Source organism: Furipterus horrens, unplaced genomic scaffold (assembly GCF_987537825.1).
Source record: "Furipterus horrens unplaced genomic scaffold, mFurHor1.1.pri manual_scaffold_6, whole genome shotgun sequence".
Classification (NCBI taxonomy): Eukaryota; Metazoa; Chordata; class Mammalia; order Chiroptera; family Furipteridae; genus Furipterus; species Furipterus horrens.
This window is the reverse complement of record NW_028327176.1, coordinates 24,157,833-24,446,190: the sequence shown is the minus strand read 5'-3', so window position 1 is coordinate 24,446,190 and position 288,358 is coordinate 24,157,833. Positions and strand designations below refer to the sequence as shown.

The 288,358-nt window shown below is 38.0% G+C and overlaps 2 protein-coding genes, 1 long non-coding RNA gene and 1 pseudogene across 6 annotated transcripts; 3 read left to right on the top strand and 1 right to left on the bottom strand.

Annotated features, from left to right (window-relative positions):
• Positions 1–53,970: 53,970 nt before the first annotated feature.
• On the bottom strand, positions 53,971–117,915 carry LOC150005861 (uncharacterized). Its single transcript, XR_016511900.1, has 4 exons — positions 117,818–117,915; positions 106,615–106,684; positions 93,044–93,118; positions 53,971–57,085 (listed from the first exon to the last, which is right to left on the bottom strand). It is a non-coding gene; the product is annotated as an uncharacterized LOC150005861 (long non-coding RNA).
• LOC150005862 (large ribosomal subunit protein eL36 pseudogene) lies at positions 63,119–63,419 on the top strand (annotated as a pseudogene).
• Positions 117,326–247,838, top strand: MAP4K3 (mitogen-activated protein kinase kinase kinase kinase 3). Of its 3 annotated transcripts, XM_090281185.1 has the most exons (35): positions 117,326–117,590; positions 164,166–164,223; positions 175,515–175,605; positions 176,771–176,835; positions 179,211–179,266; positions 179,804–179,851; positions 183,811–183,853; positions 185,663–185,735; positions 189,375–189,506; positions 189,704–189,766; positions 189,854–189,935; positions 190,036–190,146; positions 192,664–192,742; positions 197,949–198,007; positions 199,289–199,351; positions 206,113–206,171; positions 207,740–207,772; positions 211,622–211,660; positions 211,903–211,956; positions 216,758–216,800; positions 218,224–218,383; positions 219,229–219,341; positions 222,342–222,383; positions 224,454–224,538; positions 226,015–226,094; positions 230,341–230,401; positions 230,485–230,602; positions 234,464–234,522; positions 235,513–235,616; positions 239,114–239,285; positions 241,957–242,025; positions 242,114–242,206; positions 243,312–243,382; positions 245,643–245,698; positions 246,313–247,838. In XM_090281185.1, the coding sequence occupies exons 1-35, from the start codon at positions 117,495–117,497 to the stop codon at positions 246,398–246,400; spliced, it is 2,718 nt and encodes a 905-aa protein (XP_090137311.1). In that variant the 5' UTR covers positions 117,326–117,494; the 3' UTR covers positions 246,401–247,838. The 3 variants fall into 3 exon arrangements, with proteins under 3 accessions (XP_090137311.1, XP_090137312.1, XP_090137313.1); XM_090281186.1 differs by lacking the exon at positions 207,740–207,772; XM_090281187.1 differs by lacking the exons at positions 199,289–199,351; positions 207,740–207,772.
• An 11,229-nt stretch (positions 247,839–259,067) lies between these two features.
• Positions 259,068–277,430, top strand: CDKL4 (cyclin dependent kinase like 4). Of its 2 annotated transcripts, none has more exons than XM_090280226.1 (9): positions 259,068–259,235; positions 262,601–262,722; positions 265,492–265,564; positions 267,128–267,218; positions 268,119–268,316; positions 269,736–269,818; positions 271,431–271,487; positions 274,964–275,098; positions 277,329–277,430. In XM_090280226.1, exons 1-9 carry the CDS (start codon positions 259,068–259,070, stop codon positions 277,428–277,430), a joined length of 1,029 nt encoding a protein of 342 aa, XP_090136352.1. The 2 variants fall into 2 exon arrangements, with proteins under 2 accessions (XP_090136352.1, XP_090136351.1); XM_090280225.1 differs by having other exon boundaries at positions 268,062–268,316.
• Positions 277,431–288,358: the final 10,928 nt, after the last annotated feature.

Genomic DNA, 288,358 nt, shown 5'->3' with positions numbered 1-288,358 from the left:
ATGCAATTATTTTCTGGTTCAATAGAAAAGCATTTCATTTCAAAGGGCTGCTGCATAGCATTTCTTTTGAGACTCACTATAGGAATGGGTCAGATCCACAGAGTAAATGATGGGTTCCCAGGGGCACAGCTCAGCTTTGCTTCACACTAAGCTTTGAGAAAACAGGCAGGATGTGGGGGTGAACAGGAAGCACTATCCCCTGAGACAGAAGGCTCTACATATTCTGTTGTCTTGGTCAGTTTCGGCTGCAATAACAAAATACTCTTCTATAGACTGGATGGCTTATCAACCACAGAAATTCCTCACAGTTCTATAGGCTGGAAGTACTGTTGAGGGTACTTGTCCAGGTTGCAGATAGCCGACTGCTTGTATCCTCACATGGCAGAAAAGAGAGCTAAATACCTCCCCGGCCTCTTTATATAAGCGCACTAATCTCATTTCCAAGGGCTCTACTCTCATGACCTAATTACCTTCCAAAGGCCTCACCTTCAAATATCATCATGTTGGAATTGGGGTTTCAACATATAAATTTTGGAGGAACACAAATATTAAGTCCACTGCACCCATGTTTTACCCTGGCTGGTTTGGCTCAGTGGATTGAGCATCGGCCTGCGAGCTAAGTGTCGCTGGTTCGATCTTCCAGTCAGGGCACATCAGAGAAGGAAAACTCTGACTCCAAAAAACCTCCGCTGCCTTGCGGCGTACCTCTTCAGGGGAAAGGCTAAGGGAGTAAACCCCGACAGAAAATCCGGAGCCGGAGTCCCTAAGGCGGTTTGACGTTATAGTCAACACCGGCAACTCCTGCGGCGCACCTGAAGCCAAGCTGTATTGACTCCGTCTTTCCCTTGGACCCTTCAGCTGTGAAGAGAGGGGGGGTCTGCTGCATGGGCAACAGCAGACCCTCCATATCACCCTGCCCAGGCTCTGTAGCTTCAGCTTCACTGGAGGGGACACTCCAGCGCCATCGCAAGATGTCGATTCAGCACGGGAGGAGACAGATACCGTGTCACTCCCGAGTCGGACTGCACAACCATTCTCGGCGGTGCAGATAGACTCTTAAGAAGCTACACCATCGTCTCTCGAGACGGACGGCTGCCGACGACGACCCATGTTTAAAGAGTATTTTCTTTGTCACGTCAGAAGTGGTGAGTCTTCTAAGTGTTAGAAAATATGCCAAATATTCAAGAGGCTAGAAACCTAATTCTGCCAGCAGTCACATCAGATCTAGAAAATTACCCCTGAAGTTAAACAGACAAAAAGCAGAAATTAACTTATGAAGAACAAGAAGGAAAGTATTAGAACCAGTGTGGGACTTCCAGCCAAGATGGAGTCCTAGACAGACATGCTGCATCTCCCTCCACAACTAAGGAATACAACTACATCAAAACTAGAGACAACCAGAAGTTCCAGAAAATCGAGCTACACAGAAACCCAACAAACAAAGATATAAAGAAGAAATACTCATCCAGACAGGTAGGAGGGGTAGGGCCAGGGTGGAGAGGGTTCGGTGTGGTGGCAGCAGCAGCAGGCTGGCAGAAAGTTCAGTCACACATTTTAAAAAGTCAGAAGGGATGCCTGGGGAACGCTCCCAGTACCAGAACAGACCACACAGCTCATGGTCCCAGTGCCAGGGAAAATAGAGCCTCATTACTTCTGACTGTGCAAACCAGTCGGGGTTGGGGTGGAGGAAAAAACTGCCCATCTCTCAGCAGAGTCCATTTGTTTAAAGGACCCCCATGGTTCTAGAACATCTGCAGACCCACCGACTCTGAGAACAATAGCCAGGGCAACAGCTAGAGAGGTGCCAGTCCCATACAGAAGTGGGAGAAGTGTCTGGAAGAGGGGCAAGTGCTGAGCAAGCGGCATTGTTTCTTCTCAGACCCCTTCCCCTCATACAGCACCACAACGCAGTGAAACGGGTTGCCCTGTACTGATGAATACCTAAGGCTCCACCCCTTACAATGTAACAGAAGCGACAGCTCTGCCTAAACACAGAGGCAAACAAACACAGGAGCCTGTCAAGTTGAGGAGACAGAGAAGCGTGGCCCAAAAGAGGGAAAGAATTTAGGTTCCAGTGGAAGAACTAAGCGATGAGGAGATGGCCAACCTAAGAGACACAGAGTTCAAAACACTGGTGATAAGGATGCTCACAAACTTGACAGATATGCTTTATATGGCAAATGCATAGGGAAGAAGTGAAGGCTATGCTAAATGAAATGAAGGAAAATCCACAAAAAACCAATGGTGAAGGAAAGGAAACCAGGGTTCAAATCAATGATATGGAACATAAGGAAGAAAAAAACAGTCAACCAGTACAGAATGAGGAAACAAGGATTGAAAAAAAAATGAGGAGAGTCTTAGGAACCTCTGGGACAACTTTGAACATACCAACATCCAAATCATAGGGGTGTCAGAAGGAGAGAGGAAGAGCAAGAAATTGAAAGCTTATGTGAAAAAATAATGAAGGGAAACTCCCCATATCTGGTGAAGGAAATAGACATACAAGTCCAGGAAGCACAGAGAGTCCCAAATAAGCTAGATCCAAAAAGGACCACACCAAGACACATCATAATTAAAATGCCAAAGGTGAAAGATAAAGAGAGAATCTTAAAAGCAACTAGAGAAAAGAGCAGTTACCTACAAAGGGGTGCCTATAAAACTATCAACTGATTTCTCAAAAGAAACTTTGCAGGCAAGACGTATTCAAGGTGATAAAAAGCAAGGACCTACAACCTGGATTATTCTATCCAGCAAAGCTATCATTTAGAATAGAAGGACAGATAAAGTGCTTCCCAGACAAGGTAAAGCTAAAGGAGTTCATCATCACTAAGCCCTTATTATATGAAATGTCAAAGGGACCTACTTAAGAAAATCAAAACTATGAACATTAAAATGACAACAGACTCACAACTATCAACAACTGAATCTAAAAAATAAAAACAAAACCCAGCTAAGCAAACCACAATAGGGACAGAATCATGGGAATGGGGATCATTTGAAGGGTTATCAGCTAGGAGGGGTTAGGGGGGAAATGGGGAAATGGTGCAGTGATTAAGCAGCATAATCGGTGGGTACAAAATAGACAGGGGGAACTTAAGAATAATATAGGAAAGGGTGAAGCCAAAGAACTTATATGCACAACCCATGGACATGAACTAAGGTGGGTGGGATTGCTGGAGGGGAGGTGGGTACTGGGCAGAGGGGAGCAAAGGGAAAAAAAATGGGACTACTGTAGCAACATAATCAATAAAATATACTTAAAAAAAATAAAGAACCAGTGTCGTCTTTGACATTTTGACGCCCTTCCATTGCCTGCTACCAAAATTTGTTGGTTGGGACATAGCCTTGAGGGCTTTCCATGTGGGCTCTGCCTTCTCAGATGTTATCTAACACTGGAACTCAATCTCCAGGATCAGATTCAATTGCACTCCTGCACATGTTTCATTCCCTCACCCTACAGACATTACAGCTGGCACATAGGTGGTAGAATGATATAGCACAAACACGCAGGCTTTGGAGGCAGGCTGCTTGGGTTCAGTGCTCAACTCTGTGGTTTATTAGTTGTAAGACCTTGACAAATTACTTAAACTTCAATTTCCTCATCTGTAACACAACAGTAATCACACCTTTCTTATATGGTTGTTGTTAAAGGACATGGTGGGTATAAAGCTCTTAACACAGTACCTGGTATAGATCAAGCACTTTACAGTTGTTCACTATGACCATTGTTGTTATTGTCTACTGCCTTGGCTATGTGATGCTAGTCACTTTCCCATGAAGGACTTGGAGATTTTAAATCCAAATTTTAGTGGGAATGTGTCTGTGAGCATCAGATATATCAGTTTTAGTGGGCCTCTATCCTTACAGGTGAAGCAAAGGCTTCCTCTGAGTCATTCCTATTTATTATAGATTTGTCATTCTTCCTTATGTTGATCTCCACGGCAATCAGATATTTATTCTTGCTCCCCATCTCTACAACACTCTACATGAGATAAATTCATTCATGTGCACAATAGTGTAACAATGGACAAGAGGTCAGAAGGCAAGAGTTCTGTTTCCTTCTGTGCAAATAACTAGTTGTATGTGAGCAATTTATCATTTTTGCCTTTTGGTTTCCTCATCTGGAAAGTGAGGATCATTTTTCATGCTCTATTTACTTCCCCAGATTATGAAAAGCTAAAAAACGAATGTTGACTTGTAAAGAGTAAGGGGGAAAAGAAATCCAAGAGACCATTGCTAGTCAATTGCCTTTGTTTTAACACCGAAGTCCCTGAATGCATGAATCCAACAGAGTATAACATGGTACCTCCTGGAATGCAGGAAATATGTCTATAGAATGCTGCTTTAACAGGCCCCATATTGTAAAAACCATATTGTAATAACACAAAACTTCATAAATATTATTGATAATGGTGGATCCCTAAGCAAAGTTTAAAACTTTTCAATATAAACTATTATTTCTATCTGTAAACTGTTCACTGCTGCCACATATTATATAAACTTAGTAAATTAAAAGGTTTCTATCCAAAAATTAGAAACTGAGCTTGTACAGTTTCTGGTTGGTTCATTTAAAGCATTTGCATCTGATTTTAAGTATTTCACTTCCATAAAAGAATACTACAGGACACGTAAATTTTCACTTTGTTTCTTTTTATTTTAAAAATACACTTGTAAAGTACTAACCAACTTTGTGTTTTCTGGAGATATTTTTAAAGTCTCTAGAACTGTGCCCAAGCCCATTAAAACTTTGTTTGCAACAGGAAATGGCTTACACTTATGAACATTTTCTTTGTGTTTCATTAAGACTGGGATAACACCTACTATTATTATTTGCTGTACCATCACATCAGAAATGATGCTCACAAAGTAAATTGTAATTTTCAACAAGCATTTCCTGCTGCTAAAGACTTATGAGTGCCCTGCTTCACATCCTTGAACAATTTGGAGATGATTAATCACTACTCCTGCTTAGAGAATACAAATATAGGCAACTAGGGAAAATGAATTTATTGATATTAATGGGATTTATTTCAAAGTTTCTAAGTGTTCAGTCTCCCTAGTTATAGTGAGACTAGAACTCTCAGGCCCTTTTGTCCCAAGGAAATTACTATGTCCTTATCTTCATCCCTTTGTTCAAACTGTTTCCTAAGCCTGGATGTCCCTACTCCTCCACTATTTCTATATCTGTCAAAATCCTTTTCTATGCCAATTATTCTGGGATGCCTCCTTCCCATCCCAACCCAACTCCTCTACGCTCTTATAACCATGCACTAGTATCTCTGCCCAATGCTTATGCTTATTCTGCTTTGCTTTTCAATCGTCTCACACAGAATTTTGTTAAAGGACCATGACCCATGTCATTCAGGTCTCTCTCTCTCTCTCTCTCTCTCTCTCTCTCTCTCTCTCTCTCTCTCACTCTCTCTCTCTCTCTCTCTCTCTCTCTCTCTCTCTCTCTCTCTCTCTCAATACAAATGCATATAGAGCACCTACATGATGCTTTGCACATAGTAAATACCCAAAAAATATCAACTGAAAAATCATAAGAGCCATAAAGTACTCATTCAACAAGCATCTGTTAAATTCTTCCTATATGACAGGGCTGTGCCAGACTCTGAATTGGCCAACAGATATAATAAAAGATACTCAACTGCAGTAGCTCTTAGACAAATGCAATCAAAACTACAATGAGATACAACCTCACACCTGTTAGAATGGCTATTATCAACAAGACAAAATCATTGTTGGTGAGGTTGTGGAGAAAAAGGAACCTTTATTCACTGCTGGTGGGAATGTAAACTGGTAGAGCCACTATAGAAAACAGAATGAAGTCTCCCCCCAGAAAATGAAGACTAGAGTTATCATATGACCTAGCAACTCCTCTTCTGGGTATCTACCTGAAAAACTTGAAAACATTTATTTGCAAAGATATATGCACCCCTATGTTCATTGCAGCATTGTTCATAGTAGCCAAGACATGGAAACAACCAAAGTGTTCCTGAATAGATGACTGGATAAAGAAGATGTGGTACATATATACAATAGAATACTAGTCGGCTGTAAGAAAAGATGAAATAATACCATTTGCAACAACATGGTTGCATCTTGAGAATATCATGTTAAATGAAACAAGTCACATAGAAAAAGTTAAGAACTATATGATTTCACTCATGTGTGGAATATAAAACTGAAAGCAACAAGTGAGCAAACAAGAAAAACAAACAAAAAACCATGGGCACAGACAACGGTGTGGTTGTTACCAGAGGGAAGGGGTGGGAGTCAAATACATGGTGACAGAAGAAGATTTGACTTCGGGTGGTGGGCACACAGTGCAATACATACATGATGTATCATAGAGTTATACACTTGAAATCTATATAATTTCATTAACCAATGTCACCCCAATGAATGTAATTTTACAAAAGAAAAAAGACCCAAAGATGAAAAAATAAAATCATAAGCCAAATAAGAAAAAGGACACAGTCTAGAAGGAGAGAGCCATGCCAATAAAGATTATAACACATTGTGATAAATGCCCTGAAAAAATATATATTCAAAATAATATAAAAGCACAGGAGAGGAAAGAAGCCCAGACAAACTTTCTGAAGAGGCAAGCTTCAAGCTTCAACTTAAAGGATGAGAGGAAGTCGCCAGGCAGCAGGGGTGTGGTGGGTATAGAAGGCATTAAAAGTGTAAGGATTCGGTTATGAAACAATGATAGAGGTTTGAAAAGAATAATGGTTGGGGATGCGGTGCACGTAATTGCCGCATTTGGCATATAGTAGTGAGTGTGGGGCAATAGGCTGGGAGAGAGGGAGCCAGACTGTGGAATACTTTCAATGCCAGGTTAAGGAACTTCAGCTTGACCCAGCAGGCAGGAGGAGATCTGTCTCAGATCCTGCAGCAGGGGAGAAAGTGGATTAGACTTCAGTTTTAGAATGATCGTGCTGATGGCTGGCAGCTCAGCTGAACATAGCTTTGGGCCCTTGCTGTCATTTCTTGCCCCTGGCACTGGTATTTCACTAATCTGGGGAATTTAGAGCAAATGATGGTGAGTTCCCAGGAACTGGTCATTCCCTTTAACACTTCTGTCCAAAACAGTCACAGTTTCGGAATACAAATTTACTTTTGCATACTTTCACGTAGGTAAGCACAGAAAAGTAAATGTTGTTAACTAGCGTTGGTCTTAAAGACTAACAGCATTTAAATCCACCTCCCCCTTGAAATATCATTGCCTTTATAGGAGTCAGAGAGGAAGGGTATAGAGCAAGTGAAATGTATGAATAAAGCAATCAGAGTAGTTTAATTAAGTGAAACTCTGCCAGCTGCTGTGGATGTGACCCACAGCTTTATTTTGTTTGTATTTCAAATCATCATCTGTAAAGAAAGAGTAGAAACGTGCCTAGCAAGAATCTTCCTACACGTCTTCACTCTCACATACACTGTTAGGCAAACTAGATTTAAATGCAATCATTTTTCAGATCAACAGTAAGAGGCAAAGGAAGCAGCTGGCAGTGACCCTCTGATCCTTGCTAGGAGCACCTAAAATGCTTCATGGATCCTGCAGGGAGTGGAAATATCCTACAGCTTCCAAAATGAAAAAGGGGGAATAGGGGGTGAAGGATGCTTTAATTCTCAACTACTTCCACCACCCTTTGGCTTGTATTGAGGAGCAGGGAGAGGCTCCGCTCCATATGAACTAAGAAGGCTAATTTTCCAAAGACCGTGCACTGTTTTTCAGGACCATAATCTTTAGCAGCCGGGAATGCAAAGATCTCATTCCAAATAGCCAGTTTCCTTTTTCCAGTCCTTTGAAGCGAAACAATTAGCTTGTTCATTTTAACTGCTGACTTATCTCTCTCCAGTGAGAACAGTAGTTCAAGTTTGGACTTGAAAGTCAGACTTCCTAGGTTTTAATCTTTGATCCACAACTTTCCATGTGATTTGGGACAAATTACTTACCCTCCCTCTCTGGGTCTTAAGTCTCTCCCCTGTAAATGGAAGTAAAGAAAGCATCTACCTCAAAAGCTGTGAAGATGAAGTAAAATAATATATATGTCTAGCACAGAATAAGCACCCTGTAAATGTCAACATCATCGTGTGTTAACAAAACCTTACTACCTACTATGCCTCATCTAGCAATACTGATTAGTGTGGATTGGTTTAATACATTATTTTAGAAATAAAGTTTCAGAACTTGAGCTGTAAAAGAGCCAAAGAACACCAAATTCAACTGTTCTACTCTTCAGAGAAAGGAATTGTAGTTGTGATCTGCCCCTTGAGCCCTTGCCTCTTCAAAGATCAAACGGGGACAATATCCCTGGGTCCCTGGTTCTAGTTAAGTGCTCTGTCTACTGGGAAATTCTTTGCTCTGTGAGAAAGCACTCTGAAATCACAGAAGGTCACTGAGCGCCTCAGAAGCTGGTGATCAGTTAGATACCCAGCTCCTACACAGAGCTCAACTTAGGGTTAGGGCGACCAGCTACCCGAGTCTTCTCAAAACTGAGGGGAGTTCCTCGCCCTGACCAGTGTGGCTCAGCTGATTGGACGTCCTCTTGCAAAGTGAAAGGTCGCCAGTATGATTCCAGGTCAGGGCTCATGCCTGGGTTGCAGGTTCGATGGGACATGTGCAAGAGGCAACTGATGGATGTTTCGCTCCCTCTCTTTCTCTCTCCCTTCCCCTCGCTCTTAAAAATAAATAAATAAAATCTTTTTCTTTTTTAAACGGAGGAGGTTCCTGGGATGCAGCACTTTTTGTTCTAAAAGCAGGACATATCCAGATAAACTGGGCAGTTGGTCACTTTTGCTAAAGAAGACCCTCAATAAGAATTTATTGAACAGGTCAATGAATGTCTCCTGGGCACCAAACAAGTTCTCTGTATAAAGGTGGTTGGCTCCTACTGGAAAAGAGAGACTCGTGAGAAAGGAAGGGTGGGTCTGGCCCCTTTTGTCAACAATGAGAAGTCTGATTTTCAAGAGTACAATAGCTTCTCGGTTAAAAGAAAAATCTCTCAAAAAGGATCCTTAGTGAGAAAAGAAACAGTGAAAAGTAAAGGCGAACCATGGTAGACTTTATCTAAAGGAGAAAAGCAAAAAGTTAGCCAAGAAAACACAGCCATAGCCAGGGTGCAGGCTGGCCCTGGTTCATTTTGCCTGGAGGCCCTGTCCTCCCTGAGGCCCGGGTGTGAGGCTGAGGCTCTCCCTTCCACGTGGAGAGAAACACCTGCACTGTTTCAGGGGCAGAGAGACACGCCATGCCTGAGCCTCCAACCTGCGCCTCCAAGGGCTGCAGAGGATGGGAGACTCAAGTAGAAAAGAAAGCTTCAAGCCGAGAGAACTAACAGTGTAGGGAAGAGAGAAATGGAAGGACAGAAGGAAAAACACAGCTAGCCAGCCCTTCTCAGAACGATGAAAGGGTTCTGCACTGTGAGTCAGAGCCAGCCTGGAACACAGGAAACCCAAAGCACTATTTTAGGGCCCAAGTATTTGCTGGCGTAAACAGCTATCATTTTCCCTCCAGAATGGAAGGTATTTTCCTGAAATCTAGCGCAGCATTAGACTAGTAAAAGAAGTGCTCCTCTGCCGCAATTTATGTAAAATCGCATATTAACAATGTGGTTTTTGCTCAGTCAGTGAGTTAAACCCTGAAACGTGTGAAAGTATTTATTCTCTGCTTGATAATAGTAGTTTTCTCCACAAATTCAACCTGGTGGTGAGAGGAAATGACCACGCCCACTGGTAACTTTTAATTGCTTTTTTTGGAAAATTTCATTTCTGCTAAACACTTTGCAGGTGAATTTGGGTGAATTGCAGCCCCTCTCTAGACCTGAGGCCCCTCCTGGATTGGGCGAATTAAAGAGCTCATTCCTTTTATTCCATTCAATTCTATGACAGGGTAATAATGAAAACATTTTGCCTACACTCTCAACACGGCACTGGGGCTCTAAATAGTCTTAGACTGTTCTTCAAACTTGTCATCATTAACAAATTCAGAGCAAGATGAATGGGATGGGTTCTTGGAGCTCCTAGAGACTGGGTGTAGGAGCCCAGCAGACAGACTTGCCAAATTAACCATATCAACTGTCTAAACATCACACATGTATAAAGGGACAGAGAAGTTGCTGTCAATCTGGTTCTCATCCAATAGCTTTACTTGTTTCCATTGCCAATCATGCAAAAGTTAATATTGCAGCTGGACCAAGGTTGCTGAACTTGGAAGAATAAGTTCCACATGCCCCGTGATGAAACTTGGCAGCCTATCTGGGATCTCCTTACTCGGTAGAGCTATGGATATGGATACCTTCAGCATAAAATGAACTAGCTAGAAATACACTTATTGTTCATTCCCACTTCCATCAGTAGTAAACTTTTTCTCATCTGCCACTATGCTAAGCAGGGCAAAGTGCAGACAAAATTTAATTATAGATGGAATCAGCCTGAGAGATTCCCTCCATTTCTCTTTGAGCATCCCACTTTGATTTCAGCTTTGCCAATTACAATGGTCAACAGAATACCACAACCTGGGCATCCAGCTAGAATTGCCACTTCCTTGGCATTATGCTCTAGACATTTGCAGTACTGAACCATGTTCCTTCTTCGGAGTTATCTCTCTCTGCTCCTTTTTTTTCAGGACCTTTATGACCAACAAACTAATGAATTTTAGTTAATTTATATGCTAGAAAGGGACTCTTCACATTTGTAAAATAGAATATTTTGTATACTGGGGAAGCCAATGTCTCATCCACTTTCCCTACAAATCCTGCCTAGGGAGAAACCAGCCTGCTATTGAACCCATGAGCAAATGGATATTTCTGAGAAGGAAAGAAGGAAAGGAAACAAAAAGTTATTGAACTCCAGAAGCACACCAAACACTGACATACTCACTTAGTTCTCACAACTCTTTGAGAGATAATGTATGTTGTACTTTCTGGTTGCCTCACACTTTAGTGCATTTTGCTATGTTTGGGGAATTCCCTGTCTTATGAGTTCTGCCTCCCAAAAGGCAAGTCAGAAAATGTGCTGCCCCAGAGACCTTGGCAGATAGAGCACAGACACAGAGCCTAGGACCCAGGCAACACTTTAACCAGAAATGATGAACCAGCAGAAGGAAGCAATGCCTGACACCCATTCGCTGACCAGGGTGGTTGTAGAGTCATCCAGTTTTCTGGGGTACCAGTTGCTGTAAGATCAGTTCCTGGCTCAGAGTAGCAGTCCTGGCAGGGTTGCAGTAGAGTGTGAGTTCCTGGCAGCCAGTCCATGCTCTGGAGGAAAGCAAGGTCAGCAGATGCCTTTTTGGGTCACTTTTGCAGCATAGTTTTAGCCCTTGACCCCAGAATCTTAGCCTCAAGCCTGCTTCTCTAGCCCTCCTACTGCTTTGTGAGCTACCCCATATCCTTTCTGCTTAATCAGCTAAAGTCAGCTGCTGTTGCTTATAATTAAGAGTCCTGAGTGTACAGAGATAAGGATTGCTACTATCTCTTCTTAATGAATGGAAACCAAAGCTGAAAGAGGAGATACTAAAATGAAAAATTAAGTAATTTTCCCAAGGTCATACAGCCCCTAAGAGGCAGAGGCAGAATTTGAGACCAGGAGTGTTCAAACATAAAGTTGGTGTTGTTTTCAATATATTTACTGTAAAAAGATCAGGGAAGGAGCACCTACCTGGGGTGGAGTGGAAAGGGGAATGGTCTTACTGTTTTCACTGACTCTAGATACCTTTGAGTTGGGACACCTTTTTCCCTTTGCTTGCACTCACTTTTCTGACTTAACTGTGTGCCAATGAACATATGGGTGATGCTAAAGATAGACCAGTACCACTGATTTCCATTGCTACCTTCAAATATTGATGTTCACAGTTTTTAAATGGTGGGACCACTCTCTGTGGATTGCTGAGGGGGTGGCCAAATGTTGGAGTTTTGTTTACCATTGCTTTTGGTGAGTCACAGAGAATTATGCATTATTCATAAACTTTAGGTTGAAGAGAGTCCCCTTGTGCATTTTCTGCTCGTTGGCTCCAGCCAGCCATGGCTGAAATAAATACCAGAAGATAATGAAGTATATAGCCCAACCTGTGTTTTCAAACTGTGTGAACTGATGCCCAGAGAACCAAAAAAAGAGGCTGGAAGAGTGGGTTTTAATTCAGAGTCCTGCCATGTATATTACAAAATGAAAACTGTGCATATTGATAGATACATAACAAATTTGAAACAATCTACTAAGCACCTGCATATTTTAATATCTCTTAAGATGAAGAAAGAAAAAGAAAAAAGATATCAGGCAGGTGCTGAGAGAGCAGAAGCCTGTCTCAGCACTCTCAAACTCCCATTCTTTCATCCCTCATTCCTAAGTGGTGCCCTCAAGCCCTCCACTCCTCGATACCTAGATTAAATTCTCTCTCCAAACTCCATTCATAAACCTACTCATTCTCCTTAAAGGCACAATACAAATGACTAATAGCAACTTAAAGAACTACTCCTTCCACAGGCATTTGCACTTAAATTTAATCCAAATCCGAAATAAAGGGTTTACATTTTGTAGTGGACATCAGTTGTTCATAGTTGCCCAAAAAATCTTTTTTTTTTAATATCTCATACCAAAACTAGTTAATCTTTGATACATATTTTTTAAAGTAGGCAACAAATTATGATGGTTAATTTTATATTAATTTGTCTGAGTCACAGGGAGCCCAGGTATTTGGTTAAATGTTATTTTTGGGTGGGGTGTTCATGAGGGTGCTTCTGGATGAGATTAGCATTTTAATTCATAGATAGTAAAGCAGATTGCCCCTGCCCTTACTGGGTGGTGCTCGTTCAATCTCTTGAAGGTCTGAATAAAATAAAAGGCTGGGTGAGAAAGAACTTTTTCTCTTCACTTATTTTGAGCTGGAACTTTGGTCTTCTCCTGCCTTCAGACTTGGACTTGGACTGGAACTATACCATTGGCTCTCCTAGATCTCCAGATTGTTGACTGTAGATTTTTGAGACCCCTTGGCATCCAAAATTACATCAGACAATTCCTTATAGGAGAAAGAGAGAGAGAGAGAGAGAGAGAGAGATTCTGTTGATTTATTTCTCTGGAGAAACCAGACTAATACATACACATATAAACTACTAGAAAGCAATGAATAATTGTGGACTTCCCACACAAGCTCAAAAGTAAATCGCTATTGCTCTCACCTTTTCTATTCTCCAACCATTTTACCAGGTATCCAAAATGTTTTGAACACCTACTTAGCATTTTGATAATTGCTCATTCTGTAGATTCTGCCTTCTCATAAATAAATAAATAAATGCTATTTCCCAGTCTTCTGTATGCTAGGGTGCCTAAGGTGATTGTGATTCTACCAATTAGCACCCATTTTAGAGTGATTCAGAACTAAGTTATAGAGGAAATATGAGGCATTCATATTTCTAGCCAATGCTGTAGCTCTCTTAGAAAATCGTTGTGGAATGTGCAAGTGTACAATGGGGTTGTACCTGGAAGTTCACCTTGAGTCTGTTTCTTCAGGCTTTGTATTAACTCTTTAACTTCTTATGCTTTAATAAATTTCTTTCTGCTTAAAGTGGGCAGAGAAAATTCATTGACTGCAACTAAGGAACTCTGATCAGTACAAAAACTGAACAATAAGTGGTGGTAAACATCAGACTTCAAGGACATGGAAACTTTCATTGGCTACCTGACCAAGTTGGGTTTGAAGTGAGCATTTGAGTATCATTAAATAAGGGGTAACCCATGGTAGATGAGGTGGTAAAACAACAACTTAAATGATTATCTTTTGTCATTTGGAATAATGTATCTGAGCCGAAGTTTTGGCTTCCCTTTTAATCACTTTACTAAAGACACTGTTATGTGGGGCTAAGAAATATAAGAAGCGTGGGTTTTGAAGGCTGCTCTTATTAGCATCAGTGAGTTTAAAAAACAAAAAGACAGACTAGAGGATTTAAATTCTCAGACCTAGGTATTTTCAGAGAAACAGTTTCTAGGGATCCACGAACAGAATTTTTAAACTCTGATAGTCATGAGATTGTCATGGACAAAAAACAAATGCAGAGTCAGATCTGGACAGTTCCTGATTTTCAAAGTAGGTTGAATTCATGCCCTAACTAGATGTCTTCTATGAAAGTCAGGGCATTCTTTGTGAAAGAGGTGAAATGAAGAACTGAAATGAGGGCATTGGGATGCCTCTGGGTACCCTTAAACCTCATGGCACCTCCCCCCTCAAAAGAAGCTGTTCTTCCTACCCTGTCTGAAGCTGCTCATCTGTCCCAGCTTGAAGATTTCATCAAGTTCTCATTTGAGACAGTTACTTATATTTACACAGAAATTCAAGTTTTCCTTTTGCCCTAACCTGTGACTCATCATTCCCTCCAGACTTCTAACTAGTTCCAGACCCATGTGCCCATAGGGGCCAGTTGATAACATCAAACATGGAAGGAAAAGATTCATGTGTCAAAAGAATTGCAAGATTTTGCTGAAATTAATATTGGCGAAAACCTGGATAATATATATAGTATTCTACCAGAAACATAACTTATTCTGCGAAATTATTGGCATGGATACACTAACCACAGATTCTGGATTTATTCTACTTAGCTTGAGCCCATTGTTAACTTGGTTGGTTAACTAAAATCTGGATTTCACTGTGGCCTGTTGCTGAAGGAAGTTAAAATACTAAGACTGAAGAGACTTAAAAAGAGAAGACTGTTGGAATTGATTTATCATATATAACATCTAACATAGACCAAAGCAAGCCTGAAAAAACATTCCTTTTCCTGAGGCATTGAGGAAAACATTGCATCTTTGAAGAGCAGTTTGGTGAATTTCTTCTGTACTCTGGGGATGAAGGTGGGAGATATTGCTATTGAGATTGCTTCCCTGATTTTAGTGGACCTGATGGGTAGCCAGAGGGGCAGACACTAAACGATAGGATTTAACTGCCAGAAACAGAGTGGGTGTGGTTATTATAATAGCAGAATGATTTGACTTGTAGGGATCTTTTGATATTGTCTAACTGATCATGGTTCTCCTAAAACTGAACCAGATGGGTAGCCTACTAAGAATGTACCTGACCAGTATAATTGAAAAAATTCTAAGCCTGATGAACCTAGACTTAACTCATCACACCTGATGTAATTCATTACCAGAGAATTATGGCCAGTCTTCCAATAACCAGGCTCTCAATTCAGTGAATTAAAAGGAGAAACCTTGAGAAGGGACATCATTAGTACCTACGAAAATCTTCCTCTCCCCATTCACCAAAGTACCTACATACACTTACCAAAATAATTATGTATTAGAGAAAGGGAAACACCTATACCTTTCACAACTTTTTGAATATGACTTTGAATTTGCACTAATCCCTAGGACTCAGAATGTCATTCCCCCCACCCCAACCCACATGCATTCAGAGCAGAACTGTCTCTATGGGGATCCAGTGATAAATAGAGGTTGAGTCCAAGTCCATCTCATGATGGACGTAAAGCTTCAGTTAGTCCAGCCTCTGGTTACTTCCCCCAGCTCCTGAATTACAGTTTGAATGGATAAGTCCAACAAATAGCAGAATCTCAAATTGGTTTCCTGACCCTAAGTAAGCACAACTGGTGCTGCAACTTCCTAACAATATAGTAAACCAAATACAATGCTGTATTTTTAAGAGAATTCTCAAGATTAGTGTCATCATCAAAGAAAAGCAAAGGAGTGGGCTTCCAGTCAAGATGGTGACGTAGGCAGACATAGCTTACCTCTTTGTTCACCTCAAAATTACAACTAAAATATAGAAGAACCATCACTTGGAACCATCAGAAATTGAGTTGAATAGAAGTCTGACAATTATGGAATTAAAGAAGCCACATCCACCCAGACTGGTAGCGGGGGTGCAGATGCGGAACCAGCTGGTCCCACACCCACCTGTGGTGGATAAAAATTCAGGAGGGATTTCTCAGGAGCAAGGAGTTCCAGCTCCTCACCAGGCCCCCCAGCCCAGGTTTCCAGTGCCAGGAAGTTAAATGCCAACAAATTTTGACTGCAAAAACCAGCAGGGATTGAGTCGGTGGAAGAAACTTCTGGAGCCCCAAGCAGCTCCTCTTAAAGAACCGAACATGCTACATGAGCCACTTGTTGATAGAAAGAACATTATATTCCTACCTTTGCACATAAAACTGGGTCTCATGAAGCAATTTGTTAAAGCTTTGTCAACTGAAGGAGAGTGTTTCAACTCTCTCATTTTGGCATTTCCTAGCCTGTCGTTTGAAAAGATAAAATACCTTAATATGTATGTTTGGTAGCAGAACTTTACTACTTGTACACAATTTGACTTACAGTAACAATATATAGCCTTTATATGAATAAAATAACTCTAAATAAACAGTATATTCAGGTAATTTTTTCTTTATTTTCCTTTGTATGTACATTTTGTATGATTTTGGGGACAAAGGGAGGATATCCTGTACTTTAAAGGGTTGACATGATAGAGAAAAACTGGGGTCATTTTTGGATTCAGATGCCAAAAGGTAGTCAAAAACAAGTGTCAGATCTAACTCAATGAAAATTGTGTTCCCCGGTGTTATTATATGAAATGTTAAAGTCACTTATTTAAGAAAAAGAAGATCAGAACTATGAACAATAAAATAGCAAAAATACATATCTATCAACAATTGAATCTAAGAAACAAACTAAGCAAACAAGAAGAATGAAGACAGAATCATGGATATGAAGAGCATTTTGATGGTTCCCAGATGGGAGGGGAGTGTGGAGGAATGGGTAAAGAGGTGAGGGGATTAAGAAGTACAAATAAGTAGTTACAGAATAGCCATGGGTATGTAAAGTGCAGTATAGGAAATGGAGTAGCCAAAGAACTTACATGCATGACCCATGGACATGAACAATGATAGAGGGATTGCCTGAGGGAGTGGGGAGTGCTGGGTGGAGAGGGGCAAAGGGAAAAAAATCAGAACTGTAGTAGCATAATCAATAAAACATAATTAAAAAAAAAAAAAAGGAGTGGTGATTCCTATTATTTCCCCCATTTAGCTCACTTGCTTAACATGTGCTGTGAACAGATGGACCTTGGAACATGATAGTGGATTATCAGTCTTATTCAGTAACTTCTGTTGTTTCTACTCTTCCTAAAGTTCTCTGTACTGGAGATAATTGACATAACTCTAACCATCTAGTATTCTGATATTATGCTTACAAATGCTTTTTCTCTATTATAGTAAGCCTAAAATACAAGAAGCAGTTTGCTTTCACCTGTCAAGGAAAAAACCTTCATGTCCTGTGTCTGAGCTACATCAATTCTCCATGCTTCTTTTATATGTGAGAAAAATGAATTTCTATCTTGTATAAGTATTATTATTTCAGGTCTCCAACACTAACAGTTAAACAAAATTTCTAATATAAATATGGACCATATCAAAATTCATATTATTGTCAATGGATATGGAAAGAAAAACTGGGGATATTTGGGCCTTTGCTATTTAATAAATGCCCAAGAACAAGAATTTAGTTGACTATCTTTCTCAAAAGCTATTAGAAAGACTAACTTAATTGTAACAGTTCACATGCTATTGGTCCACGTGCAGTCAATTTTGTAGATCAATCAAACATTCCAAGGGTTTTTTTTAATCTATTAAAATGGTGGTTAGACTGAATTGACCAGTTGTTCCGTGGGACTTACAAGTCAATCCTAACCAACAGCCCTGAATAGATTTAGTCTATTAGACTCAACTGCCTTTGATTAACAAAAATGTCCTCATTCCCACCACACAATAGCAATTTTTTAAGTTTCTTTTTTTAATGAGACCCATTCTTTTTCTCTTGGTTCTGGAACCAATACAGAATTTGCTAGCTTGACTGAAAGCTAAAGCTCTGTATAACTCACTATAGTGAAAGAATAATAACATTACGCTCACTATAAATTTCATCATTAGAGGAGTTAGGAAGATGAATGAGTCCATATTGGGCCAATTTCCTATTTTATGTAAATCTAAGACAAAGTCAAAGTCACACAGGATTAGAACCATAGGCGCTGTTTTCCAGATTCTCAGAAGAAAGTCACTTTATCAGCATAAACTTGGCACAATTTTGAAACATAACAGCATCCATCTTATCAGCCCATTGACTTTCTGTAGTAAGTTGTGGTATTTTCCTTAATATTTTATGCCCAGAGCCATAGAAAGATTAATGTTACAAGTTAAGCAAACAGTGTGATATTTATAGCCTATACATTTGGTGAATGTTAAAGTTCTTTCATAGGTCTAGCTTTCTGAGGGCCATAGGAGAAGGTCACACCTGTGCTGTGGAGACAGTGCACTTTCCTTAATGTTTAATCCACAGATTAAAGTCAATGTTCAAGAGACAGGAAAGACAAGGAGAAGCTGCCATCTGTCATTAGGAGCAGGGGTGTAGAGTGATGAATCATTCTGGAGAATATCTACTTATGAATAAGAAAAAAGACCTGCACCAGCTCTGGGGCACAAACAAGTACTGATTTTATAGATGAGAAGGCAACAGTGAAATATTGCTTCCGAAGAGAACTGCTGGTTTCTGGATTTTCAAAATATCACCTCCATCAAGGAGTCTTGTTGAAAATCTCAGCTACAGGCCAGAGGCTACTGAGGCCCTTGAGAAGCTTTATTTCTGGGTCATCAGGGAGAAAGGGAGTGAATCCTAGGTGATGCTGTAAGCAGACTATTGTGGCACTCCTTTTTCAGTGCTGACACTATAATCAACACTTGGAACCCAGGCTATCTGCAAAGAGTAACAGAACAGGCCACCATAAAATATGCCACTTTGACACATTGGTTATTTTGAGCTAAAGACAGTTGAGAAGAAGCAGATACAAGAAGAGTTCTCTGCCCTTCCCCAATTTGCCTAAAAGCAGGATATGAATTTATAATGGTGTCCCCAGCTTCCTGCTCTCCCAGGAAAGATAAAAGTTAATCATTGGAGACAACTCTAGACCCTTAGCATGGATGTAGCACCAAAGGAATCTTTCTAATACACTTGACTAACTAGCCCTTATCTTCCATTAGTTCCTCTATATATTTATCTTCTGCCAATTTGGTGTCCTAGAAACTCAAAGTCATTTTACTTTGTCTCGTCACTTTTCTAAAACTGAATTTTTTTGTAAGATACTACGTCAGCCCAAGCTTTAACCACATCTGTGGGTTACTCATCTCTGAGTGCCCCATGTATATGCACAATGCACACGTTAATAAACTGTGTTTTTCTCTTGTTAATCTCTCTTGTGTCCATCTAATTTAACAGCCCCAGCCAGAGAACCTAAGAAGGTAGAGAAATAACTTTGATTTTCCCCATACCTAGATTAGGTCACCAAGAATTCAGTTTCATGCATATCTGAACATTCACCATGAATCAGAAACCAGACTATGATGGAAGATATATATGGGGTAAGACAAGCAGTCCTCAATGAACTCACAGTCCAGTAGAGGCAAGAAATGTGCAACCCAGCCATTAACACATCAGTTTCCAGGCTCTTACTACCCCAGAGAAAGACAAATGTCTTTCTCTGCCCACTGGCCCTTCCCTGACCCTCAGAGAAGTATCCAGCTTTCTCAAATAGTTCCAGGACTTGGGTGAGCAGTCTTGGAGAATGAAAAGCTAAAGATTGAAAGGGGATCTGCTTATAAAGAGAGACTGGTCAGATGTACCAATAAGTAGAGGGAGGGAGAAGAGTAGGGAAGAGGGAGGGGAGAGAGATGGAGGAAGAGGAGGAGTATGAGAGGCTTCGGAGCACTGTGAAACTGGGGAGAATTGGAGAACAAAAATGAAAGGGGTTTCAAGAAATGCTGCTGGGTGTCCTGGTCTTGATTCCTTTTTTATATTGTTTGGCGACTGTATGGTCAAGAGAAGGCTTCATTTTCATTAGTTGGGGCTATTAGGGTTGTTTCTTTTTATTTGTTGTCCTTATAGAGGTGGGACCACATGGGACCTCAGGAGAAGTACTCAGCTGCCTCTGTTTTTAAATTCTCTTGACCTGGCTGATGTGGGTCAGTGGATTGAGCACTCACCTTGCAAACCAAAGGGTTGCCAGTTTGATTCCCAGTCAGGTCACATGCCTGGGTTGCGGTCCAGGTCCCCAGTTGGGGGTTTGCGAGAGTCAACCTGATATTTCTCTTTCTCTCTTTCTCCATCCCTTCCCCAATCTCTAAAAATAGATCAATAAAATCTTTTAAAAAATAAAAAATAAAACCCTCTATATCTGAGCCCTGAGGGCACTTTTCATTGAAGCTGCCATTGAACAAGTGTACAAAGAACAGAGGTTAAACAGGCTCAAGACATAATAATTTTTTGGGAAGCCAAAGGTTATTTGAAAATCCAAATAAACCTTGAGAATATACCACCATAGTCAATGCTACAAAATACGGGGGAATGCACAGTGAGGGAAAGCCATGTGCCAACCAGAGAACCCGTTTACGCAGCAGAGCAGCTTATGAAACTAGAACCAGACATGATCACCAGCAGATTCTGAACCTCATGCTCATTAGGGTGGCTATTACCAATAATAATAATAATAATAATAATAATAATAAAATAAAATAACAAGTATTAGTGAGGAGAGAAAGAATAGAAAGAAGTTGGAATCCTCCTACACTTAGTGGGAATGTAAAATGGTGTGGCTGTTATGGAAAACAGCATGGTGAATACTCAAAAACTTAAGAATAAACTACCATATAATCCAGCAATTCTATTTCTGTATATAACCAAAAGAATTAAAAGCTGGGTCTCAATGAGTTATTTGTATACCCATGTTTCTAGTAGCGCTATTCACAATAGTCAAGATGTGGAAGCAACCCAAGTGTTCACCAACGGATGGATAGATAAACAAGCTGTGGGATATACATACAATGGAATATTATTCAGCTTTAAAAAGAAAGGAAATTTTGACATTTGCTATAACGTGGATGAAATGAAGACATTCTGCTAAGTGAAATAGGCTGGTTACAAAAACACAAGTATAATACTATATGATTCTACTTATATGAGATGTATAGAATAGTCCAATTCATAGAGAGGAAGTGTAGAATAGTAGTCACCAGGACCTGCAAGGAAGAGAGGAATGGGAAGCTGTTTCTTAATAGGTATAGAGTTTCAGTTTGGCAAAATGAGAGAGTTTTAGAGATTCGTTGCACAATTTGAATGTACTTAACACTATTGAATTGCACACTTAAAATGATTAAAATGGTAAATTCTATGTTATGTGTATTTTACCACAAATCAAAAGTTTTTTAATGCAAATTATGTTCTGTAGATGCAAGTGGAGTTACAGAATATGCATTTCTAGGGGATTTGTTTTAGAATTCCAGAGCCCAGGCTACACCCAGACCCATTCACCACAACCTCAAAGGTGGAACCGAGGCATAGGTGGGTTTTGAAACTTCCCAGGTGATTCCAATATGTAGGAGGGTTCAGGAAGCACTCCTTTCCACTGAAATGGTTTTCACATTCTCACTCTATTGGTTTCCATCTCACTCTGATAAGAAACTGATTAGACAGCCCAGAATAAGGGTCGAAATTCAGACTGCACTTGAGAATCACCAGAGTTGCATTTTAAAAGATTTGCACTTTGGCTCCACCATTTCCCACCCAAGAGATTCTAATTTAATTGGTTTGGAGAAAGGCTGGGGTGTGGGTAATTTTTAAAGTTTCTCAGGTAATTCTAATGGACAATTCCTAGCTGAGGTGCTATAAGTTAACCCTGGCCTCTACTCAGTTTGCCTCTCCGTTCTCTCATCCAGCCCACATGTTCAGACCCCGCCCCTTGCCTGTCCTCTGTGCCAGTCCTGGCAACCCACACTCTGACAGCAGTTTGATTATCCAATACTAAAGGGTGGCTGATGATTAAGGGAGCACAGTACCAACTAATCAAGCGTATCTGGCAGGCAATGAATGCTGTCAGGAATCATGAATTCACTCCTTTTGTGCCAATTAGCTTCATGCCCAGAAAATATTTGTGGACCACACGGTTTACTTTAGCCTGACAAATTCATGTCATTTATTACAAAAGAAGTCAGACAAAGGGTGCTTGGATTATACAACTTGTCCTACTATGGGGGTGGAGGATTTGGGAAATATGTGTGTGATGGTTAAATTTATGTGTTAACTTGACTGAGCCACAGGGTGCCCAGATATTGGTTAAACATTGTTTCTGGGTGTCTATGAGGATGTTTCCATGAGATAAACATCTGAATCTGTAGACTGAGTAAAGCAGATTGCCCTCCCCAATGCAGGTGGGGCCCATCCAATCCATTGAAGGCCTGAATAGAATAAAAGGCTGAGTAAGAACAAAGCTTCTCTCTCTGCCTTACTGTCTTGATCTGAGACATTGATCTCCTGCCTTCAAACTCAGACTTGGACTGGAATTTACACCATCAATCTGCTTCTCCTCAGGGCCTTCAGACTTGGATTGGACCTATACGATCAGTTCTCCTGATTCTGGACTCGGCATCCATAACCATGTGAGCCAACTCATATAAGATGTGAATATGAATTATGGCTCATACAGTTATGGAGGCTGAGGAGTCCAGGGCTAGGAGAGCCAATGGTGTGTGTGTGTGTGTGTGTGTAGATATATCACATATACATTTACACATTTACATATGCACTTATAATGTGTATGTGTGTGTGTGTGTTTATATCTTATATGTTCTGTTTCTCTGGAAAACTCTAATACAATATGTCCTAGTAGTAGTTTATTCTTTCATCCATCATTACAAATATATATATTTATTGAGAGCCCACTATGTGCCAGGCACAGTTCATGGTGCTTGAATAAAATCAGCATTCACTCTCCCAGCCGTGGAAGCCACTCTTTCCCTGATTAGAATCAAAATCCAAAGACTTATGCCTTATAAATGATGTAAGATACAGATTGATACCCATGCTTATTTGTAAACTTCAGCAATCAGGCATCATATTAAGTCTCTGCCTATCATCTCTAATGTTAGACCTAGAGTTTTATTCAATCTCTAAGGCACAGTGTCAGGCAGGGCTAAAGAGAAAACATACTTTATGAACATTGATTGCCTCTTGTTACACCTTACTAATGTAATCTGCGTTGCAGATTGGAATTAGCATAATATTATGGGTAATGTCAAGCAAAAATGCTCTGAGTCACAGTGTTGTTTGTGGTTTTGGTTTTGTTCTTCAGGAAGTTGCTTGAGTAAGGGCATACCAAGACCCTACATTTTCTTGCCAGACTTGTAACAGAGAACAATTTCTTTGCCCTTTCCTTTCTCAGATAATAAATCAGGAGTAATAGGTTCCATCACTGAGTCAAGTATGACTGCTCCTGGCCAAAGAACATTTAACAAAATTCTGTTAAGTCACAGGGTTTATTTATTTATTTCCCCTTGACCTTTTAGATCAAAACTGTAACTAGCAGCAATGTTTGGGCCAATTACATTTATAATGTGCTATCTGTAAGAAACCTAAGCCATGGCTTTTCTAGAAATACATGCACATACATACCTACACATAAATACAGCTCTTCCAAGCATTAGTCGTCGGCAGCCGTCCGTCTCGAGAGACGATGGTGTAGCTTCTTAAGAGTCTATCTGCACCGCCGAGAATGGCTGTGCAGTACGACTCGGGAGTGACACGGTATCTGTCTCCTCTCGTGTTGAATCGACATCTTGCGATGACGCTGGAGTGTCCTCTCCAGTGAAGCTGAAGCTACAGAGCCTGGGCAGGGTGATATGGAGGGTCTGCTGTTGCCCATGCAGCAGACCCCCCCTCTCTTCGCAGCTGAAGGGTCCAAGGGAAAGACGGAGTCAATACAGCTTGGCTTCAGGTGCGCCGCAGGAGTTGCTGGTATTGACTACAGCGTCAAACCGCCTTAGGGACTCCGGCTCCGGATTTTCTGTCGGGGTTTACTCCCTTAGCCTTTCCCTGAAGAGGTATGCCGCAAGGCAGCGGAGGTTTTTTGGAATCAGAGTTTTCCTTCTCTGATGTGCCCTGACTGGAAGATAGAACCAGCGACACTTAGCTCGCAGGCCGACGCTCAATCCACTGAGCCAAACAAGCCAGGGTCCCAAGCATTAGTACTTTGCTGATTACACATCGACTTCTCTCATCTGCCATCTTTTTCTATAAATCTCTTGAGGGCAGAGGCCTTGCCTATTCAACAGGATCTATTTCATGCTTGCTGGGCTATTGGACTTGTTGTAGCTCTTTGGTTATTATTCATTCACCTCCTATAACACCGAAAGGACAGACTAGGGAAGAAATACTAACCACTGATTCTCATTTAACCTTGAATGCAGAGGTGTCAGTGGCACCTTCTGGGTTCTGGGAGGAATTCCTAGTAAGAGGATAGTGAGGTTCTTAAGTCATGTCTGCAGCCTTCTGCTTGGTCTAAATCTCTGGACTGAGTGTGGCTCCCTCTCACAGACTCATCAGCCCCTCACCCCAGGAAAGATACTCCACACTTTGATATCAGCTTGAACACTCTGGACTGGGTCTCCATCTCACTTCACTGGAACTCCCTAAATCCAGATTTCTGTCATGAAAAAAAATTTTTTCCTGACTAGAATATTACCTCTCATGTTCACTCAAAAGTAAAATTAGTGGACTTGCAGATAAGATGGGGGCCTAGACAGACACGCTGCATCTCCCTCCACAACTAAGGAATACAACTACCTCAAAACCAGAGACACCAGAAGTTCCAGGAAATCGAGCTGCATGGAAGTTGAACAAACAAAGATATAAAGAAGAAATACTCATCCAGACAGGTAGGAGGGGCGGAGCCAGGGCAGAGAGGACGTGGTGTGGTGGTGGCAGCTGTAGCAGCGGCAAGCTGGTGGAAAGCACAGCCACACATTTTTTAAAATGGGGAGGGACACCTGGGGAGTGTTCCCAGCTCCTGACCAGACCATGCAGCTCACAGTCCCAGCACCAGGGAAAATTAAGCTTCATTGCTTCTCACTGTGCAAACCAGTGTAGGTTAGGGCAGAGGAAGAAACTGTCTGTCTCTCAGCAGAGTCCACTTGTTTAAAGGGTCCCCATGGTCCTAGAATGTCCGCAGACCCACCCACTCTGGAAACAATGGCCAGGGCAACAACTAGAGAGGCGCCAGTCCCATACAAAGTGGGAGAAGTGCCTGGAAGAGGGGCAAGTGCTGAGCAAGCAACATTGTTCCCTTTCAGACCCCTCCCCCACACACAGCACCACAACGTGGTGAAACAGGTCGCCCTCTACTGACGAGAAAACCTAAGGCTCCACCCCTTACAACATAACAGCCCTACCTAAGACACAGAAGCAAACAAACACAGGAGCCTGTCAAGATAAGGAGACAGAGAAGTATGGCCCAAAAGGGGGAACAAATCAAGGTTCCAGTGGCAGAATTAAGCGATGAGGAGATAGCCAATGTAACAGATGCAGAGTTCAAAACACTGATGATGAAGATGATCACAGACTTGGCAGATATGCTTAAGTACTGCAAACTCATAAGGAAAGAAGTGAAGGCTATGCTAAATGAAATGAAGGAAAATCCACAAAAAACCAATGGTGAAGGAAAGGAAACCAGGGTTCCAATCAATGATTTGGAACATAAGGAAGAAAACAACAGTCAACCAGTACAAAATGAGGAAACAAGAATTGAAAAAATGAGGAGAGGCTTAGGAACCTCTGGGACAACTTTAAACATGCCAACATCCAAACCATAGGGGAGCCAGAAGGAGAAGAGGAAGAGCAAGAAATTGAAAAGTTATGTGAGAAAATAATGAAGAAAAACTCCCTATATCTGGTGAAGGAAATAGACATACAAGTCCAGGAAGCACAAAGAGTCCCAAACAAGCTATACCCCAAAAGGACCACACCAAGACACATTATAATTAAAATACCAAAGGTAAAAGATAAGAGAGAATCTTAAAAGTAGCAAGAGAAAAGCAGAGAGTTGCCTACAAAGGGGTGCCTATAAGACTATCAGCTGATTTCTCAAAAGAAACTTTGCAGGCAAGAAGGGACTGGCAAGAAGTATTCAAGGTGATGAAAAGCAAGGATTTACAACCAAGATTACTTTATCCAGCAAAACTATCATTTAGAATGGAAGGGTAGATGAAGTCCTTCCCAGACAAGGTAAAGCTAAAGGAGTTCCTCATCACCAAGCTATTATTATATGAAATGTCAAAGGGACTTACTTAAGAAAAAGAAGATCGAAATTATGAACATTAAAATGACAACAAACTCACAACTATCAACAACTGAAACTAAAAAATAAGAAAAAAATCCGACCAAGCAAACCAGAATAGGAACAGAATCATAGATATGGGGATCATTCGGAGGGTTATCAGCTGGGAGGGGGAAAGGAAAGAAATGGGGAAAGGGTGCAGGGATTAAGAAGCATAATTGGTAAATACAAAATAGACAGGGGGAAGTTAAGAATAATATAGGAAAGAGTGAAGCAAAGAATGTATATGCATGATCCATGGACATGAACTAAGGAGGGTGGGATTACTGGAGGGAAGGGGGTGTACTGAGCAAAGGGGAGCAAAGGGGGAAAAATTGAAACTACTGTAACAACATAATTAATAAAATATACTTTAAAAAAAAAAGTAAAATGAGATTCTTAGCCAAAAGACTTAATTAAGCTTGTAATTTTTCTAATGGGAGAACCAAGAGATGAAGCTGTCGTTTTGATTCTTCATGTGTAGAAACAAGAATATTAACTGACTCTGACCCTTTAAAAAAACATTTTGCTCTATGAAGTAGATTGCTGTTGACTATGAATACACCTTATTAATCCCATTTTCACTTTTTCCTGATCTTAGATATTTCCATCGTTGCTACTGTACCTTTCCAGGTTAATTATAGAGACAGTGATGATTTTTTTTTAAAGTGCTTAACTCAAGGTTGCTTATAATTTTAAACTTGCAAGTGCTTGAGATTAGGATATGTGAATTGCATCCTAATGAAAGGTTAAGAAAAGTTTTTCTTGGGCAACTGATATTTTTGTGTTTTTCCCACTTAGAATATCTTCATGTTTTTTTTTCTGAATATGAAAATAGTACTTGCTCATTATAAAAAATTCAAGCAGTATAGGAATGTATATATGAAGTGAAAATTATCTATAATTTCATCATCCAATAACTTTTGTGAATTTTTAAAAATTGAGATATACAGTAGTCCCTCTATATCTTGGTTCACTTATCGTGGCCTTACTGTATTACGGGATTTAAAAATATATTATATTTAATTATTTATCATGGATTTTTCGCTATATTGCGGGATTTTGTGGTACTGTATACATATGTTGTTAACGTTACGTAGGTTTAAGAGTGTAGAATATGTTTAAGAACATTAAGTAGTGTTTATAAAAGTGTGGAAAAGGTTAATAAGGGAGTGGGAAAGGTTAATAAGGGACTGGGAACAGTTTATAAGTGTGTGGGAAGGGTTTATAAAGCCTTTAAAATATATATAAATACTAAAATAAATGTAAGCTTCCTATTTTGTGGATTTTCACCTATTTCAGCAGGGGGAGGGTCTAGAATGTAATACCCACGATAAGTGAGGGAATACTGTAGTTCATACACCATAAAATTTATCTTTTTAAAGTGACCAATTTAGAGGTTTTTTATATATTCACAATGTTGTACAACCATCATCATTTCCTACTTCCAGAACTTTTTTGTCATGTCAAAGAAATTCCCATACCTATTAGTTTCTTCCCATCCCCTGTACCCCCAGTCCCCATCAACCACTAACCTACTTTCTGTCTTCTGTACATTTAATTTTAATCAAACCATATAATATGTGGTCTTTTGTGACTGAGTTATTTCATTTAACATATTGTTTTAAAGGTTTATCCATGTTGCAGCATATAACAGTACTTCATTCTTTTTTATGATTTTATTAGTTTATTTGAGCCAAACAACATATACCACTGGAAGCAAGATTTCAACAGCCCAAAAAGATCCTTAGTACTGCATTCTTCTTTATGCTCAACAACATTTCATTGTATGAACATACTACGTTTTTTTAATCCATTCATCATTTCTTGATAAATATTTGGGTTGTCTCCACTTTGGGGCTATTATAAACAATGCTGATATGAACATTTGTATACAAGATTTTGTGTGAACATATGTTTTCAATTCTCTTGGCCTAAGAATATTTTAATAAATAACATTTCAGACTTTTTTCTATGCATATCTATATTTACAGATAAAAATATTGTTATATATCACGTATGGGTCCCAACTATTTACTCATTTTTTGGTTAGGAGAAATAATTCCTGTAGGCAATTGTTTTCAATCAGTTGCCAAATAACTTGTAGTGTTTTCTGTGGAAAAAAAATATACTACACCTGTCCAGAAAGTATCCAGCCGTTTACTATGAAAAATAGAGACATTTATTGAAGAAGATACAAGAAACATTGTACTACATAGGACAATAACACCTCATTCCCCTTCAAAGTAGGCACCTTGGGACCTCACACAGCTCTCCTAATTGCCATCAGCAATTAGTAAAAGAGACAAAGTCAACTTTATATGTCTGTTTTGAGTTACAATTCAGTTTTCTAATTAAGGTAGAGGGTAACCTTGGGCATTATGGTGAGCTTACAGAACATTTATAAAGATCCTCATGCAACTACATGGTTGTAGGGCTGAAAATTCCAAACTCACGTATGTTTTACTAATGAGTTAATATTAATTAGAAAATTGTAAAAAGCTGAAATAAAAAGTTTTTTTGTAAAGGAGGGGAACATACTATAAAATTAATTCCTTGTTCTTTATCATTGCAGCCTTGAGGTCTGGGATCACTATAGACAAATAAGTAGTTCTTTGCTTTCAATACATTTTGTGTGCCTCACCAAACTGCCTCTCCATTTTGCACAATTTAACACAATTGTCTTCTTTGTCCCAGAGGCTGGATGCTTAGCCTGCAAGGGGTCATAGACGGAAGGAAGTCTTGGCCAGCATCTGCTCACACTCTTCTAGCTTAAGACAGGTTTCCACCTTCTTTTCTAACTTAAACTCATAAATAAATAACAGTTTTTTTTATAACTAATGTCCAGAAAAAAAAGATTTTGGTTAATCACCACTGTTGTTTAATAATAGCTGACCCCTTACAAATCACTATGGTTGAAGCACTCAGTTTTTAGTCTTAATATCACTTGTAAGGTGATAAAATGGCCACTGGTGGTCTTCAGAAGCCTAAACCCAACAGGTCAATATAGCAGTCCTTCTTTATCTGCAGGGGACACATTCCTAATCCCCGGTGGATGCCTGAAACCACAAGTAGTACCAAACCCTATATATACTGTGTGTTTTTCTATACATACACATACCTATGTATGATGAAGTTTAACTTACAAAGAATGGTAAGAGATTAACAACAATAATAATAAAATAGAGCAACTACAGCATAACAATATACTGTAATACAAGTTATGTGAATGTGGTGTCTCTCAAAATATCTTATTGTACTGTACTCGCATTTGTACTTAAAAGAAGCATTTTATGGCTTCTCTTTGGTGTATCTGAATTGCCAGGATCACACTCTTGTGCTTTGGGGTCATTATTAAGTTAAATAAGGGTGACTTGAACACCAGCACTGTGATAACACAATAGTTGGTCTAACAACCAAGATGGCCACTACATGACTAATAGGCAGGGAGAATGAACAGCATGGAGATGCTGGACAAAAGTATGATTCACATCCCAGGCAAAATGTCACAAGATTGCATCACACTATTGAGAATGGTGCACTATTTAAAACTTATGAGTTGCTTATTTCTGGAATTTTCCTCTTAATATTTTTGGACCATGGTTGACCATGGGTAATTGAAACTGCAGAAAGTGAAACTGTGGCTAAGGGAGGACTACAGTACAGGAAAAGTTCTCCTTCCTGATATAATACTGAGTAGCAAAGCTCTATTAAAAATCATTGATTTCCATGCTTTAATAGAAGTGAGAATAGTTATGTGAGAAGTTTATTTTATTGATCTTTTTTCTCAGGTTTATTTGTACTTATATGCATAAATATATAAGATACTACCAGAATGCTACAACTTGTTAACCTGTTTTACCAAATTAATTTTATATTTATTATGACAGGCCTTTAGAGATTAACTCAATTTATAAGCAAGAAAAATAATAACCTCAGAATTTAAGGGGCATATCTTAGGTCATAAAGCAAGTGGTAAAGCTGGGACTTGAACTCCTACCTCCCAGCTCTCTTTCCTGTGCTCTCTTTTCACTCCATGCCACTTCCTTAGCAAGTATATAACCAAGAGGAGATTTGTAAGACCTCTTCAAGATGGATATAATATGTACCACTGAATCATCTAGAAAGCTGAACCACTCATGGAAAGTGCCCTATGAGTGGGTATGAGCCCTGCCAAGCACTAGGAACAAAGATACCTACCAAATCAAAGGATGGGAGAAGACACCAGCCTTGATTTGGTGACAAAATTATGACCAAGTAAGGTTCTCCAGTCCTCATATTGTTCCCACAATGAGACAAACAAAGACTAGTCAGAGACAGTGTCCTCAAGAGCAATAGAACAGGGAACATTGAGAGGGGGCAATTGTTAAAACACGGCTGATGTATTAACCCCTGAGCTCAGCAAGATCTGGGTTTGCTCTATGAGAGATGGGAGCAATGTTGGCTCCTCTGGTTGTCATGAGGTTAATCTTTCTCCTCACCCAGTCAGGAGCCTCCAGTACCTGGGTCAGAAAGGAGAGCAACATTCTCTGGCCAGATTCACCAGGATGTCCACATTTTGCCATGACCTAGGTGTTCCCTTGAATTGGGGAGAAGGTCAGAGGAAGCAAGATCCTGACAAAAGGGGGTGAAAGGGAAAACTAAGCTCATCAGGTGACCCCTGACTCTGTTTCAAGCCCAAGCTTCCAAGAGGGAATGAGAAATGCCCTTCACGGGAGGCTCACACAGGACTTAGTCTATTTGTTTTTAAACCACCAAGTTATTCTTAGGCACAGTGTTTCATAAGGGCCCCAAGATAAGCCAATGTTTGGAAAGCTAAAAAGGTGAGACACCCAAGTTCAGTAGTAATAGAACTTGTGGAAAAAATTAGGTCATTCATTGTTCTAAGGTATGAGAGGGCCAACAGTCTAAATGTTTTTGCTTGCTTAGCTTCAGACAGTTGCTGGAGGAATGTGGTGGGAGAAGGGAGCTCAAACTATGAAACAATGTGGAAAACAGACATTGTGTGAATAATTATAGTAGAAAGATCTTTTTATATAAGTAAGAAGAGCTGTAAATCAGTAGAATTCTTGGTAGAGACCTCTACATAGATTGTTCTTGGCATTTTAAATTTCTTTCCTGTTTCTCTTTTCTCGCAACTCCCCCAAATAGCCTCTGCTCACTGAAAAGAAAAAACAAATTCAAAATGCCAAATAAATCCTCCCTCTGACTATAAAACTCCAATGTGCAGGCATTCTGTCACTGTTTGTTATTAACTAATTCCTGTTTCCAAAATGTAACTTTTTTTTCTTTTTCTATTCCTTTTATACTTCCCCAGCCATCTATACTCCCAACCAGCTGTTTCTCAAAACATACCTATTAGGCAGGTCAAGGAGAGTTTTATGTGTACACTCCACTGGAATGCGGAAAAAGACGTTCAGTGGCAAGATCAAGGGCACAGAGGAAGCCAGGGGCAGAGCAAAATCCTGGAGGCTCTGCCACCCAGGGCTCTGCATGCCTCATTATTACACCATATCTCAAAACCCTTGTTGAGACTGGAGTCCCTCTAGCTTTTATTGTCACCATTAAAAATATTAATAATCCAAGAATCCAGAAGACCAACTAGAGTTTTCTCAAAATACCTTACCACAGTTGAATTGAAGCACGCTCTGGGTGAAGCATCATTAAATTGTACTGCCCGTGGACCAAGCAAGACGAAAGCTGCAGAATCCTACTCATGTAACTAAAGGTATACTCAACGTTGCCCTCATTAGTATGAGCTTTTCCCCCACTTTACAGTCAGTCCTCTGTTAACAAGGGGGCCCCATTCCAATGGCACTCTGGTGTCAGCATTATCAGTGACGTTAAAATGTGTTTAAGACCTGACCTGTATGACTTGGTTTCGCATTCTGCAAAACGAAGGGTCCTCAGTTCGATTCCCCATTGCGGTATATGTCTGAGATGAGGGTTAGATGGGGTGGTACAAAGGCAACAGATTGATGTCTCTCTCTCACATCAATGTTTCTCTCCCGCTCTTTCACCCTCCCTCCCCATCTCTCTAAAAATAAATAAATTAATTAAATATATTTTTTAAATATGTGTTTAAGTGCTGACTTTTTTTTCTTAGGAAGGCGTGGGTGAATTACTCCTCTGTCTCACCATCCCCATGCAGTCTATGCTTTGCAATTACTCCTTTCACATTTATGATGGGAGTACAGTGAAAACTCCCAAGGACGGGGTTTAGAAGTATCATTCTGCTCCGAGGAAGCCGAGCTCTGTGGGCTCCAGGTATGAACCCACTCCAGGGAAACGCAGAACCTAAGAGCACCTCCCATGACCAATCACAAAGAGAATCATCAGCTGTTGGTCTTCCTGACCAAGACCCTGCGCTGAGAGGATCACAGCTGCTACCTGAACCTCATCGGTCAGGGCAGAAGGAGGTGTGTTCCCTGGCCCACCCAGGCTTACTACTCAAGATTTCTGTCAATATGGCAAAACAAGTCTGGTATTCTCAATCAGCATTTAGACTGTTTACTATGAGAAACTAGGGGCTATAATTTTAAATTCTAATATTAATCAATCATTTTGAGAGGTTGGACGCCAAAGCAGAATGTCTTTAAAGGACATTAGCTTGAACCTATCTGAAAACAGCATGCAAAGGAAGAATACCTGTTTTCTAAATCTCATCTCCATCCATACGTAGCCATTTCTCTTATCTGGGAAAAGGCCATGCTCTCCACCTTGCCTTTGAGTATTTCAACGGTGACATTAAGCAAAGATGCATGGCAAAATGGAGAGCACTGTGTTCAAGAGGCAGATGATTGTTGTGTCTATGTTCACTTCTGCTACCAGCCTGCCATGTGAAGACTTGAGGACTCTGGTCAGCTGGAGCCAATGACAGCCAGAAGATTTTAATCACCACCATTGTAAGCTAGTAACTGTCCATTTACAAGAATCTCTGAATTCTTGGTGAAATTTCTTCTCTTTGTAATAACAATAATATATTTGTATACTTCTTGATATGATGCCCATGAGAAGGACAAGTTACACTCTGTGTATTCTTTCCCAAAATCTATAACCCCAGTCTGATCAGACACATTCAAACTGAGGAACTTTTACAAAATATCTGATCACTATTAGGTCACGGAAAAAAAAGATTGAGAAACTGTAACCAATCAGAGGAGTCTAAGGAATCATGATGACTGAATGTATGGTGGTACCCTGAACTGGATACTGGAAGAGAAAAGGGGCTTTAGGGGAAAAAAATGGTGAAATCTGAATAAAGCCTCTGGGTTAGTTAATAGTAATGTACCAATGTAAACCTCTTAGTTTTGACAAATATATCTTGGTTATATAAGATTTTAACATTAGAAAAAACTGAATGAAGGGTACACAGCATTCTCTGTACTATGTTTGTAATTCTGTAAATCTATATTTATTCCAAAATAAACAGTTAATTTTTTTTAAATACTTAATAAACATATCAACTAATCATATTGAATCATATTGTGGGACTGTATTTGAATCTTGACCAAACAAATGACAGTTGACTCTTGAGAATGCAGGGCTTAGGGGCACCGGCCCCACACACAGTCAATAATCTGCATATATAACTTCTGACTCCCCTAAAATTTTACTAGCAATAGCCTGCTGTTGACCAGAGCCTTACCAATAACATAAAGAGTCTATAAACACCTACTTTGTACATTCATGTATTATATATTATATTCTTATAATAAAGTAAGCTAAATAAAGAAAATGTTATTAAGAAAATCATAAGAGAAAATACATTTACAGTGATTATTGAAAAAAAAATCCACACAAAATTAAAACCCATATGTTCAAGAGTCAGCTGTATTTTTAAAAATTCACTTATGAGAGAACTAGAAATTTAAACACTGGATATTTGATTATTTGTTGAATTAATTATTAATTACTTTCAGGTGTGTTAATAGTACTATGGTAATATTTTTTTAAGAAATCTTTATTTTTTAGAGATACAAACTAAACATATTTAGAGGTGAAATTATTAAAGGTGAACAGCACCAGATGTTAGCCCTTGGTACATGCATTTTAGCTAAGAAAAAATTCTGAGTCAAGACTCAAATACAAGCAGAAGTTTATTTAGATGTCACAGAGGTAGAACAAGTGAGTCATGGGAGAAGTGAGCCAGCTGAGCTGCGTAGCCTCAGAAACAAGTTACAGAGGCAAAAGGAGGGTCCTTGGAACTTAGGAGAAAGAAAGCAAAGCCTTGAGGGAAGAAAGGGGGAGGAATGGCATGAGTGTGAGAAAGAGAAAGAGAGAGAGAGAGAGAGAGAGACCTTTGTCTTGAGGTTTTTTATCTGAAGGCCTCAGTGGAGGATTTCAATAGAATATTCATCAGCTTTCTAGGTGGTCTCTACTGATTGGTTGGTGCCAGGCAGGGCATCATCAGCCATGGCATTGCCCAGCCTGGCCTTGTGGCTGAGGCCTAGGTGTTATCTCTAGGGCTTACTGCTTAAGGGCACGCTCATGCAAGGGCTTGTTTGGGAGTCTTACGAGGCCATTCTCTGGCATTGCTGTTCCTACTCTCTGTGGGTCTACCACATGACTAGCAACATGCCAGGAGAGTCCAAACCACATGACCAGTGATATGAAAGGTCAGGGGGTCTAAATTGCATTGCCAATGGTATATTAGGAGAAGAAAGTTCACTCTGGGAGCAATGTCCCACTCTATAATTGTCTGTTACTAGGCACCCAGGGATTTCTGCCATAAGGAACTTTCTGTACCTGGCCTATCATTTCTACTTTGCTCTTGTCTGTCTAACTGCCTACTATATCAAAATGATATTGTATCTTGAATTTGTTTCAAAATAATACAGGGGGAAGTTGAGGATTTGGTTACACAAAGCATGAGAAACTAATTCTTGAAAATGCTATAGCTTTGTAATAACTCTTGATAACAGCTAGGCTAAGTCCTCTTACTTTGTTCTTCAGGAGTGTCTCAGGCATTCATGGCCCATTGTTGTTCTGTATATATTTTTACATCCATTTAAGTGCTATTAAAAACTCTACTCAAATTTTTTTAATTTTATTTTTATTGTTTTTCTATTACAATTGTCCCACTTTTTCCCTCATTGCTACCCCGCACCCAGCCCACCCCTTCTCCCACAGTCAATCCCCACCCTGTTGTCCGTGTCCATGGGTTATTTATACTAGTTCCTTTACTAACCCCCCCCTACTTATCTCCCTACTCTCCCTCCTCCCTCCCCCAGATAACTGTTACTCTGTTACTTGTTCAATTTTGTTCATTTGTTTGTGTTGCTCATTAGTTTCCTGTATCAGGTGATATCATATGGTATTTTTCTTTCATTGCCTGGCTTATTTCACTAAGCATAATTCTGTCTAGTTCCATCCATGTTGTCTCAAATGGCAGGAGTTTCTTCTTTCTTTCTGCTACATAGTACTCCATTGGGTAAATGTACCACAGTTTTTTGATCCACTCATCTACAGATGGGCACTTAGGCTGTTTCCAGCACTTGGCTATTGTAAACAGCAGTGCTATGAACATAGGGGTGCACAGGTTCTTTTGAATTGATGTTTCAGGATTCTGCAGGTATAATCATAGCAGTGGAATCGCTTATTCAAAAGGCAGTTCCATTTTAAGTTTTTTGAGGTAATTCCATACTGTTTTCCATAGTGGCTGCACCAGTCTGCATTCCCACCAACAGTGCACTAGGGTTCTCGTTTCTCCACATCCTCACCAGCACTTGTTGTTTGTTGATTTGTTGATGATGGCCATTCTGACTGGTGTGAGGTGGTATCTCATTGTGGTTTTTTTTGCATCTCTCTGATGGATAGTGATGTTGAGCATTCTTTCATATGCCTATGTACCCTCTGTATACCCTCCTTGGAGAAGTGTTTGTTCAGGTCCTTTACCCATTTTTTAATTGGGCTGTCTGTCTTCTTTGTGTTGAGATGTTTAAGTTCTATTTTGGTGATCAATTCTTTGTCTGAAGTATCATGGGCAAATATTTTTTCCCATATGGTTGGTTCCCTTTTCATCTTGCTGATGGTTTCTTTTGTTGAGCAGAGTCTCTTTAGTTTGATGTAGTCCCATTTACTTATTTTTTCCTTTATTTACCTTGCCTTAGAAGATGTATCAGTGAAAATATTGTTACATGGGATATCTGAAATTTTCCTGCCTATGTTTTCCTCTAGGACTTTTATGGTGTCACATCTTACATTTAAGTCTTTGATCCATCTTGGGTTTATTCTGGTGTGTGGTGTAAGTTGGTGGTCTAGTTTCATTTTTTTTTTAAGTTCTCCCAGCACCATTTGTTGAAGAGGCTCTTCTCACTCCATTTTATGTTCCTTCCCCCATTGTCGAATATTAGTTGACCACAGAGACCTGGGTTTATTTCTGGGCTCTCTATTCCCTTCCATTGGTCTATATGTCTGTTCTTATGCCAGTACCAAATTGTTTTGATTACAATGGCCTTGTAGTATAGTTCAATGTCAGGTATTGTGATTCCTCCTATTGTATTCTTCTGTCTCAAGATTGCTGTGGCTATTCGGGGTCTTTTTTGGTCCCATATAAATTTTTGAAGTATTTATTCTAGGTCTGTGAAACATGTCGTTGGTATTTTAATAGGGATTGCGTTGAATCTATAAGTTGCTTTGGGTAGTATAGACATTTTAATGATGTTGATTCTACCCATCCATGAACGTGATATATGCTTCCATTTATTTGTATCTTCCTTAATTTCTTTCTTCAGTGTTATGTAGTTACCTCCTTGGTTAAGTTTATCCCTTGGTACTTTATTTTTCTCATTGCTATAGTAAATGGGATTTTTTTCTAGCTTCCATCTCTGATATTTTATTGGTGTGCAGAAATGCCTTTGATTTCTGAATATTGACTTTGTACCCTGCTATTTTGCCAAATTCACTTATTAGGTCAAGTAGTTTTTTCATGGAGTCTATAGGGTTTTCTACGTGCACTATCATGTCATCTGCAAATAATGACAGTTTTACTTCTTATTTTCCAATTTGGATGCCTTTTATTTCTCTTTCTTGTCTGATTGCTGTGGCTAGAACTTCCAACACTATGTTGAATAGGAGTGGAGAGAGTGGACATCCTTGTCTTGTTCCTGACCTCAGGGGGAATGCTTTCAGTTTTTTCCCATTGAGTATGATAATGGCTTCAGGTTTATCATATATGGCCTTTATTATGTTGAGGTATGCTCCCTCTACTCCCAGTTTGCTGAGTGTTTTCATCATAAATGGCTGTTATATTTTATCAAATGCCTTTTCAGCATCTATTGATATGATCATGTGGTTTTTGTCTTCCATTTTGTTTATGTGGCATATTACGTTTATTGATTTGCAAATATTAAACCATCTTTGCATACCTGGGATGAATCCAACTTGATCATGATATATGATCTTTTCAATGTGTTGCTGGATTTGGTTTGCCAATATTTTGTTGAGGATTTTAGCATCTCTGTTCATCAGTGATATTGGTCTGTATTCTTTCTTTGTTATGTCTTGACCTGTTTTTAGAATTAGGGTAATACTGGCTTCATAGAAAGAGTTTGGAAGTCTTCCCTCTTCTTGAGTTTTTCGGAATAGTTTGAGAAGGGTAGGTGTTAGTTCTTCCCTAAATGTTTTGTAAAATTCACCTGTGAAGCCATCCAGTGCAGGGCCTTTGTGTGCCAGGAGCTTTTTGATTACTGTTTCAATTTCACTCTTTATTATCAGTTTGTTCAGGCTTTCTGCTTCTTCTTGATTCAGTTTTGGAAGATTATATGTTTCTAGAAATTTGTCCATTTCATCTAGGTTGTCAAGTTTCTTGCCATACAGTCATTTGTAGTAATTTCTTACGGTCCTTTGTATTTCTGTGATATTGGTTATGATTTCTCCTCTTTCATTTCTGATTTTGTTTATTTGGGTCCTCTCTTTTTTTCTTGATGAGCCTGGCTAAAGGCTTGTTGATTTTGTTTATCTTTTCAAAGAACCAGCTCCTACTTTTGTTGACCTTTTGAATTGTTTGTTTAGTCTCTATGTCATTTAATTCTACTCTAATCTTGATGATTTCCTTTCTTCTGCTCACTCTGGGCTTTGTTTGTTGTTGTTCTAGTTGTTGTAGCTATAGAGTTAGATTTTTTTATTTGAGATTCTTTTATCCTTTTTAGGTAGGCCTGTTTGCTATGAACTTTCCTCTCAGGACTGCTTTTGCTGTGTCCCATAGGTTTGGGGCTGTTGCATACTCATTATCATTTGTTTGCAGAGACTTCTTGATTTCTTCCTTGATGTCAGTATTAACCCATTCATTATTTAATAGCATGTTAATCATTCTCCATGAGTTTGAATGTTTTTGAGTTTTTTCCTTGATGTTGATTTCTAATTTCAAGGCATTGTGATCTGAGAAGATGCTCGATATAATTTCAATTTACTTGAATTTGTTGAAGCTTGTTTTATCTCTTACCATGTGTTCTATCTTTGAAAATGTCCCATGTGCATTTGAAAAGAATGTATATTTTGCTTCTTTGGGGTGAAAAGTTCTATATATATCAATTAAGTTCATTTGATCTAGAGTGTTGTTCAATGCCTCAATTCCTTGGTGTCTCTTTGCTTAAAGGTCTGTCCATTGTTGACAATGGGGTGGTAAAGTCCCCTACTATGAGTGTGTTGCTGTTGATATCCTTCTTGTAGTCTTCCAAGATTTTCCTTTTATGTTTGGGTGCTCCTAAGTTGGGTGCATATATGTTTACTAGGGCTATATCTTCCTGATGGATTGTTCCCTTTAGTATTATAAAATGTCCTTCTTTGTCTCTTTTTATGGCCTTTGCTGTGAAATCTGTTTTGTCCGATATAAGTATTGCTACCCCAGCTTTTCTTTCATGTTCATTTGCTTGGAATACTTTTTCCCATTCCTTCACTTTCAGTCTGAGTAAATCTTTTGTTTTAAGGTGTGTCTGTTGTAGACAGCATATATGTCGGTCATGTTTTCATATCCATTCTGCTACCCTAGTCTTTTGATTGGAGCATTTAATCCATTTACATTTAAGGTTATTATTGACTAGTATTTATTCATTTCCTTTTGTACCTGTGTTCCTCTTCCTCTCTCTTTTTCTTCTTTTTCTTACAGCATTCCCTTTAGCATCTCTTGCAATGCTGGTTTGGTGGAGATGTATTCTTTTAGTCTTCCTTTGTCTGGGAAACTCCTTATTTCACCTTCCATTTTGAAGGAGAGTCTTGCTGGGTAGAGTAGTCTTGGTTGTAGGTCTTTGTTTTTCGTTGTTTGAAATATTGTTTGCCATTCCCTTCTGGCATACAGTGTTTCTGTTGAGAAATCAGTTGATAATCTTATCAGAGCTCTCTTTTGTGTTACTTCCTGTTTTTCTCTTGTTGCCTTTAGGATTCTCTCTTTGTCTGAATATTGCCATTGTAATTATGATGTGCCTTGGAGTAGGCCTTTTTAGGTTCATCTTCATTGGGACCCTCTGTGCTTCCTGGACTTGCATGACTTTTTCTCTCATCAAGTTAGCAAAATTTTCTGTCAATAATTTTTCAATCAGGTTTTCTATCCCATGCTCCTCTTCTTCTCCTTTTATCCTTATGATATGGATATTGTTTTGTTTCATGTTGTCCTGCAGTTCTCTTAAACCCTCTTCATTCTTTTTATGTATTTTTCATTTTGTTGCATTGTTTGGGATTTTTTTTCTACATTGTCCTCTAACTCACTGATCTTATCCTCTGGTTTTTTTAGCCTGCTTTTGATTGATTCTACTGTATTCTTCAGTTCAGAAATTGTATTCCTCATTTCTCCCTGGTTCTTATTGAACCAGTTTCAATGTCCTTTTTTATGCTGGTGTAGTTCTCAGTAAGTTCCTTGTAGCTTCCCTGGAGTTCTTTGTAGTTTCCCTGGACTCCTTTGTAGTCCCCCCAGAGTTCATTGTAGTTTTCTTTGAGTTTGTCAAGTTCATTGAGCTTCCTCATTACTATTGTTTTGAATTCCATGTCTGATAGTTTGCTTGCTTCTATTTCATCTATCCCTCCTTCTGGGAATTCCTCCTTTCATTTTGGTGGAGTGTTGTTTCTGTTTAGTGGGGTGTTATTCTGCTTCCCCATTTTGGTACTGGCCTTGTTTCTGCTTCTGAGATTGATCTGCTTTTATTTTCTGACTTTATGGTGTGGCCTTCTTGTATACAGCTGTTGAGCTGCTGCCTCAAGCTGATGCCACTTGGAGGGGAGCAGTCTGCTTAAGTGATTTCTCCCATAGCACTGGTGATGATTCTGTACTGGGACCCAATCCGCTGCTCTCCCAGCTCTTTCTCAAGAGCCAGCACCCAAAACTTATTACAAAGTGCCTCTAGTTCACTTCACTCTTCTTTGGCCTCAGCCAGGGGTGAGTGCACTCCTTGAGCAGGCCAGGGGTGGGTTGACCAGTTGTGCACTGGGGCAGCCAGTCCAAGCCAGACTGGTTGCTCACCTCTTCCAGGGGAGGGGGAGGACTTGGCGCACTGGTAGGCAGGTTGGTTTTTCACCTTTTGAGGCAGGCCATTGGTGCCTGGGCCTGCCAGCAGGTGGGTTGGTGTTGCGCCCATTGGAGTGGGGCTGCAGGTGCCCGTGCGGGGCAGCCAGTGCATTGGTTTCATGCCTATTGGGATGGACTGAGGGTGCCTGGGCATGGTGGCTGGCGAGTTGGTTGTGTGCCTGGGTGGGCGGACTGGGGTACTTCTGTGTGCGTGCTTGCGCAACCGAGGGGGAAAGTTGGGGAGTGGGCGAGTGCGTTTCTGCGCCTGCGCTCCTCAAGAATCTCGTCCCACCCCTAGCCTCTCCTCCTCTCTCTGCAAAAAAAAAAAACAAAAGAGAAAAAGGAAAAGGAAAAACACATTCATACACACACAACAGTATGCTGTTCCTTGCCTCTCTGCCAGTGAACAGATCCTCGTTCTCATCCCAACTCCTCTCTGGGGAAACTTAGGGTCACTAAAAAAAATCTTTGCACACTGCCAGCCTCAGGGAGGCAAGCCAATCAGAAATCCCATCTCGTCCCTTTCTTTTCCACTATCCTCACCAGACAGGTCACTCCCAGACAGTCTTCTCTGATCCAGCAGTGCCAAGGCTAAACTCCTGCCAGTATCCAGATGTTAACTGAGATGTTCTGTCCACAGTTAGCCTAAACTACAGACAGGTCTTGGGATCAAGCAAGTGCAGCCTCCTCTCACTCCTCTGCCATCTTGTCTACTCAATTTTTTATTGGAAAAAAAAAATGGGTGATGGATCTACAGAAGTTCATTATTCTGTTTTACCTTCTCCTCACTTTTTAGAATTATAAAAACATAATTTTAAAATATCCAAAGGAGAAAGACCATAATCCCCTACATTTTGAACACAGCATTATTTGTGCTGCTATCTTTGCCACCCCCAAAGACTCCCCAGTTATTTTCATTCAGTCTCCTATTCTCACCAAACCCACAGACCACCTTTGGGATCAGAATTCTCTTTGGATGGTCCCTTTACATAAGTTTACAGAACTTGCTCAGAGGTTCTAGAACATCATCATCCAGATAAAAAACCAGCACCAGGAACTTGAATAGGTTTTCCCCATTCTCTGGTGGTCACCTGGCAGGGGGTCACCTGAGCTCACCAGTATGGAAAGAGGGTGCTTATCATAAGTCTAATGGAAGCCTCTGCTCTTTAGCCAATTCTATCAGCAGAGATGTCCATCCTCTATCTCTTAGTGATGCTTCTGACATTTTAGTTCCTTTCAACCTCTGAGCAAATTGGATCTGAACACAGATGAGTGGGAAGAGAAGTGATGACAGTCAAGGCTTGATTTTGATGCAGAGCTTTTCCTTCACCAGTGCAGAATTCTTATTACAGAAACAGCAGGATGCTGACAGGAAACTGTTTGTAAGTAGAAATAACACTTATTATAACAAGTCAGAACAGCAGGAAGATAGCTTTGTTTGTTTGTTAATTATATATGGTTTTATTTTCTAATGAGTGCCTTAAGAAAGGATGGAGACATACCCAGAACACATATGTAATTTGTCCACATTTAAGAAATATAATCTATAGCTCTTTTCCATGCATGATATTCCCAGAGAGGACAAAGCATAGTTGCCTTTAAAGTGTTAACCTTATCCAGATTTAACTTCAACTGAATGTCTACACAGTCATGAATCAGAAAAGATATACAGCTTTTAAATGAGGACTCAAATGAGAGAGAAAAAAAGGAAACAAACAAAAAAAAATACTCTTTGAGGAACAGGGTTGGGAGTGAATTAACTATAATAGTGTTTTTTAAATTGTCCTGGGGTAAATTAAGACTTCTGGATTCTTATTGTTGTTTTTATTTTTTATTTTTGTCAGAAATGAATGATTACTAAAATGAAGCAGCATAGTTCACATCTTGCCACTTTTATCCAGAATTAAAGTTTCACATTACACATTTGTGCTCTATGTTGTTGTTTTTATTTTTGAAATAAAGGCACTTTATAGTGTAAGTATAAACACCTGAAAAACCAATCAAGGATACCTTGGAAATCAGGTCTATGGAGACAGGTCAGTCTGAATCATTTAGACCTGAACAAAAATACATGTAACAAATAAAATATGATAAGTGATGGGAAAAGCAGGTTTGTTAACTAGATAATGCATAGCATCTTCTCAGTTCCCAGAGGTATTTCCCTGCCCCTTTTCCGTTGGCACTTTCCTCTCCCTAGAGCACCTTCAAAACTCTCCTTTAAACCAGTGCCTCCTTCAGGAAGCCTTCCTTGGTTAACTGGCCTGATCCTTTCATTCTGCTCATTGCCCCAAGAAGCATGTCTGTATTTTGCATTTGGTCCTTAGTAGCTTGTTTTATATTATTATTAAAGTGTTCCTCTGCCTTTGTGTCTTTATTCTATTTACCCCCTTATAGAAAAGTTCTTTAAAGACCCTACTGTGTCTTCCTTTGCTGGGTATTTTCCTAGGGTGTTCCCTGTCAGCAAAGAGGACTCTTAGGAATGTTGTCTAAGGACTGGGTAGAGCCAGCATCAAATTGACTACTTTGGAATCCCTTCTAAAAAATAATTTTTTTGGGGGGTGAGATTATATAAATGATTTTAATCAGATTTTTTTTAAACCTATTTTTTATCTTCTGTGAAGGGATAATGTAAAATTTCTGTTCCCTTCCTCCTCTACCCCACCCTTTTAAATGAAAAAAAGGAAGGAAGGAAGGAAGGAAGGAAGGAAGGAAGGAAGGAAGGAAGGAAGGAAGGAAGGAAGAAAGAAAGAAAAGAAGAGCTAACTATTCTTGTTTTCTTTGAATCAAGGGTTTCTTCAGGCTTGCTTGAATTTTACTAGTCAACTCAAAAACCAGCCTGTGGTCTAATGCAAGGTTGAGTCAGCACAGATGCCAGCTCAGGGCAACAGTACCTCCTCCTCAAAGGGACTTGCTTGGATGAATTCAGAAATTAAAGCATCCTGAAACACCAGTTCAAAAGAACCTATGTACCTCTATGTTCATAGCACTATTTACAATAGCCGAGTCCTAGAAACAACCTAAGTGCCCATCAGTGGATGAATGAATCAAAAAACTGTGGTATATTTACACAATGGGATACTATGCAGCAGAAAGAAGGAACTCCTACCTTTTGAGACAACATGGATGGAACTGGAGAGTATTATGCTTAGTGAAATAAGCAAGAAGGCTAAAGACAAATATCATATGATCTCACCTAATACATGCACCTAATGGACAAAACAAACAAATGAGCAAAATAGAACCAGAGGCATGGAAACAAGGGACAAATTGACAATGACTAGAGAGAAGGGGGAAGGGGGACGGGGTGAGTGGGGAAGAAGGGGAAGGGTTTAATCAAGGAACTAGTATAAGTGACCCATGGACATGGATAACAGGGTGGAGATTGGCTGTGGGAGAGGGAATGGGGTGGGTGAGGCAGGGGAGAGCAGTGGGGGGGAAATGGGACAATTTTAATAGAAAAACAATAATTTTTTTTTAAAAAGAAGTTAAAGCAATGTCTAACGGGGGAGTTTGGTATAATAAAGGGGCTTGAATTCCTCCAGCCACTGATTGTTGCATCCTTCTAGGGAGAAAGGAGAAAATAAAACTCTTTATCAAATTCTCAAGTCCATGAAATTCTGATAAACAACAGACATGGTTCATTCAAGATGGGAATGAATTAAGATAGAACAGGGGATTGAGGAGATTAAGAATTGATGTCTTAGGGATTGAAGTAATGATATTTTCTATTTGAAAAATTCTCAAAATGGAATTCCTTACCCTCTCTTTATTGGTATCCAGACTAATCAGGAGCCTATCCTGAGGCTGTTTTAGCAAAAACATTTAGCATATACTTTGATTGGGGTGGCGGGGGACTTGATGTGAAGGAATACAACCCTTCTACTACTGAGAGCCAAGGAGAGTAATCCAATCTACAGAATGTCCCTAATTAGTTTTCTTTCCACCAGCACTCACAAATCTCACAGTTTTCAAGAAAACCAATGTCCAACAGAAATATGAAACAATGTTCAATGTCACTAATCATCAGAGAAATGCACATTAAAACCACAATGAGATATTGCCTCACACTTGTCCAAATGGCTGTCATCAATAAATCAATAAACAGCAAGTTCTGGCAACGATGTAGAGAAAAGGGAACCTTAGTGCACTGTTGGTGGGAATGCAGACTTGTGCAGCCACTATGGAAAACAGTATGGTGTTTTCCCAAACAATTAAAAATGGAACTGCCTTATGATCCAGTGATTCCACTACTGGTAATATATTCAAAGAAACCCAAAACACTAATTCAAAAAAATATATGCTCCCCTATGTTCATTGCAGCATTATTTACAATAGCCAAGCTATGGAAGCAATCCAAGGGCCCATCAATAGAAAAGTGGATAATAAAGTTGTGGTACATACATACAATGGAATATTACTTGGCCATAAAAAAGAATGATGTCTTACCATTTGTGACAGCATGGATGGACCAAGAGGGTATTTCTTCTAAATGAAATAAGTCAGTCAGAGAAAAACAGATACCATATGATTTCACTTATATGTGAAATTGAAACAATATAAACAAACAAAACAGAAACAGACTCATTAGTACAGAAACCAAACTGGTGGTTGCCAGAGGAGAGGGGAGTTGGGGAGCTGGGTGAAAAACATGAGGGGATTAGGAAGTACAAATTGGTAGTTACAACATAGTCATGGGGATATAAAGTACAGCACATGAAATATAGTTGATAATACTTTAATAACTATGTATGGTGCCAGGTGGGTACTGGAAATATTGAGGGGAACACTTTTAAAGTATATGACTTTTAAAGTATATGACTGTCTAACCACTATACAGGTGTATAGTAATACACCTGAAACTAACACAAAATAATATAAACTGTAATTTTTAAAAAAGAAATAAAAAGAAAACCAGTGGAAGAGGTCATGCTACCAATGAGGAGAAGCTGTATGCAAATAAGCTCAGGTGTGGTTTTAGGAAAGAAATCAGGCTAAGGGTTGGAACAACTGAAGGAAACTTGTAAGAGCAGAACTTCAGGTCCACAGCCCCAGTGATGTATCCCAGCAACCTCACCGTGGAGATGTTGGAGAGTGGGAGGAGCCCAAAAACAGGAACCCAAGCAGAGAGAGCAGTTATCAAATGTCCGGGGACCAGGTTCTCACTGCTTGTCCAGCACCCATCAGCTGTGGCTGGCAGCATCTTGCTGTACCTTTCTGGATGTTGGTTCTGCACTGTAAAGCCAGCAGAACCAGCTTCATGGGCATGCACATGGTTTAGTGCTCTACTGTTGCCATCCCGAGATCCTTAATAACAAGGGACCCCACATTTTCATTTTTTCATTTTGCACTGGGCCCCACAAACTATAAAGCTGGTCCTGAAAATAAAAGTAGGGTATGAAGTGGTTCTGGTTAAATGTATTGATTCATTTATTCTATTTTGTTTTAAACTGTCTGTAAAATTATCCTATGATAGGATGATGAGAGGATGAAAGCTAAGAAGAGAACACACTTTAAAGGTAAACATGCTTTATTGGCAATGATGTGGTCTTGATCAATTGGCTACTCCAATTAGTTGATAATGTTAACTTGAGTCCTCCATATAGATTAACTGTCATAGCAGTAAGATGCTGAGTTACATACTAAACACTAAAATTTAACCTGAAGCTGTTTGAGCCTTCTGGCTCTTCCATTGCAGGGATGCTCATTCCAAACTCTAATTCTCATTGAACAATACAATACAGAAAATGTATGGTTGTTTTAGTTTCTGACTATCTTAATTATGTGAGGATCATAATAATAGTCACAATAAAAAGCAAGCATTTATTAAAGACTGAAGATGAGTAGAGATCTTTGCCAGACTCTGGGATTTCAGACTTAGGGTTAGGACCAAGGTCAGGATTAGGGATTGGGACTAGGGTTAAGGCACAATACTTGACTTGGAAATATTAAACAGAGAAACTTAGATTCTTCATGTATATAAGTAATATGCAAATGTATGCACATACACACACAATAGCAAAAGAAGGAAGTCCTGGTTAAGGACCAGCAAGCCTCAGTCAGAGAATACTGTACTGCAGGAGTTCAGGGGAGAAGACTCTCAGGAACCAGGAAGCCAGTCCAAGCCCTCATTGTCCCCTTGGTGACAACAGAATGGACCACATGGTATCACTTGCCATTGGTGCTTGTAAGTTTGGAAGTTGCCATTAAGTCAATGTGTGGCAAAAATCCATTTGCTAGGAGGCCCTGGAGATACAGAGATAAACAAGCTGAGGATCTGGCCTCCACGCCTCTCTAACCCAGGTGAGTGACCAAAGCCTCACCAGTGAGCCACCAACCCTGCCCTCTGCCAGCTCAGGGACAGAAGCACTCTCAGAGGTCAGTCAATAAATTTCTCTTTGAGCTATTGATTGATACAGTTGAAAAATGAGAAAAGTATCCATCAGGGGAGTCAACAGAGGCAGTCTTCCATCAGGAGTGCCCCAGAAAACTGTGAGGTGGCAATGTGGCTGAGTATGGAGGCTCCGATTTTACTTGTTAGCTGGCTGCCTGGCAGTGCCAAGATGGTCCCAATTCTATTTCCTCGGGGTAACAGACACAGAAAATAATGTTAAGCTACTTTTCTAAAAGTAAAGAAAAATACAGTATAATTTTGCCTTGCTTTAAACAATGCTGATTTTTAAATCCAAACAAATAAATCACTGAAGAATTTTTGATTTTATAAAACATTTCACCACAAGATGGCCTTAAAAAGTACCAATTTCTATTGTAGTTCTTTTTAGGTAGAATTGGACTTACAAAAGGAGCATTTCTCTGCAACACTGAAACAGCACATCTGCTCCATAAACTCAGGTAGCCTTGGAGTTGATCCAAATCATAAATAAAAGAAGCAGCAGTCATTCTTCACCAACATTATTCAATGGAGAAATCTAGAAGAGCACTGTAAACAGCGATCTTCCTGTCAGTGGCTGTATTATTAGACCATGGCTTTCCAGTTTCCTGTATGTTGACAGGAAGCTGATCTCCTGAAGTAGAAAGAATAACACAATATATACCCACAGGATCATTTCTTCAGCCCCATTAAGTATTATTCAGGGCCAGTTTGTCTACACAGAGCTACATCAACTGCAGTAAAAAGTCTGAAGTAACAGATTGGCACGCGGTGATTTCCAGGAAAGTTCTAGAATGGAGTATTTAGCTGATGATTTGTGAGTACTGAAAAATTAAGACATGATTGCTCAAAGTCAGCAAAAAAAAAAAAGATAAATAACATCGTTTTTTAGTTACTATACTAAATGATTATTAAGGGTGTCCTCCAATTCCACGATCTTAGTGTACTAGGTGCGAGATCACACTTCCTCAGATGGTACTCTCTTATCACCTAAGACCGAGGTCCTGAACAGCAGCCTCAACTATAATTAAGTATGGTTTGGTGGTGAGAGGCCTAGCATAAGTGACTCCATTTAGGGCCTTTTTCTTGCTTTGTTTTGTTTTTGTTACACTGACTAGAGGAATCCAATTGAGAAGTAGAGGTTAAAAGTGAGAGCACAATGAAAAAGCGTGCAAGCCGTCAAGAGATAAGGGACTGAAGGTCAGGTGGCCGGGGGACTTGCTTTGTAGCCAGGGAAATTGCCTGGTTCCAAGGTGTTCACAGATGGCAGCAATGCTGTTATGACAATGCTGGTGAGGAATGACGCAGTTGGAGTCAAAGATCCATGTTGTTCCCTGACAAAATATTCGTGAGAAGTTGCTAAGGTATAGAAGAAATCCTAGCTCATGTATTTCAGAGACTGGATCCTGTGCAAAAGAAAAACAGCAGCAGCCCCTGGGGAGGGAGTTCTCAGGGATAATTTCTGAGTTGAAATCCAGACCAATTATTTATTGAGGAAATGAGATCAGGTACGGTTCCTCATTCAAGTAACAAAATTATTTCCTGGAACCATAATGCTTTGCAAATTAGGAACGTGAGCTCCAACCAGAATGGAAGAATACGCAGTTTACACGGGTCCACCTTTCCAGTGTTTTATTAAGTGTAGAATACCTGCGTGGCATCAGAGAAGGAAAACTCTGATTCCAAAAAAACCTCCGCTGCCTTGCGGCATACCTCTTCAGGGGAAAGGCTAAGGGAGTAAACCCCGACAGAAAATCCGGAGCCGGAGTCCCTAAGGCAGTTTGACGTTGTAGTCAACACCGGCAACTCCTGCAGCGCACCTGAAGCCAAGCTGTATTGACTCCGTCTTTCCCTTGGATCCTTCAGCTGCGAAGAGAGGAAGGGTCTGCTGCATGGGCAACAGCAGATCCTCCATATCACCCTGCCCAGGCTCTGTAGCTTCAGCTTCACTGGAGAGGACACTCCAGCGTCATCGCAAGATGTCGATTCAACACGGGAGGAGACATATACCGTGTCACTCCCGAGTTGGACTGCACAGCCATTCTCGGCGGTGCAGATAGACTCTTAAGAAGCTACACCATCGTCTCTCGAGACGGACGGCTGCCGACGACGACGACGACCTGCGTGGCATGCAGCCATCACCTGAGATGCCCATCTTCAGACACCCCTCCTCAGGCCTTCTGAAATCACAGCAGGGAAGGAAATCCACTTTGTCTTGAGCATCATGGGGTGCCTGGCTCTGTGTAGGTAGCTTTTGCAAACATTCTATTATTTAATTCTCATAATGCTCTATGACATTTGGATCTGAGCTTCTACCCAAGATGAGAGAGATCTGCTTTGGAGCTTTGCTGAGAGCTCCAAGTTGGTGTTTTTGCCTCCTGAGGGGCCCTGATGTAGCCAGGCTAACGGGCCTGCCAGGCCCAGGATGAGGGAAACGTTTGAGATCAGGGCAGCACTCTTCTCGAGCATTTTCATACTTCTCCCAGCCAACCTGACTGCTGGGAAAGCTTGGCATTTTTACCTTCTCAACTTTCCCTTTTTTCCAAGTTGTACTTCAGACAAATATTTGTGGTCGTTGCCCAATAAAACCAAAGTGCACAGATGTCATATGCTAATAATTTTATTTTTTTTTTAAAGCAAGAGGCAGGATTTTCTGAGTACTTACCAGGAACCTGATACATTATTCTTTTTTAAGCCAACAACCCCAAGCCAGCCCTCACTATCAAAGCCCTTTTCATCTCTCAGCTGACGTTAGAACCAGAGCCAACCATCGAGCATGGCTTTTAGGAGAAGGTGAGGTTTCCAAGAAATAAGAGGTAAATCTCTTCCCCTCTCCATTTTTCAATGATATATTCAGTCTATCCTGGCCACTAGGGACACTGCAAATCAACAGTCCTTCTCACCTGTCACCCGACTATACTGGCAACACCTATGAGAACATCTCATTATTCAGCTTTCACTTTACATTACAGACCAAGGCTAAGATCTGAATTTCCATAAACTTCTCTCGGTATATTTTCCTAGCTTTATAATCAGGTGATATAAAAAATATAAGTAGAATGTTAAAACTTGATTACCAGTCTTGTAAAAGCAGCTCCCAACAGCCTGTTCTGAAGAAACAACAGCTCCAATCCCAAAGCATCTACTACTTCACAGGACAAATGAACAAGATAAGTCTATAACTCCGGAGTGCCCTGAGGATTGCTGAAGTGGATCAGAGATTCAGAAGGTTGCTCCACTCCCATCTGAGAGGAATTCCCACTTCCTTCCCTCTCCAACCTTTTACTCCCACCCCATTGTCTCACCTCCTCCAGGAAAAAGTGGTGGAAGCCAGGAGTGCACTGGCCTGTCCCCTACTGAGTTCAGTGATGAATCAGTCAACAAAAATGTATTGAGTACCAGCTATGTGTGAGACTAGATTAAGCCCCTTTCATTATCTATCATCTGCATAGCTCATTAAGAATGAGGAGCATGGGGAGACTTTGAGATCTTGCTCCCCAGAATATGTCATCAGTTTGGCTCAAATAAATTCTTCGTTCCATTGACTTAAAAAAAAAAAAAAAGAGGAACATAACACTTTAAAAACATGTACTATAGAAATGCTGAATAATAATGATAACTAATAAAATAACCCATCAGCCAAAGCAGAGTTTACTAAGATAGATAAAATTATCTGAGGAGTACAATGAATCTACTGAATAAAGTGAGTCAGCACCCACATACTTTTGCTATTTGTCCAAGTGGGATTCTTTATTCAGCTTCTAAGTCACACCTGGTATTCAAAGCTTGTCTGTGTCTCAAACATAAGGCCCTTGAATGCATTTCCTTTTTGATATATGTGTAGCATTGTCTTTTTCACTGGAATAATTTCAACTTATGGGCTCTTTGATCTCAACAAGATCAAATAGGGAAAAAATGTTAATGTGAATTCATTGAGTGCTCAATTTATTGATTCATTCCTTCTTTGACCATTTTTGCATGCTTGCTGTGCCTAAGGCATTATGTCAAACAATGAGCTACTGGGTGAATAAGACAGTTGTACCTGCAAGAAGCTCACAATTTAGATGACACCCAAACAAATTACAGCAATTTAACATTACAGGTATCATGACAGAAATTTGTAAAGTCATTATAGTAGGAGCCCCAGAAGCCATGGCTGTGGGTTCTAACTGTGAAAGGTCATAAAAGACTTTACAGAAGAGATGACAAAAGGTGACTTGGCCAAAGAATGCATGACATTGCAGGTTCACATTCAAACATCATTTTTATATGCATTCTGTCACTAATGGCTAATCTTTCGAGTTACAAAAGAATTTATTTCTGGCAGTGATGACAAACAAGCTTAGGAGATGTGGTTTTGGCTTGATCACATGTGTGAGGTGTTTTTAACTGAGGTTTGTGGTTTGTATATTATCCTACACAACAGTCCACAATTACTGTCAACGTTTTCTGTTCCCCACGAGCTGATCTACAGGAAAATAAAGCAATGGTCTTAACTGATTCTTCAAAAAAATTTTCTGGTCCAGCCCCTATTAAAGTTGCACATCCTGAAGTTGTGCTTTCACCATTTAAAACATATCTGGAGAAATTTGAATAAGCTGTGTATTTTAATTAATAGTTTTGTACTAATGTTAATGTCTTCATTTTTTAAATTGAACTGTGGTTATTTGGATGTAAAAATTGGGAAACTTGGGTGAGAAAATATATAGAAAAGCTCTGTATCAATTTTGAAACATTTTAGTAAACTTAAAATTAGTTCAAAATAAAAAGTAAATAAACATATGTATATAAATGTTAGTGTTCATGTATATATGTATATATTTATACTTTTTATGAGATTGATGCTATTCAGTGTATTCCACAAACTCTTTATTACCAATCAGGCAAACTAAATATCGAAATGGAAAGCAAGAATTTAGAAACATTTAGAACAATTTAACATTTCTACAATATTTAAGCATATGATCATTTTCCTAGAAATTTAATTTTATTGCATTTTTAAGGTAGTCTGCTGGTAAAATTCCTCTTTTTCAGGGGAGTTCAGTCTTTAGTCTACAAGACCTTCAACTGATTGCATAAGATCTATCTCCATTATAGAGGTAATCTGCTTTAATCAAAGTCTACTGATTTAAATGTTAATCTCATCCAAAAATTTACATAAACATCTATAATAATAATGTTTGATCAAATATCTGGGTTTCATGGGCCAGGAGTGCAGTCACCCTAGGATCATTGCTCTAATTTTCCACGCAAATAAAGTGATGTGTAAGGTCACCCAACATGCTACTTTATCGGGGGCAAGAAATGCTGGATGTTCAAGCAGGATTCAGAAGTGGAAGAGGCACTTGAGATCTAATTGTGAGCATTCACTGGATGCTGGTGCTCCAAAGAAATTCAGAAGAAAGTTAGTCTGTGTTTTATATACTACAGTTAAGCCTTTGCATGGATCATGAAAAGCTAGGAGTTGCTCTGAAAGAAATGGGCCTGCCTCAGCACTTGCTTGTCCTGATGTGTAACCTGCATTGTGCACAGGAAGCCTCTGTCAGGACAGAGTATGGAGAGGCAGGATGACTTCCTGTAGGCAAAGGTGTCACAAGGGTGTGATCCATCTCCATATTTGCTTAATCTGTATGCAGAGCATGTCATACAAGAAACTGAGCTCTGACTCAGAGGAAGGAGGAGTGAAAAGTGATGGAAGAAGTATCAATAACTTAGGATGCACAGATGACACCATCCTTCTAGTAGAAGGTAGCAATGATTTGGAACAACCTCTGATGAAAGTGAAAGCAGGACTGCATGTGAATATCAAGAAGACAAAAATCATGACTACAAAAGAAATACACAACTTCAACATAAACAGTGAAGAGATTGAAACTGTTAAAGATTTTGCTTACCTTGGTTCAGTCACCAATTCAAATGGAGGCTGCAGCTAAAAACATCAAAAGAAGGCCAAGACGGGAAGGCAGCAATGAGAGAATTAGGAAATATCATGAAAAACAAGGATATGTCATTAGAGACCGAGGCTAACCACACCCTAATATTCCCAATTACCATGTACAGATGCAAAAGTTGTAAAGAACGCTGATAGAAAAAAAAAATGATCCATTTGAGTTATAATGTTGAAGAAGAGCTCTATGGATACCCTAGACCATCAGAAAGACAAACAAGGGGATCCTAGAGCAAATTAAGCCTGAAACATCTCTGGAGGAAAAAAATGACAAAACTGAAGCTGTCCTACTTTGAGTATATCATGAGAAGGCAGGTTCTTGGAAAAGATGATAATGTTGAGAAAAATAGAAGGCAGCAAAAAAAAAGGAGGACCAACTAGGAGTTGAATTGCATCCATCAGAGAAGCTGTAGTTATGAGTTTACAGGAGCTGAGCAGGGCTGTTGAGGACAGGACATTGTGAACATCACTCATTCATAGGATAGCCAGGAGTCAGAGCCAATACAATGGCATGTAACATACACAGATGGCCCAGCAAGTTAATGTACAAAATTAATCATCACATAGCATGAAAGATTAGAAATTTTTTTTAATGTCCTCAACCAAAGATGATTTGAGAACCATTGTACAAGATAACTTTTAGTAGTCTACAAGATATTTGCATTAATTTTAAAAAAACATTCATTTTATGTGGGAACAGGGGAAAAAACAGAGAGCAATGCCCTGGCTCAAATGGGGAAAGGAGAATAGAGTCACTTTTTATTCTCACTGGTGAGTCTAATCCATTAAAATGCTCCTTTGCCCATTGATCCAGAGGTTCCTAAACTTTCTCAGTTCATGGCATCTTCATGTCTCAGTAGCCCCTAAGCCAAAAGCAATACCTAACAGAAATACCATGTGGGCAGTAGTTAGGTCCTAGCAACATAGCTGATTGAAAAAACAATATACAGAAATCGAAATTAAAATATTTTTATTTTATTCTTAACCACAGTTGCTTATAAAAAGATGTGTATGCCAATTGGGCACTGAACATCTTCTCAAATATTGGACACTGTGTAGACACCACCACCTGCACCTCTTGTTCCACACTGATTTTCACGTGGTACTTGCATTTTATAACCACCACTGAAAACCCCACTTATCAAAGATAAGACATCTTTGAAAGGATTGGAGAACAATATAGTGTTGAAACTGTGAACCATCTTGTCCTAGTAGTTTATTCTCTTGGCGTCCAACCGATGTCAAGCAGCACCATGCAGTCTTTACACTTAACATATGCCACAGCGCCCCCTGGAGTTTGCTGTGGTGTCCTGGGCCCCTAGGGCATAGTTTGGAACTCATGATTCTATTCTTTTTCTACTTCTATTGCAAAATTATAAGCATCTACTTTAAGTGTCCAGCAACTACCTCTGTTAAGCCTAGGGTTAAGCAGAATACAACATTTACTGTCATGTTGTAACTCTGACCCTACACTGCTAACACTTAAGAAGCTGTATATTCTTCCCTCCTCTGTTCTTTGTCTATTGTGAAAGGTTCCAGAACACGGGAAGGCTTCCAATGGCCAGGATTCCCAAATATGTGCTTCCGGAGACCATAATAAAATCTTTGACTCTTTTATATTTAAATAATAATACAATATTTAACTATATTAATTTTTAAACAATTAGACCAGGACTGAGAGCAGTACAAAAATAGATATAATTTTATACCTTTCTCACTAATTTTTTGCCACTCACAATCACATCTTAATCTAATCCTGATTTTTCTATTCAGTTGTGTTATTTCACTTACCCTAAATTCCTGTCATTGTAGTAAAAAGTCCCTTAGATTATGCAAGTGGATCTGATAGGAGTACTTTGAAATTTAAGCATAGCTTGAAATTAAAAGCCTTTTTTTCCATCTGGGTCAGTACCTTCTCTTCATCATTACTATTGTCATCATCATCAAAAGATGAAGCTCTGGCTGGTATGGCTCAGTGGATTGAGCGCCGACCTGCAAACCAGAGGGATGCTGGTTCGATTCCCAGTCAGGGCAAATGCCTCAGTTGCAGGCCAGATCCCCAGTTGGGGGCATGCAAGAGGCAACCACACATTAATGTTTCTCTCCTTCTCTTTCTCCCTCTCTTCTCCTCTCTCTAAAAATAAATAAATAAATAAATATAATCTTCTTTAAAAAAAGAAAAAAGTTGAACTATTTATCCTGTTTGGCTCATATCAACAGTTGGAAAGATGGCTTCCTTCTGTGTCTCCTGTTTCTAGCTTTTTTCCTGGCTCACTTTCTATAGACAGAGCAAAGGGGAGAGACAGAGACTCATATATCTCTCATATCCCCTGCAAAATTGTCTCTTTCCAGCAACAACAAAAGAGTCTCTTTTCTCTTCTTCCCTTCTCCTCCTTCTTCTTCTCTCGCTCTCTCTCTCCCCCCTCCCCTTTTATGAATATCTCCTGGCTTCTTTTATTTCGCATTTACTACCAGCTACATACAGTTGATACAACCTGCCCCTGATATTAACCTACTGTCTTCTGATGGAGACTATACTCCCTTTCCATGGATAAATCCAAGCTTAGGACATACTTTTAAAACCTCTTTCCTAATAAACAGAACACAGTTTTAGACAGTGGCAGATGGTGGTTTTGCACTCAGGAGCCGGTATCTGATGCCAGGACACAGGACAGCAGTGCCCACCACTGCTGTTTCCACTTCCCCAGCCTGATGTTGAACTTCCCACTCTTTTCTTGCTCGAGCTTTTCTGCAAACCAGATGTCAACAAATATATTGGATTCTTTATACTTTAATCTGTTTAACATTTGAAAGTGTTGAAAGAGTTGGGCACATTATTCATTCAGCTATAGCTACTTTCTACTTTCTGATGACCTGAGGGGGGATTACCAGGACACCTGTTTGGAGCAGGTATCCCAGAAGCCACCTCGTTGTGCTTAAAATCCAACTGGCATGCAGCCTTCGGTGGGAAGGCTGATGGGTGATGTTCAGTAAAAATTAAAAGCCTAGGAAAAGTACAGGCCCCTGGGCCAGAACAAAGCCTCTGAATGATGGTTCCTTCTGGAAGTAGAGGTGGGAGTTTTCTCTTGCCTTGCTGCAGGGGGAAAAAAGTAAAGACAAAACTTCTTGGTAACAATGACTAATTCCTCAACAGAGGGCCTCCTGCCTTTGCAGAGCTAATTTCATCAGTGATAAATGAAGAGTCTCTTAAAGTGAGAGTTAACAGAGGGAAAATATAAACAAAAAGTACAACCCAATCCCTAACCATTACCTGCATTGTATAACAAGAGGAAATTTTCAGAAGCAAGAAGAGGAACCCACCAGGCCACCCCCAGATCTCCCTGAGACACATTCTCTTCCTTCCTGACTCATTGGGTTTCTTTTGGAAAGCCTGGTGAGAAGGGATTAGGAAGCAGGCGAGGGAGCCAGTCTTTTCTGGCAACACGGGGCATTTTGATTTCAGATTCTGCAAATCTTCAAGAACAGACACGGTACGCTGGTGTCCTAGGCTGAAGGCCAGCAGCAGTTCAGCTGCAGATGAAGCGCATCAGATGGTCCATGCTGTCAGCCAGCGACCCAGGACTTTCCTGGGGCTGCACCTCTCCGGAAGTTTGAAGATGTTGGGACAGGTTTGCCTTCTGAAATGTGCAAATGTCACCAGCCGGGAGTGGCAGATGCCAAGAGGAGGCTGAAAACAAATCTCCATCTGGTAATGGGTTAGGCTTCCCAGGACGCGGATTAGAATAGTTTGAAACAAAGTGACGGAAGCACCGGGTTGGCTTTTCACATGTCGTTATGGTCTCTGGGTCATTTCCTGCCTTTGGAATGCATTTCCTGTCCAGGTTCAACAAAACCAGATGATGACAAGAAAGACGCTGGGATTTTTCTTTGCCTCCGGCCCAGTGGAGGGGCGGCTCTGTGTCTGTGCCCTTGAATCTCTGTGGTGGCTGCCTCCTCTGGTGCTCCTGCCTGCTCACTCTGAGCCCAGGACGGGGGAAGCCTCAGGAATGGAGCAATAGATTAGGGAAGGGAGCCACCTCCAGTAGAGTCAGATGAATTCTCTTGAGCCTAGAAAACGAAAATGGAAAGAATAGATTGGGACGGATTAAAATGACTCTTTATGAAGGGGAGCTCTTTACTACTAATAACCCATTCAGGGGTGCAGCTCCCCCTTGAAGAAAAGAGGCTGAAACCAGCTCCGCAGGGTCCCGCCCTTGACCTGCTGGAGTCAGCCAGCTCACCAGTCAGGACAGTGACACTTGCTACACAATAATGACCTGCTTTGTTTTATTTTATTAATATTTACCTCCCACAGAAAATAATTAAGGTTGCAACAACTGTCTTCTTGAGGCATTTTTATGCTCATTTTTGGGTACTTTGAAGCTGACATGAGTCTTTATTTGAAAATCTCTCTGCAGCCCCCAATATTCCCTGGATACCTACCTCCTGCAGTCCTACAGTGCAGAGACACCGCCCCGCTCCCTGCCCCCACCCCCAAGCCAAAGTGAACCCTCTTACTCCAAGGGCCACAGGAGCTGGTCAAAACTTAATGTGGAAGCTGCTGCCACTACTGTTTCTCTAAGTCTGTCTCTCTAGAGTGCTCCCCAGTCACACGTTCCTTCTGAAAAGCAGCTGGTACAGGCCCTTGTCCGGAGAAGCTTGTGGAGTCTGTTCATGTCCAGAGCCCAACTCTCTCTAGACTGAGAAATCAGAGTTCACAGCTTTGGAGGAAGAGGTCATCGTTGCCTCAATCCTGCACTGCTAACCTGGCAGCAAGTGTTCACTCTCTGCAAAGGAAGTGGCAGCTGGTGATCAGTTTCTATCCTGGGCTATTCAGTCCCCAGAAACAAGAACCAAAACTCCCCTTCCCCCACTGCCTTGACAGAAAGCCAGATAATTACTGTGGTCAAGAGTGAATCAAACTGACCTTTCCAAATCACACTGTCTCATCGGGTAGCCACAGAAATGTTCTCCTGTGACATTCACAGCGATGGTTCTAACAACATTTAAGAAGTTCCAGGGGAAGTAAGTAACTAGGGACAGAGTTGGGTCTAGAAAGAGGCAGGATCAGAAACACCTGTAGGGTATGATTTCCAAAGCACCAAGAACTCTGCCTGAGGGCCCCAACTTTGCCCCAGGGCCCCAACTTTCCTCCACTAAAGAGTACTCTGGAAGATTAAGGCACTATGTTTCCATGTAAAAGTGTTACCTGGGGCTGATAAGTGTAAGCCATTGCATTTCAACTTCAGTGAATTGGATTGCACACGTGTGTCAGGGAGCCAGGAATCTGCATTTTTATCAAACCCACCTGCTAATGTTGGTGTAAGTTGTCTATGGCCCATACTTTGGAAAACTGTGCTGCGAAGAATTGTGAGTCATTTTCACACAAGCATGGATCAATTGGTGATGTGCAAAGGTACGTGGCACCTGAATTCCAGGCCAGGCGACAGCTCTCTAACTTTGGGCAAAACAAGTGAATTCTCCAAGACTGAAAGCCTCAGGACCAGATGGTGAGCTCTAAAAATTTAGTTGAGGGGCTGGTTTCTAAATTATGGCCCAAAAGCCTGCAAAATATGAGGGCTGATCCAAAGGGTCAGAGGGGCCAGGACTTCACCAGGATGTCCTGCACACGCCCTGAAGCTCTGCAGTGCAGAAAAGCCTAGAAACCAAGGAGGTCCCTCTTGCTCAGGGTTGCAGCCCTGGTGTCTGAGGTCGTGGGGTACAAGAACCACGGTAGTATATTCATCTCCTTTCGTTGTCCTCAGGCATTTACAAGGAGGGGAAAAGGAAAGGGAGAAGAGTAAATTTATTTAATGCTCTCTATATATTATCTTTTAAATTCTCAAATAACCCTCCTACCATTACTCTCATTTTGAAGATGAGAGAATTGCAAATCAAAGAGGTTGAATAACTTGCCTAAATTTCCAAGGTCACGTGACTCCTTGATGTTTGAGCTGAAATTTGAACTCATCTGTCAAGGTGCAAGTTCTATGTTCTTGCCATAAAATTATTCATAACTGAAAGTTTTGCTGTTGCCGTTCTGGAAGACTAGATGTTTTGAGACCCTCAAAATAACCTCACTTCTTCCTGACCTTTATCCACAGTTATTACTTACTGTTTCAGAATCTCATCACATCCTTGATATTTATTGCATCCCTGACCTTCAACCCCTCAGCTGTGTTCATTTCTTATCCCCCCAACTTCTTGACCCCCAGGGGTAAAATACGCCACCATCTCTGCTGGGCTTAGAGGGATATTTCTGGTCCACAATTATTCTCGTCACTGACTTCAAGACCAGTGTTCTTCATGGACCGAGAATCCCCAAATGCTTAGCAGGTATTTGTGTACTAACTGAACTGAAGTCACTCCCGCTCCCCTTCTATATCCTCCGCCCACCCCAGATCTCCTCTCAAATCAGGGCTTAGATGCTGGAAACTGGAGTCAGCCCATACCCTTCTATTAGTCAACCCCCTCAAACCTCAACTTCCTAGTAATAGTGATAATTCTGGGATGCTGGGCACCCCCTAGTGGGAGTAAGAGTTGAGAGACTGCTTTGATGCTGTTCTCAATAACACACCCACCCACGGCTTCCTTCCCCTCTGCAGCAGCCTTTGCCTTCCAGCCCAACTCACTGTTCTTGGAATGACTCATGCTTCCCACGATGATTAGGCCTTTTGCTCCATAAAGCCCTCCCTGACTTTACAGATATAATGAACTAAAATTAAGCAGAAGGCAATTCAGGCAGAACAGTAGGAAAAACTTCCTATGGCGAGAGCTCTTGAAACCCTGAAATTCCTTATAAGGCAAACTCAGTAAGACCTGACTGCACTGAGCAAGACAATAGAGAATATCTTGGAAAGATATTTTTGGAAGTGAGGAGGATGAGGGAAAGGCTACTTTCCTGATTTCAAGATATGTGTTAATGCCCACGTCTGACACCCTCTGCTTATTTCAAGACATATTAACGCATGGTGCTATGTCTTATTCCTTCTAAGGGCAAGGGAACACCCAACATTAAACCATTTGGGAATAAAAAGATGAAGCCCTGTCCCAGCAGAAGGGAAGCCCCTCTGTGGCTGTGGGACATTCTGAACATTTGTCACTATCCTTTACCCTTTAAAGACCATCACCATAACCTCCCATGACAGGGGATGAGCCTTATTACATTGTAATCAATAAACCATTTTCTAAGGATCTACAAGACTTAGGTAAGCCTGGTCTTATGCATTTTCTGTCCACCTCTAGTTTAGTCCTCCATCCAAAGAAGAGCTTTAATAAAAGAGAGGGAAAGCTAACATATTTGAGTGCATGCACTAAGAATTCTTCTGGGCATATTCACAGCCAGATTTTAGTTGAATAGCTGATCATCTGACCACTGGGCAGGGGTCAGCCAATCTCGTCCTGCGGCCCAATGCCTGTCCTTAGGGGGTACTACAATTACATAGCAGGTCGCCTCCATATCACTTTGGTAACTCTGGTCTTACCCGTTCATGGATTTGAGTCATCGACTCATTAGTGCCTATTCTAGTTGGCCTTCTCTGATAAGGTCCCTGAAATCCACTCATAATGCTAGCAATTCCACTGCAGGATCTTCTCCGCTATAGCTCCTGCCTCATCCTGAGCCTAGTCGCTTAGATAGTTTAATCTCCCAGCTGCTTACAATGTTAATCCCTTTCATCTTTTCTTTCGGAGCCATTTGGTGATGTTTATCTCTCTGACAACCAGAATTTAGGAAGACTCTCTCCCCTCAGGCACTTTCATTTCTGTGTCCAGATTGGCAGCCTTCCCAATGCACCAGAGGCCTCAAAGAAGAAAACCCTCTGGGGAGGGTTAGAGGAAAAATGCGACATACATTCATTGGACATCTGGGGAGAAAGAAGAAAGGTCAAGGATGCTACAGCTTGGTCAGCCTCTCTGACTGAGGCCTGACAGCAGAAGCTGGGACACCTTCCTGCATAACTTGGGCTTGAATTAAAGGCATTTTTTCAGTCTGAAGACCTCTGGCCTTCACTCTGAATGGAACACTCAAAGGGCAGAGTAAGGTCCCAGCTGGCAGGAAAGACACATTGGCCCCTGGAGCCAGTGCCTTGGCCAACCTGGAGAGAAGACACAAAAGCTGTGATGAGTTAGCTAAGCCACCTGAAGTGCTTCTGTCAGTGTCAACCGTCCTCATTCATTTAAGCTGGCCTTGTCTTTTTAAGGAGAGGCGGTGATGTATTTATGTGCTCAGAGGAGAGAACATTCTGGAGAGAGAATGAGAATTAAAAGTAATAAACCCAACTAGTGGCTGCTTTGGGTTGGTAGAGAAGAAGGGATCCTCAGATAAGAGGCTGCAGCTCTGACAGTTGAAGATAAGGGAAATTCTACTACTTCTGTTTCTATTTTAAAAGAAATAAAAACCCAATCATAAATCTAAAAATGATGGTCCTTTCATCTGGGGAGAGTATTAAACAGGCTGTTACATTTCAAATACACATTAGGACTATAAAACTGAACACTGTTAACTTGTTAGTGGAAATGTTTCTTTCCTGAAATTCACTGTCAATTAGATTAGACATCAAAGATAAGTTAACAAGAAATTAGTTTTCCTGAAGGTTGAGAAGTGTTAATTTGGGCTATCTATAGGGAGCTGTATTCCTAGTACGGGATGCTTTCCGGAAAAAAACAAAAGGTGAGCAACCAGAGCAGTTATGGGAAATTCAGGGCTGTGATTTGTCGATAAAGGTCAAGAGAAAATGGATCTGCTGAGCCAGAGCTGCAACAAACAGAAATCAATGGTTTTGCAGCTTGGGAGGTACCCAAAAATGATGGGGTCCCTGGTTCAAGCCTTTAGAGGACCAACATTGAGCCCCCAAGGCAGTGCTTGTGGACAGGGGGACAGGTCTAAGCTGTCTCCCAGTGCCTGCAGCAAATTAGATATGCATTACCTGCTACTGTCCCCAAGGGAAGAAAGTGATGTGCCAGCTGGAGATCACCCAGAAAAGACAGGTATGTAGCTCTTGGATGATGTCCAAGGAAACCAGGTGAGGGCTTGAACTCTGGCCAGAGAAGTGGGGTGTGTATACCTGAGGAAGCTGGGTGGGAGTCACTGGACTACACTCAGGCTGGAGAGAATGGGGTGTGGTGAGTCCATGAAGGGAGGGTGTGAGCATTTCAGAGTGCAGATACTGTTTATGGATGGCGCTTCAGTAAATATATTATAGAACACAGGTGACTCTGGCTGTCCTACAACCTTTTCTCCTGCTGACTTTCTGATTCTTTTAAAGCTATGACATAAAGTTCTGAATAAAGTAGAAGCTAAGACATAGGTTGGTTGAGTTGGCCAATCTGCAGCATAGAGCCAAGGAGACAAGGTGACCAAACCCTTGGACTTGAAGTAGACAGCTGTGCTTCTGACCTACAGTAACTAAAGATAAAGGAAGCAATCTGAGTCTTCATCAACTTAATTCCCCTTCTCTCCCTTCTGGGAAGGCTATAAGCCACCCTATGATGTCCTTTGGAATCTTTACTTTCCTTCTTGCCCTTTCGCCCTCATGGTTCCAGTGCTCTGCTGGGGTCAGTTCGGACCATCTCCCAACTTTGTGTTCAATAATGGCATGTGGCAGCTTACTGCCAGCCATGGCGAGAGTATTTATATTATAGAAAAAGCAAATGCTTCAAATCAGAGGTTTATTTATTTTTTCTGGTTAGCCAGTTGTTGAACATTTACCAGTACACCATACTTGTAACTGGCAGTTTTTACGTGGAAGAAGGGGCAGTGAACTGAAGGAGAACAGTATAAGAAGTTCAGGAGGAGGGGCGTAAGTGGCAAAGTTCAGAGTTTCTAGAGGGAAGTGGTAGGTTGCCAAGATTGGCCCTGCCTACCTCATGGACACACATACCTTGCCCCTAACACAAACCTTGAATTCCGTATTTAACAGTTGCTCAATAAGAAGCTGCTCTTCTGTCTACAAGACATGTAGACACTATTTTCTGTTGATTTGGGGAGCTGTTTTATCTTTCCACTTGAATATCTTCTGCAGTTTATGGTGCAGGGTATAATAAGCTAGGTACAGGTGTCAGTCCTTCTGCCGTGGCCATTGCGGAGCAGCAGCCCTGGCTCTGTGCTACACCATGGTCCTGGCCTCAATGAAAGCCACAAGGTGACCAAGAACGTGAGCAAGCTGAGGCACAGTGGCCACCATGCCAAGCACACGAAGTTCATGCGGGACATGATTCGCAAGGTATGTGGCTTTGTCTTTTTGAGTGATGCGCCATGGAGCTGCTCAAGGCCCCTAAGGACAAGAAGGCTCTGAAGTTCATAAAGAAAAAGATGGGGATGCAGATCTGTGCCAAGAGGAAGAGAGAGGAGCTGAGCAGTGTCCCTGCAGCCACCAGGAAGGCAGCAGCCAAGAGGGACTGAGCTCCATCCCCTTTGTGTGTAATAAAACTCGTTAAAAAAAATCGGTAACCTAGATACAGTGTTTTCCTATTATGGACTTAAAGCATTTTCACATAGATTCAATTCCTCTCTTGCTCTCCCAACCGCCCAGTTAACAATATGCACTCCCCTTCCCATTGACCCTAGCGTTCAACATCTTATCTCTTGTAAAAAATACCCCTGAGCTGGATAATCATCACTCCCTCTAAAGTACAGTTTTTCTGTTGTTGTTGTTTGTTTGTTTTTTTTACTTTAATGTGCATGCAAATCACCAGCGGAATCTTATTAAAAAGCAGATTTTCTTTCAGTAGGTCTGGCTGGGGCCTGAGATTTCCCATTTCTAACAAGCTCTCAGGTGCTGCTGCTGGTCAGCTGGCCTCTCATAACCAAACAACCAAACCTATATGCCAGGTGGGGTTAGATTCTCCTTCAAGAATTAGAACTGGAATGCTATCCTAGCCTGGGTTCCCCACAAAGCAGAGGCTGAGATAGAAGTTTGCACACAGTAATGTATTTGAAAATCCCAGAGAAGAAGATAGCAAGACACGGGGAGTGAAAGACGAAAGAAAGGAAAACCAGTACGAGGATGTGACTGAACTGTGATGGCGCAGGGCACCAGGTGCTCAGTCCTGTGGGACCTGCTCCTAGGCCTTCCGACAGGCATCTCAGAACTGTCGCAAACATTTATCCAACCTTTCCTTTATGAAAACACTCATTAAATACTCGATAACCTTTATTTTCCAGTTTCCAAATAATGACTTGATTCCACAGCGTCCTTTAGAAGTCACCCATGAATTTTACTTTAGTATGATTATAAACTCATGGATTATAAAGATTACATGTAAGATATTTAATACAAGTTACATAGCAAGTCCTCTGTAAACATTAGCCATTGCTGTTACCATTCTTTTATTATTAACCCATCTCATGACTTTGCCTACCATAGCGGACCTGCTTGTTCATACAGAACACCATTGGCTCCTTTGGCATTAGTTAAAATTTCCAATCCTGGTTTACACCCATCCTGCGCAACCTACGAGCCAGATTGACACCTTGTTGAGTTTGTTCTATTCCAGGAGTGGGCAAAATATGGCCTGTAAGCCAAATCCAGCCTACTGCCTGTTTTATCAAGTGAAGTTTTTTTTGAATACAGACACATCCATTCATTTACATATTCTCTATGGCTGCCTCAGTGCTACAACACCAGAATTAAATAGCAATGCCTAAAATTTTTATAATTTGGTTCGTCAAAGAAAAAGTTTACCAATCCTTGCTCTATCCTGCTCACAGACTAGATACCAACTTCATGCAACAACCTTGGGATGGGTTATTGATCACCAAGGAGACCAGGTAGGGGTAGGAATGAATCATTGCCACCTCTTTTCATTAGAAAAACAATTCCAAGTACTATTAGTAGAGAACGTGTTAATTCAACCTTTTAAGAGAAGTGATTTATATTATCCTCCTCTGAATTAGACTAGTTACCTAGACCATCATTGGGCTAGTTCATTCAATAAGCAAAACGTTAATAAACTTTTTTATGTAAGATTATGAGCTTGGAAACAGAAGACTACTGCTAAAAGAATCTTCCTCTTATTAAGGGGTTTTATCAGAGTACTCTAAAAATAAACTAGGCTTTCAAATAAGAGTAAATACAGATAGACTTTATCATTTTCATTTTCTCCACGAATATATTTGACATGTTAATAACTGCCTAATGGAGACAGACTTTAGATGAATATTTATGATGGCCATGGTTGATGAACATGATCCATGAACTATACATTTGGTACTGGATTTCAATTCAGAACAGAATCATGAGATAGGTTAGTCATGGTAATTGAATACACGTTGAATGACCGCTTTTTATTAGGCCCTCCACAATGAGAATGCCCATACCCACACAGAACTTTCTACTTCTTTTGTGAAATAGTCTTTCAGAGCAGAGAGACAGGAAGTTATTTGAGAAACCCAGCACTGAACAAATAACACAGATACTTTTATCATGTTCAGAGGTCAAGCTTCAAGAGCCTTCTGAAAACAGCCCAAAACCCCAAAGTGCAAAACGGGGGAGTGGGGAGGGAATATTTGCTAATTAGTGTTTTTTGGTTATGAAAACAATATAATATTTTAGAAATTTTAACGAAAACTTCCCTTTTTCCCTGAACCCTAATACAATTGTTTTCATTTTTATGTAATCTTATTTAGTCTTCAACCAAATGCATATACATATTTACATATAATTAACTCTCAATGAGAGTTCAGCTATTAGAAACAATTTTTAAAACATGCATGAGGTTTATCCACAGGATGTTCATCATGGGGGTTTCGATAACACCGCATATTAGAGCTTCAAGTGGTTCTCAAAACTTCCTGTACATTGGCATCTCATGGGAATGTTTTATTTTAATACTGATGTTCCGGCCCCACCTGCCAAACACCCTGATTTCATTAGCCTGGGGTGGGTGCCAGGGTTGGGTATTATTTTACAGTTCCTCAGGTACTACTAAAATGTTGATCTGGCCAGATGCTTTAATGTGGCAGGTCAAATACTAAAGCCCAGGAGTGCACTTCAAGTTTGCTGCTCTCTCCCCATCCAAAAGCTTTCTGGGACCCCTGACATCACAGTAAATGAACAGCTGATTGAAGACCCTGTATGAAAAGGAAAATACCAGAGCTTTCCTTGGATGACCAAGTTGAGGTGTATTTCAGGGTTCTAAGAATAAGGATTTAGCCTCTTTCACAGCATAGAATAAAACTTTCTTGCAATAGTCAAGATCTACCTCACTATTAATATGGGGCATGATACCATTCCTTAATTGGATCTGTACCTTTGGCCAAGTTAGGATATAGTGTCCAGATGTTTGGGATTGTGTTCTCTCAGCCATCCAGCCCTCAGTTTAATATTTAAAAGGATGACCACCATTATTTAAAATTCTCCTGAAGGAGTAGGCTTCAAAACAGAAGATTTGACACACTCCCTCTTTGCTCTTTTGCATGTGGTTGGTGCTTAACATGCTTCTGTGTTGTCTGTTTCCTTTGGGAATTTCCTCTGGAGCTGGAGATTAATCATTATGCAAATACTAAACAGTTTGAAAGTTCAAGAAAGGAAGGGAATTTGTTTAAGCAATCCTGTTGTTGTAGTTTAAATGAAAGATAAACAGCTGTTGTGTTTTGACCTACATTCAAATTCTACTGTGCAGTTTGTGTGACAAGAAATTATGTTTAAGTCTGCTTGGAGATTTATGTGTACCTTTGCCAAAACCTCTGGGTTCCCATAAATCTCCAGATATATCGACCATCACCCAGCCTGTTTGCACTCCCTCCCGGACCTAAAGGCTGTTCTGGGAAAAGGCAGATTAAAACATTTCTCTCTCAGAATGTTAGTTTGACTGAGATGTTATTTAGATTTTTTAAATAGCCTAAATGCCTGGGGTGATCTGAAAGGAAAGGCTGCAGAGTCTAATGTTGCCTAATAAATAGGACAAGTCATGCTCACCCAGGCACAGCCCAAAGGGAAAAACAAAGTCCTCACTCTTATCCTGAAGGTCAGAACTCCTTGGCTTCACTTGTCATAGTCCCTCCTTTATGTCCCCATGGATTTCTAAACAATAGATTGCTAGCTAATAATTCTTTATATTAAACATTCCCTGCTTAAATCACTGTGCTGTTTCTCCTGATTTGACCCACACTGTTACTGGGCCCTTGTTAGACACTGAGCTCCCCAAGAGCAAAGGACATTGCTGCAGAGCTGGGGTGAGACAAGCAAGGCACACAGGCTCATGGAGCTATAGGGCCATTGAAGTGCAGAGTGGCCGCCTGAGGGTGGGTGACTCCTTGAATACTATGCCCTAGGTCTCTTGTTTGCCTCACCCTTAGCCCAGCTGTTTAGCTGTTTTCTTTTTCCTTCCTTCCTTCCTCCTTTCCTTCATTCCTCTCTCTCTCTCTCTCTCTCTCCATGCATTCACTGAGGAAGGACCATGTGAGTACACAGAGAAGCCAGGAAGTGGGTCCTCTCTAGGAACTGAATTTGCTGGCACCTTGATCTTGAACTTCTCAGCCTCTAGAACTGTGAGAAACAAATGTTTGTTGTTTACCACCCAGTGATGGTATTTTGATATAGCAGCCCAAGCAAAGGCAGTGCTCAATCAGCATTTAGTAAAAGGCTGAATTACCTTCTCTTTCTCAGAATCATTTCTCTAATTCAGCTTAAGAAAACATGTAAGAGCCCTGGCTGCTGTGGCTCAGTGGATTGAGCACTGGCCTGCGAACTAAGTGTCGCTGGTTTGATTCCCAGTCAGGGCACATGACTAGGTTGCACATCAGGTCCCCAGTTGGGGGGTGCATGAGAGGCAACCACACAGTGATGTTTCTCTCCCTCTCTTTCTTCTTTCCCCTACTCTATAAATAAATAAATAATTGTTTTTAAAAAAGAAAAAGAAAACATGTGAGCCTAGAAGCAGTAGAGCATGAGGTTCAAAAGTCAGATTTTAAAGTCTTGTAGACCCAGTTTCAATCCCAGCCCTATCACAACCCTGATCTAGTTACTCTCTGTGCCTCAGTTTCTTTAGCTGTAAAGTAGACATAAAAATAATGTCTAGTTGATGAAGATGCAGAAAGGATTAAATAAGATTTTATATATAAGGGACTTAACTCAATGCTCTCAAATATTAGCGTTTAGTGTTGATAGGAGATTAGTGGTACTCCCCAGTAAATTAACCCCAAATTTGCCATAGTCTGAGTCACAAAATGAAGAAATAAAAACCAAAAGCCAGTATGCCAGGAATTAGTCTTTCAAGGGGGGAGAGGTCTAAAGTCAGAAAAGTTGAACATTGCATCTCTTTGTCCCAAGAGTCAAACAAAAGCCAAAGTAAACAACTTTAGAAAAGAATGTCAGAAAAACATAGCAATGGTATCAATCTCTTTTCCCAAAAAGGAGATTGGATTAGAATAAATTTTCAGTCTGTTCTTTTTTGTTTCCATTTTAAAAAGCTGAAACTTTATTCAAATTCAATTCAATGAGAATGTTTAGTGCCCCTTCCATGTTCCATGTTCCAGGAATTATACTAATTTAGTGAAGATTCAAGCAGCTGAAGGTCTTGGGATATAGCAATAAGCATGTAACCAAAACAAAGGTCATTTTGAGTGATGGTTCCTCTCACTGTGGTGGAGTTCACTCACAGGCTCTGCAGAAGAAAAAGGACAGGGATCTGGCAAGGTCAGAGAAGCCTTTCCAGTATCCGTATTGCTATTGCACCTCAGAAGTGGAACGGGAAGAATGGAAGGTGTTACTTGAGTTTTTCACTTGACTAGACAAAGACAGTATTTTGTCTGAAGCTAACTTGGTATATCTGGTCATATGGAACTGCTAATGTTGACAATGATATCTACAACTTATTGAGTAGTTACTATATAGTAAGTATTTTAATATGCCTTAATTTGTTTTCAATTCAATCCTTCTAAAACCCCTGGAAGATACGACTTATTATCATCATTTTACAGACAAAGAAACCGAGACTCTAAGAGATTAGGTAACTTTCAGCTGGAACAGTGGAGCTGAAGACACCTTCCTCAGCTCTGCTCTTGACCTGCTGCTGTTGACTTTGTCCAACTTCTAGGAATCTGTTTTCTGCTATTATACAAAATCACACAGGGCCTATAAAGCATTTCTAAACCTAAGCAAACCTGACCTAAATTTCTTCATAAAACATTGGCTATAATAATAGGCCAGATTCAACCAGCTTTTGCTTACAACTTAAAATTGCATTTTAACAGAAATATAAATGTGCTGCTCAAACCCAATCAACTTATGATATCACATGTCTAAAATATTTCTGGCAGTTTATTAATTGCAGCTATAAAGAAGAGCACAAAAATATTCTCGGATTTTATACCGTCCTTAGCTCAATAAGTAAAGCTCCAAGCACAGAGCCTGACACAGAGTGGGCAATCGCCAAACATTGCTTCTGTCTCCCTCCCTTCCTCTGGTGCAAGCTGTAGAAATGAAACCGTGAGCTGGGCAGGCAGATGAGGAGAGCACTCCCATCCAAAGACAACAGGAGAGAGAATTACAGGCTTATCGCCCATAGGCATGGTTCACGGCCCTCGCCAAACCACCTCTTGAGAGGGGCTATTGCCAGTTTCAGTTTCATCCAGGAACTGACCTTGGCTCAGAGCCTTCTACTCATTTGGCCAGGGACTCTGCACACCTGAGAGGTCATTCCTAGCCAAGAGATAGATATACTCCTCACAGTCCCTTTAATCAAGCCGTCTATTGATGTTGGAGATAAGCTCACCGAGAGTAGCCAAGGGGCAGGATTGGAAACTCTGGGACTAGAATAGGAAAAGTAGGCTACATAAAATGGGAGCCCCTGGAACAGCTTCATGGTCAGCCCCAGGGAATGGCTTTTAGGTGGAGGTTGGAGGGAAGCAAGGCATGTATATTCTAAGGAATCAATTTAGATTCTGGTGGTCCAAAAAAGTATTTGAGCATACATTTTTTGATTTGGGAAGGAAGACTAGTGAGATGAAGAGATGACTATATGCTGAGCACTCTGCTTGATGCATAGGAAGTACTGAATAAAGAAGAGCTGCTGCTATTCTTATGATTAAGATTTTACTCTTTTTCATGAACACTAGTTTGTGAAGGATTTTACATAAGTGCAGTGTGTCCATGTACCTAAGGGGCTGCTGAGGTGAGTATCGTGGTAGGCTGGAAAGGGCCTTCCCGAAGATAACAGGTCCTAATCTCTGGAACTGGTAAATGTTATCTTATTGGAAGAATTTTTGCAGATAAGATTAAGTTAAGGATTTTGAGATGGAGGAGATTATCCTGGATTTTCTGAGTGGGTCATAAGTACAATCATAAGTGTTCTTTTAAGAACACACACACACACACACACACACACACGAAAAGACAATGTGAAGATAGAGCTGAGAGAAATTTGAAGATGCTGACCTTGAAGATTGAAGTGATGCAGCCACAAACCAAGGAATGGCAGCAGCCACCAGAAGCTAGAAGATGCAGGAACAGAATCTCTCCTAGAACCTCTAGAGGAAGCACAGTTCTGCCAACACCTGGAATTTGACCAAGTAATATTGAGTTGAACTTCTGGCCTCCAGAACTATAAGAGTAAATTTCGATTGTTTTAAGATACCAGGTTGTGGTATAGCAGCCATAGGAAACTAATACAGGTACTAAGTGGCTTTTCAACCTGGGCAAGATTCATCAGGGAACTGTTGTCCAACAGGAGCCCTTGCTAATCAGTACTTATTAGATTGTGCAGTTTCAAAGGCATAGACAACAGCACACTGATAAACCAGTTCTCTGGGGGAAATTTTAAAAGCCTTGATTTTCAGCAGATGCCAATTCCTGTGATACAAATAATCCCACTGTGGCCCAGTTTTGAAGGTTTAACCCCTGGCTTGCACCATTTCTCAGTATTTAACAATCGGCTCTCACATGCTGGCAGGAGCCCACTAACTTCAGCACACCCCTGTAGAGGCGCTCTAAACCACTGGCAAAATTGCTCTCAGACTGTATTGAGCGTAATTGTATTCCTCCTTGGTAATTCTGAAGGGTACTTCATGTTATTGTAGTTCCTGAGAGTCAACACGGGGAACATTAATTACCGTTGCCCTGTGTGTGTGCAGAGTTGCCAATCAACAGCATTGTGGTGGGCGGCTTACGGCTCTGCAGGGCTGAGAAGGAAAAGGCAGAACAGAATGTCCAATTGTCGTCAGTGGTATGGTTTTATTCCTTAGGGAGCTCTGGAAGGAATCCAGTGGAGACTATCACCTTCCTTGGGTAAATTTACGGTGATATAAATAGTAAGAGCAGTGACAGAAATTATAATCATTTCCTTGCAGTGGAATAAGGCTTTAAAATTTCCAAAGCGAATTGGACTTTCACCTTGAGGAAAAGAGAATAGAGGCTTTATCGCCAGAAACAAATGGAGTGTGTAAAATTCAGTCTCCTGTTCAGCCCCATGCCGCTGACTTCTGAATAGCATTCCAGCTGTATGTATCTGGGGCTTGGGAAATTTTCCTAGTTCCCGGGAAGAAAGTTAACTAAAACATATGACATCTCTGGCAAGGATCACAATTTCACACAAAAACGTTCTTGCAATAACTTCCTCTGCATATTGCTTCCCGCAGTGGAATCACTGTCTCCAGGGAGAGCGGGGGTCTGAAATGACAACTCTGTTTAACAAAAGTGAGAGCTGAATGCTAAATTCAGCAGCCCTTTATTCCTTCAGAAGAAGCCTTCATCTTAAAGTCACTTTTTATGGATGAGATAAAGCCTTCCATATTTTTTTTCTTTTTGTTTTTAGAGCATGAAAGCATTTTATAACTTGAGTGAAAAATAAATAAATAAAGTTACTACTTCTACAATTCAACAGTGTTTCCTGTAGACAAACTATTATAAATGTATATGATATAAATTTCTGGAAATAAAAGCAAGAGAATTATCAGCTGTCCTTGCTGGGAGAGGAAAGTAAAACCATTTCCACATTAAAGAATGAGGTCACCACTTGTGTTTCAACATGGTTGCGGTGCCTGCCCTTTATGTTACCATATGTGTTGCACAAGTGCCAGGATCTGAACCACAGGCTCTCTGATGCTAGAGCTCACGGCACGCCCTACATAAAAAAGATTTTCAGAACACATCTGTTGATCATCACAGGGATGAGATGGTGTTAAAGTGCTGGACAAACACCTACGGGAAGCAACATGTTCGTTTCGTTACCTATAGGGAAGGGAGAGTCAGGAGTAGGAGGTGAAGAACTAGACTTATAAAGCTTCAGGTCCTTCAGTGGCACTAAGGAGTGATAGGGGAGGACAACTAATAGGATTTATACTGTACGCTTTGTGGTATAAAGATGGATAGTTTGCTGTGAGCTTGAAATAGTAAAACCAATAACCATTCCTAATTTTGCTACTGTATTGACTAATTATCTTGCTTTTGAAATTATCTACACTTTACAGAGAATTTTAATAGAACCTTTGCAATGTATATTTTCATGTGCCCAAAACTGATTTCCTTCTCTCTATGGCAAAGCTATGAGAACACAAATGTCTGCCTGTAACAAGTTTAACTAGCACTTTCACACACTGAGTGTGTTCAAGATCCCCCCAAAATATTCTAATAATCAAAGGTACAATTTGATAAATATACAAGTCAAATATACAAGGTTGTAAGAGGAAGTAAGAGACAGTACAGAGAACTAACCCATGTATCATCCAGTAATGAAATATCTTAAATTAGGACATTTAATTTCGGCTAAGAATTCCATGTGCTTGCTCTTGGATAAAATTAGTAACAAAAAGAAAAAAAAAAGAGACCAAAAGACAGCAGAAATAAAAAAAATGATCTGAAGAAATAATGACTTTGTTATATCCCCAAGCCAAAGGAACAACCCCTGAAAAGTGAGGGGAACATGGGTTTTGGATTAAGATATAGACCAATGTTTTAATCCTGGTTGTCCATTTACAAGCTGTATACCAACCTTGGGTAATTTACCTAAATTCCTGTGAGCCTTAATTTCCTTATTTCTTAAGTGGGATAATTACACCTAATTTATAAGATTCTTGAGAAGATATACAGTAGAGGCTCAATAATTCTAATTATCATCCAACAGATAAGAAGATCCGTGGAGTGGTTTTCTTTGAGGCTCTGAGTAGATATGGATTTCTGTAGTTGATCTGGGCCAGGGGATGTGGCTCGTCTAAGAGGCAGGAAGGGCAGAAGTGTGTGCAGGCTCCCTGCCTCCTGTTTTTCGTCTGTCACCACCATAGGAGTCACATGCTGTGCGTAAGCCTTCACTAAGATGGTTTGCACATCCACATTTCCAATTGGATGGAGGAAGCCCCAGAATTCTTGCCCTGCCCCTCAGCAAGGATTCACCCCCAAGAAGTCCCCTGGGGGGTGGGATGAGAAACAGGTATTACATGGCAGCAAGAGGCCTTGCAGCTGACACCATAGGTTCTTTTGGTGACACAGGTTCCCACTATGTGACTCATCCTGAGAGGGCAAACAGCGCAGTGATGAGGGGCACAGGTTTCTATGTCACACAGATCTATTTCCAAGTCTTCCAGTGTGGAGACAGCACTGAAGCCTTAGTACTTTTCTAAAGGCTTTGTGTGATTTTACTAACACATTTCTCACTTCAACTCTGTGAAGTGGTATTATCGCCATTTTGTAGAGGTAGAAACTAAAACAGTTTCCATTGCTTGCCCAAGAACCCAGAGCTTGGGTCTGTGTCCATGTTGTTAATGCCTCTGTAACCTAAGAAGAGTAAATGAGTTAATGCAGGTACAAGCTCTTAGCACCATGTCTGGCGCTTAGAAACCAGTCCATACTGTTGTAGCTACTGTAGTATACATAGCTACTGTGTGTCTGAGCCTTCTTTATGAATTCCTCTTTGGGTTGCCACCTGAATCTTTCTGTTGGTTCTCTACACAGCATTTGTAGTCCAGCTTATCAATAGATAGTCACAATGCAGATTCTGGGGGTCCATTCTGGCTGAATTCTCTTAAGTCACTGGGAATTTCAGTGAACACCTGGGTGGATTGGGCAACAGAATCAGCAATAATTGTAGTTCACCCTGTGGGTAATTTGGTATGTATCTCACCAAACCATTGAGAAATCTGTTTTATTGGCAACTAACTTCAGAACCTGTGAATCTTGACAAAAATGTGGCCATCATTTAGGTTAATACATTTTTTATGTGATAATTATCTGTGTGAGTTATAAACTTGGGTACATGATTTGAAAGGGAATCTTTTAATGTTAATGGTGTGTGAGAGCAAGAGAGGAATGAGGAGAAAGGAAAAGTTAGAGGGTTAATGATATACTTCTGCAAATATCTCAAGTGGAGAAAGAGAAAACCAGATGAAAGAAAAAGGAACTATTAATAAGAATGCAATGGCATTCTTATCAGATATATTTTATCACCATTTAATCCATGTCTTATAGCTTTTCTGAAAAAGCAGCTATCAAAAGGATCACAAAGTGATCAACTGTGTTTTGTAGAGGAAAGAATAAGCGTTCTCAGGCACTACCACCAGAGAGGCTAGGATTTTAATATCAGCCTCATACTTATCAGCTCTGCAAACTTAAGCAAGTTACTTAATCACTCTGAATAAGAATTTCCTCTTGTCTGAAATTCAAATAATAGCACTCATCTAACAAATTTGCTGTACGAATTAGTGAGTTAAAGTTTTGTCACATAGCAGATGCTCAATAAATTGTTGCCATTATCATATTTAATTGGTTTCTCTTTGAGTAAACTTCTGTGACTTAAATGAGAAAGCTCATTCAAGGTATTATCCAAATGTTTCTTAGAGGGATTTCTTTTCTTCCTAATTATATGCATCAATATTGTTTTCTTGAGTGGAAGAAATTCTAGAATGAAGAAATGACTAAACAAAATTAGTTGAGTAAATTATCTGATTAGTTCAGAAAAAAACTATATAAACAGACTTCAAAGTCTTTTCACCCTTTGTCTATGGGTTAAGTTTATTGCTACAGCGCTCTAATTTGTTTTAGCTCTGGAGACGTGGCCACTCCATTTCCATTTCTTCCCAGGAACTAGAGCTATATTTTGAACTAGGAACAACTAGATTTGGAAACTTACTTTTGTACAAATAGAAGTCATGTACAGCTAGTTATTCAAATATCCAGTGACTGCATAATAACAATTAGGACCTTCATTTAATTAGATGCTCCAGTTTACAATTCCCTGGAAGTAGTTACACACATTTGGAAATTGCTCTCTTTCATGTATTTAAAACAGCATCTAACATTAAGACAGTAACTCATTAAAAAGTTACTTGCTGATCTGAAAGTGCTGATGTGATTTCAAAGTGTACTTAGTATGACTGCAACTCAACGAGGCTCATATGCATAGATTTGGGAAATAAGGAGCTTGTCATGGGCTTTTCATAGCCACCTCAATATGGCAAATGAAGATAAACTGCAGAAATTAGGACTCATGTCATAATCAAAAAGGAACCTCCCCGCAGACTACAACAGACTTGGATAACAAATGATGGACTCTTAAACAATAAAGTCTGAGTAATAGTACTCGTTCCCTATGATTAAAGCCTGGCACGCACTGTGAGTCAAAATGTAAACACGTACTAAGTTACAGTGGACCTTGCTGGTTTACATTGTCTTTGGTAAACTACAGCTGCCTCAGATTTACCACTGAAAAGGTGTTATGGGGAAATGAACTAGCCACCACCTTCTTTGATGCATGTGATATGTTATGCAAAATAAGCAATTCATATGATAAGAGGAAGCATTCTTATAGTAGTCTAATGACTTTTCTACATTCTGAAGAATATATGTATAATACACAATATGCTTATTTTTACTTAATCACAAAATATTCAGGAATTTTACACTATTGATTTTAAGGTCTTCCTTTTTCTTTTCTTTTTTCAGTTTTTAAGTTGTATTTTACTATAGTTAAGTCTTTAATAATCTAACTGGATTTTAACTTTATGTATGGGGCGAGGTAGGGAAGCTAATTTCTTTGTTCCCATATAGAGTCATTTATCCTATCATCCCTTTAAAAAGCCCAACTTTCCCCCACTAGTATTGCCTCTTTCACATAAGGGTCACAGATGCTTGCATATATTTCTGATACCGCTGTTCTATTTCATTAGTCTGAGCTAATGCCAAACTATCATCTGTTTTTGTCTAAGCTATTTTAAATTATTCTTCCTTCTGGAAGAGTATTTTCTTTACATTTTCTAATTTGTTATTGCTCCTATGCATTTTTTGTATATTCATTTTATACTCAGCAGCCTTACCACACTCTCTAATTAGTTTTGTCTGTAGACCCTCTCAGATTGTCTGTGAAGATATGTGTTTTTAGCAAATAACAATTTATTGTCTTTTTTTCCAATATTTATATATATTATGGTGTGTGTGTGTGTGTGTGTGTGTGTGTGTGTTGCTGCATTGGTGAGGACATTGTTATAGTTCTTTTCCACCCTATTTAAAAGTTTATTGAAAAAATTATAAGCTTTCTTAAATGGGGGTCTGTATTTTTAAGTGCCCTCCTTTTCCTGAGCAAGCAGCTTTACTGATGCACTACTTCAAATATATAGACAGGAGCTCCCTGAAATACATACTAAGAAACACATTGTATAAATGAGAAAAATCTAAGTATGGAATCAGCTAATAATCATAAAGCTAAGGCTTATTCAATACTATTTGCCAAACATTGTGCTAAGAGCATTAGAAGAATTATTTTATTTAATCAGCAGTCCTAACAAGACTACATCTTATATCTCAGATTATAAAAATAAAGACTTTTGAAAATCCTAATGGTTGATTAAAAATTAAGTCCCTAAATGAGAACAGAAAGTATTATACAGGTGATTTCTTAGCAATTTTGAAATTTAAAGTTTTCCTAAAGTTAACTGTCTATGGATGCTTACTAATCAGCCATTGCAAGTGTTCGCAGTGAAATTCCAAGTGATTTTTCTGCTTTCTTAGTCATTTTTATCAGTTTTTATATGAAATTTCTTTTTGTAGGTCCAATTGAAAACAAAAAAGATAAGACTTCCTTTTCCAACCTTTAAGCTAATTCTCACTAAAATATCCTGTCATCAGAAAACCACTGTAAGTCCCAAAGATCTCCCATGACTTGGACCTTTCATTCGTTCCTTAGACTATAATCACTACCTCCTGTGCACCACGCCCTGGAGATGCAAATAAGACATGAACTCCACCTTCAAACAACATTTAGTTGATTAAGGGGGACGTGTAAATAAGCCACAGTAAATATAATGTGCATTATATCACATAGTAGAGGTAGATAGAATGGAGGCCCAAAGGCGGAAGTAGTCAATTTTCACAATATAAAAAGAAAAATTCTAGAAGGCTTCATAGTAGCAATGACAAAAAGGGTAGTATCTTAAATGTAGGTGAAAATCTGTGGCTTTCAATGCTTGTTCAATTTATTTGAATGTTCAACCTACTTTTTTGTCAAAGATGAATGATTTTTTAAAAATCTATATCTAATTAACCTCATATTCCTATTATACTTCCTATTCCTCACATTCTGTTTCTTATCTTGACTTCATTATTTTCTAAGTAACTAATTAGATTGTTTCACCATCAACACGAAAATACTTTCCAAAATACTTATGATGCAATGCAGTGATGCCACACCTAGGTATACAACTTTCACAAGGAGATATGTACCAGAATGTTTATCCCTGCATTGTTTGTAAGAGAAAAATAATGGAAACAGTTTATTAAAATCCACCAGCAAGATAATAGATAAATCATGGTCTTTTATATAATGGAATACCACACAGCAGTTTAAATGAACTAGAAGATATGTATTAATATATGTCAAGAGAGAACTTCAAAGTGTAGAATGTATCATTTAACACAGATGGAAAACAGGCAAACTAACCACTGTGTGTTGTATATAGACACATATATAGTATACGTATAAAAAAAGCACAAAATGTAAAACTCAGAATTTAGGATAGGTGTTTACCTCTGCAGAGAGTAGGAAAGGAAAGAGGTTGGTTACAGGGATTTTAACTATGTGTATAAGATTTTAATTTGAGAGGAGGGAAGAGAAGAGAAAGGAAGGAAGGAGGCAAGGGACAGAGGGAAGAGAGAAGGAGGAAGAAAGAGAAGACTGAAGTGAATATGATAGAATTTTACTATATGACTGAGCTGGGTGACAGGTACATAACTTTTTGTCATTCTCTATAGTTTTCTGCCTGTTTGAAATATTCTATCATAAAATGAAAGATAGGCTAATCTGTTAATAACTGAATTATTTCTTCTAGGGGCAAAATTAAAACCTCAGTTTGGTAAATAAAGTAACCAAAGTCAAATTCTTTTTGGGTCTCTGACATCAAAATAGGCTGAAGATCTAAAGAGAGGCCACATATTTAAGGAAAAGGACCCAGGGCTAAAAGAATAAAGAGCTAGCTCCCAGGGTTAACTCTGCCACCAACCAGTAGGGTGATTTGACAGTGTTCACTTAACCTCTCTCTTAACCTTCAAGTCCTTGTCTGTAAAGTGAAATATTGTCTCTGACCATTGTAAAGTTCTTTCTAGATCTAAAAGTCTATAATTCAATGTCTTAAATCATAGCAGGATGTGAGCACTTAGATTAAACCATGGGTAATAAAAAATTCTCATTAGAGACTTTCACAAGTCTGATAAGTAAGGTAGAAATATGTCTCTAGACATACGTTTAAGCAAGTTGTTTTTCTCATTCCCTAAAAGAGGAGATAGAGATGAAGAATATATATGATGTCAAAATTAACATGGGCTCTTTGTAATTTACAAGAAATCATGGGAAATTATAGTAAAACCAGAAAGTGGATGGTGCAAATGCAGCCATTCTATAAACCTTTCTGAAGCTATCATGTACAGGACACTATTAAGCACTAGAGAGTATAGTCCCAGCCCTAAAGAAACTCAAGGTTTTATAAGGAAGACAGAGTTAGACACTAAATATGATAACAGAAACATTTACAATGTGTTGCCTTGATCAGATAAGAGCACTTAATCCTGACTGGGAAAATCAACGAAAGCTTCCTGGAGGAGGTGATGTTTAACTTCTAAAGGATGAATAGGAATTAGTTGAGAAGAGAAGCAAGCAGGAACCCCCACATAAAAAGTCAGAGAAGTGATACAAGAACATGGTTATTTTGGTAAAGAGCAAGGAGCTTGATATAGTTATAGTTCAATGTAGGGGGATGTGACAGGAAATGAGAGTAGCAATGTAGGCAAAGATCAATTCATGAAAGATATTGAATGCCAAAAAAAAAGGGTTTCAATTTTGTTAATAGTAATGAGGAATCACTTTAAGTCGAAGATAGAGATAAGATGTGTAGATTTTAGCTAGTTCTCTCAGAAAGCTCTGTGAGTCATGGATTGGAGGTGGGAGAGACTAGAGTCAGGGGAGACCAGTTGTAAGACAGCAACACAGTAGTAATCTAGGTAAGAACCGACGAGGCTAATGTTCTGATTCTCAAAAGGGTAGAAAAGGATACTCTGGGACCTATAGATTGATGAACTGCATTTTCCTCTTCAGAAAACTGCAAAAATCACCTAATGGGTCATTGGGGAGCATTAAAAATGTATTGATTGGTCACTAGGAACCACTAACAGTTCACCAAAACAAGGCTGCCATATCTGAAGGACAGTGGTGGCTCTCTGTTTCATCTCGGAGTGTAGGCGCTGGCACCACCCTGAGCTTTGCTTTTGGCCTTGCCCTTTATCACAAAAACCTACATGAAGATCTCTTTGTAAAGACTGTTAGGACCTTAGTGAGACCTTTGCAACTCAGAGATGGGCCTTTAAATCCAAAACAGGCCAAACAAAATGTATTAGAACTTGCCTAAAAATATTTTCCAATTTCAGAAGCTACAGCAGCCAAATCGCTTGTAAGCCATGACACTGATATATCAAGAATTCAACATAATATTCCAAATGAAAATTGACCCACCTGTCAAAGCAAATTGAGTTTGTTTCATATCAGTTATTTACAATTTTAATCTTTATGTCAATTTGTCCCTATTCCCAGTGGATGAGGGTGGATTCCCATGATCCTGCCAGGCACTCCTTCCATGACAAATTCTTTCCACTCTTGGGCTTCTGCACAGCTGGTTCTTGCTTGGAATGTCCTCTCCACATGCCTAATTTCTCTGATTTTAGGTCTCAGTTGAAGGCCTTCCTTGCCCACCCGACCTAGGGTGCCCCTTGGTTTCCCTGTCTCTGACCTTGTCTCCTTCACAGCATTCATCACAGGCCACGCCAATTTATTTGCTTGATACCTTGTTTGGCTTGGTTTGTTTTCATCTTGTCAGTCTCCACATAAGAATCAGAGTCCCCTGAGGGCAGGGGCCAGGTCTGTCTTATTGATCACTGTATCACCAGCATGTCACATGGTACCTGGAACTTAGTACACTGTCAATCAATATTTATTGAATGAATGAATGAACGAATGAATGAATGAATCTCTGGCTTCCTTGATCCAGACTTAGGTCCCTTATAAGACTCCAGTCTGCCTCAGCCTCTCCCCTTCGCTTTCCACCCTAACCGGCCACCAACCTTCTCATGCACACAGGATCCCACTGCACTCCTCACCCCTGCCTGGCTCAGCCCTCAGGCCTGATCTCTTCCCTCAGGCTACACAATGGACACTGTGTTAGTCTCGGACTCTCCTTTGCTGCCTCAGTGATCAGCTCGGGTTGTTAACCTCAGCTGCCCTTTGCTGCCTTGGGATCCTACAGCTAATCTTGAGAACTGGCTGTAATTATCAAATTTATCGAAGGCACAAGTTGACAGTGTGGGCTAAAACAATGGTGAATTAATATCACAGTGATCTTCACAGGCTGGGAAATCACATCCCTGCAACATTATTTTCAAGCTGGGTACCCACTTGAAGGGGGAAATAGTGAAAACTTAAAGTATGTCCAGAAGAGGGTGATAAGTTTGTACATTGTTGGGGTAGGAATGGGACTGAACACACAGGTTCTGGAGCCAGACTGATTTTGAGTCCTGGCTCTACCGCTTATTGCTCTGTGATATTTGGTAAACTAATTAGCCTTGTCTTGGTGTCCCCAGCTGTGACGTGGGTTAATAGTAGTTAGTGCCCATCTCATCAGGCATTGTGAAGGCTAAATGAGTTGATACATGTAAAGCACTTTAAATAGTGTCAGGCATATATTAAGTGTTACATGAGTGTCAGATATTATTATATGAAGAATAACTAAGAAATGGACACAATATCTATTATTCCTCGACACTACCAACAAACAGCATTAACTTCACCTGGGAACTTGTTAGAAATGCAGAATCTCAGGCCCCATCCTTGACCTGCTGAATCAGAGAGGGCACACCAGGATTTTTATATTTCTGGGGGGGAGGGGTTGGGGGGCATAATAAGATGTCAATTCAGTTTAAAAACAAAAAATTAATGTTTTAATTCTTCTTTCTTCCTTTTCTCCCTCCCCCATTTCTATCTCTTACCTTTGTTTTCTTTCCATCTCTCACTCCCTCTTTCTGTTTGTTTTCTTCTCTTGTAATATATACTTTAAAGAGGCAAGACACAGCAGCCAGGGAGAAGCAGCAACAAGTTCGTGTGTGTGTCCCCTACTGAGTGCAGCCCCAGCTTGGCTGCAGCCCCACGTCAGCCCGCACACCACAGAGCTGACTGAAACAGCCAACAGGGCTATCTTCTGTCACCCACCAGAGAGCAAAGAGTCAAAAGTGGCCAAGTGTGGGAGGAAGGAGAGTGGGCCAGGTCTCCTGCCCACTGACTCCTCTTACCTCTCTGGCTTCTGAAAGAAAGAACTTCCCAGAGGCAGAACCCCAACTTGAGCACGGCTGTTCAGTGGCATGTCCTCCCTGGGCAGGCAATCCACCGGGAGGAGGAGAAGGAAGCAGCCATGGGAGGAGAAAAGAACCTCAAGCTTCCTGGAGGCCCTCACTCCGAAGTAGCAGCGAGAGAAGGGGTGTGTTTCTGTCCGGACTGTGACACTAGCCCCCTGTATCTAGCCCAGAATGTCTGCAGATAAAAGCCGAATTTCTACCTCATGAAAGACTGTAACATGTAAGAGGAACACAAAGAAGATGCTAAATGGCCCTGGCTGGTGTGGCTCAGTGGATTGAGCGCTGGCAACTGCGAACCAAAGGGTTGCCAGTTTGATTCCCAGTCAGGGCACATGCCTGGGTTGCGGGCCAGGTCCCAGTTGAGGGCTCGCGAGAGGCAACCACACATTCACATTTCTCTCCCGCTCTTTCTCCTTCCCTTCCCTGCTCTCTAAAAATAAATAAATAACTCTACTTTGAGAGAAGAACAGAGCTTATTCTGAGGGGTCAGATTAGGAGAGTTTCTGGATGTAAGAGAAATGCTGTGGAAAAGGTAAGACCATCAGAAAAGAAACCAGTTTTACCTTGCTGATCAGAAAAAGGAAATATGTTGTCATATACAGTTTTTAAAGATCATTTTCTGTACATCTGTTTTCTTAACTAGATTATAAGATACTATATGTCAGGGGCTATAACTTTTTCTTTCATTTTCCCCAAACAGAACCTAATACATGGCATAGCATCCAGTAGTGTTTGATAAAGGCATTTCAGGATGTAAATCGATTTGACAGCAATCAGGTGATTAACAGTGTAAATATTAGGAAAGTGTATGGCACTAAAGAGACCAGAATCTGCCACAATACTCTTTGTTCTGGGTTAACCAGGTAAGTAACAGCAAGGCAGCAGGTGAGAATTGTTAGGAAAAAAGTGGAAACAGATAAGGATTGAACTCAAATTTGCTTTGTGAGTCCTGCTCCTAACTTATTTAATGTTTATTAGGGTTCTAATTTCCTCATCTGAAATGAAGGTGGAAGACAGTAGTTCCTGAAGCAAATAAAAAGTAGGAGGATGGGCATCAAAGAGATAACTGAGCAGAGAGGCATTTCTTTAGAATTTTCTGGTGGGGAGATCCCTGGTCTCATATTGGCGGTGTCACACGCTTCCTGGGTTGTCCCACACAAGGAATTTATCCTGAATTACCTACTTCATTTTCCTCATTTGAAAAATGAGGAAAATGAAGGTGGTCAGTGAGGCCTGATTGAATATTTGGAAAAGATTCTAAATCCGTCAAGGTTCACAGTCAAGTCACCCTGCATTACAACCCCTAACCAGCATTTAAATATAGATGGAATTACAGAGAACTTCAGAAGAGGGGGGATTGTGAGGAGCCAGATCCTGGCCTTAGGGTGTGAAGGGGTGAGACCTAGAATCAGCTGGTGTAGCTCTCCATTTACGTATGACATCCAAGCAGGAAAGATCCCCATCTGCCAGGTAAGGAAATGGATGGGTAGTGGGGAAAAGAAAGGCATAAGACCTGTCCTGATTCTCTGTACCCCGGAGATACCCAAAGTCGCCATATCTCTTAGTTCACTTGGGCTGCTACAACAGGATACCACAGCCTAGGTAGATTATAAACAACAGAAACATTTCTCACAGTTCTGGAAGTTGGGAAGTCCAAGATCAAGGTACCTACATATTCAATGTCTGATAAGAGCCCACTTCCCGGTTCACAGATGGCAGTCTTCTTGCTGTTTCTTCAGAGGCACAAAGGGGCAAGAGAGCTGTCTGGGTTCTCTTTTATAAGGGCTCCATTATGACGTAGTCATGACAGTTCCACCCCCATGACCTAATTGCCTTCCAAAGGCCCCACCTCTGAAGACCAGCACCCTGAGAATAAGGTTTCAACATATGGACTTGGGAGGACACAAACATTCAATCTATTGCATCATACTTGAAAGAGTAAAAAGAGGTTCATTTTCTTTCAAGACTCCTCATTACTAAACCAGGGGTCAAGAACAAAAAGTAAATACCATTCACATTGTTTTAAGACTACACTGTGGCTTAACGTTGGTTCAGAGAGAATGAGCAGGTTGATGTTTCAATGTCAGAATGGTAGCAAGAAAATCTGGTGCCAAATGGGGAAGCTTATTATATCAGAAGTGGAATAGGAAGTAAAGAATTAACAGGAACATATGTAACACATATGCCCCAAAGTTATCTCATGATGAATATATTCCCTGAAAGCAGTGGTTCGGGTGGGCTACACCATATCTGGGGGCTATGTTAAGTAACAGAGTGAAGAGGAAGAGAAAGAAAATAGAACCTTATCAAGAAGGAAATGAGCCAAGCAAAAGGAAAAGAATCTCTAGACTACTCTGACTTAAATTTATTTAGAAACCTCAAAGCCACTTAACCCTTTGGGGTGGAGAACCATTAATCTAGGCCCTTCTTGGTTTATCATTTACATTTCTGAACCTTGGCTAAGTTCAAGTTCAGAACTACAGGATAGTATTTTATGGTTTTTATGTTTGAGGTCAATGAATGCTTAATTCCTCTTTATTGTAGGGCCAGCCTCCCAACCCCAGTTCCCCACCCCACCACTGTTCCTGCCCTCAGATCCTCCGCATGCCTGGCTCCTGGCAAAATGCTGTGTCCTAAGTTCAGATTTCCGATTACACAAGCTCCAGTATCACATTCTGAACACACATCTTCTGGCAATATCAACCAATTGAACAAAAAAAAAAGTTCAATGGAACAAGATAAAAATCACATAAAATCAAATACAACATTTAGAAATAAATTGATTTCAAATGTAAATATTTTTATCCCCCAAATGGAAACTATTACCTGCCTCAGGAATGTTATTCAGATAATGAAAGCTGAGCCCAAAGATGTAACTCAGATTATTGGTAGGGGGTTTTGAGATGGCTTGTGGAAATAAAATCAAGTAAATTTTCTACCTGTAGCAAGGGTAATTTACATATATTGGATTCCATTTACCAGGTAATTGTTATTGTCCTAATTTACAGGCTTGAGTCCTAGTTCTTTGTTTTGAAAACAATAGCAGCTTCTCTAACAAAATTCTATGAATTCTTTCATGCTATAATTGTAGAAATTTTTTCATTTATGAATTCCATTAAATTAGTAGATTAAACTTAACCTTCTTTATTAAAATGTTTGTTTATCTAATTCTACCCCTCTCATCACAGGGTTGCTAACTCAAAAATATTTGTTCTTTTGTATTCGTATTTCTGTTTACTCTTGTCCCCTCTAGACTTAATCACTGGAGACTTTGCTCTTCCAACTTTAAAATGAATACCTGTATCAAGTAAGCCTACTATTTGGGAGACATTTCAGCACATATAATGAAAGCGATCTATTTGCAAAAAGAGACATCAAACTAATTAAAAAGGTATGTTGTTTGTTTTTACATCTAAGCTATAAAATAATAAGAAGTAAAATTCAGTCACATTTCCTCACCGAAGATCAGTTCTTTTGGAGTCTTATTGTTCTTGAAATCAAAGCATTCACTTTTTAGTGACATCAAATTCTCTAATAAATAAATTTCTGTTAAGTTTTACATTTTCAAACTGAGAATAGTGGTTCAGATTTCTTATATATCCATTCAAATGTGCCATGTGATACTGGAAACCAAATATATCACATTACATTATAATGAATCATTGTCACTAGGCCAACAGGAAGTAACAAAAAGCCAAGGAAAAAACGTGATTTCTTTTTTCAGAGTTAACTGAATGCTAGGTATTTTTTAATATAGCATTTTCTTTCTTTGGAATTGACAAGAATTCTAACACATAGAGGTAAGTGATATGCATAATTTATAGCATATATTTATTATAAACAGGCATATGTGAATATACACATACGATCAAATTCCATCGCAAATACATTGCTCTTCTTTCTGTTACAATAAAAAAATCTGTATCTTAAGAATTTGAATTTTAAAAATCATAAAAAATAATCTCTATACATTATATCTAATCTGCACCTAGTATAAAGTTCTCAGTGTTTTAGTGCAATTTTTCTTACTAGAGTTAAATTTTCTCTCAATTTTAACACATCTCTAAGGTGATAGCATGCATTTCCTGCATAAACTTCTGAAAGCTTCTCAGAACAAAAGACAAACTAAGAAACAAAAGCAGAAAAGACAAAATGAGCTAAATGTTTTAAAAATCTACAGTCCTTAAGAGGAACTCTTAAAAATTATATACTCTTGGACAACTGTAATTGAAAAATGAAAATTTAAAAAAAAAAAAAAAGGCAAGTAAAAAAAAATTATATACTCTTTTAAATCTTAATAACTGAGCCTTTTGTATAGTGTTTATTAATGTTGAAATGTGTGACAGTTTAATCATTTTCAGTCCTGCAAGTTATTTGCAATAAAATTAAAAACACATTTCTGTTTTGCTTTTATTTTCCAAACTAAAAAAATTTTATTTTCCTTATCTCTATTTCCTCTAATTCTGGTAGTATTTGCAGACTGCTAACACTGGGCATATGCTACCTCAGGCTGATACATCCCATATAAAATTCATATAAAGGAAGAGACCGCCTGACCCTCTCTTCCTATCTTACATTACTTTAAAACTATGCCTCAGGGCTCAGTAGTTCACATTTATCTTATTCTGGCCACTAGCATTTTTTTAAACTTTCAAAGAGATCATCAAACATTCAAGTTGATTATACTAAAACTAAGGAGTCCTGAAATTTTTAGGCAACAGCCCCCTCATTTCACCTCTGAGATTAAGTGACTTGTTCAACCTCACAGAGCTCAGGAAATAGGAGGCTTGCACGAGAACTAGGATCCCATTCCCGGATGCATACTATAAAATAAATACAAATGATGGTGTCGTAATCTTTGTTTAACAGAAAATGGGAATCACACTCTAAAATACCATTCAGCTCCACAGGGTTCCAGGCTATTCTGAGTCCTGTTCTAAATGAATAGGAATTTGTAGATTTATAAATAAAGCCAAATTTTCAAATAAGGGAATAAGACAAATGCAGCAACATAGGAAATCTGTTCACACAAAAAAATAAATAAATAAAATAAAAAATGCCCCTTCTTATCTGAGAAATACAACACACACATTTTCTTAACTTGAGAAATCAGGCTACGTTTAATTAAGCACATTTCTATACATCACACGCGCCTACCACTAGTATGAAAGAGTGGAAACTGAAACGAATGCCACATATTTCATGGGGTGATTCACTTTTTTCCAAACGACACTTCCTTTGAAAAGCCATACATTTGGAATATGTCTTTTAGAAAATGTTTCCTTTTAGTTTTCAAATATAATTGTGATGTAATTAATCTAATCTGCATTTCAAAGCTTCTAGAGCTGAGTTTACCACCAAAACTAAGCACCAGATCCCCTTTTATGGACCAAAATAAAGAGCAGTGTATTGAATTATCAGAGAAGCTTTTGTTCTTTTCTTCAAATACTTGCATGAATTATTCAGGCTTTGTATGGATGGAGCTTTGAAATATTCAAATTCCTTGAAATATTTCATTATTTAAGGTTCTTATTTATTAAATCCCGTAGGATGTCCTTTTCCTACAAAAGTTTAGATTCAGTACAATTATTCTCTTCAGTAGAGAATATATACAGAGCAGAGTCTCGGGTGATGGATAAGATACAAAGATAAGCAAGACAATCTTCAGAGAATTTACACATAAGGGGGAAGGAATACAAAGCTATAAAATATTTGTAAACATCACATTGTAGTTTCTAAAGAGAAAGTGATACCTTCCAGCGGGGTCTAAAGGAAACACTTCAGAGAGAAAGTGGCATTTCAGATGGGCCCGGAAAAACCAACATGAATTTCACAAGCAAGGGAACAGTGAAAAGAGGGGGCTGAAATCTCAGCATGACTCATGCTCTCGTTTTCATCTATGAAACCCCTTTTAGATACCGTAACACACGCAGCCACCATCCCATCTATCATGCTGGCTCCTCCTCCAGTCTAAGCCTTGAGTCAGCCCCACCCCCAACCTGGCAAACACATTCTGACTATCTCAGGAGCCCCTTTTCTGAGGCTGCCCCTGTACTCCTTCCCCAGAGACTCCCTGGATGTCACATGCAGTCCTAAGGAAGCGGCACAGAGAAGCAATCACAATCTCATTAGAAACACCAACCCATATCCACTCCTCCCCTCCCCTCAGTCCTGCTTGGCGAAAGATGTCATCCAAAGCTAGAAATCTGACCACAAATGTGGTCCTGTGATTCCAGCCCCGCTTTCAATGCTTCTATGACACCCCAAATGATAGTCCTTAACTTGGTGCATAAGGCTTTCTGTCCAGCCTTCTATCTCCCCTCTCCCTGGCTCACAGCAACTTGGACTTTTCATAGACCATAGACCACACACACACACACACACACACACACACACACACACCACAGCATGCACACACACACACTCACAGGCACCAGGGTGTATTTTGCTTTTGTTTTACTTGTGCTTCCCCTCCCCCTGGGTTGGCACAATAGTTCCTACTTATCCTTTAAACTTTAGCTCGAATTAATTCTTTCCTTTTAAATAGCTTCTTGTTCTTCCTAATATTTATATCTTTCCAAACCAAAACCATTACTCAGATCAGCACATCACATCAGTCTTGATGTTTTGCCCATAAAACGAAGGATTCTTCCTCTCTAGTAGCAGAGAGAATTGAGTAGGGAAAACATATTGATGTTACAAATATTTATATTAAGTGTTTTGGGCGGATGAAGGGGGCCCAGATCACAAATTTTGACAAAAACACATCAAAATATTGCCGCATTTAACTATCTGGCTTCACTGGGAAAACACTGAAATAGTCTAAAAGAGGAATGATAAGGGATCACAGCAAGTGTGTGAACAGCACACTTGTTGGAAAGGAAATTGAAGGAAAGAGAATCAAGAGGATGTGGAACTAGCTCTGGAGAAGACAGGAGGAATCAAGGATAGCTATGATTTTGAATGTTAGAAACTAGGAAAAAGATGACACCTATGATGGAATTTGGGACACTCCAAAGGAGAGAACATTTGGTGGGACAGGAGGGCAACGAGTGGAATGTACCACCAGCAGATCTCTGCTCTGGAATTCAGGGGTTAAGGAAGTCCCACGATTCAGATAAGGACTGGTTTTAGAGTTAACTAAAGTTGTAAAAATGTAGAAGATTAAAAAAAAGAGAAGGTGAAACCCGAGTGCAAAGGCCTTGGCCTTATGGGACATCTACAGTTACAAAATGGAAGAAGGAAGTGAAAACACTTAAGAAAACAAGAGTCAAAAGAGGTAGTGAACCAAGACCATGGAGCATCATATTAGCCAAAGAGAGAGAGGGGTGAAAAAAAGAATGGTCAACACTGTTGAACGCTACAGAGGAGAGAAGGAAAATGAGGACTGAAATAAAAAGCTATTTAATTTCGCAGTTGGGGAGTGATAATGGTCAGTCCAAAGAGAGCAGTTTCTGAGAGAAAGGTGAGAGTGGAAGCTAGACCACAAGCAGTAGACAGCAAATGAGAGCGGACTTAACAGCCAGGATGGCGCTTTGAGGACACTTAAATCTAAAATGATGGTGATAACAGATGAAATGTAAAGTGGGAGAAATGTGCGGCATGTTCACACTCAAAAACACCTCTGTGGTCCAGAAATGGAACAGAAAAATATGCTAAGTGGCCCAAAGCTGTAGATCTGCTGGATTCGGCCAAAACCAAACTGAGACTTTCAGAAGCTGGGTTCCAACAGGGTATTAGTGGCTAAACATCCCTCAAGGCAGGGAAGGCTGAGTCTGGAGGGACAGAGCAAAGGAAGGAGGAGAAAAGCAGGGAGGGAGGAACCTAATGCTAAGATAGAGAGCCCAAAATAAACACTACCACATGGAGAAAAATTTACAAAAATTGGCGAGGAAAGTTATGAGGTCAAAGAAAATAAATCAAAGGTTTAAATATTGAAAATATTGAAAGAGGTTTAAATATGGTGGAGTGGACAGCTCCTGTTTTTTGTCTACCCAGCATCCACTTCCCCTTCTTCTGTTAATCACACTCCAATTTGCCTTACAGAACTAGTCTCGCCCTCTGTCTGTATGCAAGTTCTAACCCCCTAACTAAAAGGATTGCTTCCCAGATGAGCATGTGACCCAATCAGCAAATCAAACCAGTCCTAGAATTTCTGCAGATAGCAACACTAAAAAGAAACTCTATGTCTCTGGGTATTGCTGAGAGAATAGGATGTTAGCTTCAAGCTATGGGGAGATCCTGACTAGAATGGAGCCAAGACAGAGGGAAGCACACTAGAGCGATAGAGAAAGCAAGACCAAGATCTGATAATATTGTCTAATACTCTGACTCCAGCCATATTGGCTTCTTATCAGTTAAGTGAGCCCATGAATTTCTTTTTTTTTTTGGGGGGGGGGGTTCAGTTGATTTAAATTAGGTTTCCATTATTCTTACCTGAAAAAGTCCTGACAAAACAGAAATGAAGAAACCTGGCTGTTTCTGTTTGCAGATAACATGATCAGCTACCTAGAAAATTCAAGAAACTCAACTGAAAAACTATTAGAACCAATGATGCAAGGTCAACATGCCAAAAAAATAAATAAATAAAGTCAATAAATTAATCATTTAAAAAATAAAAGTGTGATAAGAAGAAGAAAAACAGGTTCCAATCACAATAGCAACAAATATTAGAAAATAACTACTAAAATAAAGACCCTAATAAGATATGTACAAGAATTATAAGAAAAAGCTATAAAATGTAGTCAAAGTCCTGAATAGGAGGGCTTAATGTTGTCAAAATAACAGTCATCCCCAAATTATCCTTAAATTCAATACATTTTCAATAGAATATGAATTGATCAAAAAGAATAGAGAACCCGGAAAAGAGCCCATATATGTAGAAGGTCAGTATGTTATAAAGATAGTATTTCAAAGAAAAAGGGAAAGAATGGATTTTTCAACAAATGATGTTGAAACAATTGGCTATAATTAGAAAAAATAAGTAAATTCTAGATGGAAAAAAAAATACTATCAAATTAGTAAAAGAAAATATATAGAAGACCAGGTTTATGACCTTGGGGGTAGGTAAGAACTCCTGAAACACACAAAATGTTAAAGCCATAAATAAAATTATTGAAAAAGATTAATGATTCGCTTTATCAAAACTTTGCTTAACAAACGATACTCTAAACAAGAGTAAAGTTCTAATGACAGACTCACTGACTGAGAACATTGTAACATGTATAGCAAAGGACTTGTACTATATATTCTCAAGAAAAAGACAACAGCACTAATGTTATTATAAATATGCATAACTACAAGGGTTTGTTTTTTTGTTTGTTTATTTGTTTGTTTTTTTGACAAATCCTGGGTTTTACAGACTGTAAACTTTTGTGCACATATAAAATATTGTTATAATTAATATCTTTATAGTTCATCGGAAGACCATATATTTCTAAATAATAAATCTAACATCTTGTTTTAATTCCCCCCCTCAATAAAAACAAAGTACAAACAAATACTATGAACAGGCAATTCACAGAAAGGAAACACGAATGGCAAATATTTGAAAAGACATTCAATTTCACCCGTGTTGGAGGAAATGCAAATAAAAAAAGGGGTACTGAACTTCCAGTCAAGATGAAGGCCTAGACAGACATACTGTGTCTCCCTCCAAAACTAAGAAAGAATACAACTACCTCAAAACTAGAGACAACCAGAAGTTCCAGAAAACTGAGCTGCATGGAAGTCCAACAAACAAAAATATAAAGAAGAAATACTCATCCAGACAGGCAGGAGGGGTGGAGCCAGGCGGAGAGGACACAGTGTGGTGGCAGCAGCAGTGATGGTGGCAGCAGGCTAGCAGAAAGTACAGTCACACATTTTAAAAAGTAGAGAGGGACACCTGGGGAGCACTCCCAGCACCAGACCAGACCACACAGCTCACAGTTCCAGCACCAAGGACAATAAAGCTTCATTGCTTCTTACTGTGAAAACCAGTGGGATTGGGAAGAGGCAGAAACTACAGGTCTCTCAGCAGAGTCCGCTTGTTTAAAGGGCCCCCACGGTCCTAGAATGTCTGCAGACCCACCCACTCTGGGAACGACGGCCAGGGCAACAGCTAGCGAGGCGCCAGGCCCATATGGAAGTGGGAGAGGTGCCTAGAAAAGGGGCAAGTGCTAAGCAAGCGGCATTGTTCCTTCTCAGACCCCTCCTCACCTCCACAGCACCACAACATGGTGAAACGGGTCACCCTGTACTTACAAATACTTATGGCTCCATCCCTTACAATGTAGCAGTTCCAACAGCTCTACCTAAGACATAGAGGCAAACAAACACAGGAGCCTGTCAAGATGAGGATACAGAGAAGTATGGCCCAAAAGAAGGAATGGATCAAGGTTCCAGTGGCAGAACTAAGCGATGAGGAGATAGCCAGCCTAACAAACAAGGAGATAGCCAACCTAACAGATGAAGAATTCAAAACACTGGTGATAAAGATGCTCACAGACTTGACAGATATGCTTAAGTATAGCAAACACATAAGAAAAGAAGTGAAGGCTATGCTAAATGAAACTAAGGAAAATCCACAAAAAATCAATGGTGAAGAGAAGGAAACCTGGGTTCAAATCAATGATTTGGAACATAAGGAAGAAAACAACAGTCAACCAGTACAAAATGAGGAAACAAGAATTGAAAAAAATGAGGAGAGGCTTAGAAACCTCTGGGACAACTTTAAACATGCAAACATCTGAGTCATAGGGGTGCCAGAAGGAGAAGAGGAAGTGCAAGAAATTGAAAGCTTATGTGAAAAAATAATGGCAGAAAACTTCCCAAATTTGTTAAAGGAAATAGACATACAAGTCCAGGAAGCACAGAGAGTCCCAAAGAAGTTAGACCCAAAGAGGACCACTCCAAGACACATTATAATTAAAATGCCAAAGGAGAAAGATAAAGAGAGAATCCTAAAAGCAGCAAGAGAAAAGCAGAGAGTTACCTACAAAGGGGTGCCTATAAGACTATCAGCTGATTTCTCAAAAGAAACTTTGCAGACAAGAAGGGACTGGCAAGAAGTATTCAATGTGATGAAAAGCAAGGACCTACAACCAAGACTACTCCCTCCAGCAAAACTACCATTTAGAATGGAAGGACAGATAAAGTGCTTCCCAGATAAGGTAAAGCTAAAAGAGTTCATCATTGCCAAACCATTATTATATGAAATGTTAAAGGGACTTACCTGTATTTAAGAAAAAGAAGATCAGCAGTATGAAGATTAAAATGACAACAAACTCATAACTATCAAAAACTGAATCTGAAAGAAAAAAAAAAAAAAAACCTAAGCAAACAACCAGAACAGGAACAGAATCATAGGAGTAGAAATCATTTGGAGGGTTATCAGCTGGGAGGGGGGAGGGGGAGAAATGGGGAAATGGTGCAGGGACTAAGAAGCGTAATTGGTTGGTACAAAATAGACAGGGGGAAGTTAAGAGTAATATAGGAAAGGGTGAAGCCAAAAAACTTACATGCATGACCCATGGACATGAACTAAGAAGGGAGGGATTGCTGGAGGGAGGGGGGTACTGGGAAGAGGAGAGCTAAGGGAAAAGATATTAAAACTACTGTAAAAACATAATCAATAAAATATACTTAAAAAATAAAATAAAATGATAAAATAAAGTTTCAAAAAAAAAGGAGGGGTACCATTTTTTTACACATTTGATCGGCAATAGATAAGAAAGATTGATATCAGGTGTTGGCGAAGGTGTTGGGAAAGAGATCCTCTCTTATACCATTGCTGGAAATATAAACTGGCAAAGTCTTTTTGGAGAACCAAACGGGCAGTAGTCCTTTCCAACTTCAGTTTCTTCTTTCTTTTGACTCAGCAATCTCACACCTCAGTATCCCCCTAAAGAAATACTTACATATGTATTTGCACATATGTAAGGAGGCTGGTACCAGGTTGCTCACTGAAGTACCATTTGTAGTAGTAAAAACTTAGAGCAACCTAAATGATCATCAAAAGAGGGACAGTTAAATAAACAGTGATGCACCTGCATTCTGCAAGAGTATGCAGCAGTTGAAAAGAGTCAGAACACAGGGACAGAAAAATCCCTGAGGCATGGTTAAATGAAAAAGAAAGGAAGCAAGTTGAAGAACCATCCACACTTTGTGATGTTATGATACCATCTAGGTCAAAGCAAAATTCTTTTTCTCTCTAAATCTGCGTGTGTGTGCATACCTATACACCTATGTATACAAATATATAATATACAGATAAAGAATACAAATATATACAAACCTGAAAAGATAAAAAGATACACTGTAAATTGAAACCAGTGTTTACTGGAAGTAAGAACCTGACATGGAGGTGGAAGGAGGGGTAGAAAGAAAAATTTTTTGATCCCTCTCAGCTTTATGAATGTAGATAATCACCGTGACTTGGAAAATGCCCTTCCCTTTGTAAAGTCCTGCCCTGTGTCAGCCATCTGGGCCCCTGTGCTACATTCCAGACTAGCTGCATTCCTGGTGAGTCAGTGACTCAGCTGAGTGTGCCCGGGGCCAGGCCAGGACAGGGTACAGCAATTCCGTGCTTCAGTTCTGGGTCAGCATTCACCCAGACAGACCAATGGCAGTTCCCTGCTCTGAACAGCTCAGTTAAGGAACAGTTACTTCACAATGCAGTGGTGAGAACGTGGGCACAAGCCTACGGCCCCCCTGCAGGCTTCTAGGCTGCCTCCTGTCAGCGGGGAGGTAGAACACTCAGAGGAAATGCTTGTCGGCTCTATGCACAGCTCACCGCAAAAGGGCAAGCTGGGTATACGCCATTGGTGGAAATTTCCTAGTGCAGTCAAGTGTTCCTTGCCCATCTGGCAGACTGTATCCAGTTTTCCTTGTACTCTCTTTGGGTAATTGTACGACAGAACAAAATGGCCTTCACCCCACAGAGGAAGCCCTGGAAAGATGAGCTATAGACAACAATTGGGGAGGGGGACCCCAATGCTGTGAACAGTCTCCTAAAAAGAATGCCATGGATAAAAACCTTACTTGCCAGGGAGTGGTGTCCTAAAAGAGGAGGAAGTCAGCATGTAAAAAACAGCTGTGTAAATTATAAAGCTTACAGGGTACAACTCACCACATATACTACTTCCTAAACATTCAAGTCCTTTCTCCTCCGCTACCCCCTAATAATCTAAACTAATCTTATAACAATTACCAAACTAAGGGAAAGGCAAACCATCCTGGGAAGGAAAAAAAAAATAGCAGCTACTTTAGATACTTTTTTTTTTCAGAGTTTGGCTAGGACTGTTTGTTATTTTTCATTTTCTTTTCTTCTTGGCTGTCTTGACAGCCCTTCAGGATTTCAGCTGCTTCCAAGCACAGCTCAATAAAGATTATTTCAGAGAAGTTTCATATTCCTAAGATTCCTTAAATTTCTCTTTTTTCAGTTAAGGGAATGATGAGGTTGAAAAGGACAGAGAACAGCCCAGATTGCACCATTTCCTATGCGAGTTCCTTGCAAAGCAAGCTGGGCCTCCCTTTCCAACACGAACAGGGAGGCAGTTCTGGCTGGGAGGTGGGCTGTGGGTCCTCTGGAGCAGCAGTAGGACTATCTGTCTTTTGAAAAGGCCCCAGTTGGCCCACAGGCTGTTTGAAAACTATTTATAAAGGAAGGGAAGAAACATAAAAAGGAGACTTTTGTGTGCTCAGCCATTTAAAAAGCCAGTGAGTTTACTGTGGACTTCATTCATTCACCAAATATCTGTTTGGCACAAATGCTGCACCAGGCTCTGTTCTAGATGCTGAGGGTAGAGCGGGGAAGACAACCAAGTGTCTGATCCCTGCAGGGAGTTTCTGTGCCAGGAAGGGCTGATCCATGAAGAGCTTGAAGAAGCCCTTTGCCCTGTTTCCACCCAGCTGGGTGCATGCTGTTCCTTCCCTCCTTTGGGCTTTTGAGTCTCTTCCTTCTGCTCTTCTCCTGCATCCTTGGATTATTATACCCTTCATCTTTCCCCTTTATAATCACATGTCCCTTTGTAAACATCAAAGGAAAATAAGCAGGGCCAGGGAGCTGATGGAAATGAGGCCTATGACTCATAGGAGGATGTTTTTCTATTTTTCATTTATATGACTCTCTTCTCAGAAGAACCTAGGCGCCTTCATATTATGAAATTAACCTGCCTCCCCTTTTTAGGAATTCTGAACTTGGGCCCTCAGCCATCCACGGGTGTTGCCCTACAATTCACTAGGGTCTTCAAGAGTAGCCTGGCAATCATTTCTTTTTCCCTAAGCAGCTTTGTTTTGGAGGGAGGGGGGCTTGTTTTTATCCTTCATTTAGACTATTTTAAAAAAATCTCTATACTCCTCAGAATTCCCTACCCACATGCCACCCCAACCTCCACACTCACCCAGTAAGCTTCAGCAGACAACAGTGCCCATACTTCACGGAGAAAACGGAAATCATTAGAAAAGGACTCCCTCCATTTCCAACACTTCACCTGCTATAGATTGAATGTTTGCGTTCCTCCAAAATTCATGTGCTGTAACCTAACCCCCCATGTCATGGCATTTGGAGGCGGGGTCTTTTGGAAGTGATTAGATCCTGAGGGTGGAGCTCTAATGACTGAGATTAGTGCCTCCATAAAAGAGGCCCCAGGGAGCTCTCTTGCCCCCTTTCCCATGTGAGGACATATGGAGAAGACACCAGGAAGAAGGCCCTCACAACACCCAATATGCCAATGTCTTGGTCTTGAACTTCCCAGCCTCCAGAACTATGAGAAATAAATTTCTGTTGTTTATACCTCCCACCCAGTCTATTGTATTCTGTTAGAGCAGCCCGAATGGAAAAGAACTGACTACATGAAGTTATCTGCACCAGCAAGCATTTTCTTCACCCTGGCACAGAGAAAGGGTGTCTTCTCAATTAAGGTGAGCCCCTGCACCAGAGCTCTGGAGTCTACTGAGTTCAGTCTTCTCAGAGAGAGCATCCATTGGTCAGTCCTTCTTCACCTTCCCTCTGCTGGATCCTTTCCTCCAGCCCAACATAAAAGCCCCGGCCTTTTCCTCACATGAACTTCCTACTAAAACTAGGTCCAGAAACTCATCAGAGGATGAATAATAATTTTTTTAAAAAAGAAGTAAGACAGGATCTATGTAAAGATACTATTAATTGACTGTTGAATCTTTGGAAATTATTCTTTATATTTCTTCCCTTTTATTCATATTTCTTCCCTTTTATTCATATTGTACTTTCAGGAATATTTTATTAACTCTGTCTTATAATCCTTCCACTGAAATTTTTATTTTGCTAATTATACTTTTCATTACCAAGACTTCCTCATATTTCTGAGCATTCTCTTTACAGTATTCTTGCTCTTGTTTTAGGGAGGTAATACCTTCTCAAATCTCTGAAAATACTAATGAGAGGTTGTGGGGTTTTTTTTTAATAAATTTTCCTCTGTTCCCTAAATTATTTCTTTGTCAGCTTTGTGGGATCTTCACCACTACTAGGCATATGCTGATGAGTACACATAAATATTGCTACTCCAGGTCACACCCTTGAACTCTAGATTTATATCTTTAATTGCCTAATGAACAAATTCTACTTTGACATCCTAAAGACACCTCAAACTGAACTCATATCTTCCTCCAAACTTGGTTATCATTTCAATAAATGGCACTACCATTTACTCAGTTACCCAAGTAAGAAACCTAGGAGTAATTCTTGACTGGTCTTATTTTCCTCACCCATATTCAATACATTAATTCTTAATGATTCTATCTCATTAATATCAGTTGATGTTGTCGCAATGTCTCATACTTTGTTGAAAAAACATAAGTGATGTGATTTTTGGGAATCTCTCCCTGCATTTAACCACTCTCTCTCAGGGAAGGTGGAATGACCCATGAATATTTATACATTTTGAAAGGACAAACTGGGCATGTTAATTCTGAGCCACCCTTCAACTTCGAGCTATAGGGGAGCACACATTCTAATCCTCCAGATGTAGCATTCCCCGTAAGGTGCCACAGGTTGGGTTTTCTGGGAAGCAAATTCTGAAATAGACATTAGTGTGGAGAGGGACCAGAACTTGCCACCCTCAAATATACCTTCTGGGATATTTATTTTAAGCTGGTTATTTTTAAGAAAGAAGAAACTCAGTATAGAACCCTTGACCTTCCCCCTTAACTGCCTAAAGGAATTCAGATAGAAAAACCTGCTCAAAGGAAGGGAGCTATTCACTTTAGCTATTCACCATAGCATATACGAATGAAGGGTGGCAGACAAGGAAGGGCCAAGCAAGTCTGTTTGTTGTACTCTACGTGTCCTGTTGTATCTGATGGCCTGGCAAGAATTTGTTTGGCGTATCTTTGCCTTTTCTCATTTATCTGTGAATTGTCTACTTTCCCTTGGAAATCCTAGACCACTGCCTCCCTGTCCTTAGTTCAGAATAGCATATAAGCTTCAACTGCACAATGTTTCCATGGGTTGCATATTCCTTATGGCACCCCACTGTGTACATATCTAATAAAATTGGTTATTTTATCCTGTTAATGCCTCAAGTAAATTAGATTTTTAGTTCAGCCAGAACATAGAAAGGTAAGGAAAAAATATTTTTCACCCTCACCGTGTGCAGGATGTTTACTAGCAAGCGCTCTTGGAATCAATACTTAGAGAAGGGTAGGAAAGGGTAGGGAATGGAATGGGGAGGGGGGACAGGAAGTGAAAAAAAAGGACAAGATGGGAAGAAAGGAAGAGAAAGGTAAGGGAATGGGGCACAGGGAGAAGCTGAGCTGAGATTTAGTCTCAATAAAGGCCTCAGTTGACTTCGGGGGAACTCCAAGCCTGGGATGACCTTTCAAAGTTGTCTGAAATTCAGGCTAGGGGAACAACTCTGATCCCCACTGAGATCAGTCATTGGATGCCAGCCGCTCCAAGAAGGGAACATGATTTGGGGCTAGTGGTTCCCTTTAGCCAAGGCCATTCCCTAAAGAGGGCCACTAACTGAAGGTACCAGCAGCACAACCCAGCAGCCAGGGGAATAAGTGCTTTCTTACTGAAGAGGGATCCAGCTGGCACACCACAACACTCACCTGAGAGGCCTGCCCTAATGTGGGCATTTACTTAGCATCTCATTGGCTCTCACACTAAGCTAAGATCTCCACTGTAGTGTTTTTCAGCAGTAGAATGGCATGTTTCAGAGTCCATCTGCCAATACTTTGTTTTATACCTGAATTTCTTCTGAGACCTTGGCTGGGACAAGGGATGCTATTTAAACCTAAGACACTTCTCAGTATCCTTCCCACTACTCCTCGGGATCAGGCCATGCTCATCTCTTTCTTGGACAATAGCTGTTTCTTATCCAGCCATCTTATCACCATTATGACCCCTCTGCAGTTTTTTCTCCACACTGTAGCCAAAGGAAGTTTCCAAAAGTACAGATCTGATCATCTCAGTCCCATTTTTAAAACTCCTCTTCCCTGCCTTTCCCTTGTCCTCAGAGATAAGGTCTAACCTTCTTAACAGGGCTGAGAAGGCCAAGAAGATTTGACCTGAGCTTCCCTGTCTTGTTTGATTCTCTTAATACTCTCTTATCCCCCACCATTATACTTCATGCTCCAGGAAAAGTACTTGCAGTGGCCACCAGCAATGCAACGCCTTCTTGATTCTGTGCTTTTAAGATATTGCCTAAGATTAGAATGCATTGAACTGTTTCCTTGTCCACCTCACTCACCTGACTGTATCCTGGGAGCAGAGACGCCTCCTTGGTCACAGTAGGCACTCAGTAAGTATTAAATGAATACATAGATATATCTGGAAAGGTTTTATGGTCTGTCACATGCTTCTTTATTAGCAATGGCCACTAACTATATGGAAAAATGTTCAACCTTACTATTAAAAAGGCACTTTGAAACAAGGAGGTACAATTTTTCACTTAAAAATTGGAAAGCTTACTAACAATAATACTTGAGGCTAGTGAGGGTATGGCAGAGCGGGCACTCTGATACACTGCACGTATCAGAAAAGCATTTTGGCAACATGTAACAAGTCTTAAGATGCCCTAATAATTGCCCACCTAGAAATCTATACCAACTAATCAGAGAAGTAAAATTTATGCACAGAGGCATTCGCCATAACATGGTTTTCTATTTTATTTGTGCCCTTGAATTGTCCATATGTTCTACAATGGGTATGTTTTCATTTAAAAAGCAGCAAATAGTTAGTAAAACATTAACCGGGTTTAGATTTAGGATTACAGTTTGGGGGATCCAGCCTCTGGGATCGCCCAATGATCCTCATTTCCTGGTACTCACACCGTGGTGTGGTTCCCTCTCACTTAAATATGACATAAGTGACGACATGCAACTTTCAAGATTAGGTCATAAAAGACGCTACAATATCCATGCTAGTTTCTCTCTCTCTCAGATCACATGCTCCTGGGGAAAGCCAGCTGCCAGGTCCTGAGGGCACTCAATGGAGAGACGCACATGGTGAGGCACCGAGGCCTCTCGTCAAAACCATACAAAAGAGATTGGGAGCAAATCCTCCAGCCAAGTCAAGCTTTCAAATGACTGCAGCCCCATCTGACATCTTACCTGCAATCTCAAGAGACCCTGAGCCGAATCACCCAGTTAACCTGCTCCTTAATTCCTGAACTAGAGAAACTGTGAGATAACAAATGTGGGTTGTTTTAAGCTGATAAGTTTTAAGCAGGGTGGTCAGTTGTCCAGGTTTTAGTAGAACTGAGGAATTTCCCTGGGATATGGGACTTTCGGTGTTAACACCAGGGAAGTCCTGGGCAAACTGGGATAGTGGGTTATTCTAGTATTTTTAATTACAGCTTTGTTCAGATAGAATTCACATACCATAAAACTCACCCATTAAAAGTTCAATGGTTTTTGTATATTCAGTGCACAACCATCACCACAATCCAGTTTTAGAAATTCATAAAGATATATCATACTCTTTAGCTATCAGCTCCTAGTCCATATATCCCAACTCCAACCCCAGCTCTAGGCAAACACTAATTTACTTTCTTTCTCTAGCTGCCTTAGTTTCGAGGGTGTTTTATTATGCAGCAATAGATAATTAATGAAGGGTTATGAATAATGAGATGAAGGATCCTTACTTTTTCATTAATTTTTTACTTTATACTTTCCTGAATTTTGCAAAATTTCTACAGTAAGCATATTTTCATTTAATATAAGAAAAAAGTGGTAACATTCTATTTATTGAAAGGATAAGGCAAGATTCATGGAATTGTTGTTTATATGCCCCTAGCATCCTTCTGCTACCTGTTCTGGTAATAACAGTACCTCTCTCTTCCCTAGGGAAGCTTATTTCCCAACTCCAGGTTGTTCTGATGTGGTTGCCAATCAAAGGACAACCACAGGCTAACTGAGGCTAGAACAATCATATTTTCCTTTCCAATAAATTGAATCTTGAGTAGGGGCACAAAGGACAGAAGGTGTTTAAAATGAGCCATCAGAAGGCAGAATCCTAGAGAGTTGGTTAGAAAACTTTTGTTTCTAATAGCTCTGTAAACTTCCTGGCTCCTCTTCTTTCCTGTTGGGCATTCAGTATTTCCTTTGATTCTTCAAGTTACTCCTATATGGCTTCACAAATCTTTCTTTATTTAAGCTAGTTTCTCATGCTTGCAATAAAAGAACTCTAAGTAATTTGTACAATAATAAAGAATATTTATGGAGGAGCAGGAAAGGTTTAACCCCTCAAAAAAAAATCCATAAATCTATCACTCCAACACAACAGCTTTTTATGTTATCGTATAACCTATTGGTTCACTTTTACATATTTAGAATCATGGTATACATATCATCTCGCATTTAGATTTTTCTACTTTCTATTGTGCCTACAACAATTTTTAGTGTTTCCTTCATTCATTATTTTAAAATACATGTTATTATCTTGTACTGGTATATCATAATTTATTAAACCTTGATTGAGGGATTAGATATTTACATTCATTTTAGTATTTTGCTAGCAGACAATGTTTAAAATGCTCATCTTTACAGCAAGCTTTGTGCTTCTGTTATTTTTTTTCTTAGGATAAATTTACAAAACTGAAAAATGGATCTGATATGATGGTATCTTTATTCCTTTAATGGATTTGATGTGTTACCTTATAAAGTGAAAGGCGCTCTTGTGCTATAAGTAAGTTTGTATGTTTGGACTTTATATTTATAAGACACTTTTAGACTGGGCAAATCAGGTGACTAGAATTTACTTATAAATTGTGCTTTGTACTATGACTGTTATGCACGTATTCGTGTGACTTGAACTTTAAAACCTTTTATTAAATACAACATTCATAAAGAAATGGAACAAGTTATAACACAAAGTGGACACACTCATGCAACTGTTATGAAGATCAAGCAGGACTACCTGTACTCTAGAAGCCCCTCACTTAAACTCCCACCCAATTATTACCCTCTGTCAGAGAACCACAATCCTGACTTCTATCACCATAATTTAATCTCTTCTGTTTTTGAATATTAAATTAATGTACCCTTTTAGGTATGGATCTTTCACTCAAAATTATGTTTATAAGCTTCATCCATGTATAGCGGTTCATTTGTTCTCATTGCTGTGTAGTAACTGCATTGTACAGATAAGCATAATTTACTTGTACTGCGTTGATACCGTGTCTATTGCACTATTGATGGAGATTTGGGTTGTTTCCAAATTTTGGCTACTACAAATAGAACTGGAATTGCTGGGTCATAGGTTATGCACATATTCAACTTTCTTAGAAGCTGCCAAACAGTTTTCCAAAGTGGTAAACCAATTTACATTCTTACCAGCAATATAAGACAATTCCAGTTGCTTCAAATCTTCTGATTTGAACTTGTGGTTTTTCATATATTTATCGGCCACTTGAATATTTTCTTTTTTGACGTGAAGTCTGTAACTCATTTTTAGGTATCAGATTTATTGGTATATAATTTTCATATAATGAAATTCACCAATTTTAAGAGTACAATTCTATGAATTTTGGAAATGTATTCTATAATGTAACCACCATCATAGTCATGATACAGTCTTTCCATTATGCCCTGAAAAGTTCCCCTATATCCTCTGAAATCAATAAGTTGATATTTCTTTTTTCCATTCTCTGAAGGAGTTTGTATAAGATTTCTGTATATCTTCCTTAAATGCTTGGAAGAATTTATGGGTGAACTCATCAGGATCTGGAGATTTACAGTGTGAAGATTTTAATCATTATTCAGTTTCTTTGGTAGATAAAGGACTATTCAGGCTTTCTATTTCTTTGACATCACTTTTTGTGAGTTGGACTGCTGTAGAAATTTCCCAGTTCACTTATATTTTCAAATTTATTGACAGTAAGTTGCTTAAAATATTTTCACTTCAACTTTGTAATGTCTGTAGGATCCATAGTGATTTATCAAGGCTGATAGAGATCATGTACCCTTTTTGTTTGTTTTTGTTTCTTTTGTCTGTGTGATTTTGTTAAGGATTTATCAGTTTTATTAATCTTTTCTACTGTATATTTTTACATTAATTTTTTTCTTTTCACTTTGCCATTCTTTTTTTATACTTTCTTCAGGTTTAATTTTTTTAAAATAAGTTCTTGAGATGGATACTTAGGCCATTCTTGTTTAAAGCTATACATTTCAGCCCTTAAGATTATAATTTTCCAATTAAACACAGTTCTATTAGCTACATCTTAAAATTTTTATGTCATATTTTCATTATAATTTAGTTCAATATATTCTCTAATTTCCACTGTGATTTTTTTTTCTTTGACTGATGGATTATTTAGAAGTATATTGCACAATTTCTATGTGTCTGGGAATTTTGTAGTTTTTAAAAAACTGTTGACTGTTAACTTAATTCCCTTCTGCTCAAAAAACATACCTTATGTAATTTTAATCTTTTGAAATATGGTGAGGCTTTCTTTATGGCCTAAGTAATGTCACTTCTAGTAAATGTTTCATGTTCACATAGAACAAACTGCATTCTGCAAGTATTGGGTGAAATATTGCGTCAATTTTGTTAGTAATGTTGTTTAAATGCATATTCTTCCAATATTTGTCTCTTTTTTCTATGATACTGAGAAATGTTTTAGAAGGCATCACTGAGATTGTAGATTTGTCTATTTCTCCTTGTGGTTTCAACATTTTTTTTGCTTTATGTATTTTGTAGTATATTGCTAGTTGTGTACAAATTTATAATTGTTATATCTTCCTGATGGGTTAACATTTTTATTATTGTGATGTATCACACTTTATTTCTAATAATGCTTCTTTCCTTAACATTTACTTTCTATGTTCTGTATAGCTATACCAACTTTCTTTGGGTTAGTGTTTATATGAACTTTCTATTCTTTTAAATATTTTGTTATAAATTAAAAATATAACTCTTGTATCTTTTGTAAAAAGCATTTAAATTTTTAAACCAGTATGATCATCTTTGTGGTTTTTTTTTTAATGGAATACTATGCCATTTATATTTATAATTAATTAAGGATATATTTGTATTTTTAGCTAACATCTTACTATTTTGGTTCATCCCACTTATTATTCATCCCACTTATTATTCCTTTTTATCTTCTTTCTTACCTTCCTTTGGCTTGAGTAGATCTTTTTGTTGTCATGTTTTCTGACTATATACAGTATTATATCATTTATAAATACTTTTACTATTCTCTTTATAGTAGCCCTAGAGTTTTCAACATGTACCCTTGACTTGTTTCAGTTTAGTAAAATTAATACTTTTACTATTTCTATGACAAGATATCCTAGCCAGCATCCCCATGAAAGGTGTATAGCTTTCTGATCTGTTATTTTGGCATGGACATAGGTCCTCACCACTTATGGAAACTGACTCTTCTCTGGTTCTCTCCTCCATTTGGGTTCAAAAGATTCAAATTCTCCTGAAGTCAAGCTGTCCATTTTTCTTGGAGCCCCTCCCCTTCCAGATAATTGAGTTTTTGGCTTGCCTGGGTCTTTAGGAAATCACCACATCTTAACCTTCCCACTGGAAAGGAGAAGAGAAAAGTACTTCTCGTTTTCCACAGTAAGCCCACAGACAAGAAAACAAGACATGACTTCTTAATCAACTTATTCTTCTATACCAACTAATATTACTTGGATTTTGTGACCTTGACTTAAAATCTAGCCATAATTAATCACATTATTACATGGGAAGTTAATTCCAAGTTATAAACACTTATCCTTAAGGGAACTTTGAGAACCCAATATATTCATTATATATACATTCTCTGTATAACAGCATTGTTTTCCTGCTTCTCTTTATTCAGGAACATTCAAAATTGCAGAGACCAATGGCAAGGCTCATCATTACTACAGGAATAATCTGGTCACACTACTTTAGGGCTTTGATCCCCATTAACACCTACAAAAGAAGGGACGATGATATTTTACCAAAGTGCAAAAAATTTGTCTTTAGCTTTCTTCACTAGTACACAAACAACATGGAGATAGTGGTAATAATTTCAGAGCTGCAACCTCCCTGAGGTACACTTCCAAGTTAAAAATGCAGGTATAAACGCCGATGTAGGTAAGGTTTAATTTAGGTAACTGTATTTTGAGTGTTGCGGCACTTAGGCCAGAGAGCCATGAAATAGTGGCCTAGTTTAATAAAACATTATAAAGGTCCATAAGGGAACTCTCCAGGGGCAAAAGGGTGGTAGTTTTGACCTAAACCATAGCAGCTGCTGCTTATGCTAAAAGCAGCTGTACTGATTCCTAAATCCCTCTCGTTCTGCAATACCTAACTTTCCACTCTGGGAGAGACAATGCAGTCCAGACCTCTGACCATTTCCTGTGCTCTTTAGCTGTCACCCTGGGCTAATATACACTAACCTATTACTCTGAGCACTTTTTACATGATAGACTAAGGGTAAATTGAACTCAAAATAACTTTTTTTTCTTCAAACCCTTTTCTTATTCCACAGGTAGAACAACTTCTGTTTTTTAATTTCCTTGGAACACCATTCCCATGTCTAATTCAATAAATACTGAAGGAAGGATGATAACAAGGTATATTTGTATGTGGTTACATAGTATATCATAAGAGAAAATGTTTTTTCAAAATATTTTGTAAGTTTAGCCTAGGATCGCCTGAAAACTGGAAATGATCCATAGAACAATTCTATAGTCATAAAATGAATTTTTGAAGTCTGATTTTCCCCATAAGAGATTTTCCACACTTAATCATTGAAGAGTTGATTATCCAGAATGTGTAATACACAGACTAGTTATATCTTCTTTTCCCTTCTGCTGCCCGATTTTTGGTCATTTCACAGACCATTAATATTCTCTCTCTGGGAAAATAAAAGCAAATGTAGCTCAAACTGGTATTTTCAACTTTCTATGTAAAGCTTTTGTAGGAAGGGTTATAATTACTGGTTAACACATTACTTTTCTTTAATAAGTATCTGGTTAGGCTCCACTGGACACTGGGGAAGAATTTAAAGTTTAAGATGTCCCTACTCTTAAGGCTCTTATAATATAATTGGGGACACAAGGTTTGTGTACAGTCAAATATTTATGCAAGACAATATACACTTAAATAACAACATGAAAAAAGTATTATCATACAAACATAGTGTATAAAAAAACTTTATAGACCTAACATGATTTAGAAAAGAAAGCACATAGGATGGACTGATAAGATTGTCATGGAAATTCTCAATAAGGTAGTAAAACTTGAGCTAGATATCAAAAAATGAATGGAATTTCAACACAGGAAAAGGAGGGAAAGAAAGAAAATTCTGCACAAAGAAAAAAAAAAAAAAGACTCACAAGAAAATTCCAGAATTCCATGGTCCAAGGCCAATGTATGAAGTCTGTCCAGAAAGTATCCAGCAATGTACTATGGAAAATAGAGACATGCATTAAAGAAGATACAAGATACAAGAAATATTGTGCATAGGACAATGACGCCTCAGTCCCCTTCAAAGTAGGCACCTTGGGACCTCACACAGTTCTCCCAATCACCATCAGCTACCCCATTGTATTTTCCTGAATTTCACTGATGGTCCGAAATCTCTTCCCTTTGAAAGGTGATTTTAGTTTTTGGAAAAGCCAGAAGTTGCAGAGCGCCAAGTATGGGCTGTAGGGAAGGTTGAGTCACCTGGGTGATTTGATGTTTTGCCAAAAAACTCTGCACGAGACATGATGCATGAGCAAGTGTGCTAATCACCAGTTGCCCATAGCTGTGACCTTCTGAATCATCCAAATAGTTTGCACGGAGGAATGTTCAAGCCTAATGCAAAATATGATGCAGATTTGTTTTTCTACTTGCTCAGTCATTTTGAATGTGATGGCCACACAGTACACATGCTCACTCAAGGACATCTATTGCCCCCACTGACTAGTACACCATTCACCTTGGCTGCCAGATTACATCGATGTCACACAAACAATTCTCATTGTATTAACAATGGCTGGACCTTTTCCAGACATACCTCATGTACATGCATACAGAGTATAGAAAATAATACAACAAACTTGTCTTCCCCATCCAGCTTTGTCAAATATTTAATTTTTGCCATATTTGCTTCATATCCACTTAAAAAAAGACATAATAATAGCGATTTCACTAAAGGCTTCTGCATCCTCTATCATTATTCTTCTTCCTCAGCAGGGGTAAAAACTATCCTGAAATTGGAGTTTATTATTGTCATGAATATTTTTAAATGTTTACCATACATGGAAATAGGTAGAATTGTTTCATGTGTTTAAAACTAATATAAATGGCAGCATACTTTGTGTATCCTGCCACTTTTTGACTCGACATTCTACTTTTTGAGGTTTATACATACATATTCTAGTTCCAGCCTTAGTTTATTTATTTTAACTACAATATAATATTCTACTGTGTGACCATACAACAGTTTACTTATTCATTATCAGGTTTATAAACATTTAGGTTGTTTCCGACTATTTTCCAGCTGTAGACATAGCTTCAATAAACATTTGTTTATATGCCTCCTTATGCATTCAAGAGAGTTCCTTGGGTTGTACGAGTTATATAGAAAAGTGAAATTGTTAGGTTGTAAGATGAGGACATCTTTAGCTTTAATAGCTAGATATTGCTAAACTGCCTTCCAATGTGGTTGTACCAATTTATTCTCCACACAGTAGTCCATAAGAGTTCCCACATCTTTCTTATCTTTGCAAGATGGTATATCACTGGCATGGAACTGCCAGGATACCCTGAGTCGATTCTTCCTGCACACTGGCTATCTGTGTGGGTGATGCTCAGTTTTGGAACTCACCATGACCCAGCACAGCCAGAAGAGCAAAGAAAGGAGTGGTGTAGTGGTTGAGGATTAGGTGCACATTTTATCCACTTTCATATCCCCAATATCTTGTATAACCTGGAACTCAGTGAGCAAGGCTCAGGAGATGGGAAATGGACTGGAATTAATGATCAACCTTGATTGGTTTCTAAGCTTGAATTGCCCCATCTGTAATTATGGATAATAATGCAAGGCATCATTCCAAAAATAAAATGAGATATAAATGTGAAAATGTTCTTGTTATGGAAGTCAGTGACATTATTTTCATTTTGTATGTTTTAAAAAAACAAGGTCCATTCACATTTTCTGCTCATCTTAAGTTGCCGTTGTTTTTAAAAGAAGATTGCTCACCATTGCTCCACACTCTCAGACTCTCACTTAGAGATATGATTCTACCGTTTTTACTTGTATGATTCAAATTTACGTCATAGTCTAACCCCTCTTGCACTTTCTAAATTTGTCACTATCCTTGCTATGGTTCCTCCTTCAGGCTCTTTCATCTCCTCAAACTCAGCAAGCCTGAAAGTGAACTCATTCCAAATTTAGCTCCCCCTCAGGACTTCTATATTTCCATTGTTGGCATATTAGAAGCCTGTTTATTGGCCAGGTGTGGTATTATCAGAAGAGGAAGAGAATCGGGCCAGAGAGACTAATTAAGAGGCTTGCACTACACAGCAGAAAACAGATTGTACTCAGATTTGCAGACATGGTGTTTTGTGTTTATTTGGAATGCCTGGAGAATGCTCTCTTTAGGTGAGAGGACACATAAACCTTAAATATTGGCATCAGCAATGTATTATACTTTTAGGTATTAAAAATTCATGCAAACATTTTCAGATATTGGTGCTCAGTTAACAGTTTTGATGTTGAGAAAGAAAGAAAACTGTGTATGAACTCCACATTTATGCTTAAAAAGGCTATTCACAAATTTCATAAAGGAACTTAGCCCATTGTAAATAAACTACAAAGCAGTGGGAACTTTTCATGAGTTTCCTTCCTTCTGTTCCTTTTACGATTAGAACAATTATTCCATCAACACATGTTTAAACTATTCTGATGGTATCAGATGCTCAGCTGGGCAAGTTTGTACTACCAGATGAGTCCTAATTAAACATATTTTTTTCAAAAGTATCTTTTAAGTAACCCAGATGATCATATTCCAGGCTGAAGTTTTGGCTCTAATACCAAGGGGAGGCATGCCTTGATCCAGATAGGTTTTGCCCTGAGTTTAGACCCAGCAAATGAATCTGCTTCCTGCGTCAGTTTGAGAAATGGGTTACCATCACATTGCCTTGAGCTGGGAGCAGGGGATATAAGGAATAACAAAAAACCTCCCTTCGCAGTATTTGAATTACTCAACTGAGCTTTTATTTCTATTTTTTTTGTGTGTGTGCTTTGATCAAGAAAAACACCAATTTAGGTCTAAACTGATTTAGTGAATTTTCCCCTCAAAGAGATGAACATTCTAGATCTATGGGTAAGTGGCTTTAGTACAAGTTTTTTTGGGATTGGGGACTGGAGTCCTCCTACGGGAGTAAGAGTGACTAGAATAAAGCATCTAAAGAAAAAGCCAGTAATTATCGGCAGTAATCTACTCTGGAAACACAGTGTATTAACTATATTTGTTCTGGACCAACTCGGTCTGGCTCAGCAGTGGCCTCACTTGAGATTTGGAACTAGGGTACAAGGCAATACCCTTTAACCGAGGGCATCTAAGGAGAATTTTAGTCTATGTTATATGAAAGGGAACCAGGGAACCATTATGCTCTAATCCAGCGGTTCTCAACCTGTGGGTCACGACCCCTTTGGGGATTGAACGACCCTTTCACAGGGGTCGCCTAAGACCATCGGAAAACACATATATAATTACATATTGTTTTTGTGATTAATCACTATGCTTTAATTATGTTCAATTTGTAACAATGAAAACACATCCTACATGTCAGATATTTACATTACAATTCATAACAGAAGCAAAATTAGTTATGACATAGCAACGAAAATAATTTTATGGTTGGGGGTCACCATAACATGAGGAACTGTATTAAAGGGTCACTTCGCGGCATTAGGAAGGCTGAGAACCACTGCTCTAATATATCTTGGGGTAACATAAATATAATCAGGAGTTTTGTCAAAAATATTATCACAGCGTCTCTCGGTCTACCTCTTCCCCAGCCTGCACTTCCTTACAACCCTTCAATATTTTATTGTCCATTTTTCGCATAGTTTGTACCCTCAAGGATTAGTTATGCCTAAAAAGATATCAGTTACCTACAGTGCACACCAAAGGGCATCCCCTCGAAATTTCTGGCTTCTCAAGAAGATAGTAGAGGTTCCTTTCTCTCTATGTAAGGTTCTAGGTTCTTATCTCACTCATCTTTGCAAGAGCTCACCTGGTAGCAATATTGGGTAGAGGTACCCTGTGCTCTCTTTTGGTGGTGGTATATCTCTGCTTGGTGACAACAAGATAATATCGGGTCTGATAAACTGTTGGCAGGGCAGGAACTTAACAGTAGGATATATGAGACCAGGTTTTTTATCCCTGGCATTTATGGCAATGCAGGTTCAAGGACACCTCTGATGATCTCATTCGGAGGGAGGAAATATTTTTTTTGGAGATGTTTCCTGATCAGGATCCAGTGGTCAGGCTGGAGTTGAAAATCATATGATTATAGATTATAATATAAATGGTATCCCCTGAGATGGGCAGTACAATGGCCCTGACTTTGTTGCAGCTATAAAAAATAATTGAATTAATGGTCAGGTGACAATATAGTATTTAGATAATAGGTAGTTATAATCCTTCCATAGTTAACACTAAAGAGTCTGCATTTGAAATATTGAGCTCATCTTAGTGCCACAGTTTAGAAAGATATTAATATATTAAATGCATCCATAAGAGGGGTCCAGGTGAGCTATCTGAAGATCATGATATATGAGAAAGGTTGAAGGGGATCCAGGAGGATATAACTAAGAGGGAACATCATAGTAGAAGAGGCAATATGAAGTTCAATAGTTAGGTCAGCTCTGATCTCCATAATGACAAATCTAATGACACCTTTCTGTCTCCCTCCTCCTCAATCTCTCTTGACATTTAACACTGTTGATAACGCTCCTTCTTTGCTTCATTGATCCAATTGTACTAGTTCAGCAGAGGGTAAAATTGAATTAGAAATGCAAGATTCTTATATGTGGACACATCTGAGAAGGATAAAGAGGAAAGGGAGGGAAGAGTCTCAGACTGCAATGCACGTCTTAATGCCTGTGACGGAAGAGAAAGATGGGAGAAGGAATGGGACACTTCAGTCTGCAGGGCAGCTCAGAGAAAGGCTCAGCCAGGCCAATGGGGAGCCCAGAGCAAAGACTGCCCATTAGAAGAAACTGCATTGAGTAAGAATGGCTGATAGTGCTCTGTCACTAGTTGGGAGCATCTGAGGAGAACGAGGCCTCTGCAGGAATGCTGTGATGAATCCCAAAAGTACGATGGCTGGAGGTTTTCAGATAATTACACTCTTCAGAGCAGGTGGGTCCTTGAAAGGAGTCCTGTGTAGTTCACTCCAATGGCTGTCATATCATTTCATTTCCACATACTATACCGGGTGCCACCCTCCTAGCCTCTTTTACTGGATTCTCTCCCTTTGCTCACATTCTAAATGTTGGGGTTCCTTAGGAACCCGTTTTCTGCCTATTCCATACATCTTCCCTATAAGCATTCATTTCAATTCACAGTTTCAACTACTACCATTACTGAATGTTGATGCTAACTCCATATGTTAATTCAGGCCATCATTTTCTCTCACCCGGACTGCTGCAAAGGTCTACTAACTGTTCTCCATTCTTCAGTCTTGCCATCAGCCTCCAATTCATTCTGCATGCTGCAGCTAATTGGATATTTCTAAGGCGCAAAGAAGATCATGATATTCCTATGCTAAAAACCCATCAGTAGCTTCCTTTTGTTCTCAGTAAGAAAGCTAAATTATTTAACATGATCTACATGCCCCTTTATGGACTGGTCCCTGCTTACCACTCCAGCCTCAGTTGTTATTCATGCCAAACACAGCAGCTTTCATTTCTTTGAATGTAACATTTATATCATGGTATGGAGTATACCTTTTTGTCTGGATAATTCTCTAATTTTCTTTTAAGTCTCATCTTAGAGGTTCCTTCCTCTGTGAAGATTTCTATAACCTGCAAAGACTAGATTCAGTGCCCTCCTATATGATCCCGGGAATTACCTGATACAGGGCATGTGGAATCTACAGAGAACAGTTAAACATCATGGTGCTAAATATTAAAAATTAATAAAAGGAACAATGTTTTACATATCAGAACTCTTTTTGAGATATATACTGCATCAGAGAGAAAGGAATACTAGGGTAAATAGTTACATATGGAAGGTAGTTCTCCAAAGGCCTATGACAGGCAAACATTCTCAATCCAGTAACACCCCCATCCACAGTCCCAGCCCAACTACAGGCATTTGGAAATATGTGTGGCCATTCTTGTTGATGCCAGTATGGCTGGGAGTAGTCTTGGTGTGCGGGGCAGCGAGGTTATAATGCATGAGGACAGTCCCATGAAATGAAGAATTCTCCTACCCCAAATGCTAATGAAACCTCCATTAAGAAACACTGTGATAGGAGGTATGCAAATCTAGGGGCAGAGCAGAATTGCTCAATAGCACAGAGGAAGCTGAGAGGTGACACGTGAAGACTTCCATCTCCACCCACACCCCATGCAGAGCTCCACCTCACCTGTAAATAAATGTTGAGTACATGCTTTAAAAAAATATGTATTAGTTTAAAAGAGCCAAATTATTAGCCCAAAGCAGCACCTAATCTCTCCTGGCTCTGCTTCCCTGCATCCCAGTATTTATCTCACTGTAAAGAATTATCTGAGAACTTTTCTGTGCCCTCAACTTGAGTTCGGGGACCATGTTCTATTGTATCACAGGAACCTAATATAGTTTGGCACATGTAAGATGCTCAATATATATTTCTGAACTATGATTCATAAAATTAAAAAATTAGCCCTGAAATCTTTTCTAAATGTCAATGCTACATATTTATCACTAATTTTATATTTCCAGTTGAACACATCAAACTTAACTGGTACAAAAGAGAATCATCTGCTTTGATCCAGTGCTAAAACCATCCCCAAATAACCCCAGTTCCTTTCATTATGGCAAATGTTATCTTTTTGAGATCCTCCCAATTATTATATCTAAGCTAGGAGCCTGCATGTCACCCATGTCTCTGCCTGCTCTCTCATTTCCCCAAACCTGTTAATTCCATCTTCCAACTATCTCCTGGGTTCTTTTCCCTCCTCTTCTTCCTTAACATCTCCTACCTTAATTCAGGGTCTCTAGTATATGTTACTGCAGTTACTGCATTTGCTTCCTAAGTCATATCTCCATTCCCATCCCCATCTGCCTTTGAAGACATTCTAAAATATTCATAATAATAGTAATTAATACTTTGTGGGTTTACTGGGGTGCCAGGTACTATTGCCTTTTTCATGTATTTTCTTTTTGACTCTTTATGACAACCTCAGTTTGACATTACTTCCCAAGGGCATTCGGTAAGGTGGCAGAGACAAGATTTAAACCCTGGTAGCCTGGCTCAGAGCTGTGCTATGCTAGGGTATATAACCTTCCGGAATCCTCTGCTATATTGTTTCACATACATGTCTGTGTCTGATTCTCCTCCCCTGGTGTTTGCCCTTGGTGTGGTGAGTCCTTTTGAGCTGGGGTTTGCTGAGTATTCCTTTTCCTAGAGCTTGGTGTATTGAAAGCGAGTGGTGGTGATGTTGCATGTGAGTGGTGGTTATGAAACAGAGAGCTGGTATGGAGACCAAGGAATTCCTTTGGCATAGACAACTGAGAGAGAGGCTAACTGAACAGTGGTTTGGATGTGCGGGCCACTAACTACTATTGCCCATTTTAGCCTTTATGTGCTCCCTACTATATGATGCTTACGTAGGTGGGGGCTTTAAGTTGCTGCAGCTAAGTGGCCAGCCAGGAGTAGAGCACCACCTCCTTGTGTGTCTGGATAACTCCAATGCATTCTTCAGATTTCAGCTTTAGCATCATTCCTATATCTTCCTGTCTACATTAATATCCCTCCTATGCTTCTCACACTTCTATGAGGCTGCAAACTCCTTGAGGACAAGGAGTGTGGCTTTTCTTCTCTGTATTCTATATTACTAGAATCTAATAATCATTGACTCTAAATGCATTCATTACAAGGAGGCAGGTTTTGGCTTAGCATAAGAGAAACTTTTAAAAGTATACTGTAAAGTAGGGAGAGCACAGATTAGTGGCTAAGAGTCTGGCCTTCATGTTATATGACCTCTGTTCAAATTGGTTTTTAGTTTTACTTTGAGCAGTTTAATCTGTCTGTGCCTGAAAAGATGCAGACAATAATATCTATGTTATCAAGTAGTTATGTGAATTAAATGAGATAATACACGGAAAGTAATTGACTCAGTTCCTGGCACTGTGTAAACACTTGGTATGTTAGATATCGCTGTTTTTCTATTATTATGATGACCATTCACTAGCACCATCTTAAAATGAGGCCAGTTGCTTTGGAAGCACTGAGTTCCCTTTTACTAAAGAGACAGTAAGTCCTTAGTCACTTAATACAACCATCGGTTCTTGGAACTGTGGGGAGATGACATGTATCAAAATCAATTTTACCACAGGCTAACTGATATAAACAAGAGTTAAGTTCTTAGGCATCTCATCAATGTCATAACAAAACAATGTTGAACAAATCGATGTTATTTGAGGACCTGCTATATCCAAACAGCAGCAAACCCAGGAGAGATGCTGTAGAAGCAATTTTGACTTTAAAAGATTAGATGATTTCTAAGGATGCTTTTAATCATAGAAGAGGGAAGCTATTTCACTGACTCAAAGAAAGATTGATCATTAGTGTTGCTTCTAGCAAAGTGGAAGAGTGTTAGAATAGGGGGGAAAAAGACATCGGATTTGGCTCTACATACATATTACAAAGAAAAAAATATTTTATTCTTTGTGAGCAGTTAATTGCACAAGCCCTTTTATTTATGTTGAAGCCCATATGGCAAATCAGGCCCTTACATGAAAATCCATCTCTTTTCAAGAGGACCAGCTTGGCTCTGCCAACATGGAACAAACAAAACTTCAAAGACTGTTCCAGCCCTACTGAAATGTCTTTTCTCTTTGAAAGAAGTCTATTAGTGATGCAAATGCAAAGTTATCCACACAGATGATAATCCTAGCAAACAAAACTGTGAAACCATTAGAACGTCTTGTGCAGCATTCAGTCCTGAGAATCCTGAGAATTTGGCATTCCAGCATTCAAAAGGCAGAGAAAGAAAGCAGAACTGTTCCTACCTGGGATAGTCTGTTAGGTCCGCTTACCTGATCCTGGGCTTATTATCCTCATGTTTAGCTTAAAGGGGCCAAACAATCCCCCAAATGTGAACAAGCAGAAGGAAGGCCTGTACTCTGGGCCCCCAGTAAATGCCTTAAAGAGGCAAAAATAGAATCCTTGGCCATGGAATAACATTTAGTCAGAAGTTTAATTCTCAAAATACCAGTGCCTTAAGGTAGACCCACCTAGAAGAAATCCAATGATAAGTAATTATTAGGCAGCAATTTAATTAACGTGCTCATATTACTGATGCTTTAAAATAATTAAAAATCAGACAATTGAAAGGCTACTTGTATAGGTGAATAGATGGTCATGTTCCAATATTTTTTAGTCAATAGAGACTCAGAATAAACTTCTTTGGGAATTTAGTAAATATGCAATCTTACCACAGGCAAAAGGATTGAAAGGATAAAAATGTATGAAGCAGTTAATCATAAGTAGTTTGCTTGACTATTGTTGGATTATATTTATTCTATCCCTAACAGGTTTGATGAGAGCTAGTTCCACAGGAGCCAGCAGGCATTGGGGCACATTAATGGTCAGAGGGTGTGGTACCTAAAGGTATTAGGAAAGTATTTCTGAAGCAACTCTCTAAAGTGGTATTGCCGAAGTGGCCATCACCTGCTTGATTGAAGCTTTTGGAAATGCCTAGCAAACAATTTACTGAGAACAGAAAATTAATCCTCCATCCACACAGGCTTTCTTGGACAGGTATTAACTGTTGGCATTGGTCTCCACATAGACCAGATGTAATGCTCCCAATCTGGGTCTTAAGCAGGGTGGGGCTTTGGGTAGGTAAAGTTTCCGGATCATCACATGTTTGCATTTCAGGTGCAGGAATGGGACTTGTCCACCTTCCACCCTCAGCGACCTGTCCTTTTCAAGGTTGCTGCACAGCTTGCACAGTCCCCACCCGAGTCTTTAAAAATCCAGACATCTTTGGTGAGAAGGTCCATCACTGCTGTAGTTCTGTGTTCTGCCTGCCTCCCACGCCCTCTACACGGGCTGGCTGGAGGCCGCTCCGCGTGTTTTTGCGCCCAGAGCTTCCCATGCCCAACCCACTCCAATCACCTTCCTGCCAGCCCTCACGGCCTGTCGCCTTTTGCACTCTGGCAGGCCAACTCCGAGGGCCGCAGTGTCTGTATCGAAGCAAGCACTGCTCCCTTTTCTCAGGGCGACTCCTTCCCCGCAATCCCAATAAATCTGTGGCGCTCGTTTGTGTCCTGTGTGTACGTGCTTCTCAAGTTTGAGATAGTGGCTGTCTTGCTAGGTAAAACTATGCAACCTGCTTAGGATTGGGACCTCATCCGGAAACGTCAAACTTTGTCATTTGGAGAATCAGAAGTGCTACTTTCTGCCTGTCCTTCCCTCAGTCCTCGGCGCAGGCAAACCTTTTCGGGCATCAGACCGCTGCGGTCCGGGACACGTCCGCGACCGGGAAAGCCGCGGCCGGTCGGGTGGGGTACTGCCCAGTTGCCCGCTCCCGCCGGGTAAGCGCGCATGGTTCGGGCGCGAGTGCGCGCGCGGGCGCGCGCGGCTAGAGAGCGCTCTCTCTGGGATCGCGGCTGCGCAGTCGGGCTGGAGCCGGGAAAAAGGGGGAGGAGGTTGGAGGAGCCTGAGTAAGGGGAGGGGGAGGAGCGGCGAAGGCGGAAGCCATGTTGGAGTTTCACCCGGAGCGAGGGGCTGCGAGCGTTCTCCTCTCCTTGTGGGTGTGACCGGGGTTCGGCGCGGCGGCGGACTGCGGGGGGCGGGGACGATTAGCCCGGTCGTCGTCGTCGTCCGCGGCGGCGGCGGCGGCGGCGGCGGCGTGAGGGGAGCGGCGGCCAAAGCGTGGAGCCAGGCGATTGTGACCTCCGGGGGAGCAGGGGGCCGGCCGCGGCTCCCACTCTCCGTGTGGCCCCCTGAGCGCCCCCCCTCCCCTGATCGGGAGGGAGGCGGGGGGCACCTGGGGCCCGCCATGAACCCAGGCTTCGATCTGTCCCGCCGGAACCCGCAGGAAGACTTTGAGCTGATTCAGCGCATCGGCAGCGGTACCTACGGCGACGTCTACAAGGTAAAGGCGACGGGCGCGCGCCGCCGTGGCTGGGGGGTCCTGACCCCAGCTGCAGGGAGGGACAGGGGTGCGGCAAGATCCAGGGCTGCGGAGTCCGCGCTGCCTCTCTGCGGGAGGCGCTGGCGCCCGGGAGCCTGGGGGAGGAGGCGGAGCGGGCGCCCCGGGCTCCGCTGCCTTGGAACGAACAAAGAACCAAATGTTTAACCCCGAGACCTCCAAGTCCTTACCTGAGCCCTGCCCTGGACGCGCGTGTCGCGGGAGGGCCGAGCAGGAGCGGGCAGCTCTGCTCACCGCAGCGCGGAGAGAGACCGGGCGTTTGTTGCACTGGCGGGGTCAGTGCGAAGAGCCAGACGGCAGGGGTTGCGTGTGTCAAACCTGCGTGCTTCAGGCGGACCTGGCGTTATTCGCGGTCGGCTGGGAGCCTCTGCCCGGCAGGCGCCGTTGTGGTTAGTGCGCTGGGCATTCTCCATCGACAGCCCCTCAATTTTTAGCTTTTAGCGTTCGAATACCAGTTTCTTTCCATTTTCTAAGTAATGATTCTTTTGTAAAAGCGATCAAGTTAGCATTTTTTTTTTTAGAAAAGAGAAACTTTTTTCCAAGTCCGATTGGACTTTGATGCCTTATTAAAACTTTTTTTTTCCCCAGTGACCCGTATGGTTCTTTTTTCTTTTTTAACTGAATTGACTACTTCGGAAAGGTGCTGGTTTGACAAGGTTAGAACTCAAAGCCCATGAGTAGTCTAGCATTCCTATTGTAGAGGGACCACTTCTATATGTGGGAGATAAATCACTCTTCCCTGGCCGGCTCAACTCTTGGCCTCGCAGAGGCTGCCAAGGAGAGAGGAGGATGGTGCCAAATGTGGTAGCAGTCTTGATTTAGTTGTGTATCTTCTTACTAGTAACTGAAGTGGAACAACTCCTGTTTCACATAACACCTTGAGGATGCACAAAGCTTAATGAGACTTTGGAAAGTTTAGTCTTAACTTTGTTTTGCCCATGGTTAAACAGTAGGTTTTCCCTTTTACTCCAGTGTCAGGGATATTACTTAGTTAATACGGTGCAGCCAGTATTGTGCATTGATCTTGTTTTGTGGACCATTTGCTTCCCACCATCACTTATCTCATCGCTTTTCCCCATAGACAGGTGTATTGTGCACATTTATATATGAGGTACTGGACATCAAAGCACTTGGGTCGTAGCAGTAAAAAGCAGACATGTTCCCACTTGGAGTTTATATTTTGGACAAGAACAGCCTTAAACAACCATTTGAATAATTATTTCATTGCAGTTTTATTTTGTGCTGCAGAGGAGAAGACAGGATTAGGATTAGAATTATAAGAGCATGTAACAGGATGACCTGATCTCCTGTGGCGAGTCAGAGGCAATGGGGAGAGATGAGTTATGCCAGATAGAGCACATTTAGTGAAGGTTCTGAGGCTGGAGGTAAATAAGGACCTGCACGAAGCAACCAGAGAGGGAAGATGGCCCGAGAACACAGTGTAGGCCTCTTAGGTCTTATAAGGAAGTGGGACAATAAAATTAAGTTTGGATTTTTAAAAGATCTATGCACTGCAGTGTGGATAGTGGAGATTGGAGGGGAAAGAGCAGTTAGGAAGCCATTGCAATAGTTCAGGTAAAAATAACCGTTATTGAGTTTTGGAATTGGTGATTATTGTAAAAATTGAAGTGAATAGATCCAAATAGCTTACAGCTAGTTAAGGGAGTCTAGTTATATTCAGATGAAAAGTTAACTGAAAGTTTGATGATGTGTATTTCTTAGGTGGCAGTGTATACAGTTTCTTTCTCAGTTCTTTTCAAGAATAACTGGCCACGTATTTAGTATTTTTAGAAGAAAACAGCTGGTAGTTAAGCCACATGTTTAAAAAGTAAACAAATTAAGGTCTGTATTTCCTAAGGACATCTAAGTGCAATAGAGGTATAAATTGATTAATCTTGTCATCTTTTAAAAATAATGATTATAAAAGCTAACGTTTATAGGGTGCTTATTACTTGCCAGGCACTGCTCTGAGATTTTTCCATGTATTAACTTATTGGGTTGGCCAAAAGGTCCATTTAGTTTTTTCCATGAAGTAAAAGACACATTTTTCATTTTCACCAATAACTATTGATGTGGATATTTTGAGTATGTTGGCTATCTTCCATGTTGTATAATGTTGATTGTTCTCAATTAATGTCTTGATTTGATTACTCTCAATTTCAACTGGTCTACCTAACCTTGGAGCATCATCCAGTATGAAACTTAACAAACCACTTTTGACACGTTCGATCCGTCACAGCACCTTCTCCTTATACTGCACAAATCTGTTTTTGTGTTTCACTTGCGTTTTTATCTTTCTTGAAATAATAAAGCATAATATACCAAAAATGTTGCGTTTTTTTTTCTATCTTCAGTATTAAAATGGCCACACACAAAGCTGTCACAATCCAATCTAACAAAATTATTTTGAATGAAGTTAAAGACAACTACCTAAGTAAGCACTACTAGAGCCGACTTACAGAAAAAAAATCAAATGAACTTTTTGGCCAACCCAATCCTTAATCCTCACAACAGCCCCGTGAAATAGACAGTGATTAACTCCATTTTGCAGTAGAAGAAACTGAGGCACAGGAGGCTACAGTAACTTGCTGAAGCTGGTAGGTGGCAAAGCCAAAATTCAAACCAGTTAGCCTTAGAGACTGCATTCTTAACCAACAGGCAGTACTACTTCTATAAAGCTAGGATATTGATAAGTGATGTATTATGGCTGAACTTCCAGTGGAGAAGCTGAGGCACACATTTAGTTCAGCATTTCATTGTAGCCATACTCTGGATCTTTAGTAGTAGTTGGGTTACCTAACCTCTGCTGTGCAGCCAGGCCTCACTTTCTGTAGTCTGCCAAGTGGACATCACATAAGTGCTTGATCCCTGCCTGCCATAGTTTTCCCGTACTAGGGACCCAAAGCAGAAAAACTCTATGTGGTTTTTGGCATTAAACCCCTTCTTGCCAAATAACCCAAAGTTTAAACCTTTTGTATATTTGTCTGTTATGTTTATGCTATCAAGATGACATATTTTTATATTTGTTTTGCAGTTTTAGACATTTTTTATTTATACAAATTATGTTGATTAGAGAGGCGTGCATTGGAGGGTTTGTTTTTAAAAGCCAGTAAATATGATTTGCTCCTTAATTTGTCAGCATTTAGGTGCTAAATGGAATCATCAGATTCCGTAAATAAATTAGAGACCTAATTATTTATAGTCATTCTTTGAAGGTTGGTGTTTTAAGGGATTTTTATTTTGAAGACTATATCCTACCCCAGGGAAGTAATGAGCTTGTTTTATTTCAGGTGGCATAGTTTAGTTAACAAACATTGAACTAGGAAATAGAAGGTCTGGAACTTATTAGCTATGTGGCCTTATAAAATCATTTAGCCTTTCAGAGCTGTTTTGTAGTGAAGGTATTACCATCATATGCCCTTGTGGTTACGGTGTTAAATAAATGACCCGATTTTTACTCAGCAAGTAAGTTTTTATTTTTTTCTAGGCCAAAAGCAAATGTGTATTTCCTCTGTACTGTCTAAAAGTACATGGAAATAACAGGTTTTTTGTTTTTTTTTTAGAAGTTATGCTTTTAAGTGTTCTATAACTGTGGGCTTTACCTGTCAGTCAGATGAAATATCTAGCAAGGATTACCTAGGGACCTAAGGGTTGACAACTAGAGAGAACTCTGTCGTCGGTCCTCGGGAGGCCCGTGAAGCCCTCTAAATTAATAGGCTTTATGTTGTTGTATGTATGTATATTTTCCTGGAGAGATGACTTAATAGCATTCATTACATTCTCAAAGAGGTCGATGATACCTCAAGAGAAAAGAATGAATGATTTGTAGGTTTGTCATTTGAGTTTTCTTGGATAAATTAGTTTGTTGTTGTTTTTTTAACCAGATCATGTTTATCAACATTAATATGATTTCCACATGCGTTTATGCTCTCTTTTCTCAAGAAATTTTTCAGTTTAATTTGTATTATTCTTGCCCTTAAAGTCTTCATGTCCTGATGTTCTTGCAGATTTACTGCTAGAAAGAGGCAGAAGATACCAAAGCTGGAGACAGAGTAAGGCAAAGGTTGTTTTGAAAGACCAGTCTTGATGTTTCTCAGGAAGTATCTTAACTAGTCTCTCGGCTTTACTCCCGCCCCCCGTACTACACCTCTCCCAGATGCCTCCAGCCTTGCGCCTTCTCCTGAGCGCTTGCCCAGTGTCTCCAGCTGACCCTCACAGACCACAGCTTCCTCCAAGTGTGTGCCTTTCCTCATACCCCTTTTTGTGAACAGCCCCAATATTGACAATCTGCTGATAAGGCTTGAAGCCTTGGAATCTTCTTTTACTTCCAGACTGAACTTTGTACGCATTTTTCAAGTGTTGCCGGGTTACTCCAGGGAAAGTAGTACTGTGATTATACAGGGGTGGAGCCAAAGGAGGTTTACAGTTGCATTGTGACATTCTTTTGAGTTAATAGCCTGCATGTCTTTTCCACACCAGCAACTGTAAATCTACTGGGTTGGCCAAAAAGTCTGTTGAGTTTCGCCCATAAAATAAGACGTATTTTTCATTTTCACCCAATAACTATTCATTTGGGTATTTTGAGTACATCAGCTATCTCCCACTATTGTCTTCTAGTGGGTAGAGGCCAGGGTGCTGATAAACAGCTTCCAATGCATACGAATTATTTGGCCAAAATGTCAGTAGTACCAAGGAACTTTGCAAACCACTTCTGACTTGTTTGATCAGCCCCAGCACCTCCTCTGTACACTGCACAAATCATTTTTGCATTTCAGTTGCGTTTTTACCTTTCTTGAAATAATAAAGCAGAATATGCTGAAAATGTTGCATATTTTCTTCCATCTTCAATATTAAAATAGCTGCACAAAAATTCACTAATTGTGGTAAGTTCTTTTTTTTAATTCACGCCGATGTGACAGCTGTCACAATACAACTTAACAAAATTTTTTCAAATGAAGTTAAAGACAACTAAGCACTACTAGAGCCACGGTATGGGGAAAAAACTCAACAGACTTTTTGGCCAGCCCAATACTTTTACCACACCCCTGTATTAAAGGCAGAAGTCCTATGGTCAAGAAACCTATTCAACTTTGCTTAACCCAGCAAACTCCAAACTTACTTGACTATGGGATTCTATTTATCTGTAATACGTTGCTTGTCCTTAGAACTAGTGCCCTGTAAAACATGCTTTGGAAATGTTGATATTTATTTTATCTATGTATGTTTGGATGCCATTTCCTCTGAAGCAGAGCCTGCAGTGTTACTAAACTCCAAAGCAATATTCACATGGTAGCCTGTGTAAACAGACTTGGGAGTCTGTACAAAAGCTGGCAGGAGAAAAATTGAAGACTAGGCTGGGAAACCAGGAGTGATTTGTATGCTCAAGTATTTAGTGAATTATATATTGTCTTATTTGTAACTGCATCTTTCAAGGTGTTCTGATAATATCATCAAACACTAATTCTTAGAAGAGTGTTTCTTAAGAACCTTAATGGAAAACTCAATTCTGAAACCTCACCTTTGATGAGGGGCACGAAGACCCGAAGCATTTAGGAAAGAGCATCTGAAGAAAAAGAAAACACGATTATTTGGGGTTATGCTTATTTTTACTTTCATGGAGGCCAAAGTCTAGAGGGACCAGAGGAAATGGTCCTAAACTTTGGAAAAATTGCTTGAATATTTAAGATAAATTAGGGTAGAAATTCTCAACATAATTAGTTACTTGAGATGAAAAATGATGATGGAACAGACTGTGGGATAATTCCTTTACAGCACTTTTAAAAAAATTAATAACCTCCAAGTTGTGTGGTTTTGATATGGATCTGATTCCCTGAAGGAGGTACTTACCACCCAAGATTTGATCTGTGTACATATGTATTTACTTATGAAAGAAGGTTGAATACATTATTTTGTATTGAGAATAAATAGTTGATAGTTCTCTCTTGAGACTACATTGAACACCCAGACTACATTGAATAGTTATAATATGAAAGGAAATGTGTTAGGAACTGTGGGTGGAATAGCAAAAATGACAAGACTTGGTACTAAGAATTTATAGGCACATAAAATATGTACATACTTTTAGCTATCTTAATTTGAGATCAAAACCTCATTGAACTCATCTTTTTTGACATTTTAAATCTTACTATTTGAGAGGTTATCTAGATAACCAACTTCTAGCATAGCAAGTTTAGTGCTGGGTTCTGGAGTCAGACTGCCTAGTTTCACCACCTGACCATAAGATGCACCTAGGTTTAGAGGAGGAAAACAAGAAAAAAAATATTCTGAACCAAATGGTGTACTAAAATATTTAATAAAATATAACAGAATAATATTTCAACCATGTAAAATGAACAGCAGTCAACAGCAGTATTAAGAACCATGATCACTGTCATTAACAAATGAGGTGAGACTTTAAGGTTTAAGTACTCTTCTAGTTTTCTGGGGACCCCAAGAACTCATCATCACTAGTGTCAGAATTTATGAAGCTCAGTTGCTTGCAATCACCGATATCACTTCCTTCTCTGTCTTCATATATACTATCTTCAGTTCCATCTAAGGCATTGCTAATGCCACATTTTTTGAATGACCGTACAACGGTTTCATCCTTCACTGACAGGTGAGGTAATACACATCATGGTCTGTGATGCAATATTTTCTCCATAAGACACACAGACATTTCCCCCCACTTTTTTTGTGGGGAGGGGGTGCGTCTTATGGAGTAAAAAATATAGTACTTAAAATCCTTCTCTCTGTGCCTCAGTTTATTCAGTTGTAAAGTGAAAGTGCTTAGAAAAGTGCTTAGAACAGTGCCTGACACATAATACTCAGTAATTATTCATTGTTGTCAGTATCTAGTATCATTTGTTATTATATATCTCTCCTGCTATTATCCTCCTAACCTACTCTGCTCCTCATGCTTCTGCTTCAGGATTTTCACACTTTCTATCTATGCCTGAATTCTTCCTTCACCAAGTTTTTCTATGGTTTGCTTCTTCATTTCCCTCAGGTCCCAGCTCAGACATCACCTTTAAATGTCTCTCCCTTACCACACTATAAAAAACAGCACCCTACCCTCACTTTCTGTCTTTACCAGGGATGAATCCAGATTTTGTAAGGGCTTGAACTTTATATACAGTTTGGGGGTCTTCCATTAAGAAAACAGATACATTAGAATAAAATATTAAGCATGAAAGTATTGATTTAGAATGAGAAAAGGTGTACCAACAAAATGCTATAATCCTTTTGAGGTTTTTTTAGACATTTTATCAGAAATACTCTCATAAAATGTTTCCTGTTAACCTGGCTGCTTCTCCCCACCTACAATATTCTATGTCCCAGTAACTTTCAAAACTCATAGAGGCCCATGCATGTGAGGGGGGCTCTGCTCCTTACTGTTCCTAATTTTCATTGTGATATGCATCATCGTATTTATATGTCCATTGCTTTTCTCTCTGCACTATTGCGTGAATGCAGGAAGCCCATAGTTTTTTGTTCTGTATCACTGGAACCTAAAAGAGTGCCTGATACACATTAGAATCTCAGTAAATATTTGTGGAATGAATGAATGAACTGACATGAGGAAAAAACTTGTGCTACATGAGTTTAGAGAAAGGAGATCCTTGTTTCTGGTTGGGAGAAATCACTGCAGGTTTTATAGGGGAGGTAGCATACAAGTCTTGTAAAATATCTGTATACAAAAACCTGGAAGACATACAATACATACAATACATGTTTATTCTGTTATTTTAATCATTTTTTGTTTTTGTTCTGGAAGATGCCATGCTTCAGAATTCCAACTTCCTTGACCTGAGATTATAGGTTTGGGTTCCTATAATGTATTACCTACCTTAGTTCTTAAACTCTGGAAGAATTTTAGATTTGAACATAAATTTAGGTATATTCAAGTAAGACATTTATTTCATTTGTTTAAATTCTCAGAAATTGTTCTTTATAAATCTAAAGTATTGACAGTGAATAGAAGTTTTCTAAGATTCAAATTTCTCTTTGAAATGACTAAATGCATCACTTGCAACAAATACTGTTGTTGTTTTCATTGAAATGACAGATTCATTTAGTTCTTTTTCAAGGGAATGTCAAATATTTAAGCATGAATAATCACAGTGTGTCAGTAAAAATGGTGTTCTGTGGAAAAGCAGCGAGGACCGCTTGCAACTCACATCACACGTGCTGTTCTTGGAGACACCGTTGCACTTCGGTATGCAGCAGTTCATCGAATAGAATATTAAAATGACATGCTTTCAAGGGTCAAGATCTAATAAAATTAATGATGTGTATGCTTCAGCGGGGGCATTCTTAAGTGAAAATGGCTTTTCTTTTTCCCCTGTGAGCACCTAGTGAAGAATACAGTGACTGCTAGTGCATTGTGGGGCTGCTGCCTGGTCTGTGCTAAGGCCCAGGCAGTTGGGCCATCATTGCTTCTGCACTATTAGTGCAAATATCAGCACAGCAAAAGGCAGGGAATGACATTTTAGAATTACTGTTAAAATAGTTTTGACTTTTCAGACCCTCAAAGTGTAATCCCAGGGACCCCGGGAATTGTGCATGAAGTAAGCTAAAAGTGAGGTAATGGTGATGGGCCAGACGAGACAAATAGAAGTAAGGAATGGATAAGGGGGACACAGATTAGAAGCATCATAGAAAAAAAAAAACGACACAGCTTGGTGGAGAAATAGGGATGGAGAACAAGGATTCAAAGAGGGTTTGGCAATTTTAAGGCTGATGGAGGAGCACATAAGAGACACTTTATAAATATTTGTTCAAATAAATTAATAGTTGCAGAATGATATCAGTTACAAAGACAGTAAAATTGAGAAGGGGGGAGCTGTGATGAAGTTTGGATATTTTATTGGCAAAGAAAGAGATACCTGTGATATTTCATTTTTTTCTTGCTGTGGTTACTCTAAAGAAACCCTAATACATAATAACTTTTATGTTTGTTTTCTGTGGAGAATAAGAATTCTTTAGTAGTGTCTTTAGAACTAAGAGAAACGATAAGGGTCAGTGCCTTTCTCCAGCTCTCACTGAGGGATTGATTACCAGGAAGATGTGCAAACCTATGTCCCGTGGAAGCGTCCTACGGGTGTGGAGGGTAGTTGGTATAAGGAATCAATGAGGAACAGTAGACTCTGGGCTAGGTATTTTTATTCTGGCGTAAAGTTTTAGAATGTTTCTTGTTTTATTCTGATTATGATGTATATATACATTTTAAGAAAGAATAATGGGACAGCTGGAAGCCCATTGAGAATAGTTAGGAGGATGTACTTGCTGTCTGCAGAGTTGTTTTCTGGAGTCATTGGAATGGTTGGCAAGGATCCTTAGTACAGGTGATTTAGAAGGTAAGAGATGGTGACATCTTTTGCAGTAGGTTGTTGAGGAGTTTGATCCTGCTCCTTCTTTCTAGAACCATATCATTTTTATCTTTTTCTTAGTGTGCCCCTCAGTATTTATTGAGCATCTGTGTTGAGCTTTGTACCATGGCTGATGCACATGTCTTTCCTCTCTTCGAGGAAGAAGTAGACTAGATACAGGGACAGTACTAAGTAATTTAATTGCAGCAGTAAGTAAAATGGAGCATCTTATGATTATATATTGAATTATGTGATTCTTGATAAAACTTCAGAAGATCAGAAAATGATTACAGTATATGGCTTTTTAAAAGAGACATGATGGAAACTGGACCTTAAAATGTGGTTTAGGTTTAAATAGGTGAAGTGGATGACATTGTAGTTGAGGTGAGTATTGTAGAATGAATAGCTGTTAGGGGAAAACTAAGCAAGAAGGGATCGTATAGGAAACATGTCAAACTGCATCAAATGGTATGTATTGGAGAATAAGGGAAATACTGGATGTTAATAACAACTCATTATAATAATAGCAAATAGCAAATTTATGGAGTACCTACTATATACTGGGCACGGTCTTATGTAAGCACTTTGTGTGTATTCCATTTTAATCCTCCTTATAACCTTATAAGGTAGGCATTATTGATATTTTCATTTTACAGATGTGAAAATTGAGGCACAAAAAGAAAAGTCAAGAATAAGTCCAAAGTCATACATCTAGTAAGTGGTGAAACGGGGCTTTCAGTTCAGCAGTCTTTGCTCCAGAACCCAGGCTTTGTAGTCACTATGTTTTCCTCCAGAGAGGTAGGTGAGACCAAAATATGTCTCGAGAAACTGTCTCCAAGGGTATATGTTAAACATGATAGAAATAAAGGAACTATTGAAGATGTTTGAACAGAAGCGTAGATAGTGAATTACTCGATGGTAGGGACCACTTCTGAATCCTGTGGGGGATAGGTAGGTGTGATGTAGGGTGGACTATTAGCCCTCAGTGTGATATTTCAGATTATCTGAAAAATGGTGCATTGGTTCGAGAGTGAGTGGTAATGATATGATTTAGACTAATGACAGGGAGTTTGGAGCATAGCTGTCCTGAAGAGATGGGAAAGCTGAGTGAAGCAAGGTAAGGAATTGGATCTTGGACATAATGTATTTAAATAGAAAGGTGTCATCCCATTTCTCTCCTCCCCATCCTTTTCTCCACCCCCTAGAGTGGTAGACTAGTAGAGTTATGTATAAAATTTTAAAAAGACAAGAATTCTTCAATGATGGGAGCCAAGAGAAGGGACATATTTTGCCCTGAAATTTCAAAGGAAGAGAAGTCCTTGTCTAACTTCCTCCTCACTTTATTATCCAAGGAGTTCAGGGAATTTAAGTCAGGGTTTTTCAGTCTGTCTTTTGAGGTATAATATGAGAGTAAATGAATGAAATGTGATATAAAAGTCCTATGCTCTTAAGTACACATGTATGTGAAAGTTATGGTCTTTAGAAAAAGGTTTGATATTACAAGCTACTGAATATTTTCTAGTTATAACAGGTAAGAATAATAGAGTAAATAGAAATAGAGGTTACCTACAAATGTTTGGATCAGAGTTTTCTTTCAACATGAGTGCATCATTTTTGGGTTCGTGTTTTCAGTGCCTCAAGACTAGGTACTTATTTTCCACTGTCCACCCTTAGGAGGTGACAAAGTTGGCAGAAATAAGAAAGTGTTGAAGGTGCTGAGTGATAGGACACCGGATGGACAGAATCATTATAAAAACTTGTTCATCCTTCCCTTCTGCATTCCTGCACATCTGTCCCCACCCCATGCTCCACCCTCCTTCTCCCTTCAGTAAAAACTCAAACCCCAAACCTTCAAAGAACATGGAGTAGAGATTATAAATAAAGCCTTTTGTAGAAACAGGCCACACTGAGTTGTTTGCTTTTTTAACTGTCTGAATTCAGCTTGAACGGTCATAAGTCATTGTCATAGGTGGACATTTTTCTTTTAGGGGGTCTTCTGGTTAGTGCTGCGATGTTGATTCACTACCACTACTGTAGTCTGCTAAGCTTTGATTTGGAACGTTGAGGCTTTTTTCTTCAGTAAACTGTGGTTACATGAGGTTTGAGAAACTTTTTTCTTTCAAAAACCAAAATTGAAGGTTTCTGTTAATTACTGGGCAGAGTTGCTATTTTTACAGCAGGTTTGTATTGTTTGTGTTGAGATTTCTTTAGCTGTTTTTATCATGTTGTGATGCAGCACTTGAATTAAAATTTGAAGAATATTTCTATAACATTGCTTTTATAAGAAGTGATCGTGTGAAAGGTCTGAAATTTAAATCAGGCTAGGTTTTATAAGATGTTACACAAAGTATTTTTTAAATATAATTTAACTTATTTGGGTGGGCTTTATAGTGAATAAACGCCTGAAAACCAACCTTAATGGGATCTAATTATTTTAGATGTTGTTTGCAGAAGTTATTCATTTACCTGATAGGATCAACTGTTGAAGGGGACAAATATATTTTTGTTTATCTGACCAAAATTTTAAACTCATCTTTTAAAACTCATAACATTTAAAAAATTATTTAAAATTACTACTTAATTCTTTATTAAGGGTTTTTAGAAATAAACTTGATTTTAGAATAGTTCTAGATTTTTAAAAAGTCACAAAGATTGTAGAGAGTTTCTTTATACACCTCACCCAATTTCCCCCCTTTTTAACATCTTACATTACCACAGTATGTTGGTCACAACTAAGGAACCAACATTGATTGGTACATCACTATTAAGTAAACTCCACAGTTTATTTGGATTTTTACTAGTTTTTCCTTAATGTCTCTTCTCTGTCCAACAGTCCCAGTCAGTATACCACATTAAGTTTAGTCATCATGTCTCTTTAAGCAGAGTTTTCTGATCTCTGTAAGTTTCACAGACTTACTGTTTATGGTGACAGTTTTGAGTAGTGCTGACCAGGTATTTTGCAGTATTTCTCGATTTAGTTTTGCCTGATGTTTTCCTCATGGTTAGACTGTTACGATTTGGGGGGAGGATGAAATACACGTGCTATTAACATGACTTATCACTGGTGATGTTAACCTTGATCTCCTGGCTGCCGTAATGTTTTCTAGGTTTCTCCATTGTAAAGTTACTGTTCTCCACTTTTTCATGTTGTGCCTCTGAAGGTAAACCACTAAATGCAGCCTCACACTCAGGGGATGAAGAGTTAAACTTCACCTTTTTGAAGGAGGGAGTAGCTATATACATTGCTTGGAATTCTTCTGTACGGAAATTTGTCTCTTTGCCCTTTAATTACTTAATATTTAGTATGGATTTTGGATATTTATTTAATACTTTGGGTTATAATTCAATATTCAGATTGTTCAAATTGTTCTAGTGTAGCCATTGAGATCTCTTTCGAGTTGTCTCCTGTGTCCTTTTGATATGTCCCCATCATTCTGTTTTCAATACTTCCTTCTTTCCTGGCAACATAAAGCATTTCAGGTTCATCATGTATATTCCCTGCCCCAGCTTTATAATCAGCCATTTTTTTCAAGGTTGCCAGGCCCCTTTTATTGGAGAATAGTATAAGAAACCAAGATAGGGGCTCCGGGTGTGCTTGTTATTACTGATGTGTCATTACCTCTAGGCCCTGTCAATAGATGGAGCTAGGAAATACATGTACATATTACTAATCCATGTATACATACATATCTGTACTTACCTCTCTGTATACATTTTAAGCTAACCATGAGTTTATACTAATGTCTCTGAATCAAATCCAGCACCACAGGGTTCATTCTAGTCTCCTCCCATTGCTCATCTGTAGCCAGCCTCTTTCTCCAGCTGGGGACACCTGGCTCCCACCATCCGCCACCATCTATTTTGTATGTGTTCACTCTCATTATATCTGTACAGCTTTTTAGGAATTGTCACAATTCTATTTTACAAGTTTTCAATCCAAACTGTTAACTTGCTTGCTTACTCTTTGAATTAATAATTAACACCATGTGCTAATAATTACTGTTTTGTGAACTTCTACATGTAATAACCAACTTAGTCTTAATCAATGCTATGATGTAGGAACTTTACCTTTATTTTACAGGTGAGAATAGAAGGGCACAGAGAGCATTATTGATTTACCCAACGGTCCCCAGCTAGTAAATGGCAGAGCAGCAGCTGAACCCAGATAGTCTGCCTGTGGAGTCCATCCATTTGGCTACCCTGCCAAAAGTAGGTGTGTGAAAATGCGGAGCTAAACATCTGTCATGTCGGTTTCTAATTTTTTAAAAAGTATTACTATATGCCAAGGAAGGATGGTTGGAAGTGATTCAGTGATAACAGAGAAACCCCCAAAGTACCTCCCTGGATTTAAGAGTGGATGGACAGTGGTTAAAAAAGAATAAATTTCCTTAAAAAGGCAAACCTGCAGAAATGAAACTGTATAGTTATTAAAGGGGAGGTTTGCCGTCTTCTGGTTAGTTGAAGAGATTGTGCTTGTGAGCAGAGTAGTTCATGCTTTTGCAAATGCTCTGTAATAAAGCATGGACAGGTTTTCTGTTTTTTGTTTTCCTCCTAAACCATCATGATTGCCAGAAGATTATTTTTCCTTCTGGTAGAAGCATGTGATTCTCGCCCCCTTCACATATGTCTCTTGCACAGAGGAGAAAGGAGTAGGTCAGAATTTCAGTTAACAAATGCATTTAGCTGGCAGCTGATCAAGTCAAGAACTAAATCAATTGAAGGATTTCTTTATTAACATGAAGAAACATCTAACCTAGTCTGTCTCACCAGAGGCTTTTAGCATTTGGTTTCATTGGTCAGTGTGCATAAAAGAGCTTAGTTACTCTGGAGCTTTGTTTTCAAACACTACATCATTCCCCACTCCTCTCCGGTATCTGTCCTAAGTTTTTTAACAGCTTTTTTGAGATATGGTTCAAATACCATACAATTCGCCCATTTAAAGTATGCAATTCAGTGAATGGCACAGCCAGTCTGACTTAAATTTGAGTCTTAAAATCAGAGACAATATAGTGATAGATGGAATTTATTCTTCTGAATGTTGTTGATTTATAATTCTGTTTTTATATTAACTGCTATTACTGGAAACTGAAGGTAACTATTATTGCCTAACATTAATTTATAAGGATCGGAGAGACATAAAAAACCATTTGAAATGATCAGAATGTGGTTTGTTTGTTTAGTCCTCATTGAAAGAATTCACACCATTGCCTTATTTTCCCAATAATTCGATTTTCCTTTCTCCTCTTTACTGGCTATCTCCTTTGCTCCTACTCAGTTTTAAGGGCATTTAACCCCATAAAACTGTTTCAACAAGCGACATTGTATTTATTACTTTTCTACTAATAAGTGCAAAGGGAAAAGATCTTTTTTTGCATGCTGTTATTTTTCATTTCTTTAGTTGTAGAGCATGTTAAAGTTCTCCTCTCCTATTGCTTAAGCAAATTCAGATTAGTTACATAGAAAATCTGAAGAAAACTTTAATAATCAATTCTGATGCTTGTTCGGTTGGTCTACATGCTTTTAAAATGATGGCATACATTTGGAGCTTCTTGAGAACCATAACTTTTAAAAAGCACCTCAATTCCTAGAAGAAATTTACAAGTACAGGGCATCATTTCACCGAAAACAAAAAATCTGGTTGGGAACCATACGTACCCAAGTTCCACCTGGCTCCTAGAATTGCTTATAGCCTCTTGAACTTCTTAGTTCTTCCAAAAAATTGTTGATTCTCTATAAGTTTGGTGGTTTAATTCTGGGTAAATGAATTACCACTTATACAGTGAATTATTGTTTACGTAATATTTGGTTTTCTTACAAGTTCAGAGTATTAGATTGGTACATTTAAAAGAACTGAGGCACAGTAGGCAGGGTAGGAAACAGCAGTCTGCAAGCAGGTGGCAATGGAGGTGGGAAATTGGGGCAATTTCTCAAAAACATTACTGAAACATTTTCTTTTTTAATCCTCACCTGAGAGTATGTTCATTGATTTTAAAGAGAAAGGAAGGGAGAGAGAGAAACATTGATGTGAGAGGGAAATGTTGATTGGTTGCCTTCTGTATGCATTCCCAGCGGGGATGGAACCCGCATCCCAGATATGTGCCCTGACTGGGAATTGAACCCACAACTTTTTGGTGTATGGGACAGTGCCCCAACCAACTGAGCCATCCGACCAGAACTGAAACATTTTTCTTAAGAGAATTTATTTTTTCTGAGAAACTTGCCTAATATTATTGTAAATTGAGGTGTTTTTGAATTGCTACTCATTTATTATTTCCCCCAGAATGGTATTAAAAACTGTTTAAAAGACTTCAGTGTAAATCTAAAATTGCCCCATACTAGGATCTGGCAGGTGATACTAACTTTAAGGCTAAGAGCAGAATTTTTTTTCTCTCTCTGCATCTAGGGAGCATTGATCTTTGGAGAAGATTGGTGCCTCTCTTTGCTTCTCATGCTTGGTTTTCAATAGAGAGTTTGGTGGGTAGGTTTCTGGTTCCCAGGCTTGGCTATTTCTGTACAGATGTTGTTTGTGGTAAAAGTAGCAAGACTGAAAGAAACAAAATCATAAGCAGAATATTTTAATGCTTGACACTGATAATAACATGCAACTAGTAGACAGTCCTTGAGCTGCTCTTCCTTGCGGTCACCTTGGGAAAGTGTAACGGGAATCTGTGAATAACTGTGCTGTTACCCCTATGAGTGGCACAGTGATCCAAAACTAAGCTTTCCTAAGAGCTTCTTAATCTGTCTGCATGAGGTAGAGCCCAGGCATCTTGCACTCCCAAGAATCATCCAGGTAACTCTGAGAAGCACAATTGTGAACAGACTTCTTTATCTGGTGACACACTATGCCTGCCTCTCCCTGGTCTCACCTTCCTTATGACTTTCTCTAACGGTGTTCTCTTCCGCTTTGTCCCTGTTCCTGGAATGTGCACCTCCACCACGTGGGCGGTTCTGAGTGTAGCGCAGGGATTCTGGGTTAACCCCACTCTGTAGGAGCTGGCTGTGGCCAGTTTTTTGACTGTCAGTCTTTGGTTTCACATATTTTGTGATTGCTCTTGTTTTCACATCAGCACCAGTATCTGACCACTGACTCTGCATCCCGTCCCTTCTCCAGGCTGCCCTGAGCTGGTCACCACCCTCAGGGCCTGAGGATAATGGTGAGGAGAACCTTGGCTCTGTGCCTAGCACCCCATTAGGTAAAGGACTGTGATTCAGTACTTAACTGCTCAGGGCTACCGTTTTCTCATCTCTTGCTAAGTCCTCTTTAAATATCATTATCATTATAAGTTAACAGTTGTCTCGTGAAAACAAATTCTGTTTTTCTTTGCACACTTGTGTTTTTGTTCCAAAATCATGTAATAAGATTCTTGGCTGTTGAAATTAAATGATTATAATGGTTTTAAGTAGACAATATTATTACAATGTGTGAGCATCCAATCAAAATTTATATACATGCAAAGCTTTACAAAAAATATGTTTTGTAGGTTTTTTTCAGCGTTACCAGTTGCTTTGTCATAATTCTTAATTTACTAGACCTGTGAAATTTTAAGTTCTTAAAATGGGTGCAGGCTGTTGTATCAATACAGAGAACTCAGAACTCTTGATTCCAGCTGGCTATTTGTGGTATATCCTGACAATCCATCTAGGATTCTTTTGCCTCTTTTACTTAATTCAGTGGCCTGTTCCTGAACTAGAAATCTGCTTCCTTTTTAAAAGACAGATTAGCAGCCCTCCCCCAGTATTCTAGGTTAAAGTTATTTCTCTAATGTAGTCAGAAAAAACTTAAAGAATATTGAAAAAGACAATGTTGTACATAAACATATGTAGCATTTTGTGTTTCTGCTTTTTGGAGAGAAGTTTTTCAAAGTACTATGAGTAGTATATTTCTGTTATTTTTAGTGCATTTTTGGAATTAGCACTTAGAAACTATGTGCTTAAGCACTGTTGACCCTCATAAAGCAACTTTGTCCCTGAACTACTCTGTCCTTATCTTAGTGCTTGTGAATTATACTTCTGCCTTTACATTTATTATATAATACTAGGCAAATACGCATATATGTAGACTAACAAAACCCGCAATCGTATGTAGAATCTGGATAATTATTTTCAGTCTGTTTCTGCCCATTGTGTTATTACTGTGTCTTTAGTTTTTAACTTTGAGTTTATCTCAGTATCTGCTATGTTTTATTCATTTCTTCTGATTTCTGCACTCTGAACACTAATCTTTTTCTGAAGAAATTTCACAAACTGGCTAAGCGTTTATACCAAAACAGCTAATCCAGTTTCAAATGGATTTTTATTGAGGTTCAGAGATATTACTCATTTTTAACTTCCTTTTGTATTCCTATACAGTGCCCATTTTCAGGCCTTCAGTTTTATTTACTGAAGATTTCATTTGGTTTTTAAAAATATTAATTCAATTAATCACATGTATATCAAGCATTTATTATATATAAGCACCAATCTACCTGGCCCTGTGTATAAAAATATAAATAAGACAGTCCAGGAGCTCATGACCTCAACAGGACAGACAGACATACGAATAAGCATAACAGAGCAGTTTATTTTAGAAATATATTTTAAGTTTTGTGGTATGGTATGAATACAGATTCTGCCTGAGGATGCCAAGAAAAGTTACAATGTGGAAATTACCTTTAAGGTTTTTTTTCTCCTTTTTACAAGATGCTTTATAGAGATGTAACTGATATAGGTAAACTATGTATATTTAAATTTTATGGTTTAATAATTATGACATGGTCATGGTTTGGTTTAAATCTATCATGCTATTTGTTTTCTATCTTTCCCATCTGTTCTTTGTTTTTCTTTTCCTCTTTTTCTACATTCTTTTGAATTGAGTGTTTTTTATGATTCCATTTTACATCATGTATTAGTTTATTAGCTATACTTCTCTTTTATATTTTTAGTGGTCACTTTAGAACTTTAATTTATCTTCGTCAGCTTTTAATTAATTTTATACCACTTCATATGTAGCGTAAGGACCCAACAACAGCATAGTTGCATTTGTACCCTTCTGTCCTTTGTGCTGTTATCAGATACGTGGTGCGACAAAAGTAGCTTTACAGTTCTTATGGAAAAAAATTCAGTAATTATATTTTTAACATATTTTATTTATATTTAGAAACATCAGTGTGTGGTTGCTTCTTGCACTTCTCCAGCTGAGGACCTGGCCCATGACCCCGGCATGTGCCCTGACTGGGAATCAAACCAGCGATCCTTTGGTATGCAGGCTGGCACTCAATCCACTGAGTCACACCAGCCAGGGCAATGCAGTAATTATTTAATACAAGAATAAACTCTTTTTTCACGTGCTCACAACTGTAAGCCTACTTTTGCCCCACCCTGGATTTCACTTGTACAGTAAGCCTCACAATATACTGTTACCATTTTGCTTTAATCATTTATTTTTTAAAGAGATTTGAAAATTAAGAAATCTTTCATATTTACTATTTCTGATACCCTTTACTCCTTTGTGGCAATACATGTTTTTGTCAAGTATCATTTCTTATGTTTGAAGGATTTCCTTTAGTATCTCTTTCAGTGAAATTTGATGGTGATGCGCTTTTTTCTGAGCTTTTGTATGTCTAACAAAGTCTTTGTTTTGACCTCATTTTTGAAAGATTTTTCAAAATTGGCTATATAATTCAAGGTTGACTGTTGCTATAGTACTTTAAGATGTTGCTTCACTATATTCTAGTTTGCATTGTTTTTAATCAGAACTCTTCTTATCTTTGTTCCTCTGTACTAATATGTGGGGTTTTATTTCTTGCTTTTAATGGTTTTCACTTTATAACTGTTTCAAGCATTTTATTATGATGTGCCTTCAGTTTTCTGCATGTTTCTTGTCTAGGAGTTCATGAAGGTTTCTTGTGTCCATGGGTTTATAATTTTCATCAAATTTGTAAAAATTATAACCATTATTCAAAAACTTTTTTGTTTACCTGTTTATTAGGCCATTTGTAGTTGTTCCACAGCCAACTGATTTTATTTCATTTAGATTGGCAATGTTTTAAATTTACTAATCTTTTTACCTGTGGTGTTTAATCTGCTGCTATCCTATCCAACGTATTTTTTAAATCTCATTTACTTTAGTTTTCATTATTAATAGTTAGGTTTTTAAAAAATATTCCATGTTTCTACTTGCTCAATATTTATTTTCATGAACATATAGAATATACTTAAAACATTTTGTTATTTTATTGTCCTAATAAAATATTTATTATTTTAATGCCCTGTGTACTAATTCTATTCTTGGATCTGTGGGGGGTGTTTTTGTGTTTTAGATTTTATTTATTTTTTTAGTGAGGAGGAAGGGAGGGAGAAAGAGGGAGAGAAACATCAATGTGTGGTTGCCTCTTGTACGCCCCCACTACGTGGCCCACTACCCAGGTGTGCACCCTGACTGGGAATTGAACCCACAACCTTTGAGTTTGCAGGAAGACACCCAACCCGCTGAGCCACACCAGTCAGGGCCCTCATTAATATTCTTGAGCTTTGTTCTGTGGTACCATGAAGTTATGTTGGAAACAGACCCTTTTGAGATTTATTTTTAAACCGAGTTAGGTGGGAACAGAACAACCTGTATTTTAGGGCCAATTTTCCCCAGTACTGAGGCAGTATCCTGAGTACTTTTACCCATTGCCTCTTAAATTATGAGGTTTTCTACTACTAAGTGGTGGGAATAAGAACTATCCCTCGCCTTAATGAGCTTTGGGAATTGTTCTCTCTCCTCCTTTCTGGTATTTCTCACACACAGGGATCAATATGTTGATCTGAAAATTTGAGATGGAAATGGACTGTTTACAGATCTCTGAGGATCTCTGCTCTCTGGTACTCTTGTTTTATGAATTCTAGCTGCCTTGATTTCCCCATGTTCTCCACTTCATCTCCTCAACTCTGAGAGACCATCAGACTCCATGTGGGTTTCCCCTCCCTGCACTGAGGCCTGGAAATTATCTCTGAACTGTAGTCTGGGACAGTTGTAGGGCTCTGTAGAGTTTTGCTTTTCTGTTCTCAGGACTCACTGTATTATACCACTGGACAGTGTGTCTAAAGACAACTATTTATATATATATATACTTTTTTTTTTTTTTAAGTTTTTTCAGGGTAAGGCTAAAAACTGGTCCCTGTTACTCTGTCTTGGCCAGGCACCATACTTTTGGAAACCAAAAACCACTATATTCATTAATTAAAGGGAAAATTACAGAGAAAACTGCACAGTATTTATACAAATGAAAAATTATCAAAACTATGTATATAAAGCAGGACTTGCAGTCATAATTTACAGTTATGAGTTCATTTATTAAAAAAACAAGAACAAAAAATAAGATGATTAAGCATGCCCCCTCCTCCCAAGGAATTAGAAAAAGAACAGAGTAAACTCATAGGCACTAGAAGAAAAGTAAATAATAAGTAGGGGCAGAAATTAAAGAGGAATAAAAAGGGCTACTCAATAAAACCTGAAGCTGGATATTTGAAAAGATATAAGAAAGAAAAACTTCAGCAAGATCACACAAGAAATAAAAGCAAATGTATAGATAGTATTTACTTTTTATTATTAGGAACAAAAAGCAGATATATAGCAGATATTTAAAAACTCTTTAAGGAAACCATGAACAGCTTGTGCTAATAAAAGTGAAAGTATAGGTGTGTGGATTGTAAAAGTCAGGACAGTGACTGGAGGAGTCTGTTTAGTATTCCAGAGGAGAGACATGGTGGCTGAACCCTGGGCACTAGGAGTGGAAACAGAGAAGTAAAAAGAGTCAGTAAAGCATAATTCTGTGAATGGAGAGCTGGGGGTGGCGGGAAGGATTCAGGTGTTGGTTTATAGGGTTCTGCGTGGACAGTGGATGGTATTGTGCAAGGGCATTACACCTGGGGACCAGCAAGGTTTTGATGGAAAGGGTTGAATTTGAGGTATATGGGGGACAAGTGGCATTGTCTAGTTGGTTATGTGGGTCTTGAGCTTAAAACTGAGCCTTGGTAAATTGTCTGCTTATGTTGCCACAGGAATGGGTTCTTGTTTTAAAACTCACCAGCTTGTTTTTCTTTTTGTGAGCATGCCTTTAAAAGTTCCCAGAAATATAAAATACCTTTTTTAAAAATCAGATTAAACCCTCCCCCATATAAATATTATTTACCCAGCTAGATCTTAGATACGAGAACAAAGGTCCTACTTAGAGCAGTCTCTTGTAATAAACACTAAAATGTATGCTTGTAACAGGAGCCATTAACTTTTTGGCACAGCTTGTATGTTAGTACTCAGATTTCTCTGAGTGATGTGGCTGTGACTTAGATTCTGTTTCTCTAGAAGTCATTGCCAGGCTTATCTAACCCTGCTCCTAGGCAGCTGGGGCAGCCTTGACGAGAATATAGCCATTTTGTCTCGAACCTTTTCCTTAACTACTGAAGTCCTAAAAAAACTTGTAAAATGGGCCACTTTCACTTATTAGTGAGGTGCAAAATGTAGACTTTTCTTTCTTCTCCTTCTTCCTAAACAGAACTCCCAGCCACCCCAAAGATAGAAGCAAGACAGCCTTTTTTGTTTTACCAGGAAGAAGAGAATATGGCAGATAGATACTGGAAGTGGCCTTTCCTCTTATGCTTTCATTCCTTGGCTGTATTGAAGGCTGCGTTTTACCTCCCCCACCCTGCCAGTTTTAGCATAATCCCAGCCTGACCTGCCTTGAGCTGGCTATTACTAAAACCTTTATCTACACTGTCAAAGTATTTACTGCCTGTCAGTGTTTACTTCTCTTGCCAACTTCTTATTGACATATAAAGTGCCACTATATCTTGAACCAGGTTGAACGGTGTGCTTTTTGCTGCATAGTACAACATGAATTTTCAAAGTTCAAGGCATTCTGACCTGCGTGAGGTGATACCTCACTGTAGTTTTAATTTGCATTTCTCTGATGATTAGTGACATTAAGATTCTTTTCATATGTCTATTGGCCATCTTTAGAGAAGTATCCGTTCAGGTCCTCTGCCTGTTTTTAAATTGGAATGTTTGTTTGTTTTTGGTGTTGATTTGTATGAGTTCTTTATAAATCTTGGGTGTTAATCCCTTACCAGGTGATCATTGGCAAATATCTTCTATTCAGTGGGTTCTCTTCATTTTGTTGAAGATTTCCTTTGCTGTGCAACATTTTTTTCTAGTTTGATGTAGTTCCATTCGTTTTTATTTCCATTTATTATTTTTTCTTTTGTTTCCCTTGCCTTAGGAGATAATATCAGAAAAAATATTACTAACAGAAATGTCAGAGATTTTACTGCTGTGCTTTTCTTCTATGCTTGTCAGAATGGCTATAATCAATAAATCAACAAACAAGTGTTGACAAGGATGTGGAGAAAAGGGAACCCTAGTGCACTGTTGGTGGGAATGCAAATTGGTGCAGCCACTATGGAAAATGGTATGCAGGTTCCTCAAAAATTTAAACTGGAACTACCTCTGACCCAGCAATTCCACTTCTGTGTATATATCTGAAGAAACCCAGAACACTAATTCAAGATAATATATGCACCCCTATGTTCATTGCAGCGTTATTTACAATAGCCAAGATGTGGAAGCAGCCCAAGTGTCCATCAATAGATGAGTAGATAAGAATTGTGCTATATCTATACAGTGGAATTTACTTGGCCATAAAAAAGAATGAAATTTTACTATTTGTGACAGTGTGGATGGTCCTAGAGGGTATTGTGCTAAGTGAAATAAGTCATTCAGAGAAAGACAGATACGGTATGATTTCACTTATATGTGGAATCTAAAATACAAAATAAATGAAGAAACAATATTGAAATACTCATAGATACAGAGAACAGACTGGTGGCTGCCTGAGGGGAGATGGACTGGAGGACTGGGTGAAAAAGGTAAAGGGATTACATAAAAAATTCATAGTTACAAAATAGTCACAGGGATGTAAAGTACAGCATATTGTAATTACATGGTGCCAGGCTGGCACTGGAAATACCTGGGAGGACACTTGATGAAGTGTGTGATTGTCTGACCACTGTGCTATACACCTGAAACTCATACAAAAGAATATTGAATGTAAACTTTTAATTTTTTAAAATATATAAACAGTGTAAGATACACTCTATAGTTTTAATAGATTGCTTTGTCTATAAGGGTTTTTTTTAACTTAATCCCTTTACCTTTTGCACCCAGCCCCTCCCCTGCCCCCCGATCTAATAGCTTTCAGTCTGTTCTCTGTGTCTATGAGTCTGTTTTGTTTGTTTGTTTATTTTGTTTATTACATTCCACATATGAATGAAATTGTATGGTACTTGTCTTTCTCTGACTGGCTTATTTCACTTAGCATATTGCTCTCCAGGTCCATCCATGGTGTCGCAAAAGGCAAGATTTCCTTCTTCTTCTTCCTTCTTTTTTTAAAAAAATCTTGGGATAGTATTTCATTGTGTAAATGTACCACAGCTTTTTTATCAACTCATCTACTGATGGGCACTTGAGCTGCTTCCAAATCTTGGCTATTGTAAATAATGCTACAGTGAACATAGGGGTACATATGTTCTTTTGAATTCTGTTTGGGGTTTCTTCAGATATATTAATAGGTTGCTTTGAAATATGGATAAGTGTGACATTGATGTTTCCCACAATGATTAGTATTGTTGTAATTTTAGTTATTCCTTTAAGTATCTCTCAAAGGAAAGGCTTACACCATGTTTCAATAAATTCTTTTACTCAAATATTAGCCAAGTTACCAATTTCATTTTATCTTTGAATTTCAAATTTAATTGTTAAGTTAAAGTTTTTTGAATAAAGAATGTGTTTATTTACATGGTTTAAAAATAAGAATACTTAAAAAAAAAAAAATGAATACCCTAAGAAGTCTTACCCCTAGCTATCCCCATCTACTCCTCTCTATCCCATTACATTTAATTATTTTTACTAACTTACATTATTTTTCCAGATTTTATGCAAATAGCTAATTCAAATATATATTCTTAGTGTCTCCTCTTGTTGCACAAAAGGTATCACACTACTACTGTTCTTCACCTTGTTTGTTTTTCATTTTTATATTTTGGAGCTCTCTATATCAGTACATTAAGATCTTATTACTTTTTTGACTGCATAGTATTCACTTGTGTGTATATGCCTTAGTTTATTCAGCCAGTCCCCTGTTGCCAGCCACTCGAATGTGTTCAGTCTTTTGCTCTTACAAACTATTTCAAGTGGATAACTCTGTTCATATGTGTGCAGGTGTTTTGTTTAGATTCCTAGAAATGTGTTTGCTAGGTGACAGAGTAAATACTGTGATTTTCATGGATATTATTGTATTGCTTTCATGTAAGGGTCGTACATTTTGCATCTCCACCAGCAACACATGAGAGTCCTTGGATTGCCTGTTCCCTCACAGCTGACAAGAGAATGGTTGGACTTAGATCAGATTTTTGCCTCTGTTAAGAAATGTATTATTAAAATTTGCATTTATGTTTTTATGAGTTAGGTTAAATATCTTACATATTTAAGGGCTTATTTGTATTTCCTTTTTTATGTACTTTGTTCATTTTTCTATTGTCTTCTCTCTTTCTAGAAATTTTTTATATGGGTCTGTTTCTGGACTTTCTGTTTTGTCCCATTGGTCTATTCATTTGCCACTTCTGCAGTGTGTTAACTCTTGAGACTTTATAAAATGCTTTGATATATATTGTAACTGTTCTCACATAGTTCTTTTTTTTTCTTTTTAAGTTTTTGTAGTAATTATTGCTTGCTTATTTTTCAGTAAGATCTGAAATCAGCCTGTGTAGTTGCTAGAGGAAAAACAAGTTGGTAGTGGGTTTGTGTAAATTATAAATTACTTTAAGAAGAATCGACACTTTTATGATGTTGAGTCTCTAAGAAAATGAATGATCATAGTGTTTTCTTTATTCATTTTTATTTTCATATTTAAAGGCCTTTTTCCCCCTTATTTCTGGTTAAGTGAAAATGTCCAGATATTTTATTGTTTTGTTGCTTTTGGAAATGAGGTTCTTTTATTCTTTTAAATCTTCTGTTTACATATATGTATATATGGAGGCTATTGATTTCTATGTATTTATTTTATTGCCATCTTATTGAATTCTTTTATATTTCTTGTCAGTAATTTTAAAGTGTTTTAGAGCACACTTGAAAGAGTTGCTAGGTACTAGATAGTGTTATTTTCCCTCTAAGTCTATTTTTTTAAATGTTTTATTGATTATGCTGTTACAGTTGTCCCAATTTCTTTTTCCTTTGCTCCCCTCCACCCAGTGACCCCCCCTCCCTCCAATTGTCCCCCCCCTTAGTCCTTGCCCATTGGTTGTGCATATAGTTCTTTTCAACATCTTCCTGTCTACTCCACTCCCTCCTACTATGCTTCTTAATTCCTGCATCACCTCCCTCTCTTTCCCCGCCTCCCCTCCCCGCTGACATTCCTCCAATATGTTCACCATGCCTATAATTCTTTTCACACTCTCCTTGCCTAGTTTGCCTTTGTTTCAATTCCCTAGCTTCTGTTGTTGGTTGTTGTATACAGTTTTCATTTTAATGTTCATAGTTTTGATCCTTCTTCTAAGCAAGTCCCTTTAACATCTCACGTAACAGTGGTTTGGATCTGATGAACTCCTTCAGTTTTACTTTGTCCTGGAAGCCCTTTCTCTGCCCTTCTATTCTGAATGACAGCTTTGCTGGATAGAGTATTTGTGGCTGTAGGTTTTTGATTTTCATTACTTTGAATATTTCTTGCCAGTTCCTTCTTGCCTGCAGAGTCTCCTTTTGAGAAGTCAGCTGATAGTCTAATTTGGACCCCTTTGTACATATTTCTCTTCTTCTCTCTTGCTGCTTTTAAGATTCTCTTTATCTTTAATTTTTGACATTTTGATTATAATGTGTTTTGGTGTGGTTCTCCCTGGATCCAGTTTATTTGGAACTCTCTATGCTTCCTGGACCTACAAATCTATTTCCTTCCCCAAGTTAGGGAAGTTCTGCTTCATTATTTTTTCACATAATTTTTCAATTTCTAGTTCTTCTTCTTCACCTTCTGACAACCCTATAATTTGGATGTTCGCTCTCTTATAGCTGTCCCAGAGGTTTCTGAGCCTCTCCTCATTTTCCTCACTTTTTGTTTCCTGTTTCTGCGCTGGTTGACTATTTGTTCCTTCCCTATGTTCCAATTTGTTAATTTGATCCCTGGTTTTCTTGCCCTCACCACTTGTTTCTTATGTGTTTTCATTCATTTCAACAGGACTAGCCTTCATTCCTTCCCCTTCTTGATTAAGTCCCGCTGTTATTTCTGTAAGCTGCCTTATAACTATAGCTCTGAACTGAGCCTCAGAAAGATTAAAGATTATCTATCTGTTTGTCCGTTAATTTGTGTATTTGTTTTCTGGTCAGCTGCATGATTGGTATCTCTATCATTATCTCTGCCATCCTGACAGGTTTGTTTACCTTTCCTTCTTGGGCGGGGCTGTCATACCTCCTATGCTATAGGGGGCGGAGCCTTGTGCACTAGTTACTACCAAGACCCTTCTCACCACGCTGTGGCGCTTTGTGTGGGGGCGGGGGTCCAAGATGGATTCCTGCTGTCACGCTCCGCTGAGAGACCAAGAGCCTCCTCCTCCATCCGCATGTCCTCTGGGCCTCACAGTCCAAGGCAATGGGGATCTGCCTTCCCCGGCGTTGGAATCGCGAGCTTACTTACGGGTCTGGACTGCAGCCAAGGGTGCTCCCCTGGTGCTTCTCGCCTCCCCTTAAATACAGGTGTCTGTGCTTACTGCTGTCCTGCTGCCGCCCCAGCACAGCTTTATCTCTCCATCCCAGCTTCACCCCTCCTACCCGTCCAGACGAGCACCACTTGTTTATAACTTCATATGTTGGACTTCCTTGTGTCTTTATTTTCTGGAACTTCTGATTACTTCTGGTTTTGCGATAGTTGTAGTCCTTAGTTGTGGAGCGAGACGGAGTGTGTCAGTCTAGGCCTCCATCTTGGCCGGAAGTCCCCCCATAAGTCTATTTTGAGAGACCTTGTTAGACTATACATTTTTTCCTGCTGTTGCTGTGTAGCATGATGAAGCCTAGCGAGTTGAAAAGGAATCATTTCTTTATTTGACTTGAAATTTCAAAGTTTTTACTTGTTGAATGTGTTATGAAATTCAGACATTTACTGGTATGTGGTGTAACTTAAGTCAACTGAGTCAGTACACTTGTTTTTAAATAATTTAATAATTATTTATAATATATCTGATAGAAGCTTTATTGAGTCTATACAGTTCTTGTGTTGCTTTTTTGTTTCTTTTTTTGTTTATATAGCAAGTATAGGGAATCTAGAAGGCTTAACTAATATAAGTGTTTCAAGGCAGGTTTATACTGAGCCTGTCAGAGACTTTGTATTGGTAGACCTTACTTGAAGAGTTTTCTGGCCTTTTACATTTTAGAAATAGAGATCTATATTCCTCAGATAGTAAGAATGGTGTCTAATAAGAAGTAAAGAGAGGACACTGTTTCTGGGCTAGTATTCTTGCTAAAATTGTTCTTTTAAAAGTGCTTATTTTCCCTGATCTATTACAAACTTGCGGCTTTAAGCTAAAGCACATTGTCTTGAGTAAAAAATATCCCTAGAAGTTCAGAAACAAACTGAACTGTCTTTTACTTTATTTTGCCCAAGGAGACTCTGGAATATTAATATTAAAATACTTATAGTTTCCTGTTTTTCTGATATTTTAATATTTAAACATACAGAATATTCTACACAGTAGGCACAATGTTGATCATCTTGAACTTTTTAAACAGCTCTAATAGGTAATAAACTTTTCAGGTTTTAAATAAAGCATTTATATCAGGAAATATTTCAAAGAGTAATTGAAATCTCACTCCCTCCTTTCTCTTTCTCTCACCCTCTCTCTCTATCTTAACTAAACAGATGGAAAGAATTATTTGATAATGTGTTTTCCAGAGCCCTTTGTAATATAGCATGTTTGGGTTTCTGGTTTTTGTATGAGGAGTGTGAGAAAAGTGAGAAAATTGAAAATTTGAGTAAGTGTAGAGTGCCACAGTAGATATTAGCAAACAAAATCTTGTTATGTCACAGCGATAAATGATAATGGACAAACAGCATAATGTGAATATCCTTTTGTTTGAGAAATTATATTCAACCTGAAAAAAACAGAGGCTGTGAACTGTTAAAGACAAATTGGATGGTGCTTGATAGTGAGAAAGGAAGCTAGTAGTGTGGCTAGTCAAGTAAAATTATATAATTTCTCTATTGTATAGGAGAATAGTTTCAGAGGCATTCCATTTCCCTTTTTAGATTTAACGTAGTTAGTGATAGTCTGATGGTTGCTTGCATTATGTGAGACAAAAGGGAAACAGAAGGCTAGTAGCATCAGGTAATGAAAAAAGCCACTTGCTATAGGCTGATTAAAGATATTAGGAGTTAAAAGTGTATGTGTATGTAGGTTGTTTGGTAAAATCCACTTTTTAGATTTGTCAACAGCAAGCTATCAGTTTCCACTCTTGGTTTCTGTGGTATTTTTCACAAAATGGAGAGCCCTTTGCAGGTGGGTTTATTGTATACTGTGTTAGTCCTTAATTATAACTTGCTTTTATTTCTTTAATGAAAACATTGCCTTACATTCTTTTTTTTAAAAGTGAAGTTAGAGTGCTAGAAAGTTGTTTAATCAGTGTATGTCTGCGCTACTAGTATTATATCAGCTCTTAATGCCAACTCAAATGATAGATTTTAATTGCTATCACAGTAGAATCAATCTTTTTTTATTTTTGCTTCAGAAAATTAGGAGTTAGGAAATTAAAATGATATTTTTATGTATTTGTACTTGAAAGGCACAAAATCTTACACAAAACTATATATTTCACATGTAATATCAGATCACAATTGTATCAGAGAATCCTTCTCTCTCTTCCTTATTATCTAATGAAGATATCCTCCCACTTATTTTTACAGCACTGTATCACAATTTCCAGTCCTTTGTCTTTCTTCTACATTAGACTGTCTTTCCCCCAGAGCTCATTATAAAGAACATCTTGCACAGCACCTGGCACTCCATATTTGATAAGTAAAGCAATGGGTGAATTTTTAAGCTTTCCCTAATGTTTTCCTCAACAGTGAAATCTAGGCTCAAATGAAATTCACAATCAATTCTTTATATAGGGCAATTGAAAGTGTATATAGCATTTACATAGTGAATATTCATTTTCAAAGAGTCATTTTTGAATAACATTCCTGGTTATTGGTAACGTTGATGATTTAAGACTATAGCTTTTTGGAATCAAGATAGCCTAGGTTCAAAGTCATTAACTTCTCTGAGTACTTGTTATGTTATCTATAAAATAGATTTAGTAATAATAATGACTGCCTACTGAGCTTTACACATAAGCTTTTGGCACAATGCCTGGCATGTAGTAAGTGCTCAGTTAGAGATGATTCCTCTGTGTTTATTGCTGGTGTGGTGCTATCATCATTATCATTATAAACATATTCATATTTTGAGCAATACTGTGGTTCATATATTGAATCAGGGACAAAACATTCTCAGGCAGGAAAACTGTGAAATTACATAAAACTACTATCTTGCTGTGTTAGTGTTAAAAATATACTCTAGGTTATGAGTTAATATTTTATTCAAGATACAAAAAAAGACCCTTTTAGGAACAAAAAAATACCTTGTTAGCCTGTACTTAGGTAATTAGCAAATATGATACTTCTTGAAGGTTATAGGATATTTTATAATCATCAAAGATTTGATCATACTTTCTGAGCGCCTGTGATATTAACAGGCACGCATAAAAGAGATTGCAGGTTTTCATCTGCTTTACTCTAGGTATTGTTGCTAGAGTGGAAGTTGGTAAGCATCACTGAAACAGCCTGGTATCAGCATTGCAAAACTTGGTGAAGAGCTACACCATGATCTGAAGTGAGTGCTCTGACAATGTACCATAATCGTTCTGTCAATCTCATGAGTTGTTGTTTGCCTTATATTTAATTTTTAAATACCCTTATTTTGAAATACCAAGATTACTAACTGGAAAATACAATCTATGCCTTTTCAATTAGAAGTCTGAGGGGCATTACATTCTCTTCGGTCTTCGTGGAAAACCATAAAACTCAAATCTCTGCATTTCTGTTGCCCTCTGCATGATATGGTACTCTTAAAGCCTTCAGATATTGAGAATCTGCCAATACTTTGAATAATTTACTTTAAATTTGTAGATGTATCACATCCTTGGTTTTTTAGTGTGCAGTTCTTTATGTTGTATGTAGATTGTTATAGTACTTTTAAAAGTTGTTAGCACGTTTTTATAGTTTTGCTTTACTTTTATTTCTAATAATTCATGCTTAAAAAAACAAACAACACACTGAAAAAAAGAGAGTCCGTTCTACCCTTCCTTCTTGTTACCTATATTTAACTACTAGTTACTGGTATATATACATTTCTACAGCTTTTCTATACGTGTGTGAACTGTGCGTGTATACTACATACTCATACATGCAGTTTTGTTATTCTTAATACTATATTATTATGCAATACCATGCTGTGGAGATCTCATTATGGTAGTATAGAAGGCTCTACTTTTTATGGTATTCGTCGTCGTCGGCAGCCGTCCGTCTCGAGAGACGATGGCGTAGCTTCTTGAGAGTCTATCTGCACCGCCGAGAATGGCTGTGCAGTCCGACTCGGGAGTGACAATCCCTGCCGCACTTGGTACAGGTGAAGGCAGATGGCTGTTGTTGCTGCTGTTGACGCTGCTTCCGCCTCGATCTTTTCTGGACCGCCTCCTCGTTGCGCGCAGCCTCCGCGCGTGACGTACCTTGCCTGACCGCGAGCCTCCAGGCTAGGCGGTCATCTGCTTGAACTTCCCATGTGTTGAGATTGATGGAGCATTGTGTCATGTCCTTTTTGCAGATGTCTTTGAACCGCAGTTTTGGGCGCCCTGTCGTCCTCTTGCCTTCTGCTAGCTCGCCGTAGAGGAGGTCTTTGGGGATACGGCCTGCATCCATTCTTTTGACATGGCCGAGCCACCTGAGGCGTCTCTCGCTAAGAACTGCATGCAAACTGCTCATATTGGCTCGCTTCAGCACCTCGGTGTTGGGGACCTTATCCTGCCAGGCGACATGCAGGACGCGTCGCAGGCACCTCATGTGGCTGGGAAGGCCTCAGAGGTTGCGCCGTTGTAGGACACCGTGCTGTGCATGTTGTCGTGAAAGGACATGACCACAGCAAGCAGATGTGGTGGACAGCCAATCTTCCGTAGCAAGCTGAAGAGTCCGCTTCGACTGACCAGATCAAACGCCTTCGTGAGGTCAATAAAGGCGAGGTAGAGTGGTTTATGCTGCTCGTGACACTTCTCCTGCAGCTGGCGTAGGGAGAAGATCATGTCCACTGTTGATCGGCCAGCTCTGAAGCCACACTGGGACTCTGGGTAGACGCAGGAAGCAAGGGTCTGCAGGCGGGCAAGAGCGACCCGGGCGAATACTTTGCCGACGACGCTGAGGAGAGAGATGCCCCGGTAGTTGTTGCAGTCGCTGCGGTCTCCTTTGTTCTTGTACATGGTGATAATGTTGGCGTCTCTCATATCCTGGGGGATGTAACCCTCCTTCCAGCAGAGACAGAGTAGATGGTGGAGCGGCTGTAGCAGGACTGGTTTCCCGCTCTTTAGGATTTCTGGAGGGATTCCGTCGCTTCCTGGTGCTTTCCCGCAAGCAAGGCGGTCGATGGCTTTGCCGAGCTCTGCCACAGTAGGTGGGGTGTCTAGCTCCTCCATGACTGGTAGGTCTGGGATGGCGTTAAGAGCAGTGTCTGTTACGGTGTTCTTCGTTGCGTACAGCTCGAGGTAGTGCTCGGTCCACCGCCGCATTTGCTGTTCCTGGTCAGTGATGACCTCACCTGTCTTGGACTTAAGGGGGGCGATCTTGGAGGGGATTGGGCCTGTTGCCTTCTTGATACCCTCATACATTCCTCGTGCGTTGCCTATATCGGCGGCTTCCTGAATGCTTCTGCACAGGTTTAGCCAATAGGTGTTGGCACAGTGGCGGGCGGTCTTCTGGACTTTGTTCCTGGCAGCCCGTAGAGCTTGAAGTGTACTGGGAGTGGGCGTGACCTTGTAAGCCAGTAGGGCCTTCCTCTTAGCCTCGATCACGGGTTCCATTTCTTCCCAGTGAGCCTCGTACCAGTCAGCGTTCTTCCGCTCTTTCTTCCCGTAAGCAATAATGGCGGAGTTGTATATGGCGTCGCGGAGACGTGGCCAATTGGATTCGATAATGTCATCTGCCGCCACTCCCTCGCCGAGTGCATCTTCCATCTTGTTGATGAATTGCTGGGTCTTAACTGGGTTGCTGGCACAACTGGTGTTGATGCGTGGGCGACCCTTCATCTTGGAGTGGTGCAACCTCTTCGGCATTATGCGCACCTTGCTTACCACGAGGGCATGGTCCGTGTCGCAGTCTGCACTGTGGTAGCTGCGGGTGAGGAGGGTGCTGCCAATATCCGTTCTTCTGGTGATGACGAGGTCAAGCTGGTGCCAATGACGGGAGCGGGGGTGCCTCCATGACACCTGGTGGATCTCTTTGCACTTGAAGAATGTGTTTGTCACGCACAGGCCGTGGTGACACAAAAGCTCAAGCAGTCGCTGACCATTCTCATTGATCTTTCCTCTCCCAAAGTTTCCAAGGCAGGTGGGCCAGGCCATGTGGTCGGCTCCTACTCTTGCGTTGAAGTCTCCAAGGAGATAGAGAGCGTTACTTCTGGGAATCTTGGATAACGCTTCGTCCAGTGCATGGTAGAACTGTTCTTTCTCTTCGGTGGTGGCGCAGAGGGTTGGGGCATACGCGCTAAGAATGCTGACTGGGCCAAAAGTTGTTGACAGTCGGAGGGTAAGTAATCTCTCTGTGCCTCCTGTGGGTGGCTCTATGGAGTTAACAAGCGTGTTCTTCACAGCGAACCCAACACCGTGCTGTCTTGGTTGGTCCGGAGACTTCCCTTGCCAGTAGAAGGTGTAGTTGGTTTCTCTGATAGTTCCGTTGTCGGCCAACCGGGTCTCCTGTACAGCCGCAATGTCGATGTTTAATCGTGCCAGTTCCCTATCGATGACAGCGGTTTTCCTGGCACCCTTGATCCACGGAAGGTCTGCAGTAAGTCCGGGGCACATGGTCCTGATGTTCCAGCTAGCGAGGCGAAGAGCCGGAGGCTTCTTTCTTGTTGTTTGCTTGGAATTAACTGGTGCGGGTGTTTTGTGGCCCACTTTTCAAGAGGCGCCTCTCTGATCCCCACGCACCCAGTGGGGCAGGCGAGCCATGGCGAGACAGTAGCTGTCCAGTGAGGTGCGATGACCTCTCCCACCGTCAGAGGAGACCCCTGGCGCTCGTTTCCTTCGCCAATCGGATGAGCTTATAACCGGTATCTGTCTCCTCCCGTGTTGAGTCGACATCTTGCGATGACGCTGGAGTGTCCTCTCCAGTGAAACTGAAGCTACAGAGCCTGGGCAGGGTGATATGGAGGGTCTGCTGTTGCCCATGCAGCAGACCCCCCCTCTCTTCGCAGCTGAAGGGTCCAAGGGAAAGACAAAGTCAATACAGCTTGGCTTCAGGTGCACCGCAGGAGTTGCCGGTGTTGACTACAATGTCAAACCGCCTTAGGGACTCCGGCTCCGGATTTTCTGTCGGGGTTTACTCCCTTAGCCTTTCCCCTGAAGAGGTATGCCGCAAGGCAGCGGAGGTTTTTTGGAGTCAGAGTTTTCCTTCTCTGATTTTAGAGATGTCCTTCCTCTTTCCTCCTTTACAGTCTTGAGGGCAGCATTTACAGGCTAAAATAGAAAACTGGCAGTGTAACCTTCTAAGCAGATACTACCAATACCCTGCTTGGGTATACTCACCCAACAATAAACATCTCTTAAATGTCCTCCAAGTGCCATGCCTCGAATTAGTAAATGGCAGTGCAATGGCAGCCAAACATTTGGATCAGTTTCACTAAGTAAACCACCAACACAAGTAGGTTTTTAAAACAATAGAATAGTGTCTCATTTTATTAAAAATAATAACTATTTTTAAGCAACTTACCAGCAACACTGAATAAAAACCTGGCTGTGTTTCCCACTGTTTCAACTGCTCCTCAGCTGGCTTTAACACAGCAGTATCCTGACTGGTGGCCTGAGTTAAGACTTGAAGAACAACAGTGCTGGCACTATTGAGATCCATGGAAACCAATTGGCTCAGTCCGAATAGCCCGGCTCTCCAGCTTCCACTGTCCAACACGAAGTGGCGTCGGTTGGTCCCGCGCCCCACGCTTGCAAGTCCACGCGCCGCCGCCCACTGATGCCGAAAGCGGCTTCTAGGAACCTGCCATGTTCTGAGTCGCAGCTCTAAACGATGCGGACGCTAGAATATCGCGTCACAGACATCCACAGCAATAAAAAAGATCAAAATACTGATACACAAAACAACACAAATGAATCTCAAAAAGCATTACGCTAAGTGAAAGAAGCAAAGCATAAAAGTCTACATGAAGTTCTAGAAAATGCAAAATTATAGAGACAGAAAGTAGATCACTGGTTGCCTTGGGCTATGGGGCTAGAGGAAAGGATGATACAACAAGACACAGGATAATTTTTAGGGAGATGGAAATGCTTTAATCTTGATTCAATAGTAGTTATGCTACCGAAAAGCAATTTGGGGTCCTGCTGCCTGCCGCCACCCTCTAGGCAAAATTCCAGAAGCAAAGGTTTGGTGATAAAGAAAGTCTATCCAGTCACAGCTTCAATTACTTAAGCCTATCAATTAAGGCTAAACTCTAACACCTGGGCCCTGCTATCATTTCCCCCTGTTTTAATCACCTTATTTCTATAGGGCTAGTTACAAACTAAAACAGCATAAAATACAAAAACTACACAACTTTGGAAGAATGACAGGCTTCTGCCTCATAGCCTGTTCCCTCTAGAACACCCAAAGAATAAACCAGGGACCCTCTGCCAGGCCAGCCCAATTTTGGTATTACACAGTATGAATTTACCATAATTTTATTGATCATTTTCGTAATGATGGACATTTAAGTTGTTTTTAGTTTTAAATATTGCTATAGCAAACACTCATGTACACATATTTGTACATTTTTAGAATAATTATGAAACAGATTGTTAGAGGTGAAATTACTGGGTCGAAGGGTATTTGTTTTAAACTGGGAATACTAGTTATTGTTCCAGTATAATACCCTATCATGAATATATGAGGATGTCTTTTCCCCATGTTTTTTCCATTCACATTCTTCATTAATATCACTCATTTGAATTTTGCCAAACCGATATGCCAAAATGCGTATTTTATTGTTTTAATTTACGTTCTTTGATTTTTTTGCTTATTTTTTATATTTCTTATGATAAATTGCTATTTAGTATCATCCTTTGTCCATTTTCTACTTAACTTATTTTTCCATATAGAATCCCTAGTTTGTATGTGGTCAAATATGTTACTATTTTTCTCTGTGATTTCTAGATTCATATGTTGTTTGAGAAGCCCTAAATGATTATCAAAATGCACTATCTTTTCTTCTAGTATCTCAATTTTGCCTTTTACATTTAAGTCTTAAAACATCTGAATTTATTTTTATGTATAGCATAAGATCACAGTCTGACTTTTTTTCCTCCAGCTGAATAGAGTTGTTCTAAAAGTGTTTTTTCACTGCTGATTCAAATTGCTATCTTTGTCATATTCCAGATTTGGACACTAATTTGTTCCTGTGTCAGAAACACACTTTTCTAATTACTGTCTTTTTAGTATGTTTTGATACTTGGTATACCAGTTTATCCTCCTCATTAATCTTTGAAGTATTTTCCTTGGTTAATCACACATTTTCACTTCCAGGTATATTTTAGAATGCTCTTTTGCACATTTTCATGTACCCTGCACATGTACAGCAAGGCTTTAATCTTACTGCCCTCTGACTTATTTTCTGTGATTGTCAGCACTGGTTGTTACTGCCTTCTACCTTTTTTGTTTGCGACTCATTTTAACTGCTTACCCTCCCAACCTTCTCTCCTAACAACACTCCCACTGTTACTCTTTTTTTTTTTTTAATCCTCACCCAAGGATATGTTTATTGGTTTTAAAAATAAAGGGAAATATTGATGTAAGAGAGAAACATCGATTGGTTGCCTCCCATATACATACACCCCAACGAGAGATCAAACCCACAGCCCTTTGGTATATGGAATGACGTTCCACCCAACTGAGCCACCCGGCCAGGGCCAGTGTTGTTCTTAATAATTTAATACATATTTTTAACCTAAAACCCCAAATTACTTACAAATTCTAAATATTTCCCAAACAGTACAAGGTCCTTAGAACACATTAATGTCAATCACACCTTACTATTTACATGCGTTTTGTTCAGTATTTGTTCTAGCTTTTCAAAAAGTTCTAGCTTTTAAAAAATTGCATAAGTTAGACATTATTATTGCTCTCTACAATTATCAGTGTATGTTTTTATCAACCCAAGGTTGCTGAATTATTTTTTTATTCCTTCTTGTATTTTAGACTTTCTTTCTGAGCTTTTTTTTTTAATCCTGAAATATATGTTCAGAAAAATGTATTGCATGCCTTTTGGTAGTAAACTCAGTTTTTGTCAAAATAGTGTCCTTTTTTTTTTGTCCTGTTCCTTGAGTGATGTTTTACCTGGGAGTATAATTCTAGATTGACTTAATTTCTCTCAGCACAGTATTATTCTTAATTGTTTCTCTGAGAGGTCTAGTTGTTGTTCCTTTGTAGATAATTTGACTCATTTTCTCTGACTTATTTTAAAGGTCACCTCTGTGTCTTTGGTGTTTGCAGTTTCATATGATGTGTTTGGCTGTATATTTCTTTTTTATTTATCTTTCTTGGGGTTGTGTCTCTTGAATCTGAGGTCTTATGTCTTCTATCCATCCTGGAAAAATCTCAGCCGCTATCCCTTGAACTATGGCTTCTCTATTTTTCTCCCTTCTTTCGTTCTGAAACTTGAATTAGATGTGTGTTAATCTCTCTTTCATGAAATGATATTATGAGATTAGATGATTTTAAAATGTCTCATAATCTCTTTCATATCTCCTCTTTGTCTCTCCTTGCTGTTGAGATTTTTCAGTTTGTTTACTAATTCTGTCTATCCCAATTAGTTTTTTTAATTTTAAGGATTGTATTTTTTATGTCAAAGTTCTGCTAGGTTCATATTTTCATGTTTGCTACGTCATTTTTGTTTCTGGCCTATGTATTTAATAACTCCTTTCATTTCTGTAAACGTTATATTTTATTGTAAATTTATATTATGTATCTGTTAATTCCGAAATTTGAACTTCTTGCAAATATAATTGTTGTCCATAACTTTTACTACTCTGGTGGTTTATTTCCTTTTGGTTTGATAATTTTGTTTTTATCTCATATTTGGTTGATACTAATACTTAGGAATCTCCTAGGGCATGAGCTGAAGGTGTGTTTCACTGCAGGGAATTTGCTTCTCTTTCTGATAGAAGCCCAAAAACAACTCAAATTCATTTTTTGGCTTGAGGCTTCTAGCCCTTGCAGGAAGTGTAAATTTATACACAACTGAGAACAGGCTTGTAATTATTAATTTTCAGGGGACTCCATTCCAGTGAAGGCTTGATTCAAACAGTTGGTTTTTTTTAAATTCTGTCTTTGTCAATGAACATCCCTTCCCCCCTTCACTGAGGAGTGTGGACTTTCAAGGGCATTGCTAATTTTATGCAGTAGTCTCAATTACAGCTTTCACCACTTCTGATAAAAATCAAAATTCAAGTCTGTAGATTCCAAGTTTAAGCTAAGGTCATGGCTTTAGCTCTCACTACTATGATTTTATCCAATAAATGCATTCAACATTTTTTTATTTGATTTAATTTTTTTTTAATCTACACTCGAGTATGTGTTTATTGATTTGAGAGAGAGAGAAGAACATCAATGTGAGAAATATTGATCAGTTGCCTCCCGGACGTGCCCCAACAGGAATTGAACCCACAGCTTAGGTATGTGCCCTGACTTGGGAGTCCAAATCGCAACCTTTTGTTGTAAGGGACAACGCTCCAACCAGCCGGCCAGGGCAGATTTGTTTTATTTTTGAGCTAATTACTGTTTTTCTATTTTTGCCTTCTGTGGATTTTTTTTCTTGTTGAATTCAGCAGTGCACATAAAAGAATATTTGTTGTATATTGTCAGCCATATCTAAGTATTTGTAGTGGGAGGGACTTTCATTCCTAGTGTAACATTTTCAAAAGCAAAACCTTAGGTGATTTTTATACACACTGGAGTTTGAGCCTTTTTTGGGTAGAGATGCTGCTGCTGTTGCTTCTGTAGTGGGAAGTTGGCATTTGGTTACCTAGTCCCTTATCCTTACCCAGACTTAATGCCACTGATAAGTTTTTTCCATATTATTAATTAAATTGACATTTTCATTTCTAATCTTTTTTTTTTTTTTGCACAATTCTCTCTAGTTCCATCCATGTTGTCGCAACATTTCTAATCTTTGATGTAACTCTATACTGCTTTCCACCAACAGTGCATGAGGGTTTTCTTTTTTCTACACATCCTTGCCACCACTTGTTTTTTGAATTATAACTTATTGATATCTTTTGTCACTCACATATTATCTTCCACATATATATTCGCTCATTAGCAAGGTGCATTTTTTAAAAAGTTAGTACGATAGTCTCAATCTGTTTTTCTTTTTGCAATAACTATCATATAGTCCTAGAAATTTAGATCTTTAATAATCTGGTTTTAAGAAACAGAGCCATTCAAGTTAATTCAAGAAAAGAGAGGCTATTGTAAGGATCCATGTGATATGGAACTGGAAAGTCATCATGAATTCCGGCAGCTTTGGAGATCTGTTCCTTTCTCAGGTCTCTTTATTTTTCTCTCGGCATGTATTGTCTTCTCTGCTCTTGCCACACGTGGCTGTATTTGTACAATGGAATGCTCAGCAATAAAAAGGAACAGACTAGTAACACGTCCAGCAATTTGGCGAAAGAAGACTGTCTCAAAAACTTACATATGAATGATTTAATTTATATGAAATTCTTGAAAAGACAAAACTACTGGCAAAGAACAAAATAGTGGTTGTCAGGATTTGGGGTAAGGGAAGACTAGTTTTCAAGGGCGTTTTGCTTTGATGGGACTTCTCTGTTTCCAGATGGTGGTGATGGTGGTTACACAGATTTCTACATGTGTTCTAACAACTAGAAGTATATTTTCAAAAGTCAGTTTTTTTTCTAGTTATAAACTAAATAAATCCTGGGGATGTAATGTACAACATGGTGTTAACACTATAGGTTAACAATACTACAGTGTATGTATATTTGAAAGATACTAAGAGAGTGAATCTTAAAAATTCTCATCATTGGAAAAAAAGTTGTAACTATATATCATATGATGTATGTTAACTGAATTTATTATTATAATCATTTTGTTATATATACATATATCAAATCATTATGTTGTGCACCTAAAACTGACCCAGGCAGTTATATGTCAATTATATCTTAATTTAAAAAATTTTAAACTTCCATATTTAAATACTTTATTTCATACACAATTAAATAAAATTTAGTTCCTTAGTTGTACTAGCCATGTTTCAGTTGGCCAGTAGCTACGTGTGACATGGGATAGTGCAGATATGGAACATTTTTATTAATTCAGAAAGTTTTATTGGGTGGTGCTGTTTATAGCAGGGGTTCAGTTTTTTTCGGTAGAGGGCCAGGCAGTAAATACTTGAGGCTTTGTGGGCCATTTGGACTATCTCCTTAGCTACTCAGTTCTACCATTGTATTGTAAAATCAGCCATAGACATTAATATTTAAACAAATGAACATGGCTGTGTTCCAATAAAACTTTATTTATTAATAAAACCCCATGTTTGCTGACTCCTATTTGAGAATCCGATAGGCCTATTTCCTTTTTCATGTGAGCTCGGAATTTCTTGCTAGAGTGACCTTGTAATTTATCAAGATTACCAAATTAAATAAAATTGTAATTGTAATTCTGAGAGTGGAAGTGGCCACTATTACCCTGCTCAGACAATAGACATGAACTGGGAATGTCTTGGGCACATCAGGGATGTATGTCACCCTGGTGGTTAGTTTTCCTGTAAATTGGTTGCCCTTGTGGTAGGCTCATACCTATGCCAAGTGAGTGTGGAAAAGCAAACAAAATGGTTTCTTCAGCTGTGGCTGTGGGTTAGCCATTTTCCTCTGAAAGGGAGTACTTATATGGGAGGCACCCTGAAGTTTCGCCCTGCCAGTACACTCAAAATAGCCTGTTTTCTGTCCCTGTGCCTTTGCTCATGCTTCTTTCTACATCCTCTTTCCCATCCCTCTTATGTGCTTGTTCTAACCCAGCCCATTTTTCAGACCTCTGCTTGAATGGTGTCTACTTCATAACACCATCCCTGTAATTCCCCTTTTCAGACTTAGAAGTTGGTATTTACACTTAAGACAATTCAAATGGCTCAGTGCCTTAGACCAGGTCTCAAAACCTGGCTGAACATCATAAGCTCCTTGGTAGCCTTAAATACAGATTCCTGGGTCCCATCATAAGTCTGTTCACTTAAAATCAGTGGCAGTATTTCTTTTTCTACTTTTTTTTTTTAATTGTTTTTCTGTTACAGTTGTCCCACTTTTTACCCCATTGCTGTCCTGACCCCGCCCACCTCTTCTCCTACAGTCAATCCCCACCCCATTGTCCATGCCCATTTATACTCCTCGTCGTCGTCGTCGTCGTCGTCGGCAGCCGTCCGTCTCGAGAGACGATGGTGTAGCTTCTTAAGTGTCTATCTGCACCGCCGAGAATGGCTGTGCAGTCCGACTCAGGAGTGACACGGTATCTGTCTCCTCCCGTGTTGAATCGACATCTTGCGATGACGCTGGAGTGTCCTCTCCAGTGAAGCTGAAGCTACAGAGCCTGGGCAGGGTGATATGGAGGGTCTGCTGTTGCCCATGCAGCAGACCCCCCCTCTCTTCGCAGCTGAAGGGTCCAAGGGAAAGACGGAGTCAATACAGCTTGGCTTCAGGTGCGCCGCAGGAGTTGCCGGTGTTGACTACAACGTCAAACCACCTTAGGGACTCCGGCTCCGGATTTTTCTGTCGGGGTTTACTCCCTTAGCCTTTCCCCTGAAGAGGTATGCCGCAAGGCAGCGGAGGTTTTTTGGAGTCAGAGTTTTCCTTCTCTGATGTGCCCTGACTGGAAGATCGAACCAGCGACACTTAGCTCGCATTTATACTAGTTCCTTGACTAATCCCTAGTATTTTGTTTTTTAAACTTCTATGATTATTCTGTAATCAGCCAGCTGGTTTGTATGTGGAATTTGTTAATTTAGACTTAAATTATTTGATGTAAACATTGACTTTTAGAATTAGAAAGAATGTCAGAAATAGTCTCCTTTACTTTCTTGTAAATTTTACTTTCTTTTTAAATTGGAGGGAGGGAGCTTGGGAGAAGATACACGGGACATTATTTGCTTAGGTCCCATTGCTTGTTAGTAGCAGAGCCAGGATTAAACTTTGCATTTCTTCACTCCCATTTTAGAACCTTCCTTTATATTCATGTTGGACAACCCTTTCTGAAGATTTAAGTTTTGAATACCCAAAGGTGTGTGGTAATAGTAGATGGTCAGGTATTTTTTTTATTGATAATGACTGTCTCTAACTCACTTTATGTAGTACCTAGCACGCTTTTCTGTGTCTTAATCATCACTTCTGGATTATGTGGTTCACTCCAGCTCTCACACCAGGAATCCTCTTCTGATAGTTGGAAATAATACAGCAGACAACATGAAGTCATCTCAGAAGAATTCTTTTTCAAACTAGTTCTAATATGAATGGCTTCTAAAAGCTAAATGAACCAAACTAAATTCTGGGACAGCTTTGAACCATAATAGTTTTCAAGAGCCCCTCTAAACTGAGATTAGTTCTAGATGCAGGATTTTTGCTCACCAGCCCACAGCCATGTGAGAAAGATTACCCAGGATTTATGGGAGTATGTGGGAGGGTGATGCCTAAGCCAGAATAGGGGCAGGGAAAAGCTGTGGAAAGGGATAATAACTTAAGCTGACAGCTTTTAAAAATATCTAGGAGTTAGGCAGGGGAAGGAGTTGGGGCAAGCGCTGGCTACCCGGTATGTGCCAAAAGGGCAGAAGTGTGAAAAGCATTGGAGAGTGGCAAGTTGTTTAGTTTGGCTGAAGCATAAAGTGCAAATTAGGGAATGACTGGAAAGGTAGACAGGGGCCAAATAATAAACAGTTTTATAGTTACAGTGTTGTATTTCACAATCTAATATCCACATGCAAAAGAATGAAATTGGAGCCTTACCTGACACTGTACAAAAATTCGCTCAAGATGGATCATAGACTTAAATGGAAGAGCTAAAACTATAAAACTCTTAGAGGAAAACATAGGAAAAAATCACTGTGACCTTGGTTTAGGGAATGGTTTTTTTGCTACAATACTGAAAGCACAAGTAACAAAATAATAGATGAGTTGGACTTAATCAAAATTTTAAAATTTTGTGTTTCAAAGGACACCATCAAGAAAATGAAGACCACCCACAGAATGAAATTAAATATTTTCAAATCAGGTAACTGATAAGACATAGCAGGATCTCTAAAGAATTCTTTAAAATACAACAATGAAAAGACAAATAATGCAATTTAAAACTGGCAAAGACTTGAGTAGATACTTCTTCAAAGAAGAAAGATATCCAAATGGCCAATTAGGTATGATGAAAAGATGCTCAACATCATTAGTCATTAGTGAATTGCAAGTTAAACAGCAGTGAGATACCACTTCTCCAAGGATATCTAAAATAAAAATGACAGAAATAAAAAATATTGGCAAGGATGTGGAGAAACTGAAACCTTCATACCTTGCTGGTGACAACAGGAAGTGGTGCAGCGATTTTGGAAAATGGTTCAACAGTTCTCCAAAAAGCTAAACATAGGGTTCCTATATGATTCAGCAATTCCACACGAGGGTGTGTGCCCTAGAGAATTGAAAACATAGGTCCACATAAAAATGTATACACTAATATTCATAGAAGCATTATTTGTATAGCCAAAAAGTGGAAACAACCCAAATATCCTTCAACTGATAGAGGGGTAAACAAAATGTGGTATTTCCATAAAGTGAAGCGTTATTTGGCAACAAAATGAATGAAGTAGTGAAACATGGTACATACAACATGGATGACCCTGAAAATGTTACACTTGGTGAAAGGACCACATTTTGTGTGATCCTATTTCTATGAAATATCCAGAATAGTCAAATTCATAGAGACAGAAAGTAGACTGGTGGTTTTCAGGGACTGGAGAGGGGAGAATAGGGAATGACTGCTTAATGGATCTGGGGTTTCTTTTTGGGGGGATGAAAACATTCCAAACTTACATAGTAATGATGGTTATGTAACTGAATATGCTAAAAACCACTTGATTGTACATATTAAAACTAAACTTTGTGGTATGTAAATTATATTCCAATAAAGCTTATATAAAAATGCTATATTTAGTGAAAAATTTAAATTGTCTGACAGGGAATATGAGTTTTTGCCTTTAAAGCAAAAACCCAAGAACATGATCTGAACATCACTTGGAGAGCATATGAAGAATGGTGGTCAAATCAGCAATGTGGCAGAAAAGATCTAGATCCTTAGAGTATTTATCTTCAGCTTTCTGCCCTGAGCAAGTCTGAGAACTTGATGTTACTGATACTCAATTAGGAAATTTTAACTCTATACATGGTGATATTTTACAATATTTGCCTTGCTCATTTTTTTTTCCTAATGAATTTCTCTAGATGACTAAAAAAAGAATATCAATTACAGGGTATTAGAAATAATATTTTTTAACTTACCTCAATTTGTCACCTTGACTATTTTAAATTTAGAGACAGATAACTAGTATTTTTATGTAGAAGACTAAGGTTCTTGATGACTCATGCTTTAATGACCTTTTATTAATAAACACGGATTTAATGCATAAAAGCTTAAAATTATTTCATGAGCATTCAGAATTTTTTTCTTTCCTTTTTGTGAATGATCTTAATTCTGTTAAGTAAGTTATATATTGGAAAATATTTCAGAAGGCAGGAATAGCAGTAGTTATTTTAGCTGTCTTGTTTTCTTATTGACTCTAGAGAACCATAATTTTAAAACTGTTGTTAACCTTTGGAAAATTCTGGACTGATTTAAGTTTTGAAAAATTGTATTCAAAAATCGAGTCTAGTGAATATTGTCTTTGGTAAAATACTTATCAGTACTGCTGTCAGAGTTTTTTTGTTAAACGTGTGCTGATGTTAACAATTAATAAATCTTTATAGAAGAGTGTATTTTCTACAGCAGCCATTTTGGACGCACACTGTAACTTGGTGTTGTCAATAGAGAGTGTGCCCTCTTGTGGTCAATTGGAACAAAACTTCATCTATAAAAATAATCACTAGGTTCTATGAGTTCACATTTTCTCATCTATTCCATAATGAAATCATTTATACTCTCAGTTTCTTTTTATAAACAAAATAAAACCATGGCAGGGTTTTAAAATGGAGAACTAACAATTGGAGAGACTAGTATCTTGTCTTATTTTATTTGGATAAGTACAAAAAAAAAATGTGGGTTAAAGGACAGAGTATCACTATCAAGGAAGAGCCTAACAGAGAGAAGATACTGAAGTGTGAGAAAAAGCAAGTAGTTTTTATAGTGTTTGAGAAGATACATGACTACCATTGATATGATATACCTGAATATATTACAGGTACACTCAGGTACACTCTGCCCCCTTTACCAAATGCTTCCAGAATAATGGTAATTCTGATTTTATTTTTATTTGTGTGTGTGTGTCTGTGTGTGTTATTGTAGGAAAGGGAAGAAATACTTAATCTTATACTATTTGAAATGTCTATTGCATTTAATGGAAATTAAATTTAGTTTGAAAGAACTGTTGAAATCTGTTTTGTACTACGTGTCATACATTGGCCTCATGTGTTTATTATGGGTATTTTTTCCTGAAGGAATGAATTTTCCCTGCAAATTTTGTTTTAATTTGTATAGGGAGATCTTTTCATAGCTTTGTTCTTTTTTTGAGTTAAGAGGTTAAATTTCACGTTTCAGCAATGGCTGTGTCTTCATATCTGTCTACCTTTCTAGACCCTTGGCTAATATTTTTAATGCCCCAGTAGTCTTAGAAGGATTCCACTCTTAATGCTATTATCGTCCCTTGTGAGTGATTCACTGATCATCACCAGTTCATTAATAAGAGTGTTGCAACTAAGAACAATTCTGGTCACATGAATGCAACTTTCTGTGATCAAGGAATCACATATATTGGTCTTCATTGGTTGATATAAAAATTAATTTATTACATTTTAGTTAATAGCTCAAGTATGTTATAACAGTTTCAAATAGTTTAAAGTTCTAATTCAGTTATAAAGCAGTTTAGTTGATAAAGAATTACTGCCATTTTTATACAAATTGAACAGTTTCTGTCACTCGTAATTTTTAAAGTGATTTTTAATATGCAGCTTATAAAAATATATTTGGTTTGCATTGATTCGATTGTACCATCAGGTGTGTTTAAACAGATACAAGGGGGCTGTTTTCATGGTTTTTGCTTTTCATATTCTAAGGTTTTTAAAGTAACACATTTAAGAATAGTTAATAAATTCAAAAATTTAACCAGGCTGAATGAATGGCAATAGAGTGTAATGCTTTGAAGCTCAGACTTGGGAGTCAGACTGCCTGGGTTGGAATCCCAGCACTGCTGCTTACTAGCTACATGGCCTTGGCAAGTTCTTTAGCTTCTCTGTGCTTCTGTTTTCACATCTGCAACATGGGAATAATACGAGTATCTACTTCATAAGATTGTTTTGAGGATTAAATGAATTGATGTAAAACACTTAGAACAGTGCCTGGTACATAGTAAGGCCTGTGTGTATATTAGTTATTATTATCATTATTAAACTTATACTTGAATTAATAATGAAATTCATTGTAAAGAACATAGTGTTTGTAAGTATAAATCAATTTTGCATTTCTTGCTTTAAAAAATTTTTCATATAATTGAACATAAACAGCTAATAACATTTTAATGAAATCTTTTCTTCACAATTATCTTTTCTTCTTTTTAGGCGCGGAATGTTAACACTGGTGAATTGGCAGCAATTAAAGTAATAAAATTGGAACCAGGTAATTGAAATTTAATGTTTCTTATTTCTGTATGCCAATAGATATCTTTAACACTTATTTTAATGATGTTTGATTAACATTCTGTTGTTCCCAGTATCTTCAGGGAAATAGGACTAGTATCTGCTCTTTCCTCTGCCTCTTGGAAACTTGTAGATATCTTGCTCAACTCGTCCCTAAAAAAACTACTAATAATTGGAGGAAGGGGGAGAACTCCTAAAGAGACTTTGTTCCTTCTGAACTCAATTGAGCATACTTGTCATACATTGATAGTGGTATGTTTCCAGGCTAACATTGTGCAGTGATGAGGGGGCAGTGTGGTGCAGTGGGAAGAAGCGAACTGAGATTTGGGTGGTCATAGTCCCGTTCTTTGTGACCCACTCTCTTGCTCTGTGAACCTGGGCATGTCCGGAGTCTCACTTTTCTCAACAGACCCCGCTCTCACATTTTATCTTAGTAGTTACCTTCCAGCTTGAGCTGCTTATTGGTTAGCCCCTAAGACTACTCCATATTTTTTGTCAGCTTCAGCTACTATGTTCTCCTAAATTTCTCCCACCCCCTTGTAAAACCCATTTCTTTCTAAGCTAGCTATACACTCTTGTTTAGCATCTCTTAAAAACGCCCTTTCTCTTTTTTTCCGTCCTGTCATCAGCAAATAATTGTGCTAGTGTCTAGATTGAGTTCCAGAGCGATGATAGTACCTTTCTGATGGCTTCTTTCATTACAAACTGATAATAAAAATTTATTGGTAAAACAGATTTTAGCTTCAGTATAACAGAAATCCACTCAATAATTTCTTTTAAGGGTGGGAACTTCTTTTGTAAAAAGGCTAAACCGTAAGATATTTTAGGCTTTGTGGGCCATATGTCCACAGTCCTCCCTGTCCCCTCCTACAATGGAAAAACCATTCTTAGCAAAGCAGGCCACCTGCCGCTGTGCTGTGCTCACCCTGATTTAGATGATCATTAGATTTTAGAAGTGCCATTAAGATGAAATTTGACAGCTGTGTTGACTGTGATCAAACTGCACTGAAATATAATGAATAAAAATTACTTTTCCAGTTATATGTATTTACAGATTTTGTGTATGTAGTGTAATTACATTCTTACATCACAAGATAGTTTTTTCTTTTCTCTGAGTCTTCTGCTCTTCAGTTTGCGAGAAACTTAAGCAGGGTATTTGAAATTGGCAAAATCTGAGATTTAAAAAAAGATTTGGTATTTTAATCAGGGCCTTCATTTTTAACCATTAAGAAATAGTTACTTGATGAAGTAGTCTCTAAATCAGCAGTAGTCTGTATGTGCATCAGTCCCCCAAATCAGTTTAGTGCCTTCTCTTTCAGGAAGTCTTCCTTGACCTCTGGTCTGATTAAGATGACTCCTCAGCAGGAATAACTTTGGTATAGCACTTAACCACGGCTATGTTGTTACTCTGGAATTGCCTTTCTTTGTTTCTAGGTTTTAATCCACTTTATGTCCTGGCACTGAACTTCGGGCCTCGTACATAGAACTCACTCATATATCTTAAAATTTCCCTTAAAAAATTAGAAACCTGAAAACTCCTTATAGTTCATCAAGTCATTTTTTTAAAATCAATGAAATGTTTACATTGTTGTGCTGTTAAATCTTGAACACTGCCGTGCATATATCGATCATTGTAATAAAAGTAGAAAATACAATTAAAAAGAAAAATTATTGTTATTCTAACACTCAGAGATAACAAAGGATATTATATACATGTTACTAGATATACACTTAAATTTAGTTAATACTGTATTCCCAACTTAAATTTTCATAGACGTCACCTGAATTTTTATATTTAAGTTTTTGTTTTGTTTTTAAAGTATATGGCCTAGTGGTTTAAGACTCTAAAACTACTTTGATTCTAGTCCTAGCTTGACCATATTGCTTAAGCTTTCTGGACCTCTGTTTCCTCATCTCTAAAATGGGGATAATAATAGTAGCTTTCTCTTAAGGTAGTTATAGAAATTAAATGAGCTAATATACCTAAAGCACATATAAATAGTGCTTGGCACAGAGTAAGTATCTGCCATAGTAAGTAGTTATTATTAGTAGTGCTAGTACAGTTTTCAAGGTATGCCAACCTTGTGTCATCTATACTCACTACCCTCCTTCCTCCTGCTAATAATGTTGTATCATTTCAGCCCTTAATATTTATGCATGTATGGCTGAAGGTAAGAACTGAAAATATAACCACAAACTAGAACCCTCGTGCACTGCTTTTGGGAATGTAAAGTGGTGCATCCACTTTGAAAACAGTTTGAAAGTTTTGTAAAAAGGTTATTAGGGAGAAGACTAATGTTTAGCCTATGTTCTAAAAGATAACTGGCAATAATGTGGCAGATGTATTGAAATGTAAGTTTATACTGGAAACGAGAATCATCAAGAAGGGTAAGGGTATTAGGGTTCAGGTTAAATGCTATAACAAAGAAACCCAAAATAAAGTAACCAAAATAAGGTAAACATTTATTTCTCTCTCGTATAACAGTTCCCAGGTGAGTTCACGCTGGTAGTTATTTGGGGACGCATGTTCCTCCCATTGTATGCTGTTACCCAGTGGAGCATTCTTTCATCCACTTAGGTAAGGACAGGTCACCTTTGTGTCCATTGTTAGCTTGCTGGGAGAGAGAGAGAGGTACTTCAAGGTAAGAAATTTTTGTTTTAAAGAACTCACACACCAGTTCTGCTCATTATCTATTGCTGAGAACTTACCTACATGGCTACACATACACAAGAGAGGCTAGGAAATGTGGTCTTTAGCTAGGCAGCTATGTGTCTAAGAAGAAAAAAAGATTGTAGCCCCAAGCAGTGTTCTGCCCCAAGAGGCAATTTGAGGTTATTATGAGGATTTGAATCAAGGTAGTTATAGTGGGGCTGAAACTGAGAGATATTTAAGAGGTAGAATGAAGAGAAAGAATTATTTCCATTCATTTAAGATATGTTGCTTATGTGGTGTTCAGAGATTGTGTAGAAACTGGGTTGGGCAAAGGTAGGGTTACAGTAGTGAGTACGCAAAACACAGTTTGTTCTTGTATTATTATTAATTGTAGTATTTTCCGTACAAACAACTGGAAGCCTGCTTTTGCTCCACCCTGTATGTACCATTGGCAATTTGATCTACAGATCTGGCACTCAAGAGAAAGGTCTTTGCTGGAGGCATTGATTTGAAAATCACTTGTGTTTGGTTGTGGTTGAAGTTGGAGAGTTTCAGAAGGCAAGAAGGGGTCACTAGTATCAGATGCTGCTGAAATATCAAGGAGGATGAGTATTTATAAAGAGGCCTTTGATTTGGGTCTAAAAATGGCATGGACCTTTGCAAGAGTAATTTCAGTAGTTGGATGAAAAATAGATTGGACTGGGCTAAGGACTGAATGGAAGTAAGGAACAGTAAGCATAGCTTGAACTGTTTTTTAAAGAAATATGGCTGTGAAAAGCAATAATAGGGGACTGGTTTAATGTCGCATAAGCAAGATTAAGGGAAGGTCTATATTGCAGTAAGTTTGAGCGTATTTGTAGGCTCAAAGGCAAAGTGAGTGGCAGTGGAGAGAATATAAGCAGTGATGGAGCAAGGTTCTGAGAGGGCTTGGAAGGAGATAGGAGCAGGAGGTTCCTCTCCACCTTTGGGATCACATCCTTATAAAGGCCAAGTTTGGGCATAATATAGATGAGCTTTAAAGTTGAAGGAGGGTAGTGGAAAAAAAAAAAAAAGAGCTTAACAACAGGGTCTCCATTTTCTCAAATGGAGGAATCTAGGTCCTTAGCTGAGAGTGAATGAGAGTGAAGCAGAAGTTGGTAAGTAGGATATCTGAAGAATAATGGAAATAACTTTTATTGTTGTAAGAGGCATTGTGGGGACTAGAAGAAGGAACTGACTAGTTACCAGTGATGGGACTGTTATACAGTGCTATGTGTCTTACTGAATTTAGAAACCAACCATTTTTTATTATTCCCATTAACATAGCTATGTTACTATTCAAGAACTATTGTTAGAACAGCTGAAAGCAAAGTCATTAATTTTCACCTGTTCAAAGATCTTTTCACTAGAAATTAAAGTTATTAGGAAATTAGTTTTCAGGGAATTAGTCCAGGGTAGGTAAACTTGTCTCACTTTTAAAAACTGCTTATTAGTGAATTTTCTGTCCTGTTACATTAATTATACAACCATATTACCTTTTCCCCAAAGTCTCAGAGGTTAACAAACATATATTCATAATTTATCTTAGGTCTTACTCATAAAGTGGGTTTAAAAAATAACAAATACTATGATAAATGTTCAGTGAGAGGTAGAAGTTCCTTTATAGAATATAGAAAAGTAGTACCCAGATATATCACTCCATAATCTCATCCTCCTGCATAGTCTTGAATCTAAATGTGTAATGCAAACCAGTGACTCCTGGCATTTTACTTGAAATGTTGCTAACAGATTTAATAATTATTGCATTCCTACAATATACCAGTAAAGAAAAAAGTCCAGTTTCCTTTTTAAGACTGTTATTTCTAACAAAGTTTACATTTTGTTGGTGTATTATAAATGACCTTGTTGTCTCAGAGGTCTTCTCAGGAAAATATTAACCCACACTTGTTATCTTTTGTCTTTTCGATGATTGCCATCATAACAGGTGTGAGGCAGTATCTCATTGTGGTTTTAATTTCTGTTTCCCTGATGATTAGTGATGTCGAATACCTTTTCAAGAACCTGTTGGCCATTTGTATGTCTTCTTTGGAAAAATGTCTATCCAGATCCTATGCCCATTTTTAAATTAGATTTGTTGCTGTTGTTGTTGTTATTGAATTGTATGAGTTTGTTATATATTTTGGATATTAACTCCATATCAGATGTATGATTTGCAAATATTTTTTCCATTCTCTAGGTTGCCTTTTCGTTTTGTTGATGGTTTCCTTTGTTGTGCAGAAGCTTTTTAGTTTTTTATCATAAGAAAGACAAGAGATAGCAACTGTTGGTGGGGATGTGGGAGAAAGAACACCTTTGTGTACTGCTGGTGGGAATTGTAAATTCCCATAGCACAGCCTCTATCGAAACGTGGAGAGTCCTAAAAAAAAAAAAAAGTAGAACTACCATATGATACAGCCATTCCACTTATGGGTATGTAACCAAAGGATATGAAAACAGGATATTGAAGAGGTATCTGCACTTCTATATTCACTATAGCATTGTTCACAGTAGCCAAGATAGGAAAACAACCTAAGTATCGATCAGCAGATGAACGGATAAAGAAGATGTGGTGTATGTACAGTAGTCCCTCTCTATATCACGGTTCACTTATCATGGCCTCACTGTATCACAGGATTTTTAAAAATATTATATTAATTATTTATCGCAGATTTTTCGCTATATCGTGGGATTTTGCAGTACTGTATACGTATGTTGTTAAAGCTACGTAGGTTTAAGACTGTAGAATATGTTTAAGAACATAAGTAGTGTTTATAAAAGTGTGGAAAAGGTTAATGGGAAGTGGGAAAGGTTAATAAGGGGCTGGCAATGGTTTGTAAGTGTGTGGGAAGGGTTTATAAAGCCTTAAAATATATAAATACTAAAATAAATGTAAGGTTCCTACTTTGCAGATTTTCACCTATCATGGGTGGCGGGGGTCTAGAGCATAATACCTGCGATAAGTAAGGGAATACTGTATATTCAGTGGAATATTATTCAGCCACAAGAAAGAAGGAAGTCCTCCATTTACAACAACATGGATGGTCATTGAGGGTATTATGTATGCTAAGTGAAATAAGATAGACAGAGAAAGACAAATACTGCACACTGTCACTTCCTTTGTAAAATGTAGAATTAAAAAAAAAAAAAAGCCCAGAATGTAAATTCTCTAAGTTGTTAATGAAAAAGAGTAGGAAACAATACTTACACTTAAAAACAAAGCCCCAAAGTGTATGAAGCAAAAACTGACAATTGAAAGGAAAAATAGACAGTTGAACAGTAATAGGACCTCAGTGGTAAAATGTAATGTGGAAAAATATATATTACAGAAACAAGAATTAGGGAAATGCCACAAGTATTTGTTGACTATGTTGTTAAGATTCTTCTTAGTTAGGCACTAGCATTATCAGCATCAGGAAATGGTCCTTGTGGTAAAGGAACTCACTATTTGATAATAACAGTTCTTGGAGAAAAGTAACAAGGACATATTTAGTAGGAAAAAAATGGTATCGTTAAGAGTGTAGTGGTGCTAAAGTCTTCACTAGACCATAATTTTTATGAGGGCAAACTTCATGTTCATCTTCTTTACTATAAGGTTCCTGGTGCCTGATATATTGCCTGGCACCTAGTAGACACTCCATGAATATTTATTGGGTAAATCAAATTAATGAAGAAGATAGGAGAATAAGAAAATGTACAGCTATCTTAGAGAGAGGTTGGTTTAAGCCATGACACATTTTTGCTAATAAATAGCCAAAATCTATTCAAACTTTGTGCTGGACTCTGTTCTCAGTGCAAGTTGCTTGATAACAATTTGGGCAGGTGTGATACAGTATTCCCACACTTATCGCGGGTATTATGTTCTAGACCCCCCCCAACATTAGGTGAAAATCCGCGAAGTAGGAACCTTACATTTATTTTAGTATTTATATATATTTTAAGGCTTTATAAACCCTTCCCACACACTTATAAACCATTCCCATTCCCTTATTAACCTTTTCCACACTTTTATAAACACTACTTATATTCTTAAACATTCTACACTCTTAAACCTACGTAACTTTAACAACATATATAGTACCGCAAAATCCCACAATATAGCAAAAAATCTGCGATGAATAATTAAATATAATATTTTTAAAAATCCCGCGATATAGTGAGGCCATGATAAGTGAACCATGATAGAGAGAGAGAGACTACTGTACTTCTCTTAATCATTGTTAATCATGAACTCTTACTAAAATATGGCCAAACAAATAGGCTTATATATTATTTTCATCAAATGAAATATTTGAAGAGTGATTTTCTTCATTTTTAGTACTTAAAAATATTAGTATTGCTATTACAATTATTTTTGTTATATTGAAATATCTAGAAGTCAAGATTATTAGATACTTTGTAATTACTGTGTGGTATGAATTATGGTTTGAGTATTTTTTTCTGAAGATTAAAAATTGGGCATTGGTTCTGTGGTTTTACAAAAAGTATTTTATAATTGTATACTATAATTAGTTAACACTAATTATAATCAGCCAGTGGATTTCATAGCTTATGAAAATAAGTGGATTTCATTATTTTTTCATACTCTGGTAGTTTGAGACAATAATTGACAACTTGTTTAAGAGAATCACAGCTGTAGGAAGGGAGCCATGGATTACTGAAATACTTTTAATTCTATTTATTGTTTCTGCAATATGACATGTAGTTTATTATATATTTGGAATGGTATCACACATCAAAAGGTAAATTAATACTGGTCTTATTATTAAAATACTTTAGCACATAGCATAGATGGGAATTTCCACTTCTGTGTTTAAAATAGAATGGAAGCAGAAAGATCTGTAAGTGAAGTGCCCATGCAGCTTACAGTAATGTTATTGCTGTAATAACTAGTGACTCGGGGACGCAGACTTCTTACATTTGCTGTGGCTTCGCAGTGTTGTGTAGCCTGCTGGTACATCTGCTCACGTTCCCATTGGTGAGAACTAGTATTTTGAGCACATCAATAATCACGTTGACTCGGAAATGTTGTCTTTAACTGGTGATTGCCTCCCACCCATAACTTCCACACTATGTGAGGGAGAGCACAGATTATTTGTGAATAGCTAGCCAGCTCTGCCACAATAATGATGTTAATAGTAATTGTGTACTAGTTTCCTAATTGCTACTGAACAAGTTACCCTACTTGTAGCTTGAAATAGCACAAATTTATTCTCTTTAAGTTCTAGAATTCAGAAGTCCAAAATGAGTCTCACTGGGTCAAGACCAAGGTGTCTGCAGGCTGCACTCTGCACTCTTTCTGGAGAATTTTTTTTTTTAAGATTTTTATTTATTTATTTTTAGAGAGAGGGGAAGGGAGGGAGAAAGAGAGGGAGAGAAACATCAATGTGTGTGGTTGTCTCTCACACACCCCCAATCGGGGACTTGGCCAGTAACCCAGGCATTTGCCCTGACTGGGAATCAAACTGGTGACCCTTTGGTTCACAGGCCGGCGTGCAGTCCACTGAGCCACACCAGCCAGGGCCTCTTTCTGGAGATACTTAAGGGAGAATCTATTTCCTTGCCTTTTCTAGCCTTTAGGATTGCATTCCTTAATTCTTGGCCCCTTTTTCCATCTTCAAAGCTATTATGTTATTTATTGCCTTCTTTCAGTCAAGTCTCCCTTTTATAAGGACACTTGTGATTACATTTAGGGCCTACCTAGATAATTCAGGAAAATCCCCCATCCCAGACTCCTTAATTTAATCACATCTGTGGAACTCATTTATTCATAAGTTAATATTCACAGGTATCCAGGATTAGGACCTAGATACCTTTGGGGTCATTATTTGGTCTACTTCAAATAATTAACATTTATTGAATGCTTAATATTGTCATGTTCTAAGATTTTTGCATGTATTTGTATTTTTTGTTTCTTTACTTACTTTATTCATTATCTGCTCTACTTGTAGGCTTGCCTGTTTTTCTTCAGTTGGGTTTTTTGTTTTTGTTTTTTTCCATCTTCTAGGAGATGTATTCTTCACTTTAATGTTCAAAGTTTTTTATCAGAAAATCTTAGACTCAGAATTGGAAATAATTTTTAGAGATTGTGTGGTCACATTCTGCTCTGCAGTATCCTATCAGGTGTTCTAGAATTGGGTGGAAAGGTTGTTAATTTACTCTTTAGAATCTATTTCTCTTGAGCTTTGAAGAAAATTCTTTAAATCCACCATTAGGCTCCTTTGGATTATTAGTGTATTAACCTTTGCTTTTTTTATTCCTACCCAAACCTGTGTTTTCCAGTTACGTCTAAAAAATGAGTTATAGATTAGTTCTTTGGATTTTTTCCCCACAAAAATGTTGAATTTAATTTGACCATTCTTGTGATCACATGGAAATGACTTACTAGGAAAAAGATAATACACTTTGGGTCAACAACATTTTATGGGAAAGAGGTAGTTGAAGACTTAAAGCCACTCATAGGTTTTAGTAGAAAGCACAGGAGTAGTACATGAGCAATTAATTGTATAACTGGAAGAAATTAAAAGCAGATATACCTGATTGAGAGTTATCATGGAGAATTATTATGAGGTATTGTAGATTGATTCAGGAAACAGTTCTATTCATACATATTCAGTGCTAGGGATACAAAGATGAGAAAGGCATAATCCTGTCCTAGAGGACCTAATTATTCTAGTTAGGACATAGACATGCAGACATTATTGCAGTGTCATAAGGACAGTGATATGTACAAAGATCACTGCAGAAGTAGTGATGCTTAGTTGTGTGTAACAGAAACCACAGTTCGAGGTGGCAGGGAATTTGTTGGTTATATATGGGTATATCTGAATTATATCATCTCGTGCCTTCCTCCTTCCTCCTTTTTCCTGTTCCTTGTCAATGTTTTTTGATCAACTGTTTTCTAAAGCTGGCTCCCTTTGAGTTTGTATGATGACTGTTAAATTCTCAGGGCTACCCCCCGAAAGAGAGATGCTGTTTCACCATCAAACTCAAGTCCTAGAGTTCACCCTGACTGGATCAACTCTGATCTCATGTAACCCTTTCACCAGATTGGGGGAAAGTGTAATTGAGAGGCAAGTGAGAAAGCAAAATTTAGAACTTTGAAAGAATTTAGTATATCCCTGAAAATTGGTATTAGTCCCATTTTAGCTTTATTATTTTTAACTTAGATATTTTTTAATGTACTGAAAATTTGGAATTCTTAATGGTGGGAGGTGAACTCAGAAAAAGATCTTGGGATTTTCTTCTGAAACTTTGGAAGCATAAAAATTTCCTTATTCTCCCTTTGGAGATATTTGATTTTGTACACACTTCATTGCAGAAATTAAGAACCTAACATACAGTCTGTTCTTTATTACTTCTTCCCTTGTAACTGAGCACTAAGGTAAGTTTTGATATTGGGTCCAATGGTTCCTGATTAGGCTACTTCAAGGGTTCGTTACCTTTACAATGGAAAAGTACCAAGGCCAGAAATGTCAGGCCTTGCTCTAACCTCATACTTATGATTTGGGGGGTACTTTGGAAGACTTTTGTTTTTATTTTGCCTAATATACATTTAATCGGGGTCTTCGAGCATGTAATACTTTAAAAACTGAGATAGTAGTATAAAGCTACTTTGAGTTAAATGCAAGCACTTCCATTTGTACTCTTTCCTAGGCTCTGGTACACCACATTTGCCTTCATTGCAGTTCTTTTTTCTCTCTATGACAAATATTCATTGAGGACCCACAGCATGTGACCCTGCTATAGCATTGCCAGATCTTATTTTGAAGAATTTGGGCAGAGAGGGAGTAGAAGAAGAGATTATTTGCTAATAGTCTGACCAGGCTCAGATACAATCCCATTCTGCATCCCAGCACAGTTGGAACAGGGCACTGGAGTACCGGCTCAGCTTGTGTTTGTGGGCCATCTGGTAACCCAGTACTGCTAGAGTATAGGCTTCTTGGCCCTATGAAGAGTTTGTGAAGGCACATTTGACACTCTTGGTGTATTAGGGTTCCTGCCCTAACTTCAAAAAGAATTATTTCTAGTTCACATAGGGCCAGGTACTACCCCCAGGTCAATGACTGTTACACATTTTAAGTGGGTTCTTTAACAGCCAATTTAAAACTCCTTTAATGGTGGGTGATTCAAAAGTTAGAGCAGAAACTTATACACCAAGAGTATCAAATGTACTTCCACAGACTTTTTGTAGGGTTGAGGCCTACACTCTAGCAGTACTGGGGTTACCAGATGGCCCACAAACAGGCACTGTTCTAAGTATTTTACACATATTGGGTAGTTTAAATTCTCCCAACAGTGCTATGAGATAGGTTATGATTTTTATCCCCATTTTACAGAGCAAGAAATTGGCACAGAGAAGTCAAGTAACTTGCCCAAATATACACAGCCTCATAAGGTACAGAGTTGAGATCTGAATCCAGACAGTCTGGGACCATAGTTTATGCTTTTAGTCACTCACTGTGTTTTACTTTCTGTCAGACAATGACTGAAATTGTCATTAAAAGTAATATCAGTAACATTTATTATATTTTGAAATAAGTGGACATTTTGAAACTTACTTTACGTATTAAATATTCAACATGCTTTTTTTTTAATTCTAGGAGAAGACTTTGTAGTTGTGCAGCAAGAAATTATTATGATGAAGGACTGTAAACACCCAAATATTGTTGCTTATTTTGGAAGCTATCTCAGGTACATTGTCTCCTTTTTGAACAGCAATAATGGTTCATCACTTAATACATTTAACAAAATAAAGTTAACTGTCGTCCATGTTTCATAGTTTTTTTCATGCTTTGAAGATAGGATATTTTCTTATGAATGGAATTTTTATTTATGTTAATTCTGTAACTAATATCATAGTCTATGATTGTCTGTTGTGCTCTTGGGAATTCTAGATGTGGTCTCATTGAGGAAGCTGACAGTAAAAACTTACTTTTATGGTTAGTCTCCCTGTGGTAGAATAGAGATCTAAATACGCCAATCTGTTGCCCCTTCTAGACTTGGGTGAGTTTACAAAGTCAGGAGCGTTTCTTCCTGTGATGTTTTTATTAGAAACTTATTTTCTTTTATGCTTCTAGCCTCAAAATATTGTATCATCTCTTTCCTGCATCTTGTCCAAAGGGCTGAGAAACTATTAATTATTTCCCTGACTTCTTATTTTTCCAGGTCTTTGAGTAAATCTAGAAAAACTGAATTTGCCACCTCTTGTTTTGGTTTAGCAGGATAGGCCGGCTTCCCCCGGTCATATTCCAGAGGGGATGACCTCAGGGTCACATCTCGTTTTCCCATTGACTTCTGTGTGCAACTGAGTTTAATGCTGTGACCCAGTTTTTAAGGTTCCTTCCAAAGGGAGGATTGGAGAATGTGTTTCTATGTACTTAAAAAACTCTTCAGGTTGTTTCAACACAATATAGGATGTGTAAGGATGGAATTCCTTGCAGCTCCCATTCTTATATGATCCAGGTACAAAACACTAACTCTTCTAATGTGGGCACAGCAGTTCTTGCCCTCTCTTTCCCAGCTTGTGAAAAGGAATGGGAATCAGCTCTTCTTGATTCTGACCACTCTTGGACAGCTTTGATTGCCCCACCTTCAATAACGTTAAAGGGTGGGTTTAATGGAGACTTTAGTTCATGTAGGGACAAGTACTACCCCCAGGTCAATGACTTCTTTGCATTTTAAATGGGTTCCTTAACACATCCCATTTAAAACTACTTTAGTGGTAAGTGGTTCAATTAGTAACCTAACACAGTTTCTGCATCAGTTTTTATTTTATGGAACAAGCCCAGCACAGGTAGTTAACTGTCCATGTTCTAAGCATGAAAATGTGATAGATACATGCTTATTTTCTCTATAGGCGAGACAAACTTTGGATTTGCATGGAATTTTGTGGAGGTGGTTCTTTACAGGATATTTATCATGGTAAGACTAAAGTTATATTTTATAGAGATTAAGTAGAATTTCTTAATATATAGAAATATACTATATTAAAATAAATGTTGTTTTGAGTAAAGTATGTTTTATCATTTTATTTGGATACATAAAGGTGTTTCATATATTTATGGATTAAAGAAGCATTCGCTTTATCAGTTGGAAAATTACATGCAGTTGAATACTTGCTAATTCTAAAGAAAGAATATTGTATGTAGTTAGTTCAAAATTTCAAAATTCAGACTTATAGAGGATATGCAAAGGCCTTGGTGGCTAATACTAAGCCAAAAGTATACTCAGTTAATACAAAGATAGTTGCTTTTGCTCTCATGTATTCAAGAAGCATCATTTGAATGTTTACTGTCTTAGATGCTAGATTTTAGGGAATTAAAAAATTATTAAAACATTTTTCATTGGGATTTCAATGCAGTAGTATATGAGACTTTTAAAGTAAAATAAACAATTGGTACTATCTTTTTTTTCCCTTTTCTGTTATAGTTCTATTAATGGGTTACCATCACAAACTGCAGAGTAGCTTTATTCTTGTTCTGGAGGTGTGCTTTTTTGATTAATGTAAAATAAAATTATGTCTTAATGATTTATGGTGTCAATTTTCTGAGAATATTTTGGAAATATTTTTTCTTTTTTTAATACAGAATTTGAGCTCATATATCTAGTTGGGGGCTCTTATGTAATTATAGGGACTAATTGTAATAAAGATGTTAAAAGGCTATTTGGATATGAATATTGATTCCATTTCACTACACTTCACTATATCTTCTTACAAAGTCACTATCTAGCAGAAGATTCCACTATTAGAATTTGATTTTTAGCATAGTCTCTCCCAGCAAATGTGTTTATTTACCCTAAAGTGAGGTAGTAGTGAAAAAGAGAAAACTATTTAAATGTTTTCCATAGAGGATAGGTGCACACAGAGAAGTATGAGGTCTCTTCGGGAAAAGTCCAGCCATTGTTAATAAAACAAGAATGGTTTGGGCGACATCGATGTAACCTGGCAGCCAAGGAGAGTGGACTGGAGTGCTCATATGTGAACAATGACGACTTCACTGTACAAGTCAGTGGGATTGGTAGACGCCCTTGAGTGAGCATGTGTCCTACGTGCCTGTCACATTTGAAATGATTACGCAAGTAGAGCAATGATTCTGCATCAAATTTTACATTAAGCTTGAACATTCCTCTGTGAAAAATATTTGGATGATTCAGAAGGCTGCAGCTATGGGCAGCTGGTGATTGGCAACTTCATCATGACAGCATGCCTGCTCACACATCATGTCTTGTGCAGAGTTTTCTGGTGAAAGAATCAAATCATCCAGATGACTTAACCCCCCTATAGCTCAAATTTGGTGCCCTGCGACTTCTGGGTTTTCCCAAAACTAAAATCACCTTTAAAAGGGAAGTGAGATTCAGAAAAACATGATGGGGCAGCTGATGGCAATTCCAGCAAAGCATTTTGCAAAGTGTTTTGAACAGTGCAAGAGATGGCGGCAGAACTGTGTGAGGTCCCAAGGTACCTTCTCTGAAGGGGACGAAGGTGTCATTATCCTATGTACAGTGTTTCTTGTATCTGGCAGCTTCTTTAATAATTGTCTATTTTTCACTGTGAATGGCTGGATACTTTCTGAACAGATCTTGTATTTTTCAAATATTACAATATCATTAAGCTATATCTATTGATGTAGAAATGTGTTCATGATCAGTGAACAGGACAGGTTTCAGAATTGTATGTGTAATATGATTCCATTTATGTTTTTGTGTGTGATGCATACATATTTTATATAAAATATCTGCGTAAAATTGTCTGGTAATCTATAGCTCAAACTATTGATATTCCTTATATTGAGTGAGAGTTTGAATAGAGAAGAGACCTTTACTTTCCAAACTATTGATTGGAATTTTTTATAGTGAACATATATTAATTTTATAGCTATAAAACTAATAATTTTAGGGGAAAGTATTAATTTTAAATGAGGCATGATACATGTAACATCAATTTTTAAAAAGCTTTAATAAAAACTAGCTAAGCCTCTTGGCCATATTTTCTTTTAACATTTAAGAAATAATATTGGTTAGTGAGATATAAAAATATAATTAATTTCAGAGACTATTTCAGGCTTTTATTCATTCCATAAACAGTTATTGCACAAGTTTTCCTTGTCAGACACTATTCTGAACACTGGGGATACAACAATGAGCCAATCAGATTTTTTTAAATCCAAGCCTCAAGGAGGTTGCATTCTAGAATTTTTTATTAAACAATTAAACCTGTTGCTTAGTGGAACTTGTAAAATGTTACCACTTTTGATAAACATACTTTTTCTAATTTTATTAATTTTCTTCTCTTACAGTAACGGGACCTCTATCAGAACTTCAGATTGCATATGTTAGCAGAGAAACACTACAGGTAAATACAGTGTTAGTTAAAAAATAACAGTATTAAAGTGAATGTTTAATTATTGTGCATTGCCTGTTAATTAAAGTAAGGATTAAATATTCTAGTTTGGTAAACTTAAATAGTAATACATTTTTTAATTGTTTGTGTAATAAATGCACATTATATCAGCACATAAGTACTTGAAAGCCTCAGTGTGAACTCCTAAAATTTAAGTGCTATGGATTTGTTATTTTATGTTTTTATATTCCTCTTAATACCAAAGCAAGGCTTGAAAATTGAGCACTCTTATGGTAATTGAAATTCATTCTGATACTGACTGCACATACACCTTTTAAGTTATTTGAAACTACTTGCAGAGTTTAGTGAAAATTATTGTCTTAGGAAAATTAGTGGTCCCATCCGAGCTTTGCCTTTTTTATTTTCTTGATTCTTTTGTTTGTTAGGATAGATCAGTAAAGTAAACTAATGATTTACCATAAGACTTTCTATAATGAGTTCTGTAGTAAAACCTTGTTTATTTTCTGTTTGTTTTTTTTTTAACTCCAGGGACTGTATTATCTTCACAGTAAAGGAAAAATGCACAGAGATATAAAGGTACATACCCATCATATATTTAACCTGTTGGCCCTCTCTCTGATCAGACTGTTGACTGTAATTGTCTGGATTGTTCTATTGGATGGATTTGTTATCTGAAATATGTTATAGCAGTAAAATTGAGTGATACTTTTAACAGTTTTATTACTTTTTTTATAGTAACTTTATTGGGATACAATTCACATACCATAAAATTCACCCTGTTGAAGTGTATAATTGTGGCTTAATGGTTTAATAACCCATTTTAACTTACTTGTTACTTATTTGTAAAATGCAAATTAGATTCATAGCTTTCACCAAGTTACTTTTAAGGAAGATTCATGCTTTGAAAATTATAGTAAACTTTGGCAGTACCAAGGAACTATCTTTAATGATGTTTCCAAACGAATAAAGTAAACTTTAATAATTTCTGATGGTCCTTCATTGAACTGGCAGAGGAGCATGAGTACACTGGATGAGCTGGGGCTAAGCACTCTGATAAACCAGGTGCTGTGGCAGGACTCCGGTTATTTCTATTTCTGTCTCCCCAACTCAGATCTTTTTCTCCTTTCACTTTTCTTTTTTGTTCACCTTTTCTCCTACTTATTCTTTTCCTCTTTTGTTTTCTGAAGTTTTCTCTAGCATAAAGGTTCTGAAGTTTTTTGTTTTTTGTTTTAATTTGTGTGTGTGTGTGTGTATTGTCCTTTGCATCTCAGCTGAAAGCCATGGACCCTCTCCTCAAAAAATGCCCATATACACATGCCTTCAAATTTTGTGCAACATTTTAGTGGATCCTCAGATCACCTTTTGAGAGCCTCTACTTTAAGCATTTTTCATAAACAAGAGACATAAGCAAGTAGCTTTGGCATTCAAAGGGAAAGGAGATCATAAGAATTTGAGTAAATCAAGCAAAGTTTTTTTTCATTGGCATTTAGATGATCTGGAAAGACTGGCAGATTATTGTCAGAAGGGAGGTTTGGAGTGCTTTTAAGCAGAGAGAACAGTGTGAGCAAAGGTGCAGATTTCAGAAAGTGAAAGGTCATTTTAGAAAGCAGAAAAGCTGCCACCACAGTGTTGAGAAGAAGAGACTATATGAGAGAATAATAGCAGATGGGGTTGGCTGGGTGGCTTGGTGCCTCTTTGTGCAAGGACTCGTGTGCCAGACTTCAGTCTCGGCCCCTTTGCGTAGTTTCTGACCATTGTCACTGTCTCTACCCTTGTTTGAGTCACCAGTATATTTATATCTCACCTGAACTTTGGTAATAGCCTTCTGAGTAGTCTCCCTGCTCCTGGTTCTGTAGTCACTTCTTCATCTTGCAAACAAAATGATTTTTTAATATCAGATCTTGATACTCTCCTTCTATAAACCACCCATCATACTCAATATAAAATCCAAGTGGCTTAGCACAGCCTTCAAGGTTATGCATGATCTGGCCCCGACTTTCTTTTTGACCTCATCTGACATTTCTCTCCGTTTTACTCATTCTGTTCCAGCCACACTAAATTTACTGTTGCTGGAATATGTTGAGCTTATTCTGGCTCCAGGGCTTTGTATTTGCTGTCCCCTGTCCCTGGAATGTTCTCTCATATTTGGCATGGCCCTGCACCCTCACCTTTCCAGATCTCTGCTCAGATATCACTGCCCTAGAGAAGCCTTTCCTTCCAGCTTTATTTGTCTTCAGAGAACTTATGTCTTACTTGGCTTGGAATCATTTGTGAGTTCATTCATTTGTGAGTTCATTCATTCATTCCCTTTGTGTGTGTGTGTGTGTGTGTGTGTGTGTTTCTCATTTTTAGATTTTTTTTCTTACCTACTTGGGAGCTGGAATTTATTTATTACTATAACCCAGAGCTTAAAATAGCACTTAGTGGCTTCTGGTCTCTCAGGGAGAGAGGAATGGAGGGATGGATGGGTGGAAGGAAGGAAGAATGTGTTGAAGGCCATAAGTGCAGGTGATGTGATACAAGGTGTGATTTAGGAAAATTAATCTGGAGCTGAAGAAAGACCAAACTGAAGACTTCGGCATAAGCCTGGATAGCTAGGGTCTAGATCAAGTTAAAATCCCAGCTCTAGTCCCTTCTCTTTATTTTTTCTGATTTCTCCATTTATTCTATAGAATTACAATAATATCAGGGGTACGGTCTTCTATTATTTCCCACTCTGTGTGGGGCGGGAAGGGGTTTCCTAGTATTTCCCTCCTAAGATTATAATTACATGATTGATGGCACCCTGGACTAAAGAGTCTGCTTACTTTTGCTTGCTCACTTAAAAGTTACAAAAAAGGCAAAAATAAATAAAAAGCTAGTAGTGCCTTTGGGAGATAGTATTTCTACCTCCTCCAAAAGCTTTGAGCTTATTGAGGATAAAGTAGTTGTTATCATCTTTGAACTTAGGTCAAAAAGCAAAAGTAGCTAAAATGCTACTAGGACATTGTAATGGAAAAAGCTCAGTTTTGTTCTTTCTGTATTAAGGGAAGAACCTATTTCTTCCATACTGTGTCTTTCCTGTGAGTTTTTGTTACTGCTCACACAGAACACTTTACTTCTGACACTTCTGGTCACCAAACGTGTGGTTTTTCCCCACAAGAGGCAATTTTCTGTGACACCTGCTGGATGTCCTACAGTTAACTCAGTTCTGGCACTGTCTACCTGGAGATGGCATCAGATCCCGCAGGTTGAACGGCTCAGTCCCACGAGACTACCCTCCCCATTTCATGCCAGGCCTGCCGGCCCCCCACACCCCCACTTTAGGTACCACCTTCAGCTCGGGTTATCTGTGCTTCTGACCAACCAGCTATAAATTGGAGGTTTCAAAGACCCTATCCTTGGCTTCTATTAATTTGCTAAAACAACTCACAGAACTCGGGGGAATACCTAATGTTTACCCGTTTATTAAAGGGTGTGATAAAGGGTACAGATGAATATCCACGTGGAGATGTATAGGGCAGGTACGTGGGAAGAGGCACAGACCATCCGCGCCCTCCTCAGGGCACACCACGCTCAGCACCCCTACATGCTCCCAAACCCTGTACCATAGGGCCTTTATGGAGGCTTCCTCACCTGGGTATGACTTATCATTAACTCCATTTTTAGTACCTCTCCCTTCTTTGGCGAAGTGGGGGAGGCTAAAAATTCCAGGCTTCTAATTATGGCTTGGCCTTCTGGTGATGTCATTCCAGGAGCCACCCAGGAGCTTACCTAGAGTCACTTCATTAGAACAGAAGACACACCTATCACTCAGGAAATTATGAAGGTTTCAGGAGGGCTGTGTCAAGGACTGGGGTTAAAGACCTAATAATGGAATAAAAGATGCCCTTAGTGCTCTTATCACTTAGGAAATTATAAGGGTTTCAGGAGCTTTGTGCCAGGAACTAGGGACACAGACCAATATATATTTTCTGTTACCTCGCAATCACATAGACAAGTAACATTTTAATTCTGTGGGCCTGGGGCTAATTTTTTATATAACCTGAATGGTCCTAAACTCTGGACAGAATGTCACAGATAGACAGTCTCACACATGAAGCAGCAAGGTTCAGTTTTACACACCAGCACTGGTTCCACTGATGAGTTAGAGATTTGTTTTTGTTTTTTAACAGGATATAGCAATCAAGTTTAAAAAATAAACAAGGAATTGAAAATGCCAGTATAAGATAACATTTTAGTGTAGTGACAGTGTTTGATCAGTAAGAAAATGACATTTAGATGAAAACTAATATAACACTTTCATGGTAACATTTATATTGTATTAATAGCTTTTGCAAGGCAGAGCATTTTATAAGCATAGTCAAATTGCTTAAATTGAACAGTAAATTTTCCTGTGAATATAATGATTTAACATTTTAATTGGGCATACTTTAAATTTTAAGTATTTCCAGGTCTAAGTCTTCCACTTGTGATTATTTTAAATACGTACATTTATAACATGTGCTGCCTGATAAAATGTTTCCTACTTTAACTAAAATGTTCTCACTTTGAAGGGAGCTAACATTCTGTTAACGGATAATGGTCATGTGAAATTGGGTAAGTAAATTAAAATTTTGTCACTAACTCAGATTTTTTCCAAAACTAGTAAATTTATATTTTCTTTTTTAGGACTAGGTTTCCCCTCTCCTAGCAGCATCTATAGATTTTTAGGTGGAAATCTCATTGTGAGGCGTATGTAACGTCTCTATTTCCTCTTTCTTAAATGGGGATGGAGTGTGCCCTTCATGTATGACAGATTTAGTAAAATAATAACCTTTGGAAATTCTTTCACCTCTCACTCCAGGAATGTGATTTCTAGTAAGAAATCTTACGAAATTGCCTTGTAACCAAAAAACAAGATAAACAAGCAAAAGTTACAAAATCAATGATGCCAAAAATCCTGCATTCTTTACATAAGCTTTTAAAATAAAATAAAATATGGTATTACTTATATAAGAATGTAATTTAGCCCTGACTGGTGTGGCTCAGTTGGCTGGGCATTGTCCTGCAAAGTGAAAGGTCACCAGTTCAGTTCCTGGTCAGAATACATACCTGGGTTGTGGGTTTAATCCCTGGTCAGGGTACAAATGAAAGGCAACCAGTGTTTCTTACTCGTATCCATATTTTTCTCCCTCTAGTCTCCCTCCCCTCCCCTCTCTAAAAATAAATAAATTAAATATATTTTTTAAAAGGGATGTAATTTAGATGCTTTACATTGGTTTTTCTTTTTAATTTATAAGGGTGAGCTTGGTTAATAAAATTGTATAGGTTTCAGGTATACAGTTCTATAATAAATACATCATCTGTATATTGTACTGTGTGTTCATGGGTGCCTTAACTTTTATTTTGTAACTTTTGCTTGTCAAGTTATGATTAAAACAGAATTAAAAACCTTAATAATTCAAAAGTTTAAGACAGGAAACATGTACAAAAAGTCATTGTAAACAAAGTCATGTCTGTTAGGTGTTAAATAAAATATTTAATGGCAAATATGAAATAGTTATTTTGTACTGTATATTACTATAGGAAATAAAAATTCAAAAAATATACTTGTTATAAAATGAATTAAATCATATCCTACAACAGCACTAATTAGATTTAAAAGTATGTATCTAATTAGCATAATAACATTTTCCTAAGCTACCTCTAAGTATGGGAAAGGCAGTTTTCTTTGACTTAGTAAACAGTTTCTATCAGCAATTTAGTATTTTGTCTTAACATTGTGTGCCTTCCTCAAAGACATTCTATATATAATGTATCTTAGTTGACAAGGATTTAGAAATCATTAAAAAACTAGAAAATGTTAGAAGTTAACATACTTAAAGAAGAACAACAAATCCCACATCAAAATTAATTTCCTGAGTGATTAGAGTTGGTATTAGAATGTATCGTCAAGGTAAGATTTTTGGGAATGTTCTGTTTGGATATCTTTTCAAGCTAGATCGATTTATTGGTTTATTTGATGTCAGTCCTCATGGTTGTGACGGGAAGTAAATAGGAAGATATTACTACTTTAGGTCCCTTCCAGTGATATTCCTTGAGTTTTAGATCTGGAAATTTGAAATTATATTATTATTAAGTCTGGCAAGTTAGATTCTCTCAGTTGTCTCTTTCTCATCCACAATATTTCATCTTGATTTTTGTTGTCATTTGATTCATGTGGAGATATATGGGAATCTATTTGGCTATTATATGCTGACTACTTTTTGATATTTTAACACTAGTCCTTTCACATTAAAATTTTAATACGATGTTTGAGAATATCTCCTATTTCTTAAAATTAGTTTAATGAAAATAATGAAGCCTCTTTTCATGTTGCCTATACTTAAGTTTTCTTTTCTAAATGTTTCTTATTTTTTTTAATAGCTGATTTTGGAGTATCTGCACAGATAACAGCTACTATTGCCAAACGGAAGTCTTTCATTGGTACACCATATTGGTAAGTGTGTTTTATTTTTTTTTAAGATTTCATTTATTTAGTTTTAGAGAGAGGGAAAGAGAGGGAGAGAAAGATCAATGTGTGGTTGCCTCTTCTGCACCCCCAACTGGGGACCTGGCCTGCAACCCAGCCATGTGCCCTGACTGGGATCCAACCTGCGACCTTTTGGTTCACGGGCCAGCACTCAATCCACTGAGTCACACCAGCCAGGGCAAGTAAGTGTATTTTAATTGATAACTTCCTGTGGTCTTTCATTATTGAATACAGCATTTACAAAAAATAGGCTGAATAATCAGAAACTTTAGCATGAAAACATTAAGGTTATCAGGTTAAATAATTTAGGCATGTGTGTACTTGTGGCTGGAATACGCAGTCAAAAAATATTCTACCATGTTAATTTCCATTCAGTGGAAAAGACTTTAAAGATTAATATGTCTTTAGGGAACCTTTTCCAGCTCTGCTGGAAAAACCCAATGCTTGCTACTCCTCCTGTCATGGATTTTCAAGACTTTTTGACATATCTTGCTTGCATACAAGATCAAATACATATTTCTTGGCATTTGGAATCTTCCGTAGTGTGACCAGTATCTCCCTCATTAATTTTAAATGCTACTAGTTGCCCTCACAGTTCTTTCTAAGCTATATTTGTCTGCTAGGTATTCTTTAACCATTCTATAAAAATTATTCATTAATTTACTAAATGAATGTTTTTGATCACTTACTGTGTGCTAGATAGGCTATTAGTTACTGTGAATATAGTGGTAGACAGATGTAGAGCTTTTTTTGTTCACACTATTCCTTCAGCTTAAGCGCCAGCATTCCAGCCTCAGCAGCAGTAAAATGGCACTAATCTGGGTGACTCGTTTTCATATTTAGGAGATGATGTATACTGTTCTTTGTATTGATTTTTCTTTATCAAATGGATGTATATTTCAAAAGTTCAATAGTGCTAAAGGGCTTATAAAAACTTATCTAGACCCTGGTCGGGTGGCTCAGTTGGTTGGAGCGTTATCCTGTACACCAAAGGTTGCAGGTTCAATCCCTGGTCAGGGCACATACCTATTGTGGGTTTGATCCTCAGTTGGGGCACATACAGGAAGCAATTGATTAGTGTTTCTCTCACGTTGCTGTTTCTCTCTTTCTCTCTCAAATCAATAAACATATCCTCAGGTGAGAATTAAAAGAAAAAATTTTTTAAAAATAATCTAATTGTGTCTTCTGCCATCTCTAGCATTATCTATTATTGTTTATAAACCATATTATGATAGGTGAAGAATTTAGCTCTCTTCTTATCCTTGCAGTGTACTTGCTAAGTCAGTTGTTACACTATTATTACATTTGCTGCCTTGAAAATTTTTTCCGATATTGAATGATTTATTTATTTTTAATTTGCTTAGTTTTAATCCCTACCTAAAACTTCTATCCTTTTCACATTATGCAGTTCTATAACATGCCTCTATGCAATTTTCCACATCATAAAGCCTATCAAATTACAATCCTTTTTGGGGTCTTCTTCCTTCCTATTCCAATCTGAATTGTTTATTTTCTAGGTCTTTTTGCATAGCTTCTCCCTGGGAATTTTTCATCTTCAGCTTGGGAATTCATTTCCTGGCATCCAAGTGCTTCCTCTTTCATGAATTACTTCCTCACACATGTTTTGGTAACTTCCCGAGAAATTGGAGTATAATTTTGAAGTCTCACACCTGATTCATAATTTGGGTGAACATAGAATTCTAGACTGGAGTTTTTGAAGTATTCCTCTAGAGTCTTCTTTTCCCTGATGCTGATGAAAGTGTGGTCTTTGAATATAACCCCTCCTGCTTAGACTCATTTCCAGTGGTTTGATATTCCATGACGATGTACCTCAGGATGTTTTGGGGTTTTTTGTCATTTTTACTTTTATTTCTTATAGTTAGCATTTGTACTTTTCAATCAAGAGATTTGTGTCTTTTCAGTTCTGGGAAATATTCTTGTATTATTTCTTTAATAATTTCTTTTTTCTGCTATCTTTCTGGATGTCATTAGTTGTATCTTGGGCCACTTGAATTAATCCATCAACTTTCTAAAATTTTCTGCCACTTTTAAAAAATATTTCTTGTTCTGCCTTCTACAAGATTTTCTCAACTTTTTAGTCTCGTGCTTTCACAATGGAGGCTTCCCTCAGATGACTCGTCATGGTTGTCTTCTGGCTCACATTGAAGAGCAAAGCACTAAAATTGATTGACAGCGTGCTGTGTTTGCTGGAGGTGGCATGTGAACTGGTGTTCACTGAGAACTGAGCAAGTGAAAAGGAAGCTGGGGAACACATTGTTCTAGACACAGACTTCTGTCCCCAACCCCCGCTTTTCTTTGTTTCTGGTATTTTTCAGTCTAAAGCCTATCAGTTTCTCTTGGTTTTTATCCAGTTGGAATGAGGAAGGAGCAATTGCTGAGTCCTAAAGGACAAGAGGAAGAATCTGGAGGACTAACTGTTTATTATTTAGACTTGACACTTTCTAATACATGTTTTCAGCCCTAATCTCAAGCTTATTTTTATAAGTTTATAACCCTACTTTGTCAGCCCTTCTGAGATTCTTAGGGACTAAGAAGCAGCTACTTGTTCTGTAGCCATCAATAAAGTAATAACTGACATACTTTAATGTTCACTTTTTAAATAATAACTTGTATATTTATAGAGCTACTTTAAGAATAACAAAATTTTAAGACCAAACATTTGAAAGTTAGCGTTTTTTTGTAACTTCACTGACTTTCCTGAAACTGTACCAGGAAGACAAATGTACATAAGCAAAAGCTCCTTATTTAAATTGTTCTTTTGATATGTAAGGGTTGAAATATTTATCTGTTATTTTCAAAATTGTGTTTTACTATTTTAAAATTTTAAAATTAATATACATAATTATTTAAATCAGTCACACAAATTTATACAAGCATAATTAGAATAAGACTATAAGAAAGTTAAAAGAAACAAAAAATAATACTGAGTTTGGACAACTTTTCTGTGGACATGGACAACAGTGTGGTGACTGCTGGAGGGAGTGGGGTGTAAGGGAACTAAATGGTGATGGAAAATAATATAATAAAGATTAAATATTTTAAAAAATCAGAAACTTTTAGAACTTCTTAACCATTATAATAAAACTGAAAAAAATTCCAATTAAGTTTATGGTAAATATGAGTTAAGTACTAAATGAAGATTATTGGTGCCCCAATAAGTAGTTTTGGTTAAGCAAAAACAGAGGCCAGATTGTAGTTTATTGATGTAAGGAGATAGAGCTAGAAATTACAAAATATTTATTATAAGATGTCATTTCTCTAGAATTTTGCTGTGCAAAGGAAAAGAGATTGGGGTATGGACAAATTTGGGATATGTTCTTGTCACAATTGTAAATTTTTACGAAACTTTAGAGTAAGTAGTATAACAAAGTAGCAAGTCACCAGTAGGGGCCTGGGGTGGAGGTTCTTATGAAATGATGAGATCTTAGGAGAAACAGGGCTTTTAAGTACTACATACTTCTTTTTCAGAGAGCAAATCCTAAATAGATTTCAACTTAGATAGTAATAGTTCCATGTGCCTCTTGTGGGAATGTGAAGGAACATACAATAAACAGAAGGTTTTCTTTGCTGGACTGTTTCGTTCAGGATGGCTCCAGAAGTCGCAGCTGTTGAGAGGAAAGGCGGGTACAATCAGCTCTGTGATCTCTGGGCCGTGGGGATCACTGCCATAGAACTTGCTGAGCTCCAGCCTCCTATGTTTGACTTGCACCCCATGAGGTTAGTGCATCACAGCTAAAGAATCCTATGTTTTAATTAAGGGGTTCCTCACCCCAGTATTATTTATCATTTCATGAACAAATAATATGCTTTGTCTTGCTTTACCTTATTTTGGAATAAGTAATAGAATTTGCATTATTTATTAATACAAAATCTTAAAATGCGTAATGATTTGATGTTGATTTTTTTTTTTTCAGAGCATTATTTCTAATGACAAAAAGCAATTTTCAACCTCCTAAACTAAAGGATAAAATGAAGTGGTGAGTATCTTTGTGTTACTCACTTTTATAGTCATGAGGGAAAAAAAAATATTGAAATTTTAAAGTTTAATTTTTTTAATTTCTTAGGTCAAATAGTTTTCATCATTTTGTGAAAATGGCACTTACCAAAAATCCAAAAAAAAGACCTACAGCTGAAAAGTTATTGCAGGTATTACTTTTGCCCTTGACTTTGTCTTTTATAAAAGATAAAATTTCACTCAGTCAGATTTCTAATAAGTGTTCTGTTCTGTACTATTTTATTTTTATAGCACCCATTTGTCACACAGCCTTTGACACGGTCTTTGGCAATCGAACTCTTGGATAAAGTGAATAATCCTGATCATTCCATTTACCATGATTTTGATGATGATGATCCTGAGGTAGGAACTGTTTTTACTAACTAGTATATCTAAAATATATGTATATACATATGTACATTTCAAAGTCAGTTTTTTTTAAATTCTGAATCTGGTTTCAATAAAGCTGGTTTAAGTGGGGAAGGAAAAAAAAACTATTGAGGGGCCCTGGCAGTTGTGGCTCGGTTGGAGCATCATTCCATGGACTGATGGGTTCAGTTCTTGGCCAGCACACATACCCAGGTTACAGGTTTAATCCCTGATCTAAATGACTAGTCTCTGAAAATGGGAAAGGCAGAATCATCTAATTCACTTGTTGAAGTTACTGTCGTTATTTTAAAGTAGTCATTGTAAATGAAGTTGCTAAATAAATCGTCCTGCAGAGAGATTACAAATGGAAAGCACTTACACAAGATGTTAGGATATACTTAAAATTTCTATTCAGTTTTCTTCTTAAAAAGAATCCTTATACAACCTCATGAATTATCGGTGGTTAATAAGAAGTATAGGATTTTTTGGGTGACTAAAACCCTAATTGTCCACTATGGAAATGTTTAAAAATGATGCTATGGTAGCTTTGATATTAATGGAAGCCTCACTTCTATTGGCGTATTTAACATACCTAGCTCAGCTAATAATAGTGGCACCAAAGATAAACTCACTATATGTGACATGGCAGAATTCTGTTATTGGATCTGTAACTGAGGTGGAGAACCTTAACTTTTCTGACTTTATGGAAGGTACCTAAAAATGGTGTAAACTTCATTGATGATGCTGTAAGAACAGTGACTTTCAGTGGTCAGAAAAATGGTCACAGATGATCTTAAATCACAGAGAACCTTTCTGTCAATTCACTATTGGTCTACTTGCTATATTTATACAGGTGTAATTAAATAAGCTATCTGTCCTTTTGTTAAAGGTCTGGAAAGGATTTTGGAAACATAAAACTTTAAAAATGTAACTTATTATTGACCTTATAATTATATTAGGGAGAAAGTTGACTTTTATTTTGCTTGATTTTGTTTTTTAAAAACTTAGGTTTTATAAACTCTTCTGTAATTCAATATATAGGCAGTTCTTGATTTACATGATAGTGCAGGACTATAATAATGACATGTAAGCTGAAACCCTGCAAAGCAATCTTAATAATCAGTGGGGGAAATTATAATTATTTGGTGAACTTAAAAAAATGTCAAAACCTTAAAAACTCTTACTGTCAGTTTTAAATGTACAGGGAAATTGAAAACATAGTAAAACTCACATTTATTTAGTACACTGTTTCCTTGTTAAAAAAAAAAAACCTTTTATTAACCTTTATTAGATTGTTTAATTATCAGGTAGTGTGCTTACTGAGTAGATTGCACAGTGCTGGCCTTTTTCATATAACTTTGTAACACAGAGCGAGTATCTTTTCTGTGCCTTGGTGAATGTCACATTCCTTTCTAAGTGTGGATGGGCTTCCAGCATTTTCTCCTTTGTATTTTCAATGCGTGAAATATCTCAGTGTCCCTGAGATATGAAGTTTTTTGCTGGCGCCACTTCTTCTGGGGTATCTTCATCCTTTTTATCACAACTGCAGTACTTTCTTCATTCATGTCAGTAAGTCCCGCTGCACTCAGTTGTCTTAAGTTCCTCCAGCTGTATGTGTGCAGTCTCTTGAGCAGTGACCACATCAGCATTCTCACAGCCAGCGACTGTCTTCCATGACTCAATTTATGTTTGATTCAAATTTCATTTCCAACATTATCCATGATTATCGCTTTTTACTTCACATCAGTTTTATCCGTGTTTGCTAATTCCCACATTGAGTTTTCAGTTTTTGTAAAAATGTTACAAGCGTATAATCAGTGGGAGACATGGAGGCAGCACAAGTACACACTTTACTGCCAGTGGGTGAACTGAATAACAGGTGCTCAGTGACCACGCACAGACAAGCTTGGAAAGAAGTGATGTGAATTAACCGTAAGGAGACCTCGTCCCCACTCTGCCTATCCCCCAGAATTCTCTGAAAGTGGCAATAAACATAGAAAACATTTTAAAGTAAAAGGAAAGAAAATTGAGGGCTACTCCTACAAGAAAAAACATGAAGGGAGAAAATTGTGTTTACTAAGTAAAAGGACCATAACTCATTAACATACTCAGCATTATTTTAATTTAATTTATCTCATCCTTTTTGAAATAAATTGAGTCAGATTCTTTTTTAATTGCAAATTTTCTCCTCTATAACTGGCAAAGCTAGCTGCAGCTTTTGAACAGCTATTGAATTATTGAAATATTAAATTTTGAATCTTTATATTTAACTAAGAGAACATTTTGAGAACCTGCTGTGGACAAAAATATATCCCTAATTTTGAGAAGCTACCAGTTTGAGGACTGAGGAGTTCCAGTTTGCAGTTGCCTTAAAAAAACCATACTGGCAAAATTGTATTTTATTCCCATTTTCACATAAAAGGGAGTATTTATTTCGTATTTGAGTAATTTTGGGAACCAGACTGTGATTTGATTCTCTAATGCTGAGTCACTGATTTTGTTCTTTCCTAGCCTCTCGTGGCCGTGCCTCATAGAATTCACTCCACAAGCAGAAACGTGAGAGAAGAAAAAACACGCTCGGAGATAAACTGTAAGTGTGTGCTGTGCACAGTTTATAATTTAACATTGACAAATACGAGTTCTTTCTTTTTGTTTTGTTTAAGAAATATTTATTGAGTGCCTATTATACATCAGTACTTACTCTTTGTCACCGTGCTAGTGAATGAGATACACGAGTAAATAAAGCAGATACAAAAGCCCTCTACTCAACTATATAAATAAATTATATGGAATGATAGAAGATACAAAAAATAGAGCAGTATAAAAGATCAGAAATGTTGATTCAATTTTAAATAAGTTTATAGAACTCACTAAGAATTTACCATTTGAGCCAATACTTAAAGAATGAAAGGGAGTTTGCTATGTGGATATCTAGGAAGAAAGAATTTCAGGGAGAGGGGGAGGGAGTGGAGGGGGGTAAGTAGGGGAAGGATTTAGTAAAGGAACTAGTATAAATACCCCCTCCAAATATAAATACCCCCCCCCCCCCCGAAAAAAAAAAAAAAGAATTTCAGGCAGAGGGAACAGCAAAGGAGCTGTGGGGCTGGAGTGGATGGAGCCGAAGCGAAGGTGAGAGAAAATGGGGTCAGAGCGGTGGGTGAAGTGGAAGAGGAGTCAGGCAGGGATGATAGTGTAAGGAATTCAGATGATTCTCCGAAAGAAATGGGGAGACATTTGAAGACGTTAAGCTTGGTTCGATATGATGTGACTCATCTCCCCATTTTATTGAGAGTACGCATATGGCGCAAGGTTGGAAGCAAAGACCTGGCTAGGAGTCTATGCTATAGCCCTCACTAGAGAAGATGGTGGCGTACGTACACCAGGGCGTTAGAGGGAACATGTGAGTAGTGGGCAAATTGTTGATATATTTTGAAGATAGAGCCAAGACAAATTTTTGAAGGATTGGCTATAGGTCTTAAGAGAGAGAGAAGATTAGAGGGTAAATATGGATTTTCTCGCTTGAGCATTTAGATCGTTGGAGGACAAATAAGATTTCAAGTTGTAATTTTGTTATAGCATTTTTGCTTTATTTTCTTCCAAGTAGTTCTTTTTACTAAACCCTTTTAAAAGTGGAGTTTAATAAAAGCAGTAAGAATTCTATTTTCCTTGTTCCTGAGGAATTTTTGATTGCGGGAAGGGTGCTTATTTATTATGTTGCTGTTTGGGAAAAGGAACAACATTCCTAGAGTAGGCAGGAGAAAAGAAATCATGGCAGTGCTTCTTAAACTTCTGTGTGCATGTCACTGAGGGAGCTTGTTAAAATGCAGCTTCTGATTTCAGCAGATCTAGGATGGGACCTGAGGTTCTTTACTTCTGACATGCTCCCAAGTTATGTAGGTGCTGATGGTGCAAGGGCCAGCCTTTGAGTATCAAGGAGAGGAAGTGGCCTGCAAACTGACCAACATCTGAATAACATGAGAACCATTAAAAATGGATTCTTAAACCCCACTTTTCCACAGATCCTGATGCAATAGGTCTTGGGTCATCCTGGGATTCTACCTTTCAAAATAGGTTTCCGTGTGATTCTCACAGCCAACCAAGTTACAGACTCACAGAGACAAACTATTCACTCACATGGGATCCAGTACCGCCAGCTAACTAATGGTAAACTGCCAACAGGAATCTCTGGAAAACTGGGCCTTTACTCTTTTTCTTCTTGGAAGCATTAATTCCCTGTGAGTTAAAATGCTAATTTAGTGCAGTCAGGCTTATGATAACACTTCTCTGTGAGCTGAAGATTTACCCTTAGGGACATGAAATCCAAAATGACTTTAGGGAAACTTGCAATAAGTACATTTATGAAAACATTCTCAATTTTTGGCTAGGTTAGTAATGATAATAATACAATACATTTTATACTTCAAGTATGATGAATTTGTCTCTTTATCTTAAAAGCTAAGTGAGATAAGTAGGGGCAGACAGTATTACCAGATAATTTTTTTAAAAAGCAGGAAATGCAGAGATGCAGAGGTGGAGTCATACACTAAGTTAACACAAGTCTGAGCTCTCACCACGCGGCCCAGTCAGTGGTCTTTCACAGGTAGTGCTCCATTTAAGAAGCCATCTCCGCACACTTGTGGCCTTCCAACTGGACTTTTTTTGTGAAGCTTGTTTTGAAATTTTGACTGGCCTATGCACACTGTATGTTCTTGGGCAAAGTTTTGATCATTAAAAGGAGGAAACTCCTGAAAGAAAGCACAATGCATTGTGCAAAAAGCCCAGGACTGGGGTTTGGTACTTAGTTTGCCAGTGATTACTTTGTGTGACCATAGAAAATTAGCCTAAAGCTCCTCTGAAGCCACATGATTTAAATTTGCTAGTTCCCCCCCCCACCCCCCCGAAGTATTTTTTTGGAAAATAATAACCTTAGTACATGAGTATTTCCCATTTTTTAATATACAGAAAGTAATTACAGGATCTGTTTGTCATTTCTTTAATAATACAAAAGGTGATTGGAGATGTCTTTGTAGTTAATTTAGAATACTCTGTTGAGTACTGTTGGAAATCTAACTTAAAGTACTTTGTATTATATTTTCAGGCCCTTTTTGCAAAGGACAGTTATTTCTTTACTAATTTATATCAGTGATTTCGCAACGCCTAACTGCATAGGCATGTATATGCTCTTTGAAACTAGACGTCTGTACCTGAACTTTTCTGCAATTCTGATACTGCCCTCCTTTTAGTGGGAGTAGGTGGTACAGGATGGACATTTTCCTTTCTCCCCTGTCTGCCAGTAAGAAAGTTGTTCTATCCCTCTAGTATGATGAGCTAGCAACAGGATTAAAACCATTGTGGGTTTGATATTTGAGGCTTTTAAATCTTAGGCAATGTTCTAATATCAGTTTTCTTAGAATGTTTTATGATTTTATATGAGATGATATATAGAATAGTCAGTAATGCTATTGACTTTTTTTTCCAAAGGCAGGCTTTGGAAAAATAATTCATTTTAATATGTGTTTCTCTTGAATATGTTTCATGTTTATAATTACATGGTGTCTCTCCTTGCATCCAGGGTTTTCTCTTTATTAAACTCAGTGCTATTTATTTAGGCAGTGTACATATAACAACTGACTCATTTGCAGAAAGGTGTTACTTTTCCATCTTAGTAAGTCCCCTCTACCTTTAGGTAAATGTGGCAAGCAAAGATTTGCTTTAAGAAGAAATGATTCTCAGGCTCTTATCTGCCTTAGTGGCTAATGAAAGGTCAGCCAAGGATAATGAGCTGACTCAAAGACACTAGAAAGGAGTTTTCATTTGGATATTAAAAGATAAATTTATGGTGTGTGGCTTGACATACATTCAAGGAGATGGTAGAGGAAACAGATCAAGGCCCGTATACAATTACAGATAACTAGGAGTTTTTGACATAATTAAGAGCATCATAAACAGCACTGCAGCCTGAGATGACTGGCCAACATTTATTTGAACAATAGTTGGAAGATTCTATGGCAGAAGCTTGTCATAACTTTAGGGAATTTGAAGAGAACAGAAGAGTGATTCCAGGGTAAACGTGAAGAATGAATCTCCGTGGGGACTTTGCTATATATGGGCCCCTCTTTCTGGGAATGCATTCCCATGGAGAACAGGAGTATTGAATACCTGCTACAGTTAGGATTCTGTCCTTGTAATGGAAATTATTCTAAGACAACATCTCTGAATCCCTGTACCCAGTGATCATACAGTCTGGTAAGAAAAATAGGCATGTTCATGTGTGACAGTAGCACACAGCAGATGGATGCACAGACTGTCCTCATGTAACTTTATTAAAGATTTAATTTTGCTCTTTGATGACAAGTGTAGATGAGAGCTATTCAGTAGACTTCTATCGAGGTGATGCATATATTAGTTATAATACCTTACTAAAAAGGCATTTTGTAATCTTTGATGTGTGATCATATGTGAACATGTATGAGGAATCCATTATTGAAGAGCTTGCTTATCTTTAAGGGCCAAAAATTGATACGTAGTCTGTAACAGCTATAAAGCATACACACAGTCACACACAAATGGGGATCTTACAGGGCTGTGTTTCTCAACCTTTTTTACTTGTGCCTACCTAATATTACTAAATATTTTAATCTTATGGTCTCCTTTAATTGGTATTAACATTCACAGTTAATCATACACTAAGCTAAAATCAAAACAATTATAAAAGTGATTATGCTTTGAAATCTCGCTCATTTGCCTACCTTGACTGGGAATTGCAGTTTTGGCTGAAACTCTTAACTAGTTGAACTGTAACATTTTATATTTACATCATTGCTTTTTTATTTCGGTGCTCTTGAATGCTTTACCCAGGTTATAAAATCAGATAATGATAGAGATATAGAAATTAGGGTAAAGGTAGTGAAACTTCAGTGTATTAGAACAGTAAGGGAAAAGATGAATGTGGTATAGTTAATTTATGTCTGCTTTAACTACTTCATTCTTTAGCTACAGTAGTATATTAATTATTTATTGTTGTATAGCAAATTATCCTAAAATTTAGCATCTTAAAACAATAAACAGTTATTATTTCACACATATTCTGAGGGTCAGGAGTCGAGTCCAGGACAACTTAGCCAGTGGTTCTGGCTCAGGGTTCTTCATGAAGTTTAAATCAGAATGTCAGCTGGGACTGCAGTCATTTAAAGGCTTTGCTAGGCCGGAGGATTTGCTTCCAAGGTTACTTACATAACTGCTTCAGTTCCTTGCCATGTAGCCTCTCCTTAGGACTGCTCACATCATGACTTCCTCCGAAGCAAGAGATCCAATAGAGAGGGAAGTGATATGCCCTACTCGTTTGATCACATAGACCAACCCTGGGGTTGTGGGAAGAGACTCCATAAGTTTATGAACACCAGGAGACAGGAATCATTACAGGCCATATTGCAGACTGGCTTGCAGAAGTACTCTGCCTCAGTTGCTGTCTGCCCACTTCAGTCCTCAGTTAAGACTGTCTATTTTATGCTGGTTCACAGTGAAGTAGTAAGTTCATCCTGACTATAACATACACCTAATTTTGCTAATTATCTTCTGTTTTAATTATGGAAAAGGCCTTTTATTAACAGATTAAGCTTCAACAGCTCAGACTTTCTTGGACTTTTTCTGGCTAGCAGATTCTTTATTTAAACCTTTGGATTGTGATTAATGTAGGGTAGATAGTAAAATTAAGTCTGTTTTGCCATGGAGTAACTTTTTAATATATCATTAAGAATAAAGAAACAGATCATGACTTCGCTTTTTTTCTTTTTCAGTTGGCCAAGTAAAATTTGATCCACCCTTAAGGAAGGAGACAGAACCACATCATGAACTTGTAAGTAGTTTAGTCTTGGAGTGTTAACATTGAAAATAAATGTTTTAATTAGTCTTTATGATATATTGGAACTGACTTAAAAAGCTAGTTATTAATATTTTCAAATGCATTTGGGGAAATAAAAAGGTAAGTCATCCTGAAATTCAGAGTAAATAAATCTGTGTTGCTGAGATTGAATATTTTCAAAATTATTTAGGAGAAACTTATTAGCTTTACCACTCTAATTAAATGTTTTTAACGCTGACCCTTTAATTTTTTTTTTTTTTTTAATTTTTGTTTTTCAGTTTTTGAGCAGCTCTTTGTAATGTATTTATTAGGACAAATGCCATAATTTTAAACTAAAATGTTGGCTCAATAAAAGCCCTTCTCAATAAATTTATGGGCAGTCTTTTAAGAGTGGAGGCCAGTTTTTAAACATCAGAGTAGAGTCACATCTGTTTGATAAACTAAAACTCAGGAGAGACGAGGCATACATAGTAGATCAAGTTTGTCATTCATTCAAGGCTTGCTAACTGTATGAATTTTCTTTTTATGATTCTTTTTTGTTAATGTTCTATACTTCTTTCCAGATATATAATAATATATTAGATGTAGTCTTAGAAGCAAAATGCTTTGCACATATTTGAGATGCTAATATTCTATGGAAGAATAAAATATGAAACTTAAAAAACAGAATTAATCCTAATGCAGTTACTTTAGCAGAGCTCCAGATTATGTTACATTATTTTTCTATTTAATAATGAGAAGAAAGTGTTAACAAATATTAAGGGTTGAAGTGGGAACTTGCTTCTTAAATTTAATGCTTATTTTAAGTCACTTGACTAAAGACATAAGGAAGGAGTCTTTAGCCTTTAACTTTTAGAGGTATTCTAATTTAGTATACCAGCATGGAGGAAAGGAACATGAAAGAAAAATTCTTAAAATGATCATATTACAGTACTGAAGCCTTACATTTATGTAGAGGATGGAGAACGTTAAGAAGAAAAAGTGGTCATGATTTTTATAAAAGCTAATTGTATTTTGTTAAGGCAGTTTATTTGCTCTTTCTCTTTTTAAGTTGGCATTGCACGTATTTAAATTCTCTACTAATTTAGTAACTGCATTGTAGAGCCAGTTTGTTGCAGTGTTGCTTTTTTAGAAGCTCTTTAATATGATTGAACTTTGCGTTTGCCTTAACAAAATTATGTTAGCAGGACTTCACTTAAGAAAGTTTCCCTTTGTGAATTTATGGCTTTTAGTCTAAATGTAAATAACTTGGGTTTCTTGGTCTCTGCTAAACAGCCCGACAGTGATGGTTTTTTGGACAGTTCAGAAGAAATGTACTACACTGCAAGATCTAATCTGGTATTTCTTATCTTCTGATTTTCTTTGTCAGCATTGTTTTAATCTTGTTTTACTTTTTTTAATCAAACATTTTGTCCAATTTTAATGAACTGATTTAAACATTGTTTTATAAGTTCCTGCTATTTAGCAAGCTTCCATATATAAAGGATTATAGCAGTTTTTTTCCATAACAAGTTAAATAAATATATCTACTCAAATATATTATAATGTTGTAATAAAAAAATAAACATTTTTATATAAAAACACTTAATTTTATGGCTGAGATATGTCTTTTTTAAAACAATTGCATTTTCCTATAAAAATGTCTGGTTTTAATGTGACTTGTTTTAATGAACTAGGAACCATCCATATGTGTACATACCATTCATTCATACATATATATAAAACTTTGTATATATTGCATAAATTATATATATGTATATATATAATTTTAAGGAATAATTTACCCCTAATTAACAAAGAAATCAGTCTCAGATGAAATTTTAGCTCCATGGCATTATGTAATATCCAGTTTTCTCAAGTCAAAATTTGGATTTTAAAGCCTCATTGATATTAAGACTGTCTTGCCATTAGGCAAGAAAAGATGGGACTTTAATCATGATGAATATTAAATAAATAATACTTTAATAGTTTCTATTAAATAAATACCTACTTCTCTAGCTGGCCAGGGCCCCTGGCTGCCTTTATGTTCACTCCTGGATTTCACTTTTCTGCCTTTTCAGTGAAATTTTTCTTATCTTTTCTTCCTCTCTGCTTCACTAACATGCCTCTTTTAATTCTGGTTGATTTAAGTGATTCAGTTGGTTAAGAGTGTTGTCCCAATATGCCAAAGGTTAAAGATAAAGAGAGAATCTTAAAAGCAGCAAGAGAAGAGAGTTACCTACAAAGGAGTTCCCATAACGTTATCTGTCGATTTCTCAAAAGAAACTTTGCAGGCAAGAAAGGGCTGGCGAGAAGTATTCAAAGTGATGAAAAGCAAGAACTTACAACCTAGATTAGTCTATCATCTAACAGCCATCAAAACGCTTTCTGTGTCCCTGATTCTGTCTCTGTTCTTTGCTTAGTTTGTTTTCTAGATTCAATTGTTGATGGATACGTATTTTTTGCCATTTTATTGTTTGTACGTTTGATCTTCTTTTTCTTAAATAAGCCTTCATTGAGTTCCTTGAGCATCCTTATAACCAGTGTTTTGAACTCTTCATCTGATAAGCGCTTATCTCCATTTCATTTAATTATTTTTCTGGAATTTTGATCTGTTTTTTTCATTTCAGTCATGTTTCTTTGTCTCCTCATTTTGGCAGCATCCCTGTGTTTGCTTCTATGTATTAGGTAGAGTGTCTTGCTAGTGTGGCCTAATGAGTAGGTGTCCTGTAGGGTCAGGTGGCACAGCCTCCCCTATCACCCAAGCTGGGTACTCGAGGTGTGTCCTTCATGTGGGCTGAGTTCACCTTCCTGTTGTAGATGAGGCTTGTTTGCTGTTGGCAGATCAATGGGAGGGATTTACCCAGGCCAGTCAGCTGCAAGGGCTGGCTGTGACCACTTACCACTAACCTCTGCCCTCTGTGGAGGATCAGCTGTGCAGGGGCAGGGTCGTGGTGCTCCAGTGTGGTCTGTAGCTACCCACTGGGTGCATGGGCCCTGGGGTTTCCTGGCAGGTGCAGGCCAGCATCAGCTCCCACCTGTGTTTTGCTCAGGGCCACCCTGCCTGAGCTGTAAAGCACCCTGAGATGGCTGCGACTTGTGCTGGGCTTGGAGATTCCCAGGTGAAGCCAAGCTGTGAATCTAGGCTGGCTGCTGCTAGTGCCAGGCCTGGGGCTCACTGAGGCCAGATGTTGCTTGTTTGAAAGGATTTAGGAAACTGTGCAGCACGAACCAGGACCAACCATTCATATGGAAAAACAGATTCACTGGGCTGGTAAGTTGGGTGGGGTAGTCTCTGGGAATCTCCAAGGTGGATCAAATAGTGTTGGCCAGGTTGGTGGAGTCTCAGATATGGCACCAGCCTGCCAATTCCATGATTCTGTTGGGGGAGGACTCAGAAGAGGAACAGTGGCCTCTCCTCACCCCGATGCCAGCCACTTCAGCCTCTCCCAGTATGCCACTGGTGCCCTTCAAGCTGCCACCCTGGCGCTAGAGCTCAGAGGGAATGAGTCCATATGTGGGTTCTTTAAGCTGAACTGCTTGGGGCTCCAGCATTTTCTTTCACCGACTCAATCCTTGGTGTTTTTTGTAGCCAGAAATTGTGGGGACTTATCTTCCTGGCACTGGAACCCTGGGCTGGGGACCTTGTGTGGGGCTGGGACTCCTTGTTCCTGAGATATCCCTCCTGAATTTTTCTCCACCACACATGGATGAGGGACCAGCCTGTTGTCTACACCCCTCCTAACAGTCTGGATGGATGTGGTTTCTTTAATTCTATAGTTGTCAGACTTCCATTCAACTCAATTTCTGATGGTTCTGGTGATGGTTGTTCTATATTTTAGTTGTAATTTTGATGTGGTTGTGCAAAGAGGTGAGCGTTGTCTGCCTATGCTGCCGTCTTGAACGGAAATCAACAAGATTTTCTCTCTCACAAATACTTGTTGCTGGCCATAAGAAACCAGATGAGCCCCAAGTGTCTAGCTGTCATCTTAGTAGGCAGTTGCCAGGTCCCAGAAAAAAACATTTACTCCCTTATAAAAACCTTGCTGCCTACGAGTTTCATGTCGTCACTGATTTCTGGTTGCTTTAAGTTCCAAGTGTATTCATTTTATGGTTTTTGTAAATGAATTTTGACTATAACACCTCAGTTTTCATTTCTACAATAAAGTGATTTAAAAAAATACCAGATAATTACAATATTTGAAACCAGAAGAACAGAGCTTGATTTTTTAGGATTGTTAGTAAATAAAAATATCTTTAAACTTTGAAAGATGCCCAAGTTAAAAACAAAAGCAAAAAACTTTACAATGTGATAATTAAATACTTACAGTTTTGCCATAACCATACAGATATATTTATCTGATCTGTTTATAAATCAAAAGATTTATTACATATCTGTTCAGCTGATGGTAATTATTTTTAATTTGCCAAGTTTTACTGTATATTTTGGCCCATATGCCAATGAAAGATACATTTAAAGTTAATTGTATGTAAAACTCTGTTAATTGCTGTGGAGGAACATGCGTAGTAACATTATTACTTTGATGAAACTTACTGTATACCTGAGAGAGTAAGAATAAAATAAATTAGAATTAAAAGCATATTAGGAATAAATATAACAAAAAGACTAAGATTATTCCTGAATTCAGTCAAAATTGAATATAAAGTCTAAAATGAAGTTAAATTTATTCTGGAAAAGAAACAGTAAGTGCCATCTTTGTTTGTTTTCTATCTGTTAATCTATTACTATAAAATTAATGTTGTGTGGTCACTTTTCTTATCCAATATTTAAGACAGTTTCTAAGGTGAGCTCATTTCATAATTGTGCAATGATAGGACATTGTGTAGAATGTCAAACCTAACCTGCTGGTCGGTATTCATTTCCAAGCCTGCCATACCAAAGTCGTGTTACTCCATTTGAGTCTTAAGTCTTCTGCTTTGGGAGGCAGCCATGCTCACGGGTATACCACCAACACACCGCCTTGTCTTCTGCTTTGATTAGTCAGAGTACTGCTTGATCAGTTAGTGTACTGATGCCACTTGATTCTCTGACTTCCTAAGAAATAAAAAACTCTTTCTGAATTATCCAGGATTCAATCCCTTTTTAATTCTGTAAATTATCTACCACCACATTAAAAGGTATCTTAATGATTTTTTCCGTACCATAATTTTTTCATTTTTTTAATGGGAAAAAAAATTTCTTCTGCTGTTCTTTTTTCTTGGTTAAAATATATTGGAATTTTTTTATTTTGTGTTTTTGTAGCCAACTGTATCCATTCTATTAACTTCCTGCTGTTTTTTCATCAGGACTTTGTAATCTCCTGAGGGAGGTTAAAAAAAAAAAAAAACAACCAATAATGAGATCTTCTTTTCCAGGGTTTGCGTCACATCCTTTTTCTTCTGTTTCTTTCTGGCACCACGTTTTCTTTGAGGCTTTATCCTAGGTTTAGAAATACTCCCCCATTCATTCAACCAAATGACTGAAGTTAGGACTTTGGTACTCAGAAAGATATTTTAATTGAGTTAGGTTTCCCGTCTTAAATTTTTGTTGTAGCATTCGCATTGAATCTGTATTAGGCTACTGCGTGTTTTCAGTTCGTGTTACTCATTCTACTTGACTATGCTGTTCAGTATTATTATTCACTAATAAGTTGATGCTTGACTTATGCAACTAATTTTTTAATGCCTGTCCTGGCATGTTCAAATGTATTCTTATTTTGCTTATTTAGGCCACGTTTTACCATCATTTAGGCCCTATATTTTGATATTTTTTTCAAGTATAATTTTGGTAGTGTTTTATGTTAAAAGAATAGCTTCCAGGTCCTTTTAAAAAGGAGTTTAGATGAGTTTTTTCTGAGACTGCCTTAAAGATACATAAATGACTACTAACTTTGCCTAGGTTTCATGTTTCTTTTCTCCTTTTTATTTCTTTTAATTTTTCTTGTCTTGATTTACTGTCTCAATTTTTGTCATATAATATTAGGTGGTTGGTAAATAATAGCTGAATTAAATGAGATTAGATACTTATTAGAAGGACTTAGTGTAATTCTTTTACTTGGTTGTTGAAACACAACTTGGTTTACAGAGAAGGAGTTAATAAAGAATAAGCCCTCTTCAATGTTAGCTTTCCTGGTAGGGCTTCACACATGGCACATTTAATCGTCAAACTTGGATCGATCTACATTTTCTCCCCAACATAAATGTTATTCTAAATACGTTCCTGTACTCAATTTTCTATTAAAATATTATGTTAGTTTTTTTAGACTCCTCTCTTAAAAATCATTATCATCAACCTGGTAATTGTCACATCTATGTTTAAGGAACAGAAACTATGAGCACTCTGCACAAATATATGCTTTTGAAAGCTGTCGTTTCATTAAACATGTAAGAGATTTATTGGCTAAAGAGATTTCTGGTCTGGTAGACGGCCCGGTTATCTACAGCTAAAGAAAACATACTTGAATTTCAAAGTGTATTCATTGAGATAGTACTTCTGTTTACTGAATATCAAAGTTTAAAGGTTCTGTATAAAGTCATGACCACTTAAATTGTTCCGCATAATAATTGTGTGGCAGGATATCAGTGAATTTATCCTATCAAGATATATCATTATAAATTAAAAGGTATCCCTTTGTTATTGGCATTTTATGTGATACCAGTGTTACAGTTGACTGATGTCGTGTTTGTGTTGTATTATCTTTTCTCTCACTGGTTCTTGCATGGAAGAACACAAATATTGAAGACAAAATTTAAACCTTGTCTAAACCAGGTTTTTGATTTTGATTTTCACCAGACATTTTTTGACAGGTCTTCTGATAAATAAATATTAAAGAGCTTTTCACTTGAATGTAGTGTATTGCTTAGAATCCTTTTATTTCTAGGCTTAGTAGTATGTGATCTAGAATTCATGTATATTAATGAAGCTGAAGTATTAGTTATCTATTTGTAGAAAAATAAACAAATGGCATTTGAACAAGCATTTATTTAGGGCCTAGTTAATGTGAGCTAGGTATTATGCTAGGCCCTGGGCTGTGGGGAAGAAAGATAGATTTAACAATTTCCCTTTGTTTGAGAAGCACACAGCCTGGCAACTATTTTTATAGACTTGTAAATAAGTTAATTAAAATGCAGAGTAAGTACTAGAGGAGAACTAAGTGTTAAATGCTGTGGAGACTTGGAGATGGTTGTCGCTATTTTCCTGGACAGTCTTGGAAGGCTGTTTGCTCCAAGGTGGTAATTTTTGCATTAAGTTCTAATCTTGGATCTGACACTATCTTGTAACATTAGAAAGCACTCTAAGTACACTTTATTCTGATGAAAATAAACTTCATTTGAAGTGTTAAGTATTCCCTCTTTATTGTTAAAATAGTGCTTGAAATACAGTGGCTCTAAGAAGGGGGACAGAAAAGGAAACTACTTTTCATGGTTGTTGGAACGCACTTTTTTTTAAATTCAAGAAGGTGTTTGAGTCGAGCACATATATATTATTTGTCCCTTTAAATTTCAGTTTTTAACTTCACAACGTGCAACATTTAGTGGGAATGTTTAAATAGTTGAGGAACTGCCATAATAATACTGAAGTTTTGCTACTGATACTTTAAAAATATATCAAAAGTCCTAACATACAATTTATAAACTTTTGCAAGTCTTCATATACAATTTATTTTAAAAGAGCATTTTATTTTATTTCTTTTAAAAAAATTTACCTGCATAAAGCAGTAGTAGAAATATGTGAATGTGTGTATATATAATTATTGCAGCTATTACATACAAAGACCAAGATTTTTGTTGCTTGTTCTCTTCTGTAATCATTTTTGTTTGCTTATAGCCTAAGAATAAATACTTTATTTGAGCTTTTTGCTTACTAAAAACTAACTTTACAAATGTTAATACAATGACAATAACCTTACATGAAACTTGCATGTTATTTAAATGAATGCTCAGAAAAATACTGAACTTATCTTTTATTGTAGGAAGTCCTATCATGCCTTCTTTTCTAAGAACATATAGCAATACAGATTTATTTGAAGTCTGGGGTTTCTCTTTTAAAACTAATGTATATTAGTGTGTCATGGTTTGTGATATACTATTTTACTAAATGTTTTATTTTATATTGTTAGGATCTACAACTAGAATATGGACAAGGACACCAAGGTGGTTACATTTTAGGTGCAAACAAGTAAGTAAAGGTCTTTTAAAATTAAATTTAAATTTAGGAATAATTAAGTTGCCTTAAAATATTATATTTTAATAATCACAGTAGTAAAAATAGTCTGGTAGATATATTTTATAATATACTTTTAACTTTTCTTACTGCTACCTTGCTAATCATTTAATCAATAATTGTTATAATGGGGATAGTCACCTCAAACCTTTTATATCAAGCTACTTTTATATTGTAATTGTTAGAGAAAACTTAAGTATATTCCAACTGAACGTGAAAATAAGTTTGAGCCATTTATTTCTTTTATTTTTAAAGTTGACCTGTTTATTCCTTGCAAAACTTGCTTTGGTATGTCTCTTAGATGTGTTGGCCTCTGAAAACAGCTGGCAATATTCACACTGTTTAGAAACCTTAATTTTTTAGCTGGTAAGAGTCTTTTAAAAAGTGAATAGCAGTTAAAATGTGTCTAATGTCTTAAAAGTTATCAATTTATGCAGGAAATAAATCCAACAGTTATGAAGCTCTGCTCTGCACCACACACTGTGTAGGTGGTCCAGGACAGTGGTGAAAAGGCAGCTTACAGGGTGTGACCACTTCAGTTGTTCAAAGGCCTGTAGGTTAGTGAGCCATGGGGGCAGCACTCTGCTATTTCCCCACAGGTTCTCTATTGTCCTCCCAGCTCTTCAGCCCTCCCCAAAAGACCCTCAGTAAAACGGTTTGATTTCCTCCTGCCACCAAAAAGCTAATTTATAAGGAGATATTATTTAAGTTGCCAAAAATCTCCCAGCAATGTAGATATTTTAGTAATCAAAACAAATTAAAATTTTAAAATATAATTTCAGTTACATTAGAGAGTTGAGACATACACACCCATATTTTTATTACACAGTTGACAAAGATTGACTAAAGACAAGTAGTTAAGATTTAGTGATTGTAGTGCAAAATAGTGTCTTAAAATAAATCATTTAAATATAAATCTTTTTCAACACAGAGAAAGGACTTTGAATGACAACCTAGAGGAATGCATTAGTTTTGATTTAAACCAAACTTCGGTTAAATACTGTGAGGTGTTTTTATTAGTAGTAGTAATAGTAACTTTATTTTATATTTCCTAAAATGGAAAATAAATGTAAATTTTTTCTGGTATAAAAAGGAAATTCTGTCTAAATAATAACTAATTACTATTTATAGTTTGTCCTGATTTGTTGACAAAGGAAAATATCTCATACCTGATTAGCAAATAAAAAATTTATATATTTTTAATATTATTTTGTCTAAATTTGGGCCACTGGTTTTAAGGTTCTTGTTAGAAAATTTCAGTATATTTTAAGAGACTGGATAATTTGGAAAAATACTTCATTTACCTCTTTTTGGTTCTTTTTAAATGTAGTTTTAAATGACATGATTGCAAAAATACAGAAAATAGAATAAAATGACCCATCTCTAACTGCTTTTCCAGATTCCTTAGTTCCCATTTTATGATATCTGTTAGATATTTCCATAGTATATGGGTACTTGGGCTAGATAAAATGTTAATAATTTGCCCAACCTTCATTTTTTGATTAATTGGATCCCTGCTTAAGGAACTGTATTCTATATAACGAATCACTGGTAAGGTAGGTTGGCCAAAAGTTTGACCTTTGGCTATGTTTCATGTACAGGTGTATACATGCATGTGACATGAGCGTGGATGTAGCACTTCTCTTACTGCACTGATATGTCTGCTTTATTCTTGTGACTAGGCAGTGTTCTAAAACTCACAGGATTTCCTGCTTTCTCCATAGGTGACCAGGCAGACAGATTTCCATTTTAGGGTTTCTACCTATTCCAGACCATGCAGGAACTATATGATAGTTTTTTTGTTTTGTTTTGTTTAATAAAATCATATCTATTTTGACTTACTGAGGGGTTTTCTTTTCTTTTGAATTCTGTTATTGGGGGGGGCAATTTTTCTGACCATATAAAACCAACAAAATATTATTTTTAAGAAAGCTCTAAATTATTTCTGATTTTTTTTTTTAATGTAGAGCAAAATATTCTAAAGGTCATCTTTTAAGGACCCAAATAATAATGAAAACAGTAGATTGAATTACATAATTTCTGGCACAATTGAGTGTAATACTAGCAAATGTCAACACTGTCTTTCTGTAAGCTAGGAGACTTTGAGAAACTTACCTCAATTTCTCTAGTAAAATGGGGATTACAACAGTACCTGCTTCGGGGCGAAATGGAGTGATCATTGTAAAGCATTTAGCATATTTAGGGTTGAGTAAATACTTACGAGTTGCCCTTCTTTGTAATATTCACTCAATAAATATTTGTTGATTGTAAGATCAAGTGAATATAAGTGAATAAAATTGCTCTTCAGTTTTAGAGAAACACAGAATCTCTTTATTTTGTTTTCAGATATAATCAGGGCAGTACTTTGTAGATTGTTTTGAGGCAGTTAGGCAATTTTGAAAGACTTTAGTAACCATCAATAGGGATTCCTTAGTTAATTCAAATATGCTAAATATTTTGGCAGTGTTTTCTTTTTCCCTTCACCTCATCACATCAGTTTCTTCACTTCATCAGTTAAATCTGTTTGCATATTGTCCCATTTTTAATCTTCTCATTCAAATTTTTAAATCATTTCAGGTTGATGTAATAATTCAGTATCTGAGGGAATAATTCTTGTTTTGTTCATTACTTTCTAAAAATTCAATAATAGAAGAATTCAAGTAGACTAGTGAATAGTGACATTGTTTATTGTATAGCACCCAGTTTTGGAGATTAAATCAGCATTACATCTTTTTTCTCCAGTGCTCTCAAGATATAGTATTTACTGTAAATGGACATTTTAGCAAATTTAGCCATGTTTTAGTTTCTCTTTCATAAAGCCTGAAATGCAAATCATATATTGTACTTTGAATTAATACTTAATGAATTCTTTACTTTATTAACAAAACAATCTTAACATATATTAGATTTACAAATAAATCAATACATACATATATATACACACACACACATATATATATGTCCCTAGCCATAGACTAGCTGCTTTTTCATGTTCTCTTATTCAGCCTTTCTCTCTTATTCTTAGAGAACCTAGTATTCCCAGGAATCCTTTTTGAAATGTGAAATCCATATAAGTTCACATAACACATTAACTAGATTGTTCTCAAACCCCAGTATTCCTTACTGGAAAAAGAAATGCTTCAAAAAATATTCTCATATGCTCAAGAAAATGTTTTTCTTTTCACATCTTCTAAAATGATATGGAAGCCTACTGTATAGTTGAAAGATACTATGTTTAATTTAGTAAAATAGTTTAAAGCAGCGCTTCTTAAACTTTCAGTTTCAGGATCCCTTTACCATCTTAAAAAACTATCAAGGACTTTTAATTAGTTTTTGTTTATATAGGTTATAACTATCAATATTTCTATTATTAGAAATTTAAACGGAGAACTTTCTGAAATATTTAATTAAAATAATATATACTCATTACATGTTATTATAAATAACATTTTTGTGTACTTTTTTTTTTTTTTTTTTTTTTTTTACTATTTAGTCCCAATTCAAATCACCTCTTTAGGGTACCTCCCTTCTAATACCACTTGATTCCTCTCATGAGACTTAGAAGCAGCAAATAATTGCAAAAAGAGCCTTTATATAGGTTAGTGTAATACAACAAACTTTTTACTGAGGCCCAAAAAATATTTTTTATCAGGAATAGCTTTCTTTTTTTCTCAAATAACGTATTAATAAGAAAAGTGCAGTGTTTGATTTTCTTTTTTGTCAAATCTTTATAATATCTGGCTTAGTAGAAGACAGCTGGTTTCTCATGTCTGCTACTAATCTGTTGTGATATCATGCTTCTTACAGTCTGGAAAACTCTAGAGTTCCCTTCTCAGTGAAAGAACAAGAGTGAAAATGTAAATAAATACTTTAGTATTATGAAAATAGTTATGACCTTACAGAACTCCTACAGTAGACTAAGACGCCAGGATCACCAGACCACATTTTGAGAATTGCTAGTGTATTATTTAGTTAATAATAAAGAAAACACTCATTGAGTACTTACTATGTTCTAAATTACTATTCTAAGCATTTTACCTATATTAATTCAGTATATCTGCAGATATATAAACACTTTGACATTAAGTACTATTATAATTCCCACTTTACTGATATGGAAACTGAAGCACAGGGAAATCAAAGTGACTTATTCAAGGCCACATAGCTTACAGTGGCAGTGACAGGATTCAGATTCAGGCTGTCTTTACTTCACAACCTGTAATCATTTTGTTAAACTGCCTTTAGGCAGAGAAGCTCCTCCCTTCCTAAAGGTAGACCTAAAAGAGCTTTGTGAATAACGTAAAACATTTGACTGAAGTACCTCCATTTTATTAACTGCAAAATAGGATCCAGATTTAGAACTGTAATTTTTAATACTTAGGTTGTTATTAAGCTGACCCAATTAAAATTTGATGACTAAAATCTATTCAGTTATTTGCTTATACCAGCTAACCATACCTTTCACTTACTTTGGTTTTATGTTCTGATAATCCTAAGGTCGCTTTTCTTCCACTATATATAGGGGTGGGGGGGAATGATTGGAAGGTACTACCTTTCACCTTTTGAGGAAAGTAAATTTTCTGCTGAGTACTTTTACCTCGGTGACCATATTTCTCTCTACCTCATTAGTTTTAAGAAGACTATTGAGTCTGTATGCTTGGAGAATATAATATAGGAGGCATGCTGCATGAACTTGCAGTTAAAAGAAGTAAGGGATTCAAGAATGCCATGAGTTGTCTCTTACATTTCTGAATATCAGTTTTATAAATTGCTCTTAATGGGGAAATCCTCACACCTGGTCTGATACAGGCTTAGTCCCCCAAAAGTGTAAATGTGTTTGCCCGTACACCACTGGAGAGCAGATGCTTCAGGTAAGTGAGTGTCTTCTGTGCAAGCAAAGTGCTGCTACATTCATGTATTCACATCACATGCATGCATGCTTTTGCAGAGAGATCCAACATGCTGAGTTTCATTTTGTAGGATTGCCTGAGAGCATGATGTTATTTTAAAGTGTGTCACCGTCCTTATTTTAAGAAAAAGAAAATGTAATTTCAGGTGTCAGGTAATTATTCCTGGTAAAATCTGAATCCTAGAAGCCCCTGATTATGACCCTTCAATTATTGTTTTGTCAGTTCTGTTGTGACGTTTCGTGATGGATTGTCCTCTGTTTGAATTGGTATTTTTCAGTAAATGTTAGGATCTATTTTTCTCATTTAAAATACATATATAAAAACATTAGTAACAGAAGATACAGTTAGCTCGTTAAATATAACTTGATGTTTTATGGTATAGAGATTATTGTAGCAAATTTTTAGTAAATAGTAAAGTAACTTAAAAATTAATGGGTGCAGTTAAAGTGATGAAAATACATACTTATTGCTTACGTAATTCATTTTTTTTTAAAGGAGTCTTCTGAAATCTGTTGAAGAAGAATTACATCAGCGGTAATTTTACTTTTTGATTAAACCTAAAATACTTTGTGACAGATGAGTAAAGTCTTTTTGTCTCTTTCTCTGTCTTGTAGCTTTAAGATCAGTTTGTTGTTGGTTTAATTCTGAATTCTGTAAAGATGTAGAAATAAAATTCTGTCTTGCTGTAGCCCATCCTGTGTTTTCTAAAATTTCTTCTTAAGCTGTTCTGGTCAAGTTCACTTAGTAACAATGGAATTATCCTTCTTTATCTTTAGAGGGCATGTGGCACATTTAGATGATGATGAAGGGGATGATGATGAATCTAAACAGTAAGTTTTGTTTCGGTCTTAGTAAAAGAAACATCATTTGACCTATTTCATAAGTCTGACAGCTTAGTATTGACAGTAATTTTAATATCATTAGTAACATAGTATCATGGGTTCTAGTGCAGTTTCTTTCCTTTTTTCTATTCTAGTTGTATTGGTCAGCTCCATCATCCTTAACAAAATACTGTAGACTGGTGGTTTAAACAGCAATTTATTTCCCACCATTCTGGCGGATGGGAAGTTTAACCTCAAGCTGCTGGCTAGCTTAGTTCCTGGTTAGAGCTTTCTTCCAGGATTGCAGACAGCTGCCTTGTCACTGTGTCCTCAAATGGACTCCTCTCAGTGTGCACATGCAGAGAGAAGAGTCTCTTTCCCTCTTCCTGTAAAGTCACTAATCCTATTCTATTAGCACTTTACTCTTAAGATCTTTTAACCTTCATTACTTCCCAAAAGCACTATCACCAAATACTATAACATCAGAATCAGGACCTCAACATACAATTTTGAGGGGATACAATCTAGCTGGTTTAGCTCAGTGGATTGAGCGTCGGCCTGCGAGCTAAGTGTCGCTGGTTCGATCTTCCAGTCAGGGTACATCAGAGAAGGAAAACTCTGACTCCAAAAAACCTCCGCTGCCTTGCGGCATACCTCTTCAGGGGAAAGGCTAAGGGAGTAAACCCCGACAGAAAATCCGGAGCCGGAGTCCCTAAGGCGGTTTGACGTTGTAGTCAACACCGGCAACTCCTGCGGCGCACCTGAACCCAAGCTGTATCGACTCCGTCTTTCCCTTGGACCCTTCAGCTGCGAAGAGAGGGGGGGTCTGCTGCATGGGCAACAGCAGACCCTCCATATTACCCTGCCCAGGCTCTGTAGCTTCAGCGTCATCGCAAGATGTCGATTCAACACGGGAGGAGACAGATACCATGTCACTCCCGAGTCGGACTGCACAGCCATTCTTGGCGGTGCAGATAGACTCTGAAGAAGCTACACCATCGTCTCTCGAGACGGACGGCTGCCGACGACGACAATCTAGTCCATAGCATTGCCCCTCATCTCCCAAATTTATGCCCTTAACACATGCAAAATACAGGTACTGTCATTCCATCCCAATGACCCTAAAAGCTTAACTCTTTCCAGTATCAACTCTAAAGTCAAAGACTTATCTAAGTATTATAAATCAATTTGATTTAGATCTAATGATCTACAGGTCACCTTTAGAATTATATCTCCCTCTTTTTAAAAGATAGCGCATGTTCGGATACCTGTCATCCTGTCCTGTGAAATCCAAAGATTCCATCCACCTTCCTTTATTTTTTGTCTTATATCCGTTCCCTTCAGTTCAGACTGTTCATGTTTGTGCTGGTATAATCCCATAAATTCCCTATCGAGTGATAGCCCAGCCACACCCTTGGTGCTCTCTTCAAAATGAGCTCTCTAGTGCCATCCATTTCTGAACTAGTATGGATAGGCTGAGAATTTTTCCAATTTCAAGTGCTGGTTCCTTTTTGCTTATTAGCAATTTGTTTTTCAATTCATCTCCTTCATCTTATTTTATTATAAGCAGTCAGAAAGAACCAAGTCACTCCTTCAGCACTTTGCTTAGAAATAAATCTCAGCTAAATATACAATTTGGTCATTTTCAAGTTTTACTTTTCCACAAAACACCAGAACATTTTCAGTGAAGTTTTCTGACTCTTTATAAGGATCACCTTTCCTCCAGTTTCCAGTAACATGTTCATCATTTCCATTGAAAACCTTGACCAAAATGGCCTTCAAGATCTATACTTCTACCAACATTCTGTTGATGATTATTTATTTATTCTCTAAAATGGACACTTCCTCATCAGCTCGCCTCTTTTCTTTCTGTACTGTAACCAGAATCACTCTTAGCATCCGTATTTCCAGCATGCACCGCAGAACTCTTTCAGCTTCTACCCATTACCCAGTTTCAAAACTGTCTCCATGTTTTCAGGTGGATGTTACAGAAGCACCTCACTTTTTGGCACCAAAATCTCTCTTTAGCTCAAGCTGCCATAGCAAAATACTATAGACTGAGTGATTTGAACAGAAATTTGTCACAGTTCTGGAGATTAGATGTTTAAGATAAGGTACCCACTGATTCAGTTCCTGCTGAGGGTCCTCTTCCTGGCTGTAGACAGCTGCCTTCTTGGTTGTGTCATCCCATGGTATTTTCTGGTGTGTGCAGAGAGAGATCTTTTCCTGTTCTTGTAAAGGCCACCGATCTTATTGGATCCAGACCCCACCCTGTGACCTCATTCACCGTAATTACCTTCTAGAAGCCCTATGTCCAAAGACAGTCACATTGGGGGTTTAGGGCTTAAACAGATGATATTTGGGTGCACACAGTTCAGCCCATAGCATAGATGATAACAAAGATTTTGGAGAAAAAAAAAAAACAAAAAACAGTAAATATATCTTATAGCTTAGTATCATAAATTAGTAATTAGTAGCTGCTATAATTATTACTACAACTACAAAGAGGATTATTCTGTGCTTGATTAAATTTCACTTGATGTATTTTGAATAAAAATTTTGGGTTAAATGTAATTTTTTAAGTATTTTATTGATTTATGCTATTACAGTTGTCCCAATTTTCCCCCTTTTCCTCCCGCTGTCTGGTCCCCGCCTTCCCTCCAGCAATCACTCCCTTAGTTCATGTCCATGGGTCGTGCATATAAGTTGTTTGGCTTCTCTATTTCCTTTATAATTCTTAACATTCCCCAGTCTATTTTGTACCTTCCAATTATGCTCCTTAATCTTTATACCTTTTTCCCCATTCTTCCTCTCCCCTTCCCCACTGATAACCCTCCAAATGATCTCCATATCTGTGATTCTGTTCTTTTTCTTAAATAAGTCCTTTTAACATTTTATATAATAAGGGCTTTGTGATGATGAACCCCCTTAGCTTTACCTTGTCTGGGAAGCACTTTATCTGCCCTTCCATTCTAAATGATAGCTTTGCTGGATAGACTAGTCTAGGTTGTAGGTCCTTGCTTTTCATCACTTTGAATACTTCTTGCCAGTCCCTCCTTGCCTGCAAAGTTTCTTCTGAGAATGCAACTGATAGTCGTATAGGAATTCCTTTGTAGGTAACTCTGCTTTTCTCCTGCTGCTTTTAATATCCTCTCTTTATCTTTAACCTTTGGCATTTTAATTATGGTGGTCCTCTTTGGGTCCAACTTGGTTGGGGCTCTTTGTACTTCCTGGGCATGCATGTCTGTTTCCTTCACCAAATTAGGGAAGTTTTCTTTCATTATTTTTTCAACTAAGTTTTCAATTTCTTGCTCTTCTTCTTCTCCTTCTGGCACTGTTATGATTCAGATGTTGGTATGTTTGGAGATGTCCCAGAGTCTCCTTATACTACCCTCGTTTTTTGAATTTTTTTTTTTTCTTATGTTCCAGTTCATTGATTTGAACCTCAGCGTCCTTGCCTTCACTGTTGGTTCCCTGAGGATTTTTCTTTATTTCACTTAGAATAGCTCTCATTTCTTCCCTTATGCTTTTGCCAAACTCAATGAGCTCTCTGAGCATCCTTATCACCAGTTTTTTGAACTCTGCATCTGATAGGTGGGGTGCTTCTGTTTTGTTAAGGTCTTTTCCTGAGGTTTTGTTCTGTTCTTTCATTTGGGCTATATTTCTCTGTCTCCTCAATTTGGCAACATCGCTGTGTTTTTTTCTATGTATTAAGTAGAGCTACTTTGACTCCCTGTCTTAGCTCATCTGTTAAGTTGTATGGAATGGAGCCTTAGGTACGCGCCAGGGGAAGGCAACCTGCCCCACTGCTTTGTGGGTCTGTATTTTGTGGAGGGGTCAGAGAAGGGACAGTGCTGCTGCCTATCTTCTGGGGCTTGCCTGGCACTCACCTCATTTTCAATCACTTTACCCACTTCCCATATGCAACTGGCACCCTTTTAGTTGTTGCCCTGGTGGTGGTTCCCAGAGTGGGTGGGTTTGCATACGTTCTAAGACCGTGTTGGCTTTTTAAATAGACTCTCATGGACCAGCAGTTTCTTCTTCTGCCCCAACACCCACTGGTTTTTACAGCCAGAAGTTATGAGGCTTTACTTTCCTGGTGCTGCAACCCTGGGCTGAACAGTCTGGCCTGGGGCTGGGACGGCTTGCTCTCAAGGCGTCCCTTCCATTTTGTATCCCCAACACATGCATGTGGGACCACCTGTTCTGCAGTCTTTGGAAGCATAGTTTTTCCTTCTAACTCACTAATCTATAACCTTGCATCTCTGGGCCTTAGTTTCCTTATCAGAATTTATGCTCTATCATCTTTTAAGTTTTGTGAACTTTCTTAAAACTACAATCCTGAATTGTAATTGATTTTTAGTTTCAATCATCAATTCTGTGTATAATTTCATAGAGCATGTGTATAACTTTTGATAAAGTTCATCAGAGATCTTTCATATCGAGCAGTAGTAAATATATGGATTACACTGTGATATATTTTATATTATTCCATTGTGCTTTTTCCTAAACCAATTGTTACTTACGTTTTTATATTAATTACCTTTCGTTTGATATTAATTGTAATTGTAGTAATAATTACTATATAGTATTTGAAACCAGAAGTATCTACTCAGTTACTGCTGAATAATACTTTATTCAGCATAAGTTGAATGTTTTACAAAATACTTTAGAAAACACCCATAGTCTTATAAAAAAGACACTTGTTTATTCAAGTTTTTCTTCCATGACTTTGAAAAATTAATTATATTTTAGTGGTGATTATTTTGTAAAATACAAAGTTTTAATTCTAAATTTTTATATTTTATAGTTTAACCATGAAAGCAAAAGTTCCACCTCCCTTACCACCAAAGGTAGGCAGATTTGTTTTTGTTGAATTTGTGTGTGTATGATTGTTTAATAGTGTATTTTTTAAAATAATTTGTTTGTTGTTTTGTTTATTTATTTTTAGAGAGAGGGGAAAGGAGAAAGAGAGGGAGAGAAACATCACTGTGTGGTTGCTTCTCACTTGCGCCCCCAACTGGGGACCTGATGTGCAACCTAATCATGTGCCCTGACTGGGAATCGAACCAGCAACATTTGGCTTGCAGGCTGACGTTCAATCCTCTGAGCCACAGCAGCCAGGGCTTTAATAGTGTATTCATAGTTATTCTGTAGCTTATTTTCAGTTGCGATTCACAATGAAACATCAAGGCAAAGTTATAAATCATAAGTAGATAATTGTTATTACTATTGTCTTTTTTAATTATCCAACTTGCCATTTGTTGTTTATTCTAAATAAGAAGATATTAATGGATTAGTATTATTTCACTCGAGCCTTATATTTCTTGGAATCTACAATCTACAAATAACTGGTGTCCTGAGAATGAGTAAAGAATAGTGATTTATCATAACAGGTATTTGATTTTCAGAAGGTACTTATAAATTTAAAAATAGGTCAGTAATTTTCCATTTTTTTAATTAATAAAATCCTTTTGCCAGGCAAAAGACTCATAAAATAATTTCAACAGATAAATTTTTTAGGATAAAAGGAGTTAATATAGGTAGTGGTAATATAAATTTATTTTATAAGCTTATGCATAGCACATTTTGTTTATAAAATGAGCTGTATGTTATAAGGTTTGAGATCAGGTGTTATAAATGAGAATTGGAGTCTGACCAGTATTGGCATCCAATATATTACTATATTTTGTTTTCATTTTATACTTTTGTGAAAATCATGATTCACACAGGTAAATAATACTGTACTTGCTTGTTTAGTGTTGTATTAGCATACGTATAGAGATCTAAATTTAAAAGAGGTAAGCGTTGAGTAATCTTCTTAATAAGGAACACATTTATAAATTCTCCAAACCTGCTTATTGATCTGAAAGATTTGGCATTAGCATAAAAGACATTAAGTCATCTTAAAGAAACAGTTTAGATTAGCCTTGGAAGGAGTTGAATGTTTAAAATAAAAAGAGACCCACTTAAATTGGAGATAAGAAAGACCAGAATATTTTTATTTGGCAAGTCAATTGGGAAGACCTATGAGGAATTAACAGAAAGAGGCCTCTTTTTTTTTTTTTTGGTTCCAAAAATTTTTTCATGTACAGTTTTAAGATATTTATTGAGATCATCTGAATCAGATAGTTGGATAACCTTGAAACTGTTAGTAATCACAGTTTGAAAGCCTCTGATTTATAATAACAGAAAAATACTTAATATTTTTTATATTTAATGAAACATGAATAATTTCATGTTTAATCATTGATCCCCTTTTCTGTATTATTTCAGCCTAAGTCCATATTCATACCCCAGGAAACTCATTCTACTGAGGATGATAATCAAGGAACAATCAAGCGATGTCCCACATCAGAGAGCCCAGCAAAACCATCCCAAGTCCCACCTAGACCACCACCTCCCAGATTACCTCCACAGAAGCCTATTGCTTTAGGTAATGGGGCAAGGGAGGGTGAAGTAAGTAAAATAGGTTTTCATAACTGTGAAGAAACTGGAGGAAATCTTTCTTTTAAGGGATCATCTGAAGTTCCTTTGAGGAGGAAAGAAAGAAGGCAAGTGCTGCAGAGATGTTTTCTGCTTTTTGCCTCGTGGTTTGAAGTGTTTCTATGACAGGATTACCTATGGCCTAGTTTGGGGTATTTGGCCCCTTGTTTCTCATTTCATATGTAGCCTTCCCTCCTTTGGAGAATTGCTTATGCTCAATTCATCACTTTTCTATAGTTTGGCAACAAAAGAAGTTAAACTCTGAACAAATGAGGAAAATGTGTTTTGTTTTCTAGGCTACTCCTGTTTTAGAAAAGGAAGAGGATACTTTGGTTGACTCCTCTATTTTATTTCATTTAATCATTCTTAAAATAATTGTCAATATTTGCTGGGTATTTGCATCCAAGTTAATAATAGAGGATGCTGTTTTAATATTGTAAAGTTTCTTGCATATAATGCAAAAGAAGCAATTTTTTTTAAAAAGTGAAATTTCTTTGGCAACATACTCTAAATTGCTCTTTTCCTGAAAATAGTTATGTATTCAGTGTTTCTTTTTTGTCTTTTTAACACAAATATATATACTTAAATATAAATTGAATTTAAATTTGTATGAAAGAAATAGATGTAAGTGGAAGAGCATATGTGTAAGACTTCTTACTTCAATACTAAGTATTCTGATTGGGTGATCCCAAGTGAAAGCTGACACTGTTGCAGGAACATTTTTCTTTCCTACTTAATAATTTTCTGAGTGAAAATTAATCCTTTTTTAATCTATTTAAACATACCTTATTGAAGGAAATGGAGTGGGCTCCTTCCAGTTAAATGGTGAACGAGATGGGTCATTATATCAACAACAGAATGAACATAGAGGTACAAACCCTTCAAGGAAAGAGAAGAAAGATGTACCAGTAGGTATTCCTATTTATGAAGTCTACTTTATTTGTTTTCCTTTTCACTGTTAGGTTGGTTTTGCGATTTTTAATTAGCGAACTATAGCAGTTGTATATTTTATTAGTTATATTGGTAATTTAGTGTATAAATTATAATGATATGGATTACTTTAATCTTTTTAAAAAGTAACTTTGCTATGGTGAACTTGAATGATGGCTTTCTGTTCGAATTATTTAGACCACTTGGTGACCTGCACACAAGTGAACACTTCGTCTTCTTGTGATTGTTCAGAAAATAACTATTATTATTCCCATTGATGAGAACTGATTCATAAAAGTTCCTTTTACAGTCTCGGGAAGTTTTGGAAACAAGGACATGGACAGATAAGGAAAACTGTAGCTTCTGCCCTAGGATAAAGTTCTTACTGTAAATTATGCAGTTTGCGGTATTACTATGCTTGCTCAGAATAGCTAACAAGGAAGAAAAATTGAGATTATTTTCTAGTAGATATCACTTCAAGAAAGATGAAATTAGCCTTAGCAGCTATTTGTTATAAATTTTAGATAAAACACATGATATAACTGTTAAAACAAATAATATTTATCAGGGAGTTTGAAGTATTTAGTATTTATAAATAATTTTCTCTTCAATTTCTTTTTTAAAAAAAGAATTTACTCTTGGTCATCAGAAGACATTTGTGTATCATCATAGAACTTAAAACAACAAAAAATCCTTAAAATCCCAAATACAGCAGATGCCAATGAGACCATAAAATGAGATATTTTTGAAGTTTCTGTGTGCACTAATATTTATTGTTAGTTTTATAGAAACTTATGTAGTACCTTTAATATGTTTATGTGCATATGGCTACAATTTTGCACAGTAAGCATTGCTAGAGGCTTTGTATTACATCTGTTCAACTATTTTTTAAGATTTCACTATAGGACATGATGTATTGTTTTTTATAATATATTAAGGCATTTGACTGGGATTGTCCATTGTAATTTGTGAAATTTATGATATTTTTAACAAAAGTGTGAAATGTTCTTCAGAAATGGGTTTTATGAAGTCTTTTCAACTGAGCAGTGCCTTTTTGTTTTCATCAGTTTAAATGTTAGCAGCCCTGCTAATGTAGCAGTATAAAAATGCAGCCTAATGACTCTGCAGCAGTATAATAACCTTGAGAGATGTATACATTTTATTATATATGCATTTTAATTCACTTTTTCTGTTACCTTATTTCATTAGTATAAGGAACTGCTAGTCAAACTAACAGTCTTAATAATTCTGAAATAAATATTCCCTGACTGTGTCATAGGATAAACAGTATCCGTGATATACTGAAACATGATTACTGTTTGTGCAGCTTCTTGATATTATTTACAGCCAATTCTGTTAGTACTTAAATTTAACAGTTTTAACATTCAGCGCTCCCTAATTAAAATAGATGCTGGAAGATAATTTAAGAACATAAATATAAAAATAAGTACATAAAGTATTTGCCAAATGAAAAAATATTATCAGAAATTGGTGGTAAAACTAGGCTGTACATGCTCATAAACATATCTACAAAGTAAAATTTTATATATAGTCAATTTCAGAAGTGTCTAATAGTTACTCATATAAATGGTACTAATACAATATTTGTATCATGCATATGAAATCAATTAACTGTAGCTTTTTAGTTCATTTTTGTTACAGCATTTATAAAATTTTGATTTATATCAAATGGAGAAAAAAATTATAACATTATCCCTTAAAAAGCTGTTACTAAGATTAACTTCAAAAGAAATCTAGACTTTCATAAAATGTATATTGAAGTATAATCTCTCCCAAAGTGATTTCTTCTTCAGGAGACTCTCATATACTCAGGGAATGTAGCTCCTTGGAAAAAATATGTAGGAGAGCATATATGCTGTTTTTTCTCTTAGAATTATTAGTATATACTGACCAATGATTCATATATTTGAGTAATTCAAATCTAAAACTTCATTTGATAAAACACATTGTAAACAAGGTTAAGATAATCTACAGACTAGGAGAGGACATTTGTAATATATATATTAAATAAAGTATTTAAATCTAGATTATATAAAGAACTCCTGCAAATAGATTAAAACAATAACAATAAAAAAAATATGAAAAAACAATTACAGAAGAGGAGGTACAGAGAACCAGTAAACATTTTTTTAGAAAGATACTCAACCTTTTCTAGCAGCCAGAGGCATGCAAATTAATGAGAAACACATGAGAAAACATTTTTACTGACCAGTTTGATAACATTTAAGTGTCTGTGAGACTAAGCAAGCAGGACCCTCCTACATCACCGATGAGTGTGCTGTGATACGGGCACTCTGAAGGACACTGTGGCAGTCAGTGTCCACTAAAATGTAATGGGTGCAAATTCCGTGTTCCAGTTGTTTCACTTCCCACAGTATACCCTAAAAAACCATGAACACATTGCATTGTAAGTTGTATGCAAGGGTGATCATTTCCACATTGTTGTTACAGCAAGTAATTGAAAGTAACCTAAATGTTCAATAACAATTAGGGAATAGCTAAATTATAGTCTTACTGTGCTGCAGTTAAAACAAATGAACCACATCTCTCTGTACTGATAGGAAATGCTAAGACCCAGTATTAAGGCAAGAACAAGTTGCACAATAGTGCACGACTCTTATGTTCTTAAACACACACAAGAACAGTGTTTTCTGTAGAGACACTTCCATAAATATATCCAAAAAGTCTGGACAGATACACAAATACGTGAGTGCATATAATTGCCTGAGAAAGGTTTGGAAAGGTATACACTAAGCTGGTTTTCTGAGGCATAGGTACTAAGAATAAGTGGACTGTAGATGATTTATAAGAAACTTAGGCCATATACAGTATTTTGTTTTACAAAAAGAATGTATTCATGTATTTTATGTGTATTCTAATGCATTTGTTTGAAATACAATATTATTACACCAAACAGCAATGAAAGAGGTGTAATGATGCATGTGTTCTTTTTTTAGAAGCCTATTAGTAACGGTCTACCCCCAACACCTAAAGTACATGTAAGTATAAATATCAAGTATGCTGAGTTTTCCAACTAAATACAGTGGCAAATAATTGCTTGTATGTGTACGTTTGGTTAGATTGTCTGACTATTTGGAAGAACCTCCATGATTATTGAAAAAAATCTGTAGATTGGTAATTTAAATATTAATTGATTACATATGAAAAGTAGTCTTCAAAATAAAATTACAATAAAATTACACATTTTAAAGCTTCTTTATTCCAAAATGTATTAATATCTTCCTTGCAGAAATTGTTGAAGAAATGTGAAAAAGGCACATGGCTAACCTCTTTTCAAATATCAGAAACCTGGGATTTAAAACCAGAAGGAACATTGAAGGGGCATCTGACTCAAACTCTTTGTTTTGCCCCTTGAGTAAAACTGAGACCCCAAGGTTTTAGTCACCAGTATCACAAAACTTCACCCAACTCTAACGAGACCTACAACTAGAAAGAACTTGGATGTCCTATAGTATACTGTTTTGTGTTTTTTTTAATTAGACCATGCTGTCTGTCCTAGGACTAAAATGATATTAACTCAAGGTAGTTTTAGGTTAGTACATAGAGAACTACATTTTCACTGCTACAGATCTATAATCCAAAATCAGTGTAACTAGTTTAGAAGATGTTCATAGCTTTACCAATTTTTAACCTCCCAACTATACTTTTTACCCATTTTACTTTGTAACTCTACTTCTTAATTTGTATAAAGATCTGAACAGCTATTTTATTGTACAACATAGAAAGAAGTTTTGCATATAAAGAACTGCCAAGTCTAGCAGATACACACACACACACACACACACACACAATAAGGATGAAATTTTTTATTTGGCTACAAGATAAAACTCTTATGTCAGGTATGCAGTTCACAGGGAAGAGCTGATAACAATGGAACGCTAGGTAAGACCAACTATATACAAATTGACTTAATGCTGAGACTAGTTTGTTTTGTACCTCATTTTGTCATTGGTTATTTTAGGGATTTTAGCAGTACCTTAATATACGACTTTTGGTAACTATCTTAAAGGATAACTTAATTATTAGGATTAGTAAAGTGATAAATTTCTGCCCTAAATTATAAAAACAATTTTTTATCAGTCTTCTACCACTGATGGTATTGCCAGGCTGTTGTTCTTTTTTTGATACTAAAGTCTTTAAAATACTGGTTTGTGGGTTTCTATGAGTAAAAAGAAAATCTTAAGGTTTATTTATTTTTATGTTAATATTTTAAATTCATTATAGTCAACTAGTGATGTGTTTTCTCAGTACAGATTGGGGCAGAAGTAGGTTTACAGTTGTGAATATGCAATACAGAGTTTATTCTTGTATTATTATTTATTAATTGTTGTATTATTTTCCATATGAACAACTGTAAACCTATTTTTGCCTACCCCATATTTTCTCACCCTTGTGAAGAAAACATTCCTGCTGTAAAATCATGCAAAGTGCTGTTCTTCTGATCAAATACTTTTATATTTTTCCCCCGAAGTTCTTTATAGTAAAAGTGATTAAATGAGTAAGCTTTCTAATATATATTTATTCTAACCTGAACAATAATTACAAAATTAACATTTTACTCTTTGAGGATCTAAGGTATTATCTGAAAAAAATTGTAAATGAGTTTTTTTATTGAATCCTCCCAGGGAAAATAATCAGATTGCTATTTTTTTTTTTAAGTGGGTCTGTGAGATTCAAGTACATATATGAATTTTAAATCAAACATATCTCTTTTTACTATGTAATATTAAATTCAATGATTTTGGGCTCACGGAACCAAATAAGAAAATTTTTCATCTTTGTAGAGATTATTATGGTTTCCTTCTTACCAGGGAATCTATTGCTCTTGATATGGACATGTAAATAATACTTTTGTAAAAAAAATTATTGTGCAAATTGATTGTTCTTACTGCCTTGTTTATTTGAGAAGATAGGAAAAATAAAAAAACTTTTAAGTAAAATCTTTTATCAGCTGACAATCACTGTTGTTCCTGGAACTTTTGTGGCACCACTGTAAGGCAAATGACTATGACTTGGTATATTAATTTGGTTATTTTTCATTTTTCCAGATGGGTGCATGTTTTTCAAAGGTTTTTAATGGGTGTCCCTTGAAAATTCACTGTGCAACATCATGGATAAACCCAGATACCAGAGGTAGTACTGTATGTTTTTATCTGTTCTCTTTCTAATTGTTTTTAAAACTGAGATCATGAAAGGATTCGATTTAATTCATATTCTGAATCTTCCTGAAAAAATTTTTTGTTATTTAAAAACTTGTTAAGGTAAATGTTTTTCTATGTTAATAACAATGTTTGAGGTGACACACGGCATTAAAATTTTACTGTGTAGTTACCATATGTATACAGTGAAACCGTATACTCTCTGCTGCCCTAATTTCCTCCAGAAATTTTTTCTTTTCTGCAGCACAGTCATTCATTGTCTGTGTTTTAGACACAGCTGTTATTAAAGGTTTTTCACTGTTGAGATTCAGGATCTGGTGACCAATGTAGAGGATCACTCACCTTAAAAGGGGTCATAAAAGAATAGTTGCCATTAGACAGTGACTAATGACTGTATATATCTGACCTTAATAACCATCTAGATAAAATATGCATAGAAAAAGCAACACTTATTCTTTCCAAACCTTAAAAAATCCAAGTATGGATACTTTCATCTCACAGGTAGGGAGAATAAAACGCAGAGAGGGTCACCGCCATTCGGTGGTAGAGCTGCAGTTTGAAGCCAGTGCAGTTGTCTGACCACAAGCCTATGCCTTTGATCTACCAGTTACTAATCCTCAGCACTCGGCCGGAGCAGGATGCTGGTGGCATTCAAAGTTCTCAGCATACTGCAGTTTGGTCTGGAGATCTTGATCTGTTGTTTTGTGTTGTAAAAACAGATCCAACAGGGCCGTGGCCAAACTTCTAGTATCTTCTAGAGCATTGGTCCCCAACCTTTTTGGCACCAGTGACAGAGCTCAGGCAGTAATGCGTAATGCAGGGAAGCTTCGCTCGCTTGCCTGCCACTCACCTTCTGCTGTGCGGCCCAGTTCCTAACAGGCCACAGACTGGTACCGGTCTACAGCCTGGGGCTAGGGGACCCCTATTCTGGAAGATACCGAGTACTGTAGCATGTATCCAAGTTTTAGTTAATTATTTCTTAATTAAGCACTAGTCAGATATTTTGCTTTTTATGTGTTTTCTTTTTCTATGTTAGTGCTTATAATAATAGCCCATTTGCAAAATTTTCGAATCTGTATCTGCTGTTCTTGATTTACATTCCGTATGTCAGTTGCACGTGATCCTCTCTTAAAGGAATTTTAGAAAGGGAGTTACAGATTCTCTGCCAGTCCTTAGCCCCCTCTGATGAGTGAGAAGTCAGTCTTAGTATGCCACTCTCCAAAACGTTTTTTACATAAAAGTTTTCTTCACTGTTTTGAGGGTAATATTCGCATATAGTTCATTAAGTTAGAGTGTCTAACCACTTACTTGCATTAAAATAAAAAGTATGTAATGCTTATAAATTATAGTAATTTTATGTTAATACATATTTACTTAATTTTAGATTATATAAATTCTTTTTTAAAGTTTTGTATATATCGAAATAATTGAATTATTTTTGTCATTTCAGATCAGTACTTGATATTTGGTGCTGAAGAAGGGATTTATACTTTGAATCTTAATGAACTTCATGAAACATCAATGGAACAAGTGTGTTATTTTGTAGTTTCCTTGTTTTTAATTTTTAAATTACTAAATAATACATAGACACTAGACAAGAAATAATTTTAATTCTATGATTTTCTGCCTATTTTATTCATGAAACCTTCATAGAACATGTTCTATTTACCAGATTCTGAGGACACATTCGCAGTACTAGTCCTTACCCTTAAGCTCACGATCTAATAGAGGAAAGAGACGCACAAACTAGACGAGACTAGAGATTATGGCTAAAGGGTGAAGAAGTGTTGTCAGGGCAGAAACGGAGAGGACAGAGAGGAAAAACAGGGTGTGGAATTGCACTTCACCACTCAGAGTTAGATGTAGCACTGGGGATAGGCCACAGAGGCAGAAGTCACTTGCACCTCCTGGGGGGAAATGGGAAGGAGAGACATTTGAAATGGGCCATAGATGACTGTGAGTAGGAGGCTGCAAGAGAGAGACAGAGTAAATGGGAAGGTGTGTGTGAATGGATGATTTGACAAGAGTATAGAGTGAGTGTCGTCGTCGTCGTCGGCAGCCGTCCGTCTCGAGAGACGATGGTGTAGCTTCTTAAGTGTCTATCTGCACCGCCGAGAATGGCTGTGCAGTCCGACTCGGGAGTGACACGGCATCTGTCTCCTCCCGTGTTGAATTGACATCTTGCGATGACGCTGGAGTGTCCTCTCCAGTGGAGCTGAAGCTACAGAGCCTGGGCAGGGTGATATGGAGGGTCTGCTGTTGCCCATGCAGCAGACCCCCCCTCTCTTCGCAGCTGAAGGGTCCAAGGGAAAGACGGAGTCGATACAGCTTGGCTTCAGGTGCGCCGCAGGAGTTGCCGGTGTTGACTACAACGTCAAACCTCCTTAGGGACTCCGGCTCCGGATTTTCTGTCGGGGTTTACTCCCTTAGCCTTTCCCCAGAAGAGGTATGCCGCAAGGCAGCGGAGGTTTTTTGGAGTCAGAGTTTTCCTTCTCTGATGTACCCTGACTGGAAGATCGAACCAGCGACACTTAGCTCGCAGGCCGACGCTCAATCCACTGAGCTAAACCAGCCAGGGCCATAGAGTGAGTGTAGACTAGTATTAATAAATGAAGCTAGTGGGTAGGCAGGTGCCAGATCCCAGAGCCATCTGTATCGTGCTGATGATTAGATCTATGTTTTAGAAATACCTGTTTACAGTATCGTGATAGATGAGACTGGAAATTATGGTTAAATGGTGAAGAAGTGTTGTCAGGGTAGAAGTGGAGAGGACAGAGAGGGAAAATGGGGTGTGGAATTGTATGCGTACATTTTTAATTGTCACAGTGATTGGTTGAAACTTCTGGCATTTAGTCCCCAGAGGTCAGGAACACTAAACAGCCTGCATAAATGCTAATAATGATGATATTAATAGCTAATACCTATATAAAATTCGCATGTGCCAGGCACAGTCTAAATGCCTTCCACATATTAACTTATTTAATCTTCACAACAACTCTCAGAGGTAGATAGCAGTGTTATTCTCATTTCCGATGAGGAATCCATGGCACAGAAAGGATTAGTAACTTTTCAGTGATCCCACAGCTATGAGGTGGCTGACCTGGGTTATGAACTCGGGCAAGCTGGCTCCAGAATCTATGTCCTTAACTATTTGACCTTCCCACTTGTATTGCTCCTATAGAGAAACACTGGGTCTAGAGAAAGATGAAAGCTAGACTTGGCCAAATTGAATGACTGGTTCAACAAGGAGCTTAAAGAGAGTTGGAAACTTCAGGTTTCCAATGTGAGTGACTGGGTGAGTGACAACACCTTCAGCTGGGTGAAGTATACAGAAGAAGAAGATGATTTGACAGGATTAATGATGCATTCAGTTTGGTCACGTTGAGTTTTGGGTGCCTGTGGGATGTTCAAGTAATTGTCCATTATCAGTAGAAATTGATTATAAATAAAATGGAGAGGAAAATCCATAAGTAATGATAATTTCTTTATAACCAAACATTTCCGTCTTCTCCAATCACAACAATTTTTTTTTTGGTCAGATTTTCTAACAAGGTCCTAAATTATAATATACCCTAAATCTTTTCATTGGAGGGGTATACAGTGAAGGGGCTGAAAAATACATAAGAACTAGGGAAAAAGAAAAGGTTATTTATAATAATTAGTAAAGAACTAATTCAAAGGTGGTATATTTTTCTTGGATATAAGAATATATCTAAAAATCGTATTACTGGTAACAGTATTAATTATAAAGAACAAGACCAACTTCATGCATAGGTGGATAAGCATTAGTTAACCTACTTTAAGGGACTGTTAACGTGAAGGCGCTCATCAGCTCCATTGGCCCTAGTCTGCAGTAAGTCCCCTTCTTAGGTGCTTCAGCATTTGAAATTACACTATTAATGTTTTCTTGCCTAAACATTCCCTTCAAAATGAAACATTTTTTCTCCCAGAGGAAGCCTGTAGAGAATGAGTGTACGTGAGCCCTGACTTTTTTCACCCTACTGTGAAGTTGATTATTAGGTTGGTTTTCTCTGTACTTCAGGGAAAAGAAACTGGGTGGCATGAGTCTGCTAGATAGGCGAAGATGCTGAAAGGTGAGAAAATGGCACAAAACAGGGTCTTCATTTTAAATTTTTTATCTGCTGTTATAGCTAACATTTATTGCGTGCTCAGTGGGCACCAGACAGTATTCTAAGCACTTTACAAGGAGAATCTCATTTAGTCACTAACACAGAGCATCTTGTTTTACAGATTAAGTGAATTACCCAAGGTCACATAGTCATTCAGAAAGCAGATCTCTGAATCTGGGCAAACTATAGAACCCATTCTTCTTATCTATTATATGCTTTTATTAAACTTATTATTTCACCCAAAGCCTAATATACTAAGGGAAGTGGACGTTACAAAGCTAGAAAAACTTCAGAGCTTTATTAAACATGACTGAAAATGAGAATCCAAAGTGAGATCCAACACTTAATAAAACTACATAAATACTTGTCATTTTCCCATGTTGATATTATGGAGAGAATTTGCATCTTTTCCTGGTACTTGCCTTAAATAAACTAAATCACTTATACTACAAATATATAATTTCATAATAAACCATAGATTTGGTACTAGAGAAATGCTTTTAATTGGTTTCTCCCCTTTTATTATTACCTTTTCTCTTTTAATTGTTCAGGCCCATCATTGTGACTTTGTGCTTTTATGTAGTTCTGTCCTTAGAGGCCTTGATATGTTTCATCATTTATTTCTTAAGTCTCTCCATTCTGCACCCTTATCCCAATCTGTTTTGGAGTAACCTAATAGGAACGGCTAGAGCAAACCCAGCAGCCAAGCTTGTTAAATCAGAATGCGTTCGTTATATTCATCAGTGGTTCTCGAACTTCACTGTGCATCCGAATGACCTGAAGGGCAGATTAAAACAGATTGCTGGGCTCACCTTCAGAACTTCTATTCAGTAAGTCTGGAGTGAGGTCCAAGACTTTCCATTGCTAACAAATGCCCAGGTGATGCTTACCATGCTGGTGCAAGGACCACTTTGAGACCTGCTGATACTCATGATGAAATATCTGAAAGGAGCAGTTTTTTTTTCCTTCAAAGTATGTGGACTATGTTCCATGAAATTCTCCTTTTTATTTTCCCCTAAAAACTAATCACTTTCAAGCTTCCAGAGGTGTCTCTTAGTTCTTATGTACTAGATTTCAGTAATGAGTTCCATATATATATATATATATATATATATATATATCCTTTATGATTTATAAGTTTTCATCATATTCTCTTTCAACAATTTTTTTTCTCTGCACCTGGTGTTTCTGCATCCTGTATTCCAGTGCGCCATGATCCATTTTTTATTTCTTCTGCTCCAAAAGCCACGCATGTTCATATGCATAGATAAGAACATTTTGGGGAGAAGTGCACAAAAGAGTCTTAACTATCTAACCCCAGAAACAAAATAAAGGAATAAACACGTTTGAAAATGTCCTTTTCCTATGTAGTTTGGGATTACATAATCCTTACCATAAACAAGACTCCAGCTAGTTATAGCTCGTTAAGACTTGCATTGCTAATTTACCTTTTCCCTCCTATATAAATGTGTATGTGTGTATATCATCTTGTTTTAAATGCCTTATAAAATGAATTTTTATTCAAAATAAGTTCTTTTTTAAAAAACTGGCCTATTGCTATGACAGCTTAGGTTAATATGTACATTGCAGTATGTAACACTGCTGTTAACTGTTATCCTTTGTAACCTTTGTGCTTTTTTTATCAGCTATTCCCCAGAAGGTGTACATGGTTGTATGTCATGAACAATTGCTTGCTATCGATATCTGGTAAGTCTTTCAGTATTTAAATACCTTACAGTTGTTCCTATTTATATTATTAGCTTTTATGTTATATTTATTTTTCTCTACAGGTAAAGCTTCTCAGCTTTATTCCCATAACTTACCAGGGCTCTTTGATTATGCAAGACAAATGCAGAAGCTACCTGTAGCTATTCCAGCACACAAGCTCCCTGACCGAATATTGCCAAGGTAATTGTACATTTACATAGTATGTTAAGTCATTCTAATAAATAGTTATACTGCAGCAGTTGAAAAAGCACTCGGTTTGGATCAGTAGAAATTGTGTGCAGTGAAGATTGTTAAGAAGTAATATATTTTCACATGTGTTTATCACATTCTTCTAAAAAAATTTTATATTAAACTTTTGAATTGCAGCAAATGTTTTCTTTTTGAATTTTTAATTGTTTTTCTATAAGGTTAAAACTAATCTTTTTCTGTAAATTGATGATACTTTTATGTTACATATCTGTTAGTTTGAATAAAATGAATTTTTCTGAAAGTACAGTTTCTAAACTTAGAAATCAAAATGATTTATTAAATAAAGGTTTTTACTTTAGATAATTACTTAGAAATTACGGGTTTTACTTTCTTTCAAGGATTTTTAATTATACTCTCTTTTAGTAATTATCATATTGAGCAAAAATCTTTTGAGTCTGGTATAAATTGTATTTTATAAAAGCTTTATGATTTAACAATTCTTTTATTTAAATATTAGCTGTAAAGCAACTAATATAGGACCTTAGTTTTCCTGTAACATGAAAAATCTGTTGTTCTCAGTTGCTGAGTTTTCAGGATAACTGAGATTTTCCTTTTTGTATACAAAATCTTTTTAAAATTAACATTTTTGGTGAAAATTATTTAAAAATATACTGCATACTTTTATGTCTTCTTAAAGTAGACTACATTGAATTTAACTGGATCATTTTGTGATGACTCAGAGTTGGCGATTATGAACTTATTATACTTGTACTACAGTGTCTGTAGTTGGAGTTAGAGGTATTCCCCCAAAACTAGCTCCAAGAATGAGGTCAGAGAGTTTCTGCATGTAGTTTATCAGCCCCACTTTTTCTCCCAGTTGCCACTTTTGTGGTGATGTTTTTCTGCCTACTTTATAGCACATCTCCATCCAGCTTTCTAACTGGATGTCCCTAAATTCCTGTGGGCATGGACCACCAAGCTTTAAAAGTACATACATATAAGGCACAAGTGTAGGGCCCCTGAGGAACGTAAGGCACATGGACTTCAATGCATTCACTGTTTGATACTGTTTTAGACTAGAGACCTTGTGTTCAGTTCTTCAAAGTGTTCCGGTATATAGCTGGGACAGACTTGAATAAGGTATTAGCTCTTTTTTAAGGAATTTCCATACAGTAAGATTTTACCTAAAGAGTGTTTTACCTTTAAGCTTTTATTTCAGGTTATTTTGTTAGTCAGTTTCTAGTGTTAGCAGCACTCACCAAGATGTTCTTGCTTTCTTCAGTTTTATTATGTAGAAACCAATCACTATAAAACTTAAACTTAATTAAGTCCGAAAGCCTTTTTTGCATGATAATAATTCATATATGTATTAATGCCATTTTTTCTACCATATAGTGAGCACAAATTAAACTTCCTTTGAATATCTTGTAATGCCTCGTGGTTTCCATTATAAATATGGGTACTTACTGTACCGTATTATATATGCTATTTAATAAAGCAAAGGCCCAGGAATCCAGTTAGACTTGAATTTAGATCCTGCACCATTCACTTACTAAGTCTTGGCCTTTGAATAAATTACACAACTTCTCCAACATATTCATTTGTAAAATAAAACCAGTATACCCATCTTGCAGAGTTGTTTTGAAAATGATAAATTATGTATGTAAAGTACCTACCATGGTGTCTGGCACCTAGCAGGCTCTCAATAAATAGACCTACAGTCATCATTATTATGTACGGTAAATTGAACAGTGTCTGTGGTGTACCCTAAAATATCCTACATTATTAAATACATTGAGGATGGTAGTTAACCTAGGATTCCAGTTAATTAGGTGCTGGTAAATAAATTTTATTGTCTTTTTGTAAAATTATGACTAAAATTAAAGTTTATAGATCACTATAGAAAATGATAAATTTTTATAACACTTCTGTAGGCTGCCCACAACTCAATTTTGCATATTTTCATTACTGTTAACTAGAAACTATACTTAATAGTTGATGCTTTTTCCTTGTTTGTGTAGTATTCTTCTTTATGATCTTTCAAAACCTGGTAGTCATTCAGTCCTTCTGGGTTTTCAGTGATTCAGTAAATTAACACCTTAGTTAACCTTGGAAGCCAGGAAACGAGTTCACAAGTGTGGACCAGGAACATTAAACTTGTTGCCAGGAGCGTGGTTCAGATTTTTTAAAACTCTAAACAGGACTTTGGTTCAAGCAGCTTGCTTAAGGCTGTGGGGAATTATTGTTTTGCTTTAAGCTGTATGAAACTCCAACATATATAAAAGGGCCATTTTTGTAATTTATCTATCACAAATTAGATTAATTGGTAAATGTATCTTCCCAATATAAAGTCACTCAAGGGGAACAATGAGTGCTTTAACTAGAAATTTGAAACCTAGATATTCTAAATTGTCATTGTCATTCAGGGCCTCAGCATCTGACTAGTTTCTGTATCGTTGTTTTAGAACCATAGTATTAAAAAATATTCTACAGGTAAGTACTTAGAAGCGGGAACAGTTTTTAACAGCTTACCTTGTAAACTCAGAATACCTTTCAGTTAAACTGATCAGGAATCCCAAAGATAAGTAATTTTTCTTTTTTTCCAAAGTTGAATCCTATAAACACTGCAGACAGATGGCACTAGAGTTCTTTTTCCCTGAATTGCTAACTTCATGACCTCGAGGAAAAGCTAAATCTGAGCATCAGATTTCTGTGCTGTGATGTACCTCATGGCATTATCACAAAGGCTAATGATATAGAACCTGTCAGACCCAGGACTTACAGCGAGGACTCGGTCAGTGTTAGCAATAATTATTACAGGTTTCTATAGACATCAGCATGTAAAACATACTAATGTTAAAATTATGATACCTCAGTGTTGTATGCTTGGTTATTATTCAGGTGCCACTTATACGGTGACAACATCTATCAAAAAGATTATTCTGAGCTTGTTTGGAATGGTATTGAGTATCAACTGTGAGCTCTACAGCTTTGTTACCAGCAAAGCACAACTGTGATTTAAAAAATAATGCAGGGCAAGGACATCTAATCAGTAACACATTTACACATTTAAAAGAAGTTTAAATATGTGTATAGACATGGAGGAGTATGATTTAAGGATTGCACAACTTGATATACTAGCAGTCTCATTATATTAACTTATTATAAATAATAAGACATTTGATTACATGGTTTTTTTAAAATTGTAGTTTAAAATGTTTAAATGGATTTTTACATACTAAATTTGAATGCTTGCAGATCTCCTAAAGCACTGTTGCAGAAAATCTGTCCCACTTTTCCCGAGTAGAGAAATAAAAATGCCTAAATAAAAAGTTCTCATAAATTATTTTAGTGGTAAGACAAGTTTTTACATAGCTTAAAATTTATTATATGTGCTAAAACTATCTTTTCACAGTTTGTGGCTTATCTTTTCACTTTTTCAGTGGTATTTGTCTTTTAAACCAGAGTTATTAATATAGCCAACAAACTCATTCACCAAACTGAATGCCACCTGTAGCCTGAGGTGCAGCTGTGGGAAAAATGCCAATTAAAATTAATATTTTCCTGTATGATTTGTCCCTTTTGCATTGTTTAAAGAAATCCCAAGGTCATCTTCTTCTACAATTTAAATGTTCAATAGTCTTGTTTTTTATATTTAAACCCTTAATCTATTTGGAATTGGAGAGGAGATTGAGAAAGGGATCCAGTTTACTCTTTATTTTTAATAAATGACTTATTATGTCAGCACCAATTTCTGAACAACTCGTCCTTTCTCTGCTGATTATAACAGTTCCATTATCATATACTCACTTTACCTGCATGTATTACATATTTATTTTCATTTACATTTAGGAAATTTGCTGTATCAGCAAAAATCCCTGAAACCAAGTGGTGTCAGAAGTGCTGTGTAGGTAAGTAAACTGTCCGCTGCCATGTGGCTCTCCTGCTTTGTGAGGCAGAGAAGAAAACACTAGGAGGCTTGTTTTTAAAGCTAGTGTGAAACAGTCCTACTCCATAGCATTCTGCCAGTAATAGTTTTTCCCGCCAAAGTAGCAAATGTGTTGACCATACTATCTCCATGTAAAACTAAACCTAATATAGTCCCTTTCACATAACAGTTGTTTTGCACATAATTTATTGACTGGATAAATGGGGAAAGTAGGATGACTTTTTATTACAGCACTGTATTACACCCTGTTTTTCAAGGGACGACCTATTACTTACTATTCACCATTGTGCTTGACAGTGGCTTATGAGACTGTATATAGTCAGTCAGCATGTATTCGGATACCTTTAATATGTGAAGCCTTATGCTGTGGAGGTTCGAGTGTCCCTGTTCACATACCCCTAGCCTAAATCCTCTTACCTCATAACAAATAGCTGTTTTATTTGCATATAGCAAAAACAAAAAATAGTTTTCTTCCCTTAAAATGCTCTGAGGCAATTCAATTTTATTGTGAATCTATATTTTGAGATGTGATTTATGTCACCAGGTTGTCACAAACAAAGCATTACTGCCTCTGAACATGACTTCCAAAACACCTTGAATCACTTGTCCCTCAGTGTGCTGTAGCCTATCAATTTGGCAACTTCTCCCCAAATCTGCTTATACTCTTCCTTCAGGATCTTGCTGTCCCAGAGCTGAATCCTTCTTCCTGACCCCAGACCCCACAACAACCAGCAATTTCATTTATGGAGGCAAAGAAAAACCTTGCAAGTGATGATGGAGTTTCATGCTGTTACCTGAAACAGTGTTTCTTTTGCACCCTACAGTCTAATTAAGAAATCAGACTGGCAGCTAGTTTTTGTTTGTTTGTTTGTTTTGTTTTTGGAGCATGCAACTACTATGGTAAAAGACTTTGTATTATAAGAGAACTTACTCTACTTTTTTGCCTTGACAGTGAGGAATCCTTACACAGGCCATAAATACCTATGTGGGGCACTTCAGACTAGCATTGTTCTTTTAGAATGGGTTGAACCAATGCAGAAATTCATGTTAATTAAGGTAAGCATGAAAGTCAACCGAAGTTGTTCTTAGTATATAAAAGCTGAATTATACCCATTTTTCTGTTCTTTCAAAAACTTTTTTTTTCCAGTTTAATCTCAAGTTAATTATTTAATGATTTTGGATTTTGGATTATGTTGCAGAGTGGTAAAAATCTGCCCAATTGTAAGGAACTCACTTGGCCTGAAAAAAGTTTAGAAAGAGACCAGAGACATAGTTCAAAGATATGACATGAGAAGCTAGAAATAGTCTGATGTCAGAATAGGGGCGAAAAGAGCAGTGAAGACTTGAATATGTTCTCTGCTTGACCTGCTCCATCACAGCAGCGAAACAGCCTCCAGGCTGCCGTTTGAACACCTGTGGGGATGAGGGGTAACCGTGATGATGGGGAAATTATTTTTGTGTATGCCTACATATTAATTTTCCCAGGCTTCTCCTTAGATGGCTTTTTTGTGCCCAAACTTCTCTAGAATATTTCATTAATGAACATTCTTTAAAATATTTAATAGTACTCAGCTATAACTTAAATTCTGAGGAAAAACTATGAAGTACAGGTTCAGTCACACCAGGGAAATTCCAAATGAAATTTGTAAAGCCGTTTTTTTTCTCTTATTTTATCTAGATTAAGTGGGGTTCTCAAGCGTTCACTTTGGCCTCACTGGTTAGGGCCATGCTTCCTGCTGTCATCCACCTGGAATAGAGAAAACTTAGATGGATAATTTTTAAGCTTCCTATGTCTTCAAAGTCTTTTTTCTTGCTTTTTCTTTTTTTTTTATTATTGATACTATTTCAGATGTCCCCGTTTTTACCCCCTTTGCTGACCTCCACCCAACTTCTGCCCTCCCTTTCCCTTTAGCCATCACCACCCTATTGTCTGTGTTTGTGCGTTGTGTATAAATGCTCTTGAGCCAGTCCCTTCCCCTGCTTTCATCCAGACCTGCTCCCTGCTCCCCGCTTTCCTCTGACAGCTCTTCCATGTATCCATGCCTCTGTTTCTGTTTTGTTCATTATCTTAATTAGATTCCACTTAAAAGTGAGATCATAAGGTATTTGTCTTTCTCTGACTGGCTTATTTCACTTAGCACAATACTCTCCAGTTCCTCCTTACTATTCTAAGATATTAGACTTACAGCACAATTCTACTTGCAGGTCTCCCATAAGATTTCTCACTCTTTACACTTGGCTTAAATTCCTTGATCTATGGGTCTTTACCCTACCCCCTTTAATCTTAACCCAGCTCTGCTTTCTCTGTCTCTACTTCAAGACTCTTTGTATGTTTTGTTTCTATATTTGACACTACTTTGATGTGTTTATGATGTTTCTGTACTACTGTTATCAGATATGTTAAAAAACATCCTTATTATATATTCTTTCTATATTCTGCCTTCCTCTTAATAACATTTCTGACAGTTTTTGCATCACTAGACATTGTCATCATGAATAAAGTTATAAATTAAAGACATTCCCAACATACATTTTTGTTCTTATTACAAACCAGGCACAGTGCTGTTCAACTGAAAGACAAAAATGAGTAAGATAGAGTCGCTGCGCTGCCCTCAACAACCATCACCAGTAGCAACTGGATCTAAAACTATTATACAGGAATCCTATTTTGTCAATGACTTAAACACATTCCTTAGTTATGATTGAAAGCTAAGATAGAAGTATTCAAAATCTGTTGGTTTTCTTATTTGCTGACAAAACAATTAAATAGAAGCATTGTTTTCTTTCTTTCTTACTGCTCTTATCACATTTCAAAGAGAATTATTTTAAATGTTTTACCTTATTAAAAATATTGCAGATTTTACCCAAAGCATGTCCTCAGGTAATGGGAAAGTTCCTAGAGAGGGAGTTTGGAGGGTGTTGAGGAAGGGTCCATGCCTACTGGGTGGAGGCAGGCCTGCAGTCGCAGGGAAGGGAGGGGTGTGGGAGCGCCAGATCCACCTGGAGCTTTATATTCCAGCCACAAGGACCGCGTTGTATCTTCTAACACTTCAAGACTAGCAGTTGCGGTAGCCCCTTTTCACCTGTTTATTTTCTCTAGAATTTATTCTTTAGCATTTACAAGTTGCCAGATTGAAAAATAAGTCAAATTCAGTTGCTTTGTTAAGTACTATCAATGGCCCTTTTGGAACTATAATGAAAACACGACCCACTTATAAGAGCAGCAGAAATATAAACTATATTAAGAGTGGACTTAATAAAATATGTGTAAGACCAGTATCTTTGAAAAAAACTTTTTTATTGTTAAGAACCTTGCTAGTACCTTAGAATTCTCCATTGCGCCCCTATGAGTTAGCTCCCTTATTTTCCATTTTTACTATATAAGCATGTACCCCTAAACATTAGAATTAATTTTACCTGATTTTTTTTAACAGTATATAAGTGGAGTCACAAAATATATATTTATTTGTGTCTGGCTTTTGTGCAACATTCTGTTTATGTAGTTGTATATAGCTATAACCTGTCCATTTTCGTTGCTCTGTAATTCTTCATTGTGTGAGTGTACCATAATTTTATCCATTCTACAATTGATAGACATTTGGGTTTCTTTCAGCTATTTGTTATTCTTAGCAATACTGCTGTGGCGTTCTTGCGTGTCTCCTATGCATGTGTGTACTTATGTTCTCTAGAACATGTAACTACGAGAGTTATTGCAGGTGCTTAAGGGGCGCACAATATTGATAAATAATATAATTGATCAGCGTGGCCAATTCCAATTTATACTCCCACCCTCTGAGCACTCACGTGCTCCTCTGGGTAACACTTGTTACTGGTGTTCTGTTTAAGTTCAGCAGTTCTGGTGGGTACACATAGTCACATGGTTTTATTCCCTGATTAGTAATGCAGTTATTGTTTCCAGACTTTAAAAATATGAACTTACTTAGTCTCTTTATAGCAACATAAAAATAATTTTAAAGTTATGTAAAATTAGAATGGCTGCATTATAACTAAATTAATTTATTGAATATAGTCACTTGAGATATGGGACTCAATTTCTCTTATCCTGGGTTTTTTTTCTTTCTGTCCACACTTGTAAGAGGAGTGTCTCTTGCTAATTAGCATTTCAGTTTTCTGACCCATTTTGTTCAGTTGGATAAGAAAGCCAAGGAGTATTACTGAAGCAGCCATCGAGTTCGGAGGGGAAAGTCTGCCACAAAGCGCTGGGGCGCCGTGAGCTGGTCACCCACTTTCTGGGTCTCAGTTTTTAACTCTGAAAAGGGGGTGTTACACAAGTGATTTGTAAGTTCCAGCCCTAATATTCTAAAATTAAGTAATTTTTAACTTCAAAAATTTACAGTGCTAAATCTGAAATCTGTAAAGAGACTATAAATTTGGATATATCTGCATAACCCACGTTTCTGTGACAAGAAGTAATATTTATAGTAAAGATCTATTTTATATATTTCATAAAATTAAAAATTCTTAGTACTGTTCTCATAAGACTCTTTGGCTTTTGTCCTCCTTGTTTAATACCTCTTTGTTTCTTTGTCTAGCACATAGATTTTCCTATACCATGTCCACTTCGCATGTTTGAAATGCTGGTCGTTCCTGAACAGGAGTACCCTTTGGTGTGTGTCGGCGTCAGCAGAGGGAGGGACTTCAACCAGGTGGTTCGCTTTGAAACAGTCAATCCAAATTCTACCTCTTCGTGGTTTACAGAATCAGGTTTGTGATTTTTACTGAATTATTAAGGCCAATACATATAGTGGATTTATCAATAAAAAATTTATTATATCTCTCATTAAGCAAAATAAATGTTTTCTCTTTCTCTCTTTTTCATTAGTGCATAAAAATCCAATCTTCAATAACATATTAAACTAGAAAAAGCTAGATGACTTGCTTTAAGATAGTCATTTGACACTTTTAAGTGGTTCCTAAACTTGAGTATGTGTCAGAATAAACTGGAGTCTTGTTAAAACACATTGCCAAGCCTTGACTGGGTGGCTCAGTTGGTTGGAGCATTGTCCCATACACCAGAAGTGGTGGGGATATGCCCTACCTTTCACCAAGTGTAGGGCATATACCTAGGTCGCGAGTTCAGTCTGCTGTTGGGCGCATAAGGGAGGCAACTGATCAGTGTTTCTCATATCAGTCTCTCTCTCTCTCCCCCGCTCCCTCTCCACCCTCCCACTCCTCCTTGCCCCTCCTCTCTAAAATCGGTACACATGTTCTCAGGTATGGATTCAAAACACACACACACACATTGCTGGGCCCCATGCCCAGAGGTTTTTTATTCAGTAGATCTGGACTAGGACCTGAGAATTTTCATTTTTATAAGTTCCCAGGTGATGCTGATGATGATGTTAATATAAAAACTACACTTGGAGAACCCCACATATGCACAAACCTCAGGCTAATAGAAAAGCTAATTTAAATAAAAGGAACATTTTATTAAGTATAGTTATTTTATACTATATTATTATAATTAATGATTTCTAATTAGGATACTAATGACCTGTGAGCCACTACTTGCAAAGTATTTAAGGGTTCTTGAAAGTAATGCTTTAACATAATCTGTTTTATTGATTTACATTGCCCAGGTGCATAGCGGACTTTTCTTCATCGCTAGTGACTTAGGAAATATTATTTCTAGGTGATGAGCTTTTTACAGAAATTTGCTTATAGTTCGAAGCCTTCAGTTGTGTTGTTGCAATCAGTACACATTGTCAAAACTTGAGTTTTATGGTAAATAAATCTGGTTAAACTTCTTCACTTTAAAAAAAAGTAACATGGCCTTAAAGGTTTTTTTATTTTTATTTTACAAGCACTGTGATTGTTATGAAGCTTCCTTTGCTTTTTTTTTTTTTTTTTTCTTTAATAATGACAGTACCATGTTTTACTCTGAAATAGACAGTGGCCATTTTAGAAGGCAATTTTTAAAGGTCTTGCAATGGCCCTTTGTCAGAGTCTTTGACTATTTAGGGAAGTATTAAAGAACCAATATGCCAGTAAGTATTGATTAGTTAGGAGTTTTAATGGAAACCCGGAAAAGTGTTCATAAAAGGAAAAAATTAAGAGACTGAGGGGTTTTGGCATTGAAAAATAATGATCACAAACATATTCACAAAAGCCTGGAGACACTTAGCTGGCTTTCCAAAGCCAGGAATTTTGAAAAGGACTTTCCTTTCAGGACACATTGTTGTAGGAAAATGTGGCGGACCTTGGCCACATCATGTGACTTCTCTCTGACTCCTCCATATTCTGTGTGCTAGATCCTTCCTTAAACACCCATCTGCCCTTTCAGACTCCTGCTTTCTATTCTCTTTCTCCCTATGTCTCAGGAAGGAATTGTTGGTTGATTAATATTATGTTATTGATTAATATTAGAGCTTTTAAAGATCTCTAGGTGATTCCAGTATTCAGAAACTAACTGTTATAAAAAAGTTGATAAAGGCTCATTTTCCTGGTTTTCTGTCTAGTGGTGCTAGACTGGCTTCTTAAACTGGGGAAAGTTGTGTAGACATGTTCATATTCTTAATTTTCACCTAATGTGTAAGCTACAGATCTGGTTGGCCTGGTTTGCAGGAGGCCTATTCCATATGCTTTCAACGCTCATTAGTTACAGAAGTACTGGGTCTGCATTCATGTATAATTGAAATACAACAGTCCTTGAATGTCCGAAGACTAAATATTATTGAAAGTAGGAGAAAAACAGGGTCGCCTATAGGTCAGACCCATCTCCAAGGAAGTGCAAGATCAGAAAGAAAGGCCTATATTAGCTGAGCAATTTCAGTTTTGATGTTCATGCAAAGCTTGGGATATCCTACTTTTTCACTTGATAGAAAATCAAACCATTGAAACATTTTAGTATAAGAACTTTGGTAAATTATTACAATAAAAATAATGCCTCTGCATTTTGGCAGTATTTCATTATTTTTAAAATAAGTTGTATGGTTTTTTTTTAGTATTTTAGTTTTTTAAACTCGTTTGTACTCAGAGCAATTTGTTTGATTTGCTAATTCTTTCATTCAGTAAATATTTATTGCATGTTCCAGGCACTACCATATAATGATATACTAAGCACAGCCCTGGCCTCCTGAGCTTAAAATCAGAAATTAGTTTTAACAGTAATATAGAAAATTAGACTCTTAATTTCACAGGTGAATAAAAAGAATTACATCACCAAAAGTAATGACTCTAATACTCCACTGAGCGCTCACAGTTTAGCTCTTGCATCAGAGTTTGAACACAGACAGCCTGACTCAGCCGCTGCATGTGTGTAGCTAAAAATATAAATTCATTTCAGATTCAGTGGTGTTCAGAATATTTTTTTTAATGCCCTGTGTTCTAATAATTACTTTTTTCTGTAAGTTTATTGAGCTTGTTTGTGTTACAGATACTCCACAGACCAGTGTTACTCACGTGACCCAGCTGGAGAGAGACACCATTCTTGTGTGCTTGGACTGTAAGTTTTCATTCACATACATCTCATTTTAGTAAGATTTCTCCTTTTGTAGTTTCTGAGGGACTTTTTTTTTTTCCTCTCTCTCTAGGTTGTATAAAAATTGTAAATCTCCAAGGAAGATTGAAATCTAGCAGAAAATTATCATCAGAACTCACTTTTGATTTCCAGATCGAATCAATAGGCAAGTCAAAGTTTTGTATTTCTTGTTTGATTGCATTAGGAGCTGCTTAAAATAATTTATATGATAATTTTCCAAAATTATAAAAATATATTACTGAGGACTTTTTAAAAATATATAGGATATAATGAATATGAGGTCAATATCAGTCTTCACTATTACACATTCTCTAAAATAGCTTAATAACTGTGATACAGTCTGAATACTGTTGTCTTCTTTATAGATTTTATACTTTCAAAAGAAATACTTATTTTTCATAACATAGTTATGAATTTCCATTTTCTCTAGATTCTGTAGTTTCCCTATAAGTACTTTAAAATTTAGTACTTAGTGTACTCTATTGTATTTTGGCTTCTATCCGCTGAATAGAGCATTTTAAGTAGTATATGGAATTACCTTCCTACCGTTCTTAGATTTTGTTTGACAAGCTTTTTCTGAAAAGAAAAAACTAAATTACAAAATTAGTATTCTAAATTAGTATTCTAAAATGTAAAAATAAAAATTAGTATTCTGAATTAGTATTCAAAATTAGCATTCTAAAGTAATTACATTCAGGAAAAATAAGGTGAAATGATCATATATGAGATGGTGCTAGGGAAAATGAGTAACAATCAACTCAGTGTTTAAACATATATTTGCTTGTAGATATGTTGGCAGAAGTTAGGGCCAAGTACAATATTTTGTTTGTCTTCTTGCTAGTCTATTTTTATTCTTTCCTCCAACTAAAACATCTCTCTCCCAGCAAGCCAATGCTGATGATAATAAGAAATCAGTTTTAGGGGACATCTCAAAATGTTAAATGTAACCCATACTTAAAAAACACATAGCCAAGGTCAAAAAATAAGATAAACATTTTTATTTTTTTATCAAAAAAGTTCTATAACCAATCTTCTTAATGAATTTTTTGTTGTTTTGCCAAAAAAGATGAACAAATAAGTTCTATATAATTTTTTTTATTTCAAAGGTAAAGAGGCCATATAAATATGAAGTGACTGATATCGGTTATTAGTTTAAATATTGCTTTGCAAGACCGAGAGAGGGATGAAATGATGCTTATCAGTTGAACTTTTGTACTATTAACAGTAACTGAGCTGTTCTTGCCTGCTAGTTTGCCTACAAGACAGTGTGCTAGCTTTCTGGAAACACGGAATGCAAGGTAGAAGTTTTAGATCGAATGAGGTAAGTCTGAAAAATTGCTCCCATTAAATGGTCAGGAAACATTATCAAATACTACATCAACAGTTTTATTTAACTTTAGGAAATTTCTAATTGATACAAGGAATACTTGATTTGCTAACCTTTTTATTATTTACTGCATGAGTCTAGTGATAAAATTAATAGCACATACTTTATAGTCACCTCTCTTTCCCCATTCATACAATTTTAGTGCCTATTTTATGTGCTTCCAGATAATGAGTTACTCTTATATTAAGTACAAGAACTTCCTAATACTGCTAAAAGTGTGCCAGCTATGATTTTCTCTCCATTTCCCCATCATCATCTGGGACAGGAGAGCTGATGCTGCCTCTGTGTCTGAGGCACCTTTCTACTTTGTGTTTTATAAATAATGACCTTTGCTGTAAGCAAAGGGTTCTGCATTTCTATTGAAGCCACTTTGCCTCCTATTTCTGTTACCCTTATATTCACTTGGTATTTATAAGATTCTTTGCTTCTTTTCCCTTTTTGTTTTTTAAACCTTATTACCTTTTATATTAACCCTTAGCTGTATAATCTGAGTCCTTCCTACCTTCATTTAACTCCAGGACTAAACTGTAAGTCATGTCACATATTCAATTCAGTTCAGCATTTACACCAGAGAGTGCTGGGGTTATAAACATGAACAAGACGTCGTACTTGCCCCCTGAAATATTGTAGGCAGTATCCTCCCAGTACCTCCAAGCCTCAAACAAGAAAATAGCCTATTTATATTCTGAATTGTCATTCATTAAGCTCAGAGCGTATCTTCTAACAAAGGAAACTGTTAGCCTAGTGATTGTGAGCCTGGGTCCCAGAGTCTCAGCTCCGCACTTCAGTAACTGTGTGATCTTGGCGTATCACTTAACTTTTCTTTACTTATGTTTTTTTCTTCAGTGAATTAAGGATAACAAAATAGTACTTACTTCATAGGTTTATTAAGATTGAATGAAAGAGGTACACCTGGAACTAATATAAAATACAATTGAATGTCAACTGTAATTGAATTTTTTTATTTTGAAAGAAAAATTAAATGAAAGGAAGCATATAATGTGCTTGACATATTGCCTGGCCTATATAGGTAGTCAAGAAAGGTTGCTGCTAATACACATCTAGTAGTAATTCCCACAAGAGGGTTGCTTCTTGGGAAGATAGGTAAAAATCACCTGAGGGAATCAAGCAGGGAGATAAGGAGAGTCAACAGCTAATAAACACTAGGAAGAGAAAGAAGGGCATCAGAGGCAGGATACAGAGAGTGGCTTTAAAAGAAAGAAAGAAGAGTTTTCCCCCCAAAATCACCTGGTGACCTTTTCCAAATTACACAGGCAGCCCTTACGGAATACAATCTCTAGTAGGCAAACCCCTGAATATGATGTGCCGCTGTTACTGAAGTGAGCACGTTCTAGCCTGTGTCCCTCAGGCGCTGGGATACAAAGGACATTAAGAATCACTGGCATTTTCATAGTAACTAATTGTAGTGGCACTAACGGTATAAATTTTGTTTCACAATCAAATTGTTTCTTCAGTCTACCAAATTTTGGGGGAGAAGTTACTGCCGTCATAATTTGAAATGTTTTCCATTCAGTAACCAATGAATAGTGGATTTCTCTTTCTCCTGTAGACTTATTCTTAACTCCGCAGCTGGTGCCAGTGAGGACTTCCTGGAGGATGTGTGCCATGAGAAGTGTCATTTCAGGAGGCTGGGAAAGCAGTGGGAAAGAGAGTTATCTGTTGAGCACTTCCTTAGCTAGGCATTATACCCATTAATACTTACAAGAACATCATAGGACAGTGTTGCAAGGTAGATATTTTCTGTCCCATTTTGCAGAAGGCAAAACTGTTTCCAACAAATTGCCTGCCTTGTGCATTGTCACAACTAGCTGCAGCCTTTCAAGTAAAAGGACCAGATCCAAGTGGCTTACTGTTGCAATAGCCTTGCTATTAACAAAACTGGGAAAAGGTTCTGATAAATAAAACAGACTGGGTGCTTTGCTTTTTTCCCTTGACTTCTGTAATTTAACAAGTAAATGATTTTCCTATCTCATATTTTATCATTAATTCAAAGTTAGTCACATTTTTCCTAAACTAACAAATTGATGCACCAATATGTAGACTTAACTAATTCGAAATTATGCAGGTATCTATTTCATCATAGGAATTGTGCCTTTTCCATAGTGCTATAAATTAAATACCCATATAAAATTTTGTCTTTTTCAGAAATTAAATTTATATTTTAATTGAACAGGTAACACAAGAAATTTCAGATAGCACAAGAATTTTCAGACTGCTTGGATCTGACAGGTATGAAGGGGGTTGTATTAAATACATAGTACTAAACAGTGTTTTATAAATCCAGCATGAAACTGGTTTCTTTTTCAAAAGAATTAAAATTTCTACAGTAATATATTGAACATTATATTTTTCACACAATTAGAATTCCCAAGTCAAGGTTTTAAAGCCTTTGAGAATGTGCCTGATCTTCCAAGTAACAGGAATGCATAGATCTGTCAGTAATAGTTTTGTATTAAATATACTATCCAGGCAATTTCCAGCATGAGAAGGGGGAAATACTGTATACCAACAAGCAGAAATGTTTTTATTTTAGTGCCATATAGGATTTGGGGGTTCTATTCTGATTTACTTACTGACTTTTGAGCTACAAATGGTTTTTATAAATTTTAATAAAGTAATAAGTTCCTCCAAATTATCCTTAGGTGGAAGGTGCAAAATTAACTCCCCAGAGTTAATAACCCTGGCTCTTTAATCTTAGTGACTTACAAGTGATTTCGGTCCACATATCAAATAAGCCCCATTTATAGAGGCATATAATGAAGAAGCAGTGGAAAACTTTTCTGCTAACATCTGTTATCAAGAATAACTTTATTTTGTTATGTTTGTTTGTTTATTACTTTTAGGGTCGTGGTTTTGGAAAGTAGGCCAACTGATAACCCCACCGCACATAGCAATTTATACATCCTGGCGGGTCATGAAAACAGTTACTGAGAAATGTGCTTTGACAGTTAACACTAGAGAGAACCCTGCCGCTGCAACATTCATGGACGCTTGAAGCAGTGCAAAAGCTGCAGTCACCTGGCTTCAGTTACTTGTAATTTATTGTGGCATGAGACAAGATGGGGAACATTTTTGTTTTAAGTGGTATGGATATATTTAGCATATTGAACCACACAAGTGCTTAATCCATTGTTATGTAATCTTTGTACATATAGGCAGTATTTTTCTGTGAAACTTCATATTGCTGAAGACATACACTAAGAATTTATGTAGATAATGTACTTTTATGAGATGTACAAGTAAGTGTCTTATCTGTACAGATGTAAATGTTGATGAAATGCAAATGAGGTTTAATATTTTAAGAATTCTTTAGTATACTTTTGGGTGTGTCTATATTACAAAAGAGGATACTGGCGATGAAACTACAGTTAACACTATTGTATTTTTATTATATGTAATTTAGTAATATGAATATAAATCTTGTAACTTTTAAAATTATAATGGAGGCTGTAATCATTTTATAATCTTGTTTTTAATTTTAATGCAAGTACACTGGTTTATATTTGCACAAAGTATTGATATGTGATGTATTGAGTCACAAAAGTAAGCTGTGACATTGTCAATATGCATTTGGCTCCACAACATCTTTTTTAAATGTATTTGGATGTTTTCTACGTGAAACAAACAGATTAACCACCTGTTGTAGTAACTGGTCTTTTTATATTTAAGCAGAATCCCGTAAGATTGCTTGTCTGTGCTTAAAAACAGTATCTTTGATAAAAGTTCAAGTCACAGAATAGCGGTACCATGGTGTAACACTGCAGTCATGTCTGAATTACAGTATGCACAAAAAATAAATTAGCATTATTAAGGAGTCCACACTAAACATTTCATATAATCAGATTGAAGAACTGTAACATTCCATAGAGTGAAGTGGTTCAGATTTCTAGTGGAATTTTTAGTTTTGTTGGCCTTATTTTATGATTTTCATATTTTTTTTATTTAGAGTATTAACACATGGCCAAAATAATTTAGTTACTACCTCATATAAACAATATAATGGTTACTACACATCACAGGAACTTAGTTTGGTTAAAGTCATTTTTGATTGTTCTCTTCCATTGGAGTATGTATATACCAAGTTTTAGCAAAACGCACACTTTGGGCTCTTTTTTGGTATATGGTCTTTATATTTTAATGTGAGTATATACACTAAGAACAAACTAAATTGTGATTTATGGTCTTCATTTATTTTAATTGATAATGTTTTCAAATATGTTCCTGATTGTATATAGTGTAAAATAAACATGTTTTTTAACATGCTGTTGTATAGTAGCTTGTTACCTGGCTTAATCTATATATAGTAAAACTGAAATTCATTGAGGGAAAACATTTTAATTATATTCTGCATTAAACCTTTAAGTATTCATTCTGGTCCCTCAGATTACCTTTTTTTTTAAAAAAAAAAGATCTCAATTTCATAAGGAAGTAATATTTTCACATATGAGAAAAGGAAGTCTTTTGTAGAATCCTCAGCTTCTTCATTAGGAAAATCGATTAAACATTCATAGCCTTTTGATTAGAGCAGGTGTTGTCCAATGATATTCCTCAGTCCATTCTTGGCTACCACTTATTTTTGTAAATAAAGCTTTATTAAAACACACCAGATATACATTTATGTGTTGACTGTGGCTGCTTTGGCACTACAGTGGCAGAGTTGAGTGGTCCCCAAAAAAACTATGTGGCCCACAGAACCTAAAATATTTATCATCTGACCCTTAATAGAAAGTTTGCTGACTCCTGGGTTAGGGGAAGGAAGGGAGAGTGTAGGGAATACAGTTGTGCAGGTAAGGAAGAGGGAAGATCAGGTGGGAAGAAATGAATTGGAGGTCAGGAAATACCATTTCTACTCTTGCTAATGCCACTGTCTGTTGTTGTGACCTTGGATAATTTACTTGACTCGAACAGCTTTCTTATCTAGCAGTGTAACTTCTAAGTTATACAGATGTTAATAATCATTGCAGTTGTTTTCATTTATTACTTTCCCCAAACAAACACATTGTGACCAACCTTAGCATTAATGGCTGTTTCAAAAGTCCGTCTTTACTGGTCCAGTATAACACCATCAGTTTGCTGAAAAACAGACTCATGGAAAAGTTTTCAAGAAATCAAGATTCTGTTCTTGGCATTTATTGATAAAGGTGTTGATTTTGGGGGCAGTGATGGGGGCAACTGTTTTTTCAAGTTTCTAAGTCCTGTAAATTATAGAAAGGGTTGCATCTCAACAAAATTTAACCATCACATTTAACTGTCAAGCACTTATAAATATTTCCAGAAAATAAGGTGTATAACTGGTTGTATGTTACCTGTGGGCTTTAAAAAAAATACAGACCCCCTAGAATCAGTCTTTGGGGATGAGGAACAGTAACCTGTATTTTTATAAAGTTGTAAAAATAATTCTAATGTACAGCCCTGCGTGAGAACTACTGGTCAACACCGAACTTAGATCAGTTTCTGAGTGTGGCCCAAGGATCACGGGCCTCAGAAAAATAATCTTTAATGACTCATAAATGCAAATTGGGGGCTCTGCCCAATTACTTTTGACTAAGTTTTTACTCACCCAAAGGAAAGAGAGTCACTCAAATGTTTGAAACAATCAATTTTCTCTTCATTGAAGTTCAAGTTATCTATTTTGCTAGCTACTTTCTTAGACCTCAGTGTTGGGGGAAAATGAGATCAGTTGTTTCTGGGCCTATTGGCATCATTCAGCTTGCAAGTGTGTTGCTGACTTCAGCAGAGACCAAGAAATAAAGAACAGATACCAGTTTTTACTATTGCTAGAAGAAAGATGAAAGTATGCTGAACATAAGAATGGATACACACTAAGAGTATTACTTAACGGAGTATAGTAACAGTATGTACCCAATGCATATATCTGCGTGCCAGGCACTATTCTACATTCTTTACACAGTTTCTCCCACTGAAGCCCCAGAACAGCCCAGTGAAGTCAGTATTGTTAATGCCATCTTACAGATGAAGAAACTGAGGCACAGAAAGTTTAAATAACTTGCCTAAGAATATAGATAGTAAGTGGTAGAGCTAGGATTTGAACTCAACTATGTATTAAACAGTATATGCAGTATATCCACTCCCCTCTAAAATAGACTAACATCTTTTACCCTGAATTTAGATTTATTTTCTCCAAGAGGGAATTGGACTTCAAATTCTGACTTTCACTGTCTCTGCAAGAAGAGAAATCCTGTCTTGATTTTTTGCTTTACAAAAAAAAACATTTTCCTTGTTCAACACATTTTAGGAAAATGAAAGGATTTGCATAAGATTAGCTTTACAAGTAAAGCTTACTAAGTTAGCCTAGTTAAAACTCATTACAAAGACTTTATTTTACTTTTGTGAGATAATTATTTAACCCATATCTAATAATAATCACAGTGTATGCAGACACTTCACTGGCACTGCAGAAAAGATGGAAAAGGCATGGTTCCCAGTACTCAAAGGGCACATTTGAGTGAATAAAGATAAATTTAAGGAGAAGTAACAAAAGGCAAATTGTGCCTAATTCTGCTTTAGGAAAAGGAAAACCTTTATATAGAAAGTTCAATACAAACCAGGTTGTTAATAAATGAAAGGAGTTTATCCAGTGCAGGGGAAAATCAGGGTAGGTGCTGTAGGCTAGACTAAGATACAGGTTAAAATGCTGTGTTAAATGCAGCTGAGCTTAGGGTGCGTGGAGCAGAGAAATGGCGGGAAGCTGGAGAACTAGGAGGGGCCTGATTGCGAAGAGCTACTTCTGTAGAAAAGTAGCTCTAGTAATCAAGGGTCTTGGAAACTGCCCTGATCAAATACAAGAAGGAGGTGCCAAGAGGCTGTTTGGGTTTGTACGTAAGGCTATCACTTGCATCCTTACTGAAAATTTTCTGTAGCGTGTTAAGAACAGAAATGATATAGAAGTGAGTGTATATGAGTTTATGTAGATTTGAGTACAGTGGAAATATCGTATATCTAAGCAAATGAAGGAAATGGAAAATTTAAGATAGATGAGAAAGAAAGTCGCCTCTGAGGAAAAAAATGGAAATAGAGACATTATAAATCTGGGTATGCTGGAGAGCATTTTATTGATGGTAAGCAAAGTATGTATGCGCTAATTAACAGTATTTTTATGTTCATCTTAGGAACAAGAAAGGTAAACTGATAAAAATATTTTTTTCAATTTATCTCGTATAGCACTCATCACATTGTGCGCTTGACTTGGTTCCCCACTGGGTGTCAAGTATATCTCTTATCTAACTCACCCCCAGATACTATGCTTGCTGAGTTATGAAAATGTCCACAAAATACCACAGCTAATAGCTGCTTGTCACGGAAAAGGCGACAAAAGTTTGCTGAAAAATTATTTGGGCAATAAGCCAGGACCGAAGCGTAATGACTAATAATAGGATCGAACAAACTGAGGGTCTGTGCCCAGGCACGAAAACTGGGATGTGCTCCACGCTTACAGGTGCTTCATTTTCGTCCTTTAAAAGCCTTGGAAAGGACCGGGACTTAGTATAGTAACAGTTAGTGGAAAAGTCAGTGTTTCCTGAGCGCCGCCTTCCGGGCATCTTAAAGGGCTCCCGGAGGAGAAACTGCTGTTGCGTCCACACGCTGAGATTCTGCGTCCACGCGAAGGTTGCCCCACGGAGATGCTGAGCCCGGGATGCAGGCTCCCCCTGCGGCGGGTGCCGGGGAAACCCGCGCCGGAAGCCGCCCTGCCTCGCTTGGCCTGAGCGTCCGGTTGCCTGGGAGACGCCACTGCAGCTCCGCTCGGGAGTTGGCTGAGCAGAGGGACCCGTGTCCAGGTTGGGACTGCACGGGGCTGGGGCTGCGTCACCGTCGCCCCGTCTGCGCCGTAAGTGCGGTGTAAGTGCGGTCGCGGAGGTGGGCCGGATGGGATGGGGGTTGGCGCGGGGGTTGGTGGAGAGCGATGTGGCGTCTGGTTGGGGCTCCCGGATAAGGGAAAGTGCCCTGAGAGAAGGGGAGCGGGGCTGCCTTCCCCCTTCGGTGACCTCTGGTGGCACGGGAAGGCGTGAGGGAGAGAGGCTAGAGGTGACAAATGGCTCCTGAGGCCGGTGGGAGGGGCGCGCCTGGGGGGAGGGTGGCCCGTGGGACGCGGCTGCGGTAGCGGCGGAAGGAACAAGGGGCGCGTCTGCTCTCTGGGAGCCCTGTGTGCGGCCCCTAAGCTGGACGGCCCTTCGATGAAGGGCCAGGGCTAGTTTAGTGTCCTGGAAATAAAGTGATTTCTGCCGAACTTTCATACCTGTTATCTGTACACGTGAAATGTGATGTCTTTAAACAAAATTCGTTTCTTGAACTATGTAAATCACGTGGTCTTATGATTTTCTGGAGATGCTTTTAATTAATCCAATTGTAGTATCATCAAGACAAGTTTATAAACAGGTGTGTGTACTCTTGAAGTTCTGTAATTCTGTATTATAAAACAGATGCAGAATGGCTTTCTAGCCCATTTTCCTGGTCAATTTTATTAAATATAAATACATTTGTTCGCATTGGAAACAATAATGATGGAAAAGATTGTGACTTCTAACCTGTAGAATCCGTAAATGGTCTGGACTGATTGAAAAGGTTTCCTTTCCCCCCTCATTCCTAATGCCTCTATTTGCACGAGTTTCCTAGAAACTTAGATTAGGAAATTAATGTGTTTTTCCATTCCCATTTTTCTCCCTTTCTAATTTTGTTTTTCTTCTCCATGTATCCGTTTGGCTTTCTTGAGCACTCAGGACCTGTTGTGTGACACAGTCATGAAATCTAATCTGTTTCAATGTACATCATCTTGCAAATCCTTAAGACAGGAAATTAAATAGAAAATTTTCAAAGAATTTAATAATCCACTCAAATGTCTATGTCTGTTATGTCTTTCTGTACTCAACAATTGGCCCAAGTCTATACTTGTTTTTGCTTTTGTACACAGAACTTTATTAACTGAAGAGTCAAATATTTGGTAAATTCTGAAGTCAGGAGACCCTCTAACCAAGAGGTGTATGGCTTCAGATTGTGAAGGTCACTAATGACTTTGAAAAATATTGTCAACCAATTGTATCTATTTTCTGCTTAATATACTTCTATCAATAGATTGTTTTTTCAGCATCATTGGGATTTTCTCTATACAGTAGCATGCCATTTCCAAATGAGTTTTTCTTTCCATTTCCAATCTATATACTTTTAAATTTTTTTACTTGACCTGTTGCACTGGCAAGAACTTCCAACATAACATTAAACATAAGTGGTTAAATAGAAGAATTTCCCAGTCTCCAGGGGAAAGGATTCGGTCTTTCACCATTAAGCATGATGTTAACTGTAGGTTTTTCTAGAGGCCTTCTAAGGAAGAATGTTGCCTTCTATAACTAGTTTGATGAGATTATCTACTGAGATGATCCTGTATTTCTTTTATTCTATTAATATGTTATTTATTTTCAGATATTAAGCCAATCTTGCATTCCTCAGATAAGTCCCACATAGTCATGGTGTATATAATTCATTTTATATGTTTCTGCTAATTGTTTTGTTTAGGATTCTTGTGTCCTTACTCATGAGAATAATGATCTGTAGTTTTCTTGGGACTTCTTTATCTGACTTTGTATCAGGATAATATGAAGAGGAACAAAAAAACCTGAATTTACTTATAAAAAATTGTGCAGTTATTCTTACATGTTTAAACTTCAGTCACCTTCAAAGTACTCTCCATCTGATAGTAATATACCTATTGAGACTTCTTTTCCACTGCTCAAAAACAGTTTTTGAACCCTTTGAGTTTGATGCCTTTTAGTGCTTCTGCCATTTTTTGTTTCACCTTTTCCACATCAGCAAAACATTTCCTTTTTGAGAACTTATTTCATCTGGGGAGAAAAAAAATAACTCAGGATGAGATCCAATGAATAGGGAGGGTGGGGCATGGGGGTCATGCTGTTTTTGGTCAAAAACTGCTGAACACTCAGCGCGGTGTGGGCAGGTGCACTCATAAATCACCCATCATGAAATGGGCAAATGTGTTGAAAGAGTCTTAAAAAAAAAAAATTCACTGAAGCCGAACGCAGCCTCTCAGAACACCACCAACTTGTACTCTGATACAGATGGGTTCCTAGAACACTCAATGGGGAAGCCTGTATTACAAGGGGCCTGCCCTCCAGAAGATAATTCCGTTTTGGGGGGAGGGTCCCCCCTTTGTATTGGCGTTATACAACAAGTTGAGAAATGTTTCTTCCTCTTCTTTTATTGCATTAGCCAAAAAGTTTGTTGAATTTTTTCTCCATAGCATGGCTCTAGTAGTGCTTAGTTGTCTTTAACTTCATCTGAAACAATTTTCTTTTATTATATTGTGACAGCTGTCATATCAGCGTGCATTTAAAAAAAAATCAAAATCAGTGAATTTTGTGCAGCCATTTTAATATTGAAGATGGAAGAAGATACATTTTTAGTGTATTATGTTTTGTTATTTCAAGAAAGATAGAAATGCAAATAAAAGATCTGCAATGTATGGAGAAGGTGCAGTGACTGATCGAATGAGTCAAAAGCAGTTTGTGGTGAATTTCTTGGTACTATTGACATATTGGCCAAATAATTCTTTGCTGTGGGACTGTCTTATGCATTGGAAGATGTTCAGCAGCACCCCTGACCTGTACCCACTAGAAGCCAATAGCAGGAGATAGCCGACATACTCAGAATATCCAAATCAATAAAGTTATTAGTGAAAATTTAAAAATGTGTCTTTTATTTTATGGAAAAAAACTAAAGGGACTTTTTGGCCAACCCAATAAAATGGTTTATTAAGGATTGGTATTAATTCTTCTTTGAATGTTTGGTAGAATTCACCTATGAAATTATCTGAGCCTTGCTTTTCTTTATGGGTAACATTTTAATTACTAATTGAAATGTTTTATTTGTTATGAGTGTAATCAGGTTTTCTATCTCGGGTCAGTTTAGTATTTTGTGTCTTTTTAGATATTTGTTCAGCCATATTGTCTAATTTGGTTGCATAAAGTTGTTCATAATACTCTCTTTTCATCTTTTTAACTTCTATTGGATGATCCTGATTTTGGTAATTTTTAGTTCTCTGTTTTTTCATAATCTAGCTAAAGGTTCATCAATTTTGATTTTTTAAAAACCAGTATTTTATTGATTTTTGTTATTGTTTTTCTGATAAGGAGTCAGTCATTAAACATGCTGTTTCCTTTTATGTGACCCGCTCTCATAATTTTCAAGATATTCTCTTTGTCTTTGGTGTTCAGCAGTTTGGCCATGATGTATCTAGGTATGGCTGTCCTTGTGTTTATTCTACTTGGAATTTATTGAGCTTCTTAACTCTGTGTATTAATAAATTTGGAAAGTTTTTGGCAATTTTTACCAACTGATTTTAGCGAGAGAGGAAGAGAGAGAAAGAAACATTGATTTGTTGTTCCACTTATTTATGCATTTGTTTTGTTGATTCTTGAATGTGCCCTGAGTGGGGACTGAACCTGCAACCTTGGCTTATTGGACAATGCTCTAACCAACTGAGTTACCCAGCCAGGACCTGGTCATTATTTCTCCTTTTTCTCTCCTCTCCAGGAATCTTACTGCATATATGTTGGTAACTATTTGTTTTGTCCCACAGGTCTCTGAGACTCTGTTTATCTTCAGTCTTTTTTCTCCCTTTAACATTGGTCATTTTCTGTTTATCTTTATTTAGATTCATTGATTCTTTCTTCCACCATCCTAAATATGCTGTTGCATCCATCTAGTGAATTTTTCATTTTGGTTGTATTTTTTTGACACCAAAATTTTTATTTGGCTCTTTTTTTATACTTTTTCTTTTTCTGTTAAGATTCCCTATTTTTAGTCATTGTCATATGTTTCTTTAATTATTTAAACTGTAACTTGTCTTAATTAGTTGAACATATTTGTAATAGCTGCTTTCAGGTCTTTGTCAGCTAAATCTAACATCTGCATCCACTCATTTTAATTGATTTTTTTCCTGTTGGTCACACTTTCTTTTCTTTAGAATAATTATATTTTTTTTACATTGAAAATTGGACACTTTAGATAATGTATTATAGCAATTCTGGATTCTGGTTTTCTTTCTTAGGGTTTTCCTTTTTTTTTTTTGTGGGTAGGTTTTTGTTTTTACAACCTCTCTGTTCACAAATGTGTGGATGCCAATATCTCTGTTCAGTTTCTTTTTTGTTTGTTTGACCTGGCTTTCTAGAAGTCACCATTGTCCGCATAGCTTAGTGGTCAATAATTTGGGCCCTGATGGCACTCCAACACATCTGGCCATAAGTGTTTCATCCTCTTCCAGTAGATCAGTGTATGCAATAGGAAGTGCATTCAAAATTCGGTTAGGTTTCCATGTCCCCCTGAGCAAAGGACACAAAAGAAAAAGTAAACAAATGGGACTATCAGACTAAAAAGCTTCTGCACAACAAAAGAAACCTTCAATAAAACAGAAAAGCAAACCTACTGACTGGGAGAATATATTCACAAATGCTATATCCAATAAGGGATTGATATTCAAAATGTGTGAGAAACTCATACAACTCAATAACAAAAAAAATAAACAATCTGATCAAAACATGGGCAGAGGGCATAAAAAGACATTGCCCCAAAGAAGATGTACAGATGGCCAACAGACATATGAAAAGATGTTCAACATTACTGATTGTCAGGAAAATGCAAATCAAAACCACAATGAGATACCACTTCACACCAGTCAGAATGACTATTATCAAAAAGGCAAAAAATAACGTGTTGGAAAGGATGTGGAGAAAAGGGAACCCTCATGAACCATTTCGTGGCACTGCAAACTGGTGCGGCTCCTATGGAAAAACAGTTTGGAGATTCCACACAAAAAATAAAAATTCAGGGTGGGGCAAAAGTTGGCTTACAGTTGTGAGCACACGAAACACAGTTTATTCTTGTATTATTTTCAATATGAACAGCTGTAAACATACTTTTTCCCACCTTGTTGAAATACCTTAGAACCCAGCAATTCCACTTCGGGTATTAATGAGAGCACTATTTCCAAAAGATATATGAACACCTATGTTCATTGCAGCATTATTTACAATAGCCAAGATGTGGAAGCAACCTAGGTTTCCATTGATAGGCGAGTGGGTAAAGAAGATGTGGTATATGTACACAATGGAATATTATACAATGATAAAAAAGAAAGAAGTCTTGCCATTTGTGATGACATCAATGGTTCTACAGGGTATCATGCTAAGTGAAATGTCAAATGATAAGGACAAATACCGTAAGGTTTCACTAAAAACAAAGCAAACAAACAAAACAAAACATAGAAACAGAGACCAAAGAGATGTTCCTCAGAAGTGAGGGGGTAAGGAGATGAGTGAAAAGGGGCAAGTGGAATTGTCAATACTATTGTGATAAGTTTGCATGGTGACAGATGAGTACTAGAATGAGTGGGGTGATCCCATTGTAAGGTATAAAAAGGTCTAATTACTATATTGTATACCTGAAACAAACATAACCAATATCGGATTGTATACTATACTAAAATTTTTAAAAAATTCAGTTAGACCCTGGCCTATATGGCTCAGTGGTTGGAGCACAATCCCATAACCAAAAGGTGTTTGATTCCCAGTCAGGGCACATACCTAGGTTGCAGGTTCATGCCTGATCCGGGCTCCGGCAAAGATGACCAACTGGTCCAGGTGCCTACAATCCTCGGTCCCTGCACAGATCCCTGGTCTGTCTGCGTACAGAGGCAACTGAGCGATGCTTCTCTAGTATCAATGTTTCTCTCTTTCCCTTCCTCTTGCTCTGAAAAAGCAAATGAAAATGTCCTCGAGTGAGCATAAAATAAGTAAATAAATAAAAATTAAAATTTCAGTTAGTCCACAAATCTGCCTCTTGGCCTTCTCAGGTTTTCCCCATACATGCCCATAATTAGTAGTTTTCTGGGCATAATCTGTGGTGGATTTGCCATGTGTTACTTGAGTTTTCTCCCTTTAATGAAAGAGAGAATAGGATCTACTAAGAAAAAGAAAGCATTGTATGTTAATAGTAGTAGTCATTTACTCAGGTAAACACTTTTTCCAGTTGTGTATTTTTATGGTGGCAAGTGAGGGTACATTTCTTTCTTTATTGAGATAACCTGTGGATAGGAAAGACTGAATATTAGTGAAGTTAAAAAAAACAACACATTTGAAATATGAGAAGTTTTTTAAGTGTTCAACTCTTTTAAGATTTTATTTATTTATTTTTAGAGGCAGGGTATAGAAAGGTGAAAGAAAGGGAGAGAAACATCGATGTGAGACAGAAACATCGATCAGCTGCCCAGACAGGGAACCAAACGCACAACCCAGGCATGTGCCCCAACTGGGAATGCAACCAGCAAGCAACCTTTTGCTTTGAGGGATGACACCCAACCAACCGAGCCATGCTAGTCAGGGCAGAGGTCAACTCTTTACTTGAAATTTTATTAATACCAATACCTGGATACAGTGGTTCTTTAAATAGTTTTTTCTTTTAAATTAATTGTGGGGTAGTATAGTCTAGTAATTAAAATTGTGATCTTTGAAATGTGACTGCCTGGGTTCTAATTCCATACTAACTTCACTGTGCCTCAGTTTTCTCACCTGTATAATTGGATAAAAATAATGCCTACTACATGAAATGTTAGTGTAGGTTACATGTAATTTGCATAGGACAGTGTTATTAAGTGCTAGCTATTATTACTGTTAGAGTGTATTAACACAGTTCTACTTAGTGAAGTGGGGTGGCATTTTTAAGACTAAATAGAATTTTTATATTTTTAATTATTAGACTGATGTAATTAATTGTGCTGGCCTTGTTATTCAATAAGTAATCTAGTCATCACAAAATTCATAAATGGGTGATGCAAGACAGAAAAATTAAACTCGGTATTTCTGTAGAAATCACTACGGATATGAGAGCACACATGAAGAATTAGAGAAATTGGCATTATTTTTTGTGTTTCATTTTTATTTTCTTTGGGAGATAAGAATTTAAGGATCTGTTTCTTCATACACATAAAAGCTAAGCACAGTAAGTAATGCTCTAAAAAGATTTTACTGTTTTTAATTACTGCTTTAACAGCCTACATTTTCTTTCTTCTCTCTCCACCAGGTGGCAGTACAGCACTTTGTACCGCGGCTTGTTCTCAATTCTAGTCATTACTGTGTTCAAACGGGTTAGGAAGGAAAAGATAAAACACCATATTCAAGAATATGAAATAGTCCTTCAGCTGGATTTTACAGCATCACATTTAATTATTTACTAGAGGATAATGAAAACAACAGACTGGATAAAGTTCCCTTCCATAAATTCTTTTAATTCAACTGTAGTCAACACAGATCCATTATAAGAAATAGTATATGAAATGTTTCAGTAGCTGGAAGAACTGCATACGATTGAGCTCAACTAACAAACTAACATCCAAATATTTTTAAGTGTATTTGAAATTAATCAATGGAAATAAGTCTTTGGCATCCTTAGCAAATTGGTTTTATAATAATCTGTGAGAACATTGTCCTTGATGAGTTAAGCTGAGTCATCTGATTTTCTTGGTGCAACATTGTACTGCAAGTTAATCTATACAGTAATTTAAATTACTTCTACTATAATGGAAAAGTATGAAAAATTAGCTAAGATTGGAGAAGGGTCTTATGGGATTGTATTCAAATGCAGAAATAAAACATCTGGACAAGTGGTGGCTATTAAAAAATTTATGGAATCTGAAGATGATCCTGTTGTTAAAAAAATTGCACTCAGAGAAATACGTATGTTGAAGGTAGGTTCATTTTATAAATCTATAATATCATGGTGTTGGGTGAAACGTGTGCCAAAATTACAAAGAATTTTAAAGTGATATTTTCTTCCTACTGGACTTTTTAAATTCCTTTGTATCAGTAACTTGGGGAAATAAATTGATTATCACTTTGGACTTCGGCCACTCTGCTGTTTAGCTGGTATTATGAGTACAGCTGCAGATAGTTCAAATATTGAAGCACTCCCCTTCTGGTGGGTAAATCTCCACTTTCCTGAGCCCCCTCATTCCGCCAAGCTGTGGCCTTCATCTGCCACTCCCGCCCCACCCTTCTCCCCATAATCCAGCAAATAAAAAAGTGTCTGCTAGCACAGAGGGGCCCACGGGGCAGTGCCAGTGGAGCTGCAGGCATTGACGTGGACTGGTCCCACTTCTGATCCACTGGTTCTTACACTGGACGTCACCCCAGCTCTGTACACACATTGTACACAAAGGTTTTGTTCTAGTTGTTTCTACTCTGGTAGGATTTGGCATGTAAGTTCTCAATGTAAACGTTTTCCTATCCTAAAAATCTTAGTTTTAGAACCAGAAGAGACCCGGAGACACTTCTTATCAGCACACTTCTGTTATCAGAGAAGAACTGAGTCATAGGGCAGCGCTTCTCAAACATGAGTGTGCATTGGCTTCCCCAGGGCGCCTTGTTGAAACGCAGACTCTGAGTCAGCAGGTGTGGGGTAAGCCTGAGGTTTTGAATTTTGAGCAAGCTCCCCGCCGACTTTTACTTTTGACGTGTCGCCTGTTTTATGGATCCCAAAAATCCAGTTTTTAAAGGGAGATAATAGTAAATTATCTCTCTTTTTCAAGTATTACCTGTAGCAGGTTTCCTCAACTAAGGAGTTCTAGTATTTTGTTTAAAATCTACTTAGGTATGCCTGGCTGGTTTGGCTCAGTGGATTGAGCGTCGGCCTGCGAGCTAAGTGTCGCTGGTTCGATCTTCCAGTCAGGGCACATCAGAGAAGGAAAACTCTGACTCCAAAAAACCTCCGCTGCCTTGCGGCATACCTCTTCAGGGGAAAGGCTAAGGGAGTAAACCCCGACAGAAAATCCGGAGCCGGAGTCCCTAAGGCGGTTTGACGTTGTAGTCAATACCGGCAACTCCTGCGGCGCACCTGAAGCCAAGCTGTATTGACTCCGTCTTTCCCTTGGACCCTTCAGCTGCGAAGAGAGGGGGAGTCTGCTGCATGGGCAACAGCAGACCCTCCATATCACCCTGCCCAGGCTCTGTAGCTTCAGCTTCACTGGAGAGGACACTCCAGCGTCATCACAAGATGTCGATTCAACACGGGAGGAGACAGATACCGTGTCACTCCCGAGTCGGACTGCACAACCATTCTCGGCGGTGCAGATAGACTCTTAAGAAGCTACACCATCGTCTCTCGAGACGGACGGCTGCCGACGACGACTTAGGTATACACGGACTTTTCAGAAGCACATCTATCATGATAAAAAGCAGTTCACTGTTACCTTGTCCCCAGCAGCTAGCTCTGTCACAGAGCTAAGTCATAGGTTGTTTCTGAACTTGGCGGTGGTTGTTTTCTAATAAAAGTAATGCTTTCTAGCCCCCACTAAGTCTTCAACTAAAGTGCATGCTCAGGTTGTACCCCTAGGTTACAAGTTCCCCAGTTGAAGAATGAACTTTAAGGTTAAAAAGTAGCCGGATTCTGACTCAGCTTGGTCTCGGGGGATGATGACTCCCAGAGGCCTCACCTTTCCTGCTTTGGTGGTTACTCCCAGGTGTGCTCTGCATAGTGTCCTTCCAGGATTTATCTGCCTTCCCTTCCTCATATACTCCTGTTCTTTAAATTTGATTGATTTTCCCCCTCCTTACTACCTGTTTCAATTTAAATAAGTCACTTTTTCTGGACTAAATTAAGTTTATTGGCACATGAGATATAAATTGCTGATCTACCCAAAGACAGATCTGACCATGTTGAACTTGACAATGCACCCAGCTATGGCATCTGTGAGTCCCTTACTCTCCTGGTGGAGACACTTCTTTGTTTCCCTTCTACAGTTTTGGCTGCAGCACAAAGCAGCTGGATTGCCTGTGTGGCCGACCCATTGGCTCCACTGTTTGCTATTCTGCCCTTTTAGGCAATAGAGCTCATAGAAAAAAAAAAGTGATTTGGTGCTCTGGGAACATTTTTCACGTATAATGAATTCCTTTCTCCTAAACTACTGAGCAGCAGGCACATCATCGCAGGGTGACATTTTTTTGGTCAAGCCATGCTTACAGATACTGAGGTAGAGGCTGTTGTGTGGGTCCTGGTACTTAGGATTCCCTCCTGGGTCTGCAACTTATTCATTGAGCTTTACTATGTACACAGTACTGCTCTCTTTTTATATATATCCTTCTGAGTAAACGGTATAGGGTTTGGAAAAGTGATTTGTCTGCAATAGTGGGAAAACAACAGGGGAGATGAGTTATAAGTAGAAGTGATTGGATGTCCTGATCTATAACCAGAGTTGGTCTGATTAGCATCCTCTTTCAAAAGTGCCCTGGTTTATATGCTAAATTATATGGTCATCCTAGATATAGGCAGGGTGACCATATGTGCCAGTGTGCCTGGGGCAGCCTGAATTACACTCATTACCCTGATAGGGTGATAAATTATATAGTCACTCTAGTGATGGATTATTGTAGATTACCCTAATCATGGGTTTTCCATTGGTTTATGACATTAAACAGCGACTGACTTGTGAAATGCTTCAGTTAGGGAGTAGAATTTAATGCCTAAAACATCTAAGCATAAGAAAGAACAACAAAATCAGAGAGCAGCGCTGGAAACTGGCAAATTAAAAACAGACTAACTGCATGGACTCCTGGAATAGTTGGTGTTATCAGATTTGAAGGTTGGGATCTATTTCTGAGAGCCAACACTAATATCCAGACTGGGTTTAAATCCAGCTGACATTGACATTAAATCCACGGCAATATGTATACTAAATTGGTATTGATGATTTTTATAGTCTTACACAATAATTCCATTTCCTCAGTTTTTATTCACGTTATTTTATAACTTCCATACTTAGAATTTCCACAAAATGCTGAAGTATTTCTGGTGTTGGTATACTTTCTTTTCTCCAGAGAGATTCAGTTTAGTTATCATCTATTATGGGCATTGGAAAAATTCTTAATTTTTTTCCAGTTTAAGATTTATGATTCTTACTAAAAGTAGTTTCTCTTGTAAGTAATTGTAATAAAATTCTCTACAAGAGATGCATGGAGAATGATAAGCAAGACCTTCTGTTCTTAAAATTGTAAGGAATCCAGGAGAAACTCTTACAAGAAACAAATCACCAAATATTGTATTTCAATTCCTTTGCAGCAATTAAAACACCCAAACCTTGTGAACCTCATTGAGGTATTCAGGAGAAGGAGGAAAATGCATTTAGTTTTTGAATATTGTGATCATACACTTTTAAATGAGCTGGAAAGAAATCCAAATGGGTAAGTAATCTAGAAGCTAAAGCTCTGTGTGGTCAGGTCCCAGTTTCATTTTATGTGGGATTAACTATGGCAAATTTCAAATACAAGCCACAGTCCCCCTTTCAACCCAGATACATCTGCTGGCTACCCCTCTCCAATCTCAGGATTTGCTCAAAGGGCAAGCAAATATTAACCTAGAATAAAAATAATTAGGAAGACAAATCTGCAAATATAAATCATGATGCATTTTGAGGCTAAATTATGTATTGAATTGTCTGAATTAAAGGAATGAACCATAGTTCAATATTAGGAAATCTTTCACATAATTCACTAATAGTTAAAGGCGAAAAAATACATATGGTTGATAAAATTTGAAAGGCAGTTGATAAATTCAACATTCTTTTCTGATTTTTAAAGATTATTTATTTATTTTAGTGAGAGGGGAAGGGAGAGAAAAAGAGAGGGAGAGAAACAGCAATCTGTTGCCTCCTACATACCCCCAGCCCCCAACTGGACTGGACAGGCCCTCAACCCAGGCATGTGCCCTGACCGGACGGGCGACCTTTCTGTTTGCAGGCTGGAACCCAGTCTACTGAAGCACACCAGCCAGGGCTCGTTTCTGATTTTTAAAAAGCCTTAGCAAATTGGGGTTAAAATACTTTCTTTTAGCGCTCACACACACACACACACACACACACACACACACAAACCCTCTTAAAGCCAACAGGTAATTTTTTACTCAACACCAAAGGAACCACCATTAAAATGAGAAAGAAGACAAAGGACATCAGCGAGAGCTCTAGCCAATGCAACATAATAACAAAGATTAATAGAATATATAACTTGTCATCATTTTCATCGTATTCTGCAAAAATCTAAGAGAACTGCCTAAAGAGTTATTAAAGCAAATAGAATCCAGTATAATGATTAGACCACTCCAAATTTCACACACGCTGACGTCTTATTGCTGGTACCATACTTGAGTTCTTACATAGGCCACACCACTGTTCTGGAAGGCCAGCTACATCTGCATGATTGTTCAGTTTGTTTTAAGTGAAGTAAACATATTGAAATATCCAGATATGATAAAATATTAGAGCTGAGTAGTGGGTGTGTTTGGAATATTAGATAATTTTAAATAAAAAAAAAGAAACTTACAGTAGACATTTGGTAAAAGAAATCTTGTTCCAGATTTTTTTTTTGAAATATACAACCAGCAATCCCATCTCTCATGAATGGGATTGAAAAGCAACATGCTGAGAAAAACAACTGCAGCGTATACAGACTGACGTACACTGAGTCTTCATAAATCAATTTGGAAAGGAGTAAACAGACCAATCAAAAAAGTAAAAAGCTACAAACAGGAAATACACACAAAAAGAAATGCAATAGCCAACAATCATGTAAAAATTAAACCCACTAATTAATGAAATGCAAATCAAAACTAGAATGAGATCTTTTCATTTTAACTGCAGATTGGCAAACATGACATTGGCAAATACAAATGAGGAGATGAGGACTTGAATGCACAGATGTTTTGTGGGAGTGTAAGTGGGTGTGACCTCCCTTGGAGAGGGTAGTTGGGCAGCATGTAACTGTGAGGGTGTCATTCGTGAGACGGTGATATGAGCACTGGATAGACACCAACAGAAAGGTTACAGGGAATGTCATGGCTATAATCTGTGGACATGCTTACACAAAGCACACTACTCCCAGCCAGAATACTCCCCAGTTCCCCACTGGAAAATACACTTGCCCATGGCACTTTCCAATATTTTTCACACAGAGGAGGGGTTCTGCAGGGACAAAAGCTCCCAGGCTCCCGTTCTCATGGGCCCTTGATTATCCCTGGGCTCCCGGTGGACCTGCCAGCTTACCAGGAGTAAGTCACTTTTACAAAGCAACTCCAGCCCTTGCGTGAGTGCTTACCACCAACTTGAATTGGATGAATTGAAGGTCAATCTTCAAGCACACCTTTTTTCCTGCAAAACCAGATCTCAGGTCTACCCAAAGTTCATCCTTGCAGGATCAAAATGTAATATGTGCCTACATTTGGTCGCAGAAACCCCACTTCTAGAACTTACCTTAAAAGATAACTGCCTAACTGCAATGAGCTGGATGATTACATATATTCATAGAAGTGTTGTTTCTAGAAATAAAAATTGGGTCACTTAATTTCTCATCAATGGGGGCTAAATAAGTTATGATACATCTGTATAATGAGACCCTTTACAGCCACAGAATATCTGTGTACATGTTAGTGTTTGTACTTCTATGAAAGAGGCAGGGAAATAGCTGAGGATGAACCGGGCGGCTAGGCAGGTATGAGAGAGAATACTTCATACATATACTTTTAGGGTTTTTAAATTTTAAACAATATGAGTGTATTTTTTAATATTAAAATTAAGAAGTAAATTTCAACAGACAAGGGGAGAGAAACAGAGGTGCCTAAAGGGACAGCTCCCACGGGCAACCACAACTATTTGGGGGTAACAAGATTTGAGTCGACACTTTTTTATTCCTTTACTTTTCTGTATTGTTTGAGTTTTTATGTTAAACGTGTATCCTTTGAAAAGATGTAAAAATTGAGATTTAAAGAGCAAATTATGTAATTATAATGAAAAACAGTAATGTTCATTAAAACATTAAAAAAAAATTTTTTTTCAAAGCACCCGTTGCACTGTGTTCATTGGTCATCACAAATCCCACCCATCCCATTCCTCGTCCCTCTTCTGCTCTTGTAATCCCATCCCAGAGATTTTTAATTTGCCTTTTTGTTTTTTCCCCTAGAGTTGCAGATGGAGTGATCAAAAGTGTATTATGGCAGACACTTCAGGGTCTTAATTTCTGTCATAAACATAATGTAAGTGACATTCTCTAATGCAGTTGTTAATTCTTCATGATGATTCTTCTAAGTAGCTCAGGGGTGTCTTCAAAGAGCTAAAAATGGGGGTGGGGGGAGTCAGAACCAGAATGGCAAACCAAAAGAAAGTTACAGAATATGAGGCAAAGCAATGCATTTGTGGGCCTTTTCCAATTTCTATAAGAATCAAATATCTAATTCTTTATGAATCAAAAGTTTGTATAAGCTTAATGTTTCTTTTTGCCTCAGTATTAATGATTCCTATGATTATTTTTAATTGGATTAAAATAAGTTTCCCATAGTGTGATTCACTATGGCACTTGGTTTTGTTTTGTTTTTCTATCTCTTAAGTTTTTATTCTATAACGATCCCCCTTCCCCTATCTTTTTTTAAAAAAATTCCATCAGTAATCTTCTAGAGCCATAGTTCTCCTACTTGAGGGTGCATCATGGTACCCTGAAGGTCTTGTTGAGACACAGGTTGCTGGGCCCACCCCCAGAGCGTCTGATTCCAGAAGTCTGGGTAGGGCTTGAGAATTCGCACTTCCAAGCAGTTTCCTCTTTGATACAGAATCACAGTTTGGTACTACTGTGTTACTGAAATCATCTTAGCTGATTGCATCCTGTGTGGTGTTTATATCTAGAGGCCAGATCGTTTCCAGGTTCATATTTTCAGATGAGAATACTTCATATATAGTGCTGTACACTTCCTATTGGGTTGACATCATGAGGCATCTGCTGTCTGGTTGATCCACTTTTGATCATCTACTTGTGGGTTCAGGAGGTATTTGTTTGATTTTCTTCCATTATCAGTTTCCCTGTCATAGGGCACTTTACTTGATGGCTTTAGCATCCATAGATGATTTTTGCCTATAACCAGCATTTCCTTGGGTTTAAGAGGTGGTGTATTTCTAATTCTGTTATTCCTTCTGTGTTTATTCATTGGAATTCTATGGAGAACCTACCCTTATGAACTCCAGCCACTGTAAAATGTAGTAAAATAAATATGTGATTACTTCCTTTATCAATACTCAGAGTGATGAGTTGGTGTCTTAGCAACATCCAAGAGTGAACAATGAAGGGATTTTATGGAATGTGGGGCATAACTATAAACTGGCAGATTTTATATATTTGATGTGTTTGAATCCTTTGCAATCATTGTCCTCTCTGTTGTTCAAATTGCCCCACCTTAGGTCAGCAGGAGCTTCTTCTTAAAGATACATTGAGTCTAGTCTCATCTAGAGTTTTACGTCTTCCAGTTCAAATAGGACCCAGTAAAAAGTGGAAGAAAATAATTGTATGATACTACCTTCTCACCCTCCCCCCGAAAATCAGTTTTCATATCCAACAATTATTTATTCACTGTTGTAGCAACATTTTGATTTTTTTCTTTTGATATGATGAGTAAAAAATGGCCAACTTTAGTTCTTCTAGAAAAATGGAGGACAACCATATTTGTTTTTATCTCACAGGCTACGTTTATCTGTCATTTAAACTAACAGTTAATGTTTTTCTCCTTTGTCATTTTGAGGGCTCAAAGAAATAATTAAATATTATCTTACAGTGTATTCACAGAGATGTAAAACCTGAAAATATTCTAATAACTAAGCAAGGAATAATCAAGATCTGTGATTTCGGGTTTGCACGAATTCTGAGTAAGTAGCCACTTTTTACTAACTTACCCAGTTCAGGTGATGATGAAATAACATAGTTGAAATTCTTACTTTAGATATTGAACGTTTGCTAAATGTTATATTGTTATTCGAAAAGGGAAATCTCACTTTAACCTTTAGTCACTACATTAATTCGCACTTCACTCCATTCAATTAGAATTTATTTGATGTCACATTTATATGCTTTGCCCCACTGGAGAGGAAAAGAGTTGTAAGATGCATTTCTGCCCTCCTGCACTTGTAATCTGAAGTAAGAGAAACAGAAGAGCAATGCAGGATGGTCGCTGATGAGTACAAAAAGCGAAGATGCAGATGATTCCCTGGAGGGAGATATTAATAACGTGGCCTAGCGTGGTTGGAAAATAACTTCATGGAGCTGGGGAGACTAGAGTAAACTGACAATGAGAGAGAAAGCAGAGACAGTGAGTGCTAAGAAAAAGGAAATGATCCCAAGGAGAGAGGAACCAAAGGTAAAAAAGGACAAATCAGTGTTTCTCTACAAGTCTAGAACTGCACAGCAGGCAAAAGCATGTATGAGCAACATGCATATCGCAAGGTGGTATGTACGTAATCTTTGTCCTCACAGGACCCAGACACAGGTGACTTGACAATGCGTTTGGAAATTGGCTTAGACTTGCAGTTACACTGCCCTGTGTTTGGGATTATATAGATATTAACTAGCTAAGCTGTCTTTGGAAGTTGAATTCACTATCTGAGTACTCAGTGTAAATGTCTACTCAATCAGTGCCTCACTGCATTAATGGTTAGGAGTATGTGACCTCTGCGGGGGTCTGGAGCTTATCTGCAGGCCTGTCTTGCTCTTGGGAATGATTCACATGCTGTGCAAATGCGATCCACCTCACCTGACCAATGTGTTTGCAGTTCCAGGAGATGCCTACACTGATTACGTCGCTACAAGATGGTACCGAGCTCCTGAACTTCTTGTGGGAGACACTCAGTATGGTTCTTCAGTGGACGTATGGGCTACTGGTTGCGTTTTTGCGGAGCTCCTGAAGGGCCAGCCACTCTGGCCTGGAAAATCAGATGTGGATCAACTTTATCGAATCATCAGAACGCTGGGTAGGAGTGCTCTGTATGGCTTACAGAGTTGCTAAGTTGTTATAGTAACAGCATGTCATTGTAATGAACAACAGGAGCTTTCCTGCCTCTCTGAGGTGCTGCTCAGGATGGTTGCTCTGGGTTACAGCCAAAACCCAGCCCTTTCCTCAGTATGTTGAGCCATTACTCTTTTCACTGAGGAGTTTTCAGATTCTTTCCAAGTCAAGCCACTTAGCCATGGAATAAACTATATACTTACTTTCCATACTGGGCTAAGATAGGGCTAAGGATATGAGTCAGCTGCATAAAGCTTACTTTTAAGAGGTATTGGATCAAATGCAATTTCTGTCCACGGTAAAAGAGGGTTTTCCTCCATTACTCTAGAGAAGGGATCAGCAAACTTTTCCTATAAAGGGCCAGATACTAAGTAATTTAGGTTTTGCAGATTATACAGTCTCTGTTGCAACCCCTCAACTCTGCTCCTTTGTATAGTATGTAAGTATTTACAAATTACTTTTACACACATCATCTCTTTCAGTCTTAAGAAAAGCCCATTAAGGGTATTGTAACATTTTTCATGGTGTCTATTTTAGAAACTGAGGCTCAGAGGACTTCCAGGATTAGCCTAAATCATATGGCCAGGTCAGTGCAGAATGGGAATGGGACTCACGGGATGTCTTTCACCATGAGTTAGCGTCCCCAGCAGCTGTCTACTTCCACCTGGCTGGAGGAGAATAGAACCCAACAGGTCAGCTGGACCTTTACTCTGGCACCATGGATGCAAAGAAAGTAGCACCTATACACACAAGATGAATATTTATTAATTCCTTCCCATAGGCTCTCCTGGCAGCCTGGGTGCTGGGCAAGGGACTTAACTGCTCTCTGGTCTGGTGCAGTTCCCCATCTGGCTCCCACACATTCTTCTGGACAGTTCTGCTGCATGAAAAATGGGGCATAGAATTTCACTAAGTGTATACTGTTTCATTTCTTGAAAGGATTGTGGAAATTTACACTAGGCAGATATGAGACAGACTGGAGTTTGAAACCCAGGTCTGTCACTTAGTGACCATGTGACTTTAGACAGGTTATTAAACCTCTGAGCCTCATTGTCATTGATAGAGTGGAGCAGAAAAATAGGAGCCATTGTTAAGTTGTTATGAGATTAAATGAGATCTTGTGCATAAAGCCCTCCACACCGTTTTCTTACCTCTTCTTTCGGTGGCGGCTGAATGGCAGACCAAGCTACATGTGGCCAAGAGTTGTGTGGGTTCACTGACCTTCCCTGAGAAGGAGCGTTTTGCAATGACCTATTCCCTCCAGGTCTGAAGGTCACAGTCAGGATAAGTATTTGTTTCACATCTGGACCTCAGAAATTAACCATTTTGAACACTATGTTATTTTTACAAACTTAACGTAAATTATGTGGTTTGCATTTTACAGGAAGACTAATCCCAAGACATCGATCCATCTTTAAAAGTAACCAGTTTTTTCATGGTATCAGTGTACCTGAACCAGAAGACATGGTAACTGCTTGATTTGGGATGTTTTCTTTTTTATGTTGCTACTTTCTTTAAAGGGGTAGTGGTTTTTAATATTTATACTTTTAGACCCTGTTTTCCTTATGCCACACTAACACAGATCAAAGAAACTATGTCAGAACCATATAAAATGAATCAGGAAAATGCTTATCAGGTTTACTTGCCCTATCCAAAGGTTAATTTAATGTTAAGTTTGACGTAAATACCTGATTGTATTAGTTAAAACACTCAGGTATCTTTTCCTGAAAAAATTACTATCTCATAAACAGTACTTACAGTAGTACTTCTTTATTTTTGGGGTGGGGGGGGAAGCATCTTCTGTATTTTCAGCATATGAAACAAAGCTCAAATCAATAAAAACCACTTTCTCACCACATGTATTTTCACATGGAAGGTCATTCTACAAAATGATCCTCATCATATCCAAATCAAAACTCCAAACCACAGTGCTCACCTCCACATTCTTGCTGTGGGCTTTGCCTTTCTCTGGGGATGTATCAGTTTGACCCTCTAACTTTTGTAGACATTGATTTCCTGTCTGTGTTACCTAAGTTTGGGCTATGACCATTAAAACTCCATATGGTCTGGATTCTGCCCATAGAACAAAAGAACTGTCCATGGGCGTGTGTCCACACTCAAGCTGTGCTGGAGCCAGAGAGGTACAGGGAGGGTGAAAATCTGTAGAGCCAGATCATGACTACAGCACATGTGAACAATCTGAGGTTCAAGTGGTCCAAACTACCTCTAGACACCATCATGGTCTAAATATATTTCATGTAATACCTTGATTTATTTACTGTAATTTTTTAAATTAAACATAATAAAAGGTTAAAAAGTAAATTACAAGGCTAGAAGAATATGTCATTTAAAGGGTAAAACAACAAATTCACATGTACCTGCTGCCTAGTTAAAGAAGAATATTATCATTATCTTTAAAACTTCCTCCTCCCCACATACTTCTCAATCCCATCCTCCTTGCTCCTTACTATTCTGAGATTTTTTATTTGTTTATTTATTTATTTTTAGAGAGAGGGGAAAGGAGAAAGAAAGGGAGAGAAACATCACTGTGTGGTTGCCTCTCACTCGCACCCCCAACTGGGGACCTGACGTGCAACCTAGTCATGTGCCCTGACTGGGAATCGAATCAGCGACATTTGGCTCGCAGGCTGATGCTCAATCTACTGAGCCACAGCAGCCAGAGCTCTATTCTGAGTTTTGTGTTGACCATTTTATTGCCTTCTGTATTGCTCTTACACATGTAGTTCAATGTATTTTCATTAATGTTCAAAGCATTCCCATAAGCAGATAAGGCACAGATATTATAGGACTGTTGTATTCTTTCAGAGGGGGCATTTGGAACCCCCATTTACCAAACATCAATTGCAAGATATTGTGAAATTAAGAAAATAACTCCAGTTTTTGTCTTTAAAGTCTTTACATTATAGTGTAAAATTATATAAAATATGAATTTAAAAATCTCTAAAAGAAATTAACCTACTAGTGGGTCTTTCTTCAAAGTTTTCTTATTACTAATATATTCAAAATACCCATTACTTTGTTTTTATGTAGCACTGAAAGCCTTTACTTTGTTTTCTAGGAAACTCTTGAAGAAAAATTCTCAGATGCTCACCCCATGGCTTTGAACTTCATGAAGGTACTTAAGAATCAATTATAACTGTTATTGATTGCAAGTTGTAATGAATGAAGCTGGTAAGTCTGGAAGGAGTGGACAGTAGTGCAAATAATGCCAAAGTAGAATGTAGTCATTGAAAAGGATAAGGAACAATAAAATCATTACAGTTAAAGGAACATCAGTGGTGTAAGCAGTAATCTTTCTAACATATTTGTTAAAATTAGTAGATGAAAGAATATAATTAGGGTTTGCTGTTATAAACACTATTACTTCTTTTGCATTCTTTAGAAATTTGAATATTAAACGTGTATATTCAGACTGTGGAAGTTTAGAGGCTGAATGGCACTTCTTAAGTTGGAAGGTCTAGAACTATCCAATATGGTAGCCACCACATGTTACTATTGAGCACTTGAAATATGGCCTATTTGAATTGAGATGCACTAGATTTCTATGAAATTTACTATAAAAAGAGTATATTTCATTAATAATTTAAAATATGAATTACATATTGAACTGATAACATTTTGGGCATATTGAATTAAATAAAATTTTAATTACTTTTTAAAAGCTAGTAGAAAACCAAGCAAAGTGAGAGCCATATAGACACCATATATAGCCTCTGCACCAGGCCTAACAGAGATAATCAAAGAACCAATTCTAATAAAAAGTAGAAGAAACTTACCTATGACCATCTGCTATTCACACTAGACCAACTGAGGCCATGCTAGATGTGACTCTTCCATCCAAAGAGGATAGGGATGGAGCTACCAATAAGAGTATCTCTCTTTAACAATCAATTAAGTTCTGTTTATTGTGGTGGTTTCCATACTACTCATCAGAATGACCTGGGAGCTTTTTAAAAACATGCATTCCAGTAACTAACCTCACGTTACAGAAATAGAATCTCTATAAATAGGACCTTAGAATTTACATTATTAAACGCCCCTAAGTGATTATGATAAGCAGCCCAGTTTGAAACTCCTATGATCTAGTAGGTGGAGCCATCTGGGTGACCTAGCACCACTCAGACCGGCCCCAGTGCCAGCGCTGGTCGCTGCGAAGGTGCTTCCAGGGTGCAGGATTCTTTCAGTCTGAATCCTCCTGAGGCTCGGAGCCAGACACCCCTGGGCTCTTAGACTGCCCTTAGCCCTGCTCCAGTGGACCTCAACTGTTCTCTGCCTGTCACACTGCTATGGCCTGTCTTAACCCAGCGCTTTGCAGGTCCTTTCCTGGAAGCCCAATTTTCTGACCTTGTTCTAGACAGGTTGTTCTGACCTACCTACAATTTAACAAAACCCAGAGCAGTTGGGATGGGGGTGGGGGGTAAAGCACAGCAAGCCCCACCCATTTTCAAAGGCCTTCCTGTAGTTCCTCCTCCAACTAGCCAGAGAGAAACTTCAAGGGTACAAAAACTCCCAAGATGTGGGACAAACCCCTTTTCCTCATCTCCAAAGGTAGAGTGCCCCACTGGCCTGCCCAAGATGCTGGGTGAAGCTAGTTTTGACTCTCTGCTATTTGATTTAGATTCATAATGTTTGACCTAAGACCCAAGAACTCTCATAACTGCATCAAAGATTGTGCTATTCAGTGAGGCAGACCCTGTGTGCTAGGCTCCTCCCCCATGTTAGATAAAGGCGGTCTTTCTTTCATTAATTGCAGCTGAAACATCTTTAACAACAAATTAGTACCAGCTACCATAACAGGTAGTTATCCCATGGGACTGGGTCATATTCTAGGCAGGGAATGCCTCAAGTGGGTGAAGTGCCAGCCAGCAACAGTGCCAAGGACAGTGGTGGCATGCAGCGGCAGATCTTTTGTGTTCTGTTCATCAGGTTTAAGATGAGACAATGGGTACAGTACTTATGTTTTTATTGCAATGTGTTCATAGCCATAACCATCTTATCACTATGTCAGTTTTAGCTGGTCATCAAGAAGACTGTAGACTCTTGGAAATTTTGTTGAAGGGCTTTTTGTGAAATTTGAAGTTTCAGGAAAAGGATCCCAACTTGAACTTTGCCCTTCCAATTTCTTGCCCCTCATCTTTAAAACCTTTCTCAGGTTAGGAGCAGTTCGGTCAGGGAGCACTTCTGAGAATTCATTTGCCTCTTGGTGCACAGAAAGTGATTAATCAGGCGGTCAAGAACTCAGAAGCCTCAACTCCGTCCACTTCATTTCAGTGCACCTAAAACTAGTCAAGCAGGGCTTTGTTCCAGCTCAGGCCCCATGGAGCAACTCAGCTTTCATAGCCTCTTCTTAGAATGTAAAAATGCCCTTTAAGAAAACACCATAGGTATTTACTGAGAGACTAGATTTCAGTACACTGAAAGTCCATACGGGGAAGTGAATGAATTCAAGATAGAACTGGAAAGAAAACTGATAGGCCTTGATGATCGCTTAGAGCTGGGGAGTGATATAGAAGAAGGTGGCAAAGAGGTGTCTGTATGAGTTTCCTAGGGCTGTCGTAGCAAAGTACCAGCAACCAGGTGGCTAAAAGCAACAGGAATTTATTCTCACAACTGTGGAGACCAGAAGTCTAAACTCAAGGTCTTGACAGGGCCATGCTTTCTCCAAAGCTTCTGGGGGATGGTCCTTCCCGGCCTCTTCCTGCTCTGATGGTCCCAGGCAATCTTGGGCTTGTGGCAGCAGAGTTCAGGTGCCTGCTTCTGTCCTCGCACAATGGGTGCAGTGTGTGCCCGTCTTTGTGGTGTCTTTCCTCCTGTCATAAAGACACTGCCTGACCTCAATATGGTCGGCCTCCTCTTAACTAGTTACATCTGCAAAAACCCTGTTGCAATATAGGGTCACATTGTGAGGTGCTGGGGTTAGGATTTTAACATATTTTGAGGGGGAAAAATTCAACCCATACCAATGCTCTTTGAGACAAAGCAGAGATATTAAGTAGGCCATCACACATGTGGGTGTGGATTTCAAAGGAGAGGTCTGGACCAGAAACATACATGTGGAAATCTCTGGTAAGTCTTGACCATTGAAGCCATTGAGCTTCAGTTAGATGATCTGGAAATGCAGAACAAATGAGAAGGAAGTGGAACCTGAGATGGAGCCTTGAGGAATTTCATGCAACCCCCATGGAGAAGAATGTAAACTCAGAAAGGCTGGTTTGAAAACGGGTGGCCAGGGAGCAGGAGGAATGAAAGTGAGGCTTCAGAGAAGCCAAAGGAGAGTTTTGAGAAGGACAGTGGTCCATAGTACTAACACTATTGAGAGGAGAACGCAAAATACAGAAGTACATTTAAGGATCAGAAAGTAGAAGTCATAAGTGTGAATAACAAGCCACTTATGTGGAATTGTGGAGGCAGAAGCCACAATGAAGTGATGGAGAAATAGAGATGACCACAGTTATTAACAAGTTGTAAGTACTGGATAATAAGCAAACTTGATTTTCTAAACTCATATTTGCTCTATCCAGTTATTAGAGTTTGGGACACAAAAACAAAATAGGCCCCTTTTTTAATATCGTCTTTGCTTTCCTTCCAAAGGAGTGTCTGAAGATGAACCCAGATGACAGACTAACCTGTGCCCAGCTCCTGGAGAGCCCCTACTTTGATTCTTCCCCAGAGGACCAAGTGAAAAGAAAAGCACGTCATGAGGGAAGAAACAGAAGACGTCAGCAGGTACCTCCATACAAAAGTTAAAGTGCTATAAAAATGACCCTCCCCTTTTTTCTACCTTTCAAAGTGAGGCTAGTTGGGCAGCAAGACCTTATCTTTGCACTGGTGTAGTTGTATTTGCTTACCTAATAAATACTGGCTGATGTAAGAAAACTATGAAAATTTCTAGTTTGTTACAAAGTCTTATTCCAAATACACTTACATCAAATTATTGCACAATTCTTTTGTTACACTGATCGGATATCCCACCTGCCAGAACATGTACCCAAAATACAACAGTTTCACACAGTGAAACCCCGATTACAACAGGACTGAGTTTCCACAGCCTTGCAGAGGAATCCCAGACCCCTCTGTAGCCCGCAGCTGTGCAGCCAAGGACACTTGACTCATCTGTCTTTTCACCTGGGGCAGGCACCTAAGCCTGCCCTTTCCAGATTTTTTCCTCAGAGAGGAGGACAACTCTGGCCAGATACCAAGGGATGAAACTCAGACATCTGGGAACTAAATCCTACCCTCAGATGTGCCAGTAGTGCAGGAAAACATGGTAAATAGGATGACAAACATTGATTCTGCAGTTTATCGGGTGACTCCTTTTACTTGCTTTCAGAAAACTTTGATGTTAAAACATAAAGTTCATGGATGTAAGTTTATTTGGCTCTCCCCTGCCCCCACCTTGTATCACCACCACCTGAAACAATATCTGTCACATATAAGATACTTAATAAATCTGATTCAGGTAACCAAATAGACCAGCATTGCTTATTACTAAGCCAAGATGGTAATTTTTAATTTATCAGAGACTGACAATTGTCCCATTGGTATTTGCTTCATCTTCCACCTCTGATCTACATTTTGGTCATTTATCTTCTCATCAACATGTCACCGTAAAGAAGGCACTCTTTTTTTTTTTTTTTTCCAACCAGGTGATAGTTAAAATAGAAGTTTGTTGGGAGGGAAAGATTAAATCAATAAATGAGAAGAAATTATAAGATGAGTTCTATGTATTTCTATGTATGATCTCTGGGTCTCCAAATTTGTATTATCTAGGTATTTTACCTTTCACTGTTCAAGTCACGTGTTTGCAAGTTAAGCCCAATACAGTTTACTTAACCAAAAGTTAAGGGTTTGTTCAAATAAGTCTGAGGCAACAATCTGAAATATGGTGTGAATTGTGTGTAAAACACTATCCCCTTAAAAACATCACACTAGACTCTTCACCTTTGGCCTGGGAGGGTAGACAGCAGCACTGTACCATCCTGCCTCTTTGTCCCTGACTTAAGTTCTATCGCTCTGTCCTCCAACAGGGACTGTCCTTGGAGTGGGGGGATGTGCTCTCCCTTTAAGTCTCAGTTCACAGCTGTGCTCCCCATTCCTTAAGACCCTCTAGCCCACTGATAAAGATCCAGGACTTTACAGAAGACCTTCCCAGAGACCCAGGACAGCAGGAGGATAAGAAACACAAACAGCAGCATGCACCTAGATAATCTCATTTACAAAGATTATGTCACGTTCTCTGTCGTTAGTCAGCTGCAAGCTGTCCCCCCCTCTGTGGTAGCCCCACTGGAGACCCACCGTGAGACTGCGCCTGCACATCTCTCTCCTCCAAGTGCAGGCTCTGGGGAGCAAGGCCAAGAGAAAGAGGGATATATCTTTCAAGTCCTGGTTTTCTTTCTGAGCACACATCTCTTTCCTAGACATTTTACCATATCAGAAAAACAAATTTCAGAAACATCCTTTCATTCAGTGTGGTTTCATTTTGTAAGTTCCAATTTCTACCTTGATACCAACTTCTAGATCTCTGAGTGAATGAATAATAAATTCCTTAAGACTAAGTATTGTTTAAAGTTGATAGTAAAGAGGTTTTTAATCTTTGCTGCCCTGCCAGTATCCTATAATTTAAAATTTGATGGGCAAAATGTAGTGTCTCAGACTTACTGTTTAATAGCTTGTGGGAAGCTACCTTTTAAACACTGACTAGATACTCAGAAATTTGTGTATTGAAATAAATTACAGTACATCTATGAGAAGCCTAGAATAAGTAATAGAATATAATTTTCAAGTTATCAGAATATCACAATTTTAGAAAGGTATCTCTATTCAATTTTTAAATTCATGTCTTTTGACATCTTTGGACCATATGTATTTTTTTTTTTTTTGCCACCTTTAAATCAAACTGTACAAATAGGATTTGTTTTCAATTTGCTTTCTTATTTTTGTCTTGTTCTGCTATTAGAATCAACTGTTGCCTCTCATACCGGGAAGCCACATCTCCCCCACACCTGATGGAAGAAAACAAGTCCTCCAGTTAAAATATGATCATCTTCCAAACATTTAGGAAAATGTTCTTTCAAGTGGAAAGTAATTTAATATGTACACATTTCCGTACAAGAGAGATAGGAATTCTCAGTGTTTCAAATGCAAACGAGCCATATGAAAATTAAGAGGCCTTCTAGAATTGTTTTGCTCTGATCATTACTGATTCCTCTGCCCATGCTCTTTACATGCCAACTTCATCTTTTAGAACATTTTTTTTTAATGTTATGAAGTCTGAAACTGCACATATGGAGGAGAGACTTTCCGTTTCATCAGAACTGCCCCTCTTGAGGCAATTTATATTGAGAGTTTGTGAGCTTATACTTTGATTTATGAAAAAGATTTACATATATCACCTTGCTTCAGCTAACCACATAATGTCTCAGAGCAATATCAGATAGCTCACCTCACTGTTGTCTGTGTGAGGAATGACATTATGTTTCTGCATTTTAATACACTCTTATTATAATCAGGTCTGTTGAGTAATGCTGGTATTTTATTCTGTGTTTTTGTATTGATGTAGGAAGGGAACCTTGAAATGTCACCTAGGTTTATTCCTTGATTCCAGGGCAGACTACTTCTCTGTCTCATGAGACACTGATGGTTCTATTTTTAAAGCTAGCTAGAGAAAATTTCATACATTTACATAGCAAATAGTAGATGAACTACAAGGAATTCCCATCCTCATAACACCCTGGGATAATTCACTGCTGACTCTAATGCTGTCCTTTGGTACATCATGGTTTCTTATCCTTTTCTCCTCCCGGGTGAATCTCAGAACCTAAACCTATCCTCTTGGGTGTGTTTTCTAAATCGTTTATTATCAACAATCTCTTCCACACATCTGCATCCACGGCATCTATGACTTCATGGTCAAGTCTGGTTCGTAAATGTTTCTGAGAGTAGGAAAACGGGTAATCTTTCTGTTAACTTCATTTTGTGTCTCTTAACAAAAAATAAAGGCAAACAAAACACCTCAAAAGGCAAGCCAATTTAGGTTGGGATATTTTCCTAAATAAACTTGACAGACCTACCTACCTATCTACATATATGTTTGTATCATTGTAAATTTTGAAGCATCATAGTAGATGCCTTTTGTCCTGGACATCTAAAAATGATGCAGAATATTTAAAGTACTTTTAGTTTGCGAACAAGGAACTCATGTAAAATCATAGCACAGGGCTATCTATCCCTGTCTGTCATAAAGACACAAAAAGAGTGATGTCCCTATCAATAAATATTAAGATTATTACTTTAATTAACTCTTTTCTGCTCTTAGGTTTGGCGTGCTCACCCAAACATTTTGCAAATACACATAAGTTCAGAAATTTCTTGTAACTGACACCAAGACACTAAACATCAAGTGTTTTTAAGAAAGCACCATAACACTTTATATTCGTCTCTAAAAGTCAATTGCACCTATAAACCTGGGTATGTAAACCTCCAGAGAATCTAATTCAGTTATTAGGGAGCATCTCTTTGCTAAAGAATTGTGGCATCTAAGCAATAGTCTCTCGCTCACTGGAAGGACATTCTCGGTGAGCTTATTTGGCCATTTAACATTCTTAGTGTGAATAGAAGCTGCTAGGGACTTCTTATTTTCATTTTATTATCAAGAATGTGCCTCTCCAGAGTTGTATGTTTCTTGAATTTTTAATGAGATGATACCACAGGTGCAAGGAAAATGAAAAATAAAAGATAAAAGGCAACTTTGCTAAAAGATTTCTTTTTAGCTCTCATAGTGTTCTTATCATGTAAGCCTCCTTATTGCCAAACCGCTCATGCTACTCCAGCTCTTATTATATCTGCATAACACAAGATGCAGAAATCAAGACAGCACAAGACTCCATTACCCATTTTGCTTATAATTGTGCCTCCAACAACAGTGGAGTTTGAGGCAGGGGTTGGGAGGGTAATCACCTTCCCTTATTTTTGCTTACATTTCAGAATTCAAACTAGCAATTCTCAACTTTTTCCTTAGACACATCCATCACTGATGTGTCACTGGAGAGGAGGAAGCACGTCATGCTTAGAAAAATATTCTGATGCAGTCATGTTACCACGAAGACGATCGTTTCTGATGACCTTTGCATGCTGGCCTTTTCTGGAGTGACCCAGGTCACGTAGCACTGCTGCTGCCTGAACCACGCAGGCGCGCAAATCTCAGCTGCAGCGTTTTTCTCTTTCTGGTGCCCATCTCCCACCTTTGCACCACACAAGTTCCCTTGCGTTTCTCAGCCACAGGAAAGACAGCTGCGATCCTAGGTCTAGTACCCAACTCAAGTCACGACTTTTGTAAACCTTGTCCTTAGCAAATAGCCTTGCCCGGGGCTCTTTGCGGAAGCCTCCACGACTCTGTAACCACGCCTTCCCTTCGCAGTCTTGTTCAGTTTGTGGCTTACCTGGCACGTCCAGCTTTTTAATTTATTTAGGTAGCTTTTTCTCAGTGCTGCACGAATACCGCGCTGTCACGCTGAGTGGCGCCGCCTGAGCACGCCCTTTACTCCACCACAGCGTGACCTCTGCACCCCTGGTTTCCTGACTTCCCACGCGTGGACCTGAGAATCAGTCATTTGTCACCATCAGTGATTTCCAGGGATGAATAGCAACTACAAAGATTTTTAATACGTATAGTTAAGACATAAAGATAAAATGCCATTCACAAGTTAATGTTTTGGGTATGTGTGTAGTGTTTGTCTTAGATTAAAGTCTTCAACTCAACGACTTCATTCTTGTCTCTGTAGACAACTAAAAACTTTTCAGAGTGGCAGTTTAGAGAATAATAGAAATATCACGTGATCTGGGAGTTAGTACACCCGGTTCTAGTACACCCTGGCTTGCAACTCTCTCTGTGGCATGTAATCTTTCTGAGCCTTCACTTTCTCATCTGTATAATAAGAGAGCAGACAAACTAGATGATCTAAGGCTCCCGTTCAGCTTTGTGTCCTGATACATCTCCCTCTAGAAGATGCTTTCTAGAGATTGTTTTTCATTAACAATACCAAGGTAAATCTGGATGTTTATGATCTATCCTGGAGCTCAAAGATCTCTCTTAAATGTATTTCTTTCTCTCTCATCTCTTCTGTCTCTCTCTTGCTTGATTTCTTTCACACACACAAACACAAGACAATAGTAGTTGCAGACAACTGCCTAGTGGAGGTTAAGTTTTATAAACTAAAGTGGATTTTAAAGCTAATTATCATGAGATTTTAATGTAAATAAAATAGGTGTGCTTTTAAAGTGCAGAATAATGTGTAATCTTTTTTTTATATTTTAATCTAACTCTGATTAGCTTGGAAACAGCACATATGCTCTGAAACATCCATTTAAGATAACCATTAAGGCAAAGAACATTTATTACATTTCTAACCTCAGTAAAACTTTTAGTAGTTTCAGTAAATGATGATTTAATCAAAGTCTACAACTTTATAGTTAACCTATAATTTCCTCAAGCTGAGAATTGGTTAGTCTACTTAAAAGGCATATAAATGACTTGTATTTATAAAGTTTAAAATTTTCTGTTGTGAACACTAGTCATTAACCATCTCTCTCAGTGGTGTCACATTGAGGATGTTGTGTATCTACTTATTATTTTAGAACTTATTTTAAATCACATGAAATTATGGCTATATACTTAATTAACATTTGATAATTAGCACATTGGCAATGTATGCTGCCAGAAACAATTCAGTACAGAGCCTTTTTAGTTGTATTATGTTAACTGTATAAATACATAACATTTAGCTTAAATATTTAGAAAACCTTAGTGTGGGCTTAAATACTTTGGCAACTTTATATTTGTATATATAACTTAACCTGAACATGTTCTTTAGCTTATTTTAATAAAAGTTAGAAATATTCCTGTCTCCTTATTTCTGTTTAACTCAGCTGTTAGTCCACTGTCTAATACTTTGTATTTAGGCAAGAAAAACAGTCATCTTCACATAGAAATTTTAGAACTTCTTATTTAATTTCCCATCTTGGAATGTATGAACAGCAGGTATGGCAGCTATTCCTTTTTGTGCCTTGGGTTGGGAAATTTTACAAATGGAAAAACTGACAAAATCTTTTCCAGTTTGACTGGCTATATGCCTATTCCTGAGAACATCTCTACAACTTTACTTTGAGTCTGTGAGATTATTTTTTTCCCTTCAATCCATCAGAATATTTCTCTGATTCTTTACAATACTTAAGCTATAAGATATGAAATTTTCTTGCAACTTGAATTCCAGGCTATCATAATAGTATCTGTGATGTTAAAGGTTGAACAGACTCAAGACCAAACTTAGACTAATGATCAAAAGAGAGAAACACAATTAGCCAAATAATGAATAACGTCATTGTTTAAATATGCTCCAATTCTTTTATTTCCTTTTGAACTAACCTTTCTGCTTTCATTATTTTTAATGTTGCTTATGTTTGAAAGAGTACAGTAGATTACTTCCATCCATGGCTGCAACCATTTCTCTCATCCCATGTGCCTTGTGCAATGATACTTTTCTTCTCCTTTTACCAAGAGGTGAAGTCTCCTTCCCTCCTCCCTGTTTTATGACCTGTCACTTCCTTAGACAAACAGAATGCAGCAGAGGTGCCACTGTGCCATTTCTGGGTCAGATCCTTGCAGGGCCTGGCAAGTTCTGCTTTCTATCTCTGGGGAAGCCAGCCACCATGCTGTAAAGAAGCATAGGCTGGACTACCAGGTAATAAAATACCACATGGAGAGAAAGAACCACTGGAAGAGCACCAAAGGACCACTCACATGAGTAAAGCCTTCTCGGACCTTCTCACTCAGTGCAGCCACCAGCTGGATGTAGCCAAGGATGTGTCCCCAGCCGGCATCAAGAGTGAGAAGAGTGACTGCCCAGCTGAGCCCAGTCAACCCACACAATTATGAAAATAATAAATCATTATTGTTTTAAACCACTATGTTTTGGGATGTTTTGTGATATAGCAATAAATAACTGAAACAGGGTATTTTTTCAAAGGCGTACCATATGTTACAGTTGAGAAACATTCTCAAATAATATGCACACTTAATGTAAGGCATACAGTCTGATGTTACTTAACCTACAACTACAAGTACTCTCTAGGCAACGTGAAAATCATTCTTTCCTGCTACCCACAGGCCTCTTATCTGTGGATCTTATCTATTTTAGTCAAGGCCGCTGTACTTCGAAGAAGGACATCATCTTCTCAGAAAACACGTGTAACAACCCTATGCGGGAAATTGCAAACACTGTAGTGAGGAAATGATCTAGATGTTGTATTTTACCAAATATATGAGTACATTCTTGCTAGAGACTTACTGGATTTCTTTACAGTGGCCTAAGAGAAACCTTTCTTCTTTTTTGCAAGAAAAGCACTCACAGCTTTGTTAGATAACTGCATAGATGCTAGACTATGGTTTCTACCTTTTACCCAAATACTGTAAACAGCCAGTTCAGGTCCTGATGGGTATTCTGTTTTGTTTTGTTTTTAATCAGTTCTACTCACTCATCCTCCCTTTCAGCAGACTTCAGCTAATGGTCCTCTTGTGTGCTCCTTTGGAAAAGGCTACTCTAATTGCATGAAAGGAGTTTCTCAAGACAAGGTCTCTACTCTAGTACCTTGGAGTATTCAGGATGACTGGAGCCGTTGTCTTGCCAAACTTTCTTTCTCTCTCAACTGGAAAGACGTCTACCAGAGGTCAGATGTTGGCACCAGTGTCTTCAACTCTAAAATGGAAACACAACCTAAAAGGAGAATTTTAACATCTAAGATTGCTCAAAGTATTAAATGAAACAATTATGTTAATATCCTTTACGATATAAACAGCTATGTAAATATTATTACTTTTACTACCCTTAAAACTTTTGGAATCTTTTAACTTCTACAGTTAGTATGTGGTCTCTTAAAATAAATCCATGGAATTTTTTCAATACAGTAGTTAACATGTTTCTTCCCAAAGAACTGTGAACCTTCATCCTCCTCAGCTGCTCCTGTCTTTCATTGGGTGCCTTTTGCATTCCCAACATGAAAAGGCTTTTATTTCCGGCAAAGAAAAATGTCAAGTTTTTCTTTTTACATCAATTTAGTTTATTGACATTATTTTAAATGTTTGCTTATTGTGTAGCAAACACTATCAAGTTGTCAAATCCCAGGCAAAAAAAAAAAGGAAAACAAGCCTTTAATGGAGTAAGTAGCCACTAGAAAGAAGCAGCCTAATTGGGTTAACCAAAGAGGCACAAATGAAGACTTCACCAGAAAACACCGCCATCATGAAATAATCTGACCATGACTCCAACAGCTTTCCTGAGGCATTGGAATCATCAAAGATAGAAGTGTTGGCTGGGAAGGTACAACTAAATTGTGAAGAAAAAGCGTTTTAGGTCTGGGAACACACAAATTTAATATTGTGTTCATTAAGCAGTCCAGGATAATTAGCTGTAGGAAACTAACCTACAGAGAAAAAGCAAGAGATTCAGAGTAGAGATGCAAGGCTTCATTTAATCTGTGTATTCCAGCAATTGAAATCACATGAATGGTTTCTATTCCTGAGGCAGTGAGGAGGTGCCCAGTGAGAAGGGAAGTCAGTCCTAAGCTTTAAGAAACACTTGCAGAGAGAGAAAAAAGGAAAGGAGAGGAACAATGGGTATTTGTCACTTGTCCAGCAACAGTCCTCATCTCCAGGTCCCCTTTCCACCATTCCTCCCTTCCTCTTTCCTACTTATCCTTCATTCTAGCCACACATCTGGTTTTCTTGGATTCGAATCCTTACCCTATTGTCCTCAAGTTTCTTCTTTCACCACATACCCATCAATCCACTCTCTGCTCTGAAGAACACCTGCTCCTTTATTCAATTTCCTCCCTCCTGGATTTGCTAATGTCCTCTTATTACCTGCAATTTTTATCCTGAAAAATCATCCTCTATTTAATCTTGTTTAATATATAGGAAACCCCTATAAAACACCAGCACTATCTTATATAAACTAAAGTGGAAAATAATCTTAGATTGAATTCAAACAAATCCCTAAAATAAGTACATTTTAGGGATTGACATCTGTTTAGATGCCCTACACTCTGTTGTTCCTTAAATGTAATCTCATTTAGAAAAAAAAATCGCTCACTAAAATGGACTCTTATCAAACATTCCCTCTAAGTCATGGGTTCTTAGGCATGAGTTGGCTTCAAGGACTCTGAGGAAGTTCCTCCATCCATTTCCAAATCCAGATTCCAAGTGTAACCTGGGGCTACTATTGCTCAAATTCCAGAGAGCTTTACTGGGTCGATGACTGGACAGTTCACAGGCCTTAAGTTAAAAAAGAAAAGAAAATACATACCTAGTAGTATCTTACAGATATACAAATATTTTATTCCTTTTTCTTTGATTACTTTTATCAAGTGTTTGTAAGTTGTAGTGGCCTTTTTATAGAGGCAAGACTTCCATCAATAAATTTGCAGTATTAAAAAAGCAAAACAACCTGGAACAAAGGACCTCTTCCCCTGCCTTTTCTGTGTCCTGAGCCCTTTATGACTTGAAATAGAGCAAGACCATGACTAACTGCCCACAGGCTGACTGGTCTAGAAGAGATAAAAATCCCTTCCTCATTCTGCACTAAATATTTAACATTTAGAACTTCATCTGGGTTTCGAAAGTAATCCTACTGAGAAGATTAGGGAGATAAATACTAGTTAGAATTTTCCTGTGAATTTGTTTAAAGGAATCTCTCTCCCAAGAGCTGTGAGTCATCAGTACGCTGAGAAAATGGAGCGGTGGGCTGGGGCTGGTGGGCTGCAGGGTGGCTGAAGGGCAACCTGAGGGCATCGGGTCTGTCCTTAGGGATTGGGAGTGGAAAGCACCACAAGGGGTGAGAAATGGAGGTGGAACTGTGCATGCAGCGAACTGTCTGCTTTGGGAATTCAGCAGTGCCATCCCAGCCACCATTTCTCACAAAGAGCAGGCATGGAAGCGGCGTGGGAAGTGGAAACACCTTGGCTGGGTTCTGGGGTCAGCTCTGCTACCATATACACTGCGTTGGCACGTTCCCTTCTCTCTCTGGCCCCTCAGTCTAGAATAGGGAATAGTTAAGATCAATGTGTTTAAGGATTCTTCCAGCTATGATATTTTGTGAAATGACATAATCAAACACCCATCGTCTATTGCCTGTCCTGTTGCTGTGTCCTCTTCCATCCCCCTTTTCTCAGGTCTGTGATAGATTGATGGGAGAGGTGAGGACAGACAAAGGGCCCTTTAGGGATTGTGCTCTATCTGCTTCACAAGGAAGGAAATAGTCCTGTGTCCTCCCACCTCCCCATGCACTCTGAGATCTCCTTTCTCCATCTTCTCTGCTACAGAGGCTCGATCCATTGTGGCAAGTGCAAAATCCTGGGGGTACAGTTGCTTTGCAAGAGGCCAGCATTTATTTTTTTTAAACAAACCAAAGTTATCTAAGAGATGGTAGATGGTTTATAGTATTTGACACTGGGCTTGGCTTTTGTTCTGTTATTTCTGTTGTTTTGCCTTAATAAGCACTTTGATCTGCTCATTGCCACAGGTGACAGCACAGCCTCAATAGATGAGTTAGATGCCACTCTGTAAAGGAAGAATATCATTCTTGCCCAGTAAGGGTAAACATGTCCTTTGATTGATAACATCAACAAAGAAGAAGACGCATGCCTGAAAGAAAATAGCAATTAAGTACAAGTGAAATTGAGACTTTACTTTTCAAATCACACAATTCCTAAAAATTTAAGTACATCCTTGGCTGAATCCCAAGAAGACTCAGTCTAGCAATGTGGCCAGGAGATTTTCTGGCACTCTCAGTGTGTAAAATCCCAGAACATGATTTACAGTATTTTTATTTTATCTCAACTTGCTAACCACCAGTTACCTTATCTTGCACAAATTTACCAACTTTTTTTTGTTGGTGATGATGGTGGTTTTTAATTTCTAGAATTTCTAAACCTGTAAGGGATCATTAATGCCTGACTAGTGCAGTTGAATATTTTAGGAAATTTGACAGGATCAAAGCATTAAATGATAGAAATCTCAAGCCTTATATAATGAAAAGGAAGTATTTAAAATCAATAGTTTAAATATAAAGCAGTTATCATGTTGAAATATAAATTATTAATGCATTATGGAGGCAAATTATGTTTTTTTGTTCATCCAATTTCACCAGTTAATATATGTATTATGTATTTACACACATGTATTATACCTCTTTTCTGATGGTCTTTATGTTTGTGGTAGATTAACTGGTCCAAGAGAGCTACATTAAATCCTTTTCAGATGTCAGACATTGTACTGGATTCTTTGTGTATACTCTCTCATACACTCTCCCAAATACTGTAGGAAGTAAATACTGTTTTTCTTAAAGTAAGAACTCTCAAGTTCAGAGAGGTAGCCAGGGAGTGGCAGAGTTGCTCTAAAACTTTCCGAAAACTTCCACCAAACTTACACCTATATTTTTTTTCTTAAAGTATATTTTATTGATAATACTATCACAGTTGTCCAAATTTTTTCCCCTTTGCCCCCCTTTGCCTGGTATCTCCTTCCCTCCAGCAGTCACCTCCCCCCTTAGTTCACATTCATGGGTATTGCATATAAGTTCTTTGGCTTCTTCATTTACTTTACTATTCTTAACACCCCTCTGTTAGTTTTGTACCTACCAGTTATGCTTCTTGATCCCAGCACCTTTTCCCCCATTCTCCCCTTCCCCCTCCCCACTGACAACTCTCTCTATATGATCTCCGTACCTATGGTTCTATTCCTGTTCTAGTTGTTTGTTTAGGTTGTTTTTGTTTCTGTTTTAGATTCATTTGTTTGTAGTTATGAGTTTGTTGTTGTTTTACTGTTCATAGTTTTGATCTTTTCTTAAATGTCATCTTTTAACCTTTCATATAATAAGGGCTAGGTGATGATGAACTCCTTTAGTTTTACCTTGTCTGGGAAGCATTTTATCTGCCCTTCCAATCTAAATGATAGCTTTGCTGGATAGAGTAATCCAGGTTGTAGGTCCTTGCATTTCATCATTTTGAATACTTCTTGCCAGTCCCTTCTTGCCTGTAAAGTTCCTTTTGAGAAATCAGCTGACAGTCTGAGAACTCCTTTCTAGAATTTTCTCTTGCTGTTTTTAAGATTCTCTCTTTATCTTTAACATTTAGCATTTTAATTATGATGTGTCTTGGTGTGTTCCTTTTTGGGTCTAGCTTGTTTAAGACTCTCTGTGCTTCCTGGACTTGTATATCTATTTCCTTCACCAAATTTGGGACGTTTTCCTTCATTATTTTTTCAACTAAGTTTTCAATTTCTTGCTCTTCCTCTTCTCCTTCTGTCACCCCTATGATTCAGATGTTGGTATGTTTAAAGTTATCTCAGAGGTTCCTAAGCCTTTCCTCATTGTTTTCAATTCTTGTTTCTTCTTTCTGTACTGGTTGACTGTTTATTTCTTCCTTATGTTTCAATCATTGATTTGAACTCTGGCTTTCTTCCCTTAACTATTCATTTCATGTGGATTTTTCCTCATTTCACTTAGTGTAGCCTTCACTTCTTCCCTTATGTGTTTGTCATACTCAATTATTTCTGTGAGTTATTATCACCGGTATTTTGAACTCTACATATGTTAGGTTGACTATCTCCTCCTCATTTAGTTCTCCCTCTGGAGCCTTGATCTGCTCCCCCTTTTGAGCCATACTTCTCTGTCTCCTCAACTTGACAGCCTTCTGTGTTTGCCTCTGTGTATTAGGTAGAGTTGGTGCACCTGTCAATATTGAAAGGGGAGGAGCATTAGGTATTCATCAGTGCTGGGCAACCCATTTCACCACCTTGTGGTGCTATATTGGGGAGGGGTCCGAGAGGGAACAATATCACTTGCTAAGCACTCTCCCCTTTTCTAGTCACTTCACCCACTTCCCATATGGGGCTGGTGCCCCTCTAGCTGTTGCTCTGGTGATGGTTCCCAGAGTGGG

Coding starts and splice junctions, on each gene's coding strand:
- MAP4K3 (XM_090281185.1), top strand. CDS start 117,495: ATGAACCCAGGCTTCGATCTGTCCCGCCGGAACCCGCAGGAAGACTTT. Junction 164,224..175,514: donor AGTAATAAAATTGGAACCAG/GTAATTGAAATT, acceptor TTTTAATTCTAG/GAGAAGACTTTGTAGTTGTG. Junction 206,172..207,739: donor TACATTTTAGGTGCAAACAA/GTAAGTAAAGGT, acceptor TCCCTGCTTAAG/GAACTGTATTCTATATAACG.
- CDKL4 (XM_090280225.1), top strand. CDS start 259,068: ATGGAAAAGTATGAAAAATTAGCTAAGATTGGAGAAGGGTCTTATGGG. Junction 267,219..268,061: donor CGGGTTTGCACGAATTCTGA/GTAAGTAGCCAC, acceptor TCTTGCTCTTGG/GAATGATTCACATGCTGTGC. Junction 271,488..274,963: donor TGGCTTTGAACTTCATGAAG/GTACTTAAGAAT, acceptor TTCCTTCCAAAG/GAGTGTCTGAAGATGAACCC.